Source organism: Agelaius tricolor, unplaced genomic scaffold, assembly GCF_023055355.1.
Source record: "Agelaius tricolor isolate 1412-34295 unplaced genomic scaffold, bAgeTri1.0.p SCAF_22, whole genome shotgun sequence".
Lineage (NCBI taxonomy): Eukaryota > Metazoa > Chordata > Aves > Passeriformes > Icteridae > Agelaius > Agelaius tricolor.
Genome location: NW_027269282.1, coordinates 7,355,859 through 7,622,814, shown reverse-complemented (window position 1 = coordinate 7,622,814; position 266,956 = coordinate 7,355,859). Strand labels below are relative to the sequence as shown.

Below are 266,956 nucleotides of genomic sequence, written 5' to 3'. Positions count from 1 at the left end.
CTGTCAAAACAATTGTGTAGGCAAGAACCTGCTTATTCCAAGATAATGGAACAGAAGACAAAGGAGAAACTCTTCTGTAGTGTTAGGAAGTTAATAACCCTGTTGAGGTTTCCTCAGCAGGAGGCACTGAGATCAGGACACCAAATCCCAGGAGACACAAACAGGGAATGCAGAAGGAAACAGGGGATGCCAAAGGGATGGGGGATATATAAAACCCCAGCATCAGACACCAGCTCCCCTGTCTGTGGCTATTCATGAGCCCAGAACTATTTATCTTCCTGGAGAGGGTTTGTGTGCTCCTCCAAGGACTGGATGAAGTGTGAAAATCTCTGTTCCTGCGGCTGGATCCTCTTCCTCCTGCCCAACTGCAGCCATGGAAAGCCAAGGAAGGCATTGCAGGAGCAACCCAGAGCTGGACTTTTCAGACCCTGATGCAGGACAAAGAACTCAAATCCTTCTATTTATTAGGCCTGACTCTATTATTCTACCACTATAAGACTGACCACATTTGGGGAAAAACTGGAGAGAAAATAAATGTCAGTTTTTAAGTGTCCTTCAGGACAGCATAGGCTGTGAGGAAAGCACACAAAGAGAACTCTGCTGTGTGCTTGCTGCTGCCTGAGGAGCTGAAAGGGGACAGAAGGAATGTGACAGGGGGAATACTCCAGGAATTCAGGAAATTCAACCAGCTTGGTGTTGAATATTTCCAGAGATGGGACACCTAACACCTCTCAGGGCAGCCTGGGTCAGTTTTAACACTCCTGTAATACAGAACTCCTTCCATACATCTAATCTAAGTCAAATAGTACCTTTTAATCTGGGCGAGAAGCAGAAGTGCAATTTAGGTTTTTAAGCATAAAAGCAAGCCTGCATGTCTCTGACTAAAACTGAAATTGCTGGAGGATATTCTTTCTCTTCAGTTGTGTTAAAGCAAGGAGCACTTTGGCTTTTACATAAAGAACTTACTTCAGCCCAGAGCATGCCCATAGGTTGATAATCTTCAGTGCTGATGTTTCTTTGTCTACTATTCACATCCCCTATCTCCTTCCCATCACCCTGTGAGGGCTGGCAGAATGCACTCAATTAAAAAAACAAACAACCAACCAAAAACCCTGAAACCTGCTTTTTTTTTTTTTTTTTTTTTTTTTTTCTAGACTAGAAAAGTAGTGCTGCAACACAAAATAAATTGGTTTCCACCTCCACCACGACACAGAATCTAAAGCCTTGCTGAGGGGTTGATGTCCTCCAGGACAGGGCGTTCTGGGTGAGGAAAGCTTGCCCAGAGAGACCCAGGAGAGGTCAGGAGAAACTGGGAGAAGGTCCCCAGGAGCAGCAGATGTGAGGAGCAGCAGATCCCCAGCAGTTCTGTGAGGTTTTATCAGTGAGGATGAGATTCCTCTGGCAGCAGAGGAGACACAGACCCCTTGTCCAGCAGAATGCTGAGGGGCACGAGGCAGGATTACATGGGGACAGAAATGAATTTGTTTCTGCTACCTGCCCCCTTTCCTCTTGCTTGAATTTTTTTTTTTTTTTGAAACAGGCTGAAAGCAGGGGAATTCTCCAACTGGTCTTGGCACATTCACTCCTAAAGCCACTCTAAAAATTCTGTCTGTAGAGAGGTACCCACAGACTTAACCTCTGCCTCCCAAAGCAGCAGAACCCCACCCCAAACAACACACGCCATCAGTATCACAGCTGCAGATCCCAGTGTTTTCTGCATGAGTAGCTTTTATTGGCAGCAGGATTTGGGGATCTGAAGATGCTGTCAGCAAGCAGTCAGAGTCTGCAGGACATCCTCCCTCACGGTCTCAGAGCCACAGAAACGGTACCTGAGGATAAAGGAAATGAGAGCACCTTGAGCTGTCAGCAGCTGCTGAAATTGTACAGGTGGATTTACACTGATGGTAACACAACCTGATCTGTCATTTCAGACAAATGGACAAACCTTGAGCTTCTAAATTTGAACTATAACTGCTTGGGAAAGCATTGATAGACTCTATTCATTCTGCTTCATTCCCCACCTTACTTTAATGTTACAGTTTTGGGGTCTTTCCCCAAATTTTGTGCTACCATCTCCATAGAGATGATCACAACTATTTGTGCAAAGGCCATAAGTCAGTAGAAGGGTGAGTTCCTATCTACAGGATTACACTTTGTCAGCAAGGTGCTTTGGTGACTGGAAATTACAACCAGACTCAATGCCTCTGCTTAAGGTGAGTTCAAGTGCTGCTTGGCTGTAATAATTTCACTTTGCTTGAAACTGTTTCCACCTCTCATGTTGTCTTTTAAGTGATGGGATTTTAATTGCTCATTTGAAAATAGAATAAATAAAATTTAAACTGTACCTCATGTTCTAGATGCCAACTCATGATGTGGATAAAGTAAAATAACTGATCAAGAAAATAAGGAAATTCATGTTTAAAGTCCAGGAAAATTAGTAAAACTGGATCAGAAAAGCATGCTTCTATAATCTGAACATCCAAGCTGTGCTTTACAAAGTGTAGAGAAATCAATTTTAGCCTTTTTCCCTCAGCTTTATAGGTAGCTTTTCAGTGCAGGCTCCAAGTGTTAGTGTTCCTCATTGGAAAGGTGGATTTATTATCACCATCCTCTCTAGTCAGTCATGACCTTAGGGGTCATCAATACCAACGGAATACTTGGCTGGTTCCAGCTGACAGTGAATCAGACCCATAAATAATCTGTTTTTGTGGACAGAAGGAGTTTAGCAAGAATGATGCTGACAATCCAAGTCAGCATTAATTTTTCTCACCCAAAGGGTTATACAAAAAATTTGCTCTTCTAAAGCTTGGAGAGATTTTCAGTTTTTCTTTGAGGTTATTTAAGGCAAAGGGTTGAAGTAGCAGTGAATAGAACTATGGATGAACAGTGTCTTGAAAGGAAGGAAAGAAAAGGTTTCCTTGAGAATCTTTTCCTTTTAATGCCTTAAATAACTTTTCTTGTGGAAAGGCTTCCACTCCACTTATAATTCTGTCACCTACCTTCTCCAGTAACTTTCAAGATTTTCACAATGGATGTACTTACTCTCTTCTATTTTGCCCAACTTCTACTGTGATAGTTGCAGCTCCCAGTTTAGGAAGAGTTGGGTTTATCCAGTTGTTGTTCCAAAGGAATTTGACCTTGGTAACTTCTCCTACATTAACTTCTGCATCAATGTAGGCTGTGTAAGTGTTGTCTGGTTTGAGGGTACCCCTGTGAAAAACAGCATTTTATGGATGTGAGGCATGGCAACATTCACACTTAATTACCAGTCTTGTCAAAGGCTCTGCTGTGGTGGCAAGAGGGTAGAAATTCAGCAGAGAGACAACACTTATCCCATTATATGGCAGCAATATTGTAGCCAGATTTCTGATGTAATTCACCCCAAATCACTTTTTCAGAGGCAGCAAAGGCAGGTGGGCCTGAAATGCTGCCTTTTTGTTTCTCTCTTCACAAGATCAATTAAAACAGAATTATTAATTACAAATACAAATTAAGGGTTCTAGAAGAAAAGTTTCTTTTCTATTGAATTTTTAACTTACTCGGTGATCTGGTGCTGCTTTGTGTTCCCATTAGTGCCATAGAGGGCAACATTTACATATCCTTTTATTTTGCTCTTTCCAGAGAGGGTCACGGAAATTTTGTACCTCCAAACTACACAGAAGAAATAGAATTACTTAGACTGTACCCAGGGAGAAGCAGTCCCCAAAATATCAAATTCTATTTTTTTTTTTTTTTTTTGCTTGTATGTCTGTACAGTATAGTTGAGAGCAGAAAATACAAAACACTGGTGAGTCAAATCTGTTATGTCCTAATGAGATCAACATGAGAAACAGAAGATATTTGTGTTACTTTCTGGGAGAGAAAAAAAGAGAAAACTAGTCCATATTGTAGTAAATACTATACAGATGTCAGCATTTTGATCATTAAGGTTTTCATACAGAGTGAAGCTGGAAATAAAGGGGTGTTAGGGATAAATACAGATACAGAATCTAAGCAGCATGAAAGAGTTCTGAAGCTCCAGGAAAATAATTTTTGTTGGTGGGAACTTCCTTTTAGAGTGCAATTACCAAAAGGAGCTCAAGGAGGTTCTGATTTGTGCTTCCAAGAGCAAACTAAGCAGTGTGTTGTGAGTGCTGGCATTTAGGATAACTGAGGCTGTACAGGAGCTCATCTTGTCCATCCAACAGCTGTGATCAGCTTGTTCTTGGCCTTTGTCAAATGGAGTTTTTGGTATCTCCAATGATGGAGATTTCCCAGCTTCCCTGGACCCCTCTTCCTGCATTTAACCACTTCCATTGTGATATAACTTTAATACTATTTAATAAGAAATTTCCTTTCTGCAACTTCTGTGCATTGTCTCTCCTCCCTTTTCCTTGAACCTTCTCCAAACATCTCAGTAACCTCCACTAGACTCCAGAGTTTGTCAGCAACTTTCTTGTCCTGTAGGGCCCCAAACTGGCATTAGTGATGGGGCAAAAGAAGAAAAAGCATGAAGAACAGAAGAGACTTTGCACTGTGATGAGATCTGTTCATCTGCTAAAGTTAACTGTCCAACAGGAAAATAAAATTTTTATGAGGAGTAGGTAGCAATGGAAGCATTCAAAACTCACGAGGAAAATCCTTGGCCTCTCTAGTATTCAGGTAAAGTTTAGTGAACTCAGTTTTAACCTTGTCCTTGAATCTGTCTGCATAGTGACCCATAGTTGGGCATCCCTCTTCTGGGCATGGGAAACAGGTTCCCTAGTGAAAATAAATATATCTATTACAAACATTATCCAGCCAGACAAGAAAAAGAAAAAAAAATTAGTCAAAGGATTTATTTTTAATAATGCTTTCAACAGGGTCCATCCTGAAGCTCTGAGAAATACTTACATCTTTAAAAAGATTATATGAAGGACAAGGATAGCCTAAAAATCCGTCGGGGTAGATGATACTGTCCGAGTAGTACTTGTAACTCCTCAGGTGATTGCAAGCTATGAAGTCCCGAGTTCCTGTGAAAAGATGCCCCCAGGTTGGTTCTTCTTTTCTCTTCCCACTCAAGGAAAGAAACCCATGTCACTGGGACACCTCGTTCCTCCTCAAAAGCCTCATCTCAGTTCTTGGAGAATCAAACGCGAGGGTGGAACCTTTCTTGCTTCTCATGCGCTCACCCCAAGGAATGATTCCCTAAGGAATGTCACTGGCTCAACAGGTATAAAATGCAAACTTGAAATGCTTTGTGGAACCGACTGTGCAGCTCAGCCCAGCCCCTGCCCCTCAAAAAACACTTATTCAAGCAATCTGACCGAGTTTAACAATAGAAACCAGAGCTGCCTGCAGCAGGTCTTTTGTAGGCAACAGTTTCATTACCATAACAAAAGAAAACCAAATGAAAAGTATTTAACAGTGAACTTCCTAGGGCAGTGCTGATTTGCTCCAGCTGAGGGCTTCAAAACAAAATTATTATTATTTGGGAGGTACTTAAGAAAGGGAGACTCTTAAAATTAAAATAATGAATATATTATTTTCCTTTGTGTTGCCTGTATTTTCCTGACTTCAGGTTAAAAAGAAGACCATATACTACGCAGTTATTTCTTTGTGCTTTAATTCCCCATTATGATAACAAGTTTACTCTATAAAAAAAAAAGAGGGGGGGGGCGAGAATGAAAAAGTAATGCCTCCAGCTGCATTGAATAAAACCTGGAGTAAAAGGCTAGCGATCACAAGTCAGATAATGGATTCCCAGAGTTTCAGTTGTTTGCAGTAGTGTAAGAAAGAGCTCAGATAATGTACTGAAAAATCTCCACAGCAGAAACCTTCGAGATTGTTAATTTATTTTTTTAATTTTATGTGCAATTTAATTTTAGAAATATACATAGGAACCCTCTGATACTTAGAGATTTCGTTAGAACCACGTTAAACAACAAAGAACAGAGTATTTGAGCAACTCCGTGCCCATCTTTTTTTAGCTGCCTAAAAATAGGCACAGTGAGATCACTTCATTGCAACTCTGATTGTAATCTGTAACTTAACAAGGAATCGAATTAATTGCTTTATCGCCGAAGAATTTCAGCTGGAGAGAGTCTCCCAGGAGTAGCTGTGAACATCTTTGCCCAATTCCACCAGTGCTGCTGCTGGGACAGCTGACACAAAATGCAATGTGTTCTTAAAAGACCCTGCAAAATGTCTGGCACAGCTCCAGCAACTTTTGTTTCTGATATTAGATCCTTTAGAGGAAACACATTTTCCAGAGGCAAACCCTTTGTCTTGTTTATTTTTTAATAAGCTCTGGAAAAGTGGTGTGTTTTGAGCATTTTAACAGCTTTGCTGCAGTCTGCAGCTGGTGGATACACCAAAAGCTAATGCAAAACACCTGAATTCAGGCAAGGTAAGTGGCTACACTTTGAGGGGCTCCCCTGAATTTGTCATGCAAACAACACCTTACCTTCCCAGATGCCGTCGAGATCTACAATCTGTGAAATAGGGTTCTTGTCACAGCCGGGCATCTCCTCTCCTCCGTTTGGATAAAAGTCAAGATGTCCTATAGCTGGCCGCATGCCAAAACCTGCAGCATTTGAAACAGGGGTAAGCACGTTTTAAATTAATCTTGTCTCATGCCTGTGGCTGCTGGCTTCATGTTTACCTGTGCACAGTGTTTTAGGCCAGGAGCTGTTAGTGACTGAAGTGGGGAATTTGTTCTGTTGTGCCCCAGCACAAAAGCCTCGGTGAACAATCAGGACACTGAAGTGCCACGGGGCATAAATAATTCAGAGCAGTAAATAATAAATTATCAGTAGAGTTGCATACTCACCTAAGTTGGGGATTGTGGGAGCTGAGTCTGTGTGGATAACATCAACAAATTCTGCATCAGATTTATCCAGTCTGACTTCAATTGGAGTGCCTTGAAAATAAGGTTGTGCAGGGTCCAGTCCTGAGACAAAGAGAGTAGTATTAAGTGTAAATAAAGAAATGTAGGTGTAGAATCATTTTATGTATTGATGGTATATAATGAATGTCACAAATATAGTTGCCTATGATTCTTATATCTAAGTAATATAGGCATTAATAAAATGAGGATGTTTGCTCTCAACTTCCAAGTGGCTTTTCTCCCAGGAAGTCACCTGTGGAAAGCCTATTAAATTTCACTGCTTTACATACTTACAACAATACTGAATGCCAACACTTGGAATTAACTTTTTTTTTTTCTTTTAATTGAACTTCTCTTTAATAACACTGCTCAAACTGAGGTTACTGTGTATGCATCCCAAGGAGCTGATCCACCTGGGTGGTTTCTGGAGTCCCTTGCTTGAGAGTACTCAGAGGAATTTGTGCTGATAGCACCCCCTGCTTGGAGGTGTTGAAATGTTGAAACCTGCTTGCCTACATTGGGCTCCAGTCAGATTTTGGGAAAAACATCTAGTTTTGAAGCAATGAGCTTTGCTTTTGAACCTAGCAGAAAATGGAATCAATTAGCTTCCCAAATCGCTGTAGCAATTTCAGGTGCTTGTAAAGTCTTGCAAATTGCACAGCTTTAGCTGCCTTATACTTGCATCTCTTCTTGTCCCTAGGCAGCTTATTTTGGGTTTGCTTTTAAACTGAACTTTGTAGACTATTAGTCCAAGTTTCACCAAGCCTGAAATCCCCGAGGAAAAACAATTGAAAAGGGTTTTGTTAATAATGTTCAAAATTGTCTTTTATCCATGAAAGGCCGCTCTGCTTAATGCACATTGCCCTTGGCATTGCCTACATGATGAATAAGGAGACCAAACCCACAGCTTTAACCTCTGGAAGTACTGAATTTAAAAAAAAATTCCTTTTCTGTAACATATGCAAGGAAAATAATTATCACACTCTTTTGCCCGCTTAGCACAGCCCTGCTCCTTGGGGTATGGTGTGGGAGGAGCACAATATTCCAATTGCCCCTGACTGTGCTGCAGCCCAGAGATGGGATGATTCAGATCCATAGTGGGATGATTCAGAGCGGGTAGCAGGGCTCTGTGAGGTGTCTCTGGTGGGAGGAAGGTGGCTGCAGGCACTGACCTGTAATTCTGCCGATGCCCGGCTGCCTCCGGCCGGCCTCGCCAGCAGCGTGCGCTCCCAGGCTGTGACCGATGATGTGAACGTCAGCTGGGGAGTACCCGTATTCCTCCTGACAAAACAGCAAAACACACACATTGCCATGCCCCTTTGCACCAGCAAACAGCAACAGGGGAGATTTGGAGAGGGCTGGGAAACTACTTTAATTTGCCTGCTGGCTCAGAATCTCCTCTAGGATTTCAGCGTCTCTTTGCCAGTTACTTCTATTCTGCACAGAGATTTTTCCAAACCACCTTATTCAGCTGCTGCCCTGGTTTGGAGACTGTTATAACTCCAGACAGCTCTGTCAAGAGTCCTGAGGGGCTCTGTATCCTTCCAGAGGGCCCATTAAGTTTCACAGAATGATTGTCTGAAGAAGAATAAGCCAGCCAGGAACTTTTAGTTACTCCTGGCTGGAGTTACACTTTGGTTATACACAAACCGGGAGGAGGCCATGAGATGAGAAATCCCTTTAGCCTTTTTGGACAGGAATTCAGTAGCTGCAATGCAGATGTGGAGAATGAGAGGTGGGTCAGAGCACTGCTAGACCCAGCACACTCTCTGGTTTTAGTTACAGCTCTTTTATGGGAAATATGTGTTGAAAGCAATTAGATTAAGGGAAGGTTTTAGACCAAGCTTCACTTGCCATGTGAAGCAGGCTGCAAAAGGAGCCATCCCCTGTGAGTTTGGGCACTGTCCACTGCAGCTTTTCCTGGGGCAGCTGGTGGGTCCTGCTCGTCCCCAGCCAGTGCTGCCAGCTGGTTTTCTGGTGTTCTTGAGAGCTCATTGGTTGTCTCCATGAAAAAGAAGTTTGCCAATCCATTATTTCTGCGTATTTAGTTTTACACTGTGTTAGTTAACATCTACAGAATAACTCTTTGGCTGTACTATGAGAATTTCCTTTAGAATTTCTTCTCCTTAAGTTGGCAGGCCTCGCTGCTATCACATAATACTCTTCTTTTTAAAAATATTGTGCTGTTTGTTTTTTGTGCTGTTTGTTTTCAGCATATCTGACTGTGGAGTAAAGGACAATATTTTCTGCTGGTTACATCCACATTTGTGGAAGTTCCAGAGCTGTATTTCTTTCAAATCAGTACTATAGTACAGCTTTAGGAACAGCAGACTCTTACCTTGAGGACGTCCACAAAATAAGAGATTTCAGCGCCCACAATGCGGACATTGTTGGCTGCCTGGGTGTACTGACACATTGCACCTCTCTGCCAGTTCACACAGATGCAGTTCACATCTTCCACAGTAAGCATCCTCTGTTTTGTAAAACAAAAGTAAAAACCATGGTAAATACAGTATGGGATCAGTTCATGTTGGTCATTGTGGCTCAGCTACTAAATCTTGTGTGAACTTGTGTGAGAATGATTTGAAAACCAAAGCTTTAGCATGCATGTGTGCTCAGAGGGGTTTGTGTGATCACACAGTGCTGGAAGAGGGTGATATGTAATGTAGTAATAATTTCAAATACCCAGAGCAGTATTTTTTACAGAAAGGAGAACAATATCAATAATGAAACGTTCAATTTTTATTTTCAAACAAACTTGATATGTAACACTAAATAAGAGCTCCACTTATGCAACCATTCACTTCAGTGATTTAAAAGTACTACTTTAACTCAAATTCAATTGGAATATTTTTGATAGTTAAAGTCAATAGTGGTTTTCTGATGCAGATTTGTAAGAAAGAGAATGTGTTTTTATAAGATGGTGCATAAACTGTTGGTGCTCATTTAGGATTTATGGCTTTATTTGGAAATATGTATATGCAGGCAGAGACTTTTCCACAGAATCAGAAGCTTTACTGTTCTCCATTGAGCTGGATTGTTTGGCTAAAAGTATTTTGTTTTAGCAGCTTCAGTACATGACAACAGCTGACAAAGGACAAAAAAGGCAATAAAAGTGTCTGTGACCATACTAGAAGTGGTAAAAATCAATTTGCAGATAGGATTGTTGCTTAATGGGAAGGAAAGCAAGTAATAGATACACATAGGAGGATTGATGTATTCACAATCCCCTTTGCTCTGCTCTTTATTGAAAAGATTCACTGAGACCAATTTGTTTCTAAATATAAACTAGAGTATTGTGATAAAACACAGGCTGCCATAATAGATGAAGAATTCAAGGACTTATCTCCTGCCTCTACATCCTGGAAAATTGATCAAATGGATTTAAGGGACAAGCTGAAAAAAATATTGTGAGATATCTCATTGATTGTGAAGTTCCAGGAAACAAACCTCTATTTTAAAATGCAAAATGTAAGACAGAAAATTATAAAAGCATCATTCTGCTTCTGATACTTGAAACAAATTACTAACTGACAAATCCAACAATCATCCATCATTTTTCTTTTCATCTAGCATCAAAAAGAAGCAGGCAATGGGGATGCAATAAATGTGAAATACCTTGATTTTAGTTTCACGTTGTTCCTCATAGTGTTCTCATAAGTAAAATAGGAATACATTATTTTTAAAAATTGTATTTCTGTTAATGGTTGAAAAGCCTTATCCTCAAAGTGCCATCAACTGGTATTTTGCTCTGTGCTGCATGACTAGGGGCTTTGATTACCTCCAGCAGCAATTAAATCATGTTTGGAGGACTTGAGAAAGCCACAAGCTGGAATTGCACTTTGCATAGGGACAGAGTTAGGAAATAATTTGTGGAATTAGCACAAAAATCAATAAAGCAGAGTGCTTTACTACATCCAGTGCTCATAGCAAGTCCTAGATTGAAAGCTTTGTTTGAAATGCTCCCCTTGAGGTCCCCTTTGGATGTACATTTTTATGTCTTTGTTGCTTTTGGCAATGGCCAGCTCAGGTGCTCAGCCTCCTGCACTCATGTGGCAGCCCAAACCTTCCTGATAGCCCTTCCACATCTAGAAACCTTCTCTTGGCTGGAGAAATAGGATGCAGGACCTGTGAGTCTGCAGTCATTTCTGGAATCACCCCGATCCCAGCCAGTATCTTACCCCAGGGCTTATGTTCTTTTTGCCAAGAAAAAGGGCACCTACTGAGTCAAATCTTTTGTCACTCACTTCACTAAAGAGAAAAGCTGAATTCATTTAACCTCATTATTTCCTCAAGGTGCAAAGCTACCTATTCAATTTGGTAACAATCTGAAAATGTGAACTAATTTTTGTTTTCTTATCACTACAAATAGCATGAGAAAAATTGGTTAGAAATAGAGAAAACAGACAACAAACATATGAATGTGTTTATAAATGCAAACTAAGGGTGTCCCTGTGGTACCTACCTTGCACATGTCTGACAACCAGTTTTCTTCTCCATTGTCTACAAATCCATGTACAATAAATCTGGTCTTCCTGCTTGCATTAAAATTTGAGGCCTTGATTGTTGACTTATCAACAGCAGACAGCTCCTACATTAATGTAAATAAAAAAATAAATTAGCATAGCTAAGAACTTAATAAATCTGCTTTCTGTAAATAAGTTTTCAAAACTGCAAAGACCTGAACTGTGCTTATCTGTGCAGGTGCTTAAAAGTTTCGCAATGTTGAACTCATCTGCAAGAATTCACATGAAGGTTCATGTGAATTCAAACCAAGATTTGACACCCATCTTAGAGCAAACAAGACTTCAGTGTGCTTTCATTTTATTTGTGGAAAAAAATATTGCCCCATAATGCTCAGTTTCCCAGTAGTTCTTAGTGGGCACCCTGCCAAGGAGCTGGAAGAGGTGGTCTTTTGCATAAAGTGGCAGTTTGGCCATTTTTAGGGAACACAGCTGGAGTCTGTGTTTAATTCTGAGTTTTGCATGGGATGTACCAATGTTCAAACTAAAACAGCTCTTACTTGAAAGTCACCCATGTTCTCTCTGGTGTACAGGAGGAAGCGAGTGTCTACACTCTCTGGTTTCCAGGGTAATTTGTAGACTGGCCTTTCCACAGTCCCAGACCATGGTGCATCATCTGTGAAGCACCCAAGCCTTTCATAGCAAACTTCTTTGCCTGTAGCATGAAGACAAAAAAATAAAAAGGAGTGTGAATGGGCAGAGGCAGAGAAATGGAGCAGTCAGAACTCATAGCATGGCTTGGGGGATCTTCTATTTTATTCTAGAAAATCCCACAGTTTATAGAAAGCCAAGACCAGCATTTGCCCTTTCCTAGATCTTGAGGAGTTGCAGTTTATCCCAAGGAGAGAAGCCACCTTATTGCTCATCAAAAAAGTCTTCAGAGGATTCCTTTGTGGCATCCTTGGGTACCCTCCCCCAGCTGTTGCTTTGCCCAAGGCAGAGACAGCTGATGAGTTTCTCCTAATGCCAAGCCAAAATATTGCAGATAATCAGCAATAAATTGAGACTGTGCTGAACAGCTGACTGCACATGGGAAATCTTATAGCACACAAGCCAGTGTCTTCTGCTGAATACAAAGCTATGTCCTCGTTAGATTGCCTCCCCCCTTGCCCTGGCTTTAGAAGAAAGAATTTCCTGTGTTTAGGGAATTCCCTATGTTTTCCCTATTCTAATTTCTTTAGAAGAAAGAATTCCCTATGTTTAGTAGAGCAGTAGCTTTGTTCTGAGACAGGAAACATCAGCTTTTCTTGCTCACTCTTAGGGCAGAATTCCCAGAATGGAGAAGAAAGACGATACTCACACCCTCATCCCATCATTCCTGTATGGAAAAGTGAACCACATTTACCTCAATAAATAAGTTTTAAGCCACCAGGGTGTAGAATAACACCTAGAAAATAGGTGGAAAATACAGCAGAATAGAAAGGCATTACAAACACTAACCCCATATGCTTACCTTCTGCTGCGCTGAGCAGAAACAGGGCAAGAATCCAAATTCCAAGCATCTGGAACAGTAGAAAAAGAAGCAGCTAGGATTTGCTAACCCACTCGTTTAGCAAGAACACTCAGCCCCCTGGTGCTGAATTTTCTCAAGGTGAGCAGAGTGCCTGCTGTATCCCTGACTGCTGTGTGCCAGACACACTCTGTGTGAGTCAGCTTTGTGTTTGCTTGCTCCATGAGATATTGGGGGCCATAAATATACAGAAGCATAACTTAAATCCAGGCTGATTTTTTTTCCTTCTAATCAGCTGTACAGGAGCTTCTTTAGAATTAGCATGAGGATTAGAGAACATGAGCTGCCATTCCTCTCCACACTCCTGTGCTGTGAGAAGCCACAAATCTGATGAGGTAGAAGGAAAAAACCCCAGACCTGAACTACTTACGATGGAATCTTGGAGCTCCTGGCACTAACCTGTGAACATTGCATGTGCTTTTATAGTCTGCTTTATCCTTGGAAAGGTTCCTAGAAAGATAGGAATATTTGTTTCAGATGATAGTTTATAGATAAACTGGCAAACAACTTTAACGATTGGTTTCTCTGATAGCTCCAATATTCATGGACATAGATTTCTGGAATCAGTGAGCTGGATCCCACAACATGTTTGGAGGTCCAGAGGCTGGTAATTCCCAGGCAGCAGCTCATCAGGAGAGGCCCATGAAAGAGAATTATATGAATTATATGGATCTGTGTGTCTTGTCTTGGCTGGGAAGGCTTTTATTTTTGGTATTGTGTAGTTGGGGTGAAGGAGATCTACTGGGGGAGTTAGTAGGGAACCACATCGTTTTTAGGCTCCAGTCCTCTCCCTGTATCAAGTGACTTCAGATGTCAAATGCTCCTGTGTTTTCTGGGTCTTTTGAGGAGGGCTTATCCCTTTTGGAAAACTCTTAGTGGGCTTGGTATATTCTTTTTATGGTGAAAGAATCTGACCTTCTCCAGGCATCGCTTTAATTTCCTTGCTGAATTAAGTAGATGTAGGACAGTTGTGTAACCACTGGGATCCTTTCTGTACTACCCATGAAACACAAGCTTTGAGAAAAGTTCTGAGAGATTAACTGAGATTAACAGTTGTGTAACCACTGGGATCCTTTCTATACTACCCTAGAAACCCAAGATTGGAGAAAAGTTCTGAAAGATTAACTGAGAATAACAGTTGTGTAACCACTGGGACCCCTTCTATACTACCCATGTAACACAAACTTTGAGAGAAGTTCAGAGTGGTGAACTGAGAGCAAACACACTGGAAATATATACAAATGACATGCAGAATTCCCCCAGACACTGGGATATGGCTGGAATGTTACAAAGCTCTGTACATTGTTCTAGTAGAAACATAACTAAAAGGTGAAAAAAAGCAGTCTGTGCAAAATGCACAAGGCAAGGTCTGGCAACCCCTTGGACCTGTTTGTCTCTTGGAGAAGGCCCTAAGTGAACTCAAGAAGAAATGACACCTGAGCTGACTCCACTTAGAGAGTTTCATCAGCTTGGCTCTGCTTTATGGCCTTTTATGTTTGCAGAGTTGATGTTCCCTGATCTCCACCTCTGGGAATGACCAAATGGATACCAGGTGTTCCACTGCTATCATCAGTGATAATGGAGTTTATTTCTTTAAACAGCTACATTTTATTTTTATTAAGATACCACCTTTGATACTGATTTAGAGCTCAGTGCTCCTGTCTTTAGTTGAAGTGGAATTTTGGTTTGTAAATAGGTTTGTGTCAGTGGAATCACACATGCCCCAGTGCACTGACAAGATTTAACACTTGTTCAAAATGTGGGGAGAATTTTTTCCCACTTAATTAAAAAGCTGGTGGAAAAGATTTGGGTTAGGATTTTATCCATTAGTCTGCTGCTCCTATTCAATACTGTAATAATACAGGTCAGACAGAATAAATGGACAATTCCTTAGGTCAGTTGGATTTCAGCTGCTTGCTTCTGCTTTGGGAAGGCTGGGCAGGGCTGGGATGCAGTCCCTCAGTACCATGCAGGCTGCTCTGTGCCTGGAGAAGATGCTCTGGTCCTTGTGGTCCCACTCTTGGGGGCTTTGGAAAAAGGATGGGTTTTGATTTTAAAAAAAAAGTAATAAATTAAGGCACAGCTATGCTTCTCCAGTCCTGAAGAAGGTGTAGCCTGGAATGGGAAGCAGGAGAGGAGAGGACTGTATTTCTGGTGCTCAGGATGCTGTGGCTCTCTCTTGGGACACTGTGGAGCTTCCCAGCATTGTTCACTTTTCCTTGCCATGTGTCAGATCCCCAGGAGACTTGCAGGACTCAGAACTGCAGGTCTCTCTGGCTGAACCTCAGTCTTGTGTTTAATTATGCTTTTAATTTTTTTACACTTGTGTTTAATCAAAGATACAGCAAGGCTGGGGTTTTTCTTTAAAAAAAAAATCATTCAGAAGTCTATACTCATAAATGTTTTCTCATAGTATTTCTGCCCCTATTTCTTAGAACTTTATCTGCCCAAGTGCTTGTATGCCATTTATCAGACATGGGGGAATGGGAGTAAATAAATTATTAACTCTTTCTTCATTAGCTCAGAGTTTGGGTTTTATACTTGGAAAAATATCCACTGCCTTGGTCTCTTACAGCTGCAGGAGGCTCACTCATGCCATGCTTTGCAGAGCAGGAATGGCCATTTTAAATGTGAAATGGTCAGTCCCAGGTTTTGCAAAGCTGGTTACTCAGAGTTTCTCTTCAGGATTCTCAGTGGGTACTGCAAATGCTTGTGTTTGAAATTAAACAGCACCCAGGAGCTGGGATTCAGTGTTTAGTTCCTTCCCAAGTGTGGAGCACCTGATGTTGCCTTGTCTGCCTCTTCAGGCAGGTGCAGCACAAAGGGCTGTGCTCACCTGCTGCAGGAACCTCCTTGTGCTGCTCCTTGTGCTGCTCCTGCCCCATCCCAGAATATGCTCTGGGGGCAGTGCTCCTGTGGGGGCTGCAAAACCCTCAACAGCAGCACAGGCTGCAGAAAGGAGGTGTTTCAGACCTGCAGGGGTGCTCTGAGGACGTGTGTTGCCTTGAGAGTGTTTGGTAATATCCCAGATTTATCTGCCAGCGTGGTGGAACTCAGCTCTTACCTTGAGGAACAGGCAGAGTGAAGCTGTGCACTGTTTGAAATGGATTTTTAGTATCTGTGATTTCTGGTTGCTCCACAGTTACAAGCAAAATAAACGTGGCTCAAACATGAGAAACATTGATATGTGTGTTTGCAAAGAACTAAAAAAAAACCCAAAGGGAACAACAATTATTTTTTTTTAAGTTGCTTTAATTGTGTTTTGTGCCAAGATCTCCATGCACAAGACCGGGTTTACTCAGCTGCCACGTACAGACCTTGGGGACCTCTAGCAAGGTGTAAGTAACTGAGGCTCTCCATATGCCACAGTTCCATGGCCACAAAGGGTTGACCTGGGAAGGAAAAAGAAAAAAAAAAGCTTGAATCAAGATTTATCTCTTTTTGCCCAATGAAAAATGAAAGGGTGCCAGCTGTCACCTTGAGGGTTGCTAGTCCAACCCATAATCCCACTGAAGGCTTCCTAATAGCCTGCTGCAAAGTTATTAACATCTGCTATGAAGAGTAACAAGGTGAATTTCCTTCTTTTGGGGGCCAGCTGTAAAATTTGAGGTTTAATATGCTTTATCTTGGTTTGTAATTGTTTTGCTGTGGAAAAGCTGAACATTTCAAATTATTCATTGCTGTATTCTTTCCCAGACAGTTATTCCCTGGTGCATAGTCAAACATCTCATTTTTTTTTATTTTTTTCTGTCCAAAGTACAATGCCTTGTATTTTTCCTTATTGAAATTCACATTGTTGATTACAAACCATGTGTCAAATTCAGGAGCATTTCTCCATCTTTTCTCACAGGGCTTTTTCTCTTGCCTTCTGACCTCTAAATGGGATACACTCACCTATGCCCATCTGCTCCATGTATTATATTGACTGTTTCTGCTCCCAGTCTTGCCCAGAGCAGAGAGAATATGGCTTTATTCCAGCGAAATTCAATTTTTGTAGTATTTTTGGGGTTGATTTCAACATCAAGATACTGTGTGTAAACATCATCTTGAGAGAGGTCTCCACTGCACATAGAAGGAAAAATGGTATCACTAAGTTTAAAAATGGTATCACTAAGTTCAGAGATCGCTGAAATAAATCACATGCTCCACATTATTTTCAGGTTTTCCCTTTTTTTACAATAGAAATTTGCATTTTTGGTGTTCTTTGCAAGAGCACAGGGCACTGGACCAGGGCTCTGAATGAGGAGAGGATGAAAAGCAGTACAGGACACTTTAAATGTGCCCGTGGCAGGAGGCCATGGGGAGGTGGCAAGAGTGAGACTGGGGCTGTCCCCAGAGCCCCTGTGTGCTGAGTTTGCAGGGATCACTCACCTGGAGTTCAGAAACACAGAACTCATGGAAATGGAGATGCCTTCCACTTCCTTTTACAACCATCCATCTGCCCTCATGGCTCTTACTTAAGTAACAACTTCTTTCCTATCTGATGTGAAGCAGAATATCTGCAATGCAGGATGAGTCTTAACACTGCTTAAATGTGTGGAAAGTATGTAGATTAATGCTAGCAGCATTGAATACTGCAGAAAAATATTAATCTAGCTTACCTGGCAACTTCATATTCTTTTGAGTTCCCCTGTGTGTCGTAGTAAACCAGGTTGATGTCTCCCCTCGTTTTCTTTACACCAGACAATTTGATAAATACTTTTTGTCTCCAAGCTGCATAAATAAAAACAAAAACAAATCCAGACTATCATTGGTGAGCTTGAATGCTGCATTGCACAAGCCATGTAGCATTTTCTGTCAGGCTATTAGCAGTTATTTATAGAAGCAGCACAGGTGCAGGGCTGTAAATCACATCAAGGCACTTTTCAAACTTGTGAACAACTGCAACAAACCTTCCCCACTTACTAGCAAAAGGCTCATCTGCTGCTGTATTCAAAAAATACTTTTGGTCTACTCTCTTCAATTTTTCTGGGAATCTGTCAGCATAGTGCCCCATCATTGGACATCCCTCCTGTGGACATGGGAAACAGTTTCCCTAGGGAAAATAAGAGCATCAGTTAATGAGGAATGTTATTTTTCATGCTAGCCCTTATGAAATTAAGGCTCCAGATGCTGTTCTGATCTCGCAAAGCTTTGGCAGTACTGTGTGTTTTCATAACTTAACACCAAAACCTGACAAACTTGTTTTAGATAATTGCTCCTGCACCCAAGAGGGTGCAGAATGGGCAGGTTTGGTAATAATGAGCCTGTGTATGGTAATAGCCTGAAACTTGTTAGCTCAAATGTTTTTCAGTTAGATTCTAGTGCAAAATACAGGCCAGTTTTACCCTCCTAGTCAAGGGGGACTTGCCTGCATTCACAAATGGGGGAAAATGGAAGGAGCAACGTTCATAAATGTGTTTAGGTGCTCTAATCAGTGCCCAATGCAAACTAGAGAGTCTGGAGGCTCTAAATGTAGGAATTAGTAGGATACACCTACCTAACTTACATTCCCTTTGCAGAAAGGTTTGGGGTGAGAATTCCACGAGCTTTCATATCTGTCCCCAGTATTTTGGTGACACCATTTATGCTTCAGGATTCCTTTTCCAGGGTGGAATAGTGGAACTGCTGTGTGCTGTGCTCCCTCCTTCCCAGCCACTCCATGGGACCCCAGCCACCAGCATCCAAGTGCTGGCTGCTCCAGAGACCTCAGCCCTTCCTGGGCTGAAATACTTACTTTCTTAAAGGCTTCATAGGAGTCACAGGGATATGCAAGGTACCCAGTGGGGTAGAGGATACTTGCAAAATAAAACTCGTGGCTGCGTGAGTGGTGGCACCCCCCAAAGAGTGTAGCATCTGTTGGAAAAAAAGTTTAAAGTTTACAAGCTTTGATAAAACAACCTCCCCTTATCTTCTGCAAGAGTTGTCCTTGTCTCACCATGGAAACAGCTCAGGCACACAACAGAACAGCAGCATGGGCCTGTAATAATTTCTTTTTTGGTCTGAATTTCTAGTTGTTGCAGGAGAAATTGCTGGTTTTTTGTGTTTTGTCTGGAGAATAGTGTACCATTGCCCTAAGATTTCCAGTGAGGTGCACTGGTTTGCTATGATGTAATAGTCTCCTTTAAGAAGACAGTCATATATACATACATACATATATATACATATATATATATATATATGCACACACATCCATATTTACATATACCTACACAAACATTATATATATGTGTATGTATGTATATATATATATACACATATATATATACATATATATATATATATATATGACATGTCATAGCAAGATACCATTTGTTACACTTTTAAGGGCTTAACAGAACATGGAGAATCCACTAAACTGTCCAAAATCTCTGAAAATAGAGAAGTCTCAGGTTCAGAGGTGAGGCATGTACAGCCCCTGGGAACAATCAGTGCTTTTACCTAATTCATGCCTTAGAGGTGTGAATGCCCTTCACAGCACCTGCAAGAAACCAGAGGTGGTGCTGTCATGCTGCTGATTTGGCCTTTCTCAGCTTGGAAAGCCTCCTGCTGGGGTTGTTGGACCTGCAGACCCCCTGCTTCCTGCCTTTTTGGGGTCTGCATCTGATTTCAAATTACAGAAGCAGAGCTTAGGCATGTATGACACCTCCTTTCCCTGCAGAGTTCTCTGCGGAGCACTGTTCTGTTCCAGCCTTTGTTGGTTCTTACTTCCTTTTAAGTTAGGAGTAAAAAGGCAAAAAGCAATTTTGTTCTCCTGTTTTCTCCCAAACAATGGGCAGTTTTCACCATTCACATTTCAGAACTGAACAAAAAGTAAAACATTAAGTGTGTTGGAATTGCATGTTTACCTGCAATGATGGCTTCAAAATCGCTTTGTTTCATCTCTGGAATCAAATCAGCGCATCCAGGCATCACAGTTCCTCCATTTGGGTAAAAGTCCAGGTGCCCAGTGGTGTTATACATTCCAAACCCTGAGAGATGCATGGGAAGGTGTCAGTGCCTTGGTGCCCATGCCTGCAGGTGCCCCCTGGCACAGGAGCACTCACCTGCTGCAGGGAAGTGAGCAGCATTGCTGTGGATAACATCAACAAAGTTTGCATCTGTAGGATCCAGTCTCACCTCGGGGGGAGTACCTTCAAAATAGGGCCCAGCAGGGTCTAAACCTAAAAAAAACCACCCAAATTTATAGGTTGAGGGAGAGAGAGAAGTGTTGCACACATTAATATATCTTTTGCCAACTTATGAAATCAGATGTTTAGTTTTGCAAAAGGCAAGCCCAATAATGATGTGAACTCCAAGCTATTTGATGTGAATTCCTAGCTATTTTTATAGTGCTGGAATTGCATGTTTACCTGCAATGATGGTTTCAAAATCACTTTGTTGATTAAAAAAAAAAGAAAAAAAGCAAATAGTATGGTTTTGTGAACCTTTCTGAAAACTTATTTCAAGAGAAATAAAATTTTTTCAATAGATTATATAATGGCATATTATATTACTAGGAAGGGGGTATTTATTACCCATGGACTTATCACTGGACTCTAAAGCTGTAAATAGGGAAAACTAAGGGTTTTTGTGGCTTTGTCTTTGTATGGGGCTTGATGCAACCCAGTGAATGATGGTAATTCTACAAACATGTTAGCTATGCTTATCCTTCCACTAAAGAGTACTTCACCTAAACACAGAAAGAAGATGTAATAATTACCCTGTTTCTGAGAAGCATAAATTTGGTCTGCTCTCACCACAGGTATCTCCAGCACTGCCAATAATTAAATTCCAGTCTACAGACCAGTGTGTTCCAAGTTTTTTTTTTTTTTTTCCTTTAAAGACACGCTGCCAGCTCTGCATCTTGGTGAGCAGAGTTATCCATTACCTGTTATCCGTCGGATGCCTCGGATCCTTCTTCCTGCCTCTCCTGCAGTGTGTGCTCCCAGGCTGTGGCCAATTAAATGGATTTCATAAGGGGAGTACCCGAACATTTTCTGACCATTAAAGTGGTGGTGGTGGTGGTAGGAGATAAGAACACAGGCTTTGAATAACAAGCAAAGAGAAGGTCTGACATTATGGGCCTCTGGGAACATCTAGGCCGACTTTCTGCATAGCAAACAGAGGGGGAGTTCCTTGAGTTAATTGCTGTTTGAATTACACTAAGAATTGACAGAAAAATGATCCCATCTGGAATTTTACATGCATAGTGATGAAGGGTTCACTGCTGTAGTGTTGGCATACGCTTGCTGTATTCCATTATCCTGTGTGACAAATTATGGACCATCTTTCCCATTTGGATCAGTGTCTAATGTCATCTTCCATAAAAATGATCTTTCTTTTTTCTTTATTTATTCTACTTTGCAGCCCTTTTTTTAATGACATATCTATTCTCCATGTCTATTTAGAATATGTGATTATATAATGAATAAGATTTTCACTGCCAAGCTCAGGTGGGGTGACATCCATTCTCCTCTTAGCCAGGTGTCAGCTGTACAAGGTCTCAAGATGTTGTACAAGCTGTAAAACATCTCACTGCTGAGATATTATACTTGCATTGAAGGTGGAAGGACATTCATTGAGTTTTGTAGCAACCAAAACCAAAAAAGTTGCTAAATGCTTGAGGTTTTTACATTAAGTTTTGTAATGTGTGTACCAAAATTAAAGCAGATCTGGAGAATGGTCCTGTCTGCCTTTATTGTTAGGTGTCAGATTCCTGTGAGAACATTTTACTGCAGTGCTTCCATTTACAAAGCAGTTGAACCTTTCTGACAATGAAACTCCAGACATTTTTAAATTAGGGAAAAGAAAAGGAAGTCTAAGCATCATTTATGCATTTTTGTAAGGGAAGAAAGGGTGCCCTAGACTGCACATGATGCAGAAACATGTAAACACAGTAAATAAGGAACTGAACACATCTTCAAATGACCTGATATTTAGACATAGATGAGAAAGATCCAGAAGCCAAATGTGTGAGGCTACACATGATTTTCCTGGGAAAGAACAGTAGATTTTGGTAAAGTGTTCTTTGAGCCTCAGGTTCTTGCAAGGTTGGCACTTTGCCTCACGGGCTCTGAACTTCCTCTTGCTGCACACTTTAAGATGAACAACTCCTGGCCAGGGTCAAGTCCAGTGCCAGGCAAGATTCTGATTTTCAGCTGCTCCAAGTACCCCACAGTCTTTCTGAAATCAGTGGGAAATGCTGCTGCACAAACCTTGCAAGTGAGCAGTTCTGCACTCTGTGTGCAAAAGTGAACACCTGCCTTTGGGAACTCACAGGGCTCACAGCCAGGAGGCAGCTGCACAGTTTATGGTGCCTGCAGACAGCAAACATGGAATTATTAAGTAAGGCAGCCTGTTTTGGTGGTGCTAAGCTGAGATATTAATGCACTTCTGGCACAGGTATATAATGCTGGGAAACAGGTTAGCACTGAACTCGCCTCATTTCCGCGGAATGCTGGCTTGCCCGTAACATCATATGGAGATGTTGCCACCTACTGTCTCTAATTAATAGGCACATCTCCTCGGTCTCAGCTTCATCTGAGTCCTTTGAGGCTGTGAGGAGTCCTCACAGGGCTGATAATTAGTATAATTATCTGGATCTCAGCTGTACAGCCCTGCCTGACCGTACTGGCCAAGGTGCAAACCCCGGGCAGCGGTGCCACAGCCCCAGCACTGCACTGAGAAATGGCAGGAGCTGAAGCAGGGAATGGCAGCAGGGTCCTTTACCTGCAGAGCTGTTATGAAATAATAAAGGTGAAGGGTCCTTTACCTGCAGAGCTGTTATGAAATAAGCAACCTCAGCCCCCAGCACACGGATGTTGTTCACTGCACTGACGTAGGTGCCTTTTGCTCCCTCTTTCCAATCCACAGCAATGCAGTTGATGTTTTCCACCTCCAGTAACAGCTGACGTGGGAACGCACAAAGCAAAGTATTCAAAGAAACAAAATAGCAATCAGAGATTCAACTTCAACTGGACTAAGGATTAAAATGTAACATAAGTTTCTCATTCTTTACTAAAAGGGACTCTTCACTGTAGCCTGTACCACACTGAAACAGATCTTACAAGACACAATGCAACAAGCCATTCCTCAAAAAATATCAATTATGAAAAGTGTAATAAAAATATTTTACTTTATAAACAATTTCTATATTTGAAATGCTTCTGAAATGCCATACAGCTGCACAGTAGATTCTATGTACAGTATTGTGGCTTTCTCTGAGGGACATTGGTAGTTTAACTAAATTGTATAAGAAGTATACTGTTTTATTTACCAACTGGGATTAAAACTGTCAAAGTCATGTCAGACTCAAAAGAATTTGGAGGAGAGAAGAAAGATTCTATTTCATCAAAGCAAGCATTGGTCAATTTGGTACTGGGCACAGTCCTGCAGAGATAGTGATTTTTCCAGTGGAAGAATCATGTTAGTCTGCAGTTACAGTTTTCTGTGAATAAGGTTCACTTAGGGTTTGAGATAGAACAAGGAGTGGTAACAAAAATCAATCCATGAAAACCAGCCAAAGGTGAATGGCAAGGAAAACAGAAGTGAAACTGTAATGGATCCTGGACTCATTCCTCTCCTGTGGGGACCATAAGTTTGTAGTGTAGAGAGCCAGAAAGAATTGCTGTTTCTTTTCAATTGGAAAAAAAAGAGAAAAAGGAAATTTAGTACTTCAGATTAAAAGTGTTCATAGATTTGTGAACAGAAGTAGTGCTGTCAATTTGTGACTTAAAATCCAGTGGTGTCTTTTCCCAGCTTGGCCTTTTCCCTGCCAGCACAGAAGCAGCAGCAGGTAGAGCAGATCTTGCTTGTCTGCCAGAGCCAAGGTACACTGCTGGTTTTGTGGGAGCTTCCACATTTCATATTTGAAATGTTTTTTCCATCGGACTCTGTAACCAAACAAAAAGCAAAAATTTTGGTGGTATTCTTACGTTTGTTTGTTTGGGTTTTGTTGTTGTTTGTGTTGGTTTTGTTTTTCTCTAAGAACAAATAGTGGTGAGCCAGGGTTGTATTTATAGACTGAAACTTGAGCTTTACAGTCAGGAGGGCCCTTGGACTGAGGGAAGTTTCTGCTCCTGGGAGCAGCTGTGGTTTGGTGTCTAACCCCATGTCTGCACATGGGTGAGAGGCTGGGGACAGCTCTGCTCAGATATTGCCTTGATCTGATCTGCAGGGTTTGCAAATGGGAACTCTAGAGAAAAACTGCGCCACAGAGGACCAAGGGACCTTGATATGCTGCACCTTCCTGAGTAGGAACACTGGTGTGTGTGAAATTTAATTCTTGGCTTGTATCTTCTACTGCCTAAAGAACTGTAAAATGCATGGTGGGCATTAATGCCTAAAGGATACCAAGAGAGATGATGGGAACCAGAGGATACTGTCTCATACCAAGCACATTTCTACCACCCAGCCTGTTTTTCCAGTGCTGCCAAATCCATGAATGATGAAGGAGGTTTTCCTATGTGAGGAAAAATGTGACTTCTGGATGGTCGAGGAGTTTATCGCTGAGATCACCTATAGGTTAAAAAAAAAAAAAAGGGTTTTATCTGTTCCTACTTTCAAACATTAAAAAAAGTCAGCTAGGTCATAGCCTCAGGACTAAGGGACTCTACTTTGACAGGACAAAGTCTGTGGTTTTTGGAACTCAGGGATCAAAAATCTCGTCTTTCTCACTTCCACTATGGTTTCCACAGAAACTGAGCTCTTGTGGTTTTTGCTGCTCCCATCACTCTGCATGAAGGACACTCTTTTGCAGGATGTGAAGCAACCTAAAAGTGCCACATGGCCACAGGGTGTCTCTTGGCCTGAGGTGGTGAGTTTCTGCAGGGAGCAGCCCACCAGCTCCACAATTCCTGCTCCAGCTTGTCCTTTGCTGCCCTGACCTTTGGCTTCAGTGCTGCTCTGTTTCCAAGCTGCAGCCTGTTTTCCTCATTAGCCACTCCAGAAAAGCTGGAAGAGATTCATGCAAGCAGCAGGGGTGGGGCTGATCTTCACACACTGCTGCAAGCTACTTAATTATCTATTTTTTCTTGAGAATGTTATCTGTCTGTATTGTTTTCAGACAAATACAGGGGCTGTGATGTGAGCTCGGGGAGTTTGGGTGTGGAAGGGCTGTGTCCTAGATCATAGATATGCTAAAGTTTAATGGGAAGTAGTGGAAGCTGTATTTTGATTTATTTTATCTGCACCAGAAGTGCTGAGCAACCTGCTGCTGAGTGTATCCCATGAGCTCCAACCTTCCTCAGAGACTTAAATACATGCAAAAGGTAGTCTCCCATAACCTATACCCTAAATTTCAGGAAAATATCAGGAAATTTCTTGTGCCCTACAGTTCATTCATAACATTTTTTTTTTTTGTGTTTTACCCCAAAGTATATTCATTAGTGTACCTTCAAACTAACTTCTGATTCGACTTGTTTGCCTATGGTGACTGACACAGACTTTGTAACAAGTTAAACAAACATTTTTAGGTTCAGTCAGCTTTTGATGTCAAAAATAAATGTCACCTGTGAGTTGTTTCCTGTTTCTCTGGTGTAGAGAGAGAAGCTGATGTTCATCTCTTCTGGGGGATCAGGCAAACCTGTCAGAAGCCTCCCTGGTACCCCAGACCAGGGTGGGTCATCTGTAAAACAGCCAAGCCTGGGGTAGCAAACTTCTTTACCTGGAGCAGAAGAAACAACTTGTTTATAGGAATGACTCTCTTCTTGATGATGTATTTGAGATTAAGCAGTTTGAAGAGCAAAAAACTAAGGATTTAAATTTATGATTGATTTTAAAATTAATTTTTTAAAAGTCATTTATATGTCCTTTGTGTGTATTGCCTCAAGTAGGAACACAAGCAGAGCTAAATAAACCAAGTAAAGGAGGATAAACCAAGTAAAGGCCCACACAGTGTTTTGACACCACTTTCTAGGCTTGTAAGGGATTTGTTCAGTTCCTTTTTCAAAACAGCCTAGTAAGAAATGCTTGCTAGAGTTTCTCCTGCATACCTTCTACTCCAAAGCATTGTGTCCCTGTCATGGGAATGAAGGTAACCTTGTACAAAGATTGATGTGAATATTTCCTTCAATATAGCAGTTTTTTTCTAGATCAAGTGGGTCTCGTGCTCACTTACACTCAACTTTTATGTTTTAGCATTGGTGTGCTGAGCACCCTGCTGCTGGTCAGTTCTTTGTATAGAGCAGCAATATAAAAACAGATCTTGCATTGCCTTGATAGAAATAGGACACACAGCTCTGAATTTCTCTGTGGATTTTCAGCACAGAGTTATGTCTCTTGCAGTCTTAAAAATAAATTTTAAACATAGCAGAGCCTTTTAGCATTAGTTCCATGCACTGTAACAGACATTGCCCTACCATGACCCACAAATCATACTACAATTTCAATGTAAAGGAAAATAACAGTTATCATCTGCTATGTACCACTTCATCTGAATTCACTTTATAGTGGCAGTATTTAAAGATACAATTTCTCACCTGCTACTGTGCCAAGGAGATAAAGTGCAACAATCCACATTCCAACAACCTAAAGCAAATTGAATACATGGGTTAAGCAGCTTGTTTTGAGTGTTTTGTCCTTTAAAAAAGAGTATAATACAAAGAGAAATGCAAAGACCTTCACCTGAAGAGGAATAACCTCACGCATTGGTCTGTGCACATCAGCCAGAAGGAGGCCTGGGCGTCCTGGCAGACACCAACTGACCGTGAAACAATGTGCCCCACACATCCTGGGCTGCCTGAGGGGCAGTGTTCCCAGCAGGATGAGGGAAGGGATGTGGATGCCATGGGACAGAGACAGTGAAACAGCAAGTGTTTCTCACAGCGGCTTGTGAAAATTTTTAGAGTTGTAAGGATGTGATAACTTGTTAAGTATAAACAATGTGCAAGTGGTTTTTCTACCTTGTCTGTCTATTCTTCTCAAGGACAGTGTGTGAAGAAGGTGTTTTTGTTAGTTAGCCAATCAAATTGAATCTATCATATCACTCTATAAAAACCACGCAGTTCTCTTTAATAAACCTTCTTTACTCTTTCTACAATAGTGCCTCCCACCTGTTCCTGTGTCATTCTCAGCACAGGAGTAACAGAGGGATCCTTCCCCACCACTCAGATTTGCTGCTCACTGCATTTCTTGCACAGACAATACTGCATGCTGGCTGCTGCTGGAGTCAATCAGATCACAGCTTCCTGATCTTTTTTCCAGCTGTGGTGGGAGAGGTGAGAGGTGGGGTACAACGAGCACAATGGTGCAAATAACTTGGTGAGGTCTGCACTCTTGGAAGCTTAGGCTCCACACTGCAAGAAAAACTCTGATCAGATTCCATTCCTCTACACTTTCCTTACTGGGCTTTTCCGTGGCAGAACTTCCATTAATTTCACCTCCTCCCCTCTTGTTTGCCTCAGTCACTGTTCTCAATTTCCTTTTAGGTTCCTATGGCACCCACATCCCATTTCCAACATACTGCTTTACTTTTAAACCAAAAAGTTGTCACCCCTAGCCACTGGGATAGCTCATTAGAAATATTAAGAAAAAGTGGTAAATTCAGTAGTTATAATCTCACTATGTGCATAGCACTCTCCCAGGGATGTTTTTACAGATGTGAGAAAGCCAGAAACACAACACCCCAGAGGTCCCTGACACTACAAAATGCTTTCAGAAACAAAGAAGAAACAATTGGTAATTTCACAGGATTTGTCCTTGAAGCCTGTGTGACACGTGTCAACAGGAGGAAGGTGTGATCCACCTCTGTGCTTGTTTTTGATGGAAGTGGGATTACCTGGCTGTAATAACATGGTTTGCTAACAAAGCCAAACAGGATAGGTCAGAGCACTCTCTAATAAACTCTGAAGTCCCTGTTTGGTAAGAGCTTGTTTTGTTTGTGTGTTAGGGCAGAGGAGTGAGGATGAATATCTCAGCAGTGAGCAGGAGCTGCAAAGTGCAGAGCTGAGAGGAATCATGAAATTTCCTCAGAAATACAGTTCTGATCCTAAACCTCATGTATTGATGTAGTTACCAGAGAGGAGAGTGGAAAGCAGAGAGGAAGTCTGGCAGTAAAATAGGAGGGAAAAGGATCAGGAGCTATTCTAAGCAGCTGGTGAAGGGCAGGAACAGAGAGGTCCCAGCTGTTAGCCAAAAGGAGCAGCTCCATGCAGCTGCAATGTCTGTCACAGTGCCCATCATCCTGATGAGAACCTGATGACAGGGCAGGAAAATCACAGCTGATGTGGCTCATCAAATGAACTGGAGAGTTCCACAGGATATCTTAATATTAATGGGCAGCCCTCCCACCCAGGAGATGGACAGTCCCTGTCAGGAACACTACAGCAGGAAGGAGAGTAGAATTTCTTTGCAGACCCAAAATCTGAAAGGCAAGTGATTTAATGAGATGTGGGAGGTCATTGCAAAATAAAAGTGGTCAGTAATTTCCTTCAAAGGATCTTCCTTTGAAGACAGAAAATAGAAATGAACATGTGGCCAGGGAAATAAAAGGAGTAGCAGAAATTTTATCAATTATGGGATGTTGATACATTCTGTAATTAAGAGAGTTGTAGTTTGGGTAGAATACAATTCTTTTAGTGGGAAGCCTTTCTGTATCAGTCCATGTTAATGACGAAAAGATTGCAAAGAGGTTAAAAAACTATGCAAAAAGAGTTCAGGCAGCATGCAATTTGAAAATTCTTCCACTGGGCACTTGGGAGGCGTAGTGCTGAACAAGAGGAACTGGAAGGACTTGTTTGTGAATGAGAGCTCAGCCTACCCAGGGCTGCTGGCAGGAGGCTGCTCTGTGCTGAGCTCAGGCAGCACCTCAATGCACAGAACACATGCAAAACCTGCACTAAAGATTCTTAAATTGATGTTCAGCCTAGAAAAAAAAAAAAGTGCAAATATTCCTAGCCTGCCATCCTATTGTATAAAAGCTGCACTGGAGCAGTGGTGGCTCCTCAGAACAGGACATCAAGTCACCTTCAGGACACTGTTGCTCAATCAGTGACTCATGGGCCACAGCAGGGGCTGGGGAGATATGAGAAAGTCTGCATAATGAGTGTCTGCAGTGCATTTCTAAGTCCCACACATGTACCCACACACCTTTCTGAGGACATGCACACAAGCAGGCACACACAGCCTTAATGAGAAGCAAGGCCAAATCTCAGGAGTTCTCTTTATCAGCATTTTAACCCAATGATTTCACTGCCATACACAGATTTTTTTTTAACATTTTAAACAACATTTGTTATGTATTGAATTGCTAAGAATTTTACTCACCATTCTCTTATAACACTCTTTTTCTGGTGGGCAGTACCAGGATACAAAAATGGCTGCTGTTTTCTTTAATGGAAATTGGAGAGATCTATGCTGAAAAAAGAAAGCAATAGAAAATAAATTAAAAACCTATGGGTAACTTGGTAAAGTGGAAGAAATTAGAAGAAAACAGGGGGGAAAAAATTAGTAATATTGGTAGCTGGGAATTAATGGCTAAAAGATACACAGATTTCATAGGGAAAATAACAACGTCAACATGTATAATTTATGGGCATTGGAATTAAGGAAAAATATTTGATGCATGAAAGAATTAAGAAGATACATTTTTTTTTTGTCTATCTTTACCAAAACCAGGTGAAATTCACAGCAGGGAAAAAAAGAATTCACAGTGATTCTCTGTTCAGACAATTGTTTTAGATCTGATGTAGAGCTGTTGGAGCTGGAAATTCAAAAATCACTGGACTTCAGTAACTCATAGCTGAGATTCTTTAAAAAAAAGAAACTATCAAAAAAACTATTGGTATTTTTTTAGAAAAGTTATTGATCTGTAGGAAAAGTCCAGATATATATTTTGAAGGAAATTAATATGATATTAGGTAAAAAATTAGGATGAATGACCTGAGGAATTTCAGACCTGTGGAACTTCAGTCCAACATCAACCTGAGGAAGAGTAAAGAAATTCTCCACAGGAGAGTTTCTCCAGTCATTCATGAAAGAAAAATTGTGAAGATTAAGCTGTATAATTGAATTCACTTCAATGACATGACAAACGAACTGACAGCCTTAGAAGATCAACATTTTAAGCCACATGATACTTGGATTTTAGGAAGATCTCTGCCACTTGATATTTTGATTAAGAAAGTAAAATTATAAACATGCAATACTACAACAGTTAAGTAGATTAAAATTAAACGCATGGATTAAGTAGATTAAAAATTGAGTAATTATCGCATTTCAGGCTTTAGTTGGAAGAACTAGAAGGCAGCTCCTGGGTTTACAAATACAGTTCTTGCTGCTGTGAACCATCATGTCATATACCATATAATGTCATATATGATATCATTATCAGATCATATCTCAGAGCTTACCACCATCAAGGTGTGATTCTGGTTTTTTAGCTTTTTAGCTTCAGGGGTTTCTTTACTCACTGCTCATGCTGGGCCATCACTGACAAAGCTTTTAGAGGAATCAGTTTCTGGCATTACACTGAATGCCAGCTTTCAGCACTGATATTCACTGGACACGAGCTCAGACTGGAAAAATGCTGACATCTAGGCTAAAGTGTAGTAAAAATGTACAGGTTTTGGATGGAGGATTGTTTTAGGTGTTTGGGGATTAAATTAAATGCTGTCACGCTGCATATCATGTTTGCAGATCTGAGGTGAACATTTGAGGAAGCTGTAACTGCAAAGACCTTTAAAGTCTTGCTAATGTATTAGTAGTGACTTTTGAAGTGCCAAGGAACTTGTTACTCTTTGTTTCCACACATAAAATTGGGAGAATACTGCTTTCCAGCTTTCAGGTCTGCTTTATCCCCTTCAATACTGAAGTTTAAGTTCTCTACCTCCTTTCAGGTCCTTTTGATATGTGATTTCTTTTTTCTCAATTTTTTTCTTGCCTTACCACTGCAACCATGCTTCCTATATTCCCTGCACTGGCATTGTCCTTAAACAGAGGATATTTTTGCAGTTCTGTCTTTCCATTGTTTTATTTAAGTATTTTTTATTTTTCAGCAGCTTGGCTCAGTGTTCAGTTAAAATTGTAAATCAATACAAAGGAGGAGAACCCACCCAGAGTTTAACATATATGCTTTGGATATAGGAGTTGTAGGTTAAATTCCTTGTTCTCCCAGCAAATACTGGCATGGCTTTGAATGTGAGGCATTTAGAGAACTACTTCCACACCCAAGTATTGAACATTACTTTAAATGGTAAAAGAAAGAAAATGAAAAAAAATTACAATAGTATCTTTAGGCATCATAATGGTTATCATGTACATATTTATCCTTTATTACATATGTGAATACCTGAAAGTACAATATGATTTTTAGTTGTTTATTTGAATGTAATTTTGTTGTTCAGCCCACTCTATACAAGCACAGAAGGAATACAATTTTTCCTAGGCACAGCCCACAGTCAGTGGCTCAGGCACACTGCTTGAGCAGACTATGAAATAACTATCAAATACTCAAAACTGGTGTGCAGAGTACTGAGGAAAATGCTGGTGGTATGGTGGGATAACTCAGGTAGCAGAGTCATTGGCATAATTGTTAAAGACTTAATTTCATCTCCAGCTACTCCCCATGGACTCAATGCAGGGTTCTGGATGAAGGTTCTGACAGTGCTTCAGTACAAATGAGCAAAAACAAGTAAAAATCATCTTGGCATTGGTCAGCCTCCTTTCCTGCTTGCTCACCAGTTTTAGGTACAGTGAAGTTCTGCAGGAGGGTACTGGCCTTAATTGAAGCCACAGATTTAATATTAGAGAAATCAATTTTGTAGCAGAGCAAAGATGTGCAGAACCTTTTGCAGATTTTTTTTTCCTCCAAAGCACCCAATACAAAGTAGTAACCATGGCAAGGCAGGGCTCACACACATTGTCTGCTCTGGGTAGGAGATTTTTCTGAGTGCCAATTGACCTCTTAAACTGAATCTGAAACAGTGGACTAGGACATTGACCTGAATGACTCAGAATAGTGATGCAAATTATTTTCTTGAGGCATTTAATGTGGGAAGAGCTCCAATAAAAGGTTAGGTAGGTATGTTGGAGGGTGCAGTAAGATTTAAGTTGTTTAGGTCAGTTGCTTAGAACGCGTGAACAACCTGAAGAAATTGTAGGATAACAGTGAAGAAAACATATTTAATAACAAGTCTGGCTTCCTACTGTGCAGAATTTGTTCAGATTTCCTAAATAATAGGGTTCTCACCTTGACCTTACATGGTATTCATACATTCAAGTTTACAGAGGCAATTATGATAATTTAATCTAACTACAAGCATCATAAAAACCCCAAAACAAACCAACAACAAAAGTGATTCAGTTTGGGGAAGTGGCTGTGCCAATTCTGTGTAGCCAGGGAGCCTTCAGCCACCACCTGGCCACCAGTCTGTCCTCCCTGGGTGATCTCCACTGTCCATCTCCATGATTAGGCTGCTTTTAAACTTAGTCAGCTCCAAGACCAACACTGCTGTCCTTTTGTTGTCCATTTTTGAAGCGCAGAATAACCCTTGTCAATGACTAGTTCAAGTTCCCCTGTGCACAGCAGTCTACCAAAAAAAGTCTAATTTTTCACATTCTTCCACAAAACAGCTCTAGAATTCTTCCCCATTTCCATTCTCCCTTTAAATTTTCAGTGCTCCTAATAATCCTTAAATAGGTAGTCTGTTTCATCCTCCTTTTTAATTTCTGTTGTTACTTGAATGCATTTTCCCTTAAAAATGAAAGAAATCCAGCCACCAGCTGCAAATACTGTCATTTTGTTCTTCCTTTAAAAACAGGGATATATTGAGTCTCAGATTACCTTAGCCCCACTGAACCCACCCTGTTTTCCTAGCTGCACTGCATTGTCACAGCCCAGAAATTCTCATCCCCTACTGGGATTTCCTGGAATTGAAAAGTTTTAAGCCTCCTAGCTGCTACCCAGGTCCCCGAGTGCTGCTGTTTGCTTTTTGCATGTTCACCCGGCCCACGCCATTCAGCCTGGCTATTTTTAAGCTCCGGAATCCTTGAAATCCTGACCTAGAGCTTGTACAGACACTCACCCCCAAAGCCCAGCGATTTTTCATCACTTACCACTGTGAATGCAGAAGGGGTTGGTGCTTGGCAGGCTCTGTTCAGCCCGCTCCCTGTCAAATCCTGGCGGCTGCTGGCCTTTTTCACTTGGAATCAGTGCCACGACAGGAGGTGCAGGCCTGCCCACACGGTGTCTAATTACAGGTTTGGGGTGGGTGAGTGAGAGCCTCTGGAAGAGTGATCCCCTCAGTGCTGGCTAGAACAGGTGTTGCCTTTCCTTTTCTCTCCTTGTGTGTAATTCAGCAAGGTTTTCCCCTCCTGAAGTTTTGTTAGTTTGAAGACAAGCAGAGTGAGGCTGTTTGAGCCCCTCAGAGGGGTTGCTGTGTGTGACATTGATCCAGCATGGAATTCTGTCCTGAGATACCTGCTTGTTGTGAGCTGGTGATGCAGGTAGTGACTGACCCTCCACTGCTGGGCAGCTCAGAGAAGGAGCTTTATTTCCTTCCTCTGTGTCCCCCCCAGCAGCCACCAGCTGCCTTTTGGGTAGCTGCCTGGTGAGCATGCCTTGTCAAAGCAAACCCTGGTACATTTTCATACAATCAAACCTCCTTGTATGTTTAATTTTTTTTTTTAATCAAGGGAAGACTAGCTTCTTTTAAAAGAAAGGAATAGGGAAAATAGTAACACAACTTAGGGGTAATACGAGTATCTGAGTTTTTACTAGTGCAGTTCCTCAAGCTCTGTGTACCCACTACCATTTTGTCCTCTTAGGCCATGTGGGATTTACACTTTAGGTGTCTCTGTACCATGCTCTCTTATCAGCTGGCATACTCTGGATATAACTGGTGTAAACTGACATTATTGTGATCCACCTAGATCAGAGAAACCACAAGCACTTTCATTCAGAGTTGTTCCAGGAGAAGGATAGGGTGATGATAATCATGTCATTCATCTTTTCATGCCTTGTCCATCATGTAAATCCCAGATTCTCTTCTGTGCTCTGCAGATTGTGAGTCACAGCCATGTCAGAACCCGGTTCTTTCAGTTCCTGAGCAGGCCTCAAGTCCCCATAGTGCTGTCTGCAGGATGAGTGCTGCCATAATCACCTGGGTAGGAAGGACTGTCACCCTTAACAGGGAGTGGTGCAAGTGCCTGAGGGCAGGAAGTCACTTGGGCTGGGTCTGTGGTTCACATAAGGAGCCAATTTGTGGTCCTGAGATATGTGCATTGCCTGAAAGAAGATATTTCAGAAATTACACCCCCAAAAACAATGTTTCTCCATATACTGAATTGTATGTAAGGCAACCAGCCTGCCAGGCATTGGAAAAACTGAGTCAGGAGTGTCTGTCAGTCCCTGTGGCTCAGGGCACCTACAGGAGTGTTTGGGTCTGGGTCTGGTTCTTGGTAGAGTGGTGCAAGGCAGTGCCATACATGAAAATAATCATTAGAAGGAACTCTGAGAGGAATGTGGAGGGAGCACTGGCCAGTAAGGGACTGCATCCCATATTTAATTTCTGCTTACACTGACAACGTGTGTGTAATTTCAGATAAGACAGAAGAGATCCAGATAATAAGAAATTCTTGACCCTCGAGTCTACCTTCATTGACTGGAAGAGGCAGGTTTGGCAGCAGGCATGGGACACATTAATTGTTGTGCTCAGAACAATGCAGCTCATTAGATAAGTCTGGGATAGGGAGCTGGGGAGCCAAGGAGAAGAGATAAGGAATGCCATGTGCCCTCATGTGCCTCTTGTCAAAATTCTGGCATGGAACTCAAATGCAAAGCAGCCACTGAAACTGGTGCCTCTGTTTATGATGAGACACCTTCAGAATCTGATGGACATCTTTGTGTGGCAATCAGACCCCTTTGAAACATTTTTAAGGGGACCAGGATTTCTGGATATGCTCAAATATTTTGCTGTTCTTTCCACAGAGTCAGTCTTGGTGTGTGAGTGCTGAAACAGTGCCACTGAGTTTCACTGTCTGTGTATTTCAGAGTATTTTTAATCACACTGGTGTGATTAAATTAATGTAGGCTACTACAACAAATCAGAATTAATAGAAAAAGTAATTTCTAACCCATATTGTAGGCTTTTGAGGTGTAGCTCCTTTTAGGAGTGGTAATTTTTTCTGGGCCTGTTTCTATGTCTTAAAACAGATTTTAGTAGACAGGAGGAAAAGTCTGGCTTTTGCAGCTGCCTCTGACAATGAGCAAGTGAACACATCCAGTGGTTTTATAAATGTCAGCTTGAGAATTATCAAGGGCATAAATCCTTTTTGGTAGCAGCGGCATTCACATAGGTAGGAAAAAGAGAATCAAAACACTCACTGAGAATCATGTTCTCCAAAGGAATCTCAGAAACTGTGTTTCAAGTGCAGCAATATATAAATTACCATGGCTTTCATAGAAGGATAAGTGTATAAAACTGTGAAAGCAACTTTTTTTTGTTCTCATTTCAATTTTAGATTGAAGATGGTTAATGAATGTCTTAGCTTGGGTGGAGGTCGTCTGGGAGCAGCTTTGTGTATTCCATTCTGTAGAGAATTGCTAGTATGTATAAAAAAGACCACTCAGCTGATTGGAGAATCTTACCTGCAGTATTTGAGTGGCAGAGCCAAGAATAAGAGATGTGCTTCATATTTCTATTGTTTAACTCCAGTGTTTTCTTTCTGGTCAAGTGAAAATCAAATTTTAAATTGAATTGAGACAAACTCAATTTACCTTAGTGTATCCTTTCCAGTATCACACAGCAGCAAATAAAAGAATGTTTTGGAACTTATAAATATTTATGACTTTCCATAATACATGCTGGCTGTTAATTAAATCACTCAAAGCAAGCAAAGCTAATATTAACTATTGGTTTTGTGAGCTGGAGATTTATGGAGTACAGTATTTGAAGCAAATAGCACTAGAAAAGGGAGTTTTAGAGGCAGATGATGAAAGTAACCCAAGGCAGAGGGGAGACCTTAGGGACAGCCAGATTTTCTTCACAAGTAATGGGCAGAATTAAAGGGAAGAGGTTCATTATTCTGAATGCTTTATCTCCTATTAATGCTGGAGTATTGAACTTATTTGAACAAATCAGGTGAGATAAAGGGAATAACTATAGATTTGCCTTGGAAATTGAAGGTAGATGCAAATCTTGAATATGCATTTTGATAGAAGCATAGCTCTGAGCAGCTCACCCACAGCCCAGTGGCTCAGAACAAAGCTAATCCTCTGGAGCTCTGAACATCAACACTTGGCCCCAAGCTTTCCTAGTGTCACAAAAAAAGGAAAAAAACACTGGGATGACAGCACTGCCAGCCTGTATTTTCACATATTGCTTATGCTTCCTGTGTTGCAAGACCCTTGTGGCAGCTGGGAGAGGTTTGTGCTCCTCGCACAGCAACGTGGGCGTGCTCTGTTTGTGCAAGGGCTGGTGATGAGGCATGTTCTTTCTGGAAAATTTTTATATCCTTGATATTTGAAGATAAAGGTTATTGGCTCTGTTTTGCCCTGGAAATATGCCACAGGAATAGATTTGGGCATGCTATCAACTTCTGCTCCCTGATTACTGGAAACAGAGCAGCTTAAAGCAGCTTGGAGCACACTTGAAATGACAAAGTCCCTGATACTGTGTAATGACAAAAGGACAATAGGAAAGCCCCAGGTTTTGTAGAGACTCCACCCAGATAGATTTACTGATAGGTCAGAGATAGGCCAGTTGTTTAGTGGCAATTCCAACTGCAGTCAGCTTTGGTTATGGAAGAATAACTCAAATAAATGTTGGGCATGTGCAAAGATTTTTGGTTTTGCTTCTGTCCCAGCAGCCTGTCAAACAACTGTGAGACCCAGGGCCTTCACAAAATACCCTGAATACTGCATTAAATTCTCAGAAAAATTACCTTCCAAATCTTGGTTTTTTAGATCTTCTGTATGACAGATATTTGAGGATTGGAACATACTGTAGGAAAAAAAAAAAACCAAAACAAAGATGAAAGACCAGAAGATCTTGGAAGGCTTATTCCTGCAAATTTTTGGTTATTTTGCAAGGATTTTATCAGTGTATTGTCGTGGATTACAGTAGCATGAAAAAAATCTAAAAAGTCACATATTAAGATAGGATCAAAAGTAGGAAGAGAAACTGCCCAATCTGAATGCTGAAGTCTCTGTCTATTATTCCAGTTAGTTAATTTCTGTTATTGTTGTTATATTAATTCTGGGCTCACAAACATTTAGGAGGGTCATTTTGATAGGCTGTGATTTTGGAAAGAAGAGAAACTACTGTGCTATGCAGTAGAGTATTTTATTTTTGTTATCAGAGAATTCTGACAAAAATGGCCCTTGTTGTCTCCTCAGCACACCCGCACATATGCCTTTATGACAAATGTGTTTTCTTCCAAAATTGTTTTTCTGTCACATATAAAGTACATAAAGATAATGTGAGTGGACCAGATAGTTCATATTTTGGATTGCTAATTGTTGCTGTCCCCTTTTCCAGAAAAGGCTTGAGAGGTTTGTGTAGTTGTTTTATGTTACCCCATTGTCAAAAGAGTGCCATGAGAGAGCAAAGTGGCTGAGGCTGAAAGCTTCATAATGGCTTTCTTATCAATTTACCTTTGGCATAATTTTTGTAGTGAACACATGTTTAAGGAGTATAAAATTAAATTTGTATTGTAATTCTGAAGCACTTATAATTTGGCACAATATTTAAATGATGTGAAAGACAGAATGCAAATCATAGTATGTCCTTTAAATCCCTGCAGAAATGAGGCATGTTTGATATTAAAAAGCACTACCTTTCCACATGACAGCCAAACATATGGAGTGGTGTGTCTCACTCGACATTTTAAAGATTCAATTTAAATTGTTCTGAAAAGATGGCTTACCTTATTTTAAAGATATGAAAGAATTGCCTGTCCAGAGATTTGTCAAAGGCAGGTTTTCTCATGAAATATCAAACCCTTGCATTATTTGGACTAGCACCATTAATATGAAGAGATAGTATCCAAAAATTTCATAGTAGGAAGAATTTAAAATTTTTATAGACAAGAAAAAAGAAGGGAGATTATTTGCCACCAGCAACACACAGGTGCTGTCAGTGTGGGTTTTTTCACCTTTATTTCATAAAAATAAATCTCTCCTGTTCTGTCTAAAAATATATTAGCAAAAGAAGGGCAGTGTTGATGTCTACTATACCGAAGAATAAAAACTAACTCAAGAAATAGCATATGACAAGACAAGGGGAAGAAATTAATGCAATGTTCTAGTTTTAGCTGAAAAAGTTGGGTGAGAAAATGCAGTTTTAAGTGGTCTAATCAGCTGTACAACATTGTCAGCAGCCTGAATGGACTGTCACAGTTTGTCCAACCCTGTAATGTCAGAACACAGAAATCTATAGCTTAAAATTAAGCAAAATGAAACTTGTATTCTTGAAAGAATATGATTTATTATTCATAAAAACCTCAAATGAGTTTTTAGAATTGCAAAAGGAGCACAGTCAAGTATGGAGGTAGGAGAGGATGGGCTTTAAAGAAGCCCTGAGTCCAACAGGACTTTGTTTCCTTCCTGTGAGGAGTGATGCCTAACATGGCACTGATCACACTCCTGTTTGTGCCATAAAACCCAGGTTTTTGTGATCCTGAGGAAAATATTTACATTTATTTTGCTTCAGTTCCTGACTGTAAGAAAGGCAATGGAATAGAGTCTCCTTAATTTGTGCAACTCTGGGGCAGAGAGCCATGCATGGTTTATGGAGGATGTTCAAGATGTTGTAATTACCAGTTACAGATATTTCCAAACTGTGTAGAAGTACCTGGGGCTTTTTTTATATCTCCAGGGGAGCACAGGAGAGGGAAGCCCCTTCTTGCTCAAGAAGGGAATCTTGCCAAGAAGTTTCCTTAAAGGGAAAAGAAGGATGAATTTCCTGCTGAAGGTGGTTTCTGGTCCCACCCTGCTCATGGGGAGATGATAAATAAAGGGTACTTTTGAGAAGGCAGACACCTGATTTATCAAATATCCTGAGCAAGCTCCTTCAGCAAACTGCACAGGAGGTGACAGGGTTCTGACATCTCAAAAGTATTGCTGCATCATTTGAAACACACCTGCTCATCAGCCCCATTCAGCCTTGTGTAACACCCCAACACCTTCTGGGGAACCTCACTGAGCATTCTGCAACAGCTGGCTGGCAGCACGGGACACCACAGAATTGCCCAATGTGATTGATACACTCCATTTCTGCACCCAAATGATAAACCTCACAGCAGAGGCAGAAATCTGTTGCGTGCCTCAGACAGCAGCTGGTAATTAAAAAATGAAATAATTTTTGTGGGTAGCCTGTGTTGAAACAAAGGAACTTAGGCTTATTTTGGCTGATGCTGATAGCTCTTAGTGGTCTGGTTTTGCTGACCAGTACAATCAAAGTGCTGACAAATTTGGAGTGGCAGTGCTAACCCAAATGATGTAGCTCAAGTCTGACTTCAGCATTTTCACAAAGGCAAAGTAGAGGTGGAAAATTCAGTTTCACTGGCAAAGAGAAAATAGTTTCTTGTTGAAGGCTTCCAGAAAATTCAAGTTCCTCAGTAGTACAATACAGTTTTGATAAGGAGATGCCTGTTTCAGGTATAGAAAAAAGTCCAGCTGGTTATTAGTAACATATGTGTTTTCTGTCATTGTAACCATAGTTCACAGGAGTGTAGCTGCCCTGCATGGAGACAAGGTGACAGCACTAACTTGGAAATTGAGCTTTCATAGAGGGCTGGACTCAAAGTCTGTTGAGGCAGCCTCGTTAACCCTTTGTTGTTGCCTGCAGGGTCCCCTTGCAGCTGGTGAGGGTTGGGCATTCCTGGCCCTCAGCAAAGAGCCAGGGCTTGCCACATGCTGGGCTGCACAGTTCCACACCCACAGAACACAGACCTGGCAAGGGGAGAGAGTTAAAGGAAACACTTGTCAGTAAAATGGGACATTTTCAAGGCAGCTAGCCAACATAATTAATATAAACCCTGGGTTTATTTCATGTTAGGCTAAAGCATACGTTCCAATAGACTGAGAACATAGAGTGTGTTATCAATTTTTTTTTAAGACTTACTAGTTCTCGACTAATTATTAACTTTTAGGATGTGTTTGCCTTTTTGATCAGGCTCCCTTAGCATTTTCATTTGGAATAGGAGTGTGCCTTTGAAGGGAATTGCTCCCTCCATTTCTCCCACTTACCACACTTTGGTTTACGTGACAGAGTGGGATGTGTTGGAGCCCTGGATGCTGAGAATTTTAGACTTTCTGTGCCTGAGAGGCACTGACTCCCAAAAGAACACTATATTTGACCTGAGGCCATGGAGAAGGCTTCCAAAATGGAATGATAGAACTGGGATTGTGGGTGTGTAGTTTGAATAGAAGTGTGTAATGTCACATGGTGGAAAACTTAGGAGCTTGAGGTTTTAGAACATAGTAATATATATAAAGCAAGATGGAGATTTTGGGGCAGAGGTTGGTCCTTCTCCTTCTTGTCCATGGATTTGGGTGGTTTTGTCTAATTGGATAGTAAAGTTCGTATTGTGGTCCGTGGGTGATTGGTTATTGTTAAAAATAATTTAGGTGTAATTTCTTAATTGGACAGTTTATCCCTTGTAGGGAGAGCTACTCTGCCATTTTTTACCTTGTTAAAGAACTGTAGAACTCATAGCTTGTGAGATTGTAACATAGATAAGAATGAATAAACATCTGAGTCCAAACAAGAAATACCATCTAGCGATTTAATCCTGACCTTGGCAGAAAAGAAGCAAATAATCCATCAAGGTGGATGCATAAACTGGATTAATTTTGGTTAAAACTAAACAAGAGGTATTTTCCAAAAGTGTAAAGTCCTGCAGATGGCAGCGGCTGCCAGGCCCATTGGCTTGGGCTGGAGTCAGCATGAAGGACCTGCCCAGGCAGGTACAGGGCTGAACCCTGCAGAGCTGTTTCTGTGTGCTGTGCTGTGTGCCATGGAGAGCTGGGCACATGAAAATGACATTTAGGAGAAAAACTTCTACCTTTACAACATTAGATTATGTACTTACATATTCCCGTTTTCCCCCGATATTATTCTGACTTCTTCAGCTCCCATGCAGCCTCTGTCTGCATGACCTATTTGCTTTTTCCAGAGAAACTCAACTTTTGAAATGTTCCCAGAAATTTCTGTATCGATGTAGTTCAAGTATGTGTTGCCTGGTTTGAAAGTTCCCCTGCCAAAAGAAAACCACAGAAGTGATGCTCAATGTTCTACACAAATGAGGGGGAAAAGAAAACTTGACTATAGGGAATAAGGGAGATGAGCTGAGGGGTGCCGTGGGAGTTGGGGCTTTGAATACTACTGCTAGAATTTTATGAGCTTTTTTTATAGTTTTGCTGAAATTCCTGTGCCTTTCAGGATGAAAACACTTATCATTTAGCACAGCCTTTGTCAGTATCACCATGATTTATTCTATACATTACTTTTGAAAAGTAAGATCTATCTTCAAATAAATCCAAGTCAAAAAGTTCTCTCAGTGTTTCTGGTTGCTCTCAACCACAAAGGAAATTGAAAATTATAGTTTACATTTGTGCCTTCTGTGCTATCACTGTTCACTCTAACAAAACACAAATTGCAATGTGACATTAACAGTGAAATTATCTGTGAGTTTATTGCTGCAGTGGTGTATTTATAACCAAAGGTACTCCTGGTACAGACCAGTACTGAGGCTGTGTGCAAACACAGAGGAGGCTGGTTTTGTAATATTGAAGCTGGGTTGCTGACCAGCATCTATTTATTGAGATTTAAATTCCCATTTACTGGAAAAGGCCAGGCTGAGTGGACAGGAATCCCACATTCCAGCACAATTCATGGGCAAGCTGCAACTTTCTTATTCACATATTCCCCAGAGGAGGGGATAATTGGATGGCTGTGCATCTCTGAGCTCTTTGTATTCTCAGAGATCACCAAATCGTGCTTGAGTCCAGCAGCAGCCACAGAGCTCTTGCCCACTTTGCTGGGCTAACATCAACCTCAGAAAACAAAAGAAAATACAGAGCAAGAGGGACCCGCAAACAGATTTTTACCACAGCCTGCAGCACAGGGAACTTCCATCACTTATCAGCTGCTTTTATTACCAGTATAAATCACAGACCACACAGAGCAAGGTGACACATGGGAGAGAAGCTGTGGGTACATTCCATGTGCTAACAGTGACAGAGCCACGTCTCCAACAGCCACATTAAACTTACTTGTCAATGGTGTATTTTTTTCTGAAGCCATTAGTTCCAGTCAAGGCTACATCTATATTTCCCTTCATGGTTTCTGTTGCACATACTTTAACATGTATCTCTTTTCGCCAGCCTTGGGAAGCAAAATCAAATGGATTACAGTTGTAAGGAGATTTCTTTCCTAAGGGTTAAATTTCTTATATGTTTCAGTGTCTCTAAGAGAGAGAAAAGGATTGCACAAACATGCTTGTAAGCAAAAAACACCTCTGACAAATTGCAGTTCATTTATTAATTTTCCTATTTCCCCAGTCCTGTGGCTGTTTCTACATTAATCACAACTAAAACTGTATTTCTTATTGCTTGATGAGCAATAAGAAATACAGTTTTGACTTGATGAGCTTGGCTTGATGAGCTTGGCAAAAATATCCTGAAATGCTCCGGTTCTATAAATTTTGCCAATAAAAACAATGCAACATTTTTAAATTTGAAATTATGCATTTCCAGCATAAAATTCCTCCCAATTTCAGCTTCATAGAATTTTTGAAGTCATCATGTAATAACCAAGTTTAACCCAAGGGTGAGCATCATTTGATCGGTTTTTACAATTATCTCAGCTTTCCCAAATAATGCTGGTACTGCATGTTCCTAACACCTAAAATTCTGGATGTTTTATTGAGTGCAACTCATTAACTGCAGCAGCTCTGCAGAAGTGTAAGGTCCTTTTTCACACATAATTCATTGCCATTTTAGAATACACCACAAAATGAGCACTTACGAGCATATGGAGGGGAGGGCCCTGTGTTTAAATAAACCTTTTGCTCTTCCTTTTCAGTTTTATGTAAAAACTTATCAGCATGATGACCCATCAGTGGGCATCCTTCTTCTGGACATGGAAAGCAGTCTCCCTGGGGGGAAAATAAAAATGTGTGTTATAAGACATCATCTATTTAAATCCTACTTCTTGAATTTTAGAAAAATAGGGTATTTCAGCTTTTTCCCAGTTGTTTGTTTGTTTGTTTGTTTGTTTGGGTTTTTTGTAGGTCTTTGCTTCTCAGTTCAGATCATATCTTCAGTATTTATCATTGTGGTTGAAAAAGGAGTTGAGGTGGTCAGTCATCTTATTTCATCTTGTTGAAAATCAGAGAGAAACAGGTTGGACATCTGGCCTAATTCCTTGTGGTCTTGCAGGGACCATAAGTAAATACCATAAAGAGTGTTGTGCCTTGCTACCTGATCTGTAATGTCCAGGTAATAAATTCATCTTTCACAGGGTCCACTGGAAGGTTTTCTGCTGGTTATAGGATGGATAACCACATTTCCAAGTGGGTCTGGCTGAATGTCTCACCCATATGGTAAAAATATTTATGTTTAGGAATACTGGAATTTAGGAAGGTTGGGCTTTCCATTTGGGATTTGTTCTGTCAGCTCTTTATTCCCATGCAGAGCCTTAATGGATTCAATCTACCTGCACAGATCAGACAATCAGATCAAGACCTTGACATCCATTAAAAGAAGGTAAAACAAGATAAGCATGAAAGCAGATTAATTGCAGTGGGAAAAAATAGCTCTGCTGTGTTGAGGTAGTTCAGTATTGATATGTGGGAGGTTCTGTTCAAATTGGTATTTGTAGTCCTTCGGCTATTGGTGCATTTGATGAAAAAAGGCAAAATTATCATTATCACTTCTCCATTGTGAAATTGCTTGGCTTTGGGTATGATCTGGTTCTGAATGTCCCCTGTGCTCATATCCCATGATCCCAAGTGTAGAAGTTGTCCCAGGAATTATTAAAAGAAGAAGGGCAGGGCTCAGATAAATCCAGACCTGGCACTTACCAACACAAACTCTCGATATGTGTCACACTGGTACCCAACAAACCCATTTGGAGTGATGATGCTCTCAGCATAATACCTGAGACTTCTTTTATGTCCACATCCAATAGATCTGTATGCTGGGGAAAAAAACAAACCAACAAAAAGCCAACCGGTAAAAACTGGTTAAAGCAATACACTAACATAAAGTCCATGCCAAAGAAACATTTTGGGGTATCTTTTCCTCAAAAGCACTTGCACATATAGTGATGTCTCAGGTAAAAGAAATGACAATGATTAGAAGACATTTAAATTGTGAATTATTTGGTTTTGTAGTAAGATAGTGTACTTATGCCTACATATATTATTTTCTGTTGGAAAGAGGTAGTTTTTAACAGAGGTGGAGATGCACAAGGTGAAAGAAGAAGCATTTGGGAGTGTTCCCCTTTGATATTTCAAAGACTGGAATATTTTATAGCTGCAGTTTTTGTAAAGCATACAGGAGTTACTATGAAGTAGTTTCCCTTTTCTTACAGTTATCACAACATGGTATTCTGCAAAATCACAGTTTCCACTAATTTCTAGAATTAAAGGTAATTTTAGCAATTATTATGAATTCAGTGGCTTTTGGTGTTTTTAAGCACTATAAAATCTGAAGTCATTTGATAGCAATTCTGTGAAATCCTCTGAAAAGCAGGATATTTGGCAGCATGTCTTTGGTTTTGTCAGAACTCTTTGAAACAAGTACTTTTCCCCATCACACTGAAATTTATAAGTAGCCAGTAAGGAAAAAAGGAAGTGCTATTTGGGTTATATTTACATGTCCCTTATAGCAAATGTTATCTTCCTTGATTCCGAGGTCTCTCCTATATCAATAATCCATATACTCAAGTTAGGTTGTTTGTATAAAAATGGATTTTATTCCACTTCAGCATGTGGTGGGGGCTCACCAAACCACAAGGGCAAGTCTGGGAGGCACTGAAGTAGTTGCAGACTAGCACAGGTTGTAGTGAAATCAAAATTTCCCCCAATGGCAATGTTTATGCATCTTAAAGATAGACCAGCTGGTGTTGACCAGTTGACACATTGTTCTTTCCTTAAGAAAAGAAAAGAAAACCCACACTAAAATCTCTTTGAAAAGTCCTTGTTGTCTGTTTTTCTTGGAAATAATCTGCATCATCAATGCTTCCTGAGTATGTTTTCTTAGTAGCTCCTTCTTTAATTCAGAATGGTTTGTGCTTTTAAACCCTCAGCTCTTACAGCTGGCTCAATTTATGTTAGTGGCAAATTCACTTAACACCTATAGTCTTTCTATTGCATCAAAAACTGTAGGGAAAAAGTCACTAAATATTATGTCTAAAGCACTTAATACATAAAAACACTACATAAATGTAAACATTAGCAAACAATAGAGAGGTTACCAAACAAAGTAAGGTTTAACCAAGAAGAGGGAGTTAAGGCTGTCTCTATTTTTCAAGAGCTCCTTGAACAACCAACTCCATCTGCTCGTGTTCAATAGAGTTGAGTTTCTCCTTCATGACAAAACATTGCAAAGAGCCTTTTGAAATGTCTCTGGAAAAATATTTAATTTTTTTTATTTAAATGCAGACATTTTTATGCATTCCAGTTGGAAAGTGTTTTTGTTCCAAGTGACTTTGAGCACAGCCAGATTTCAGTTTTCTTTGTTACTAAGTTCTTGACCAGTTCTAAGGGAGAGCATTTTTGAAAGCAAATTATTTAACTAGTGGTAGGGATTTCAAACCATTTAGCTGTGAAATATAGATGTTCTCATTTCTGTAGGTTAGGATCAGAAGACAGGATTTCGTGGATCTGTTGTACTGGATCCCAGGGTAATTCTGATTAATGGGCCAACTTTCTTTGAAGAACTACTAATGGAGCAGTCGTTTTATCATCTTTTATATTTCTGACCTTGGACTGTTCTCTTTGAAGAGACTAAAGCTTGATGGCATGCATGAATCCCACTAATATTGGGAGTAATATCTTCCTAGGGAGAAGGAGAGCTCAGATTTTAAAATACTCATTTTTGGATTATCCATGGATGAAATTTTACCAATCCTTCATATGAAGAATTCCCACTGAGTTCAGCCTGTCAGCACAGTGGCAGGCTTTTAGAAAGCTTGTGATGCACATTTTTGCATGCTTTAACTGAAGTTTTCATCTAGATTTTGTCTTGTTTAGTATAAAAGAAAATTGGAGAGTATTTCAGAGGCAACTTTAAATGTTCCATTTTTGAGTATTGTCTTCCTATCCCAAATCTAAACTATATAAAGGTCTTACCTTATCCTAGCCTCTGTTTCTACCTGTAACTTATAATGAGGTATTACTTCTTTAAAATGTATTTACCTCTCATCAGGTCGTTGATATCCCGAGTTGCAGGAGGCACACGAAGCTGCTTGCATCCTGGCATCTTCTTCCCACCATTTGGGTAAAAATCCAGGTGGCCACAAGTCTGAAGAATCCCTGGAGCTGAAATGCACAACGGATCCTGGCAGATCAATCCCAGGTGCTCTGTAGCCAACCTGTGTGCCGATGGCAGCCTTTCAATGAATACTTACCAAAGTCAAAGAAAAGGTGACCAGCATGAGTGTGAATTATATCAACAAATTTTGCATCTGAAGGATCCAGCCTAACCATTGTGGGAGTGTACTGGAAGAGGGGCCCAGCTGGATCCAAACCTAAATGAATGGAGATACATCTGATTGAGTAAATAATACTATCTGTATATCACCACACACAGGTTATGTATGCTATATATGTGATTACATTTCTGCCTTTACATTAAAAAAAAATCCATTTTGTGGTCCACAGCTAGAAAAACAGGCAGGGTATTAATAGAAATCTGACTGAAGGCATTGCAGCACAGTAAAATGGTGATGGCTGCTTGGCTTACTTTTGGGAACAATGATATAAGAGGTTTGGTTTATTGGGATTTTTTAATAATTTTATTGAAAAATATGAAATCTTCATATGTTACTCTGAGCACGTAGATTTATTTATGAATTTTTATTTGGCAAGAAGTCTATTTTTATTTCCAGAATATCTTGGTTGAAAATGGTATCCCTTCACTTCTGTGTCAGTGAGGTCTCTTTGGAGATAAAGAAACACAGCTCTGACTCCAGTTTCCCTGAATTGCTCATGTGACTGCTCAGTCATGGCTTAGACAAAGCAATGCCTATGCAGAGAAAAGAGCTGACTGGGAGAGAAGGAAAGCAGAAAATAACCAGTTTTTGGAAGAAAGCAATGTGTGACTGTGTCACGACTTGTGTGCCACCATGCTGGCTGGACACTGTTATTTATGACAGAGCAGCACATTGCATTCTGTATTGTATTTTTATAAAGCAGAAATGATTCTTCAGTTCTCTTTAAGTTGCATGAAAATATAAAGTTTTGTCAGCTGAAATAGCTGCAGTACCTGTTATTCTTCCAATGCCAGGCTTCCTCCTCCCTGCCTCCCCTGCCACGTGTGCTCCAAGGCTGTGGCCGATGAAATGGATGTTGGCAGGAGAGTAGCCATACTCCTGCTGTGAAGGTTTATGGAAAGGAGAAAAAAGCAGTGTGGGTATACAAGTGACACTGCAGCATGTCCCTATGCAGTGCCAGGACATGGCCAGGTCACTGGGCAGTGGAGATGAGTGTTCTGGTGGAAAGTCACAGTTCTGGGTGAGGGGATCTCTACCTAAAGAGAAGCAATTCCCCAATCATCCCACCCCTCTTCATTTTCAGGGTGTTCATGGCTATTTACCATCTTATCCCAATACACTAAATCTAGGGGATTTAATGTTTCATTTCAGATTTTCAAACCTTTTGAACTGCTGAAAATTCATGTTAGTTTTTCCAAATCAATTATGACGCTAAAGCAAGTATTTTCATTTGTGAGGGATTAAAGCCCTTCTATAACATTTGGACCTGCTTTACTGGTTCCTCCTGGCTGTATTGAATCAAACCTAAAGGTGCCACTCTGAGCACAACCTTTATGTGGACTGTGCACGTGCCAGGGATATTTTTTACCTCGAGGAAGTTCACCAGGTACTCCAGCTCGGCCCCCACAACGCGGACGTTGTTGACGGCGTCCGTGTACAGACCACTGGAGCCACCCCTCCAGTCTGTCAAAATGCAGTTCACATCTTCAGAGTGAAACATGAACTGGCGGAGAACAGGAAAAGAACCGAGGAGACGGGAACAGCCATTAATTACAACTGTAGCAGGGCACTTGTAAACTGTATTTTGTTTTGTTTGTGTGACCGGTGATGACACATCTCTAGTAATTCCTACTGATGCTGAAGATCAACACAAGGAGGCAGAGTGGAACCAGTGATTAGAGGACGCCCACAAGCTTCCTTCAGCTCTTCTTCCATTCCAGATGCCTTGGTTGGCTCTAAGGTACCAACTTCTCTTAATGACAGTACCCATGTTACCAAAATATGTACAAGCATTATCCTTCAAAATGTTTATGCTTGAATCATCTAAAAGAATTCTCAAATTTGTGCTTGAATTGTTCAGCCCTGAATTTCATAGATTATAACCAAAATATTCTATTTAGACATTTCTACCAATAGAACTTTCTGATTTTGTATTTTATTCTGAAATAATTTCATTTTTGGAATGTGCCAGAGTAGAATGAAACCAATCTGCTGAACAAAGCCTTTTGGTTTTATTAGATCAAAGGTGTCACTCAAACTGACACATTTATTGTGACCTTTTGCTGAGGTGAGAAAACTCGCTCTTTTTTCTCCCTTTATTATTGGCAAGGAATTGAAAAATCAATTTATTATAGCTTTCCCTGAGGAGGCGAATGCAGCAAAAGGGCATTAAGGAGAAGGCTGAAGTGCACTATACTCCTAGCCAGGAACAAGACAGTAGTCGTGTGGAACTGGGCTTCAATCTGACTTTTGTGCTCCGTGAATTAACAAGAGAACAGAGGTGCAAATTTTACATGGGAATTTAAAGCCAGATGTGGATATTTAGAATTTCAAATACAAGCAACATGACTATTAAAAATAGTTGTACCTACCCTGCAGATGCTTGTTATCCAGGGGAGATCTGCTCCAGCAAGGTGGCCGTGGATAATGAAACGAGTTTTCCTGTGCGCTCGGAAATTCGAAGCTTTTATAGTTGAAGGATTTGTAGCTGAAATTTTCTGTGCCAAGAGAACCAAACAACCAACAAACACAACAAGGATGTGACTATTTCATCTGTGCATATTGATGAAGGACTGAGTGCCCCAATGGTTAAGGCATAGTTCTAGACCTGGAAAAGATGGGTCTTATTCCTCATTCCTAAACTCCCTTTCAAGTTTCATTTAATCAATTAATCACTTCAACAAATGCTTCACTGCCTCTGGTTAATTGAATTAATGATACTGGCACCTTCTGCAGTGCTTTGTGATATACTGGTACAACATGCCATGTAAGTACAAGATTTTATCAAACTTGGCAATAGAAATGCAAAGATAGCATCTTCTGAAAGGTATTATGTGGTTGACTTTGAAACTATACCTATTTTTCTTTCTTTTTTCCTTTGAAGATAAGACCTTAATTGCTTCATTGATATTTGATGGGAAATCCCACCAGGCTTCAAATTCAGAGGCTGTAGGTATTTTGGTGTGTATTGAGAAAGAAGACATTATTTTCTTTAAAAGAAATTCTGACTACTAGCTCTTACATATTTTTTGTTATGGTTTTGTTGACCTAAAAGGAGGATGTCATGCACTAATTAGCAGACATCTCACCTTTGGTGAAAGACTGATTTGTTAAAACCTCATAGGCCCTCAGCTGGAGGAGTTGGGCTTGTTCTGAAGTGACTTAATAAACACCTCCACTGATTGTGACTGCCATTTATATAAAACCCCTTAATTCTGGAGCCTTTTACCTGTAATAACTTGTGTTAGAGGGCTGTGATTAATGTATGTTGTAAATATACCTGGCTCCTCGGGGAGCTGAAATGAGGAAAAAGGAAAAAAGATGGAAGAAAATTATCATGTGTCAAATATAGAATTGGAGGTTCTCCCAGCAGTCTTATGAGCAAAATATGTGAGAAAAGAAACCCTCCCTACAATTTATTGAATGTATTGTACACTGTCAGTATTTAAAAACAAAGCATTTTCTTACTTGGTATTTCACCATGTTATCTCTGGTGTAGAGAAGGAAATTTGTGTTCACAGCATCTGGAGAGCTGGGCAAGCCTGCCAGTTGTCTCCCCGGGATCCCAGCCCATGGGGGGCTGTCTGAAAAGCATCCAAGCCTTTGGTAGCAAACTTCCCTTCCTGGGGTGCACAAAGAAAGAGATATTTGTGTTCTGGGAATGTCACAGGTTCTGCACACGAAGCTGGCAGGAGAGGGTTTACACCAGGAAAGCCAAACAAGCCTGATTTGGATTGGGATGGCACTTCTGAGCATTTTTCATTTAGGGGCTCAGTTTTGCTCGGGTGTTTGAGGCAAGGACTTGAACTTCAGGAGTGGTTCCTGCTGCAAACAGAGCCTGGAGCTCAGCCTGGTGAGCTCAGGATAAGTTTGGTTCAACATATTGTTAACACAGCCCTTGGAACAAGACAATAAAATCTTGATCCAGGGAAGAAGAAATCAGCTTTTGCTGTCAGCACAGAATAGTCCTTTAAATCAGTCCTAAACTCTAGGGATTATCTAAATTGTTATTTCTTGTGCAACAGCTCATGAGGGAGCCAAAAGAAACCAAAACATTAAAATAGATACTTCTGCTTGCTCCACAATGGACATTAAACATCTCCCTTATTGTTTTCATCACCATAAGATTTTAGTGGAAGCAATAAAGTGGAATCTGAGTGGAAGCCTAGAGCAAAGCACAGCCTCAGGATGTGTGATCTGTGCCTGAATGACCAGTTTCACAATTTCTATTGTGCCTTTAATACAGTAATGGTGCAAATATGACATGCGGGTGTTGCCATTAATTGTCATCCTTCCACACTGTTGTAGCACATCAGTTGTGAAATCCCAACAAATTTTTATTGCTATTGAAAAGTCCATTCTTTCCTGTCATTGAAGAGGTATTTTGGACCAAGACTATTTTCTTGTTCTCTGCATAGCACTGTGAAGAGTGGGTGCCTAGGCTCTCATTACCAGGGTTGTAGCTACCATGAGTGATTTCAGGGTAGGAAATGTTCTGGAAGAATTTCAGTATCAATTTGCATATAAAAATACCTTTCTGATTTCCATTCTGTTTACTAGCTGCAAAAACCTTTACAGAATTAAAAAGTAATGAGTTAAATGTGGGAAAGACATGACATGACTCAGTGATCCTAATGAAGAATTATGTTAAATCCATTCCAATGAACAGTTTTTTTTCTAGAATATAGATATCCTGATGTAAGCTGCACATCATTTTTACTCTTTATAGACTTTATTCATGATATGTCTCACCTCTGGCTGCATTGAGAAGAAAAAGAGTAGTGATCCATACTGGAAGCATCTGAAGTGAATAAGAACACAATTCAAACATAATTGAAATTAGAATCTGGAATTCACCTAAGGGTTCCCTTAACCCATTAAAACCTCTTGAATCTCAGGACTTTAGTCATTTACTCAGTTAGATCCAAAAAAAGCAACTCCTCCTCACATAGTGAGGTTTCAAAAAAATAGCTTTGGGATTATTTCTGTTTGCCATGGAGATTTTGCATGATCAGGAGATCCTCTAGGAATCCTTAAAGATCATCTTTCTGTCCTTGACAAACAGAAACTTTTTTTCTCTGTAGAGGTGCACTTTATGGGCATGGGAATTAAATTCTAACAGGACTTGCAACAACATATTACAGACTGAAATTTGTCCTAGGATTTAATAGAAAAGTTACTCACAGAACTGCCATCAATGATTGCATTAAAAAAAAAAAAAACAACCCAAGAACAAACTTAGTTTGTGCTTATAAATCATACAGATGGTCTTGAAAACTCATTTTGATCACTGCTATCAGCCATGCATGCTTATCAGCCCTCATCTGCCTGATCACTTAATCACCAGCTGATAGGTAAGCACAGGGGTAAATGGAACCCATCATTTACTCCAAGGTGAAGCAGGGAAAGACTTTTAAGTCAGTCTCACTACTACCATGAGCGACTTATCTTCAAAGGAAAATAGATAATTCTTAAAAAAATCTAATGTCATGCCCAGATCATCCAGCCAGTGCTGCACAGGCAGAGCCCTGCATCCTCTGAAATCCATAACACACTGCTAGGAGCAAAGAGTCCATCCTGTGAAGCCAAGTGCAGGTTCAAGCAGGTCCTGCTTCCATCTCCTCTCCTCCAGCCACTCACCAAATACCCTACCCCTCATCACCATGATCCTTATTTCAGTTCCTTAGATGTCCTTGGCTCCAGTGCATCCCATTTTACCTTGGCAAGGCTCAGAGCAAGTTCTCAGGGTCAGCCTCTCCGTTGCTCGTGGCAAAGCTTGCAGAAGCTCCTTGAGGAGCCTGGAGAGAGGCAGGACAGCCCCGTGCCTGCCCTCCAAGGGCACGTGGCAGAGGGATGCTCACCCTCTGCTGCTCCACAGTGCTTGGATTCCCAGCTGCATCTGTGGCCGTGTTGGGTAGTGCCAAAAGAGATCTCCCTCTGTCAGCCTTTATCTGAGATAACGCCAACCAGGTCCAACCAGTTGCTGCGTGACCCCACCCACTTAATGCAAAGTTCCAAACAGGCTGTTATTGCCCTCCATTGCTTATTATTTTTCAAGCTAAAAATTGCTGGGAAGTGTGATGTAAATATTGAAAAAACACAGGGCATTTCAGGATCAGTGGGGCTGCTCATCTTGGTGCAGCGAGGCTGAGCTGAAATTGTGACTTAACATCACACTGATGGCAGTGACAGAGCCTCCAACCTTTGCATTCCATCCCACAGTTTTGATAGCAAAACTATCCTTCCTGCATAAAACTGATCCCTCTCTTAAATAACTTACAGTCTTAGGCAAAATTTTCAAATTTGTGTTTGATATCTAAGTCTACTGTTGCAACATGAAGACACAAACAAGGTGTTTTAGGATGAGCTAGCATATGTTTGCCAGGTTCAAACTGTCACTTGAGAAAATGCAGAAAGAAGTATGAAAAATGATAAATAAAATTAAATGGCTTAGTCTGTCACTTGTTATTTGTTCATCTTGTAGATCTCTTATCTCTAATTTTGCTACCAGATGAATTACCTGACTTTTCTTTGAAAAGGTGACAAAAATGCTTTTAAAGAGAAGAGAATAGTTCCTGGGGCAGATTGTCACCACATTCAATCACCATGAATCTTCATAATTAAATTGTATTAATTGCAGTAATTTTATTTTTTAGTGTTTTGATAATGATGTCATTTCACATAGTACTATATTGTTGTTATACTATTATGTTCAGGTTTCTGATCAGACTTTCCTAGAAATCTTTGTTCCTGCAGGTGTAAGTGGGGCTTCTCCAACCTAAATGATTCTATAATTCTGTGTAGACACAAATGAGAAACCTGCATCTCCACATTTTAATGTTAAACCCTTTAAGTAAAGGGGTGACTACTGACACCTCCTAAGACAAGGGTGTACAGGAAGGGGAGACTCCCTTTTGGTATAATCCTTTCCACTGACTGATGAGTTATTCCATATCTAGCACACACAAATATGAACTGGGTTAAAGTGAATCTTACAAATGCTAGGTACAAAAGCATTTTCAAGGTTTTCTTTTTTTATAAAGCTAGCCTTGAAAGGTTGATTTCTTCAGCTGTACATTTTAGAAGAAAACATAGGTTCCAACTCTGTCCCTAAGAGAAAATTAAGAATCAAGGCTAGTATGGCGTTCAGGAGTTCCTATTCATCTCTTCAAGACTAAGTTAGTCCAGTAAAGTATTGAATTAGTCACATTAAAATTGAGTTATCCTCTGCTCACATCGTTAAAGTCTGTTGTTGGGTTGCAAATTGATCAGTTAGCCAGTTACCCACAGAAGTTAAGTAAACAAAAAATAAGTGTTTAAAAGATGCACACACAAAAAAATCTGCTTCCAAGTTATCTTGGGTCATCCTGGACAAAACTGGCTTCAGTGATAGGTTATAGAACTCAGAACTGTCATGTGTGGTATACTCAGATAAAGCATCACATTTGGAAGTATTTAATCTTGTTTTTTTATATAATTAAGAATTCATAGACAAAGAAAGTTCGATTCATTAGAATTTAAGGGCCCCACAGAAAATTAGTGTTTAATCTTACCTTCTGATTTAATTCTATTATATACAACATTGGACCAAACCCTCATTTCATTCTATCCTCACCATTTCTTCACACTTCAGAAGGAAAGTTTACTGCACAAACATGTTGCTCAAACTTCTAAGTAAATCTAGTTGATGCAGTGAATTATTCTTGAATAATTTGAATTCAGAGATTTTACCTATGCAGCACATTTTGGTGCCTGTGTTCTCAGGGGAGCTCAAGGAATGTGAATAACTCATTACATTAAGAAGCCTTTTCAAACCTGGTATTATAATCCTAAACCATACCTGTAGCCTCTGCTGCAGCATGGACTCAACTGCAGTCTGGGGGTGCAGATTTCAGATCACTTAAAGATTCAGTGACTTTGTCAAGTTAAAATTCAAACAACAAAATCTTAAAGGGTTTTTGATTTTTCCCAAGATGAAGACATTACTGTCTCACATCCTTGGTGTAAATGTGTGCTATGCAGTTTTTACAGATCAATTGAGAACACTGGGAATCAAATGAAGTTTAACTTACCCAGGCTTTTCTCAGAACACATAAAGTGACTCTTTAGGAAGGTTCTTGCTGCCTTTCAGGAGACACCACAGTTCTCCTCCAGTGTTCAAGAGAAGGTTCCTGGGAGAGCAAGGTATCCTCATATATATGTAACAAATTACTCAGAGGATTTGCTCCAGCTGACAGGCATGAAACGGGTTTTCTATGCTAGTTTGCTAATACCAGGAAAGCTCATAGCTCAGCAGCATTGTCAGACGTCAGCACTTCTGTGCTGGCTTCTAGAAATCTTTGCACTTTAATGGGGTTAACTGCTTTGGTATTATCTGGGACCTGGGGAGGAAGCAGCAAGCAACAAAATGCTGACTCTCCATCCCTTAGAAGTGCCTGAGGGTTTCCCATCCCTGAGCTTGTCCAAGCTGTCCCTGAGCTCATGCACAGCTCTAGCACACCCAGCATCTCGTATCAGGCACTTTGGAATCCTGCATCTGTGAGGAGAATAATCTCCTTTCCTTTCAGGTGTGGAGTGCCAGCTTCATTTCATGTCCCTGTTACTAGGGTGGAAGGAAAGGAACAAGGCATTTTGTGTTTGCCTTCTGCATGACCCTCTTCTTACCATAGATAACATTCATACCTTCATCTCTGTTCTTGGCTGACTTCTGTTTTTCTCTTATATGCCAGCATGGGAAAAGGATTGCTTATTCCATCAGGCTGGATAAGATGGACTTTAGTCTTTTGCTCTCCATTACCAAAACCAGCAAGGAAAATTCCTTCTGTCCTGAAGTTTTATCAATGAATGTGTTTTTGTGAGGGATGAAGTGGCCAAATGTGGAAGAAGGTTCTTTCTGCAGCTAAAACACAGCTTTGTGCATTCTCTCCTAAAACCTCTCTTCTTTAGCAACATCTGTAATCATCTTTCATGACGAGGTACAGTGCATATAATATCCTACAATTCAAAAAAAGGCTTAATAGGGATAATTCAGGCAAGTTATTGTTCAGGGCTGGTTTTTTTATTTATTTTTTTCTTTTCTCTCAGTTTTAATTGCACCACTGTCAAGTCTTGATCTAGAGAAAAAATTTTCTGGGCTGGGACCTGCCTATCTACGCACATTGCAGGGTGTATAATTCAGTTTTGGGTGTATGAATAATGTGTGAGTATTATAGATAGCAACAGTAATGTAAAGGTCACCTTTTCCAATGTATCAGTTGTAACAAATTTGAATTTAAAAAATCTTAAATACCAGCAAGTATTTTTCTATTCATTCCGGTCTGCTTGGCTGCTGAAAAAGAGATGAAGGGATTGTTATTTATATCTGCTGTGCCTTTCTTATACTTCTAATACTTTTATTGATGCCAATCCCAATGGGATGACTCATAGAATAAAATAATTCTTAGATAAAGAAAGAATACCAAATGTTAAGTTCCATTTACTTTGTATTTTAATACCATCTTAACTAACAGTTGTTGCATGACTTATTTGTAACTTTTATGTAAGCCCAAGTTTTTTTCTCAATACATGTGATAAGGTCTGAAGTTTGTATCTAATAAAGAAAATATATTTATTCCTGCAGTTATGCCTTAGTTTTCATCAAAGAGAATTCCAGGTGAATTACCTGGTCATTGTTTTCTGTGATAAAACACTCTGGTGCTCAGTGCATGTTTTGAGGGCAATATTGAATTAAAAAGTACAAAATGGGGACCTAAGGAATATGATAGAAACAGAAAAGTTTAAATCTGCAGCAAGGTATTTTAAGTCCTATGGGCACTATGTGCATTGATCTAAATTTCTGGGATGCAAATTACTAAATTACAGTGCAAAAAAATGAAAATAAGAAATTACACTAATTTATACAACCTATTAGTCACTATTAAATGGAAACACATAAGAAAAACCCCAGATGGTTCCATATCAGACCTCGGATGTGATATGGGGCCTGGTGTTTTTGAGTTTGCCATTTTGTAGGTGCTGGTTCTGTTCCATCACAATCCCATTTCCAGCTTCAGTATAGCACACAGGAAGTTTCCATCAGGGCACTGTTATGTTTGTGCCAGTGTAAATTTATTCTTAAGTGCTTGTGGTGTGGCAACACCTGTGGTGCTTTCGTAAAACTTTGTGTTGTTTTGTGGTGTCCTCTCCCCTTGTGACCGCAGGTTTGTGTTTGTGCCCCGTTGGTGTCGTGCCTGGCAAGGAGGTTCCAGTTTGGAGCTGTGATTGAGAGATTTGTTCCTCAGAAAACCCCTGGAAATGCTGACATGAGGAGAAGCAGCACATGGATGATTCCCAAAGTCTGCTTGGTGCCTCTCACTGACTTTGCCACTCCCTGAACAGAAGGATGGCTTGCACAGGGAATACTCTTTTATCATATTTGCTGATAAGAGCAACAAGGCTGACTGTAAGCAGGAGGGCTTCTTTATTTTGCTTTTGAGTACTGTTTCTTCAGTACCTGAAGCAACTTGAGTTTTTAGTATACTTTGAGAATACTATCAGAATTTTATGGATTTCTTGGCCACTACTGGAATTAAATCCAGCAGGTTGGTTTCAATGAAGCACTGCCTTTGCCCTCTGCTATTTTTGGAAGGTCTTGCAAAACTCCTTTGAGAGAGGCCAGCTAATGCAGGGTAGACTGATGAAAAGTATCTAGTTTATAGCATCTTTCTGTAAATAAAGTAATGAAAAGTATCTAGTTTATAGCCTCTTTGTAAATAAATTAATGAAAAGCTACAAGATGACATCCATTTATTTTGCTGGCCAATTAAATCAGTATCACGTTCAAAATTACTTCAGAAAAATTGAGCATCATCATTTTGATTTTAAGCCTTTTGGCTTTGAAGTTAAGAAATATTGCTTTTTAAAAAGAATTGGAGAAAACAATAATGAGGAACAGTGAAAGGTTTTTAAAGGGCTTCCCTAAATAAGAGTTATGAGGCAGGGCTGCAAAGCATGAAGTCATTTGAGCCTAAGGAATGTGGGAGTGGGATGTTGCAACCAGCACAGCACTCAACATTACCACACCAATTAGACTTAATAAGTTTAACTGGAGTATTTCACAATGTGAGTCCAACCCAGCCTCTTTTTAAGTGAGCTGAAGTGAGTGCCATTGTTTTCAGCAAGCAAGGGTACAAGGCTGCACTGCAGTATTGCTTGCAGGGTTATGCAGCTGTTTCAAGGTGTACATAGCTGAACCTGAGTGCATGCAAATGCCTGAAAAAGCTGTCAGATCTCAGGGATATTTCAGTGATCTGTAACTGGACAGGCACTAAATGCTAAGGGTGAACAACTGGAGAGTAAAAAGCTTTAGGGCTGGTTTTTGTGTGGACTTCCTGCTTCTGAAAACCAGTTGGGTTGTTTGTGAACACATCACTTGTAGGTGATTGCAGCATGCAGGCCTTGATTTTTCAAGGAGCTGTGCCTGTTTTGGGATTATTCAACACTTACACCTTATGAAAAGAAATTACATCACCTCCTAAAGTGCATTATAACAACAATGTGACATGCTGTGGAGTTGCTAACCATGAAGTGATTTCAGCAATGCTGCAAAGGAGGAAGTACTGATATTGTGGGAATTTGCAACACTAGTTATGCACAATGTATGTCAGTGTTTTAAGCAACTATCATCTGCTTTTCTACCAGCTAGACTACAGTTTAATTTTGTTGAGGTTAATGAAAAACACCTAATGGTCAAAGCTAGAATTATTGACCAGAGGTGAGAGTGAAACGACACCTGGGCTGTCAAATGACAAGGGGCGCCTTGAACACTGATTTGGGATGAGAACATCCCAAATGTTAGCCAGGAGCTGGGAGCCAGGGGTTGCCAAAATCCTGGGGGCTACTGGTTATATGAAAAGCAGTCAGAGCCTGCATCAGAGGAAATAAAAAGGGGTCTGCAGGCAGTTTGCTCCACTGCCTCCAGGTCCGAGCCTGGACTAAAAGCCTGGCCCAAAAAGATGCAGCATTTGGACAAGAAATCAAAGGCCATCCTCATCTCAGTTGAGGCAGTTTCATGGGTTCTGAGAAAACCAGCTCTTTTTTTCTCTGAAAAACTTCCTGCCAGCCTTGAAAATGCACATCAAAGGGATTGTTCTTTATGTATTTGATGTTTCTTCTTTAAGTAATAATTCTCTATTTGCTTTAAAATAGAAAATTTACCAGGTGGAGTAAGCTAATACTTTATTTAATTTGCAATTTATAACACAGAATAAAGGCCGTATGGAAGATAAAGGCCTTTATAGTCTTTTTAGTATAACACTGCTTTTAAAATAACTGGAAGTGCATTCACTGGCATGAAATCTTAAATACAGTAAAAATGTCGCTTCAGGATTCTTTGGTTTGGCCTTTAGAAATTTTCTCTGCTTTTCTCGCTTTATACCAGGAAGATTTCATATTGAAGCTTTTCCTTTATCCTGCAGCAATACTCTATAGACAGCAGATATTTAATAAACTAAATTATTACTTCTTATGCACTGTGTACATGGGTGCTTTTTAACTTGCTTGCTGCACTCTTTGAGTCTGTAATGATAGTCAGATATTTACTGGGCATACTTTTTAATGCCATTGAAATTAAGTTGTTCAAGTGCTAAAAGAGAGAACAATCTTCAGACAAGCACAGAATCCATAGACAGAGAGTGAGTGAGGTATGTGTTTTCAAGATTTGCACAACCCTCCTCTCCATTGTGTAAGTGCTGATTACAGGGAGCTCTGGGTCTCAAATAGAAGCAATTACAGCCCTCTCCATCTGCAAGGAGCACTTGCAAGATTGTCATTCACAAAGGCCAAAAAGTCATGGCATGTTTGGTATCTCATTATAAGATAAAATTATTTCTTTCATTAATGATTCATTCCCCCAACCCTATTCATGAAGAAAAAGTACAGCAATGAACAACTTCAGGACAGGGAGCAGCAGGGGAGTGGCCATCTCAGTTACTGAACTGGGAGAGGGAACAAGCCCTGAGTTCTGCCTTTCTGGGCCATAAATGTTCATAAGTCTCAAACTGATGCAATACATATATCTAGAGAACTGATAAGGAATGATAACATATCTCAAAAAAATGATTACTTTGTAAGAAGAATCAGGGTCTCATTTCATTAGAGGGTTCCCTGAAAAGCTGAAGTGTCCTTCCACAATCAGCCAGGTGTGGATGTGTAAATACCAGAATCTCTGTTTACCTCTGTTTTCAGTTGATTTGCAGAGACACTCTGGTCCCTAATTATGTCTGGTGATTCATCTACTCCATCAGCCCCAGGAAGGAACATTTTCTGGTTCTCAGGCTGGGGTCTGTGCCCTGACAAAGCTCTCATTGTACAAGGGGTGAGACCCAACCTGCACCACCCCCTTCACACTGCAGTCAGCTGGGACAGGGAGCTGTGTGGGCCCCCACCCCTCCCCAGTCCTTCAACCTAAATGAAAAAAACCCAGCCTACATTGCATTGCTGAGCAGTTCATTACTGCCTTGAAATAGCATAGCCTCCAAACAACGCATTAATTATCAGCTTGTCTCATTAGTTAATCCCATTAGACTGATATATGCAGGCATTTTATCAGTAGAATTGAAAGTAAATTCCTAGGAACATCACTTTTCTGGTTACGTTTCCTGTTGTACAGTAGATCAAGAGATAAATTGAAAACACTCTTGCTTTGGTGTAGGGCAAACTTGGTCTCATTTCTTGTGTTCAGATCAAAGGGCATCTGGTGATGTTCAGGGCAGGATAAATGAAGTGTGTGAGATGGTAGCACAGAGTATGTTCTACTTTTACAACCAATTTGCGTTACCAGTGTTCCTGGGAAGCCTTGCATGAACCAGGAATGCACAATGCCAGGGACTGCACAAGACTCATGTCAAGATACTTGCAGCTAATCTTAAATTAGAGTAAAAACAACCAAGTGAGCAATTCTTCCCTCTGGAGATTGCATTAGCTCAGAGATCCCCACCTGAGACACGATTGCACTCCATGGGGCTCAGATGCTGTGACTGCCACAGAAATATCATTTTACTAACCCTGGCATTGTCACATCAATTCACCACCTGCCTAAAGGGAAAAAGGCTTTAAAATTTCTACTTAAAATAAATACCAAGTAGTTTTTATTATCAGTTATTAATCTCAAAACTTATCTAAGGGCGTGAAGTACTGCAACACTCCATGACAGTTTAGAAATGATAAAAGATTATAGCAGGCATGTATTAATCAGAGAAAGGAACTCTTGAATTTAACTTTATGATCTGGGTCTCAAATCTGCTTGGAATTTCCTATGAAGCTACTAAGTATGATTACAGTTGTAGAAACAACTGAAGAGTGCAAGCATTTTATTACTCAGGACAGGATCAACAGCCATCTGTAGATATTTTATGTAAGAGAAAAAAGCTCAGAAGTTAATAGAGAAGGTCCTGAAACTGAGGGCAGTTTTGCATGCACCTTTTAACTCCATGTCAGAGTCATTTCCATCACCCTTACTGCCAGTGGCATCACTGCAATACCCAGAGGGGCATGGAGACAAAAGGGGACGATCCTGATCCTGATCCTGATCCTGATCCTGATCCTGATCCTGATCCCGATCCTGATGAGGAACAGCTGAAAGGAGCAGGAGGGCTGGAGGCAGCAGAGCCTGACAGTGATGAACAAGCAAAGACTGAGACACATGGCAGCAGTCATTGCTGCCTCCCCACAGCTGCCAGGAGTTAATGGCATTCTCTAGGTAAAACCATGCTGCAGCATCCCTTAGAAGGATTTAAAGGAAGCAGACATGACTATTATTCTGATAGTTTTGTCCTTTTATATTTACTGCTTCATGACATTCCTTCTGTGAAGTTTATTCTAGTTTATACCTGTGTTTTATTTATTAAATGTTAGAGCTGGTTGAATTTTCTTTTATTAGATGAACTGCATCTTCCTGCTCTCCATGAGTGAATAAAAACATGATGACTTATTTCCTTGCAGGAATCACAGTGAGAAACCACTTTTCCAGTAGTGAATCAGATACTGCTTGAAAATATCTTGGTGCTGTTCAGTGGAGCTCACATTCTACTGAAGCACCATGAACAAAATAAAATAAAATCTGGGATTTTTGGTGAGTGGATGGCAGTATTTGCATGCAACCATACATCTACAATGTCAGCTGCATGTTGTTGTTAGAGTTTAGGATATAAAGGTGGAACAGTGCATTTGAGATCCTAAAATGTATCCACACAGCTGGCATATTCCAGTGTCTTCTGTCAGGTATTGAGTTGTAATTTATGTTATTTGAATCCTCTAAGGGTGTAAAATATCTATTTATGTACATTCAATTCCACAGGAACAAACCAGGCATGGACTAATAGGATATTTGAATATGTCTGATGTCCTAGATCATATTTGCTTGAATATCTTCTGAGAAGCACAAAACTGAACATTTAGTTCAAATAATTGCATTGAAGATACAGTTGGAGACAACTGTGTTAAAAGGATCTAACAGTAATTTAAATTTGTTACTTTTTTAAAGTAGTCTAGTAGTTGAGATAGTTTCTCTGGAGACTTGAGAATGATTATACACACTACACTTCATCATTATTTCTTTATTTGTGCTATTTTGTGTTATAAAATAGAAGGAATATACACTGATTGAATGAGTGCTTTCACTGGTCATGGCATAATTAGAGCCAGGAGCCAGAGTTAGAATTTCTGAGTGTTACAGAGAGGTGGATAACAGCTGATACTCCTAAATATCCTCCAGCGAAAGCCAAGTAGTTTGGATTTTTTATTGATGCTTTTTTTATTTTTTAATGCTAGGTTACCTCAGGGAAGTGAATTACCAGCACTCTTTAGTTTCACAACTTTGTTGTGCTCTTTGCACCGCCCCAATCCCTGCTGAGCCAATAATGCCAGCCTTGGTTTGTTTGTTCACCTCTGCTCTGGTGGATGCACATCCTCCTCCTAAGCCACTCCTAGTCCTAGAACTTGAGCCCAGCTTGCTCTCATCTCTTCTCTCCTTCCTACACATCACCTGTAAAACATCCCTGAGCTCGGGTGCCTGTGCTGAGCATCACAACAATGCCCTCAGCTCTTCCCAGGGCAGCTGCAGCCTCACTGCAGGTGATCCTTGCTCCTGCCTTCATCAGGCTCTTGCTCTTCCTGCTGGGGCTGAAATGGGATTTCTAGCTCTTCTCTGATGCTCTGTAATTTGTCTGTGCCATGAGGCACCTGTTCACTTCCAGGTGCCATAAATAAATACCAATGCTTGCAGTGAGCTCTAAGGGAGTGTTGTAGCTGTAAAGTCTCTGAGGCTCCAAGAGAAGTGCTGTGAGGGGGTGCTGAAACTGAGCCACCATGACAGAGGTAAATTTGAGCCATTTGGTGACCGTGAATTTTTGAAATTCGTTGGATTTTCAAAATCTAGTGTGTTCTTCTGAACTTGGTGATGGTATCTAGCTGACAAGTTGGAAAAATTTGCTAACGTGAGCACTTAAAGATGGTATTGAGGATACAGGAATGGGAGGCAAAGAAACAGGGAAAAAAATTCCCTAGAATAAGTGATCAACATGAGAAAACTCAGATTGAAAAAAGTCTTTCTGAAGGAGTGAAAAAATGATAAGGGTTTGAAAAAAAGAATAGAACCTGTTGTTTTGGTCTCCTTTTTGTGTATTTGTAAGGAACAAGATATATATGATATGTGTTTGGTTATAGAGGTACAGGCATGAATATGAGACAAGGTGAAGTTGTGGGGCTTTTCTGAAAGTTCATTCCGAAAAATCTCTCAATTTCTTGGCATTTGCTACCCCATTCAGCTTAGTAACATCTCCTAGGTGAAGTATGTCTGCTGGTAGAAAGCAGCAGATTTTTTCAATGAGCATCACAACCATCACTGTTAATCCTCGACCACTTTCTCATGAGGAGCAAGTTCACACTACCACCTAGTGCAATTCCTGTTCCAGTGCAGCAGCATTATTCTGTCTGCTGTCTTTCTTATTTATAAACTCTTGTGAACAATTAATCTATCTGAGGTATTTATTGACTGTAACATTGACTCTATTTTAATGGAAGAAACAGACACAGAAAACAATGGAGTTTTCTTCCTGTAAGCCCTCTGTAAATAGTACCCTGACTTCCATGCTTTATCTGCCTATTTTCTCTCATATATATAGCAATTTTAAGACAGCAATCATTCTGTAGCACAACAGTACATGCCTACAACCCTGCTGAATTATGCAGCTGTGGGTTTATATGAATGAACAGGGGTTGCTTTGTACAAACACCCTTTTAATATTTGAAGTGTGATTTGGAAAAGAAGGGTAGATTGCCTTGATCTCATGTGCTCTGGTATGTAAACCTCCAGTAAATCTCTAAGTTCACAAGAATTAGCATTCTGGTTTTAACAAAGAAGAATATGGATTACCCAGCTAATGTTGCTAATTCCTAGTGTGTAGCTATTACTTTGGTGCTATTCTACTTCTTTGATGAAATAATAAATAATTTTAAAAGCTATGTCCAATAGAAATTCTCAAATGATATAGGAATTATTTAAATTAAATTCTTAAGGGCAAAAAATAATGTTCTCCTTGCTATGGCTATGTAATAATACATAAAATAATAATAATGTAAAAAGAACAGACAAGCCCATTGTCCATTTACAAGGGACTTTGGTGTTTGAGTTTTCTTTATATTGGAATCCTCATTTGTCTCAATGAATTATTTTATATCACAATTGGATATGATCACTTTTTAAAAAGAAGCCACACAGATTAATATTTTATTTTTCTGTTTAATTCCCCAGCCTTACTTAATGCTTTATCAATAGGAAAAATATAGAGAATATAAGAGAAATAGAAAAAAAATATAGAGAATTAGTGGTCAGCAGAACTTTCTGAAAAATGCTTTCTTTAATACTAGCTGTATTTGTCCTTGCTCAGAAATATAGAATATATATTTATTTCATATGAAGGAATAAACCAAATCTGTTCACAGTAAGTTCTGGACTTACTAAACTCTGAGGGAACTACATACACTTTAATTCAATAAGCAAGTCCTTTTTTCAGACCCCCTTTTTTTGTATTCCTTTCATTTGAAAGTCAGATCTATAGAGAACAGAAGGATAAATCTCCCCATAAGCACATAAATAGCTGAGGAAATTCACTAATCTGGAATTCCAGTGTGATTTGGGCAAAGGGATCTTACCCCCATGCAAAGCTAAGTGTTCAAAGCTTAGGCTACAGGCTTAAAGGGACAAATTGCTACTTGATGGATAATTCTTTGGGTTTTAGCAAGCCTGGAAGGGGCTCAAATATGAACAGAATGTAATCAGTTTATTTAATAATTTCAAGCTGTAGTATTGCAAGTATATCACTAGAAGCTGTGTTGACCTTGTCTGATAGAGTGAATGTTTCTAGGAGAAACATCAGTTGTGGTTTGCCCACCATACCAGCAGTGGCTCTTTCTGTAATGTGGTATCTCTGATTTTGCTTTCTGTGTCATGCTTCCATGGCAGGCAGGTGTGCTAGGGATTAACCATGGGGGCTTTAGAGGAGTGAAAGTTTGTGATTGATGGCCACAGAGCTCAGGTGAATTTTCTTTGGGATGTTGGCCCATGCTCCCAAACAAGTTTCAAGTGGACTCCTCAGAGACATTTGTGTTACAGCTATTTAGAAGACTGCAAAAAGGGCAAAGAGCTTCAGTATATTTTTCCTCTCTTGTGTTTGGAACAAAATGTGCTAATGCATTAATTCCACTGAATTCATTAATATATAAGGAGGAAGTTTAGCATCTGCTTAGGATGATTTCTCTTAAATGATCAAATCTGGATTATTCACACCTGAAAGTCCATAAAGAAAACACATTTGGCTGAGGCACTTCATGTACACCAACAGCCTTTGAGATGAGTTTTGGAGTGCTGAGGAAATTGCAGAGGCATGAATAACTTATGAGCATTTAAAAAGGACTTGTAGATAACCTGATGTGATCCAGCTAAAATAGTGGAGAAGGGCAGAGGATTTTGGTGACAGATTTAAACTATAGGAATACATTTTATAGGCTTGATTTAGGCCTTTGAGTGATTACAGATGTAATCATACATGCTGATACCATATGCTTTAGCTGCTAGAGGACATTGAGCAAGCACAATGTGCTACTGTTCATTTAAAATAGCTGCCACTGTAGCACCTACAGTCTGAAACTGATGGATTAAAAAAATAATGCCAGTGAGAAATAATCCTTCAGTGATGCTGTTTAAAACTGTGTCTTCCAAAGATGAATGCTTAAAGGAAAGTGATGCTAGTTTTATGCATAACCTGATTTAGATATAAAATCATCACAGATAAAATATGCAGATGATGCAGAGGTTGACAGCATGCCAAATATTGATGCTGAAGTTGCACAGAGTAACATGGATAGTTTGGTAAAGAGAATGAACCCATGCAATTAACTCTGTTTTAATGTATTCATGTACTGAATTGTATGTCTGAAAAATAATCAAATTTATAACTGTGGAGGGGAGGATAGTATCCTTGAAAACAGCAACTTTGAAAAGTGCTTATAAATCATCTTGAACAACTGAGTCAACACACACTCCTAATGTGATGTGTGAGGCAAACAGGATTAACGTGAATTTGTAAATCTATTCAGGAAGGCAGTGTGTAGGAGTAGGGAGGTAATTTTTTGTTTATATAAACCCTGATGAAGCCAGTACTAGAATATTGCTTACAAGTCAGGTGTCAAGTGTTTCTGACAGTGGAAGAAATGGAGAAGGTGTAAAAAGAAAGCCACAAAGATTATCTGAATGCTGGGGGAAAAAAGCCTTACTGTGAAGGACAGAATGAATGCAATTTGTTAAGCACATCAAAAAGGACTCTGAAAAGGTAAGCCTTGATTGTAGCATGGAAGCAGTAACACGTGGAAAATATATTAAAAGGCTTTTTTACCTCAAAGAAGAAAATATTAGGAAAAGCAAGGATGAGAAGCTCCAGCAAACACATTGAAGCTATCAGTTAGATGAAGATCAAGATGCCAATTAGTCAGCAGAACAGGTCTGATACATCCCCACTCTTGCAATCTTCAGGCTGAAGCTGTTTCTTTCCAAAGGATGGAGGACTGCCTCACCAGGCTGATTATTGGTCTTGGACTCAATGGATGATGCCTCCTCCCTGTACACAATGTGGCTCATTGTATACTCCCAATACAGCTCAATAGTATGCTCCCACCCTGCATGGTATTTATTTTTGCACAGAAACAGAATAGCCTTAGGAGTAATAAACACAAATATTTTAATGGTAATGTGTCCAACATCATTATGTAAAAAACTGAAGAAAAATGAAGACGTAGAGCAGTACCAAAAATAGTTTTATGATTAATAAAATAAAAATTGCCATACAAGAGGGAACTTTTTTTATTAACATGATAAACCCACTAGATGGCACTGAAACATCCCTTTACAATTCTCACTTTGACCAACAACCTCATTATCCAAGTATTTTAATCAAGGCTAAAAGGAATTTATGAACCACAGTATGAAGAATCTAAGAGACATAAAATTCTGATATTACACAAGAGGAGTTTTCTTTCTATCTCTTTACTGTACATAATATACTGTTCACTGTTTATTTTATGATTATCTGCATTATCTTTATGCACTTAAATGTTTGGAGGCTTTGTTTAAGGGAACTTAATCTGTACCAAATTGTGTAAAATCCTCCTTAGAACATGGATTTCTGGCTAGGCATTGTTGTCTTTCTGCTAGAGTAAATTTAGTTGAATTAATAACAGCAATTATCTATTTGAAAGTGAAATAAAGGCCATGGGTTCTTTTCACTAGGACATGGCATCAAAACTGCCTCAAATTCTATTAATACACAATAACAGGAATTACTGTTCCAGTAAGACACAAGAATTATGCTGTGTACTTTTAAAAACTCTTTTCTGGGATTTCATCTATATAATAAATTATTTACAGGTAAAATTGATCACTTTGAAGTTGTTTCTTCCAAACAAATAGATGTTACCTTTAAGTACTCAAGGCATTAAGTGGGAAGAAAGAAATCAGCTCTCATTTCACATTTTCCCAGAAATTTTTAAGATCCTCAGCTATTCAGGATGACTGGCTTATGGGAATGATCACAGGAATGGTAAAACTGATAAAATAATGGAATTAATGTGTAGGTCTGGTTGAAGACATTTAGAGGGTATATAGCATAGTGTTTTAAAATTCAAAGTGATAAGAGTATTATGCTCTCTGATAAAATTTTAGTCAAAAATTAAAAGAAATATGAACCTTCTGCTGATGGCAGTCTCATGCTGAAAACACATTCAAACCCTGCAAATATCAGTAGGGTGACTCGAGGTGACTGTAAATGTCTGGATGTGCCTTGAGTTTGGCCCTTCAGAGAATGGGAGCTGGCATGTCCCCTCCTTGGAACTCAGAGTCTCTAAGTGGCTTTGACAGTTTGGGCTTTAGGAGCTTTACTTGTGAGCCAGGTGAAAACTGTCCTTCTGCAGAAGAAGGTATTAGTAAATATAATTGTTTTTCAGCCCAGAATACAGATGCTTTGCTAGACAAAGGACTACTGACAGCAGCCTGGTATAGAATATTAAAAAATATATGTAGAAACTTGAGGATAAACTCAGCTCCAAAAATTCACAAACTGAACCAGCAAATAATTGCAAAAGCCATTTGGATAAGGGGCTGACAAATCCTAGGCAGAAACAAAAGAATAATGGGAATTTGGAAGGTGGGGCTATCACTACAATATGTAAGCACTACACATCAGCTGCTGTCAATAAAAGAAGCAGAGCTACTACTTGCTTAAATACTCTATTGACAAGCAAGAGTTGGGTCATTGGACATTGAATCTGTTGATCTGTCTGATTGAATCATTGATCTGTGACCCAGTTACTCCACTGTAGTGCCACATTTAACTGCATAGAACTGGAACTATTTTGCTGGTCCTCTTTAGCCAGTATTCGTGTACTGCATGGTCATCCTTGAAAATGGGTGTGTAGCACAGCTGCTAAGCCTGTTATCTTTTTCATGGAAATCACCTGGAGACTTTTTATAAGGCCCCTGTCTCTTTCTCCAGCTCGGTCAGTGGTGAAATCCTCTTTTGGGTTACAAAGCACTATCAAACAGAAAATTACTTGTGCTAAGCCAGCTGCCTCGCTCTGCACCTGAGCTTAGCTGAGCTGGGATGAGGTTAAACATGGAGCAGCATGACAATATAGAGAGATACCCACAGTTTCATCCAAAATCACTCGGGTGGATGCTGTGATATCAGAGCAGAAAGCACCTGAACAGGTCGACACAGATCTTGGTGTTCAATTTTTTTAGATCAGTCAACTGCAAAACTGTCAAGCTCAAAGCAGGCAACCATCCCTGTAGCTGGAGACTGTCAGTTCCCTCTGTGACTGAGGACCCCATAAGCTGGGTCAGCTGAAGAAGGATATGGGACCTCAGTTGATGTATTTTTCCCTGTGTCATACAAAAAAAAAAAATTCTCATTAACTCATTCTGTCATTTAGTTACAGATACTGTTTTTTATGAGTTTTTTTCTTGCTGTTCTTCATTTTATGACATTAATTTGGCACTATCAGGAGCTCAATCATATTAATGTCAACCAATTAGAGATAATTTGTGTGGGCACTGTTGCATTAGCTAACTGTAATTTCATTCTGTGGTCAGGTATTGTAGTGGTTTTCTTGTTAGTCTTTGAAATGTTCATAATAATGACTAAAGTAACATGAAAATATAATAGCTTAAATAATTCTTCAATAAGATACAAAATAATTGCATTTTAATTCCTTTTATTTGCCTGGGTTCCCTCCCCCCACTTTGTTGTAGGTGCTCCTTGCTTCAAGAATAGCCTCACCTCTGGAGAAATAACATTAGGTCATGGGGGCAGCTTTTACACAGCTAAGCCATATGGTTTGTGTTCTGAGTCCTGGCTCTTTGGGAGTGCAGGTTCCTGGGTCTTCTGCTCCTCAGCATGGTCTCTGACCACGACTTTGTCATTGTGTAACTCAGTTTCTTTGGCTCCTGCATTGTCCTTGCTATACTTCCAAAGTCTTAAGGCAGTGATCTTGTAAATTCAGGGGTCAACAGATGCCTCTTCAGGGCCCTGTACTTGGTCCTTGCTCATCCTGGCTGGAAAGCTCTTTTGGGAAGTCCCATGATTTTTCCCAAGCTGTCTCATGTCCATGGCCTGGCCTGATGATTATCCTGCTCTGTTTTTTCAAATGGATCCTGGCTTTTCCTTTGCAGTAACCTGTTTGCATTAGGCTGGGATTCACAAAGCATGGCTGGGAGCTGTGATTTGGTGATAAAACCAGGCTGCCCAGCTGTGTCTTGGGTACATGATCACAGGAGCACAGCAGAGCTGAAACTGCACTTAACACCCTTTTTGTGGAGGAGGTAGGACTTGCTGCTTGTCAGAGCTTTTAATAAGTAAATAAAGTATTTCTCTGTCTCTCTTCACAAATAAGAGACTGTTTATCTGTTGATCCTAAGAAGCAACTGTTCCCAGGTCCAACATAGAAGCATAGCTAGTTTTCCCAAAGCCTTTTTTTCCACCTCTGGAATAATAATAAAAAATAAAAATAATAATAGTACATTTTGCTTGTACTCTCTGGAATAACAATAAAAAATAAAAATAATAATAGTACATTTTGCTTGTACTATCTTCCTCATTCTCATTAACTTTTTCAAGTATTTCTTTGTCTGTAATTCATCTTTTTGGTCATAAAAAGGGACAACTATATCCATATAATATGCAACCTGCACTTTAAAAGATATTTTTATTATGTCATCTCTGAAAGAATTCACTTATTCATAATAAGTCTGTGTGTTTTCATGGCAACCCAGCAATTCTTTTCTTTCTTTTTTTTTATATTTATTAAGCATAACAAAAGATTTGGTTATTTTGCATTCATTATTTAAAAGATTACTCACACTCAGTTTGACAATTAAAAAAAAAATCCACAGAACACAAATTTTTACTTAATTTTTATTTTGAGTCTTAAAAACCCAAGTACTGTGTTTGTCCAAAATTACATTACTTCTAAGACAATGGTGACAAATGTATTTTTATACTTGGAAAAATTAGTATGCCTTACATTCACCTTGCAATGACTGGGTTAGTCTGGCATACTTTTTTCCAGAGCTGTTGAGGGATCTGTTTAGCCCAATAGGATTTGTATTGATTTCTGTTTCACTTTTCTTTTTTTTTTGGTGATCTTTATTCTTGGGTTTTTTTCTTATATTGATTCTGAAAGCTTTAGCCATTTGGGTTATTACAAATGTTGCTATATTTATGCTGTAATCCTACTACAATAATCAAGGAGTCAGACTTTCACAGACTTTCATGCACACACAAAAAATGGAACTTTCAACTGGTTTGCTGGAATCTGAAGTCTCTCAAAAGAACTTACCATATTTTTTTCCAGATGATTTTTCAAGTGATACAGGGACATTAATCTATAGTATTAATTGGTAGTTATTGGATACTATTACTCATTCCACTTAGACCAAAATTTCAAATATACATTTGAGATAAGCCAGTAAGTTCTGTTTTATGTCCTATCTGAATATTTAATCTATATGGACCAAAGAGCTGTATATGAGACCATTTCAAAAGAAATTCAAGGATTTTCATAAATAAAAGCAACTATAAGTAGACAAGCACAAAGTTTAAAAAGAAGGTTTTCCTGGTTGACTGCCAAATACACTTAACATAAGCAAGTTTTCTTAAATGAAGAAAAAATGATCAAGATAAACTCAGCCATTCTAGCAAATCCCAGATTTATGTTCCATCAATTAAACTCAGAAATAGCACTGCTTTAGCTGTCTGTAGATGTTTTGATATTATTTTGGATTTGATGAAAACCCACAAGTAGCAGTTGCCTAACTTTAGAAGTCAGAAGTCTGCAGGACTAAGTTGTTTAAAATCAAGCAAACTTAAGAGGATCTCTCTTAGGGAAGAGACAAAAAAAGTCTTATAGGGATGTCAGCTTCAACAGTACTGGTTATTAAGAATGATAATTCCAACCACTTGGAATTATGCTAGCTAACCCAGTGGATCAGAAGACTCTTTGATACCAGTGCTGCAGATCAAACCTTGCCAAACTTCAAACTGCAGCTGTATCCCAAGAGGAAAAACTTTCACCATCTAAGGCAGAATTTGGTCAGCTTCCAAAAGTGATTTATTCCTCCCTTCTTAATAAAACATCTTTTGCAGTTTGATGTGTGACAGACACTCACTGTAGCTTGGAGGGGTCAGGGTGTAGAAAAACTAGCAAAGAGCAATTATCCATCCCAGCCCTGGGTGAGAAGCATTGAAAAATACTTGGACATGCAGTGGGATGTGATGAGGCTGTGGCCACAGAGAGGACTGAGGTTGAGCAGAGTGAATGCTCTTACATGGCTTTACTGTAAGCACCTGAATGAGAAAGTCAGTTCCCACTGTGGGGCTGGGAACTGCTGTTACATTGCACACCCTACATGCTGGAGTGAATATTCTGATTCAACCCAAATGCTGCACCAATCCTCTAGGAATGTGGGCTTTTCATTTAGAATAAGGTTTTATCTGCTCTCAGGTGCTGAAGTTAAGCACCCAGTATTTTGTGGGTTGTGGGAGAGGGAGAAAAGATTTTTTTGTGTTATCAGAAGGCAAGTGCTAAGTCATGGACTGGCTTCCCACCACTGGAGGCACCTAGAGCTCAGTAGATCTGCAAACCTTTCTGGACTGTCAAGCTGTGCTGCTGGAGCTGAGCTATTTCAGGGAGTTCATTACAGGATTACATTGTTGAGGAATAAATGAAATAGTCACAGCTCCTCTTAGGAGTTATTGATGGTAATAGCAGTCTTCCTCTCAAATAAGACCATGTCACTACCTTTAAAAAATAGGAGACCATTCATGTGAAAAATAGTACATAAAGAACAGAGCTAGTAATGTAGGAACTGAGCTTTAGGTGTAGTTTACCAGGTACTGTGATCCATGGGCCACAAAGAGGAACCTGTGGAGGGACAGCTATTGAATGTGAAGATAAAACACAAACCTCCCCTCACTTTTAAATTAATCAAATTTTATTTTAATGAAAATTAAAGGCAGTTTCAAAGTGTGAATTAAACAAACATAAAATAGAAGCAAATCTGAGAGAACCTGAGTAAAACAATTAAAAAGTTCTCAGACTTGCTTCTGTGACGCTCCATATTATATGCCAGATATCATTCATTTCTCTGAAGACTTCTTTTGTGATAAATTCTGAAAAAGAAAAAGAATGGAATTGTAGAAAATGAAATATTTTGAGTATAGTATTTTTTCACAGAGAAATTTTTGAACATTGAAATGTTTTATTTTCCTTTCTGAAAAAATAATAAAAAAATAACAAAGTACAAGTAAGTTACATTACTTCAACAGAAACTTGAAACGGATTATAAAAGTGAGTAATGCAAATTTCTCAGGACTGTTGTTCTGCTTGATGGTAGTGGCAGCTGTGTCTTTGTACAGCTCAATCAGGGGCTCTAAAATGAACCTTTAAAACTTCTTTGTTTCTCAAAAGGAACTTCAAAATATTTTTTCTCTTTGTATTGTGACACAGACTGACAATCAAGAAATTTGAAGTTAGGATTGGCATTCAGAGAAAAACATGTTTTAGTAAGTTTTTGTAAGGAATTTGTGGGTGGACAAAATAAAATACTAGTTGAAAGGATGTTTTTATCATCTTATTTCTCCATACTCCCATCTTCCATTTAACTGGCAGCTGCATGTAAAGGTTAATTTAGCTCCTAAATGCATAATCTTTTGCAGCTTTCAATAAACTAACAATTTATATAAGACCCCCCCAGTACATATTTCTTGTGCTGAAAGCATATCTTTAAATTCTTCTTTGTGCTTTCCTTTTCTATAGAAATTATATTTGTGGACATTTGGAAATAAGCTGAAACAAATGAATATTGGAGCATGTCTGCATCAAGAGAATACCTAGACATGTGCAAAGAATAAAAAAAAACTGCTTATCCAAAACCACTGCCTATCATCCTAAAGGATACCTTTAAAACTAAAATTATCAAACACTTAAAATATATAATGAAAATGGCATACCATTTGCAGAATTTCAATTTCTGTTTGAAGAGTCTCACAGACACTTTCCCAGCTATCATCTTTGCATTTTTCCAACTCTTTCTTAAGTCTGTGTCCAAAAGCAAATAAATTTTCAGGTCAGAGAACTGTTACTGGGTAACTTTTTTTTCAGCTTTGGTCCCAATTCTCAATTTGACTTGTGTGAGAAAAGCCTCATTGATCTATTTTCCTGGTCAGGATTTAAGTTTGCTACTTAGACAAATTTCTGGACTGTGTTGTTTCCATAAACTGTGAAAGATAAATGGCCTCACCAGTTGTCATTTTCCTTATTTAGACACAGGAATTGGAATGGTGATACTTAGAAAGTACCATATGTTACTGTTCTTATCTCTCCTGGGTATCTTCTCAGAGCCTCTGCTGTGGACAGAATGTTGGATTAGATGGGTGCTGTGCTGCCTGTGTGCCAGCATTGCTCCATACCCTCCACAAACTCCACAGCTTTTGTTCCTCTTCTCTCCCCCCTGCTCCCACTATTCCTCAGCACTTACTGGTTCCCAGTATTCTCAGCCAGGAGTTCTTCAACTTTTCTACAGTAAGGATTACTTTTAATATAGATATTTCTCCATTCAAAAGATAGTTTAGTCCTGCTAAAAGGAGATACCTCAGCTCTGCACATCAATGACTGTAGTGGTTTAAATTAATACTTGGTAGGCCCACAGAAATCTCTGACAGAGCTTTCAGTAGTCTGATAAATACAAGGTGATGAGATTATACTGGGTCTTTTCATGGCTGTCAGAAGAAAAGCATAATGACAAAGATAAAGTTGTGTACCCTTAATACAGTTTCAGGAAACAATCTGAATGTTCTGGAACATACAAACAGACTGAAAATATTCTGCTTGTCATGAAATAGCTAAACCAATGCATTAAAGCAGGACCTTGTTTCTTCTGAAGTTGAAACAGAAGGTAGCAACTATTTTTGCTTTTATATACTAAAGTAGACAATAAATTATTTGACCTTACTATAGAGATGTATGTCTTCAACTGTCCTAGTGCAAAGAGAGTTGGTTTTCTACACAAAAATGGCTTTATTAAAAGGTGTATCTTTAAATACAGGAATAGCTTAGTCACTGTGCAGCTTTAGAATAACAGACTAAGACTGGACTGGAAGTTAATTTTGCTGTTCCTGTGGAAAATGCAAATATCTTACCATCAATATGGAAAAAGCATGAGCTCTATGTCCTTGCATTATAAAGGAGTAAATGTCTCTTCTTTCAGAAATATTTCTCATAACACTTACAAGAATCAAAAAGGGAACTTTGAGCTATGCTTTAAGAAGTGAAATTTTCAGTGCACTGTAGTACATTGTTAGCTTTCAGTCCATTTTATTGAGAGAAGTTCACTTCAAGGTCTAGGATAAGCTTGTGATCTTGATTAAATCTGCTTAACTCCATTGCCTTGTCTCTGCATTTTTTCTCTCTGTGTTCTCCGCTAGTGTGATATTAGAACCCTAATTTGCTTGGAACAAACAAAAGCCCTACTTAGTTTAATTTACTATAGAAAAAGACAGAGTCTGCTGGTCTCAGAGAAAATGCTCTCCCACTGTGTGTCACACTGTAAAACTGATGCACAGCCTGTCTGTCACTTGTTAGCTAGGAATGATACCAGTCCATGCTAGGTCCACATTAGGGAAGATCAGCAGTAGGAGTGGCTTATTTGTGTCTTGAGATTGTGAATTAATTTCTGTTGATGATGGGCTTTGAAACTAACATTTTGTGTATGGATTTTAAAATTTTATTTCAAATATTTTATAAGATTTTTAATGGCAGTGACAGCACAATACCTTACATAGCATCAGGTAGTGGTGATACAAGACATTCATTCAAATGTGGTGTTTAATTCTTACATTAATCAATTGATTCTGCTTTCAGGTCTTCCTTCTTTCTTATTTAGAAGCTAGATAATTACAGTATGTGCCAGGAATAATATACTCACAAAATAAGAGCTGTCTGTTAGGTTACAGTCTACAAAATTAATGCATTGGAGACGCCTGAGTTACTGAATAAATGATGAAGTTTTACCAGAAGGAATGTGAGACAATGGAACTATTAAAAAAAAAAATGTTTAACCTGAAAGCAGATTCATTTTTTTCATTTTACATTTAAGATAAGCAGGATATTCATCTTCATCTTTCCATTATCAGATTGAATGTGCAAACCAATTATTCATTAAACTATACTGTCTTGATGGAAGGCAGGTTTTCTGTCACCTTTGAAAATGTAAAAAGATGTAACTTTTGCTAGAACAAGTATTAATTTGACGATTATACCCTTTTTATGACTATGAAAAAAGGCAGATCTCTTAGGAAAAACAATCTGAAAAATCACATTAGCATTTGGCTCCCCATGTCCTTTGGTTTTGTTTTATTTTTAGCATTTTGTTCTCCTTGCTGACAATAAAATATAGCTTTAAAATAAGTCATTGCACTGGACTAACAGTGTCTTGGCAAGTCACAGTATCACAGGCTGTAATGAACAGCTGGAGCTGAAATGCCACATTTGCAATAGCTAAACCTAGCCTTAAATCAAGTAGGTGGGAAAACAACATCAGCATTTTTTGGATGCTAGCTTGTCCTAGACCGAGCTCTGCTATCAATGGCCCATTTTCCATTAGTCTTGAATGCTAGAAGTGACAGAGATGAAGAAGGAGGAGATCACTGAAGATGATCGATTTTGCAGCTCTGAAATGAGCCCAGCTATTAAATGTCATTGGCATTTGTGGCTGATACACATTCTTCTTGAATTTCAGCTCTATATGCACGTGGCAAAGAGGAAAAATAATTTGAAATCAATACATGCTGGTATTATAAATTGAACTATGAAGAAAATAATGTTATTGTCAAACAGGTCTCTCTACAAATCATCCACAGATTCAAATTACTGGATCAAAACTTTAGTATCCAAAACTTGCATTCCAAGAATAATTTCCTGTAAAGAGGTCTTAAAGGAGAAATAATTTCTTTAGAAGGTAGGGTTAATATGTGATTTTAGTGGTTTTTTCCTAGTGGGGCTGAAAGACCCTACCTAATTGTTCTTGGAATTGCAGGAGGAGCAGACTATCTCTTAGTTATGTTTAGCTGACACAAGTACAAATGTTTTCCATATTCTCCTTTTTGTCTTTGCCTTGTTTACACCCGCCATTTTATCTTTTAATCATAAATTGGAGGGAAATTGTGGTGTGTTATAAAACAGAATTGTTTGACACTGATATACAGGCCATAGAATCCATGGTACAAACTGAACTTCCTTAAGAAGCTATATATAACTTGAGAGTACATATCTTGATTTTCTGGAATTTCATCATGAACATCAGGAGATACATTTATCAATGCTTTAAGACTTTATTGGGACTGAAGAAAAGTATTGAAGACTTAAGTTTATTGTCTCAAGCTCAAGTAGAGGTGAGACATTGAGGTAGTTCTGTCAGTTCATGACTGGGTTTAAATAATGTGTATGTTTCTACAGTGAGAGCAAGATTTTACTGGTATTTACAATTTGCTGACACTACTAAACAGAATATGCTATTTATACAGTTGGAGAAGTCAATAAATTTCAGACTATTATCAATTGATTGAGGAAGAAAAAAAGTAAGTCCTAAATGGAATACAGCATCCCAAAATATAAAGTCAAGTACTTGAGTTACACAATTAAATATAAAAGTCTGTGCTTGATGGAGCAAAAGGATAATAAAATTAAGCAAGTCACCTAATAGTAATAATAAAGTCTAGCAGGAAGATGAAACATGAACACAAAGAAGGTACTAGACAACATAACAATGGAAATCAGATGCAAATGAAAAGAAATTTATGTATTTTAAGTAAAATAAGAAATTTTCAGCTTTTGCTGTCCTGGATAAAATGTTAAGTGTAAAATACATAGTTACCAATGATTAAAGCTTGCATTTTGTGAATGCTGTCAGGCAACTGTTGATAAGAGTAGTTAGAGGTCTTGAAAAGTGTGGTGGTATTTTCCAAATACATAAACCATCACAAGACATATTTTAGGAATATATAATAATAGGTGAATAAACATGGAAAGGTTAAGGCACACTAAATTAAATTGCACATCTAGGATGAGATTTGCTTCTGTGCAGACAGCAAACCAAAGTTGTGTGGATTATTTTTCATTGGAACTGTAAGAATGAGCTACACAGGAAAGAAAAAATACACAAGCACGTATGTGAGATGTGAAATGAAATGTGTTACTAAGGGTCAATAAGATTCCTACTGAACAGCAGGGAAGGTAAATAGGGGTCAATGGTTTTTCTAGTTCAATTATCTTGATTTTTCTATTGGACAAAGAAAATTAGATTTTAATCTGAGTATATTAATACGCCTACTTTATTGCTGAAGTTAGTGTCTCTGTTGTGTACTGCTTTCTTCATGTGTATAACAGACTTGGAGCTAAAAAGGATTTAGAATTGTCCTTGTTTCATTCTGCTTTATGGGCTCTCCATGCTCTGCTCATCTTCCAGGTTGAATGAATCTTTCTTGACAAGTAGGTGAGAGATTTGTACAAAGTATTCTTACACCCTCCTGGTATTCTTTTGGAAATAACTCTTTCTTTTATCTCGTGCACAGCTATATTTTCTTTTGATGTTTATAGCTGTATTTTGCACACACAGTATGCTCAGACCTCTCTGCTTCAAGGTACCTGTTATTGAAGGCCTAATTGTGTACAAGTAGATAAACTTACACTCTAAACAGTCATATTCCTCCTCTTTTTAGTGACTCTTCTGCAAGGTGTAGAGTTTAATTGTTTAAGATAATGTTGTCTTGAAACACTTTCTATTCTAAAGTCTTTAATTAAAACATTAAGCAAGACCAACTGTGACTGTTGTTACCTTTGAGTCCCAGGATTTTAAATTGCAGACCTATGACTGTTGTTACTATAACTCATTTCTTTACTTAATTTTTTTAATATGTCTTCCCTGGGTTAACTAGTATTTTTCCATTTGGGATAGCATCAAATACTTTATAAATGTCTAGATGGATGGATTTCTTTGTCTAATCTATCTGTTGTCTTATCAAAGAAAAGCATCATTAGTCAGATTTGATCTGCTTTTTGTAAATCCATTCTACAATTCATAATGGAAAGCTATTTTAACATAATTCAAGCTATAATAGTTCCACTAGGCACTGCTATTAAAAAGAAAAGCTCAAAAAATCAATGAGGAGATTGCCATTGAAAAACTCATTTTGAACCACATATATTACTCCAGAGACTGATATTTTCTGATTATAAAATTTAACATCAAATTAAATTGCAAAAAAAAATTTAACCCACCAGAAGAATGCATGGGGCTTAGGCAGTCTGTTGATTGCATGAACAATTTGTTGAGCTCTGAAGAATATATTTCCTGTATGAAAGAAATTACTTTTTCCTTCCTAATTTTGGTAATATAGTTTCTTTTTCTGGATTATGAAGAAGGAATACTATATATTTAGGATTTAGACATGTATACAAAGCTGTGAACTATTTACAAAGTAAGCAGATTTCATGCATTTCCTTTCTGCTGCTTCTTTTCTGAATTGGAAGAGAAATTCAGGTTTCAAAGAAGAATTTTATCCTTATTCTACCTTTTAAATAGGTTGAAAGATATCTATTTTAGGTAGAAATGCTCTAGTTTTAGTCTAAATGAACTTCAACGAGAATTATTTCTAGGCTGTTTTACTTAAGGCAACACAAAAATTTAAAATTAAAATGTGAAAGAGGATAAATAATTAATACAGTAATTACAATGAATATAACAATGAAATGCCATAGTTAGGAATTTACTGATATCAGTTAGTCTCTGTTTGACTCCTGCATTGTTCCACTTAAGTGATGTTACTTGCTACCTGCCAGGGAAATGGGACTCCAGAGAGCTGATGCCAAAGTTCTTTCCTGCTGTTTTGTGTTTGAGGATGGCATTGGCAGAACAGATGATTAAAACCAGGCTTTTGATCTTAATTGCAGCTCTCTTTAGGGAAAAAAAAAAAACAACAAAACAAAACCCAAAACCCCCCACAAAACCACCAGAAAACAAAAAGTAAACCAACAAGGGAAAAGAAAAAGCCCTATTTTCTTAAAAATTTCTCTGAATTATGTACTTGTATCATGAGACTTGCATTTTCAAGGTGCCTGCTAATTACATCTGTGCTCAACATTCCAATTCTGGTTGGATTTTTTCTGCATCCAGTGTGGATCAGTACTAGCCTCTACAGCAGCTCCAACAGCTGCTGGAATTACTGGTGTGTGCTTCTTGTGACCCTTTGCAATTCTTTGATGGATTTCAGAGAAATTTTATGAAACTGCAGACGTGGTATGGGGCATTTTTCTCAGATCAAAGATGAATTGCTGTAATTTGAATTAGCTGGCTACGCTGTTCAGCTGAAATGCAATTTACTTTTAGATATATACTTAATTGCAATGAGGATTCTTGCCTTGCCAGCTACTTTTGATATTGATTTTTAAACTGGGACTAGGGATGTGATACAGTAACAGACTTGCAGGGTGATCTGGGAGCTACATATATCAGGTTATTGATGCTGACTGTCTCTCATGTTTGTTCTAAGGAAGCATCAAAAAAAGAGGTATTTTTACCACTTAGAGTGGTGTGGTTTCCAGCTCTGTAAAAAATAAAATCAGATTTTGTGCTATTTCATAGGGGGAAAAAAAGTATTTCTGACCCACATTACATGTGTCAAAATATTATCTTTATGTGTAATAAAAATGATTTTCAGTGAAAAACTAGAACTCTATTCTTGCAATAAACTCTGTATGAGGATAAAAACCCTGATCTTTTTAGGCTAAAAAGAGCTGTGTCTCAGACACAGAAGGTTCAATCACATTGATTTTAATATGACCAAAATTGACTCCTGTTAAGATACACAAGTATATGAGTGTGTCTCGGGAAGCAGAGCCTTCAAGGATGAAAACTATGCAACCTCTCTAAGCAAGCTGTGCCTCCTCATGATAAAAATGCTTTTTTCTCAAACTCACTCTAAATCCTCCTGTTTCAACTTCTGCTTTTTGCCTTTTGTTCTCTCAGTGTGCAGCACAGTGCAGATTCTGACTCCATCCTCTGGATGATACAGAGGTACCAGAGAGTGATCAGATACCCTCCAGGGGACTATTTATATGCTGCACAATTTACAGTGTCTAATACTTTAAATCCCCTTTCATTCTCTTAATTCAGTAGTCCAAACCAAGAAGTGATGAGTAGGCTTCGTTAAATAGAAAAAAACCCCAAAAAAACCGAAACAACTGCTAAGAGTTGTATGAGTCTGATAAAGTTTGGGGTGGCTCTAAAGAGCCCAGCAGTGACACAGAGAGGCAGACAAATGAGGATTGTCTGCTTGGCTCCACTGAAAAGCAGAATCTATTAGTGCTGACATGGAAATACAGCAGCACAGCTCTATTGCTTCTGGCATCTGAGTTAACTTTTGCAGGGCTATCTCTCTCTATGAAGCATTGAGCTTTTCTGATCAAAAGCAAGTGCAAGATAAAAATATGATTTAGGCAAATCTATCTTAAACTTTTTCCAGTATCTGAAATGAAAAAAATGTTCCAATTTTAAGAAAATGTGTTCAGTATATTACTACACTTCAAGAAGGGCTTGCATTTTGTGATAGTGGTAATAGCATAGGAGCACTTTATTTTTTGCACTACATGCAATTATCAAATAATGTTAGCTTATCTTGACCATAAAAGGAGGCATTTCAAGAAATAAGAAAATCTCATCATCCTTCTTGCCTTGGTTGTAAATGACACTTGCTGATTTTGCAGTTAATAGAATTTAATATGTTTTATCCAGTTTTTTAACCCAGAGAAAAGCAAAGTGTCATTCTGAAGAGCTATAAGTTAATTTCACAGCCTAGAAAGACACACATGGATTTGATTGATCCTTAGGATCTCAGCAGCAGAGCTGGGGATTAAAAGTATGATAATGTTGGCTACTTCTGTACCTTCCACACAGGAAACCTACTCTAGAAAACTAATTGCACAAATTTGGATATTCAGTGGCATCATGGCAGTAAACTATTCCAAGGGAAGTATGTTAGCTGGAAGGAAGCTGACAGCCTCGTGTATCACCAACCCCAATATATCATGATTGAATGAATAATGTAAAGGAGTGAAATATAATGTGCTGTCCTGGAGAATCGTTACTGTTATTATTATTTACACTGTGTCTTCTATGTATATGTTGAATGCAAATTTTTTGCTACTGTATGCAGGATTGTGAGCTAATTAATTTTTATGCTGAGGGGATTTTGGCCATGTCTCAACACCATGCAAGAGGTTGAAGAGAGTTAGTAATAGGGCTGATATATCATTTCTTTCAAAAACCAATATTCAGCAAAAACCGGGTCATTACCAAATCGTCTTTCAGAAAATTGCTCAGGGTTCTCTGCAAAGTTATAACTTTCCATTGAAAGTTTTCAGATAAAAAAAATCCCCACTATATTTACTTATTTCTGTCAAAAGCTTAGGGATACATAGGAAAAAACCCTGTGATGGTAATATAAGTTGTGTTTGCCTTAAATTTTGTTAGAGAATCTTTTGGTCTAGCTTTATAAGGAGGAGTTCCTTTGCATTGTCTATTAATTATTTTTGAATATTCCCAGGCACTTCCACATGGACTACCATAAAATAGGAAAAAGGTGGTAAATTCTGTGATATGGGGTTTTCTGCATTTGGAGATTAAAAAAAAAAAACCTACATTATTTTTTGTGAAGTGAAAATCTAATGTTTCATTTAAGCAAACTGACAAGAAATGAACCACTCAGTTCCTAAGAAGAAAACTTCACTGTTAAGGGAAACTGTGCAAGGTCTTCTCTTCTGTCTTGGTTAGGTCTTCAAAATTTTTTTAAACCAGCTTAATTAGTAGGCAAACTAGATAGCAGAGAACACAGAGCAAATAAATCTGCATTTAGTTGCTCCAATAGAGGCCCCAGTTACCCAAGGGCAGGGGTTACTGTGGCCAGCCCAGTCCATTGCAATGGACTCTGCACAGCCAGGCAGCAGAAATAGGTTTAGCCCTGGGTAGTGCCTTAGTGCTTTGTGCACCACCATCATTTCTGCAGGAGCTCAGGAACTGATCTTCCTCCCAAGCAGCAGCAGCAGTTTGCTCTTGCTCAGGGTTTGACTGACACCCCTGCAAACACCTGCAGTTTTGAGTTCATTGGGGTGTGGATGTGAGGGTGAAATGCTACAATCAACAGCAGGACTTGGGGCTGACTAAGAAAGAATGAAGGGTTCTGCTGGCTTCAGAAGGATTGTTGCACGTGGAAGGTAAAATAGTTACCAGGACTAGACTGCAGTTACACTCCTAAAATTAACTGAAGAACTAATTAATGTGAGGCTTTTACCTTAAACATTCAGGATCAGTCTGAGGTTTTTCAGTGACTTGGACTTTTTCTGCTTCTAAATCTTTTGTCATTCTTTCCGCTTCCCTGATTACTTTCTCAAGGTCTAAACATGAAATCAGAATTATAAATATAATTATATATATATATATATATATATATATATATATATATATATAATATTTATAAATATATATTAGTCATCCATATTCAAAGACTTTCTACATATTCTAAATTTATATTTTCTAATATTTCTTCATGAAACTTTTTGAAGGGTAAAGGCATCTAAATAAAGAAAATTAATTATTTTTTTATTATTGTAATCACATATTGCAATCTAGAAAATTTCCCTCCTTTTCCCAAACAATTTAGGACCATATTTACTGCTTTTCTTAGCTCTTACTGTGACACGTTACGTAGCTATTGGTAAAAAAAAAATAGATAAAGCACTCATTTACATTATTTTAATTCAGATTTCAAAATACTCCCTATTGCTGTGATCACCTTTGACACAGAAGATTTTAAACAATATTTATGTTGACTTCAGGTTCTTTGAAACATTAAATTCTACATTTAAGTATATGACTCACCAGCAAAAGCAAAACTTTATTTATAGCTCATGATTCAGCAGATCTCTGGACCTCAGTATCAGTGACATTTAATTTAAATTGCATTGAAATCCATAATATTTGTTATAATCATGTTTAAAAATGATGTATTACATATTGCAAAACTAAATTAAAATATTGTTACTATGATTCCTTTTGCTTGAGAAAATTGACAGAAAACATTTTTCAAAAGCATTTGTCAAGCCAGAAATAATTATCACAAGAAATAATTATCAGGCACACCTTTGAGCTCACTTTGGAGAGTAAATAAATCCTGCTTTAATTCATTCTTCTGCAGCTGGAGTGCATTTAACTGAACATTTTTATGTTCCATTGACTCCATTTCTAAGAAAAAATACGTTTTAAATTAAAATGCATTGCAGTTTTTGCATTCATGATACAATCTTAAATATTCTTAACTACTTCTACCAATCTTCAGCTAGTCAAAAGAACCTTAAATATAAAACCAAAATAAACTAAAATAATGCATATAAAACACAGTTCACAGGAAATTATGTCATATAATGCACTCATAGCTATGAAAGAAAATGATTTTTTTAATGTTATTGAGCTGTTCAACATATTTTGTTGTCTGGGCATAAAAAGAATGTTTTGCTTTACAGTTAATTCAGCTATAAAGAAAGGAAGATGACTGATTGAATAGGTGGAGAACAGACATCTCTCAGCAGGACTGAAAAAAAAAACCTTCTTAGTATTTTTGGTGTTATATATATTTGAACTTTACTATTAGACAGCATCTGGAATTAATTGGGATTGTTTTTCTACCAACTGGAGGTCCTCACGTAACTTCCTTGTTAGGAGTTGCTCAAACTTTTCACTTCAGAATTGTCAGTGTGCCCAGGAGTGTAGCAAGCAAAAAGACAAGTTGTGCCTCAAGAAAGGTGCAATTAAAGGATGGAACTGAGATGGCAACTGAACCTAGAGAAGAATTTTGGTCACCCTCCAGGTACTACTGATCATTTAACTGCCCAGCTCTGCCTGAATATGTAAAAAATTAAATGCTAAAAGTAGCACTTGACACCAAATGCAGACTTTTCAGTTGTAGATTAGTATCTTAGCCACAGGAAATAAGAAAGAAGGTGTTACCAAGTGCAAGCTCCAGTGGGCAGTCATTTTTCAGTATCTTTATAGCAGATATGGGGAATTGAAAGTGCTGTTGCTTGACAGATCATGAGGCTGGAATGGACTTTGAGGGGTCACCTACTGCATTCTTCTCCTGAAGGCAGGATCAGCTGTACCTCTTGTTTCTGAAAAATGCTGTTTGACCTTTTTTTGATAACCTTTGGTAATGGACACTCCTAATTCCTTTGGTAATGGAATCTTCTAAGGCAGAGAGCTTCAGTTGTCCACTGTTCTTAGAAAGATTCCTCAGCTGTCAGACAGACTCTCCCTCGTTGTGCTTTACACTTGTTACTTTTTATACAGTTCACTACAGCTATAAAGAATATATTTATTTCCTTTCTAGAATCCATCTTTCATCAGTCTTTTCCTTAATAGCTTAAATAGTCACAAGTCTTTCATTTTCTTCCTTCTCATGTGCTCCAGAATTCTGATCACTCTTACTGGTCCTATGTGGATTCTCTCCAGCTGGTCCATACTTTTTTTTTTAAGTTTAAGATCAAAATGAGATGCACAGCACTTCAGTTCAGAGCTTAACTGCCCCAAATAGAGTGAGGAATTATTTTCATGTGTTAGAGGTCAGAATTGTGTTTGTGTCTCAGTGTGGTGTTGGCATTCTGATGTCGTTGACTCATGTTCAGCCTGTGATCCATGACGACCCTGAATTCCTTGTGGAAGGAGTGCCCTGCAGTGTGACCCTGTGCTCTTAGAGATCCCATACTCTGTACCTTAACTGAAAATCAAGCTACACTGTGGCAGTGAAGAACCAGTCCTACAGGCAATTTGTGTATACAATTCTTTTGAAGCTAAGGAAATGCTCAACCTCAGGTGATTCTAATCCTGATTCAGTGGCTGTGTATGACCGTGAGCTCTGTGCTGGCTGAATTAGACACTGGGAGCTGCCCCTTTAGGTTGGCTCCTTCTCCTCACAGTGCTCACATCAGAAAGGGAAGAGGATAGGGAACAGAAGAGCCTTTAATTGTGCTTGGTATGTCAGACCACACTCTTTCAGTTTAGTGCTAAACAGCTGTATTTTATCGATTTTTGTTAATCCAAGATAAACTGGTTTAATATAAGACTTACCATTTTTTAACAGAGCGGCCTCATTCTCTAAATAATTTATTTCAGTCTTGACTTTCTTTTTAATAAGAAGATCCCTATTACTTGTTAGCCCATATTCATTGTTAAACTCTCTTATTTCTCTGGTAAAATTATCTTCCTCTTCAGTAATTTTTCTCTTTGCATCTGCCTGAAAAAAAGCAAGGGAAGGCTGAATATTGAAGTGAAAAAAATGAAAGTCTTTGTTAAGCTAGGCAGACTGAGACACACTTGCTTTATATCCTTAAATTTGTAGTAGGAAAGTAAATAAAATTTTAAAATGCAAAAGTAAAGAAAATATTTACTTTTTCTTATGAGCTACAGCTCTATCATTATGCCAGTTGTTTTAAACTTATGTTTTCCCTACAAAAATGAAGTCTATTCTTGATAACAGCATTTAAAAAAAATACTACATTATGTTATAGACTTGAATCAGCAGATTTTCAGTTCAACTCTCATACTGAAATTAGAAAATTCTGTTTGAATTCACTAGCATAGTATGGCAGCTCTTTTTTTCCAGCTTGTTATTAAACTAAATAAAAGTGTTGTTTAACCCTCTGCAGAATGCAGACGTACTTTAACTCCTTTTATAACTACCAAGAATGCTATTGTTGATAGAAAATCAGAGATCAATTTTCTGGGGAAAAATATTCAAAAGAGTAAGGTTATATTAAATTTCTTCTAAGAAGTCTTAATTGATGGCTAAATTAAATAAAATTAAATTACCCCTATGTACAGGAAAAAAGAAAAGCTAAATTATATATCAAACTTCACACATATACTGGGAATACTTTGGGTGATGCAGAACTATGACTAAAGTTAAAAAGATATCTGCCTAAAGATTTAGGTTTAATAATGGTGCTTTGTACTGAATGTTTAAAATTTAGCTCTGCTGATTTAAAGAGCAAATACATATGCAGAAAAGACTGTTCCTCTGTGGCATTTCTTCATATGTACAGATCCAAGAAGCCTCAACAAAGTAAGAGGAAGGCAATATTCAGGTTGGCATGTGAGAGAACTGGAAAACTTGTTGTAAGTAGCTACCTTTGAAGAGGTGCTGAGGTGTGTCTGGCATCAAAGAGATTGTGTGCTATGTCAGGATTGCTAAACTGTCCACATTTGCTAAAATGTGGTGTGGGCCTCCCTGGGGTTTTCCTTTGATCCTTTTCAATATTTTTTACTGTGGATGAGGCAATCCAATTTAGGCAAGGCTTCCGTAGCTTACTTTTACAAAGGAAATAATCTGTCAGAATTGGAGTTCACTCATAAAACAGCAAACATTAAAAAATTAAGTCAAGAATATAAAATCAGCTTTGGAGATAAAATGCAGCATACACTACCTTAGATCATGGTTTAAATGAAGTGTGAGAATTTATCCAAGTTTACGTTGTTATATATACTAATATAAAAAACCAATAAAAATTTCCTGATTAAGACGTTAGCTTTTCCAGATTTTCAAATTTTAAAGCTGATTGCTCTTGTACAATAGAAAAGAGCTGTGTGAATATCACAGCTGGAAACATACCATGATTTTAAGAAGACTGGTTCTTTGATTAATAAGTTCAGCTTTTTGTTTTTCTAAGCTGTCTTCATGTTTCTTCAGAATTTCTACATTGAGCTGCTTTACAGACAGATGCTGAACCTTCCAAAAGGAAAAAAAAATATTAAGTTATTGTTTAATTGTTTCATATGCTCTGAAATTGTACATAAGGATCTTGGTCCAATTTAAAAAGAGCTGGCACAGCTGCTGGACTAACAAAAGCATAACAGCTCTTTTTTTCCCTCAATAACCTTTCAGTGTTCTGCTTAGATTTTGAGAAGCCTCCTTTCTTTGAAAGACTCATTTAGTAGTGCTCTGTCTATCTAAAATGGCATTTTAAAATCTGCTAGGTTTAGAAGAAATTTTTTTCAGGAAAAATATTGACCACATGGGATCCTTTAGCCAACATACTCCACCATCCTCCATCTCACAAACCAAATGAGACAGTAATATCAGAATAATATCAGGGGGTTTTGGCTGAATGGCTGTACATGTCACCCACTCTGCAATGCTACCATGGAGTATGCAAAGGAGAGCAGGATATTTTTCTGAGCACAATTTTCAGAAGTTTTAGCTGAAGAAGGCTAATGGGAATTAGCTCACTGGTTATTGACAGTTTGATCATAAAACCCCCAAGCCCTAAACCTCAATTTTGCACCTAGGTTTATTTAGAGTTTTATTACTTTTAACCATTAGTTTATCTGCTAGGCAAGTATGCTGTTCAACCACTGCATTTTCAAAATTTGCTGAAGACTTCTCATTTTTCTAGCACATCTACTGTATCATCATCTAACCAAAGTGCAGCTATGTGGTGGGATAAACTGTAACAATAACAAATAGGAAGCAGCTAGGTGTTGTAGAGTCTTAAAGGAGGAGAATCATTTATTTGATGGAGTGTCAAGTTCTCTTGACTCAGAGCAATGAATAGGGAAAGCAAAGTTAAGATTTGCCCACAAAGAATAAAGGCACAGGGTAAGTATCAGGAATTAAATTGAACAGTCAGGCTGATTCAGGAGTGTTTGTGTGTGTAGAAGCAGAAAAAGCCAAATAAGAGTGGTATTACAGTGGTAATGTAAAATGTAAATATTGTAAAATGTAAAAAAATGTAAATATTTAAAAGTTAAATAATGCACATGATTGTGGAGGGGGCACAGATGAAGTGCATCTGATCAAAATAGGAAGATAGTGGAATGAAATGCCCAAAACTGCAATGTGAGAGGTGGAAAGGAAAGGACTAGATTTTTTCCTCGTCCTTGATATGCCCAGAATGCTAAGGTCAGGTCATGCTTGGCTCAGAATTTATTTTACATATGAATTCAAACAGAGTAGGTGGTCTTACATCACTGTATTTCTAATACTGTACATAACTAGCTTTAGAGTAGTTTCTTCAAGTTACCAAAATTCATCTATGCATTTGCAATCAATTTTTTAAAGAAGTCATTGAGCTACAGAGAGAAAAATGCTGTAATTTGGGTTCTAATTACATGCTACCTGGTTTTAGAGAAGAGAGGGAAAAATTGCATTTCCTAGGACTCTTTGATTGACCACAGGCAGTGTCTGTGAAATAGATGTCAAAAAAACTTCTGAACTCAGTCTCAGGATCTTGGTCAGGCATCAGCTGCTGAGCATGCACGTGGCTGGATATGTGTGCTTGTAAAGAACTGCAGTTATTTGGTGTGGGATAAATTGAACAGCATTATTTAATATTATTTGAATTACATGAACTATTGCAGACATATGTAAAGCTAATTCCTGTAGTGAAAAATAAATTACTTTAAATAATAAACTATAACTAGTCAATAACTATATAATCTTTAAACCTAAATACAGTCTGATTGAAATGCATTTTTCTATTCCACTACTTTTCTGTATCATTTCCTATCTATAAATGAATCAATGTCAGACTAGGCAAGCAAGTAAAATGTATTTTTGTGGACATCAGTGAGAATATAATTAATACTGGTCAGTAAAGCACATAAAATTTAATTAGGAATAGTTCTTCAGCTCTTTCCATTAGTCATTTACAATAATGGCTCTACTCTTGGGACCTTCTGTACCCACCACATAAACCTTGATTATAAATCACAATGCATCAATAACAAATTAGTAATATAAACATAAAATCGTGATGTTCTTAAATAAACTTATGAGGTGGACTACTGAGGACTTCACCTAACAAGCAACATCCAGATATAATCTGTGTTGGATAAATAAGTTACTATTTTAAAGCACCTTTGGGCTCTGAAATTGTGGCGTGCATAAATGTGTCTGAATAACTGCCTGCATGATTATAGTCTCAATTTGCAACCAGTAAATATTTGTAAATGAGTTCTATTCTATCCCTTCTCAGCAATGTTGATATATATACACACACACACACACATATATATATTATATTGTCTGTTACAGAAGGCAAAAGAGACTGTTCTAGGAAGGATGAAAGTCATCCCCCAAACATTTATTTTCACAACTAGATGAGGCAATCTCCCAAAGGTTCTTGAAGTTGTTTATTTAAATTATAGGATCCAACAGCTCTGACTTCAAAGGAGGCGCCACATCCTTTCCTGTTGTGAACACACATTCTGTCAGCACAGATACTTAAGAGCACAGGGGAGGGTATTTAGACTTAATTTTCAGACACAAGCAAATGGATTTTTAAATAATTTGCAACCACAGGTGTTCTTGGTGAAAAACTCTGCAAAACCGGTGGCTTAATCTGAAAATACATCTGCAGTTTGATTAAATGGAAAGAGTAATAAAATCACTAAATAGATTCAGAAACTTTGCTGTCTTTGGCCTCCCTAGAAAAACCCTTAGTGTTTGTAAGCCTTAACTGTAAGTTCACAGAAAGATCTTCAGTATATGATTCAAGTTCCTCTGAAATAAATACAGGGAATGTTTCCATATATTTTCTGTGAAAGGCCATTAATAAATGGCATTGGGCAACCAAGGGGTGTGTTCTGCACACTGTAGGAAAGTGCTGTAACAAGCTGCAGGATGTTGAAACAGAGTATGGCCCCAAAAGTCACATGTATGCCCTGACACAGCCCCAAGGGTGAGGTCTGTGGGAGGAAGGATGTTGATGGACACATTTTTAATTCAGAAAGGCCCAGTACAGGTTTCCTCCATTCTGTGCCACTCAGCAGATGAAGCACACTCCTCGAAAGTGCTTATTCCTGGAAGAACAGGTCGTGTATTTGTAAACATAATGCATTTCATTATTATGTACACTATAAATATGCCTGCTCACCTTGGTTTCTAAGTTAATTTTTGCAGCGCTCAGCTCTTCTTTTATTTGGTTAATTTTTTCATAACTTCTATTTATGTCCCATTTAGCTGCAAGACAACAAAAACCCGTAAGAGTATGTGCTCAGTTTGTAAATCCTCAGTTGTTACATCCTTACAGAAACGTGCTGGTGGCAAGAACCAGCCACGCTGGCTCTGCCAAGCTTTCCCTGGCACGAGTCCCCTCAGGACAGCCCTGTGGGAACGGGGATGGCGCCCATGGGGCTGACCTTGTTGGATGAAGCTCCTCTTCTCCCTCGCCTGCTTCTCAGTGAACTGTATTTGCTGGAACAAAGCGTTCAGGTTCATTCCTGGCTTCTCCTGGGGCTCTGTGGGCCGAGCTCTTTGTGAGGGCTCCGGGAGAGTCCCCACAGCGCTGCCCTCAGGCCTCGGCCTGCCTGGGCTTGGGACAGAGGTCTGGGAACACGGCTGAGGGGACAAGGCTGAGGGGACACAGGGACAGACAGGGAGGTGAGGGATTGCCACACTTTTTACAGAAAGGGTGGCAAGAGCAAACCTCATGCAGAGGGGAATGTGGGTGACTGGGTGGAGGAGCCCACATGGAAAACAGGGAATGGGAACACGCAGGCAGGGGGGCGGCATGGCAGGAGCTGGAGATGTTTGGTAAGGAATAAGACAGATGACACTGAATCATGTCAAACATGGGCACATCTGTCAAGCTGGTTCTGACTCAGGATCTGGGAGGTTTTAGTCAAACAATTCTGGCTTTTTTAATTCTCTAGGACCATGTGCTCCATACTGGTTTTCCATCATTCAGAAACTGGTTTTTTTCTCTGCCGCTTCCTTTTCCAATACAGCGACCACCATCCTTTCTAAATGTTACATCTGCCCAGATTTACTTATCTTTTTAGGACTAATGTCTAACCTGAGAAATTAAGGAGACAAAAACTGCTGTCACACAGGAGAACATGGTCAAGTTGACTCTATGGAATTTACAGTGATCAGACTCAGCTCAGCTGCATTTCACCATGAGCATAAAATGGGCAGTTCTTCTGTTCCAGTTAGTCCCAGTAAGCAAAGATCACAACACAGCCCATTTTATGCTTTTCTGGAGCATAATTGTGTAAAATTTACAATGCTCTGACTTCCTGCAAAGTTCTGGTTTTTATGTTACTGGATGGTACACCTGGAAATGTAAGCACCTGGTTGAAAATATAATTCACATTACAGGGTTTGCTTTTACATCTTGGGAAGGATTGACTACATTCCCTGTGGAGAATAACTATGTGAAGTTTGCCTATTTGCTTTGAGGCAGAAGAAGCCTGGAGGAATGAAACTTTATAGATTTACAGCCTTTTTAACACTGAAAAATATTAGGATTATTGACAGTCCTGTGTTATAGTTTTCCTCAGAGGAGATACTGTCTTAGACTGCAGCAGCAAAGTTCAGAAATTAGAAAATCTTTGGCCATCAAAAACCAAAACAATATACATGAGAGTACAAATGTATAATTAATGAAAAGCCTGTTCTAAGTTAGCAGAATGCAGCAGAATTCTGAAAAATCTTATAGTATTTACTGCTTAAAAGGCATCATGTTACAGCTGGTAGTGTGTTAGAAAATGATGTTTTTTAAAGGAAAGACATTCCTCTAAGAAAGAAAACGTGGGTTCTGATGAAATTTAAAACCCTGAAACTAGCACATTATGTTGCAGGAAATGCAATTATTTTTTTAAAATGGCACAAAGTGCAACTGAGGGGGAAGAGTTCACCAAAGTGAATTTAGAAAATGTTTCAGAAGTGAATCTTCCTACCCAAAGGCCAAAGGAAAAGCAGATGAGTCAAACGGGAACATTTGGTGAGTGAGACAGTGATTTGTTAAGCAGGTCTGATGAGTGAAAAGTCATTTTACAAAATTCAAGAAAATGAACTGCTCTATCAGTGGATCAAGGAGAAAATAAAATGAAAAGCTTTCTTTGAAGTTTTTGAGACTTGACTGCTTTTGTGTTTGAAGCTGAGAAGGCTGCTGTAGGCTGGGATAGAGTTCAGTGTCACTTATTAAAGGAACTACTGTGTTTTGTGGAGGGTGCTTCAGCAACTCTAATTATGGCAAAGGAGCTGCTCTCCCCAGAAAGAGGAGTCTGACTCCAACTGCACTTCTCACTGTCTGAGAATGACCATTCAGCACGATTAACAGTTCTCTAAGAGTTCTCTTCAGAAAAAAATTCAGTGGGATAAGTATTTGACATTAAGATTCACAGCTTTTGACTCCTGCAGCTATTTGCCATGTGCTTGATTTTCATATGGTAAACTATTCACAATAATAACTCAGGATTATGTAAATTTAAGCACACATGTCAAACATATACCAATAGTTTCAGAATCAGGATCAGGTCCAAGATCAAAGGTGTGCAGTTGCTGGCTCCCATGGAAAGGGCACGAACCTGAATGTTTCAGGATAAAAGTAAAACGTTCATTACCTTAACTCCAACTCCTGCAAAGCATAAGATCTTTGGTAGATCACTAGCTGCTAGAAAGGTGACTTTAATTTCATTCTGTCGGTCATATCAGTACATCCTAATCTTAATCTATATCTGTATCTTAATCACTGTGCTGTAATCAGGTCATGTCTTTTTAGTGTTCTTCAAAATTACTAATTGCCCTTCGTAATCAGGCTGCTGTACTAATAGTAAAGTTTCTTCTACAAGTTTCTTCTCTTGTTTGTGTAGGAAGAAGAAAAGAAAGATTTTGCTTGTAATTTCAAGTCACTATAAAATTATTACTGTAACTTATTTCTAAATCATATACACTCAGATTGTTTCATAAATTGTTTTTTTAAAAGCCAAAAAATAGAGGCAAAAGTAAAGAGGTGGCAGGGTAAAAGTCAGATGATGCAATATGGTCTTCATCATAATAAATGCATAATAAGAACTAGAAATTGTAGGATTATAGTTACAAATAAATTTTGTCTTTTGGTCCTAGGCACTGTTAGTATTATTTTTTTCCATATACAAACTACACTGCTTACTTTTGAATGGTTTTATTTATAGCAAACCTTCTTACCAACCTACATCTCTGGTCTTCCTTTGCTCTGGTGGTCTTTGTATTTGGCAACTACTTTTGTCTACCTCACATGAAGGAATAAAGTCAAATTGTTCTGTGGCACAAATTCACAGCTGTCATTTTGCATTTGCATAGTGCTGAAGTGCTATTTCCTTTACAGGAAATAGCCTATATATATGCATGTGTTTATATGGTAAAAACAAAAATGTATATGAGAGCTCTAGCCACTTGTATGCTGAAATGGAATGTAATGCTGAGCAGCAATTCTATTGGAGAGAAACCACAAACAGTGAGAAACCCAGTAATTATCATAAATCAGCATTAAAAAATCACAGACTTATTAAAAATTAATTTTACAATGCCACTTCTAAACTGCAAGGCTTTAGGTCTATTATTTAAAACTTTGTTGAAATTGTTAAAATACAGCAAGCAGTGTAACTTGGTGACATCAAATAAAGTGTTTTCAATGTAAATCAAGAACATTTTGTGGGCTGGTTCTGCTGCTCTTGCTGGCTACTTAAATACCTCAACTACTTCTGAAAACCTACAGCAGGACAACAGAAAAGGGAAACAGTAAAATGCAGTAATAACCTATAATTTATGGGCTATCTCCAATTTCCTGAGGAACTCAGGCTAAGAACAATCTAGTTTTTATCTCTGGATAAGAGTGAGAGCAAACTGCTGATCCACAGGCTGGAAGTTCTCCACTTCTAGTGAAGTGCTCAGCAAGGCAGTCATGAATGCACATGCTGTTTCCTCCTTTGAACAGGAGGGAAATAGACTACAAAATTCATGGAATAAAATATGAAATAATGGAAAATTGAAAAATAAATCCCTGAAAAATGATATGGAAATGAGTATCATGAGAAATGAAAATATTTCTCTTTGCCCCAAATCCCTATTTACTTTTTCAGGTGAAAAAACTGTTAGTGAAAAGCTCTGTGTGTTTATTAAAAAATATTAAGCAGTAACTTTTACTCCCTACATGCCTGGCTGCAATGGAGAATTAGTGATACCCTTTTCCACTTTGGTAGGAATGTAAACAACTTCACAGCAGATGTTCTTTATAAGGACAAAGCCTGCTATTTGCATTGTGATATCTCTGTTTGAGTCTTACATCCAAGATTTTGTTTAATTCCATCTGGAAAGGCTTCACTGGATCCCTTCAGCTTACTAAGGCAAAGATTATTCTTTTTATGGGTTTAAATCTAAGTTTTCTATTTTCTTTGGTCAGAGAACACACCACCTGCTTTCTTTGCTGATTGGTAACTGTGCTGTTATACAGGGATCCACATTGTTCCTCTGCTGTGGTTTAGAGTCTTAAATACATTTCAGTTGTTTCTTTTACTGGGTCAGGGAGTCTATCCTAAAACTTTTATACTCTGCTATTTGGATAAGCAACAAATGAGGCTCACATTCTGAAACATATATCAGAGCTTTTATTTATCTTTGAATAAGGGTAGTAACTTGCCTAATGAAGAAAAATTTTTCAGATCTGGAGTCCATATCACAGTACAAAACACAGCCTTGAATTTGCATTTTCATAGTAAATTTTCTTAATTCTTTATATGGGAGATTGTAGTTTGCTTTACATCAATACTGGTTACCCCTAAGTTGGCACTCAATGGAAGCTACAACAGAAACAGTGAATAAATACTTACATTGTAATTGTTTGTATCTTCCATTTATAAAAGAGGTTGTGGTTTGTTTTTTTTTTCATTTGATATTAACAGAAATGTAAATTATCCATTGTGTTGTAACATCCTATAAGAAGATGGGTGGTAGCATTAAATCCTCTAAAAAATGGCTGTTAAAGAAACACTTTGAGGACTGGGACCTTCATGTAAGAAAGTAATCTTGGATTGAAATGCATTAAACAGCCTGTTGAAGAGACTTCTTTATAATTGCTTAATTATGGGATGTTTCCTATAAGCATATAATGCCAGTATGCCAACTTAACTTTGTGTCATATAAATTTTACCTTAATAATAGAAAAATATTGATAAACACCAAAGGAGAAAGTAATAGTTTTATAGTTAGTTAATCAAAGAAACTTTTCTTTCCATTTCAGTCAGTTCTCAGAAGTTCACATATAATCCTGCTAAATTATCAGGTGAGTAGTTGTCATTATTTCTTTTAATATATTTCAGATTTAAAAAAAAAAAATTGTAAATTGTTCTTAAAGCTGTATTTCTAATTGATGCTGCACTTGTAGGAAAAAGAGTATGTGCAGATGACTGAAATGAAATGGCTTTATTGTCTTTATTCATAACAAGAGTGTTATTTAGTACAAAGTTAGATAACTTTTACCCTTCCACTGTATGCATTAAAGCCAAATCAATTTCTTGCACAATGAGAATAACTCTCATGTGAAACCAAGAGTTGTCCATTACACTTTTACGCTTCTCTGCTAATAGTTTTTTCATAAGATGAATTTTGTGGTTCCATCTGTGCTCTTTCTTAAACACAACAATGACAACTTCCTTAGACATTCAGAAGCATTGGATGCATGCCCACTGGCTGAACTAAGCAGCAGCAGAAATTATTCCATATTCCATGCAAATGCCCAGACCAAGAAAGTTTGAGGAAGGGCTGTCTCAGTTTGACTAAAAGACAGACCCTGGATCTGGAAACTTGCTGCATGGAAACTGCATGGTCTCATAAAACCTCTTATCAAAATAGGGCCAGATGGTATTTTTTAGTGACAAACTGTTTTATAAGAAAGTTTCAATTCTAATGATTTATTAAAAAAAAAAAAGTTATTGTTCCAACTGCCTCAAAATATCCTGAGCAGTTTTCAGAATACCTCTTTCCTTGAGGGTATTGTGGAAAATGTATATTCTACCTGCAGGTTTTACAAGCTGCTTTGTAAAATCCAGTCTAATAACTGTATCTCTATAAAACTGGGCCCTCTTCATTCTGCACAGCCCTTTGCAGGCAGAGCTACATATTTAATAAAGACTTAACAATGATAAATAACACTACATAAACTTTACTGCCTATTGATCCTGGTGTTATGCTGTAATTTCATCTTTTTTAAAGGTGGCATAAAAAAAGAGGACCCAGAGTTAGGTATCTATCCCTTCCATATTCCTTCCCATTGATGCTTCTGGAAGATTAGCCACCTTTAATCCTGAAATTTTCAAAGGCTCCATGGCACACATCTGCATACATCTGCCAGGACTCAGAGCATAGGCAGGATAATAAAAGCATTCCATTCAAGTGGAGTAGAAAGTCACAGCTGCAGTAAGCATGTATTATCAATTGTGCCACATTCATAAATTAATAATTTGCATTGTATTACAGTCACTTCTTTCCAGAAGCATTAAACATGTCTATTCACAGATTGTGTGAAAAGTATATAAATAATTCTGCTGGGTTGGTCTTTTTACAGCTTGTCTTTTGAGAAAGAAGATAACAGAAGGAAAGTGAATGGAATAAGTGGCAAAATTGTTACTCCTTTAAAAATAATTACTCTTTTCTCATTTTGAAAAATAAATCAGAATATTTAAGATATCTGCCCTAAGTCAGTTCTTTGAATACAAAATTAATATCCATAGTTGAGACAGCAGCATTTTCAAAATTAATAACATTTCATATGTGCTTTCATATGTGTTTTCATGCATGTTTTGGCCTATTCCTCTTTCTTTGAAAATATCTATCATATCGAGACTACTGTTGATGATGTTTTTAACCCTGCTCTTCCACTGCTAAAATAAATAAACGTGTCCTAAATGCCAGTTTCAAAGCAGCTGTTGTTGGTTGTGAATGCTGTTAGATCTCCCAGTGCTACAAAAAAAAAAAAAAAAAAAAGAAAAAAAAGAAAAAGAAAAGGTGGTTAAGATACACAGAACAATGGAATTTTTCCCAAATGAGCTATCAGCTGAACAAAGCCTATTTACTGCAAAAATGGAGAGGGTTAAACAATGCCCACTTCAGGGCACTGGAAGAATCCTGTAATGCTGATTTGCACTGAATGCATTTGTAGGGATTTTATGCGTATCTGTTCAATTCAGGGGTATCTCAATACAACTAAAGACTAATAATGTTATTCCCTGCATTTATGAAAAGGAAAAGAGATGGTCAAAGAAAATGCAGGTGTGATGGTTTGACCTCAACACCAAGCAAGGTCTTAGGGAGTAAATTTTGAATGAAAAAAAAAAAAATTATCAAGAACCTAGGAGTAAATGGAAAGTGGGAAAAACTACAACATGATTTTATCAAGGAAGGATTGTATCAGACTAACTTAATATCTTTATTTGATAAGATAATTGTCCCAGAGAAGAGTAATGCAGTAGACCTAATCTACCTTGATCGAAATAAGGCATTATATTGTTTGGTGTAGGAAGTTACTGAGGGTGGAAAAGATGCAGGCATTCTTTTATGCAGGCACTGAAGGTGGAAGAGGAACTGAGTGAAGGGTTATATTAAAATGTGGTTCTGTTAAAAATAAAAATATCAAAATGAAAGGAGTTTACTAGTAGAATTCCTCTGGAACTGATCTTGGCACTGATTTAAGTAGTATTTTTGAACTTGGTGAAGGAAGGAGAATGGGTATGGCATTAAGAGATGACACAAAATTGGAATGACTAGTGTATCAGAAAAAAATAAATGACCTTATGGACTGACAAAATGGAAATCTAATAGTTCAGCAACTAGAGGGAGGTGCTTGGGAATTAATGTCATGTTCTTCTAGTATAACCTGGTGTCTTGATAATTGGTGTCAATTGTGAGGGGAAGAGGTTTAATGCATTAATCAGCTGTGGTGTGACCATGAGCCACGGTTGTGTCATGGCCATGCAGAAGTTTCAGGGAATACTGGATGAAGAATCTTCAGTGAGGGCTGTTAGCAAAGTGTTAATTTTGCTTTACAAGGCACTGGTAAGACAACTCTCAGAATATTGTTTACAGTTCTCATGACCCACATTGATGCACAGCAGGTGCAGAGTGGGCTGGTTTGGGGAAAGCAGTACCTGTTTTTGCAGCTGAGATGGAAATAGCTTATCTGGCAAAACAAAGCTTGAAAGGGCATATGGTTTTCTTTATAAGTATGTGTGGGGGTAGATGTGAGGCAAGACGACTTTTGTGTTAAAGGATAACACTATTTCAAGATCAGATACTTACAAACAATTATGAATAAATGAGAAATTTAAAAGAAGGTTCTTGGCAATCTGTGCAAAGCTCTGGGACTGCTTACAGACAAGGTCATGGAGGCAGGGACTTGAACTACTTCCAGATGGAAATTTATAAATTAATAAAGGGTATGTGTGACATGGTGAAGAGATCATGTGTCAGAATATAAAGTTTGGGATATAAAACTTTGGATACCCACTGACATTGCCAGGGAAGCTTAATTGGAAAATTGTTTGTGTACTTTCTTTACACAGTCCCTAAAAAGAAATGGTTCTAACTGGTCCACATGCCAGCCCTTCTATTCTGCATTCCCCAGGACTCTTAAGTTCCTTCTTGGTGTAAAGTATAGGAGAAAGGGACTGCCCTTTCTTAAATGGTAAGATTAGAAGCGGGCAAAAATGGAGCAATTTTTTAGGATGTCAGGTGTTAACTGGATTTAACCTACCTATATGATCAGGATTAAACTGATCACCTGATTGAGATTAGGAAGTATTTATTCTCCAAATCATAGTAGTTGGGGTTATGGAGGGTATTGTATTCCTCTCTAACATAAACTGTCTAAAAAGGCATAAAAACTGCTGCCTGGAAAGAAATGCTTGGAAAATGGTAGTGCTTTATCTCATTAAATGTATAGGGGCCCTACAGCAATTAGGCTCCTAACTCACCTGTCATACTTAAGTGGATACAATCAGATGGGGTGTAAATGTGCTGTATTTATAATATGTAATTCTAAAGATTGTTTTTTATACAAATATGGGTCCTCAAACTGTAAGCCACATAGGACATAATTGTATAAAAAAAATCTACTGAGTAATTCAGTGTGGATTATTGACATCCATATCTATGCTTGTAGTGGTTGGGTTGACTTTTTTTTGCTAACTAATAAAAACAAGATACTTGCTTTATCTCCATACTGCTTCTTGGATTCTGAATAAGTGTACTTTGAAATAATGCAGTTCATTTTTCATAACCCCTACAGTGGTGTCAGTTCTGAGATGAGGTTTATCTCTTGCAATCTGGGAGGTTGAAGTTCAAGAGGGTTTTTTTTTTTTTGCCTTTTTTTTAAAGCACAGGTTACTAAATGACAGTGTAATCTACTGCTACTCAGTCTTTCCCTCTCATATTTCTTGTCAAAGAAAATAGTAGATTCATAAGTCAGGTGAAATCAAGTCTATATCTGTTTTTTGTGTCTTGTTTTGGTAAATGATCTTTTAAGACAAATTATAAAAATCTTATAAAGGCACTATAAATATTAATATTATATAAAAATATTTACTGGAAGGTAAGTTATCCTTAACATACCTCACCCTTAGGCCTGAGACATCTCTAGAAAATTCATGTCTCTAAACCTGCCAGTCCTCCGAAACCCCCTTGTGTAATTTTCTGTGAATTAAACAAAAGCTCAGTTGTCTGCTAGTGATGCAAACTGCAAAATCACCAAATTAGTTTTCCTTTGTTCTTCATACTGTTGTCTCTGAGGAGCCCAAAGTTACAAGCCATGGAACCTTGTAAGAAATAGTTGGCAATTGCCTGGAATACAGAACTTTCCAAATTCAACCCCTCATAGACAGAGAATTGTTTCTCCCACGCTTCTCAGTCCCTTTTGAGTACCATCTGGAGCAGCAGTAAAATAAAACTAAACTCCTTTCATTATCATCTTTGATACATAAATCCAGTTGAAATTAGCTTCCCCCCCCCACCCCCAATAAATTGTATGATTAAATTTAAGCTGAAAACTTTTGTCGAGTCATTGTTGTGGTTTAACCCCGGCCAGCAACTAAGCACCACACAGCTGCTTCCTCAGTGGGATGAGAGAATTGGAAAGGTGAAAGTCAGAAAAGTGTGGGTTGAGAAAAACACTTTAAAAACTAAAATCAGAATAATAAATTGGAATGAAAAGGGAAATAACAGAAAGAGATAAATAATCACCCCAAAAAATAAGGGATGCAAATGAAAAACAATTACTTGCCACAGACAGAATTCTGCTCAGCCTGTTCCTCAGCAGCAGTCCCCAGCCAGCTATCCCCCAAATTTATATGATGGGCCATGGTACAGAATATCCCTGTGGTCAGTTGGGGTCAGCTGTCCTGGCTCTGACCCCTCCCAGCTTCTGGTGCACCCCCAGCCTCCTCGCTGATGGGGTAGAGAAAAAAAGTCCTTGTATGGTGTAAGCACTGCTCAGCACCAACTAAACATCAGTGTGTTATAAATGTTACTCTCATCCTAAATCCAAACTCAGCACTGTAACAGCTACTAACTCCACATGGCCTAAACCAGGATGGTCATTTTAAGTTGGCTTGTTTTAAGTTTTGGTCAGAAACACAGGATATTTGAAGGCAATTTCATTTTAAGCATTTTAGATACCATAATACTCCTCTCCTACGTGCCCTAACCTCTTTGTTGTTGTTGTCTAAATTATTGTCATCAAACATTTATTCTCCTTTTATTCCTCAGGAAAACTGTGATACAAACATCAGTGCTTTCAAGCCTTAGTTTCCTGATATCCACAAAGTGATATCCTGATATCCTCAGCAGACCCCAGCCTCTGTGGGCAGGAAGCCACACTTACCTTCGTGTGATTTTACTTGTGTGCTGCACCAGTGTCCCAGATCACCTCAGATGGAGCAGCAAAGTGTTTGGGCACCTCCCTTCCAAGGAAACCTGAGTGGGGCTGAATTTACAAGTCCACCCACAAGATGCAAAGCAAACTCTACTATGTCTAACTCCAAGGAGTCAGCACAGTATTTCACTACTCGTTGTAATTACAGGATACTGGGTTCCTCTGCAAAAGTGTTGCATTGAGACCTTGAAATATGGTAAGAATATGGTGATTTGGGTTGAGGAAGAGGGTATCCCATGGGATAAAAGGAGCTTTAATTTTTTTTTTCACTTTTAGCAAAGATCTAAATCTCAATTTTAAATTAATATTGACTGAGCAGTCAGTAAATTTTCAGCTTTTCTTCAATACAGTGTCTCTGTGCTGAAGTGAGCTATTTTAAATGTCTGAAAAAGTATTGCTTAATGCCTGCAAGCACTGTCAGAAATCAATAATTCTGAAATTTGTGCTATTTGTACTTTCGGGTTGGCATATCACTTTAATTCAATCTGTTTACAGTAGATTAAAAGTGGGTATGGACAAGTGTCAAAAAAGCACATAAACATGTTGAATAATATTCTTTTTAATTATAGAAAGAATATAATTTTGATATCTGAAATATTAACTGGATCTTTATTGAAGCTCTTGCAAAAAAAGGCAAATTCAAAAATCACAGGAAATTGCATGGCTTTGATGATGACATGGAACTTGTAGCTAGTGACAAAGTGACAACTATTATCTTAATTTTTTTTTCCATATTAAAAATATTTGAAGAATTAGAAGAATTTAAGAAAAAAAACCCAAAGAACCTCTGACTAGCTCCAGTCATAAAGATTATAACATAATCAAATTCAGAAACCATGATATTAATATCAATTGCTTTGGATTTTTGCAATTCTGTGAACATCATGCTTACATTTCATAATGGCAAGGTGCCATCATTGTACATGTTTAAACAAGTTTGCATTATTTTGTTATAAATAGTGTTCTACTGGATAATTAAACAAGTCAGAAACTTGGAGGGGTCACACTGTGAGCATAAAGGTAATTTGTTATAGCTTTAAATTTACTGTAAAGTATTTACATTTTATCTTAACATTTTGTCTGCAAACACTTTTTTCTTCTTTCATAAATTAATAACTCAGAAATTCCTATGAAAATGAGTTCATCAGAAATGTATTTCTTTTCCTTACTTGGGGCTGAAGATTCCTGGTCTTTTTGCCATTTATAAAGTAAGTTACATGTCTCAACTGCTCTTGTCTGCAGCCATTGCTGAGTTCACAAATATGGCCTTTAGAAATGTTTCTCAGGGATGGATTGGGTGTGGAGAAAATGGTAATTCCATATCCATATCCCTCACAGAGGGACAGACAGAGTGGAGTCCTTCACATGGGGATTCTTTCACTGCTGAGTTAGGATACACTTTATTCTGGGATATTCAGAATACATGTAAATGACTTTCAGGACCAAATTTAAAAGTCTGCATTGTTTTTTTTTCACATGAATTATGCCTGCCATTGAAACTGCAGGAGAGATGCAGACATGCAAAAAAGCTTCCTTTACTGGTGTTCCCAGCAGGTAACTCCATCCATCCAAAACAAGTGCTGTAGATTTAACTGGGCATCCCATGATTAAACCAGGGGAACTCCCTGAACAGACAGAGCTGTATCCATGCAATGAGAGCTCACAGAAAAGGGAAGAAACTGCAAATACCATCAGCTGGGACTCTGGCTTTCAGAGTCTGTCATGTTCACTGCTTTGGTGTGTGCACTGCTCCCTCAGAATTCTGCAGCAGTAGCAGAGAAGCCAAGTAATGGGATTATGGGGTATTTTAATAGAACAAACAGGTCTTGATTTTCAACACTGTTCCCATCTGATAATCAATTGGATTAAAGGAGAATTATCTCATCATAAGGTTCTTCCTAAACTATATTAAAAACAAAAAAAGTGTTAATTAAGGAGATGTTCCTGATTCAAGAAATATTGCCTTTTCATGCCATGCTTATTCAATACCTTTTATGATTAAACCTCTGAGTTCAAATTCTGATCTGTTTTTTCATTTTTTTCTGAAGTTTTTGCAGCTATTCTTAAAACTGAGTAAACAAACCAAGAAATACCTCTTCCCATCCACCCCAAATAAAAAAAAAATCCACCACAAGCCAAACCCAAAAAGCAACTTATAAAAACACACAACCCCTCCTTAAATCCCAACAAGGCACAAACCCCCACACCTTCCCCACAAAAAAAAAAACCCACAAAGCAAACAATAAACCCGCCCAATATTGCTGCCCTTGTAAAGGTAGAGATACTGTGACATGCAGGTGATTGCAGGTACCTGAGATTAGTCAGTTTTGGTTTCTCAGTAAAATTCTCATGGCATTCACAGCACTAGTTTCTTCCAATTCCATTTTTCCTTGATATCCTTTCACCTCCAATATAAATATCTTGTGACTTTTTGTCCCCAAAATTCTTTACCTCAGAGGAAGACTCATGAAACAGAGATTACAGAAATTAACACTGACAGAGTCACTAACCTTTAGAGAAACTTCCAATAAAATTACAGTTTTGGTGATACCATCAGGAGAAAAATTTATTTCACTCGTCAGGGCTATTCTAGCAAATGTACAGAAAATATGGCTTTGACAATCCAAGATGATAATTTTGCCTTTGGTCACTAAATTCTAAAATGGCTTTAACCTCCACACATCTTTTTTTGACTTCCCTACACAGGGCAGGTGTCAGGGCAGATTTGGTTCCACAATTTAGAAGAAGATATGTACAGTAAGTGAAAGCAAAATGTTGCTCTCTGATTTAACTTGCTTTGCTCTGTTAGTGTGTGTGTATCCAGTGTAGCATGAACAGTGAAAGCTCAATACCCACCACTTGAGCTGTGCATGTTTGAACAGAAAATCTCACCACCTTTACACACCATTTTATACACAGAATTTTCATCACTTTCAATTAAAAATGGGAGGGAAATGAATCCACATGTAAGCGGAGCAGTATGCAAATACAAGATACCAACATTCTGATTTTAACATGGATTTCTCAGATCAAGAATCTGATTTCAATGGTCTGAAATGCTCATGTAGTTGTGTTTTTAAAGCAGTGTGGATGATATAGTATTACAGCAATAGACAATTAGAATAAGCAATTTCCTAGCTCTAGTTTTTCTGCAAATACCATGAGGTAGTTTCATTAATGTAAATATATTTTAAGTAGTATAAGGTAGGGTTACCTGTCCTGTGGCTCAGGATCAAATGGATTCCACTAGCCCAAGCTGTAGTAATCACTGGAATTTTTAAGACAAAAGGAAGGTTCCAAGTTACCAAACCATAATGTGGCCTTGGTTTAATCACATTGGTTGTCAATGTCCAGGGGATGCTGATGCTGACATTTCACAGAATCACATGGAATATTCTGAAGGGAATGAGCAGGATCATTGAGTCAGCTTTTAAATGAATGGTCCATATGAGATCAAACCCACAACCCTGGCCTTATAAGCACTGTGCTGTGCTGATCTAAAAGCTGAAGTTTCAAATGATGCTGTTGTAGCATCTGAATTGTATTTCTCTAGATTCCCACGGCACTTGAATTAATACTGCTTAACAGATGATATTTAATTTTTTTGTAATCTTTTATGCTTTTACCTAATGCATCACGTCGAGTCTCTGTGCTGCTGGACCCTCCTGTGCCATGGAATTCCTCGCCTTGTTTCCTGCGGAGGCAGAATCCCTGCCCACGACAGCCTGTACTGTCCCCACCAGCGGCTAGGGGGCGGTGTTACCCCATTTTTAAAGCAAAAATCCCAAATCCAGGGATCCAGGGATTGCCTTTTCCTAACAACACTTTTCTTACCAGTTGGGGCAAATATCAGAGCCTATGCCTTTAGATCACCGCTTAAAGTTAAACGGAATCATTTCTATAAGATACCTTCACAAATAGCTGCAGTTCCATCAGCATTTTCATGTTTTCAGGGGTAACCAGTGTGTTGTGTTTCTTAACTGCAAACTCTGACGTGCATTGTACTCTTTTGGTGTTTCTGTACCTATTCTACTGAATTTTGTAGGTTTATTTTTCTTCCTTTCTTTTCTTCTTCTTTTTTTTTTTTCCTCCTTCCAGGTGGCTTCATAGTATATCAGCACAACTTTTGGTGAGAACAGGGAAGCAAGAGTTAAGGAAAAACTTCCTGGCCAAGAAGTTTTGGATTTCAGTCCAGGGAATTCACTACCAGGTCTGATTAAAGCTCAGGGATGGGGGATGGCAGACATGAAACCTTGACTTTCTTTTCTTATACTTTTACATCAATTAAGTCACTTAGTAATCTGGATTGCACCTCCATGTGTTTTTTATTTGACTGCTGTGTGAGTGCTCATTGCTTACTTTGCTTTTGTTTTATGGTTTTTTTTCTGATACTTACTGAAAGCTCTAAACCCAAATAAATGACAGGTTCAGTAAAAACTCAATCTTGCTTTTGTGCTGCAAAAGCCCATTCAAGGTTTCATAAGCCCCTCAAAATTGATTTTTGGAGCGCTGTTATTTAATCTGCCCTTTACAAAACTTTAATGCCTTGAGCAAATCCTTCTTGCCTTATTCCCACCAAAAGGCACTTTGACTTCATGGTAAGCAGATAAATGTAAGACAAAAAATGCAGTTCAGACTGTTCCCCCAGTCCCTAGTAATTCTCTAACTTCTCTATTCTCCCTTTCTCATTATTGAAGAAAGCCTCCTGTGTAAACACTACTTTTTGTGCTCCCACAGCACAGAGGCTTTTTCCCATCACTAGCCTGCTCTCCCCCACCTGCTGGATCTGACTCATTAGTTCAACTTTAGCTTTGCTTCACCTCTCCACTCCCTTAAGAATCATATTTAAAGTTCATGGCACTGTTCTTATTCTCTGCATACTTTCTCTTCACATACCTAGCGGCACTGCAGATAATACTGTGTAATGTTCCCTGGGCTCAGTGGCTCCAACTCCAATATTTTCTTGCAGGGTTCACTCTTTAGAAGAAGGTCTGTGGCAGAGATGGCAAAGGGAATCTGCAGGCTAACCCTGGGCCAGGCAATGGATTAATTCAGCCTCCTTGTCAGCTCAGGGGTACATTGTCATCCCCAGACCAACCCAACACAATGCTCCAACACTGCAGCCTTTGCAGGTGGAACCGGCTGCAAAACCACATGCACTGCCTTTGAGGGAGGCACCTCTGCATGGGACACCTCTGAAGAGTTTGCTGTCATTGGTTTACATGCAGAGGAGGAGGCAGAAGGACAGAATGCAGCAAAGTTCTGGTTTTGCTGTGCATGCCTGGCCTCCTGGAGCAGATGGCCTGGATGGATACAGGCTGCCCTCTCTTGATGCTGTTGCTGCATTCAGAGCATTTGGGCCCAGGCTGAAAGGTGACAGGAAGCTGAAAACTGCCCAGTGTTAGGGCTTACACTTACCTCAATCTACTTGGAAAGAAAAGGGTTTGAAGCACTGATTTTACTTAAGTTTTAGTGTCAAATAACCCCACTATCCACATTACTTTGCCTTTTCTTTGTGAGAAGTTTCCAGTGAAGTATAACAGCTTCCAACTAGAAAGAAACCAGTAACTACAACTACATAAAGACTGAAGTACTGGCAGTTAATGCTGGCAGCAACTAGCTTGGAGTATTTAGCTCTACCTTCCATATTATTTATACTGTAATGGCCTTTAAACAATAATCCAGTGGTGATTGTGTCATCATCCTTCCTGTAATGAAGTGTTTGTCCTCACCAGCTCCACCTTATGTATGTTATATTAATTGTTCTGAAACTTTTTTATAAAACTTGACCAGCAGAATATTTTAAAAAGTACTTTAACAATACTTTAAAATATTTGCATTAAGTACTTCTGTATGGCTTACTCTTTTATTTTTCTTTTATCTGAAGAGATTCATTAGTTGAATGATTGACAAATACAAATTGTAAGGCAGACCTTGGTTTGACTGAAATCAACAGCAAAACATTCAATGACTTAATTTTACCCCAGGGCAAGTAAAAGGCAGTTGGAAAACACTCCAAAGACCCAAAGGATTATGCCTCCAGCCACAGAGTGGCTTATGAGGTTTTGTGTGCAACAGAAATTTATAAATAATTCCATATATGAAAGAGAAAAAGGAAAAAAAATAATTTCTGCTATGGAAAAATGTCCTTGTGGTTGGTAAGGAGCTGTCTCCCACCTACTGTCCTGGTAAGGAGTGTGTAGCAGTTGGATATTCTGAGCAACTGTATGCAGCTTGGACTTTCTTCTTGGATCTTGACCTTCAAACATGGTTGCATTTTAAACTTTTTTTCTCGATTAAAACCTTTTAACCTTTTTTCACTTTGGGTGGTAGTTTTCCAGAGATGAGTCAAAATACTGGCAAGAGGAGTGTTTAGATAGTATTAAGAATTTTTGGATGCATGTTTTCCAGCTGTTTTGTTATTTCTGAACTGTCAGCGACATTTTATTCAACTTTTAACACTTAAAATGCGAGTTCAGTTTTACTGTAACAGAAACACCCCACAAAAGCCGTGTTTTATAACAGCAAAAGTAGTTGTTAATGCAGAGATTTACAATGTGTTGCTTTTTTAAATGCCAAATAACTTGTGTGTATATATGTATTCGCGTATGTATGTATGTGTTCAGGACATTAAAGCATGAATGGTTTTGTAAAAAGTGGCCTGGATTTCAGCCTGATTTTCAGTTGCTACCCTCTGCTGTGAATCTTGTAGCTATTCTTGACTTAGTTTCTAAATGACAGGAGAATTATGCTACCTTTGTGTTAGATACACAGATAACTTCTATACAGAGCTTATCTGTATGCCATAATGATGTCAAAATTACCAGTGAAGAAGTAATCATCTCTCCTTATCACTCAGCTCAATTTCTATTGAAGTGTTTAGAAGACCAACTTGTTTCATTAAATACCAGCGATTTGAGAAGCTGAAGCTGTCTCCAATCGTCAATGCTATCACCAACTTAGCACCTTCTAATTACCCTGAAATACTCCAGAAATCTGGTCATTGTCTTTGTTCCTCCAATTACATCCTCATATGTGCAGCAGATAATAGACTTCGTGACCATTTAATAGTGTATGCCTCTTCACATTAAACAACTAAACCACAAAACTTGGGACTTAATCAGTTTCAAGTTGATATCACTATTACAATTTCATTGAGAGAACCAGTCCTTTACACAGGTTTTTTGGGTTCTGTTGGATTTTGTTTATTTTTATTGTGGGTCATGGGTTTCGGGGCTCTTTTTTTTTTTTTTTTTTTTTTTTTTTTTTTTTTTTTTGTATAATGCAAATCCATCTGTTTAGAAAAAGTGGCAAGAGAGGGAAAAAAAACCGAAAAAATAAAACCGAACAGCAAAGCAAACAAAAATAAGCCCTTTCCATTTGGGCTCTATGAATGTTGTACTCTCTGTATATCCTGGCATATGCTAGGCTTTTAAATAAGTGTTTTGAAGTACCTTTCAACAGTTTAGCTCCATCTGCCATCCAGTTTTTGCTATAAAAGTGGCCAGCCTGATCATCTCCCATCTCATGAGGCGACTCAAACTCCTTTAGGCAAAATTTATTGCAAGGAGAAGCAAATTCCTTGAGTCGAATGGACCAAATAGCTTGTTGACAAAACTGCCAAGGAACATATACGCTGACTTCTTTTAAAAATAGAAAAAAATAAACCCAAAACAACTTAACACATTTGATTGCAGCCAGAACATTAAAACACCTGAATCAAATTTTCCACACATGAAAATAAGGAAATCTGGAAGCTGAAGCTATTTTAGGCTAATTGCATTTTGCTGGGTTTCGGAGGAGTGGTACATAGTAGCAACTGTGGGAAAACCACTAAATAGTTCTCTGTTTGAACCATCTGTCACGAATATGGGACATATGTTCGCTTTGTTTATTCAGGAGCCAAGTGGAAGCCGATACACAGCGCTGGGCCCGGCCGAGGGCCGGAGCGCACCGCGCACTGCAGGGATACGGGGCCCGCCCGCCCCGCGGAGGCTGCGGGGAAGGACGGGCGGCGCTCCCGGGGCCGCTGCGGGACGCCCCGGACCTTCCCCCGCGGGCGGCGGGGCCGGCAGGGGGAGGCCGCGACCGCCGAGCCCCGCGGAGGGCGGGCGGGGAGCGGAGCATCGCCGCGGGGCCGCCGCCTCTCCCGGCTCGCCCGGTGCCGGCGGCGCCCGCTGGGATCCGCGCCCGCTGGGATCCGCGCCCGCCGGGGCCGCTCTCGAGGCCGAGGGGGCCCCGCTCTGCTCGGCGGAACCGGAGCGGCCGCGCCTCCCGCCCGTCCCAGTTTTCCCTGGCAAAGTTTGGCTGCCGGCAGCGCGGCCACCCCCGCTCCGCCCCGGCGGCGAGCGCTCCGCGCAGCCTGCGCGGCCCCGCGCACCGCCCCGGCCCCGGCGTCAATAAAGTTGCGGTCGGGGGGGTGGAAGAGGCGAATTGCCCCGGTGGGGGGCTCGGGAAGCCGCGGCGCGGGGCTGTCAGAGGTGCTGCCACCGGGGCTGACACCAGCGGGGCTGACACCAGCGGCTGGCCCCGGCTGCGCGGCCGGGGGCGGGCGGGCGCTGCGGTCTGGCGTGGGCACCCCCCTCCCGCCCCCCGTGCCTCTCGGTCCCTCCCTGGGAACAGGCGCTGCCCACCCAAGGAGGCGACCGGCGCTCCTGCCCCGCTGCCGCTCGCTCGCTCACTCACACACATCACACAGACACACACACATAAACCGTGCGTGCGCCTCTCGCTCCCGCACTGGAGTCAGCGCTTGTGCCTGCAGGTTGCTCAGACCTGAAATCTAAGGGAAAAGCTCAGCGTTTGCGTCGCTGCTCCTGCCGCCGGTGGTGGTAGCGGTGAAGAGGAGAAGGGGTTGTGGGGTTTTTTTTGCTTGGTGGCTTTTTTTTTTCTTCTTTCCCCTTGAATTCAATGGATCTGAACTTGGAGCCTTTAGACCTCGGCGGTATTGGAATATCTACATGCTGATCATCTTTGTTGTGACACATCAAGTCGTTTGGGGAAACCAAAGACAGCAAGATGTTTCTCGTTCTCTTGTACTTCGCTTTGCCCTTAGTGGGTAAGTTGCTGGTGCCTGATTTCGGTTTGCACATCGCTTCATAAAGCAAGGCATAGGGTTTATGGGACCGGGAGCCTGATGCTTGTCAGTCTATTGTTTAGGCAGAACAGTGAAGTTTCCAGTAGTTTTAATGGCTCTGCTTCATATCAGTTAGCCCGGTCTGCGTTTAAAGCTCTGTAGGTTACAGACTTCGGTACTTGCCCGTTTAGCCTCTTGTTAAATTGGGTTCTCGCAAGTTACAGGGAAACTTTTCATTTAAATAAAATAAGGCTGCCTGGGGAGGGTGGGGGATGACAAGACCAGCTGAAGGATTACATCTTCACCTGAACCTGGCAACCTGCCCGACTGGTAGTGGTTTGCAGCCCAAACTGGTTTCCTTTCCACAGGAGAGGTTTGCGTTTCCATCCGCATGTGTCTGAGGGAGCATGACGGGGGCACGATGGAGAGGAGAGAGTTAATGCAATTTGCTTTGTTCTCCTGCAAAAACATCATACGTGGAGAGAAGTGGGGAGAGGGGGAAGTAACAAATTCTACCTTTATGCATATAGAATAAGCAAAAATGTGCACAGCCTTTAAAAAGTGACTGACGCAAAGACAGGCTAATATCAATCAGTGAGGATACTTATCTCTCTGAGCGGGCTGTTCCTGGATGTAAGTGAAATTACAGCAAAGCTCTTGTGGAAAGTGAGGCTGAATGTTTAACCCCTTACTTAAACCCTGCAATGGAAAGCTGATTTGTTTCACCAAAGTGGATCTATGGAATAACAAATGCTTGTTTTATCAGGCACATTAATCCCTCCGGGTTTTCTTTCATTTTTCTGTTTCCTCATAAATCAGCCATTAGGGTTAAAAAATACTGTTTCATTGGACTCCCCCGAAAGTGGATCTAAGCCCACGGAAACCCTGTGTGCTTTTTCCTAAGGCGTAGCATGAAGCCAGGAGGTTTGCAAGGTGCTGCCCCTGGGCTTGGCCGCATGTGCAGCGTGAGGAGGTGCCCCGTGCCTCCCCGGTGCTGCTCAGGATCGGGGGTTCCAGGCACGCTGCTCCCCCAAAGAGCGCGGGTTGGTTTGTGTCTGCTCTCCACAGATGTACTTTTGTCTGCAGAAGTGAGCGGGCTGCCTGGAGGGGACCGCCTGGACTGCGTGAAAGCCAGCGATCAGTGTCTGAAGGAGCAGAGCTGTAGTACTAAATTCAGGACACTGAGGCAGTGTGTAGCCGGCAAAGAGAGCAACTTCAGCCGGGCCACGGGCCTGGAGGCGAAGGACGAATGCAGAAGCGCCATGGAAGCTCTCAAGCAGAAATCCCTGTACAACTGCCGCTGCAAGAGGGGCATGAAGAAGGAGAAGAACTGCCTGCGCATTTACTGGAGCATGTACCAGAGCTTGCAGGGTACGTGGCGAACGCAGAACCCTCAGCGCAGGGTGCGGGTGTGCGGCTGCGCCCCCCGAGGGGCTCCGGCTGCGCCCCCGAGGGCCCTGGCTGCCCCCCAGGCTCTGGCTGTGCGCCCCGAGGGGCTCTGGCTGTGCGCCCCGAGGGGCTCTGGCTGTGCGCCCCCGAGGGGCTCTGGCTGTGCCCCCCAGGCCCTGGCTGCGCCCCCGAGGGCCCTGGCTGTGCGCCCCGAGGGGCCCTGGCTGTGCGCCCCGAGGGCTCTGGCTGTGCCCCCGAAGGGCTCTGGCTGTGCGCCCCCGAAGGGCCCTGGCTGTGCGCCCCCGAAGGGCCCTGGCTGTGCGCCCCCGAAGGGCCCTGGCTGTGCGCCCCCGAAGGGCCCTGGCTGTGCGCCCCCGAAGGGCCCTGGCTGTGCGCCCCCGAAGGGCCCTGGCTGTGCCCGCCGAGGGGCTCTGGCTGTGCGCCGCCGAGGGGCTCTGGCTGCGCCCCCGAGGGCTCTGGCTGCGCCCCCCGAAGGGCTCTGGCTGTGCCCCCGAGGGGCTCCGGCTGCGCCCCCGAGGGCCCTGGCTGCGCCCCCCGAAGGGCTCTGGCTGTGCCCCCGAAGGGCCCTGGCTGTGCGCCCCGAGGGGCTCTGGCTGCGCCCCCGAGGGGCCCTGGCTGTGCCCCCCAGGCCCTGGCTGTGCCCCCCAGGCCCTGGCTGCCCCCCAGGCCCTGGCTGTGCCCGCAGCTGCCGCCTCAGGAGCCCCGTGCGCCCCGCGCAGCTGCGGCTCCGCTCCCGGGCTGCCAAAGCCGCAGCCAGAGCTTCCTCCAGGGACCCAGCTGACCTTCCTGCACCGCAGCCGAAGATAGGGGCACGAGCATCACTAAAACCGTCATTTGGAGACATTCTCCTAATCGTGTTAAAACTCCTTAATTAGGGCTCACCCAACAGGACGCTGGAACTAGTTTCGAAGAGAAGGTTGTTTTAAGTGAAAGTTTATGTTTTCCTTTCCTGTATTTACTCGCAGTATTTCCAGAGGCAGAAAAAACCCCAAAGTTTATGGTTCCTACAGCATGTAGATGGGCCAGTTAGAAGAGATACAACAGTGATTGACTCAGGACTGCTCTGTTATTCATAAGGCAAATTTCTGTTAGTCTCCTGAGAACAGTCAGGTCCTCATATGAGACACATCATTTTTAGTCCTGTCTTGCTGTGGTCCTGGAGTTGAAGGTACAATCTCTCACTTCAGTGTGCTCCCCATTTAACTTTTTTTAAAGTTGCTTCTGCAGAAAGGGAAACAATCCCTTTCTGTTCATTTGTCCATATATTTTAATGAGTCCATATGTACTTTTTTGCTAAAGGTAATAACAGACGTTTTCTACATCATAAAAAGTTTCTTTTCCAGCAGCATCCTGTCAGGAGTGTTTCATACCAGAGATGCTAGTTTTTGGCTGTTAGCTGAGCTTCTAAAAAAGAGCTCTGCTGTTGTGGTGAATGAAGAGGAGCATCCTTGCTACAGCTTCTCTCCTGCTGGCAGGAGATGGGACAGTCCCTGTGATGTCACAAGCTGTCTCTGCAAATTATGACCTTACCCAGGGAGGAGGGAGAGAAGATATCTAGTGACAGGGATAAACAATTAGCTTATTTCAGGTGTTTTTACAGGTAATTCTTTGAAAACAAGTAGTCATATAAACTTTTTAAAGGGAGTAAAGGGAAGTACATTTCACTGTTATGGAGTAAAAATAAACAAAAAATCTTATCCTGAATTCATGTGTAAGAAAAACATCCAAATATTTTTTTGTCTTTAGGAAATGACTTGCTTGAAGATTCCCCTTATGAGCCAGTTAACAGCAGACTATCAGACATATTCAGGCTAGCACCAATGGTATCAGGTAAGCAGACTTAAAATTCTTTAACTGACACATGATTTTGTTATTGAATTATGAAACTTTCAAGCAGTACTCATAAATAAAAAGAAATTATAATGGCTTCCTGGATTTAGGAAGCTCATGATATGGTTGCACAAAAGAAAAGACTAATTGGTTTTGAAATGAAAGAATGCTTGGCAGGATGGCAATTTGTATTCTTTTTGAGTCATTCTTGACAATAAATGCTGAATTTTCCTGTAGGTGGCAATCTGATTCCCTGCGTTCCCAATTTACAAATCCGTTCCTTTTTGGGAATTTGGTCAGTGCAAGTTACCTCCTATTGACATTACAGAAGATCAGAAGATACATCTTTCAAATGCTTGCATAAGGGAATGCTTTATAGCTTCATACAGTTTTTTAGAAAAAGAAAATTCCGAATTAAAGCTTGTCTTCTTTTCTGGAACTGCTGCCTTTTTAAAGAGCCTATTCACAACTTCCTCCTTTTTCTGGGTTTTTGGGGTTTTTTTTGGGTTTTTTTGGTTTTTTTTTTTTTTTTTTTTTTTTTTTTTTTTGTTGCTGTGTGGCTGCCTTTCAAAACTTTTTTGTGCTATTTTGAATATGTTGCATGGGTATTAAACAATGGTGTTGGTTCTTTACCAGCCTAAGTTGTTCTCATGTGAGGTCACATTTACTGAAAATGTGTTTTTTGGGGGGCATTCACTGGGTTACAGATTGGAATTTCATTTCTTTTTAGGAGCTTCAGAAAGTCTTTTTTGAGGATGCAGTCTGTCCTCTGGATTTTTATTTCCTTACCTCCATAAAACAAATCAAATGTGCACAGCTCAGTGTGTAAGTTGGACAGTGCTGAAGCTCTACTTAAATGACATGCTATGGATAAAGCATTAGGAGATGCCTCTTTAAAAGAAAGGGGAAAAAAAGACCAAAGAGAGTGGCTTGACCAATTTTCAGATGTACTTACACTTTTTAGGACTCAAAATCCCATTAAAAGCCAGGGGTACTTAGGTTGTTAAGTATTTAATGGTACAGATTTTCAAAGGCATATAGACACATAAAATGTAGATAACTGCCCATTGGGATTTTCAAAAAGGACTAAGTGATTTAAATAGGCGTTGGATGCCCAGGCAGTTTTGAAAATTTTAAGTGCTTAATGCATCTTTAGGTATCTTAATACCTTTGAAAATCGTCCCTTTAGTCACTTTTCAATATGTGACTTCAGATCCTTATCCCATACATCTTTTGAAAGCATTGTCCTATTTGGTGAGCATGCCTGTTGGAGAAATGGTAGAGAGCAATGATAAATCTCTGAAGAATCTTTATTTTTTTATTTTTTATTGCTTAAAACTCCTACTTAATATAAAACCAAGACAAAATCAGTGTAGAGGAGTTCCAGGCTGTTTTCTTGAAGTTTATGATCAGCCTGCCTGGGGCCAGATTCTAACATATCTCAGCAGTTTTGTGATCTCAAGAGGAATATCTTTATCTGCATTCTGCCTTTCTATTGTTTTTTGGGGTTTTTTTAGGTTCCCCATTTACTTGCAGAATAATTACCTTAAAAATGTGATTTTCATGCCACTATCCAGAGCAACAATGAAGTAAGATATAGTTGCCAACAGATGATGTCCATCCTACCACAGTTAGGTCTCATCCCATGTTTTCAGTGCCCCCCAGACTGCTGCTTCCTTGGTCAAAAGACTCAGGTTTACAAGGATGGGAGGCCTAGAATTCATAGTGAGCAACAAACAGAAGTTGTCATCTAGAAGAAAAACACCAGTATTTGAAAGTATTGTCAGGTGAAAGAAAAAGATTAGCAAAAGCATTTTTCTTATTGTCATGGTTACTATTGCATGTTACATTCTTTAAAGCTCCTCAGCCTTACAGGTTTTTTTGCAGAGCTCTGCAAATACAGCAGAACTTCATAAAATTTGATTAAAACAAACAAAACAATCCCTGTACAAGTAGTGTTGGCAGGGGTTTCATACCTGGTGTTCTGCTAATGTGGACGTTGTGTTTATAGATGTTGCTGAGTGTTCACTCCCATTAAAGTTAGTTTTGTGTAATTAAAAGCAGCAATTAACTCTTTCATACCACAAAACCCATTCTGTGTTCCTGTATTACTTGGACTTATATCAAGGGTCATGTCTTTGCCCCCTTTTGTATTTATTTTTGTGGTAGTGTAGAAAATCACAGTAGTTTTCTTTTGTGGTATGTAAAAGGGGAAATCATTGGCTGAGATGACTGTTTTGTGTCAGATAAGTCTTTTAAGTAGTGTACATAAGCCTACAAAATGAAGGACAGTTTTTAAAACCAGTTAAAGTTGATGTAATTCTGTTCTGACTGATGTCCAAAATTGCTTCGCCTATGGAGACAGGACGCCACATTCTCTTTATTTCAAGCATCAATATGTTGGTTTAGGAGAAAAATCAGGAATATATGGCTAAACCTGTTACTAAGATTGAGTCTTCCTAGTTGAAAGGCTGTCTTGTTTTTTGTTTTGGGCATATGTAGGGTTGACTTTTTTTTCTAACTACTACGTCAGATGTGGTGCTTCTGCCTCAAGGGTGTGAATTTCTTCCTGTTAAGCAGCTCTTGAAATTGCTGAAGACTTGTGTGTTAGTTTTGGAGGGTAACAGATTTGGGTTAGCTATTATGATGTAAAGATTTTGCTTAAACAGACATTTTTGCTTGAACCTTTGCAACTTTTGAGAGGTGAAAACATTTTAAGGCCATTGACTTCTGTCACAACTACAGTAAATGTAAAATCTGTTGATTGGATTTCAGAATTGAGTTTCACACTACATTAAGGAGTGATGCTTGAATTAGTAACTTCTTCAAGCTATCTGTGGCTTTTTACTACCTGGAGAGCAGTTTGCCTCTTAAATTTGTATTTGTAGTTGATACTGAGCTTTGCAACTGGAAGATATGTTATTATTTTGGTGTTAGCTGATACAGTATAGTGGTCAGCTCAGGCACCTAGTAAGAAAATATCTTTCATAAAAAAATGTAGCTGTACATATCTGCAGATATATTTAACAAAGTAATGTTTCTGAAATGCCTCATTCACTTCAACAGAAAAGAGAGAGCCACTCCATCTGAATAAAATGCCTAAAGCCGTGTCTGTGGAGTGGTGTAAATAGAATTCTCAGTGTTAAAAAGAGTTGGCTATTTAGATCAATGCATTTAGGGTGACAAAATCCTCTCCTCCCATGGATTCACTTCTAAGTTGCCTAGTTGTTCATAGGCTTATTATCCCATTGTTCAGCTTTGTGAATCTTCTTTCTTCTATATCCTTTATGTTCAGAAATAATCTTAAAAGAACAGGCTACATAAATCAGAGCATTTGTTAAAACACAGAGTGTTTGCTGTTATCTGTGAAGAATTGGTTGGTTACATGCTACTAGTTAAACCTTGTTTCTAGTTGCTAAAGCACAGGCCTGGTAGAAATTAATGATTTTGCCACTATTCTTAGTGTAGTAAACTGTTTTTGCAAAGTTCCTTTTGCATCATTAGCAAATCAGAGGAAGAAAATGGTTCATCTGATTGTATGTCAAAGGGAGTGTTGTGGTTCTGCTCCTCTCATGAGAGGCTGCCTGATCTAAAATCTCTGGGAATCTTTTGTTGTAGAAGGTATGTGGAAGCTTATATTTAGAAAAGGGTGTATTTTATATTCATTATAGTAAACTTCTAAATTAAAACCAAGAATTCAGTAGACAGCCCAGCATGTCGGGCTTCTTGCTGGAGTGTATCATTCCCAGCACATGCAGTTACCAGCTTTGGTTTGCCCACTGAATAAGCTGTAAGTGCAGACAGAAGCAGTTATGGTCAGTGAGGTGGCTTTTTATTGTGTGGAAAAAGTTCAGACTAAAAAGTGAGCAGTGCTGGGATCTCAGGAGGGAGTGTGTGTGTGCTGGTGGCTGTTGGCCTCTGTCTGTGGGATGCACAAGGATGGCTCTGGCTCTCCCTCTAGCATCCCTCCCTTGCTCAGAAGGAGAGTAGGTTGATCAATACTTTCCCTAACATCCTTTGAGTTTTTCAAAGTCTTTTAGGCATCTTGTATAATTTATTCACAAATCACTAAGTCGATTGTGGGGAAAGAATGAATCCAGTGTGCAAAACACTTTCTTGAGGATAGGACAGACTTTTATAAGGCAATAACTCCCTCTCCCAGCATAAAACCTGCTCTGGGTATTGATGGCATCTATTTGCCCCTTCCCCGTTATATTTTTCTTCTCAGGGCTGGGGCAGGGACATCACTGACAATGAGCTGCTGGTGTTTCCTTGGAAAGGTGTCCATCAGCAAAGGTGGGGGAGGAAGGTTGGGGCTTTTCAGTCTGAACCCCCACAATGCAGAGAAACAGAACTTCCTTGTCTGTGTGCTTTTCCTTGTACCTTCTCCTCCTGCTATTCTGATGAATTAGAGCAAGCTGTGTCATAGTGAATTAATACCCCCCAAAACTTTCATTACCCCCAAAATTCTTTTACTCAAGAATGGAGTGTTTCCCTATTAATTTTTGTAATTCTTGATCTGATGTGAGAGCTGTGTTCTGGGTAACAAGTCCCTGACACTTTAATTATTATTTACTTCTTTTTTTCCTACCTGGTAAATGACTTTTCATTTGTAGAATCCATGTATGGCCTTTTTTATATTGTTTATCAAAAAGATAAGTTAGAATCTCTCTGCTAGCCAAGAGATTCACTGTTTTTTCCTTTTGGGGTTTGTGCCATGTGAATTAGTGGCTTCTCCCATGAATTAATACTGTGTGACATCTCCAATTCCTGTTGCCTGAGGCCTCTAATCCTGTTTCTGTTCCTAAATCTGCATGTATTTCAAATGCCACGTATTTTTCTAATTTAACACTATTTCTTTTTGTGAAATTTCTGTAAGATTATATGAGCTGCCACTTTTCTACAAAGGCAGTTTTAAAATATTTTTAATTAAAAAATATTAAAAAAGTTGATTTCTGTTGACTCTCTGCAATGCTTTTATTAGCTCTTACCCCCCATATCATTACTGCTGAGTTTAAAAAGTTGAGTTACCTCATGTTAGTAACCTTGTGCATACACCCGAGTTCACAAACAATAAACCAGATCTTGTTAGGCTAATAGGAGTCTTGCAATCTGATTCTTTTCCCACCGAATTAAGCATAACATATAAAAATTTTATTTCATTATGATATATTCTGTTTCCTGTTGTATTTTTCTTTTTTTTGGCTTGGTTCTGGTTTTCTGATGTGAGGTCGAGCTCTCTGATATTAGAAAAGTAAAAACTGCTTATATTTAGCCTACATTGTTACACACATAACTGTGTTTTAAAATAATAGCCCTTGAACCAATATTTAATACTGGTTTTACACAAAACCAGTCTGTCTGGTTTTCCTCAGTGAGAATTTGTGTCCTGTTCCAAGAAGACAAACTAACAGACAAACCAGGCACCTGTTTTAGCTGTGTTTAAGAGAATGAAAATAGTTTGACAAAAATAAATCTAAGCATGTACAATGTTTGTGTTGTTTGACATTTCTGAGTGCAGATTTTCTTTGCAGAGGCAACTAGGCTGAGTTCCAGGCAGATAACAAGTTATCAAGGGTGCATAGATACCAGTTCCTATTTCCACTTCTGCATTTTTATAATCAGATTGGACTTCACACAAAAGAAAATCACTTTGGTGACTGCTGGCTTGCAGGAACTCTTTGAATATCCTGTTTTCTGCATGTCTTGAAGCTAGATTTGATTATGAGAGGGGAATTAAGTACCTTGCTGAAGTAACTGATTGGCTGGCCTATAAAGGCAGTGCCTTCACTCCTTACCTTCAGCAGGCCTTGAAAATAGGAATATGTAAAATACTCTCAGTTCCTTGGTCAGATTATTGGAACCTTTTTGCTAATTTCTTTGAAGAGCTGTAAAACAGAAGATAAGGTCTTGGTTCCTCAAGTACTTAAAATGCACAGCTTTGAGCAAGTGTAGTGTTTCTGCTTGTCCTGTTAGTCCAGACAGGCTTTGCCAAACTGTTTCAACATGGGACACAGGATGAAATTCATTCCGTGGAAGGAGGAACCACCTGATTGAACACAAAGCATTTATGCATGAATATTCTGCCTCTCCATTAATGCCAGGAGTAGTAAGAGGGAATAGTTAGAAGTCTTGAAGGAAACTTGGGCTTGGGCAGTATTTTCCTGCAGCCTCAAAGGGAAGTGTTTGGGTATAGCTGGTTGAACAAGCATGACCATTTGTTAATAAAGTACCTACTTTATTACCAAACATTTATAATGTATGCAGTAAACCACATCTTTTCTAGAGTAACATCCTTGGAGAATGGAACTGCCATCCCTTAATCTGTATCTTTGCAGGAAAGCCTCAGTTACGCTGGGGTGGGTCAGATATTAAATGAACATATGTGTATATACATTTTTGGGCAGCTAACTGTGTGTTCTTGCTTCCCACTGCAGGCCAGCTTTATGGTTCACTTGAGTGGCACCTGAGTTTCTCTGAAAGAGGAGCAAAGGGCAGAGGAGTTGCCAGTGGTGCTGGTGGGATTATGGAGAGATCAGGTGGCTGAGGAGGGAAGCAGAATCGGGTTATCTGTTGAGAGAGGCAGCACCACTCCAGGGCTGCAGTGAATAGGAGCAGGCATGGGCTGCTGAGCCCCTCAGACACACAGAGCTGGCTGGATTCCCTGTTCTATAGGTGTCTGCAGGCTGCTGTGTCTCAGGTGAGTGGTGGCACACACTGAGCCTGCTGATGGGGCAGCTGCAGGTGTGATGGGGTGAGAGTGAGCAGAAGCTGCTTGGTTCGTGTGGTGACCACACTGTTGTCACTTGTTCAGTGGTAAAGGTGGTGTGAGGGTGGAAGAGAGGACTGCACTGAGTGGGCAGATTTCTATGGCAGCCTTCCTTGCAGTGCTTCCAAAATGCCTTGTGTGAAAGCAGTTTTCCCTGGTGAAACCAAAAGAACAGCATCCTGCAGCTCTCTGTCTCTTGATGGCACAGCAAGGTGCAGTTTATGCCAGGTGTTCTGCATACGGGCTCTTTACATTTGAAGATATTTTTAAACTTTTTTTTTTAATAACCCTATTTGTATTGGACTCTCAAAGATCTATATCTTTGACAGTCTTGGAGAAGTCAGTGCTTTCTGTCAGGAGTTGACAGTATGTTAAAAATGCTAAGAGTAAAATGCTTGTGTGTGATGAAATAATGATTTCTGGATTGCAAGGCAGATACTTATTTATGATAAGTATCTAACATTTCTTATTTTAACTTGCACATTATATTGTTTTAACCTTAGAAAGGAATGTGTTTACAGCTTTGATTTTTAGAAATGTGACTGGTTTTGTTCATGAAATGTAATTCTGTAATTTGTTATTTTTGGTAGTATTTTTATATTCTTGCATTTTCCATGGATGAAACTAATGCAGCAATAATGCTGTCAGTATAGTTACAGCACTACCACAATTAAGTTATTTTTGGAACTGTTCTTTAGTTACTGTGATGCTTTGACAATTTTTCCAAGTGTCAGGCTATTGTCCTGTACAATCTGCACTCAGCTTGAAATTTAACATGAGAGAGGCATGACACAAAGTGTAATGGCATAGAGATAGCTCTTGCTGCATAGAAATTTGCAGAAATGATAGGCTGTAAAGAGACTTGAAGGTATCAAACAATTTGAATAGAAACCCATAAATAAAGATGAATTTCTGCATTCAGTGGTTATACGATTTTATCACTTTCTGATGTCCATAGAATACATCTTCCCATCAGCATTTTGTCGTGCAGCTGATGAGGTTCAGAAGTCTTAAAAACTTCCATGCTCTTCCTTTTAAATTCTGCACCCGAAATTCAGTACTAAAGCTCAATTCAGCAAACCCAGAAATGGCTGATTGCTTGTTCCTCCTCTGCTGGAGCCAGCACAAGGATTCTTCCTGCTCCCCAGTCCCACAGCCTCCATCCCAGTGCAGGTGTTTTTTTGGGTTTAGCCCTGGCAGCCAGGCTCATGTTGAGCACTGCTGCTGCCCTGAGCTGAGAACCCCAGCTCACTCCTGCCTCGATGTACCTTTTCCATGTGCTTCCTTCCCTTCTTGGATTGTCAACTTTCCTCTCTGTGTAACTTCCCCACCAAATCCCTTTCAGCTGCAGGGGCTCCACCAGTTTCTTTCTCTGTGACTGCAGCTCTGCTTTCCACTTGGCTGCTCCTCAGCAATCTGGCTGCACTTTTCCCCATCCCTTTAGTGACACAGTTGTCACCAGACAGGTGAGACAGGTGTGTTCCTCTGTCCCTTCCCTGGTCCTCAGCTCTGTCCCACGTCTCTGCTCTGCAGGGCAGCAGGTGATGCAGCTGCCTGAGTGTTTCACCTGTGCTGAAGGAATCTGGGTCCCAACTCCCTCTTGGAATGGCTCAGGGCCAGAGCCACGCCTGCCTTGTCAGGTCTACTCAGGTCTAAAAATTGGGGTTTTTTTTCATAACATTTGTAAGAACTTCATATTCATTGCTCTGTCAGATTTGTTAAGTATGTCCTATGGGTTAAGAAATCACTGGGAGCTGCAAGGTGTAGAGAAGATAGAGACTGATATTTAATTTACTTAGATTTCCTTGGAAACTTATGATTAAAAAAAGCAAATACAGCTCCTGTCATATCCCTAAGCATTAGACTGTGACATATCTCATCTTATTCTGGTCTCATAAAACATCTAGTGTGTCATGCAAGTGATATAAATAAACATGCAGTGGACTTGAAACATACAGGCAATTAAGTGCAGTTGATGGCTGGCAGTTGTGTGAGATAATTGAGCATCTCAGGATTCTCTGAATGGGAAATAACTCATCATTTAGGTTAGCTGGCATGCAGATTATTTATTCAGATTTAGAAATGATGCAGGAAAGAAAGGAGCCATCCAAAAGCTGTTATATATGAACACATGTATTGCATTTGACTATTTGGATGATACCACATTGTGTTTACAAATGACACTGCACTTTGTAGAGTCATCTTCTTTTCCAGATGGAATATTTTTAGGATTAATGATTAAGTTTTGCTGATGTTTGTTGTCATAAGGCCATAAACAAAGTTAAGTAAGACAACACTAGCATTTGGTAGTAGTTCCAAAGAATTCTTTCCTCTTGCAAATAGAGTGGAATGTATTCTCCACAGCAGTGGCTTTGCATTAATGAATGCTTAAGCAGCAGATTAAAATTTCTGTATAAAAAATAGGTTAGGATTATATAATAACACAAGTCTGGGATATGAATAACAGTAAAGATGATTTTATTGAGCAGATTAGGTGCAATTAAATCTCAACTACAGAATATTTAAATACAATACCAGATCAGAACTCAGTCCCTGCAGCTTTACTTGCTTTCCTTCACACCTACAGGATCAGCACCTGACAGCAAAGTAAATTATAATTTTTATTGTTGTTCATTTTCTATTGCCACGGGAATGTACATCATGTTATCCATTAGGCCCCAGACAGACATGTCTTTTCTCCACATACACAGTTATGAAACAAGACATGATTGAAGACAGCAAGGTGTCAGCTGTATTTGAAATTCTATTAGAAATTGATGAATTTGCTTGTCAGCTTCCTTTAAAGGATTGCATGGGTAAGAACTGCCTATAGTGTTCTCATAAAAAAAAAAGTCATGAAAATTACAGCTTTAAAATCAACCCATATAGACTGAGAAATGGTGTCAGTTCTTTTTCTTGTAATCTATTACTTAATCTCAGTCTCCTAAACAGTGAAATAGAGACACAAACTTGCAGTGGTTGATAACACTCATGACCTGATGAAGTAAACTGATTTGATCCTCTGAGAGGTCAAACTGTGTGTTTCTAAGCAAACATCCCCCAAGGCTGCTGATGTGTGAGATGTCTCTTCCCCTTGCCAAACATCCCACCTTTGCAACAGAAAATTAAAGAAGACTTGCAAAGAAATGTGGTGTGTTAGTGTATAAATCTTGTCTATAAATTGCTGTGAGAATTGTTAAACACAGTGTTTGGTGATGTGTTTGGGTGGTTTTTTTTTTAAATTTTTGCACATTTTAAAAGTACCTCGACAGCTCTTTTTGGGTTGGGTAGAAAGTACATTTATTAACTCTAGCTGTGTTAATGTTTAGAGAGAAAGGCATACAGTGTTTTTGAATTTGGTAAATAGAAATATTGGAATCTGACTTGAGGCTGCACTTAGTTTTTTAATACATTTCTGCTGTATAACTAAAAATATCTTATCTGCATGCCCTTGACCTTTCTCTGAGAGCTGTGGGAAGATTCAAAAGCATAAATGAGAATAAATTTAGTATTTTCCTATTTGAAGAAAAACAGTACCACATGCCTTAGCTCTCTTCAAACTGGGGTTGTCAGTCCTGCATGGCCAGTGTGGCAGAGCAGAGCAGGTAGCCCTGGAAAAGGAAAGTAGTTAATTTTTCATTCCTTGCTCAGTTCTCCTCCTTGCAGGAGATGCCAATTACAAAAAGGATTTCTGTAGGATTTCTGAACGCTGCCCTTTCTCCCCAGCTTGTTGCGTGTAGCTCCCCATGCAGCTGTGGAACTCCTCTCAGTCATTGCCCTCTGTGTTTGAGCTGCTGACTCAGAGGTGAGGTTCTCAATATATTAAAGACATCCTTAATGGCATTACTACAAACAGTGAATAACTGTGATGCTTGAGCGTTGTGTTTTTATTTATTTATTAAAAACGCGTTGGCATTTGGGCATCCCAGGTGTCACAGGGACATTTCTGACAGCAGGTGGCTTGTTGTGACACCACTGCAGGCAGCCACTCTGCACTGCTCTTACCTGCTTTAAATCGCTCAGCAGGGCAGAGAATGGGTGCACTTGTGGAGCTGTCATTCCTAGGCTTAGGTACTGCATTGCTGGGCAGTAATTACACACTCTGATAGCAGCTTTCATTTATGCTAATTGCAAGTAAGCTTATAAACCCCTCAGATTATTAAAAAGAGATTTATCTCCTTCCTGTGGCGTTAAGTCAAGGATTTAAATGTTGCAAACTTTTGGTCCTGCTTTAAGGAGGAAAATGTCACCATGAGAATCTTCTCAATATCAACACTTTGCCAGGCTAAGATAACAGGAAACCTTATTCTATTTTGCCTTTCAAAGTCGTGTTTGTAGCATTGCAACTGTATATACTGATTTTAATAATTATTTTTAGTTAACTCAGTGTTTTAAATATGTATTTAATCCTACATGGACATAATAAAATTAAAATAATGCTTGAAAGGTAATCAATAAGTGACTATAGCTAGGACACTAACAGGAGGCGGGAGTAATTGATCTCAAATGTTTTCTCTAGAGCTGTTTCTAGTAAGATCTTCAGAAAAGAAACCATCACTGATTTCTGTAATGCGGGCAGTATGCAATATCTGTTGTAGACTGTGAGGAGAAATGTAATTTACAAGTTACAGAATGAATTATTCTGTTGTAAAAAGAATAATGTAGAGCCAACAGTCAGCTCCCCTTGAGCAGTGATGCCTGCTAATTGAAGGACTGCATTGTAAGAGTCAATATTCAGGCTTGTAGTGTACTCAAAGTGTCGAGTTCCTGTCTTCAGCCAGCCTGAGAAATGCAATAAGTAATTCTGGACCTGCACTGTGGTGAGAAGAGCTGCTGCCCACTGCAGCTGTCAGAATGGGAGATGTGCAAAGTGCTTGTAACAGATAGATGGCTCCTCTGTCTCCTGGGCAGGTTGTTCCTCTTCTGTGGAAAAGTGTTGCCAATAGATTAGGGTGACAATTCATAATGTTCCTAAGCACAAATGCTCCATGTTGAACAAGATCACACTGTCAAGGAGCATGTCAGAGAGAATTAAGGTTTAGAACTTATCCCTCCTCGTGCCTTTCAGAATTTTGAAGGTCTTTCTAATATTTGAAAAATGTTCAAACTCAGAAAACGTTGGTACTTCAGAGTATTACTTTACAAATCAGCTTTTCCCCAGATTGTAGCTGAGTGCAGTGGTCTAATTCTTGGTAATGACTTTCTGTTGTGTGAAATGATCCAATTGCAGCAAAGTATTTTAATAAAATTCTAGAAATTACTGTGCATATTTGGAATGATTTATTATACTACAACAGGAAAGCTAGAAAGGTTTTTTTTTTAATGGTGTTAACTCCTCAGATGTGTACTATTAAGGTGCAATAAATGTATTATTTTGTTGATTTTTAAAGAGTGGTAAAAGTACTAAAATACATCTCTAAATCACTCTACAGCTGCTTTTAGAGACAAGGTTTTGGCTAGCTGCCCAAAGTGCTGTACAAAGTGGTATTTGGGAGGAAGAAAAGGTTTCTTTGAGGTATTTTTACCACTGGGGGACTCCTGCTGTTCACATTTCTTCTGTGTGGTTTGAAGCATCCCTGATTTGTCTGAAATTATTGAGTTCACCTGAAAGGTGTGGGGGGATGTGCTGGTATTTGCTGTGGAAGATCATGCTCATTTTAATTGTCAAAGGAAGTGTTTATCCATTTCACATTGTAACACCCAGGTTGTTTCTCTCCTCCAGCAGCAGTGTGAGAAGCTGTGAGGTTTGCAGAGAATGTGGCCGAGTTCATTCTCTTTGACTTTTTTATCCTTAGTTGTTTTAAGACTTGAGTGAATAGGTGCTGACAGGACTCCAGGTTTTTTCATATTAAATGTAAAAGCAGAGCTAATGTATATTTGGCAGACGCAAGAACCTGGAGGTCAGGAGAGTTAAAGCTGTAGCTTTTTCTCTCCTGTACAGTTCCTTTCTGGTGCTGGCTTGAAACTGAATTCAAACACTCCTTTTCCAGGATGTGGTATCACAGAATCTGCTGAGCTGGAAGGGACCCACAGGGATCATTGAGTCCAGCTCCTGACCCTGCCCAGGACGAGCCCAAGGATCTCACCATGTGCCCGGGAGTGCTGTACAAATATTCTTGCTCTGTCGGGCTTGGTGCTGTGACCCCTGCCCTGGGGAGCCTGTTCCAGTGCCCAACCACCCTCTGGGGCAAGAACCTGTTTCCAATATCCCACCTAAACCTCCCCTGACACAGCTTCAGGCCATTCCCATGAACCAATGACCCTGATTTTAGCTCAGTGGGTCAGAGCATGGTGTTAACAACACCAGAGCTTGTGGGTTTGATCTCTGTATGGGCCATTCACTTAAAAATCAGACTTGATGCTCTTGGGTCCCTTCCAACTCAGAATATTTTGTGAAATGCTGTACCAGTGACTAAGATCACCTTTACTGATGTAGTTAAAATCTGACTAACATGTGCATGACAGGGAAAGTTAAGGTAGAAACACGTCTTGAATTCTGGGCCTTGCTGACTGGAAAGTTTCTTTTCATAAATCATTCAACAGCAGGTTTACTGAGAGGAAGGTTAGGAGGCTCATTTGTGTAAACTTCCAGACATTTCCCCAGAAATAGCTCTTTTCCATTGGAAAAAATGCAGTTATCCTAATTTCCTGACTGTACTCTGCACTGGTTGTTCTGTGAGAGTGCATTTAATTCTGTTAGAAGTTTTCAAAACCTTCACTGGTGGCAGTTTGTACTGTGCAGGAGATGTGTGAACATTTCTGTTCACAGAGCTGGCCAGCAGTGTGCAATTTGGGAAGAGCCAAACCTTTCTGTTTGTAATTCAACATGGTGCCCTTAAACCATAGGATCTTAGCTCAGCACGTGTTTAAAGGCACTACCATCATAAGGCCAAATATTCTCAAAGCAGAGTGTTGCTCTCTTAACCCATATCATAGTTAATAAACTGCTCCCAAACTTGCTTAATCCTGCTCCCAATTCTTCTGTCAGTGTTTGTTGCCTCACAGTGGAATCAGCTCAAGGACATGAGCTGGAAAGAAACAAAAATGCACGAGTCCCGTCTCACATCTGGCATTCAGAGGCCATTTATTTTATTAGAGTTAATAAAGTGAATTGTACTTCAGATAGACAGCCATGCCACAGTTTTATTTAATAAAACAAACATGGAAGAAGCAAGTTGGATTTGCTTCATAAGGAAAAATCTGCCTTTTGTTGTTTAGAGGATGTATCCTGTGATGACTGTCATACAGCATTAATTTTTATGCTGTACTTAGAATTTAAATACCTGCATTTTTAGCAGTTTCTTTTCTGCACTGGTGACAAGTAAATGTTGAATAATCAATTGAAATATAATTTTGGAGAAGTAACATCTGGAATGAGGCAGACAAGTAGAAGGGAAGAAGACAACATCTTGCGTGTGAATAAAACTAAAATGTGTCAAACCCTGAACTGGAGAGCTTCAGGTAGTGTAAAATACATCTTCAAACAGAAACTCCTCTGTTTGTTTTCACTCTCCTTTCATTTCTATCAAAAAGCTACTCCACTGAGTACCAAAACTTGAAAGCTGGCAGCATATTCCTGGAGGAGGGTGTGTAGTGCTGTGTTTGGTGTTGGAGAGAAGGAAATGACCACTTTGCTTTCTCACCTGGCAGAATTCCACAAACTCTGTATTGTGTTACATCTTTATACAATCACTCCTGCTGTGTAATGGAATATAAATGTTTTTCTGTTTGTTGTTTTCACTCATTGTCAGTTGGCTGCTAATGGGAATCTTGGAGACACATTAATGAGAAACCAGGTTATACCGACACCAGTCAAATTGTAGCAGCTATTTTGCAAGCTAAATAATGGTTCTTAAGGACACTTGGCAGAGGGAGAAAAGTGATGTTTGCATGTTAAAACCTGCTTATTTCATCAGGTCACGTTATTTCAAGAATGTATTTTGCAGTAATTAAGTAGTGTGCCAATTACTTCTTTTAATTACAGATTATATTTTATTTGTGAGGATAGCATCAGCCACTGTGAAATTGGCTTCTCATTGTTTTTCTATTCATGTATGGTGGAACACTGGAGCAAAATACATTTGTTATTATTTTGCTGCTTCATCTGGAAAGAATTTGTTTTAAGCTGGAGAACCCATATCCATAGCATTAAATTATCACAAATATGTTTTATAGTTAGCTGCTGCAGTGTTTTCTCTTGCTTTTAGTCACAGGATACCATTTACATTCTATTATCAGGGTCTCATTATGAGCACTGTAGGCCCTCTGCTACCATTGAGTCTCCAGTTGTTTTCCATCAGAGTTGAATCAAAATCAGCTTCACTGGATCAGATTTTTAGTCCCTCCTTGGGCAATTTTTTTTTGCTAGGATCAGATGGAGCTTTCCCAAGCAAACTGCAGGATATAACCACTCTCAATAATGATGTAGCTTTGTGTATTCTAGGTTGAAAACAGCTTGTCTGTGTGACCTTGAGATGTTTTGATTAATTGCATCTTTTGGAATTCTGTGTGTGTGTTGTGCCTGCTTTATTCACACATAAAAAGGGACACAGCTATTACCTTCCCTCTTAAGTTATGTGAGGAAAGAGGATTGTGTTTGCCTTCTATAAGATATATCTAAGCAGTGTGTAACATTTAAAGAAACACTTTTTCAGCCTTTGGTCTAATTCCAGATATTATTTTTCATTACTCATGAAAAATACGGATTAAAAACTCTCAAGAGTTTTTATATAGGCTTTTATGCAGTAGTCTGATGCCTCTGACAGATAATCTTAGGAGATACTTTCCACAAAACAGGACTTGTTCTTGATAATTATTCTCACATTATGACTTCTTTGCTTTGAGCGACCTGATAAGGAGAGTACATCATGCAGAGGCAAGAAAATTCCTTCCAAGCACAGGAGATTTTCCATGTGGGCAGCTCTTGAACTTAAAGCTCTGTTGTTTTTTAAAATGTGTAGGATGCTCCGTGCTCTCCCTTACACTGATAAAGGTTCACCTGAGTGTAACATGTGTGTGCCCCTGCTCAGTCCTTCACTCCATGATGTGTCTCTTGTTGGTCAGATCTCTAAGATCCTTCTAGACCCAAGACAGGTTTTAATGGAGCACTTCAGTGTCCTGTTTGTGATGCTTGTCATGCATCTTGTGTGCGTTTTGAGCATTGCTGTGATCATCATCTGACTCTTAGAATTGGTATTCATTTCAGGAGAGCAAGCAAGCTTTAGGCAGTTATGGTATAAAAGCTATATGCCTTGTTCTGTCAGGAACAAATAGAACTGAGACCTTGCATGAAATTCATTTATAAAGGCAGTGCCTGAATTTTACAGAGCAGAATTGGTAGCCTTATGTTTTTCACCTACACTTCATGCTACAGATGGAGAGGATTATTTATGTGGAAAACTCAGTTTATAGCTCTGCAATCAGACAGCAGATGTATTTTCCTCCATTACCAGAACCTCAGAAACATCTTGTCCTGTTTGTAAACCCATCTACTTTATGAAAGTTAGAAGGCTCTGAAACAGAGCAAGCTGCTCCTATTTGTAAAGCAAGCAGCTGCTAGATCCAGAGCTGATGCTCTGGGAGAGCAGTATTCCCATCTTTGTTTAATTGATAGTGTTGGCACTTTTCATGCCACCACTCTGAAAACACTGCAGCTTAGAAGTCACTCTTGCCTGGCTTTGTGCTGGCACACACCCAAAGGAAAATTAAGACAGCTCTCCTATGGCTGTTTCAGTTCAAGATGCTTTAGTCAGCTGAAGTACAATATTATTTTTGACATGCTAAAGCAAATTTGAGTGTATTTATCCCAAATACGCTTTTTAGGTACCTCAAATTTCTGGTTTATAAATGGTATTTTTAATATATTTCTCTCTGATATCAGTCATTCTTATAATTATAAAACCTGCCTTCATAATTGAAAAATATGTAGCATAAACCTTTAATTCTTTTTAAATGTTCAATTTAAATTACAAAGTTTAAATCAAGCATTGAAAAATTATCAAAGTCAATAAGCTTTCTTTGCCAAGCTTTGGAAAATACATGCTTTATAAATACCCTGTGCACCAATATTTAAAAGGCTATGTATTATCTGAGAAAACTCATGCAGAGAATCAACAGCTCTACCACAGGAATTGACCAGCATAGTACTGCAAACAAGGGACCTTTTGTACCTCTACAAGTGCAGAACAGCATGAATTTTACCACTGCTGAGTGTACTCCTAAGTTAATTACCATTTAGAGTCTAAATAAAATAATTCTCTAAATAAAAAAATGTGTTGGAAAAAAAGTTTACTGGCCTTATAGCATCCTATCATTGTTTATTCAACTCTTAACTGAAATTGTAGTCAGAAGTCAGACTTTAATCACAAGCTGGGGAAAAATGCATCTTTTCAGTAGGGCTAATTAATTTGAGTAGGAAAAAATGCTAATGAGTTCCTCAATGTATATTTGAGCTGTATAGACACACCCTATGGTGCCGAGGTCTTGTGTTTGATAAAGGGGCTGTGAGCTATTAAATGTAGCCCCTTACAGGATCTAATTGAAAAGAAGCACCACGGTTGTTTAGGAATTGTTTCAAACAGTGCCATGAGCAGCGTGCACAGCCCTGTTTCAGGGGGTCTATTTGCTTTTTAGGTACCTCAAATTTCTGGTTTATAAACAGTATTTTTAATATATTTCTCTCTGATATCAGTCATTCTTATAGGAATTACCCTCAGGCAGTGGGCACTGATTCCAGTGATCAGCCCATTGGCTGAGGAAAGGTGCCACAGGTGGAATGAGGATTCTTCATGAAACGGTGACCTGAGTGGATTAATTGTGAGGAGGAGGAGCTGTCAGTGTTTCTCCTGTAGCTCACAGGCTGCAGTGAGCCTGCACCAGCTCTGGCTGTCACTGCTCAGTCCCCAGCACCTCTGGTTATGTCCAGGCTTGACACAGATCAAACTTCCCAAGCATAACTCAGAAAACACCGCTGTGTTTTTTCTCTGAGGTACCTGGCAATTGCATTTCCTTCCTCTGCTGACTTTTAATTATTATTATATTTTTGCCAATACTATTGAGCTTTCAAGTATTTTGCATTGTTTCAAAGGAGGTTTACTTCCATACTAAGCTAAATAAAACTCATCAATAGTGTGCTCAATGCTTATTACTTTGTGTAATCACTGCTATAGACTGTATCAGATTTATGATACTCAAAAACCCTTCTCCTTTTAAAGTACCAGATCTTCTCAGTCATTGTCTGGCGACTTCCAGAGCTGTCTTTGTTTATAACAAAAAAACTTCAGAAATAATTTTGTAGGCTTTTGGAGCAGTTCCATTTCTGTCAAGCATTTATTATTTTGCTTGCTGTGTAGTTGAGCACATTGTCTCACGCCTTGCCACATAAAGCCATGCAATGTAACTGATGTGGACAAATTGAGCATGTTATAGTTTCTAGGATTTGGAAAACATACTGCTTTCAGGAATAAAGAACAGCTTTGAAAGGTTTGTAAAATGGCCATGTTCAGTATTTACTTCTGACTGGATTAGGCAAAAATAGAAATGTTTCCAAGTTTAAAAAAATTAATGTCTGTGTTATTTTTGAAACACTTTAACACAAAAAATATTTCTTTTGCATAGACTGGAAAACAGATGAAACAAAGGAAGGGCACATGCATTATCTGCATTCCTGTTCTTTCCTTCTGTTTTGTTTCCAGGGCCAGCATATTTTGGTGTTTGTGTTTGGAGGCTTATGAGAACTGCATTAAAATCCCCGAGGGACTTGACTGGCCATATTATGAGTTTAATGCCATTATTACTGTTATGAACAAATCCTTAAGTTTCCAGTTTCAGAAGGAGAATCTGTTCTAGGATGTAAACATCTAAGAATGGGAAAGAAAGAGGCGAGGACAACTCACTGAGTCGTAACTATTGGTTGAGGTGCCAGTGGTTGGGACAGATGGGGGATGAAGGGATTTCTTAGCATTTAGCTTTTGCTGCTGCTGTCTTTGGTATTTCCTTGCTCAGGAAGAGCTGTGATATAGTGTATGTGTAGAAAACAAAGCTGGTCTCATTAAACATTGTGGGGACCATCTTCCCACAGACTTGCTGAAACCATCTGCATCTTGAGGTAGGATTGGACAGAGAATTTACTCAACAGAAAAAAAAAATATTAACTAGTCACTGGTTCTGCTAAACTTCTCTACTCTGTGAAATCTTTGATGTGGTGTCTCATCCAAATGAAGTTTTGTGGCTGTTATTCTGTCTTTTGGAATCTTCTACCTCCATGTCAGGCAGTTGTCTGAATTTTAGACCTGTGGCTGTGTAGCAGGACTATATCACTTGCATACACTTGAAAAATGCTTGGGTTTCTGATGTATAAACTGATTCTTCCATTAAATTTGTGTGGGTTTGGTGAAATACTGAGAATTTTTCTGTAGGAAATGTGAAAGATAAGTATAAAATCATTATCAACACTGTTACCATTTACACCACTAAAACTTTCTGGGTATTGATTTGGGCCGGAGCATGACAATAAGGACCCAATACTAGGAACTGAATCAGTGTCTATGCTTTTATTGTATCCAGGGATCTTGGTTATGCAATATTTTGGTGCCAATTTAGTATAGTGATGATTGCTGTCTTCTACATTTATTTTTAAAATAGTGTGTTGAAATAAATGCTGCGTAAGACAGGATGTGCAGTTTTGGTTGCCATCCTATTTGATTTGAGGGCTAACTTGCTGCAAACACTAACTAGGACCTCTGAAATAACTCATGTATTCTCCATAGGGAATATATAGATGTGATTTAATTACCAGCTGTCTTGTAAATACAGCTGAAAGAAAATTAGGGAAAAAAACCCATCTGTGAAGTTTAGCAACTTGAATCCATGGTTGGTTTGGGACATATCAGTTGTGCTGCAGAAGTATTTCCCCCTGGCCTGTGGTTTTGGAGAAAGAAATGGAATATCTGTTTTCAACAACAGGGTGCTTAAAGAAGATGATCTTATTAAAAATGCATATGTGTATTGGTTTGGCTTTTTTGCATGTGTTTTTGTCTTCATAGGGGATGTCACAACATTGTTTATTATTTAATGAAGCAGTTTCTTTTTCAGTGACATGACTTTGGGAAAGATCTCACTCACAATACATGCCTTTTTAGAGACAAATTTCATGACAGGCCATGCTGATGTGCTGCATCTGTTATACACGTGAACTTTGTCCTGGTTCTCAAGAGTGTTTGGCTCTTCTGGAGAGCTGCATTTACAGAAACTCTTTTCATGATGGAAACTGTAAACTATTGCCTTTCTGTCTGATCTGCAGCTGCTTCACATCTTCTTTGTTGGGTGTTCCTTTGATGCAGTTTCAACCATGATCAAATTTGTTGGTGACACAAAACCAGATGGGTCAAGAACGGACGTGTGGCCGGGCCAGAAATGCAGTGACCTTGGGAGATGAGAAGAACAGGGGCCATGGGGAGCAAAGGAAGATTAACTGTTCATAAATACTGAGTTCTGTAGGGCAAGGGTGAAGAAGGATTAATATTGGTAGTATTAAGGGAAACTCACTTTCCAGATTGTTGTCTCAGTGCTGTCCTAACATGTCTTTTTTTGAAAACAATCAGTTCAGACTTCATAGTCCTAAAATAGCACAGATGGAATGAGGGAGAGCTAATGCAGAAAATGAAAAACTTTTGAGGATACTGCTGTAATACAAGTAATTTACATTTCAACTCTCAAACAAGTGACCTTGCCAAGGTATTTGGGAAGAAAAGTAATATATATTGCTTTGCTAGACTCAGATAAGTCATCGGTAGCTGCTAGAGGGATGGAGTTTAATATATTTTTATAGCCCAGAGAGTTTAATAATACTTGAATTCCTTATGCCTGAATTGCATGTATTGTAATTAAAAAGTAATTCAATTTCAGAAATTCTAAATAGATATAAATTGGGGTATACTCATAATTCTAATAATAATATGCCTGGTTCTGAATTTGGCTTGTAGTTTATGAACAGAAAAGAACATTGCACTCCAATGTATTCATTTAAAAACACCACCACTAAATAGGGCTGTCTTGTAAATTTTGTATGATCCATAACAATGAAAGCCTTCCATAAAAGTTGTAAATGTATTACTAGTTCACTGCTATTTTTATTACTCTGTTTTTACATATATATAATCTGTTAAAAGATCATAGCTATAAAGCATTGCCACAAAACGCAATCATTCAACATAAGCAAGTGTATGTGGAATTTCTTTTTGGTCATATGTTTTCTCCACAATTCTTTCAAATCACAGCTAGCATTTATAGCTCTTGAAATAGAGAATCATACTATAAAGATTTCAAGAAGGAAAAGATGAAACTGTGTATGTATTGTATATTGCATCGCATTGAAAATGGGAAGTGATCTGGGTCTGATATTCTGAAGCTTGTGAATTGCAAGGGATGCTAGTAAAATGTCTGGAAAATGAGTCCTGACAGCACTGGGCTGAGATAATGGAAAACATCTTCAATTGTACAGGATACTTGGAGACAGAAGGGATGCCAAAGCAGAGCAAACGGCAGGTAGAGGCTTGTTCCTAATCATAAAAAACAAAAGGAGTTCAAAGGTAAAAAATCTGGCAAATCTGTTAACAACATGTATCAAAACACACGATAATTCAGCAGGGAAGAAATGAGCAGTACTGTCATAATTGGTTTCCATGAGGCAGAACAAAAGGAGACGTGAACACCCAGAGGAGGACTCACAGAATGGTTGGACCTTAAAGCTCACCTTGTTCCAGCCCCTTGCCATGGGCAGGGACACCTTCCACTATCCCAGGTTGCTCAGAGCCCCATCCAGCCTTGCCTTGAACAATTCCAGGGATGGAGCAGCCACAGCTTCTCTGAACAACCTGTGCCAGGGCCTTCCCATCCTCACAGTAAAGAATTTCTCCCTAATGCCCCATCTGAACCTGCCCTCTGTCAGTTTGAAGCCATTCCCTCTTGTGCTATCACTGCATGGACTTGTAAAAAGTCCTGACTTTGCTTTTCTGTGTCCTTGTGAAGAAATCACACTGCTCCTGTGGTTGAATGCCCTCAGTAAGGGCTTTAAGTGCTGGGCAGAGTGCTTTGCCAGTAGTTAGGCTGTAAGGTGATATTGAGCACTGATACTCTTCTTTTGCATTGATCCACATTGAGATATCCAACTTCATCCTTTCTTCATTTAAACAGATTTTGTGTCAAAAGAAAAGCACATTAAAATAGCTGTGATTTCTCCCAAATAAGATATGAAAAGGAATAAGGTTACTTAATGGTTTATTTTTGTACAGATGACACATCCTGAGCAATTTTTAAAGTGTGCTTAGGCCTTCTTTGAAGGCTGGCAGAGCTGTGTATCCTACAGTTGGGACCAGAATTTTTTCTCCTTGGCTTCCAGTTGCAGCAAAGCTGGGAAGTGTTTTGCAGCACCCTCTGTGTGTATGGAAGAGCTTGTCCTGACTTTGTATTCAGTAATTCAGCACACAGAGCTTCTCAGTCTCTCTCCCCCCCACTCCACTGTGTGTGTGTGTGTGTATTTATCCATAACCCTTATCTGTAGCCATGTACACATCTATAGCCAGCTGCCACAGGCACGTTGTGAGCAGAGGCGGGTGCAGGCAGTGGGGTGGGACAGGCACACATCTGTCTGGGCTGGCCACCTCTGCAGCCACACTGCCTGGCTTGCTGCTGCTGGGGCAGTAGGAGGGGACAGGGCAGGCAGGAATCGGGTGTCTGCATCAGAGATAAAACGTGCTAATCACTTTTTGTGAGACAGTGCTAAGTATTGCAGTCACCCATGTGAGATTATTTCTTCCCCTTGTTCACAGCCCCTTATCTCTCATCCCTAAATTACATCACTGATGAATTCCATTTAATACCACTGATTTCTGTCACGAACCCCATAAAATCATAGTGAAATCATTTGCAAAAGGGTGATCTTTCCTCTGTTGTGTCATCTTGTATTATTTCCCTCTGAATCTTGTTTTCTAAAATGAACTGAAAACATGGTTGTCTTTTGGGGTTCATATTTTTATTTTATTTTGTTTCTAAATGTGTCCTGTTCCATAATCTTTCTTCAGAATGATTGTGTGGGTGGAAAAATAGTTGAACAGACCTATTAAGAAAAGATGAAGAAGCTTGATCAGTTGCCTAAAATGTTTATAATGTCTCGATTTTATATCCTGTCTTCTTAATTAGTTTTGTGAACTACACCAATTCTCACACTGAGGTTGTCTGCATATTAGAAAGCATCCAAGTGTAAAATAAGCATTAGGCTGATGCTCTTATGCTATTATTTTAGAAATACCTTTTGGTTTATTCTAAGAAAAGTGGATTGCTTGGGTTTTTTTATCTGAAGTTACAGCTTTTATAGCTCTGCACTCTATGATACAGCATCCTAAGTAGACTAACCAAATTAACATTCTAATGAGTGTAGTTTATTTTGGAAGAGGGTTTATCATCTCTTTTTGTACCTTTTTAGTTAATTTCCCACACTGCAGTCAAATAATTAGCCAGTTTTGGGGAACTTCTGAAATAGATTTAATGTGTATTGTGTTTAACTTTGTACATTTGAGCAATGTGATCTCTTTTCTCCAGATCCTGTAGGGAAGCAGTGCAAGCATTCATTCTGATATAGCCTTTAAACAGAAGAAATGGTTCCATTCATGCTAAATCAGGTTTTGGCTTTTGTGTGGAGACAATCAATAAAGTGATGGGATTCTCCTTTTGTTGCATGCTGTTAGCATTAGAAACTCACCCAGGGATACAGCTTAATGCTTGCTTACTTTGCAAATGTGATTAAACTCTGACAGATAAAAGGAGAATGAGAATAATTTTGTGGTAGAGGCAACAAAGCATGGCATGAAGTACACAGATCCTGTAAAAGAGCGTGTGGAACTGTGTAATATGTGCAAACTCAAAATAGGGCAATTCTTGGAAATGATTAAGTGCAGGGGGTAAGCTTGGTTAGGGATTCACATCAGTTTGGAGGAAGAGGAAAGTTTTCTTCCTAGTCCGTTTTATAAACCCCTCTTTACAGGGTAGCAGTTTGAGCTTTGCTTGGCTGCAGTGTGGAAGGAGGAGATGCTCCTTCAGCAAGGAAGTCTCCTGGTTCATCTGATCAAACTCATCTGACACACAAATGAACGGGCTTCGTGTTCCTGTCCAGCAGAGCTCTTTCCCTTTCTACTCCAGCTTCTTGGATTGTGTGGCTTAAGGCAGAGAGTTTGGTACCAAAATGTGCAACTCAATTTACTGAAATCTTTTAAAAATTGGAGAGGAGCCTTTTCACTTCGACCAAATTGGTTGAAATCATGTGTCTTCTCTTCTGAGCTGCACTGTGAGGATTCGTGTATAGGACAGAGAAAACCAGATTTAGGATGGAGTTCATTGAGAAGGGCATCTCTGTTCCCAAACAGAAATTACTTCTGAGATTTTGTCATGGTAAATCTCAATTTTCTTAGATAAAGCAGTTTGCAGTGTTTGGATATTCTCTTGATCCTTACAGAAATTAGTAGATCTTGGGTGGGAGTGAAACTTAATTACCAGAGGCAGAATGTGAAGGTGCAAGAGTGAAAGTTCTTGCAGAAAATGGAAATATTAAAAACTTGTAAACTTATGCAGACAAAATATATCGGAAACAGACAAATTTAAAAAAAAAAGGATATTAAAAAAAACAAACCCAGAAAAACCCCACAAAACCTAAAGAAATCCTGTAACAGTTTTGTAGACAGCTGTCTGTGGTTTGCTGGACATGTATAAAGATAGAATTCTTGAAACAGCTTCTCTACAGCAACTTGGGAAAGAGTCCAGGAGTGGATATTTTGTCTTCAAAAGACCCATATCCCTAGGCCTGGAGTTCATGTTCCATGTAGAGTTACCTATGATTGCTTGCTGCTAAGGTCATCAAATTTCACATTGCTAGCATTTTGTTTCAGAGAAAACCATTTTCAGAAGCTTTATTCAACATGCAAAAAGCTTGTGCTCATGCTTTTGTACTGTCTTCTTTGTTTGAGACCAGTAGCTTTATTGATACAATAATGGATCTTTGGACAAATGAATCCTGATTTATTAGTTCCATTGATATTATTATTGCATGAGAACATAGGAGAAAATTTTATGGATTGGAGTTATTTCAGTGCCCAGTTAAAGAGAGATCCTGAGAGAAAAGCTGTGCTCTGGATTATTCTTGTCTAAGACTCCTTTTATTTGGTCACAATTAACATATTGGGGTGTTCTTGTGAATAGGGGGATATTTTTGTAAAAGTAGAAATGTGCTTTTGTAGAATGAATTGTTCCTCGGATGTTTTTAAAGGCAATTTTGGGTTTTGAGGAGTGGGCCATGTCAATCTACAGCCAGTGTCACCTTTGCACAGAAGATTGAGACAACCTTTAGTGCTCACAGAGCAGGTGAGGCAGCATCTCCCAGAGATGGAAGGTGCACTTGGCCATTAAGAATAGGGCCCTGTGGACAAAGGACTAAATTTGTCTCAGCTGTTTTGCCCAGCATATCTCCTGGCTGCCCTCTGGCAGAGTGTTTGCTAAGCCAGATGCATAGGTATAAACACATAGCAGCCAGATGCAGGGATTAATGTGCATTAATTTATATCCCTGTAAACTGATTATAAAATGTACACACTGAAGTCCACACTCCCTCCTTGGAAGTTTCAAAACGTTTGGATAAGCCCAGAGCCACTTGTTTTGATACTGCAGCTGATCCTGCTTTTAGCAGTGCTTTATATCCAAACTTCAAGAGTCCTTCCAAGCTGAGTTCCTCTATGATTTTTATGAACAAACAATCAACAGCATTTGAGAATATGTGTATACTGCATTTGTTAAATAAGGCAAAACTGCTTTTCCTAAATGATATCTGGGTGTAATATACAGATCTCATTATGCTGTAATATGGCTTCACTCTGTTTATGAATAACAGATTGTAATAGAAGGCCAGTTCTTCGTGGCTGAAAGTGACTGCAAGTCCTGCCATTCACAGAGGGGAGGTTCAGAATTCTCATGCACAATTCATGAGTCACAGTCTCTTCTGCCTTCTGCTTTATGGAGTCCCTGTCCACAATGGGCAGAAAACATTTCATCAAATTAGGTTGGGCCTGAGTGTTTCCCATTGTGCCTTCCAAGGACATTGTGGGCAAGAGGCACAGGGAAGGATGGGATGGCTCGTGGTTCTCCTCTTCCCACTGATCTGCTGTGTCTCAGAGACCCCTCAAGGAAGGGGGTGTGCTGTGGTGGCAAGGACTGATCCACCAAGCAAGTGGTGAAGATTGCAGATCCGTGACATCCCTTTCTGACATCCTTTTAAGATTAATAAATGAAATACCAGCTTTTGGGAATGGATAGCTGTAGGCATGTTGATGTTTTCCCAAAGATTTGGGAAGCTGGTACGTTAATTGGATTAATTAAGTAGTGAAAGTACTCTTCATTTATATGGCTATCAAAATGCAGTTCATAAGAGTCTATTTATTTACACAGTTGTCTGTCTGTCTCTTGAAAGTCAGGATCTGTCAATGATTACTGGGGGCATATGGCATGAGAAATAAGGTGCTTACTGTTTGTAGGCTGTACATTATTTATTTCCAGGGGCTATGTAGTAACTTTTTTTACCAACAGAGACTCTCTGTGTAATGTATATAACCCAATATCCTGTGAGGTGCATTAGAGGTTATAGTTAGTTGAGGTTGAACAAACAAAACTGAAAAGGGGATGAGGCTTGTTTTTTAATGAAATATCTGTTGTGGAGATGCATATCTACTGGGACTATTTCTAATTGGCTTGAGCCATCTAGTCAGCTTTGACTATTACATGTTTCATAAATTAGAAATAAACACAACCAGAAGGGTAGACTGTACTTTTTATGTTACCACAGTATCTGTACTGTGAAAGTCTTTCTGTGTGCAAAACGCAAGACAGATTTATCACTTACGATGATAAAATCTAAGTGCGTAATTTGTGAGCACCACTGAAGTGCAAAGAATAAATTTAGGTTTATTACTAAATAGCTTGCCATACTTTGTACAATTAGCCATTCTCTTGGTAGGATTTGCCAGTCAGTAACATGATGTGCTGTTAAGCATAATCTTCTGAAAATTTCTCATAATTGGAAAGTCAGAATCATTTTTTTAAACACTGGAACAGTTGTTGTTATACTGTTACATTCTCCCATGATTATCTGACAGCAGTTTTCTTATTGGAAGAAACACTACAAACACTACGAAAAACATTCTAAAAATTTTTACTCTGTGCAAGGCAGTGCTATATAAAAGCATAGAAATTCTGTCATGGTTTTCTTCTCTTTTGGGATGCAAGGCAGTTAGAGTTGTTTGGCTTGATACACAGTTTATTGCTCTCACTATTTTAATTCAATCTTTGCTTAGAGCATTGAAAAAACTACCCAAATAAGGCTGGTGTTAGGTTCAGCAAGTGTAATTGAAAATTTATAAATACAATTGCTTTCTGAATGACACATTGCACAGTTGTGTGCTGGATGTTTGGCAGTATCACATAAAATCAAAATTTTTTATGTAGTGACAGCCTAATTCTGAGAAGAAATATCAGGAAAGCAAGAAAGAGTGGTGGGGTTATGTTTTAATGAAAGGGCCATAGCCAGGCTCCTAATTACTGCTTTTTGAGAAACTTGAGAATTTTGAAAATTTCCTGTATTTGTCAACCTGTGCATAATTGCTGGTGTTATGTATTGCTGTACTTGGGCCTGTAGGGTGTTTGTTCTGGAGCTTTCCAGGGCTAGAAAGCCCAGAGCTTGAAGGTCACTTTGAAGAGTTTTCTTTGGCTCCAGATGGAAGTACCAAAAATTTAAAAACACAAAAGGTGACTTTAGCCTGCAGAACAGTGATATCAATGTTCATGTTCCCTAAAAGTGGTGAGCATATGCCACTTTCAGCTGCAGTAGCTGCTTCATCCTTACTTCAGAGGCAAGGCAGTGGCTGAGCCTTCAAAACTTCAAAATTCGGCTGAATTCAGAGCTCTCTAGGCTGGTGACTTGGTTTGGTTTCTGCTTTAATGTTAGTGTGAAGCAGGAATCCAGCTAAAGAAGGGGGTGTTCCTAATGCCAGTGAGGAATCTTCAATTAGGCACTGTTGCCAGAAGGCTGTGGGACACCCTATAAATACATGTGTAAACTGAACTTTTTGTTAATATATATTAACTTTTTGTTAATATCCTTTTATGCAACAGCGATCAAGTGTATGAAGGAGTCCAAGTGGACTTGTGCTTTCCCTGAGTCTGGAAGCTACATGAAGCTTCTCTTGTCCTTGACTCCCTGGAGGTGTCTTCCTCATACCCCTAGACTTAAACAGAAGAATCAACCCACTGGGGTGCCTGTTTTTACCTTAAAACACCTTTTCAGAATACCAGGAGGAAACCATTTGCTTTCTGTGCTTCAAGAGACTCTGAGGAAAGTTATGCTCTCAGATGCCAACAGGAAATGTTACTTTTGCTGCATTGTCTGCAGCTCTGTAGCCAAATCAGTTCCTGTTACCAAAAGATAGTAAAATGTGTTTTGATATGAATGAACACTTTTTTTATTAGCCTGTTCCAAACACGTAACAGATATGGAACCTGATACTCTGGGGTCTCCTAAAGTATCACTGCTTCAGTAACCTGCATTTATGGGTGAAGGAAGGATTGAGAAAGTTGTGAGTGACTTTCGCAGTCAACATATGTGCATCTGCAGCAAAGCAATATCTTGAGTTGTTTGCCTGCCTATGGTGAGCGAGAGTCATTCTGTAGTCTTATATTTAAGGAGTGGACAGATGCTGAGGCACTTTGTGGTTCAGCAGTATCAGAGTTTAGAATATAAAGGATTGGGAGCAGGTAACCTTTGATAAAACATTGTAAAAAGCTTCCCCTGAGTAATCAATAGGTATTTACGGCCTTAATTTTGTCTTGAGGTTTTTTTCGGCATATGTCCAAGAGTTCAGCTTCCCTCGTTTTTCAGATCTCCTTTATTTCCCAAATGCCTGTCTGATATATATTGAAAAGTTATGGGGCGGAGTGGGGGAGACAAAACCACCCCAAGTTCACATGCCACAAATGACAAAATTTATGACAAAAGATTTTAGTGAAGGAGGGTGGAAGAAAAGCAGAGTTTTAATAATGTGACAAGGGGAAAAAAAAGGGATTTATAAACCATTTCAGGCTTAGCGGTGTAGGAATGCATGTATTAATTTACTGTCAAATTGTTGCTGGAAGTGCTGTGTAGCACTGGGAGCAGGGAGGGGAAGGCAGGCTGGTGCCATCCCTGGTGCTGCAGGGAGCAGCTCGGGGTGGTGGGACAGAGCCCGAGGCAGGGAAGGAGCCTGCCCTGGATGGGAGCTCGTGCGTCTCGCTCCCCCACTGCAGCAAGAACTGGAGCTCAGCTCTCCTGAGGCGGCATGTCCTGCATCGCTGCCAAATCTACTGCTTTTGGCACCAGTCTCACACTTTTATGAGTCATCTATCATCCTACCATTTTTTTTTTTTCTTCCCGGTTGTTCTATCACCATTGTGGAACAACAGATTTTTTTCCCCTCCTTTTTCTAATCCTGCCCTTGCTGTCTGCCTCCAGGCTGCTGTAGGAGCAACATGCTCCCGCTCATCCATTGCTGCCCAGTGATGGGAACTTGGCCCTTTGTCACTCTCCCTAGGTGCTGGAAGGGATCCATGCAGCTCAGCTTCTTCCCCATCCTTTTTCTGAGGAAAATAGCTGGCAGGTTCAGGTGCCGGAGCATGTGTTAGCATCTAGGTTAACTCGTGCTGCTGTGAAATGTGTCCCATTCTGTATGTGTGTATCATCCATTTAGTAGGGAAGGGGGCCCTGCCAAGGGCAGACTAGGACCCAACCATCTCATCTGCTACTGTATGAATTTCAACTATTACAAGGTAGAGGCATGGCTGCTCAATGTCCTTGACATCTCAGTCTGAAGCTGTGGTCCAGCCCTTAAACATTAAGAGAAGCTGCCAGTGCTCCTGAAATTGTCTGTGAAACTCCTGTTTTGACACACATACCTTATTCTCGTAAAACATTAAGATACAAGTTCAATATTCATTTCAGCAAACAGGAGAATTGAATTCTCTCTTCATTAGCAGTGCATGAAAGTGTCTGCTGGTTGGTTCAGGGCTTTGATTTTTATTCTAAACCCAGATGGAAATATTTGCATAAGTCCTACAGTAGTCCTTTGTGAGGGCTTTTTCGTTCTTCTCGCCCCAGTTAATATTGCAAACTTAAGAAATCCTCTGAAATTAATCTTTTCCATTATGCCCATTTCTGAGTATTACCAATATGACAGAAAGATCCAGAAACCACAGCCCCGGCACCGCTTTCCAGCGGGCTGTGAAGCTGCAGCGATTATTTGTGTGTCGTGTGTGTGTGTGTGTGTGTTTATCTCTTTTGGCTGGCGAGGCCTTCCATGTTTCCCCATTTTTATTTCCCCTTTCCACACACTCCTTCCCAGCTGCTGTAACCAGCACTCGCCCTCTGGCCAGCATTCTGGCTGAGCAGGCTGTGAGGCTGCTGCTAATGCCTCTCCGTCGGCCGCTAGACAGGGCGCGCGCGGCGGCGCTTGGCATCTGCGCTCCCCTCGCTGTCGGGCAGCCTGGTGCCACCTGGAACCCTCTGCTCCTCGCTTTGCTGCTGTGCCTGGTGCTGAGCACTCTGCAAAGAAACCCTGCCTGGGCCAAAAGCACCCCCAGAGCAGCTTCTGCTGCGTCGCTGTGGAAAAGGAACGGATTTGGCGGGTTTGCGCTGTGCGCTGCTGGAGAAGCAAGATGTTGAATAATGTTTGTTGTTGTTTCATTGAAATTCTGCTTACAGCTGTAGCTGTATCTCTTAGCCTGCATGGAAAATATCAGTGATTACTTTGGTTTTTCTTTTTTCCATACAGCAGATCTCTGATTTTCTCCCCGAGAGCCCCTGTGCTTGGGGTTGTCTTGTCTCCTACTACTACTATCATTATGAGAGGGGAGTTTGTGTATACTTAGCTCCCTTTACAGGGGGTGGAAACACTTGCTGAGACAAGGCCTGAAGGATCTGCAAAAGGGAGTATTTTTTTTTACTCCACTCACTTTATTTCATTGGTATTTATTTTAGTAGTAAAATTTAAGTGAATTCCCTTTTTTTCCCTGCTGCCTATTTTTATCCTACCAGTGATTTACCTTCATTTTTATATTAAGTATGGTGTATTTACTAGTAATTGTGTGTTTGTGTGTGTTTCACTCTAGAATATAAATAACATCCCGGTGTCTCTTCAGTTTAGAAATTCTGCCAAGCTGTCACAGAGGTCCTTTCATGATCCATATCCTTCTCAAACTCCCTGCCATTGGTTTTTAAATGCTGGGGCCAGTGGACCGTAAGTTTTAGAGTTGCATTTATTAGAGATGCCATTTTGCATTCTCTGAGAAAGGGCTGTTGAGTTTTGACACCATTCCCTGTTGCCCTTCTCTGGTTTTAGACCATTGTGAAATATATTCAGAGTGTGTTTTCTGAAGTGTAATAATAGGTATGTAGTAGCCTAAATTGGGAGGCTGCTTGGCTCTGTACATGTGCGTACATGTGAGCAAAGCCTGTATCCATCTGGAGGTGTTGCTACAGCAGCACAACAATGACAGAAAATCAAGAAAGGACTAAATATGTGTGCAGCAGTTGGTGGCTTTGGGGTTTTCCATTTTCAGTTTTTCCATTTCCAGTTGCCCTACATGTAGCTGGCTTTAATATCTTCTGTATGACATTAGGGGTCAGAGTGAAATTGGTATCTACTTCATCCTTCTAAAAGCATATAGATGTAACATCCTTTGGACCAAATCCAGTCCCTCTTCCCCTTGGACTGCAAGTGTTGAAAGTATGGAAAACATCACAGCTGCAGCATTTGGATGCATGGGATAGGTGCAGGCAGTAGAGAGCTGGTAACTTCCACAGGAGCTCTTTTGCCAGTGGTGTGCTGAGGATGCTGAGAAGGTTGGCAGTAGCAGTGGGGGAGCCTACAAGCATTACAAATCCCTGGCCAGTGCCCCAGCACAGCCTCTACATAGCAGGCATAGCTATGTCATGGCTCCACAGCTGTTCCACCCCCTGTGTGACATTACATATGCTGAGTGAAGCCTACCTAATCCCTGCACTGAGCTTTCCTTCCTCAGGGGAGGAGCTCTGGGCTCTCTGACCTAACAGCCTCTCTGTATGAAATTTCTTCGTTAATATCAACAATATCCTGATGTCACATCTGATAATTCTGCAACTCTGTTCTACAGGCTGAGTGACAGCAGTTGTTTTCCTCCTTTATTTTGCACCTCCCTGGCACCACAGTCCTGCTTTTGCCCATTACTTACCATTCTCCTTCCATCACATTTTTCTTTCTCAGTACTCCTTCTAAAATAAAAGCTTCCATACCCAAAGTAACTGAAAAGCTGGACGTATGACAACTTTCTTTGGGTTTTTGTATTAGTGGTATTACCCAAATCAGGTTAGCCAACTGGAAAATAGATTATGGAAGAAGACATTTCTGAGTGGAAGGAGGTGATGATATCCATGCAAAGGCGTTAACAGCCATACAGAGCAGTAAGAATGATTCTCCCAAAGGGCCTTTGTTCTCACTTGTATTTGTATGATGCTCAACTGAAAAAAAAAAAAAAAAAAAAAAAAAAAAAAAAAGAAAAAGAAATGTTTTCACTTCTCTTTAAATAAACTTCTTAGCTGGAACTTTGTCATGGCTGCACGTCACCCACTATAGCTAGATTTGCCTGACTTCTTGTCAAGTCAGGGTTTATTTGTACAAAACTAATTTTAGAGTTTTCTCTTCTACATAAAATGTTAGGGCTGTTTTTTTCCCTTTGATTTAATTTGTCAGTATCATGTAGCATTTCTGCCTCTATCTCTGTATCCATTTCTAGTCAGCTTGTGGATGGTGGCACTGATTTGACATTTGGGTTTTTTTCATGGCTTTTAGAGAAGTAAAAAAGGCTGACAGTCACTGGCTGATTGGTATGATAGGAGAGGTTAAATTTAGGATCAACATCACTTTGTGTAAATGTAAATAAAACACCACCATATATTTATCTATGTGTAGTATGGCTGAATTTGGACTTTGATATACAAATTAATTAGGGATAGAAACACTTGAATATGAAATGAACTCAAATATAACCCATACCAATATTTTTTGAATTGCAGAAGCAGGGTTTTGAGTTTGTTTTTCATAATTATGAGTGCAGAAAGTATGGATTCATGACAATGAGAGATTTCATTAGAACCCAAAAGTCTTGTGAAAAAAAATAATTTTCAAACTGCAATAATTCTACCAAGTTGCTTTACCATTTGTTTTCCATAAGTATGTAATAAGAAAACTCATTGCTTTAACTTCCAAGTGTAGTTTGTACCAGTGGTATTAAAAAACCCCCAACATTATTAGAAATTCCTGTTTCTTACAGGGAAATTTATGGTGTATGCTACCACAGAGCCAGAATCTCTCTTGCACCATGTGAGCAGATATTAACTTGAGACCAGCATCAGACAACCATTTTTGTCTTTCCCTTTATTTGAAATACGACATGCACAAGTATAATTTGGCTTAAGAGACCAATTTATGCTAGAAGTGCTAAATAGTTTTTCTGTTGGCTTTAGATGAGTTACACTGAACACTTACCCAGTTGTCACAAGGATGAATCCATCTAATATAAAGTAATCCTTTATTCATACCAAATAACACTTTTTACTGCTTTACTTCACTGTAGTCAGGTCTCGGAGAGAATCTCTCTAAGTAATCCTTCGAGAGAGGGGAGCTGGTGACAGAGCTGTGAATTCTCTGTGGACTTGGGAATTCATCATTAGACTGTCTACACTCATTTTTCTAGGAAAAATAATAATTTCTTGAGAAATAGGTAGGAAGTAAATTAAAAGAAAAAAAGAAAACAAACACAAAAAAATCGACACACGCTTTGGGTCCCCAGTGATAACACTCAACTGCAGAGGCTTTCTTTCCATGTGTTATGGATACAAGTAAACAACTGGATTATTGAAATCATTGCAAAACCACGCATTTTTTGCCTTAGAATTGGTCCAGAAGAATATGAAAAACCGCAAAATGAACCATATTTTGATGAAGTATATGCATAAAGTTGCCCATTGATAACAGGTTAGAATCGCTTAAAATCCCGTTTCAGCTACAGATCTGCTAATTCTTAAAAAAGGGAGACTACAAATTATATATTCTTGAATCACTTAGCGATACCAAAACACAGATCAGAATTCTAATTTCTCTTTGTCAGTAACAGATAACATAAAGATAAAAGCTGTTGTAGAATATGAATATTAATTTTTTAACCATATTGGAAAAACCTTCTGACTACGTAGTGTGGTTTTGAAGCAATATTCTGGGAAGCAGCTGACTGAATCCTATTAATTTAGATGAGAGGCAAATGACAGTCTGTATGGACCTCTTTGAAAATTTGAGACTTAGTTCTTTAGTCTTATTTCTTTCAAACTGTTGTAGAAGACTTTCATGTATTCAGTGGACTTTCAAAGGCAGACATGTATAGTGCAGTTAAAATACTACAATTTAGTTGTATTGCACTGCCTAAGTTGTCATTTCCTGCAGAGTAAAAGAGTATGGTTAAAACATGTTGTTCTACGTGATGCTGCAAGATTTAAGACTTCTGCTTGTTCTCAGTGGAACCGGTGAAAACTTTATTGCCTGTTGTCAAAAAAAAAAAAAAAAAAAAAAAATCAATTTAATTTTTGAAACTTGAATCTAAATCTTAGGTCATGCTTCCTTTATAATTACACACACTTACTGGAATGGCATATGGTGAAAATATATAGAGCTTTGTGATACAAAAGAAACGAGGAGAAATGCTCGGCTTTTATGTTGATTACACCTGTATGGGGGCTTTATAAGCTTACAATTTGTATCATTTATAGATAAAGACTCAACATACCCCTAATGTAACTAGTACTGCAAAGCTTTTTTTTTCCCCCTTCTTTCTGCTGACTGAATGATAGGTAAAGCAATTTTCAACAAATGTCTCCCTGTAGGCTGTCATCATGGAAGCGTTGTAATCCTGCATTTTAACCTTAGCACTGGCGACTATCCAGAAATTATTTCATTTATGCCAAACTGTTCTGCACAGAGCACTTGCTCTCTTACTGTATAGGAGGGGAACAAGCTTTAAATCCTAACATTCCCATTGTTCTATCATATCTTTATCATCTGTGTTCATGAGGATGTAGCAAAAGTGAAATAGCCACATCTTCCTTTGTTTACTTGGGGTGATCTCGGTTTAATTAGGGGAGTGAAAATTAGAAAACTCACAGATGACTTAGGTGCCTACTTGACATTTGTCAAGTAGGGAATGTTTAGTGTTGGAATCAGATCATTACAAAAATAAATTGTACTTCATTCTATCCAAGCTGTTTCCTCTTTAGTAGTTTGGTTTGTTTTAAAATTCACATGCAGCCTTGTGCAGAGACTCAGGTGGTAATGTTACTGCCTTCTATAAAACTGTTTTTGTGGTTGTTTTATGCATATCTCTTAATTCTTTAGTGTGGGCTGAGAGCTTTTCTTTAAAAAGAAACGTAGAACATAAATGATACCTTAAATTAAGCCTGAATTTAGATTTTATTCAGGATCAAGTCATGAATAAGCTACTGTTCAGCTCTGGCAAGGTATAGAGCCTCACAGATTGTCTATGCCCCCTTTCCTAGACCTTGCACACCTAAAATTCCAGCAAACAAAGTAATTTAGAACTGCAGGTGCACATTTTATTTAATCTCTAGAAGTATACTTGCCATATATAACTAGTTGGAAGATGTATTTTGAATTAAATTGATAAAATCAATTTTGTCTTCCCATGTGATTTGCATCTATCAGTAAACACAGTAATAACTTAGAGGTGGTGCAACAGTGTTCACAGGGGTTTTCAGGATGAGGGAAGAGACGTAGATCTGACTCCATATTTCAGAAGGCTTGATTTATTATTTTATGATATATATATTACATTATAACTATACTAAAAAGAATAGAAGGAAAAGTTTCATCTCAGAAGGCTGGCTAAGCTAAGAATAGAATAGAAAAGAATGATAACAAAGGCAGCTGGCTTGGACAGAGAGAGCCAGCTCTGCCGTGACTGGTCACTAAACCCAAACATCCACAGGAGACCAATCACAGACCCACCTGTTGCATTCCAGAACAGCAGATAATCATTGTTTACATTTTGTTCCTGCAGCCTCTCAGCTTCTTAGGAAGAAAAAAATCCTAAGAAAGGATTTTCATAAAAAGATGTCTGCAACAAGGTGGAGATAAGCAGGTATTTGCACAACATTATGTTGTCCCATACATATGAAATCCATGGTGATATACTTTGTTTGAAGTCTTTTGCATTCATTTTCACATACTGAAAATGCAGTTTTGAGTTACTCCTCAGCTCTGAAAGCCATAATTCTCAAACTCCTGACAAATATCCTTTTCCTGTGCAAGGTATTCTGCACTACAGAATGGAACAAAGAGCAACTTCAGAGAGGGCTGTGCTGGTCCATCCTTTTACTGCACACTGGGACAAGGAGTTTTTCTTGCAGACCTTCTTGGAGACAGTATTCAGAGGAAACACCTTGTCTACAAATAATGGTTTATGTTAGAAAATGATCCACTCCTTGAAATTGTTGTCATATCACAGTGGCTCAGGCAGCTGATATTTTCAGCTCCTTTTCCTATTGGGTTTTCTCCCTTTTTTTTTTTCTTTCTAAACCTCTCTCTTTCTGTGAGAGGAACTGTCACTCATGCATTAAATGATTCCTGGTTAGGCAGTGCTTTTCCACACATAGGATGTTGGCCTCAGAGTCACCAATCCAGATTCAGTTCTGAATTCATCTATTAACTGAGCAACCAGAAACTTGATAAATTACCTTCATTTTTTAAGTATAGGTCAGAGTTGTTGTAGAAGAACCAACTATTTGCTTAAGTGTTTAAATATGGATTTCTCTAGAAGTCTTGACCTCTGTGGTTTCTTTGGCTTTATTTCCTCTTTAGTTTCCAGTTTTCAGAGATTCAACTACACATACATTACCCACTGTAAAGTCAAATATTTTCAGTCAGTTGGTTCACTTACTAAGGGTACAGATGCCGTTTTGTCCGGCATTTTTTGTGGTTGGAGTAGTGGAAATACAAAATTGTCTCAAGAAAAAGGGCATTTATAAGGGTCAAAGCACTGGCCTCTGCTGCTAGAGCCTTTCAAGCAATCAGGTAAAAAAAAAACCCAAAAAAACCCAAACAAAATCGCAAAACATGAACAAGGGAGGTATTCCAATGACTGAGACCTTATGTTATCTAATAGCTTCCAGAAAGATTCTGCCATGTATCTGAAGTGTGGGAGCAAAGAAATTAAGAACAGGGTTCACAGGCACACAAGTACTCAAGAGATGATATTCTGATTTGGTAAGCAGAGAAATAAAAGCATGTTTAGTAAAAACAGAAAGGAAAAGAGAAATGTAGATATTGACGTCCTTTATTTAAGAGACTTCAAATGTTCTGTAGCTGGAGAATTTTCCATCAGTCTGTTTCTTTCATGCCAGTGATTGGTTTTTGTACATGGTGAGTCTGATGAGGAGTGGCTGAGGGAGCTGGGGGTGTTTATCCAGGAGAAGAGGAGGCTCAGGGGGACCTTGTCCCTCTGTACAACCATCTGACAGGAGGTTATAGCTGGGTGGGGTTCAGCCTCTTCTCCCAAAAAGCACTGACAGGACAAGAGAAAACATCATCAAGTTGCCCTAGGGGAGGTTTAGACCAGATATTCAGGAAAATTTCTTCACCTGCTGGGTTGTAAGCACTGGAAGGATTTAAGAGCCATGTGGATGTGGCATCTGGGGATGTGGTTTAGTGGTGGACTTGGCAATGCTGGTTTAGTGGCTGGACTCAGTGATCTTAGAGGTTTTCTCCTGCCTAAATGATTCTATGATTTCTACTGTCTGAAGAGTACAATTCACTAAATATGGCTGGGAAAAAAAAGGCAAAGTTTCACTAATAAGAATCTCACATAGACTATTAAGTTAAAACTTCCAGGAGACCTTATTAGTTGCAGGGGTAAGGGTCAGGTCCCTTTGTGGAAATATCTTCTCTTGGCATTCAGCCTAACAGCTTTAGGGGACATTAGCTTGGAACTGAGCAATATAAGCAGAAACAATTCTGCTGCTCCTGCCTGGTGGGAGCTCACAGATGCTTGCAATAAAAATTGTTAAAAATTGTTTCATTAGTTCACAAAAAGCAGATTTCTTGGAATACTCTACCTTCTCTTGCCAAGAATTTTTAATTTCTTTTATGCTCTGTATTTGACAAGCACTAGCAGAAGCTACCTCTCAATTAATTATGATAATATACAGGACTTAAAATCACCACTCAGCATTTTTCCATTTGCATGTTGAAAATAAAACATAATTGGTTTGAAAACAATATGGTATTTAATGCCTTTAAGTGGCACATTTTTCCAAAAGATAAAGACATACCAACCTTCTAGAATTACATAATATCACAGGCATAAGTAAAATTAATCAGATATGCCACGTGCCCTCATTTTGTAAGTGCAATAGCTCATTTAGCTGTTAGCAAAACCTTGCTTAGTGATGCATCGGTAATTAGAAACTGTCACTGTCTGTATATGAATAACACTTTTTCTCCCTGTTGCTATTTTGATATTTTGGGGGGGGGGGGGGGAAATCATCACATACCACATTTCATCTGTCCTGGAGTGCAAACATAGTTGGACACTTCAAGATGTCTGTGTAGAATTTTTAAAATATTATGAAATGAAGTGTTTTTATACTTAAAATTACAAACATGTATTTTTATCTAGTAGGCAGATGGGAGGGGTTGCTCTTGAGGTAAATGCATCTGCAAAGCAGCCTCCTCCATGTAGTGTTTAATGTAATTAGTTTTCATACAGTTTGGTAGCATGCATTTTAGAAGCAAAAAGTTTTCTTTTTTTCTTGTCTTGTTTGTACTTAAACCTGCTTAAAGGTCAGTAGAAAGCCATTTGCTGGTGACTTTTTGACAGGCAGGCTTCTCTGAGCTCATAGCTGTTCATGCATTAGGCAGAATGAGCCAAGGGAGGTTTTGTCTGTCAGTCCCCAGGAATCCTTGAATTGCTGTGAGCCTGGGCCGCGAGCAGGGTGGACAGTCCTGAGAGATGACAGTGTTTTAGTGTCCTTTTCTTTGCAGATAAAAGAGTGTCTGTGCACACCTGTGCTGTTGCAGGCCACCTTTTCTGAGGGCACAGCTTCTCTGTTGTCCAGGGTGTGTTTTATGTGCAGCAGCACTTTGTTCATGGCCCTCCTCGCTGGCTCTGTAGCTGCATTTCCACTGAGCATCAAAGGAAGGACAGGACATCCATATGGGCAGGTTTAGGGTCAGGCACATTGCATGAGACTATTTTTATGTCATGCTTAGAAACTTATCCTGTTCCTTACAATAATTTTTATATAAAGAACAGAATCTCAACGAAACTGTTATAAAAATAGTCACATTTAAATCAAAGCTACTGTAAACATTCCAGCAGCTCTGTGTTAGTGATATTCACATTTTAGTGACCCACTTGTGGTCTTCAGTTGGAGTAGGTGGGAGAATTTCCCTTTTCCTTCGGAGAGATGTGTCAATGGACAGTGCTGAACATTTTGTGGGTGACTCAGCCTTAATTTTCCACTAAAAATGCTGGTGGTGAAGATCTCCGTGTCTGTAGTCTAGACAAGACAAAAACCCAAGTGACAATTAGATAACTCTGGTAAATGAAGATAAAACCATTTATCTGGTAAAGCCACATAAAGCCCTCCATGCTGAGGAGAGGACAATGCAGAGCTGATTTGGGATATTTACATGTATTCAGATTTATAAACAATAGCCTTTAAAAAAAAATTTGTTGACTCTGTTTTTTCAGTCTGCTCACTGTAGCCATTTGTCTGTGAAGCAGCTTGCTTATATGGAGCCCACATTAGGATCTTGCAGTGCACCAGCAGCTCCAGAGGCTGTTTGGAAGCTCACAGATAGTCCTTAATGCAAGTGTGCACATTGCTCAGTGGTAACTTCACATTAATTACTGGTAACACCTTCAGGGAGTAGGTTGCACTATTTCCAAAGGCAGCTCTGGCTCCTTTTTCACTGGTTTACTCCACAGTGGATGATGCACATTTAGAAAGCTCTGAGAGACAGCCTCAGTGCTACAGAAGTGCAGATCACCTGAGGTGTATTCCAGCCACTGTTTAGCTGGGAATATCTGGGGAGTTTATAACTTTTAGCTGGCACTAAACCAACAGTAAAATTTGGGTTTATTATGTAAACTAACTATTTCCAATTCTTTTTTAATGGAAATTTAAAATATTGAAATAATAGTGTAGGACTTCATAAATTCCCAGGACAGCATGCTCATCTGCTCTAGACTCCTACTGTCTCCAGGCTGGTGGGATTTCTTAACTTGATGTAAAGACCAGCTGCCTGAATTAATAGGAAATGTATTAAAGGTGCATGATGTCATGGACTCACATGCATACATATATAAATGAATAACTGGATGGCTGTAAGAATATGGACATAACCCTTGGTCTCAGGTGGTTCCTTGACACACAGTGCCAAGACATTCACTCCCACACATGGACTCTGGAGGGGAAGTTTCCTTTTCCGCCTGTTGTGTGTAAAAATACGACAGAGGATTTTTTTTTAAAGCCTGTGCACTTTGTTATTCACAAGCCATAAATATTTATGGACTGTGAGAAAATGCACCTGCTACTTATTGCTCCATGTGAAACAAAAGCCCAGGGAAGAAAATGCTGTAAACCAAAGGAGATGCTGAAACATATTTTATCAATTACTGATAATAACTGGAGACTAAAATGAACTTTTCTCAGAGACAAAATGAAAAAAAAGAAAAAGATAGAAGCAAAGTCAAGCCATCCAACTGAAGAACCTGGCTCCAAAGACTCTACTTAGTACAGTTTATGAACAATAACTAGAGTACTATCTGAAATAGATGATGGTTGAGTAGATTGGAAAAGTAAACTCTCCTCAGTATGTTTTCAGAGATGATTATGGGTAATCTGTGTAGAGAGACCTCCTTGAGGAGCCCCATTTATTACAAGGCTAAGGGATTTTATGATCTGTCTCACATGAATTGGCACATGACTGTGCACTGCTTCATCCATTTATCTGAGAGACCTCTTGGTTTAGATTGCCTGTGTCTACATTGCATTCAGTGTGCAAACATTTGAATTAAATTTGGAATTTGGAGCCATGGAGCCTCACTGGCATGTGAAATACTCCAGGCTGCAAAAGTACATCTGGGAACTTGGAGCAAAACCTTTCTTGAATGCTAAACTTGTGCTGTCTTTGCTACATGATTCTCAATACAAGAAGTAGCTTTTTGAAGCATGCTGTGGAAAATGTGCTTGTTTTTATTAATGAAATACCTACACTAAGAATTCTCAGTGTTTACTAGGATGAAAATCGTTGGATTTTAAATTAAACTATTAAGCTACAATGTTAGAGTGAGATAACTTCTCAGGAGTTTCATAAAAGAAACCTCTTTTTCTCCCAGATTTTAATATGACCCATAGGTCAGAGGGGGCTGTTTGCTGTCTCTAAGGTTCACACAGTCATTTCCTACACAGGATTTCTGTAGATGAAGCTGCTGCAGTGCTGCTTTTTTTTCTTTTTTTTTTTTTTTCTTTTTTGCAGCTCTTGCCATTTTTAGTAGATGTGAATAGTCCTTCTTATAGTGTGAAAACAGGAGGTAATACTGTGTCTTACAACAGGAGCATGAATGATTGCTGTGTTTCAAAATCTATTGTGCAGTCAGGGAGCAGCAGCAGCATGCTGTGATTACACCTTGCATTGCCAGGAGCACCCACAAACTGCTTAGAAAACTTGAGTTATTCTTGTTTCGGCTTCTGAACATTTGTAGTGGCCTCTAACAGCCTTACAGTAGTACAGGGCTTCTGACATGGCAAAATCCAGTCTGTGAATTGTCTCTTACAAGCAGGTGATGTCTGTATGCCCATGGGGAATCTTGGAATTCCTGCCTGTGACCTGGGGTGAGGCTTCCCCAGAGGGACAGAGCTCTGACATCAGCCTGAGGTTTTTAATAGCAGGTCTGGTACAGCTGGAGTTGGCTCATTGCTCCTGCTGAGCACACTGGGGTGAGGTCTGATCAGACCTTGGTAAAAATTAGTGATGCTGGCAAAATTAGCTTCTGGGCCTTGAAAAATACTAATTGGGTAGTCTTCTAGTAGTACAATGTAATTCAGCTTAAAGAGCTTAATCAGAATCTATTACATGCTGCTAAAGTGGCTCAATAATGGAAGGCTGATTCATAACCATCATAACCACTTCATTGCACTTTTAGTTTAGATCTGTTTTTCTTCTTGCTTTAGTGCCCAATAGAGTCCTCATAGCCAGAAAAACCTTTGAATTAAATGTTTGTAGTATTAAAATTTGGGGTTGTACCTATAAAATAATGAAATAGTAAAGGTGTAACTTGCAGGGCAGTACACTTTGGGTTTTATTGCCTCACTTGCATTTGTGGTGTCAAAAAGAGATTTTGACCAGTGTACTGAAAATTATTTTTACATATTTTCTATCATCTTGCAAAATCCTGGAGTTGAACTTTTTTGGGGAAGAAGCATCTCATTTTTGAGAATGTTTTGCATGGAACTCTGTTTCTGGAACTGTCGTATATCCATGCTCAAATAACTGATCTGAAATGTTGGCTACATGATAGTGAAGTTGGCCTGTTCTTGTACTCTTTATTCGGGTTTCACAGCTTTAATTTTTGGCTCAGTAGCAATGTTCAGAAGTGCAGACCAAAGACACAAACTTTGAGGGGGCTCAACTGGTGTCCATCAGCCTTGCTCTTCAGGGAGGGCAGAGCTGGCTGGTCAGCAGAGCTGAGTTCAAAGCTTTAGATGTGCCACTGATTCGTGGACTGCTCTCTCTGCCTCAGTTTATCAGCCTGTTTGACGGGAATAAAATAAATTCAGCTTTTCTCCAGGACAAACTGTGTGTGCAAGTTCATGAAAAGGACTTTGAATGTGTACAGTGCTACGTAGGTGAAGTAACCTGCTATGGTAATATATTGGGACAGAGTGGATTAATTTAATTAATCAATCTTGGTTTAAATCATTTTACTTTAAAGTAGCCTCTATTTGAATAATTGATTCAAATTTTGCTTTGCATGTTACCATCTCATGATTTATCTAAAGAAATATTGATTTCTAGTTGTTAGTAAGCATTGATTTTTCAATGAGATACACAGTGAATTAAACTGATTATTTCTGTTTAGGCGGGGAGAGCTTTGAGTGTTTTTTTTTTGTGTTTGGTTGTGGGTTTTTTTGAAAAACCTTTGAAGGCATCGCTCTCATGGAATGATTTGCTTATATTTTGTAAAGGAAAAAACTCCAGGCAAAACTGTTGAGGACAGAATAAGAATTGGCTGAATTAGGGTGCTTGCTTCCTTTTCCAGAATAAAGGCAAGGGTTATGTTCCAGTGGCTAACTTCAGGTTGAAGGAAGCATTTTTAGAAGAGATACCTGAGAAAGCATAACAGAGAGTTGTGTTTTGGAAGGAAAAAACCAAATATATTTTGTATATTCAGTGTTGTGATGGCATGCAAGAGGCCTTGGGAAAAACAAGAAGGAAGAGTTAAGTGGATTTGTAGGAAAAAAGAGAAGAAAAAGAAAGTGTAGAAAAATTAAATAAGAGGGAAGATGAACTAAATCTTGGAAGAGTCAGAACTTTGAGCTTAATGTAGAAAGTAATGGGTAACTTTATGTAACTCTTTTTTCAATGAATGACCATTGAAAGTCATGGTCAGTGGCCAGTTACAATGGCCAGTGCAGGCAAGGAGGGGTCATCATTTTAGCAGCTGTATTTTAGATTGTATTGGAGCGTTGGGAATAAGACCTTAAACTGGAATTGGCTGTAAGTGATGCAAGTGATGCAAAACCTTGGACAAGTATTTTAGAGGAAGGATTGGAGAGGACAGAGTGCACATTGGAGATATCATAGAGAAGCACAGTGACAGTTTGAGCTGTGATCAAGGGATGGAGGAAAGTGTTGAATGGGCCATGAAATTTGAAATCTCGAGAATCGAGGAAGGTAGTGATGTTGTCAGCAGCAGTGGCAAGGAGGGGAGAATTGGAAGGAAAGATAAGAAGTTCAATTTTCAAGAGGCTGACTTTGACATCAAAATTGTGTGTTTGAGAAGCAGGCAGAGAAGGGAGATAGCCTGCAACGTAGGGGAAATGAGAGATGTGAGTGAAGATTGGTGATTCATCAGTGTCAGAATGGTGCTGGAAGCTGAGGGCAGGTGAACCTGCTGAGACAGGAGGCTCAGGGAGGAGGAGGACTGGCTGAGATTTTCCACTGGAAATCAATGGAAGCAAAAGGAAGAACAAAACCCCAAACTTGGATGTGTCAACTTCTACAGCAGACATCTAAGGTAGGAAAGAGGAGGTGTTACATTGCTCGGCCTCAAATCAAATGCAGAAATGGAAACCTTACTGATTTCAATTTTAGAATGTTTTGTAAATACATTTTAACAGGACCAGCTATTTACATGCATGGAGATAATTTGATTAGAGGCCTTTGAGAGAAATATACATGTATTACCTTTAATTTGTGGAGCAAGTACATCTTAAAGAGCATTTACACGATCAGTTACCCTTAGTCTTAGATACCTTATGGGAGGACTGCTGAACACTTCCAGTAAATCCATAATTCCTTCTGAGATACTAAATATTATTTTTAGTTTAAACACTGGGAAAGAAATCATTTTTAAAGCTTATTAAAATGTTATTTGAATATTTTTCAAATATAATTCATATTATCACTGGTGCATAACTTTTCAAATGAATAATTCATGGCAGCCATAGTCACTTTTGATAATCTATAGTGGTGTGTTATGTTGGTTCTGCTGAGAGATTAACACTTATGGCCTAAGGAATAAAACCAGAGAATCTAATCCATTTGTTTGCCTATTCACAGTGTCAGATATTTTCTTAAATTAAAACCTATTAGTTTGAATTCTGAATCTTAAAATTGAATCTCTTTTAGCTCATTTTAGACTTCTATAAAACAGGATTTTGATATATAACATATTGCAGGCAAATAAGTATGGAGACTATTGATTTTCAGCACAGTTTTTCTATCAAAGACACTGAAGAATGTTTCTAAGAAAAATTTATAGGATATTAAGCAGAGAAATGGTTTCAAAAGGCTATTGGAAGACCCAGGAAATGGGATAGACCCTGTCTTTAATTGGTTGTTATAAATTTTCTGAAAAGCAGCTGAATTTGAAATGGTTTTTCACCACCCGTTATGATGGCATATCTAATATAAAAACAAGGAAAAATGTAAATGCTGTTTTAGTAATATTAGTTTGACCCCATCCACATCCTGTTGGTGAAAGTATGCATTTAATTATAAATAGTGGTGTAGGAGAAGTTCAGGTTTCCCAGAGAGAACTCTGAGATATATATAAATTACATACTTTATGTCTGTCTGACTTCTCCCATTTATGATCAATTAAGTTTTAACTTCTGTAACAGAAATGTTAGTGATGTACATTATTGCTTTTCTTGTGGGTTCCTGTCTGGAAGCAACGGGGTAGCCACTGGTAGTGTCTCCTGGCAATCTCTCAAAGTTGGTTTGTATAGTAATGTGTAATGCAGCTATTGCAGGACTTTGGGTAAAATGCCAGGATTGTACTTAGGGATTAGAGTCTGCTCATATTAATAAATCATTCAAAATGTAGGATGTCTTTGTTGGGGTTTTTGATTTTCAAGTAAATGCTGTGGTTTAATTACAGTCAAGTATTTCTTAAAGGAGCAAATTTTATTCCAAAAGTTATTACTTTAATAAGCAATGAATAGGCAATTAAATAACTTGAATCTGTTTTCTGAACCAGAGTTGGCATTCAATGTATACTTGAAAACCATCAGCAGAAACAATGAATCAGATACTGTTTGCAAGTTTTGCTTAAAGAACAAAAGCTAAAGTTTCTACAGCCTGAATCAGAGGGATCATTAGAATTCCCAGTGGGTCTTGACGTTGTCCTGCCTCTGCAACATTACCTCCCAACCTGGTATGATTTTGGGATATAGTCCCTGATTGCAGGCTGAAAGAGAAAACTTCCATAAACAAAAAAAGAAAAGAACAAAAACCAAAAGCCCCCAGTATTATTTGTGAGTCTGGTGTAATGTGGCTAAATCAGAAGTAAATGTATAATTAACCTTTTTTTCATGATAAATTAACATTAATTTTCTCAGGATTAGTGTGAAATAGCATAATATAGGACAGGTTTAGCATTCAGGGTAAGTGTCACATGGGACCTTTAACACTCTTACAGGATTAGTGCAGCCAGTGATTCATGCTGTTACCATGCACACAGAAATAGTGTGCAGCTTCTGGCCATCAAAGAGGCTTTCCTAATTATCAGCTTTTACAAGTGAGCATAGAAAGATTAGAATATAAATATGAGGAAGATGGCTTCAGAGTTCTTGAGGGAACAAGATAAAATACACTCTTTCCCCAGTGAGCAGCTCAATTTTCGAAGGAAATTTTGCAGTATTGTTCGAGAATGCATCATTAGGAAGATAATTAATGAAAAGGTCTGTTGTTAGGGTCTGAGTGAGTGTGGTGTCTTTATGTTCATCCCTCTTTTTTCTTTTACAAGGGCATTTCTTCCTTGTCTTATTAATCTGAGCATTCTTTATGCAAGGAAAATGATGAATAATTTTTGAAGACTGGGAAAGAAGAGTTGAACTTAAAAAGCACTGGTTGAAAGTGTACAGCTTTGATGATACTGAGAAACAGGCCAGCTCTGTTTAGGTACTCAAATAGACTCAGTGTATTAATGTGCTTAATGTTTGGAATCCAAGAACCCAGAAGCAGAATTCTTTTTCTTAAACACTTGAACCAAAATAGGAAATGAAAACACAGATGCTTTAGAAGCATCATTCTGGTAAGTCCTATTAGTGGCCAGAAACTCCTCCCCCAGCTGTGTTCTGTGTTTCTCTGCAGCCTGGCCCAGAAAGCTGTGGTTCAAAAGTTAAGGACAGATGCAATTTGCCCTGCCCTGATGCTGCTCCCCAGAGGGTGCCCCCAGACAGGGACTGGGGCTCACAGCAATGTGCTGAAACATTGTGCAGTGTGAACACAAGGGTGAGTCTGAGGCCATAGATGAGAGGCACATTTTCCAAGCAACTCACTCCACCTTCTTTCCTTGTTTTCATCTTTTACTGTAGATGCAACAACTTACTGCCTGTAATACACCAGCTCTGCTCAAAAGGGGCTCCTTTGCACCTCCTTTGCCTAAATATCAGCCCATGTAGGAAGTAATGTGGAAACACTTGAGCAATACCTGAGGAAGAAAACATGCTTATGGCCAATACACTGTTAATATATCAAATGCAACATTTTACAGCCTGCTGGGCTCTGCTTCATAACTCAGAAAGAAAAAATAGTGGGGTTCGTGACTTCTCAGTGGATATAAGATTGCAGATAGTTTGGGCCATTAATGCATGTCAGGCACCAGTCATCTGCATGCTCCTGGACATATTCTGTTTTGCACACAGAGGTATTGTTCATGTAGATTTCAGGGGTTTAAAAGATTACTCTGGGTTTTGTGGAAGTCCTAAAAGTTTAGATGCTACCGTGTGGACTGCCATATGTCCATAAATCTCAGACATCTGGCAGCCCAGCTGGAGCTGGTGTGCACATGAGGTCGGGTACAGCCTTGCACAGCAGCCACTGGGAAGTGCTGGATTCCCTCCCTCCACATGTGCTGCACAGCTGACTCGTGCATGGAAATACCCTGAGCTGCTGGGCTGGTTCATTGCACATGGACACCAGTACCTGCAATTTGTCTTTGTGGGTTTTTTCTTTCTCTAGACCCCGATACTTTGTGCTGGACAGCTTGGGTGAATTTAAATGAGTAATGTAAAAACGTTTATTCCTGTGTAGTAAGATTGGGAGCTCAGGCCTTTGGAGGCAATAGCATTTTATTCTGCTATTACAGATTGTAAATTCAGAGCACCTTTTGGGTCTCAGTGCAGTTTTTCTAGGTTTGCATCTTAGAAGCAGAGATCAGCATGGGAAGTGCTCAGTGGGACTTCTTTTCCTTTTTCTTGCTAGCCTGGATATTCATATTTACCAAGAAAACCAAGAAGGCTGAACTTGAATGATGTGTGTGTTAAAAATGAGCCTTTTAGTGCTTAATGTATATTGGAGAAATTGTTCAGGAATGATTTATCCATAGGTTGTCTGTGCAGTGCTTTCAGTGACAGCTTTGTCCTGGGTTATCAGCTGTTGCAAGTGCCAGTTGCACAAAGGCATATTTAACTTGTGCACTCAGTTTGCTTTGTAGTCAGATCTTGCATTCATGAGCAGATACAATTTGCTTATTGTTTGGAACAGTTCCTTTTCTTTTATGTAAATTCCTTGTCTTTTCCTAGACTCCCATACCTCTATTACATGTCAAGCAAGAGTCTGATCACTGGACAAGATGTCTGTATGTGAAATAGAAATTGAGTGTAGGAAGGGGCAGCTGAGCTTTGTTGTCTTTTAAATTAGAAAGTTAGATGGAAACCAAAAGTGTTTAGCATGGATGTTCTGCTGGAGAAGGGCTGGATAGAACTGCATCTTTGTAGGCAGTTTCTTTCTGAACCCTGCCCAGCACAAAAGCCACATATAAACAAGAATCCTGGTAATATGAGGATGTTTTAGATGAAACCTAGCAAGTTGAATGAAGTTCTGTGTGTAATTATCTGAAAACCCACAGGCACACCTACACATAAAGTTCAGCATTGTTTATATGGATGTATGGGGTAAAGGTCTTCATTTTCATCTTGGAGTGCCAGGGAGATGGTTTTGTGTTGTAATTAAGTCTTCATAATATCAGGAAGAAATTGCTGTGCTCCAATCTGAAAATTCATTGTGCAGCTAAATGCTCCTCTTTGCATAGAAACTGTTCTTAATTAATAATCTGTTTGATGGATTATTAGTGCCAGACTGGATTGGCATCTGCGCTTTGGACATGATGTACCTGATTGTACTAACAAGTTACAACAACATGTATCAACTACTGTAATTATCATGTTGCCACTGTTTTCTGCAGATGTAAAGATACATAATTCAAGCTGACAAGCCCAAAGATTTTATTGGAATGACCTATGATACCCTAAGTTCTCATTAATATACAGCCAAATGCACAATATCAATTAAGTATAAGATACAATCTCAGGCGTTCTTAGCATTAGCAGGAGTTAAAATTAGTAATGCAGCAGAAGTTCTTATAATTTTATTTTTCTGCCATGTTGAAATGAAGAATTTTGCAGATTTCTTAAAAACGTGTGGTTTGGAATAGTCGGTTCTTTTTTGTGTTTTCAATCCTGACATTAGTATGTAGTAGGAGTAAATAGCATTTAAAATGAAGCCATTGTTTATTCACAAATCAAATAAGCTACCGACAGCTGCCCTAGTGGCTTCCTCATTCACTTAAATTAATGCCTAAGGCCTTGGGGTGAATAGTCTTCTGGGGAGAATGTGGGCATTTATTTTCGATTTCCATTCAATGTTGGGTCTTTTAATGCCAAATCCTATTTAATGTGCACATGTTATGTTGAACTGTGTGCAAATTTATTCTATGGACAACTTGACAGAATTCATACTATTAAAGTCACATACAATTCGTACTCAAAAAATAAAGTCTGTTCTTTTGAACAAGCAGTGTACAATTCTGTCTTTATTTTAGTTTAAGATCTGCATAGCACTGAGAATAAGTCCTGCACAATAGTAGGTACTTTTTAACTAAGCTTGGGGTTTGATGTTTTGAATTTCTTCCAAGCCCTGTGCATTTAATCAGGATTTTCTTGTGCCCTCAAGTGTTGAGACAGTGCTGTGACTGATACAGTTCAAGAACTTGAGAGAACTTGAGGGGGAGGGTAGTTTTGCTAGGTTTAAGTATCTCTTTTTTTTTTTTTTTTGTTTTGTTTTGTTTTGTTTTTGTTTTTTTGTTTGGTTTGGTTTGGTTTTTTTAATTTTTCCCCTTGGAAACTGCATAAACATATTTGGAGACTGATATTACATCAGGGCAGCAAAATTAATTAGGCCCTACGTCCACATAAGGACTAGACAAAAAGAAGATGAGAGGATGTAAAAGTGATAATGATTCTCTAATGTAGTGGTCAGCCTTCTCCTGGGGAAGTGGAATACAGTTCCAGTTCTGCTCCAAGAACTGCTTTTGCATTTAGCAGAAATAATTGAATTGGATGACTGTCACTATCTCATTTCCCGTCCTGGTGCCGTGTTAAAATGACCACATTTTAACAGTGCACAGTTTATTAAGCAAGTTCAAATAAATTCCAGTAGACTTTAAGCTTCTTAGGTCTGAGAGAGAGAACATTTCCTTTGTGGATCTTGAGGGACATTGTTATCAACTAAATGGAAAGTTGCTTTGCCCATTAGCAGTGAGGTTATGGACGAGTGCAGAGATTGAACTTGGAATAGAGTTTAGCAACATGAGAGAGGCAGTCTGGCCATGACCAAAAGCCCAAGGTCTAACCTCAAACACTGGAAAACTTTGGAGCTGTAAATAAAGCGCTTATGGACTTTGTGGCTCTCTTTAGTAGCAGCTGAGCAGGGGTCTGGAACTTGGTAATTCTGGATTAAGTGCTTAGTTTCCAGCTAAAAGCCAGCACAGACGTGCCTCAGAGATTGCTGGAAAACTGGTTCTAGGTGTCTGTTGGGAGAGAACTGCATTTGAAGTTGAAAAAGAAACCAAGGGGCGAAAGTTTGACCTGACAGCACCTCAGAGGGGATGGAATTTTCCTTTTTTGCATCTGTAACTTATGCAGTTTTTGTTTATGAGCTCCCTCTAAGCCTAGATTTGACACAAACATCTAAGTGTTAATCTCTAAAAGATTACACCTCTTTTGGCAGCTCTTTTGCTTCTTTTCACTTTCTCTGTCTGTATTGTCAGGTTTGCATGCTCACTCCTGAAATGGAAGGTGAAGTGTCCTTTTCCAGTTGTTTCTCTGCCTTCACATTTCTGCCTTTTCCTCAGCCCTTCTGGACTGGGTAAAGATCACAACCCCTCTACTGTTTAATGTTCAATCTTGCTTTATTTTGTGAAGCTAGAAAGAAGGGGTCCCAGCTGCTGCAGACTCCTCTGGCTCCAATTCTGCTTTTTTCCTTTTAAAAGTGAAGCTGGTGCTAACCTGTGCTTCAGTTCTGAGATTCCCTGGTTTACAGAAGCATGAAAATGGCATGACTTCTGAAAGCTTTGCAGCAGCCCTGCATAGTTCTTAATAATCCATGTTGTGACAGGAGTGTTGTCAATTTTAGGGGCTTTTTCCAAGTTAAAAGCTGTAAGCAACAGCTGAGAGGTGGTTGTATGCGTTCCTCTATTATTTTTTGGGTTGGGGTTTTGATTTGGGTCAGACATCTCCACCCCAGCTGCTTCAGAAAGGCAATTCTGCATTTGCTTTACCTGCACTTTGCTTTTGGGAGGCTATTGTTGTAACTAAAGGGCTGGGAAGGAGTGGACAAATTAGTCAAGCCTGTGTTTGTGAAGACAGGCATTTCAGTTGCTCCTGAGGTACTCAGAACAAAGTGATTTTCAGAGTTGTCATATTTCCCCAGCTACCACTAACTCAAGATGAGCTTGCTTTGTTGAATATCTCTAGAAAAAACTGCTTTTTTGAGAAGTATGACATAAGGTAACCTGCTCTACCATTATTTTGCTCTTAATTTTCGTTAAAGTTAATGTTTGGAAAGAATTAATGGTTGCAATTCCCTTCTTGCAAAAGAGAGATTGCAGCTCAGCCTGTAGTAGCAGAATTGTCTGTGCTTGCTGAGATATTAATTGCTCTTGCTTGGTTTTTAAAATATTGTTATGGTGTCCAGAGAAATTGTAAAAAGTGGGTGCTATATAGTAAAATTTCGTACTTGTAAAAAAAGGAGAGGAAAAAAGGGCATGATTTGAAAACTTCTTACATCTTCCATAAACCATATTTTCATACTCAGCATGCTATGTGAACAAAATGGTCATGTAATATTTTTAAGAATCTTCTAGGCAGTGCTTCTGCATATTATTTGAATACTTTTCTAAATTACTCATATTGTGTGATCCATCATGACCTGTTCCTTTCCATTTGTTTCTGTGCTAGGTCAGCATATGTTCACCCGTTTACTGCTTTCATCACCTCTCCTCTGTTACTCCATCCCAAAAAACTTGGTTCTTCAAAGTTTATCTCCTTTGTAAATGCATTTGAGGCCATCCTTTTCCATTCTTGAAAGTTACTTTTTCAGGAATCCAGCATTCCAGAGCATGGATGCACAAAGTGTTGCTTTAGCAGGGTCAGTTAGATACTGACGTTGTGCCCCTTTCTTAGGGTGGTTCCCACTGGGGACACTTCTTCCATGTTCCATTTGTGAGCTGTCCCCTGCTGTCTGCATTTGCCTCTGCAGAGGCCCTTGTCAGGGGTGGAAGTTTCCCCCTCATGGATGGAAATATCTTGTGTCATCTCTCAGCCAAAAATTGTTTTGACCACCAGCCTTCTGGTGATTAGAGCTGAATTTTCTCTCCTTCTCTGGAGGACAGAGCTGTTTGTTTCAAGTTTTCCAGCTAGAAGTGTTTCCTGTCTTAGATTAAACCATTTGAGTATTAAATGGCCTTTTATGGCAGTGGGAAAATAGAAAATATAAGTCAGTGGCACATCAGTGTTTTTACTGATAAAATCTGTAATATTCTTGGCTTGGGTGAGAATTAGCTTAAACTCCAGAGCCTCAGTCAAACAAAGTACCTGCAAGTCGAGTTCCAGCCCCACTGTTTCATCCTCTTGGGAGCCTACATGCTTTGGATCTGGACATAAGAAAATGAAATTGCTTACGGCCACACATCTCAAATAAGAAGAATACTTACTTGCATTTAAAAGGTGTTCTCAGGGTGTGAAAATGCCAGGTTCCCTGGAGCTGGTCTCGGTGTCAGACCTGCAGCACCTCTGGAAGGTACAGTCCCTTTGTGACACTCACTGCAGTCCCCTGTATGCTTAAGTAAGGTTAGACCAGGTGGCCCTTCAAGGTCACTTCCAGACTGGGCTGTTCTGTTATCCCAGATGAATTCCAAAAGGAATTTGCCTGAATGTACCTGTTCCTTGGCAGTTCCTTATTTGTTCTCTGGACTCAACAGGGATTGAGTTCTAGCTCTGTTGGCCCTTGGCCTCCTGCCCCCCGGCGAGGTGGCCTGGGAGAGATACTCAACCTCTCACATGCTACTCTTGTCTTCTGGAGCCAAACCCAGCACATCATGATACAGATCTTTATCAGCTCATTAGAGCTGCTGAAATTTGAAATCTCAGAATGGACTGCACGACAAAAGGAATAAGAAATTTGCATTAGCTTTTATCCAACTACCCTCTCATTTGCATGCACAAGTGATAAATTCCATTTATTCTCTTGCCTGGGATATTGATTTTCTTTTAAAATTCCTGTTTCAGGATACATATCATATTCATTGCTCTTACATGCACCTGCTTAAACACAACACTTAGAACCCTTAGGCTTGATACAGAGAAAACAAATCCTTTGTGAATTTTTAATTAACCTGTCTATATGATTTGAACTGAATAAACAAAATTTACTGCATATATTTCGATTAACTGGCCTTTTGTATTCTCACAGATCTAAGCAAAACCTTTCTGGGAGAAGACTCAATTAGCATTTCGATCTCTGTTTCACTTGAACAATTCAAGCTTGTTTTTAAGAATGTAGTCCTTTGTCTGCAGATAAACACAGAATTAAAAATCTAACCTGGTATGTCAACTAAATTAAAATTGGACAGGTTACCCTCACCCATCAGACATCACCTGCAGAGCATGTTTTCTTCTTGCAGCCTGAGAAATTCAGCTCCAAAGTGGCTGTGTGTGGTACCTCATTCTTGAAGTACCGCAGGGAAAGGGGCTTGTGGGTCCTTGGATGCATGGGCACAATCCAGACTCCAAAGGAAGATGGGAGTGTATGTTGAACTACCCTTATACAGGAGTAATGCCTTCTAGTCCTTACACTTTTTTTTGTTTGTCCCCATTCTGAAGACAATGATGCAAAATAAGTTTCTAAACAGATGAAAGCCTGTAGGTGTTACTGGGAACACCTTTTTATCAGGTAAAAATTGGCTGGTACAGATCCTTGCACTACTAGATGGAAATGAAAGTATGAATTTCTGTAAACACTAACCATGTGTGCTGCTGTTTTAAACAGTGCTCTCCAAGATACAGTTACTCTTCCAACAGAGAGCAGCACCTCATTTACTCAGGCGTAAATGTTGTTTTGTAATGGCAATGTCATTCGTTCCGGTATTCCTGTGTACACATGTAAACAGATCAATTCATTTTGGGGTTTAATTCATCTTGTTTTCTCTGACATGTTACAATTTAAAAGCAGTAATTAAGCAAATACGTTGCATTGTATTATGTTAATAGTCTTAATCTCCAAGTTCCATTTTCAGACAAAATAGTGATAAATATGGTGGCAATACAATAAACACCAGTTGTTTCTCCTGCAAAAAAAAAAATGAATCCAGCAACAGTCATTGTCTTAGGTTAGCCTTTGGGTTTAGGAATAAACATCCCACATCTACTTCAAATGTAGGCAAAATTCAGTTGACTAATTCTGCAGGCAGTTTATAAACATACTTTGATAGGTGTGTCCTTCTAAATCCTATATCAAATCAAATGTGTGTCACACAGCATGACCTAACATAGCTCAGAGCAAAGTAGCACATGCAGAACTCACATATGCAAAAGAAATTCAGTGTCTTTGTTTGTACCTTGTCTGCCGCTCTCTATCTTTTCATCTTTACCACAATGCTAAACATGTTCACACTGGCAGTCCAGAGCACTTCACCAACGCTGTCTGTAATCAAAGAGCTTTTGACCTTTCCAAAAAGAAAAACTACTGAGGTTTGCTTGTTTGTTTGTTTTGGGGGCTTTTGAATTCAGTGTGAAGTGCACATAGGCACAGATGAAGGTTGAGTCTTGAGGCCTTCTACCAATTCAGAGTTCCCAGTAACCTCAAGTGCCTTTAGAAGATTTTTTTGGAGTAACAATTTTCTTAAATGAACAGAGACCTACATTTTGGTAGACCTCTGAAAACAGACTATTCTGTATGTGAAGTGTGTTTCAAGTGTCACATCACTAAAACTCCTCCTGTTGTCCTTTGTGCCTCTTTCAGGCACTCCCTTGCCTGAAGTGCAGTTACCATGATGACAAACTCTAAAGCAGTGCTTTGAGGTAGGGATTTTTGGCCCAGGAGAGGCTGTTGTACTAATAGCTCTAGAACTGTGTCTGAGACTTTCAAACTCCTTGGCTGGTGCTAAGCTGCTTTGCTTTTGTGAGCATCCCTTTTTCAGGGAGGGAGAACAGCAGTGTGAGCATCCCTGTGGGGTTTCTGGTTCCTGTGGCTGTCGGGATCCAGCTCACAGCTGTAAAACCTGCAGCCACTCTGCTGTGTAAACAGTGCTGCAGAGTGATTTCAGAACACTTCAGTTTATAACCTTCTTTGAAAACCAGCTCCCTTAATGACACTTAAACATGGGTTCCAGATGTGACAGTTAAATATACCCAACCCTTGGGAAATTAGCAGCGTTGTTTTTTTTTTTTTCTTTATTCATTACTAAGTGCCCTCTGCCATTTTTCACACTCTCCCTCCAATTGTCTCTCAGTCTCCCTCTGTACTCCACATTACAGCAGAGACTGCTGTGCTTTGGTGCTTACAGTCCCATGAGGGAGTGGAGGAACAGCATTATCAACTCACTTTCTGTAGCAGCTGAACAGTGTAAAGTCTCACTGCACTTAAGCCTGGATACAAAATGCTACTGGAGCAGTGTGTTGAGTTTCACATTCCACTGGATACCCAGTGTGTGTCTGTGTGGATGCCTCCATATGTTGATGCATTTATGCACAGCAAGGACATGATCTGTTAAATGTCATTTTGGTAAAAACATGCAATTTTGGCCAGTAGAGTTTTGGGGGTTGGTTGATTGTTTTTTCATTCCAAGTACAAGGATCGCTTACTGAATAATCTCAAAAAAAGGGGCAGCTCTGTAGCCATGAGTTTTGATCATGGATGGAAATATTTTGTGTCATATCTCAGCCACAAAGTGGCTTTCCTTAGTTCTCAGAGTAGGTTTGTTTGAAAGACTGTTCTTGAAAGTAACATGTCATTCCAAACTGGAATACTGAAGAGCATACAAAGAGAGTTTTTAAATAGTAGTGCCACAGAAGAATATTAATGGAAAATAGGAATCTGATTAGCTCCTTATGAATTGTTACAGGGTCCAAAGACAGTGAAATAATATTCCTGGATGCTAATGAATGCTACATATCTTTGTTCTATTGAGGCCATGTTTCACTTAGCATGCACTCTCTGTCTCTGGTTGATTGGGGCACTGGCTGTTCCCTAGGTGCTGCAGCTAATCATAACGACCCACAGAGCAGACCTGATGCACCCAGACCTCTTGGCAGGGCTCTGCCTGTCTCTGTCATTCACCTGCTGCTGCAGTTTGGCTTCACACCCCTTGCCTGTGGATGTCCTGCACCCCACTCCCTCCTGCCTGGAGTTCTCTCACTACAGTGCACACCTGGCAGGAGGAGTTCACCTTACTGGGGCCTGTTCTACTCAAATATTTCATCTCTTTTTTTCTGAAGCAGTCCTGGATTACATGCCATTGAGATTACTTCTATGCAGTGCAGCACAAAGCTGAATCTCGTCAATCTCTCTTCGCTTTATTCTTTCATCTTTTTAAATCTATACTTCAGGGAACCACATTTTAATAATGAAAACCATCACCATGTTTATCAAATTAAAGCAGACACTGACCTGGCCATCTATTAACATTCATAATATTCTTAGGACTCAACTTACACAAATTCATGTTACCTGTTTAGTAAATTAAGATCCTGTAACAGAATTAATCTTTCATGGTTGTTTTTGACATCTGCCTTTGTGCTTTCAAAGAGAACATGTTAAAATAGTAACTAATTAAAAACAGTAGGCATAAGAGTAGCATAAAACTGTGTATGGATAAATGTCTAGTGGTCCATACCACTCTGAAATTTCTAAATGTACAGTGGTTTAAAGACAGTATGTGTATTTTTAAAAAACTGTACAATGGGCATTGATCTATAACCCAGTTAAAATTACAGCTCTTACAGCAAAGCAGGCTTAAAAGTAGTCTTTGCCATGCTGTATGAAGTTGTGTATTAGTTGATGGTTTCACCCCTGGCAAGTGAAGTGTTCAGCCTCATGGCCATTTTAAGAAGAAAAGACTTCAGTGGGGTAAGAGTTAATTTGAACGGTCCACATTTGAAAAATATTAACCTTGGCTTCCTCTGTAAATGTTACTGGAAACTGTCAGACTGGAGACATGGCTTTGACTGATTAATTACCAACTGGATGAAAATATAAGTTTCAAAATTACTTCAGACATCATTCAAGACTGGTTGAAATTTCTCAGCTAAAAGGCATGAAAGAGTTTTCTTAACAATCCATAAAGTTACTTTAGAAGCTTTATTAGAATTTGGATTTGGGGATCCACAAAAAATAATTCTTCTAATATTTGGGACATTATTTTAAGGCTTGGGACAATGCCTAGGTCTGTTTATTTGCAGTGTTAACTAAGACCTTAGGATAAATCACATTTTTGTATGGTGTTCTGATTTTGTTCTTTTATATTGTACTATCCCTAAGCTCCCTCCTCTGCCTACAAAATCTTCTTTTTTTGTCCTCTAAACTCTTTTGCCTTGTCTTGCTTGTCATTTTTTGTTTGTATCTCCAAGGCACAAAATTTACCCAGCTGTATGTTTACTAAAAGTCCATGGTAAAAAAAGGGACTTATGTGTATAGTTATATTAACAAAAAGAAGGATTTTTTTCATAGTAGATTCATGAGGGTTTTTCATTCATTTCCTTACTGATGCAGTTGTTACATAATCAAACAAAGCCCTACAACTCATGCTTGTCACTTTCCAAGCTAAAACTGGTTGGAGTCGAGAAGAATGGCATGATATTTTAAAGGAAAACTTAACATACTAAAAGAAAATTTTGATAAATTCCTAGCAAAATGAAGAAAATCATTCAGATCCACTACATAATTTTAATTTACCCTAATGACCTGTAATTTCCTTTTTTAGGACATATGGCCCCATTACATGAATCACATTGACATTGTCATGATGAATTACATTCATTAAAAGGGTGCTTTTGTTATTCTAGTTAGTTTACAATTCACTATTCATGCTCTATACCTAGTGATAGTGCTTTACAAAAAAAATAGAATTTTATGGCATTTTTTTGTTTTCCCCTTTGGCTGAGCTAAACCTGCTTTTGCTAAGATCTGACATTAATTTACAATGTTGCTTCAACAGCTAAATGGAGCAATTCTTGAATTAGACATATAACAGTGCATACTACAAAATATTTAAAATATATCTAATACTACCAGGTCAAACCACTTTTTCAGTTGTATGTTGCTTGTTTTTAGCTATTGTACTAGAAACTGATTTGCATAAATGTATATTTCTTACTTTCTATGGGCCAAGTTAATAATCCCAAGTTGATTTTTATAGCTGTTTGTTTTTACCAAGTCCATAAAGCTTGACAGGTCTGTCCCAGTGAGTGATACAAGTTTGTATCCAGATGATTGCTGTGCCATGTGATACCAGTGCTGAGATACCCGTGACATCTCACAGTCAGGCAGCCAAGCTTTAAAACTTTCACACAGCACCAGCTGACCTGTTGTTGAAGTGAGAAATTTAACTTATTTATCTCTTTCAAAGTGGAAAATCTGTCTATTTGTTACTGTATTTTTACGACTGAAAGGATAACCTAATAAATAAGAAATAGCAATCATTAGGGCAGGTTTTTACAAGTGTTTCTGGTGATGGTTTTGTCCAAGTTTATTTTCCACTAAAAAGTGGAAAAAAATTGTTCAGATACAGAGTAATTGCTCCTTTCAGCCCCTTATGATTTATGCATGTGTTAGGAATTTACGAATAGAAAGATTTCTGCAGTGAATCAGAACAGCTGTCCATCTATCCCTGTCTGACAGCAACCAATAAAAGCTGCTTTTCAGGACACTTTTTACTTTCTTCCTCTCCATTGAACTCACTGGAGCAAGATGGGTGTGTATGTTGACATGGGATCAAATAAATTCGCTGTTAATACAGGTGTAGACAATGCTAATTAAGAGCTAAATCTGGAATTCTGCTTATAAATTCAGTATTTGTGTTCGAGTAGAGGCTTTTCCATGGGCACAGACTTCTTTTTCTGTTTAAAATACAGATTTCTGTTATGCATTGCTTATACTGACAAAGAATAAATACCATCCTCATTTTCTCAGTCTGATGCTTAAGGAGCTGTAAATTAGATTCCTTGTTCTGTGTTGGTCTTTTCTAAACATAGGAAAAGTCTATGAAATGAGACAGAACTTGACATCTCTTAGAAAAACAGAGTTGCTCTGAATTTTTGAGTCTAATTGCAAGCAGAGAATATAGTTCATTGTATACACCAAGTACATCAAGCATTTTCCCCTAAAATTCATGGGAAACTCCTAGGCTGGAAGTTTAAAATAAGCATAGAGCATTGCTGCATGCTGACACTGACGTGTTGAAAGCGATTCCTTCAGAAGGCATTATCTTCTGTCACTCTTTGGGAGAGTGATGGAGATGATCCACATATGAATCATATTTATTACATAATGCTCAAGAGCTGTTTGGGAACAAGGCTGCTGCAAGATAAACCCTGTCCTGATGAACTTCCAAAGTAAATCACCAGGATGGGCAGAGGGACAGAGCGTGCAACAGTGAGGATGTGATAACTGCAGTGAAGGGTGTGATAACTGCAGACACTGGTTTAGTTCTGTGATTGATTGATTTAATTTTACTGAATCTGCATGTTGGTGAACGCTTGTTTTCTTCTCTTTAATGTCCACTGTAGATATGTCTAATCAAGGAAAGGGAAGTAGAATGAAAAGAGAAGTGTGCCTGACATTGATAGAAACCCTGTTTGGAGAAATTGTTCAGGAACAGTTCATCCATGTGAAAATATGATCCTTGTAAGACTGCCAAGGTCATTGAGGCCTGTGGAGATCTGATGAGTAAATGCTGGTCACGCCTGGAGGCAGCTTCAGCTTATGAACTCAATTCTTCAAAAAATGTAAAACAGTTTTACAGAAAAGAATGTTTGTCATTAGCCTGTCAAGGCTGTTTCCCTCTTGTTTTCTTGGTGCCCTTTTCAACAACTCTTGTGTCCCTTTATGTACCTGTCAGCTGCCCTGGGTGGGTAGGAACAGCTGAAATGTTGGTGCTGGTTTGCATTCTGTTGGCTGGGAGGTGTCTCAGCCTCCTTGTGGGGCGTGAAGAAGTGCAGACAGAGCCCTTCTTAATGGCAAGGCCTCAGCAAAGGTTTGTAGCAGCCCATGGTGCTCAGGCTGCCCAACTGATGGTTACACCCAGTAAACCACAGGAGTGTGGGCACCTCAGTGAGAGGAGCCATCCTGCTGTCTGTGTGACAGTACATGTCTGTTAAAATGCTCAAATCTTCATGTAGAAACAGCCCAGAGTCTTTAATAAGAACAGTACTGGTTATTAAGATAGAAGCTTCCTTTCATTGCTGGCCTTCCATCATCCCAGCTAATTTGCCATCAATCATTACCATATTCAGAATCAAATACACAAAGTGTTGGGTGGACCTTCAATGTATCTGCTCCTCTCCTAGACTCACTGGGTGCCTGCAGACAATTCATAAAGAGTTCATTCTGTTCTCCACAACTTTTGGAAAGCCTTACTACATTCACTTTAGTGCCAGTGTGTCTTCAATCTGTAGCATACCTTGATGTTTGAATTTGCACATGATTTAACATCCCTTCAGCGTTCATATTTTCTTTGATCCCCTTGCTTATTAAAAAATGCAAATCTAAATTGTATCTTATTAATGTGCTTCTTTGTGCTAAAGCTGTGGGGGGTTAAAATCCCAGCTTTGGTAACGTATTTGGATTCTTAATGTGCGAAGTGCAAAGAGAGCTAGACTTCTGCAGGCCATATTTTCTAATCAACTGTTATGAAAGAGATTTTTTATTGTGTTTCTGTTTCTTGCTCTCATGGAATTTACAGGAATAAAAAGAGTAATGACTTCATTGTTATACAAAAAATATTTTCAACCACGGATAGAGATCCTTAGTAATTCGCTGTAATTTCTCAAAAATGACAGTGAGGAGTCTTGGATGAAATTTCAGAAAAATATGTATTTGAAATATAGGAAAGCCTTTTAGCTGCTTGACTTGAAGTAAATACCTTTTTTTTTCTTTTTGCTGTGGACCGAGTACATGGATTTTGTAGTAGTAAACAGTGGTCACTCCTTTTTCCAGTTAAATATAGTAGCTTTTAGGAATTGAGTGCATCCTTTCACTATTAAAAAAAAAAAACAAAGAAAAAGAAAGCAAATGCTGTAAAATTACTGGTGCATTTAAAGCCATTAAAGTGCTCCTTATATTTCCTTTTTGCACAACTTGACCTATTCCTGTGCCCTGGTAAAAGCTTTCTCTTGATGTTTAATGGCTTTTTTTCTTAGCGTTGCTGCTTGTTTCTGAATTGCTTTTTGTGCATCTGCTTAACTTGTTGGGAATTTGGGTGGGTCATTCTTACTTGAGATTCAGCACTGCATGAACACATCATAACAAAATGTAAAGCATCATGTGAGGTTGATTAAATGAAGGCAGGGAAACGTCAAACTTTGTTTTACTGCCGTGTTACTTCTTCACAACTTAATTTACAGCAAGTTTTTCATACAAATAGAACTTCTTCAGAAGCAGTCCAATCATTAATGAATTTTGGAGATCTGTTTGGATAAAGACAAACTGGAAAAGTTGATTATTTATTTTTTTTAAGAAAAGGAAAAAAAATTACCTTAGAATTATCATTAGGAAACAAATAACAGTGGGAATATTTATGCAACTTGTGTGTTTGTTGAAGCAGCTAATCCTTGTGCTGTTTCTGCAGTTGCTGCAACTTCAGGGCATTCAAATTTGCAGTAAATTGTTGCTTGTGATAAATTGTGCTTCCTTTACTGTCCCATTCCTATTCCTGTTGCTTCAGAAGTCTGAGGGATCCTGCTGTGGAATGGGAAGGGCACGTGTGGAGTTGATAGCCTGGTCTAGAGCTTATTCTCAGCTTCTCCAAACTCAGAGGAGGAAACTTTTCTAATCATACTAGTCTACATTAATTTGGCTTGAAAAGAATTACAGATTAGGGATGGAGAAAGTGCTTCATCCAGGAACTAGATCTCCTGTGTTTGTAGCCAGGCTTTGCAGAGTTTCACACTCAGGGGATCATTTAATGGCTGCGGCCCTCATCCGAGGGTCACAGATTACATTTCGTGCAGCATTCCCTGGTTCCATCTCTTTTCAGCTCCCTCCAACTCGGGGAATGAAGGCTGAGCAGACTGACATTTCTTCCAGGAGCCCTTCAGAAATGGAAACTGATGCTCCTGGCACTGTCCCTTCCCTGGCTTCCTGCGATTTTATAGATGAATGGGAAATGGTAGGAGAGTGGGCCTGGAGCTCCCCAGGCTCTGGCTGCCTGACAGCTCTGTGGGGGTAGGGCTCTGGGGAGCTGACCAGCACTTCTAGTCCAGTTTTCACTGCTTGCCTGAACAGATAAAACAGCCCCTATTTGTCAGGCTCAACAAACTGTCATTGCTGGGGACAGATGCTGTGAAAAAGCCCCTTGCTGATCTGACTGTCAGATGTGGATTTTAGAAGTCCTTCCCTTGCTGGACCCACAGCTGTGTAGCAGTGGGGATCCTTTTGCTGTAGGCAGTGAGGGGTTTGCTTTGTGCTGTTTTTCCTCCCATTGTTCTGTCTCCACCTGGATTTAGGGTTTCTTCAGCTGCATCATGTTCTCTACAGTGGGACCCTCAGCCACTGCTGCCCCACTCAGCTGTGGTGACCAGGAGAGAGATATAGAGAGATGCCAGCTTCCTGCTCAGGAAAATGGGAAAGCAAGCAGTTTCATGCATTTGAGATTCCAGAGGTGCTTATTTTATTGCTCCTGGTGGTCATGTCCATGTTTAAGAGGGCTGTCAGGACGCTGAGATTGTCCTAAAATAGATTGTCCTCTTCTCAATAAGAGAAGAGATCACTTTGCTCAGAGCTTGGGGCTTTCAGGCTCTGGAGGTGTGAGTGCATGTTTGAAGATCCTGGTTTTGCCTGGAAGGGTTTTGTTGACATGAAAGAAAAGCTCATGAAAGAGAAATGTCTCACAAACACTTGTGAATGTTCATAAAGAAAACAAAAGCAATGAAGTTTTGGCCAACTTTTTGATAATAAAGGCCTGGGTTATCAAAATGCTTCTACCTGTCTGGGCCACCATGGTAAGACAAAGCTACCAGAAATCTGGTTTAACTTCTCAGTTGGGGTGGAAGATTTTTTCCTTTTCCAGAGTAGCAAAACCACCGCAGACAGACAGAGTCTGCCAATCCCTCTAGGCCTCACTCCCATCTCTCTGTTTCCCCTGGTGACCTGTGTGTATTGGAGGTGAAAAGACAGGTTTTTGGCTATGAAAACAGCTTTCTGTATTGATAAAAGGCCATCTAAAACTATGCAACATAGCTCAGCAAACAGTTTAGGAAGGTAGCTTTAAGTTGTTTGACCTGTAACATGTGGTGTGTCGTGACATGATGTAGCGTTAAAAAAAATCCTTTTTAATTTTAAGTTAAAGTGTGTCCTCAATAGAAAGAAGAAAAACACTCAAGAGATGTGAGGGTTTTCTCCTTCTTATGGCCTGATTAAATTATTTTTAGTGTACTTAATAAACTAAAGCTGTCACTAAGCCACTAGCAATTTGAGAATTCATGGAAGGAGAAAGAACCCCAAGGGGGCTACTGAAAAACTAACATAGAACTTACTTAATTTAAAATAAATAAATAAATTTTACATATTATATATATATATATATATATATATATATATATATATATATACACACACAAACACACCCACCCCATCAATAAAATAGACCTAGAAGAAAGCCCAGTGAATTATGATCCAGTTCCCAAACACAGTGCTTGGAAGCATGATAGAATAGGGTATTAAAAAAAAAGATTTAAAAGTATCTAGGGGATGTAAGGTGATCAGGAGGGTCAGTGTGGATTCATTAAGAACAAATGTCAAAGGAGTGTAATATCCTTTGTGACAGGGTAATTGTCATTTGTTCTGAATTGTAGTATGTGGAGTTTAGGTTAGATATTAGAGAAAAGAAATCTTACTTTAAAGATAACTAGACACTGTATGGAATACTGTGGAGGCTGTAGCATCACAACCACTGGGAAACTGGGACAGATGGTTTGAAAAGGATGGGCTTTTTTTGGCTTGCTACAGTAGGATAAATTGAATAGCCATTACAGCTCTCAGACCTGAATTTGCCTGATCTGCCTAAAATTTCAGTGCACAAGTTTTGAACTGCTTGGTAAGATACTTGACAATGAGTCATTCCCTAATTTATTTATTCTTGTTCTGGTAGGAAGGCACAGCACTCTCTTTTTCTGCCATTTCCTATGCAAATCAACTGATGCAGGTTTTTATAATTCTGTGGTGGCTCTTCAGCACGGGCCAGGGCATTCTTTTCAAACATCTCTATAAATCAGCAAACCTCTGAGTCCTTATGGAACCTGCTGGGTGACAGTGAGATGAGTGGGGCTGTAAGAGACCTGGTTATAGGGGTCAATTACAAGATCATTTACTGGTTTAATCCATTTTTAACTGGATTTAAAAAAAAAAAATCCACCTCTGTCAGTACTGCACATTTCATTTTGTCCAGCGTTTGACCTGGAGGCCCAAAAGTACAAAACTACAGTGTCACAATTCCTGCAGTTGGAAGTTCTGCTTGTATGTCCTTTTTTCATTCATTCTGCAAGAGCAGGAAGAAATGAACTTTATCTATTGTATGCAGCTGAAATATAAACCCAAATTTTCCTTTAATCCTCACTCGTACTCATTACTCTTGTAAAATAATGAGTGAATACACCCCATTTTGCTTAAAGCAACAGATCTATACCCAGTTAATTTGTGGATAAATATGGGTTTCTGCTATTGATGTTTCTTGATCCACACAAAGTGGTTATATTAATACTGAAACATTATTAATCAATAGGTAACTCTTTAAAAATACATCACTAAGACTAGCCAATTACCTTTAAGTATATATCAAAGGCGACAGAGCAATCATGGTCCATTAAAGAGTTCCCAACATTTTAATTATTTTTATCTTCAGTGAAAATTAGAAAGGAGATTCAAATTTCTCATTCTGGCTTCAAGAAATTAGGAAAACCTTTTCTTTATTTTTTCAGGTTTCGTTTAGGAAAATGCAAAAATGTGCTTAATTTCATCTTAGTCTCCTGAAATAAAACTACATAATCTGTGTATTAATTCACATTATTTGTAAAATAGTCTGCTCTGTAAGATCACAGAAGTAAGTTACAAAGTCATGTCATTTAAGGGTATGGTTCTGTTTGGTTTATAATGCTAATTAACTGTATTGACTTTCAGTGAAATGGAAATTCTGACCAAAGCATACAGTCTATCTGTAGCCTCTCAGAAATGTGTTCTTTTTTCAAAGAATTTAGGCTGCAATTTTGGGGAGCAAAAATTGTATTTTTTTATAGCTTGTTGAAATTTTAAATATCTATTTTAAATATGAAACCTACTCTGCCCTGTTTATGCAGTCAGCACTGATGCTTCTGGTTTAGGAAAGCTAGAAATGCTATGGCTGGAGTACTGTGTTGTGCTTTAAAATCAGATGGGAAACTCTATTTTCCTTTGAGATTATCATACCATTCTTCACATAAATTTCCTTAGTTAAGAAGACTATTTCCTCTCTGGCTCCTCTCCCTCAGCAATTACCCAGCACAAGCAATCTATGGAGAATAGCACGAGGTGTAGCTGATTGTCATTCAACGCAAGTGAAATCTTTAGGTGAACATTAGTCACTCTTTTAGACATGTTAGCTTGAAGTGGAAGCAGTCAATTACAGAGTAGAGGCTTTATGGCTACATTATTACCATCATACTATTAGATTTTCGTCAGCAGCATTCTGTTTGATCGATCTGTGCCAGGACATTGATGGATAGTTTTGTTCTTCAGATGTCAAATATGTGGGACTTTTGTGCTTTATTTATTTACTGGTGCCCTGCTGTATTGTGGATATTTCGCTTTTCTACATCATTCTAGTTTCAACAGCTAATCATGATTCATTTTATTTGAAGTTTTGGTGTTGATTTCAATAGCATTCTTAATCATTCTTTCTTATGCTCTTGAATTACAGAGGGAGCTGGGCTATTGTATTGGACGTGCACTTAGTTGGACGTGTGAAAGTTTTCCCAGTGGTAGAGCAGGAGGTGCTGCTGATTGAGAAATGTGTGTGTACCCAGTGTGTAATGAATTTTGAGATTCTGTTCTCTCCCCAGTGCTTCCATAAATAGTGCTTTTTCTGGGATTGGGGCTCTGTTATTTTATGTCTCTCTAACACATGGCAACAGTCTTAGAGCGTCACTAGCTTCAAGATGCAGGTTTAGTTAAGCTCTCAGACTTTAACATGAGTACTGTTTTTAACTGAAATATGCATTTGCAAATGTATTCAGAAGTAAAATAATGCTGTTGACACTAATCAGGTATATAAACAAATCCATATGTGTTTTAGATGAGGATGAAGAAACAATTAAATAAAAACATAGAGCAAATATGTGTGGAATGGTGTTGATCTCCAGTCTCCAGCAGGGCTAAGAAAGTCCTTATCAGCCTGTTTGTGAGGGGCACTGACTCTTAAGTACTTAAGCCATCTCTCAGCATTCTCCTAGCAGAGTTACTGAATCAATCCTTCAAGAGAAGGAGTAGGACAAGACTGGGAAGCTGCAGGTTACTACCAAAGTTTTCTGCCCAGTTTGCAAAGCCTCAAGGTTTGCAGGCAGAAATTAGCAATGCAGAGGTTCGGCACCCACAGCCTCAGTGACTCAGGCAGAGCTGCAGCCATGAACCAGAGCTGTGTTTGTGCAAGGAGGGGCAGAGCTGCAGTCTCCATGTCCCCACGTCACAGAGTGACCAGTGGGCAGTGTCATGTGTGACGCTCCTGGGAGCTGCACTGCTGCTGCTGCCTCTGCAGCACTGCCCTGGCTGCACCCTCAGGAAGGGAATGTGTTAAAACATTAACAGTGTTAATACTAATGCTGTCTTGAAATGGGTTCTTCACTTACTGAGACATGTTCAACATAATTTGCCTATTTGGAAGCCATACATCACTAGTCAATTACTATTTCAAACCCATCCATTTTAGTCAATACTGTGCAAGCATCCTAGCAGGATGTGAGTTGGGATCTCAGTCTGGAGATATGAATTCCTGGCAGCAGTAACCCTTTTTACCTGATCAGGCAGGAGTATGAATGTTGAAAAAAGAATTTTTTAAAAAGTGTTGTAATTTTGAATACAGGAGCATTATACACTCTTGATTCATCTCTTATCCATGTCCCTCCAGTGTCCCTTGGACAGTGCTGCTGGTGCTGTATAATTATTATTCTCCACTGCAGAATTGGCTGCGTTTCAGTAGTGTGCATGTGTGTGAAGTGACTCTGAAGAAAATAGACTATTTAAATGTAAATAGTGTTGTCATTCTACTTAGTGAGGCTCACTCCTCGCTAATTAGGAAGACATTCATTTGACTTAAGTATTTGAACACCAAAATAATCAATTTTGTTATAACACTGCTTTTCTCTTCCAACTGTGTTTACTTCTGTCTTGTGTACCTGTGCATTAACATATTTGCAAATGTGTATGCCAAATAAAAACCAATACATTCTATATGTATTTTAGAGTTAAAAATGGAGGTAAGGAGAGTGTTAGCTGATGCCCAGGTCACTACAGCACTCAATCAAATTCTTAGTTGATTTAAATGGGTTTCAAAGACAAGATAAATTTCGGCATAAAATCTGGATTCAGAGTTTTTCGAAGTAAATGGAAGTCAAAATATTATGTTCAGTGTAGGGGCAGCACCTCAAAAAATAGACACAAATGCTGTTAAGCATAGTTACAAGTCAAAATAAATTTATTCCCTCTTTGCCTTTTTTTTTCAGAAAGAAACACATTTTTACATTTGGAAAAAAAGGGATATTGGCCATCCATAAGAGCTAAGGAAATGTACCCAGACTAGCTCAGGAGGGGGATCTGTGGGGAACAGGGGAAAGCCAAGAGCACTGAAGACAAAACAAAAAGGAGCTTTTTGTCTATTGTCACGTGTTGCACGTGGCATAAATGAAAGTGACAGGTGACTTAGATTAGACAGTAGGCAGTGGTCTAATTGTTAGTGTGGTGTAATCTATTAAATATCATCATGATCTTGAGTTAACAAACCCCCAGTTGCACTGTAGGTAAGTGACATACATCATACACAGCTGCCTCACCTTCATTTTGTCCTGCTTTATCTTCTGGGCACACAGTAGGATGGGGACCATCATAACCATTATTAACTCTCCAGGGCACTATCATTGAAGTGACTTATTTCCAAAGTATCTTGTTTCCCTTGATCCATTAGCTACACCTGCCCCAGTGCACACATCTCCTTGTCACTGGCTCTGGGCTCAGCAGTGGAGATGGAGTCAGCAGCAGCACAGTGACTGAAACTCACATAACCAAATCCATGAACCAAAAGTTACCACTGCTGTCCTCTTCACATTGTGGTGAATTTATTTGTATTCAACAGGATTTCGCTGGGACCAAGTGATAGGGAAAAGAGGAGCAGCTGGTGGTGGATTAATGGAATGAGGCTCATATTGTTTGGTCGATGGGCCAGATAATTGCCCAGAAATGTTTTCACTGGCAGCAGGGGAAGGGGGGCTGATCTGGTGCCTCCCCAGCTGCTGTGGGTTTTGCTGTTCTGTGTCTCTATAGCTCTCTCCATGCCATGATGGCATCCTCTGCCCCACCCCTGCTGCTGCTGCTGTCACCAACTGAGCATCTGCCCTGTGTCTGTCACTGCTGCTCTCACTGGGCTTTAGCCTCTTCACTCTCTTGTGCTGGTGGAATTTTGTCATGACCAGTGAGACATCTGTGATTCTCCCATCTAGGAACAGTGGAGCTTTCCTCTTGTTAGTCTGGACAGATCTTTCCCTTTCTCAGCCTTTAAGTGTTCTCTGAGTTATCCCATCAGCTGCTCCCGTCAGACTGGGTTCACAATCACCTCTCCAGCCCACTGTCCTTTCTCAGTTTCCTTCTGAAAGAGGAACACTGCAGAATAAGCAGGATACTTTTTCTACTAAGGTTTTATATACTTTGACTTTTTTTTTCAGGTTATAGCCATCAAGAGCAAGCTGCTGTCAAAGATAAGCTAATATATACTCCTGCAGCAGGCAGTCACTGTGTGCAAACCATCCCTACCTACACTGCTATTGCTTGAGGCTGGAGTAAGCTATGCTTCAGCAGCTCTTGAATTAACAGGTTTTGTCTGTCTGTAGCAATCTCCTGAGTACAACTTGTACAGAAATTCTTGGTCAATGATTGGGGGTTTTTTTTTGTAACTTCTTGTTTTTTTTGTTTTTTTTTCTTTCCCAAATCTGTGAATAAATAGAACGAGTTTGGATATCCAGAAAATGTATTTGGGTTGTGAAGAAAGAATATGAGGGGTACTAACTTAAAAGACAAGTAATGGGAGAATGAGAGTCTTCAAGAAATTAAAAAGCCATTGTTAAGAAGAAAGGAGTAAATTTAGGAAGAAAACAGGGGAACTATGTTGCAGAAAGTGCTAGATAACATACCATGAAAAAATTTTAATGGGATGCATTGGGAATACTGAATAGCTGTTCAGAGAGGCTGTGGAGTTACTGAAAAACCTTCTGATTGTGATATCAGATATGAATACTTGCTTTATCACATGTATGACCTTGTATTTCTAGAATTTTCTTCTGCCCTGACAAGGTTTCCTTCCTTGTCATCTCCTTTCTCTGCTTCAGCCTAAATGCTGCAAAATTTGGGGGGCTTTGGGCAGACTTAGCTGAGAGGTACATAAAAGTATACCTCTATTGACGAAGGAATTCTTGGCATGTAGTTGAAATATTAAAATATGTGTTGGAAATGAAAAAATGCTGAACCTCAAAACAGGCACTGTCTTTGCATTGGATAGCAAATATTATAGCTGAGACTGAATTAGGACAAGATGCAGAAAACTAACAACAATTAGGTAATATTTTGCAAGATCAAAAACACATAGTTTATTTAATAGTTCTAAAAATTCTTGTTACTATTTCAAAATCCAGTTAAAGTTCTGAAGTTTTTCTGAAAAGGGTTTGGATGTTTTGCTTGATCCTTCATGAAAGTTTGTTTCTTCCTAAGTTTTTTTTCCTCCTTCCATCAGACTTAATGTTTATATTACACTGAGTTCAGATATCTTAGGATCAGTCTTAAATGAGACACAAACATTTGGATTTTTTTTTCTCAAGCTCTTGTGAAAGGACACATGAAACCAAATAGTACTGAAACATTCTAGTACATACATATGTGTGTACAAATGTGTCTGTATGTGTCCATGTGAGGAAGACCTAGGCCATTTTAAAGTAAGAATATTTCATGCTGTCCCTGTATGTAATTGCAGAGATCCCCTGATTGTGGTCCACCAAGGTAAAGAAAGCAAAATCTCATGTTGAATTTAGTTTCACCAAGTGTAAGAGTGTGGTTAGAAAAAGCCAAGCCAAAAACCAAGCCAGAAACCATTGCTTGTCTGGAATCTGTGGTTATTTCAGGTTTGGATGTCACAGATAAGAGCATATCTGGCCCCTTCTTTGCTGTATCTGGCATGGCTTCAGGAGTAAAGCAGTTGTGAGCGAGCAGAGAAGGGACTTTGGAATTTCCTGCACTCCTGCTGTGTAGATTCAAACTCTAAGTTTAAATAATGGATGAAGCTAAGATTATTATAATTGATCATTGTATGATTTATATGGAGTAATTATAACTAGGTTGAGAAAGAATTTTCAAAAGCTAGTTTCCTGGTAGCCAGAGTCATTAAATAACAGTGTGCTGCCAAAACAAAAATTAGGTGGGAACGTAGCCACAGAGTTCAGAATGTCTGTCCTCCACCTGATTTACAACTGCTCTGATGATGACACTATCAGGGGTATTTTCCTGTTACGAGCAGTAAGAGCTGTTTCAATTGTTTTTCTTATCTTTCTAACTGAGCTCCACATTGTTTTAAGTGTAGTCAGGCATAATAACTGGAAAACTGTAAAAATCTAATGCATAACAAAACGAAAAGGTGTGAGAGGTTGAAAAGGTTAATTAAAAGTGTAATGATTGCATTTACTGAGACAGTCCAATTAATCACTTTATTCCAGTGGTCATGTGATACAGAAACCATTGCTCCAGAAAACTGATTCCTAGTGCTGGGATACATGATCCGTGTTCATTTAAATGTATTTTTCTATAAATGGAAATTTAACTTTTTTATTTTAAGCTGCTTTTATTTATTTGAAATTATTTAGGTAGTAGCTAATGTTTAACCCTGTGTCCCCACATCATACACTGTTCCAGCCACGCTTCCTCTGAACAGGATGGGAGCATTGCCCCCTTGATACTTGCAGTCTTACAGCCCCACGGGAGGTTTGCTTACAGCTTAATGGGCTTGTAGGTATAGAAGAAATGAAGCACAAGAAATACATCATTATGTAATGTGATCTCTCTGAAACAGTGTATATGACCAACAAAGTGAATTCTCAAGTGTCAACAAGCACAGCTAAATGTGGGTTTTACCACGTCAACTGGAAAAAAAAGGCAAAAAGAACCTTGAAGGATCAATTACAAGGGTCATAACCTTGTATTATCTGATTTGCTGTAATATTCACACAAGCTTTATTGGAATGGAGTATAAATTTGAAAAATAGTGAGATTAGAAAGGATTGCAGTGCTAGAGCAAAGAGCTCAAAGCTTTCTCCTGGCTTATTTTGCTGGGGCAGCACTTTAGAGGGAGCCCATTATAAGCAGGAGAATAGTAGTTATGTTAACATGGTAATTAATCAAGTCTGAGGAAAAGAGGAAACAAGTTGTGAATTCAATTCTGTAGTAATAAAAAGAAATGCTGAAAGTTGCCCTGTAAATTGGCATGACTTTGGCAAAACAGTCCCTCACTGTGTCTTGAGAACTTGCGTGCAGTAAATCACTTCTCATGGCAACTGTGTAGGTTTGAATGTTTTCACAGGTTTATTCTCTATTTCCGTGTCTTCTGGTTCTTTCCTAATTCTGTTGACTTAGTATTTAGCTAATAATAAAATACTGAACTGTATAAGACGAGAGCATATGCAGTAACACGTTTGCACTCTATTTTTAAGGGGAAATTAATTAGAAGAACTCAGCTGAAACTGTGGTGATAGCCTTCCACATCACAAACCCAGCCTCTCACTCAGCACAGAGCATGAATTGTGTGTGGAATGACTGAATCCCTCACAAAAAAATTGTATGCTGTACATGGCCCCAGTCATGCATAATCCATCCCCAGTGTTAGTGTAGTGTAGATAGGTTAAAATGATCTTTACACCCTAAAACTCTTTAGGGTAGAACTGAAATCATTGGTGCAGTAATGTGAGAAACAGCGGCCGGATCAGTTTGCAACAACTGTAGTTTCTTTGTTTAGCAAGTCTCTGGCTTTATTAATGTGTTTCTGCCTCCTAAGTGAGATACTTTGGACAGAAGTAACAGTAGCTTTAAAGAGCCAAATTCATAACTTGAATTATTGAAAATTCAGATTAGCTGCAGTGAACAAAGTAACTGTGCTGGCATAAATATAATGTAGAACTGCTGTCCTCAGTGCCATGTGGAAAATTAGGGACCCTGGCATAACCTTTCATTAGATTTGTAACAGAAATGAAAGGTGATAGATCAGGGTATTTGTGAGTGAAGACAGAATTTCAGCAGTGTGTGCCACAGTACTGTTAGCACTGGGGAGCAAGGTTTCCTCTCCATCTCTGCCCTTGTGGAACTAAAATTTAAACCAGATCACTGTAGATTTATAAGACTTCCCTCTTACGTAACTTGTAATTTGAGCAGATGTCCCTCAGCTCACCCACAGGGCTCAGCCACCTTGGGGTTTTCTGCTCAGTTTTTCCTCATTCCTCCCCAGTAAAGAATTTAAGTGTTAAAGGAAATAGTAAGATATAATTTCCCCCTTTTTAATCAATACATACGCAGCTTAGGAATCGCAATTTCATTGCAACCTTTATTTGCAGTGTCTCTGAAATGCACCAGGTAGTGGTTAACTAAAGCAGGATCTAAGTCAAAATATAGGCAAGAGCTCTGTTGAGTGTTCGAGCCCAGATCAAGTGATGAACTTGGGCAATAAAAAATACAGTATTTAGGGAGTGTGGCCCCATTAGTAGAATTAAACTTCCAGGAGCAGACCAAGAGAGAAGTGTATCCACCTGAAAGTCAGAAGCCTCTGCTTTGAGGTGATACCTAAAATCCTTAGAAGAAGCCCAGAGTCTTTATAAAGTACACAGAGAAAACAGTTTTAACAACAAGCAAACAAATTAAAAAAGGAACAAGAAACTCTTTACTGTGAGAGTGGCGAGGCACTGGAACAGATTGCAGATGGCCCATCCCTGGAAATATTCAAGTCCAGGTTGGATGAAGTTTGAGCAGCCTGGTCTAGTGAAAGGTGTCTGGAAATACAGAAATTGAGCTTTGTTGGAAGGCTTTGGGCTGGAGGAGCCAGACTCTGGGCCTCAGGCAGAGCATCTGCCCACACCACAGTCAGTGTGTGCTCCTGGGAGCAGCCAGCCAGAAATGTCATGGGCACCCAGCACAAGGGGTCCTGGTGCTTCAGCCACTGAGGAAGGGATCAGAACAGTCCTTGAGGAAGTGGGATGTCTTTGCTCTCTGCTCATCTCTGTGGGATTTCAGAAAGCCTGGGAGGGTACTCTTCCTGTGGGTTTGGCAGTACCTTGGTCTGGAAGGAAGGCAAGGAGGTGTGCTATAGAAAGGGTTATGGATTCTTTGAAGGGATTAGAAGTAGGGAGTACAAGTGGGATCATGCCTCTGCAGGCTTGCAGAGTCTTCTTCAGGGAAGGTCTGCAGTCATTGCTCTTGCAAGAGCAGTAACTCTCCTTCCTGGGTGCAGGCCAGCAGCCAGCAGTCTGCCTCCCAGTGATAGCTCTCATTCTTGGGCTGAAGCATCCTGCTCCCTCTTTGTTTTGCAATATGTACCATTTCCTTGTTGAGAACACTCTGCAGTGAGATGGTTTGAGAGCCCTTCTGGGAAATGAGAACAGTGTTTCTGAGTCTCTCATGCCACGGAAGGCATTGAACCAAAGTCTGCAAGATCCAGCTGATGATTCACCAGCGGAGTCTCACAGAAACAAAGGCCAGGGTGTGTTGGGAAAGACTTCAGACACAGCAGTTGTGCATAACACAGTAGCTGAACACTTCCAAACATAACATGATGATCACTTAGGTAGATGAACACTTCCAAATCATGCCTGTTGGTTCATGCTAAGCGACGTGATTGTTCCCGATCTCTGAATGGCTTGGACAGGAGACACTATTTACCTCCTCCAGTAAGTTTATGGGGGTATTCAGAAGAGAATTCTAGAGACCTAGGCAATTTGTGTGGTCAAAGACTTAATGACTAACCAGGAATGTAAAATATTTCAGCTTTGGTCTTAGTTAGCTGAAGTCTCATTTTAGGCAGGTTTGTTTAGATCTTTCTGCTGCTGTAGCTTTGGTTGTACCTTTCACAGGCATCAGTCTCATCTTTGTCACCTAGTGGTAGTATTCTGAAAGCTCTGTTCATAGCTGATGATATATTAGCTTTAATTTAAAAACTAAGTCACCTGCTTATTAAGATTATGGAAAAGGTTTGAAATAGGCTGGCTGTGTAGTAAATGCTGAGCAGAAGAGAAGTAGAACTTCAGAATAACACTGTCGTTCTCAGGATTTTTTTGGGGATGACTATTTTTTTTTCTTCCATTTGGCATTAGAATAATTTGTAGAGGAAAATGGTAGTTTATTTTAATCCAGATAACAATATTTCCTATGCTTTCCTTACTTTTTAATCTGCTCTTCTTACAAAGCAAAAGTACTTTGGTGGACCCCACGGCAGTATTTTTGTTTAAGTGGGATCATGACCCTCTTCTTAATTTTGGTCAGGTTTTGGTTCCTGTATGCCATATTCTGCACCTGTGTTGGAGTGGGCCCATACCCATGTGGTCACCTCTATCACTTTGTAATTTTGCCTTCCATCACATTAGCATTTATTGCTCTCTTTACAGCATTCCCTTCACTATATCCACTAGAAAACCTACTAATGCTAATTACTTGCAAATAGTAATGGTAATTTTAATGACAACCTCAGTAAATTGTTTTTTATATGCTGTAAGAAAATTGAAAACTAAATGTCCATTTTGCTGCTTAATAAGAGTCTTAACAGAACAACTAATATTCCTTGTACTCCTTCTGTCTGATGGGAGCACAAATAAGAATCTCCCAGTACCCTTTGAGAATCCTTTTTTGAGTACCATGGGGTGGGTTAACAGGAGTTGAGGTAGAAATGAAATAGTAGAAGTGGAGGTACAAAGAAAATGAAAGATGAAGGTGGAGAGGCTGTGAAAGAGGGTGAAACATGAGGAAGATCAAACAGGGTGTAGAGAAAGCCCTGATAAGACTTTAGGAGCACCTCTGGATAAAAGACAGGGCCTTTTGGCTCTCTTCTTTCTGTGGTCTGTGGGAGATGGAGTCAGGACTGCTGCAGCTGTAGCAGTGTTGGGCCAGGGTGGAGTGATGCAGGAGGTGACAAACATCAAAGTGGTTGCACTGTAGTCCAAGGCCTGCTTTTCACCAGTAGAATTGGTCAGAAAAGGTGCCACATGTGTTCCATGTGCGGTAGAAGTGCTGGGGGCGCAGGTGAAGGTGAGTCCTGCCCCAGTTTGTGTGAGCTGTGCAGCAGCCACCTACTGGGACACGGGGTTTGGGCATCCCAACGCTGCTGCTGCTGTCCCACCAAGGCTCAGCTCCTGCCTCTGCCTGGGCTCTGCCATCCCTCTGCCTGCCCCCATCAGGGCAGCATCCCCAGCTGCTGATGGAGGCTCCTGCTGGCTGGGGCAGCATCCTGGTGCTTCCAGCCCAGCTCAGCCCAGCTCTCCTGGGCCCCGTGCTGCAGACAGGACCCAGCGCCTCGCTCACAGCCAGCAGGCACCACTTATCCCCGTGTGAAGTGACTGCCCACGGGTTCTCTGCTGATTTGGCACGAGTGGAGGGTTCTGTGGTTTGGCAGAGATTTCCAGAATGGGCCCAGGCAAAGTGGGTTTGGAAGAGAGGAAGCTCTGGGTTGGGAAATGCCGGTGAAGAGAAATCTTGACTTGTCGCAGGCCCCTGCCCTGACTGCCCCCAATCCATATCCTAATGCCCCAAGAGAGGGGAGAACTGGAAAAGAATCTTCTTACACAAACCTTTCTCAAAGGATTCTGGCATGGAAAGTAGCTCTGGATAAGATCCATTTGCTTTTAAAGTAGTCAGTACCTGGTAAGAGCCAAACTCCTGCCTGTCTTAATAATTTAAGCTTTGCAGAACAGAAGCTGGGTGAAATTTTGACCTTATAAATTACTGCTGCATAAGTAATCCTCAGGAACACTCCCAGTATTGTTAACTGTTTGTAGTTACCCCAGGACTTGGGAACAATTCTACACTTTTGCAATAGAAATAAAGCATTAAATGTGTTGTAGACTGTCAGTTTTGCCTTCAAGTGTGATTTAAAAGCTTAAGAGAAGTTGGTATTAATGAGAAGAGTTGGTTTAGACAATCTGGTTTAATTCAGATGCAGTTGATGCACCTCTTCTACATTTAGTCTTGCTTTTTTAAAAGATAAAAATAATTTGTATAATGTTACAAGTATGCCAGAAACAATAGTTAGAGACATATGTATCAAAACAGAAAAGGCAAGGGGCACTTTACAGCCAGGGCTGGTTTTAAAAAACAAAAACCCCCAAACCAGTCTGTATTCAGAGCTGATGTGTAGGGGAATGTGAGTGTTGGGCAGATATAAATTGAATGACAGGTATGAATATGCATAACTATAGTTTGTGAAGACTTTGCACCTAATTCAACTTTCACCCAAGATAACTCTCACTGCTGTTTGCACTGTCAGTGACTTGGCTTATGTTCTGCCTTTTAAAAAAGATTGATTAACCTGTCCCTTCTGATTTTTGACATGCTTGTATTCACAGTGCTTTTGAATTCTGTAGCAGCATATATGAATACTGTGAGCTGAAGTCTGTTCATATTGCAGTACCCCATTCAGAGCTGTTCCACAGAATTTTGTTTTAAATAGTGGAATTCAGCAGTTGACTCCCAGGCACAAATAACCATGTAATTACTCTGCAATCACATAGTAATTAGCATATACTATTCATATATTGTATAATTATATGCCCTGCAGATTACAGAGTAATTATATTTGTACTAAACATATAATTCTATATACTGTATAAAAAAAACTTTGAGAGTTCATAGTTAATATTATAGTTGTATGCTAATGTAGTACAACATTTTATATAAAAACATTACAATTTTATGAGAGGGTTGTGTTTTGGGTGTCTCTTCTCTTCTGCATCTGGTGTTGCATAATCTCTTGTAGGCTGCTATTATAAGAAATGCTGGGCTCTTAATTTATAGTCAAATGTTGCATATTTACAGTTTTGTAATTTATGAAGATAAGATGCAAAAGTTGCCATTTTGTTGTGCAAGCAGCTGAGATTGAGAAGGACTTGGAGTGTGATTGTTAAATTACAAAAGTTAAATGTACAAACACGCTGAACACAGTTACAGCATGCTGCTAGAGTGAAACACAAATCTAATGCTCCTTAGCTTTGTGTTATTTTTGGGTAGGTAAGATGCATGGGACAGTTGCAGGTGATCTATTTGAATAATGGGAAGCGTGTGCAAGCAGCCAAGGCCCATCTTGGGCACAGTGTGTTCCAACAAATGCAGCACCTCAGTGCAGCATCTCAGCCAAACTGCTCCGTGTTTTCCTGCTGAGGAAAAAGAGAAAAAGATGAGTGGCAGTGAGTTGTAGAAGGACCTTGGACTGAGTTTCTGGGTAAAGGTGAAAGATCTAGGGGGAAAAAAGCTTTCTGTAAGACCAATTTAGAGCTTTGGATCATTTAAAATGTTTTATCTTCGGCCAGTCCCCCCAAGAGGTTACAGCAGATTTCAGATATTTGCAAAATGTTTTGTTCAGCTTGCAAATTCTGTAGCAGTGGGAAATTAATGTATTTTCTTGGATCTCTGATGTTGGCATTCCTAACATCCAAAGCAGCATTACAATTATTCTTAATTGAATTTTGCAATCTGATGCCAGTTGCCTTAGTTTTCAAGCAAACCATCTATTGGATTTTAATATCTGGGTAATGTATTGAGAAATTAAATGTGTAATTATAGCCTTAACTTATATCCGAGTTAATTTTTACTATAATTTCTTGTAATGTGTGTGTGTGTGTATGTGTGTGTGTGAGAGAAAGGGGGGACATCCTTGTTTTAAAATGTTTTCTTTCACAGTCACTTTTTAATTTTATGTCAGCTTCTTCAAACCTTCTAAAATTCATAAATTTTCCAGGGTTCAGGTGGCGTTTATAGATCTTATAACCGTGTTTTACCTAAGTATGGAACTTGTGGGTGGCCTTAGAGAGCTCCCAGACATGAGGCTGCACCTGATTTCCTTCCTATCTGGGTGGGCTGTCCTCAGAGCTCAAAATATGTAGTACTGGGCATGTCTACTTTACTTTCTGCACTATACACAGATTAATTTTAAATGTTGTCACCTGGGGTAGTCACAGCATGTCATTTAACTTGTTCAAGGGAAAGAACTGGGAAATGTCAGAGCTTTACAAAACCAGAGTTAGAAGCCCATGTTCTCGCTGTGTTCTTATGCCAGATGTATGCTTTTAGAGAAAGAGAGCTGTTTAGTGAGTACCCAATCCTCGCCCTGCATGTCTGCTGCGAGGAAGATGAAGTACACCCTGCCCAGAGTGTCATTTATTCACCAGCATATTCACTGCCCTCACAGCATGCCCATGCTCTTGTTCACTTGTTCAACCATTACCCCGAGAAACAGAAGGACTGGTCCCAGTTCCTGGCACTGAAAGCTTTGTATGGAACAAATAAATGTATTCAGGGTCTCGTTAACGGTGAAATAACCACAAAGTGTAAATGCGACGCCTTTCTCACCGCTGCTGTGTTGTTTTTTCTAGTGGAGCCAGTACTTTCAAAGGGGAACAATTGCTTGGATGCAGCCAAAGCTTGTAACCTAAATGACACCTGCAAGAGGTTCAGATCTGCTTACATAACCCCCTGCACCAGCAGCACGTCCAACGAGATCTGTAACAAGCGCAAGTGCCACAAGGCCCTGCGGCTGTTCTTTGACAAGGTGCCCCCAAAGCACAGCTACGGGATGCTCTTCTGCTCCTGCCGGGACGTGGCCTGCACTGAGAGGAGGCGCCAGACCATTGTTCCTGTGTGCTCCTATGAGGACAGGGAAAAGCCAAACTGCCTGAATTTGCAAGAGTCCTGCAAGAAGAATTACATCTGCAGGTAAGATAGCGCACGGCAGGGGAGTGATTAATGAGGTACCAGGGAGAACTTTGTGGTGCTGATGGATTTGCCAGGGCTAAGGGTCAGAGTGCCCGCTAAGGAAAAGGATGAGTCAGGGAAAAGAAGCAAATGCCTCTGACATCCTTCACAGAGTAACAAAAGCCCTCATTTGCTTACAGTGTGTGCCTTCTCCAAAAGTGGTCACAGCTACTCCCTCACATTATGGAGGAGTCTTTAAACCCCCAGATTAATTTTTACAGGTTTTTGTTGGAAACATTGTGTGTCTCTATGAAATAATGTCTCAGTATGATTTTTATGTCCCATTAGTGACCAGATAAAAATAGAATTTTTTATTACAATGGGATTTATTTTCATTGTCCATGTGAGTACTAATAATTGGGAATACAAGCTTCATGTTGGACTTCATTAATAGTCACAATGCAGAGACTACTCATGTGTTTTTAATTAATTGGAAAAAAAGGAGTCCACATTGTAGACAGAATCCCACTGTCTTCATAGAGCTGTTTAGCTTTGAACTTGTCTCATCTCCCCTCCCCTGAGCAGAGTGCTGGGCTGATGTAACTGGGGGTCATTGATTCACTGACTTCATTCCCAGCCTCTTTCCCTGCGAGTTCTGGCAGTGCAGAGCCCTGCTCCACAGGACAAGCTGGGTCCTTTCCCCTCCTGGGGTCCCTGCAGGTTCTCACCCAGAGCTCACTCAGTGGCAAACGGGGCCTCCTCTGCTCTCAGGAAATGCTTTGCTCCTACTTAGCATTGTGTATGTTTATATTAGAGTATTGTTGTGCTAATGTCATATTTATGAAGTCGTGCCCAAGAATCCTGCTCGTTTCTAATGTGTAAATTTCTTGTAGATTATCCAATTCTGTGAATTAGCAAACAAGGGAGATAAACACTATTGTAAAATGTCAAGGACACTGAAGATAAGATCTAAATCTTAATAAGTACTTACTTATGCTTGGTAAAATATTTACTTTGAAGTTTGTTTATGAGATTTCCACTGCTGGTTTGAAGCTTTTTGCGGTAGCACTTCAGTTGTGCCTGAGTGTTGTTCAGAGGTGAGGAGGTGAGCAGTGCCCTGTCCTCCATGGCTTTGGGGGAATCTGGAGACACATTTCCTGCTGGCCACAGCAACAGGAGCAGATTTAAATCAGAGCAGTCTGACTTGCATTCAGCACCTTGACCGCTGATGCTGCTGCAGTTTATGAAAGCCTCAGAACAATCCATTTTCTGTTTCCATGTTGCTCCATTAGTATTTTTGCTTCCATGTATTGCTTTCCCTATACACAGGTCCTGTTAATTAGTAGAGTTAACAGTATCTTTACTGTGTTTTCTGCCAAACTGTCAGTGTGTTACAGGGCCAGTGAAATTGGAGAGAGGATTTTATAGAGAGACTTCTCCCTGTTATTTGGGTTGTAGTATTCTGGAATTAACTTGTTAAATTAATGCCATCACTTCTCTTATGACTGTGTTTTTCTTTGGTCAGCTTTGATCTAATGTTGTCTCAGCAGTTAAGTTTTTTATGGCATTTTGTTTAATTTAACTTCATGAGTCTGGTATTGCTCTTTCTCCATTGCAATGTTGCAGGGGAAAACTTGGTAAAATCTCTGCCTGAAGTTGCAGTCAGCACTGATATAAAAATGGATTTATTTGTAAAAGAACAGTGGCTTCCTTTGCTTTAGAACATCAAAATTAAAAAGTTTTGGCTCTTCCAAGGCTCTGTGAGACCTGGCTGTGAGGGTGAGGGGCAGCAGTGGTACAAGGGAATGGGTGGGCAAATCCCTGCAGGGTCTGGGGCAGGCTCAGTTGGGCAGCACTTAGGGCCTGTGGGGGTACAGCCAGCTTGGTGCATGTCTGAGAGTCACCTCACGTTGTGTTACAGCCTCCTGGGCTCTCTAAACTGCTGGTGGTTTAATACCTTCCCTCTCTGCTGTCATGGAGAGGAGGAATTGGCACCAAAGCTGTCCCAGCCTATCAGGCAGTGAAAGACATTTTGTCTCTGTGACTTGTGCACTTACAGGAAATTGGTGAGATTTGTTCCCCTTGTCCTGCAGGAAGACAGGGACTTGGGCAGGGCAGGAAAGAAATGGGAGATGTCCTTGCTGTTGTAACTACTGGCACTGATAAATATCAGTCCTTAAAGTAATTCCAGGTATGTTTAGAATAACTAAAAGCAGTAGTCAGTAGGTGTGTAGTTCTGACTCTGATAACTTCTATTTCATTTTGAAATCTGAGAGAGTATCTAAATGGCAGAATAATTTGAATATATGGTCTGCCTACTGTGAAACCAGGTAATTTAGAAACTGTTATTTGCATGCCTATTACACCTATTAAAGCCTTTTCATAATACTAGGGGTATTATGAACAAGGGGTGCAAGTTCTAAAGGTTTTCTGAAAATACGTTCATAAAATGGTTTATGAATGCTGCTTACTAAGAAATGCAAGATTTGAATCTGCCTGTACTCTGTATAAAATATCAGCTGGGCCTGTGTAAAGTATCTAAACATTCAGTTTTGAACACTCTTTAAAAGCTTTATCCTGGTGTATATATCACCAAATCTGTTCTTGAAGCAGAGTTAGGAGCAGGGAAACAATCTGGCCAAACTAAAGGCACCACTAACGTGGAAGGATGCTTTGCTTTTTTATTATTTTTTTATTCAATTCATTAATCTCTTATATAAGAAATTCTCAATTGAGGGATAAAGAGACCTGAAATGTCAGGAAATGCAAATAGGTTCTGACTTATGTAAACAGTCCTAATTTTCAACTTCATCAGAATGCTGAATGGTTCACTTCCATTGTCATTTGTCTGCTGCCTCTGCTTGTATCCCAGTCCTTATCCAGCTTTGAAACAATTGTAGTCTCTCAGGCATGTCTGTAATGCTCAGTGAGAAGAAAAGCAAAAAAAAAAAACCAAAGAAGAAGCCATTAGAGTTCTTTTCTGTTGTGAGCATAAGCAAATCTTCTAAGAAAACTCAGTGTACCATCAAAAACTTTCACCAGTGATGTCCTGGAGTAGTACAAACCTCTAAAGAACTTCGTGATCTGATCACTTCAGCTAACAATTACTCTTCAGAGAGCTGACTGGCATGTTTTAGGACTATCATCCTGCTGTAAATGCAGGGCAGGAGGCTTCATATTTGCCACTATCACATTTGACAGTACTGCAAATACTATTTTGCTTGAGTAATGAAAGTGTGAGTCATTAGTTTGGTCTTTTTAATAACCTGTGTCTTGAATTTGCATACTTGGGATTTTTTCCTGGATATGTTCAGAAGACACTGACCAGAATGATAATGATCCAGACACATTATTTATTGAAATAATGCTATCAATCCATTCATGTGCTGCAAAGATCAGAAAAGAAGGGCAGCATCTTTTTGCTAATAAACTGGTAGGAGCGTGTTTCTTCTCCTTCACAATAATTACACTCAGAAAGACTGGTCAGATCATTGAGGTCCATTTTTGAAGCTCAAATAGCCATAAAGTAGTTCTTAACTAATTTCAGAAGACAGTTGTCTTCTTCATTTTTTTTGCCTTAATTCTGCAAAAGGTACATACTGTGGTCTGCAGATGTTTGACACTGAAAAAAAATAGAAAAATATGCTTAACATATTTAAATAACTTCTTCATGTGGGATAGGGGAAGGATAATAATGAAATATTCAATTAGGTTCCAGTACATGGGTCATCTCCTTGAAAATACAATGAAAAATGTTTCCAGCTCTGTGTGTTCAGAGAGTCAAATCTTTATAAATGTGCTTTCATTGGTGTGTTCTTATCTCTTGACCAGTTTTTGGTCACCTGTCCTATCCAATCTTAATTTTGTTGCAGCCACCCATTCAGCTGTGCATGAAGGATGTCTGCCTCTGCAGGTATCAGAGCATTCTGTGGGGATATGCAAACATTATTGTCAGTGCAGAGAAGAATTCATCCACTGGAAATGTTAGAACAGAAGCTCAGCTGCTTGCTGCACTTCCTGAAAACATCAGAAACTTGACAAGGAAATAATTTTCCTTCATGATACTCTGTTGAACACTTTTAATAATAATTTACTGTGGAAAGGGAGTCACTGTGTCTGTGCTCCTTTTCTGTGAGGCTTGTGAAAATCTGCAGGTGCTTCACACCTGGGACCTGTTGGTGAAAGTGGCTGCTCTGTGTGCGTCCTGTGCACTGCTCCTGCAGCAAAAGCCACTGCTGCCTGCAAACCCTGCACCCTCGTGCTTCAGCACTAGAGACAGGGGAGATGTTACAAATGTGCAAAAAGGCTATCCCTTTTTGTCCTGCTTCAGAATGGGGGAGCCCACAACTCCCTCTAGGAGGGAGCAGCCCTCGGTTCCAGGATTAACAGGGAGCAGTGCACTGGACGGATGTGCAGGAGGAGATGGAAGAGGTGAAAAAGAAATTTGCCCTTTTCTTCACATTTTCTATTCCTTATACTTCTTCATTTTTCTCATTTTTTTCCATTGCTTTTTCCCCCTCCTACCTCTTCCCCTTGCTTAGACTCCTTTCATCTCCTCTTCCCAGATCTTCCTGCAATTATCTGACTTTCACTGCCTCTCTGACACGTTTGAATTCCATTACAGCCACTTAGGGTGCCTCCTCACCTGCTTCTCTGCATGTTGTGCTTCTCCTCCCTCAGTATCCTGCCACGGTCCAGTGATCATCTGTAATTCAGCAAATGAGAGGGAAAACAGAGGTGCTGCCTCCCTTTCTGAGCCTTGGAGCTGATCTTGGTGACAATTCAGCTGGTCAGATAAAAGCTTGAGTGCTCACTCTCAGCCTGACTCTGGTTTTGCATGTTAAAAGGGCACTTGTTGGGTGTTTTTATGAAGGACACAGTAGCATTGCACAGTTTGGGGTAACAGAGCTGGGTCTGAGTCCCTCTGGGGCATTTATATCAATTTGGCACTTGGAGCACTCTGGCAGCTCCTTGAGATGATCAGTTTGTTGTGGTTATGCAAAACCAGGGCCACAGTGTAGTTTCTGTAATGCTGTTAAGGACATGAAGAAAAGGACATTCTTGATTTCTAGAGAAGTGCAGGGTGTGCCTGCAATGTGTGTTTGGAGACTGAGTCAGGGAGTGGGTGCAAAGCCTGATTCACCCTGCAGTAGGTGTAGGATGCTTGCAGTGTAGTAGGGTGAGCCTGAGCTCCCTGCACCTGCACTCAGAAGAGTTCCTGTGTCTCTAGAATACCAAGTGGGGCAGAAAAAAATTGTAAGTCTGCTTTTTGGCCCATGCCCACAAGCTCACCTCACATAGCCTGAATTTGAAGTGTGATTTTTATACATACATGTATATACAGGCATGTAAATGTATGCATATATGTCTATATTGCTAGAGGTTTATTTATTTAAGTGGAAAAAAAAGAGACAAAGCAGGTGTTCATTAATTTTAATGAACTAATAGTGAGGCATGGTGACAGTTCAGAAAATTCAAAAAATGGGGTCTGAGGGGAGGTGGGAAAGAAGCTGGAATATTCTGCAGGGGAAACTGGATGGTGTAGTGTGGAATAGGAATATGTGTGTGTGGAACTGCTAGCCTGGAAAAAATATTAATGCAGTCTCTGCAAAATAAGCAAAAACCTTTCAAGAAAGGCAAAGTAAAGATAGAAAATACTGCAATATTGTATTATTTTCTTCCCTTTCTTTACATGATTCATTACTTTGATGTCTTCTGTTAGCAGAGCAAATAGACATAATATTGCTCTCCCTTCCCCCTCAGAAACAAAGGTAACTTTAAATTTCTTCCATCTGAATAAAACTCAAAATGAATCAAGCAGTTCCTCCTTATAAGGTATCCATAAATCCCTTTGGAATCAGAAAAATCCAAACATCCTGCAAAACAAGACTGCTTTGTCCCTTTTGAAGTGTGCATGGATCTCATTCTGAAGGCCCAGATCTGCTTGGCTGGCCCTCATTTATTCTCTCTCTGGTCAGCTTAGGAGGGGCTTGAAGATTAAAAGCTTGCTGGGTGATTGACATTTCTCCAAAAGCAGGAGAGACACAAGGATACAGTAATTAGAAAAATGGCTCAACTTTAGTCGTGCACCCAACTTTCCCTTGCCTTTGTGCTGTAGCAGTGAGGAGAGTTCATGCTCCAAGAAGCAGTAACTAGGCAGGATTTCATGCTGAGGTCCCTTGTCAGGCAAGCTCAAACTCTCCAGGCAGCATCCCTGCAGTCAGGTAGATCCTCTGCTGATCAGGTTAAAAATAACCTGTGGCACTGAATATTCCATATTACCTCTCTGCAGGGCTGGAGAAGTGGAAGTGGGAATAAAGAGTGTGTGTCTGGGCATACAACAATCACAAAATAAACTTGGATGCCAAGGATTCAGGTTTTACAGGCTGTATTTAGATAACCTGCTTCCATGTCAGTCTCTTTCAAGGAAAATTACTCAGTGAGCTTGAGTGGTGCTGTGTACTGAGTACAAGTGCCCCAAGTTTTTGGAGCTGAAATGGTCACAAGTATTGAGGTACTTGTGACCATTTCAGCTCCAAAAACTTTGGATACTTGTATCTAAATGTGATCCTTCAGAGAGTTGCTTAGGTTGGAGGAAACCATTAAGAACATCAAGTCCGGCCATAAACCCAACACTGCCAAGCCCACCACTAAACCGTGTCCCCAAGTGCCACCTCTACAGGCCTGTTGACTTCTGCAAAGGGTGGTGACTCCACCACTTCCCTGGGCAGCTGTTCCAATGCATGAAAACTCATTCCATGAAAAAGATGTTCCTAATATCCGATCTAAACCTTCTCTGGCACAACTTGAGGTCATTTCCTCTCACCCTGTCATTTGTTACTTGGAAGAAGACCTTGCTACAGCCTCCTCAGGTGGTTCTAGAGAGTGATAAGGAACACTTCCCTGAGTGTTCATTTTGTGTGAAAACACTTATTTTATTAATTTAAGTGGAAAAGAAAAGCTTCCTGTATAATTTAAGAAACAGGAATACTACACATTAGGAACATGAGCCAGGGTGGGGGTTACAGCAGGGCTAAAGTGACCCATTTTGTTCTGTTGATTTATCAGGGCAGGGGGGAGAGATTAAACTACATATGCTAATTAAGCAGTTTCACACGTGTTTAGTCAAAAATATTGAAATCCAAGACAGTTAAATTTGGCATTAAACTTTAATAGAGATCTAAATTTGAAGCTACTCATGTCCTTACAGTTATGCAAGCACTTAATTGCTTTGCTGGATGGGGTTCCAACTAGGAGTACTGCTACTGCTGACTTTTTGAATTGTTAGTTGAGAGATTTCTGTAGAAAGGAGTTTAGCATCCACTGGTTTGATGAGTAGTTTCTACCCTCTGATCTATTAGATGTAGAAAAGTGTAGAGAAGATCTGTCATGTACGCCCAGTCACATTTGGCTAACTTGCTGTTTCTGGGGCAAAGAAAGGGTGTATATATCACAGAATAGCATTTTCTTTAATAAATCAAATCTTTTTTCATTTACCTCAAGCCATGTATATGCTACAGGCAAGAAGCTGCTCTGTGTTTAATGTAAATAACAGATCTATTCTATCAAGTCCATTCCCAGTGTACTTCCTCTGACATCAGTGACTTCAGTGGATTTATTCCAGGGGTGATTTTGGCTCTTCCCATTCTGTGTAGGTAAATCTTCAGGCAGTGCTAATTAGGAGAATGTCAACTGATTTTACCTTTCCGTTATGCTGGACTTTGTAAAGGTTATTTATATCATTCTACATCAGGGCCCAGTGAGAGAATATTTCTGGTGGCAGTTCATCTGTTAAAATAGCTGCAAGAAAATGTAAGCACTGGAGCTAAAAATAAAACTTTGTTTCTCAACAGAGCAAGTGACAGCCACATGCATATCTTCAAATTTTAGCATTCTCATGTTTACTGAATAGAAATTACATTGCTTTAATTATGTTAATAATCACTACAGTGTTACTGGAGTAAGTCCTCTAAGTGGAGGCGAGATGTAAATGTGGCAGTGTCTGCAAAGACTTCTCAGCAGAGGTGCTGGTTGTTTCCTGTGGTTGTTTCCTATGCTTTAATGATCTGCTGGCTTTAAAACAAGTGACACAGAAGGGGTTTTCTGATGTGTGTTTACTGTTGATGATAGGTTTTCTGTGTGAGCTGACTGCGACCCATGTCTAAGGTTATTGAGAGATGACCTTACATCAAAAGATAATGTTTGTGCTTACATTCATTTTTTCAAGCACAATCTATAAACCATTAAAGGAAGCTTTTTATTACAAAGCACATACTACTAAGAACTCTGTGAAATTCAAGCTGTATTATTTGAATATTCATTTTCTTTTGTACCAGTTCAAGCATAAGTCACAGTGGTTGTCCTCTCAGTTATGATGCTCCCTTTGCCAATTAGTCATCATGAAAGGCTGGAGGTACATCTCAGTAACTGGCCATCAGGCAGCATTGCAAAATATTTTTCAGAATGGATAGTTTGTTTCAGAACAACCTCTGTAAATGTCTGGGTGTATCACGGGCTGCCAACTCCTGGCCTCACTTTTCTTTAATCTGCCTTGTGCGTTCACATTTTTTGAGAGTGGAGTAAAAAAAAAGTGCTCTTAATACAGTACATCATCCTTAACTGGTAAAAATTATTTGTTTTGCAGTTTTACACTACAAATCAGTGCTTTCTGTACTATCATTGTATACCCATATTACTTCTAAAAGCAAGTAAAACATGTTGAATAAGACCAGCACTCTCTTGGCTTGCTGCTGCCGGAACTTCTTGACTTGCTGTTTGGTGGGGCTGTTTTGTGCATGAAAAAATGGATCCACATAAAAAAAGACTCTACTCTGCTTTTATCTTCTGTATTTCTGATTTTATATTTGTTGTCTTAGTCCAAGGTCAGAGCAGTATTTAGAGTAGCTCCAGGACGGGTTTCAGCTATGCTGGCTGCCCACAGACCCTGCTCAGCTGAGTGCAAGGACACACTGGACACTCTTTCTTTCCTTGAGCCACCCCTCTGACAAGGGGACACGGATTTGTTTCCTTCAGGAATGTCACCACACATACCCCTGAGAGATTTTCTGATGCAAAGAGCATCCCTGCATAACCCCAGGAAACCTGATGTTCCAGTACATCTACCAACAGAAACTTTTCTGGTGAAGAGAGAACTTGTATTGTACTTTTTAGATTATTTTCCATCTCCAAACTCCCATCAGTTTCATGCTTGAGCTAGTAATAGTCTATTATGGTTTATTCAAGTGGTTGCAGGGAACATTATTGCCATGGATGTCTTTCTCAGGTACTTGGAAGCACATCCTTTCAGTGTGCACTCACAATATAGTTATTCATAAACACTGAGGCATCCAGTGGCACGCTCAAGGACTTGCATTGGCACTACTTTTCCTTGGCTTGCTTTTTGAGAGTGACACTGATTTTCTTAGGTTACCAGCCTGTAATTCAGACTATTCTGCTTGCCCAGCTAATGAAGTGAGAACAGCTCTCCCCATAAAGCAGTTCTTTCCTGAGTAACAACATCCTGTCAGGAGACGCTGAGGCTTGGGCATCTTTAAAAACGCCAATCATTTTTATTTTGAAGCTTCAAATTAAACAGCATAAAGGAAATTAAACAAACAACATACAAAATCATGATAGCTGGAAAGCAGTTGGTGGATTTGTTCATATTATTGGAGAGCTTTGGTACAGAGACAGGTAGACTTAATAGAAATCTTACCAGCATCCCCTGATAAAATCACTGGCTGACAATTCAGCCTGTCATTTTGTAGAGGGCTCTGACAGAAGTGTTTTCTTTGCAGCTGGGAAGACAGAAACACATTATGAATGCTTAAGGTCGATGCAAGGAAACAGAGCCCTGCAAAGCATATTTAATATAGGTTTGATTTCCTGTGGAATGTTTTCCAGATGTTCTCTCCAACAGGCCTCTAAAAAATGATGTGAGGTAATTTTTTTTTTTTTTTTTGCAAACAGAAAGAGAAAATTCTGTTTTGTGTCACAGCATCTGAGAATCACTGTTCTAATTCTTTATTGCATTACCTTGTGCTCAGGATTTTCACCGTATTTTTCAAAATTGGTTTTATTGCACAAAAGGTCACTAGTAAATAAATATTTATATAACCCAATTTCAAATAAATCATACTTGCTTAGAATCACATTTGAGCTTAGTAGTTTCCCTTAAACCCAAAGGAGACCTAATATATTAAATTAAAATTACTCTCATGCATGATCTTGAGTCGCTTAGAGTATTTAATTAACATTGATAAACTATGGCATTAGTGTTTTGTTAAGTTCTTTTGATTTTCTGTAGCAGATACTGTGTAAAAAGATCTAACTGGTCGCCAGCAGATGGTATGAGCAAAGGGAAAGGACAATATTAACAGAAAATGGTATAGAACTTATTTTAGTTTGCTTCCCACAAAGTACAGCAAAAGAACATGGGTGTAGGGTATTAATTTCCTAATAGAAGAATAGAAAGAATACAATGTTTTTACTTTTAATTTTAAAATACAGATATGCATAGGTGGAAATGCTTTTCATTTTGCATGACTGAATTTCAAGGAGTTAGATCTCCATTTTCTGGGGTGTTAAATGTCCAGGAGGCCCCTGGTAAGCAGAAAGCCCTGAGCAGTGACATAAATGCTGGCAGATGTGGTGGGGACATGGTAGAGGCAGAGAGCTGGGTGGAGTTGGGTGCCCCTCTGGGGGGACCAGCCCTGGTGGCTTTGTGCCTGTGCCTGATGCTCTGAGCAAGCACTGCTGCTGCTGGAAGGCATCTCAGTGGATCTTGTGTGGTCCCTGGTGTTTGTTCCTGTGTCTAGCTATCCCACAGTCCAAACAGGCTGCCTCTGTGTAACTGGGCATTGTCCATATTTTGCTTCCAGATGAACATCATGGTTTTGAGAGGCAAGTTGAACCCAGAATCAAATATTTGCTCGGGTTTAGGCTTCCAGACATTTAAGATAACAAAACAGCACCAAAACCAGATAAAAGCCAGCTTCTCTCAGTTAGTAGCTGGTATTTGGGATCTAAAATCCTGTAATGGTTTCTGCCAGTGTTGGAAAAGATTTGGATCAGCTAACGTGAAACTGCCTTCAATATTCAGGTCTTGGGAGGCAAATGGTTTGCCAGGAGAAATTTACTTTTTTACCCTTCCCACTCCCCAGAAGGTACAAAGCTGAGCTGGATGTCAGGATGCAGCATGAGATGGGGACTTCCTGGGGACTCCAGGGACAGGCAGGACAGAACCTTTTAGGCTGGGCTCATCCCACCAGCTCAGCTAGGGAATGGGACATCTCTCTGGGGACAGGATGGGACATCAGCCCGTGGGCAGAGCTGGCTCCATGGGGCCCATCTCTGGGCAGGGCAAGAACATCAATGACTCAGGACCTGGACACTGTCATTGTTCGAGAAGGAGGGGAGCAGCCAAACACAAACCAGCCTTTTTGTTGGAAAAATTTAGTGGGGTTGCTGTTTAATAAATACATGGGAAAGTGACCTCTTAAATAAAAATGTCAAAATTTATAGTTGCTCACAGGTGCTCAACAGTGTGTTTAGATAGCTAAGGAGGTGTAAGATTTATTAATATTACACAGCTCTAGTGTTCTTTAATGAAAAAAAGATGGGTCAAAGCTACTTTACTGCGTGCAGAGAGAGTCATCTCTCGTTATGGAGTTCTTCTGAGGCTTTTTTCATCCCCCTGGTTGATAGAGTTGCTTATGTGGCCTTTGCCTCATTTTCTCACTGTTTATGAAAGAAAGAGGAAATGAAATGCTCCTCCAACAATGAAGCCATTGGTTTGGCCACATACCAGCCCTTGCAACCAACTCTTGCATCCCAGCAGAAGCAGCAGCACTCCAGCCACAGGGGAGCTGCTTGCAGCCAGAGTAGGACACTGCAGTTGACCCCCACGAAAGAAGAACAAGTATTTTGACTTGTTGTTTTTTTCTGTAATGGTGCCATTTATCACTATGGCACACATTCATTGACTTAGTCTGGCTTTTTTCAGTGTGGGATTTATACCTCTTTTCTGTTTTGAATATTGATGCAGCACTTCCCTTACGTGACTGCACTGCCAAATAGTGTCTAGACGCTCGAGCAGCTCTGACTAATTAGTGTAGTCACCTCGGTCTCTCAGCTCTGGCATTTACCTACTCTTTATGTTACTGCTATAAGTAGGTGCCTAAACACAAGCAGCAGTGCAAGGAGAGGTGGCAGTGAGCATGTCCAGGGCTCACCTGACATCCCCGAGGTGTGGCACGGGAATGATGTTGCTCTGTGCATTCCTAACAGGGCAAGTGGTTGTAAGCACTGACTTGGGCATCACAACCTGTGTGTGGGCAGCAGCAGGAGACCTGCGTTCAGTGTCTGGCTTGGTGTGAACATCACCAGGAGAGAGGTTTTTCTCCTCAGGGCTCAGCCCTTGTGTACCAACAATACAGTCAGAGAGAAAAAAAAGGACTGAAATCAACACCTGCCATTGCTTCTTGAGGAGGAATCTGTTTCAGAGTGTTGCTTTCTGGTAGCTCATTAATATGCAAACTAAAAATTGTAAACATTTTCTGCAACTTCACAATTCTTACCATACTTTTAAATATTGCACCAATGCTAAAGCTGAATTGACCCGCCTTAAAGAGGGAGAACTGATAAATATCAAAGACAACTTCAGGACATCAAAGAACTTTTACAGAACCTTGAGAACAAAAAGTAGTGAAAACCTAATCAATGTTGCCTATGCAACGGGTTGTGCTAATATAAAATTAAATTGCTTCAAAAATTATATGCAGATTCAATACAATAGTGCTATTAAAAAAGCTTATTTGTAAGCAAATGTAAAAGTTTTGAATTATCCAACTGAGTATTTGAAGAGCCACTATCATAAGGAGAGCAAATTAACTTTGCTTCCTTTGTATTTTTAACTGTTACAAATTATTTTACTGGTACTAATACAAAGCATTAGAGAATAGCAGGTTTGGGATTTTGTCTCTTCTTTTCAGAAAGGCTGTTTGTTATTTGAGCAGATTTTCTTTGAATTTGCTGATGGGATTATTCTTACTTTTCCAGCTAATGGTATACAAAATATTTAAAGTAAGCTTTCCAGAACATATGCAGGTTTTCCAGGGCTAAGATAAGACTAATTTAATTTATGGGGGTTTGCCCTAAGATTTTTTGTTTGTTTTTGTTTTTTCCTTTTCCTGGGAGGAAGATTTCTGAGCAGTACCCCTTATTTATGCAAGGAAAAGGGATCACATCATAGATGTGACTGTGCACAATGAGGATTTTGTGACAGAAAAATAAATTAATAGTTTCTTTTAGATGTGGTCCTGCTACATGGTATGAACAATATAAAATTGTCTCTCTCCAGCAGTGAGGTACATCTGTGTACACTGCACATGTAAAACTGTGCACACTTGAGGGTACCTGTGGCAAATTCTGTTTGTTCTCTGGACAACAAAACTGCTCAGTCATGGGTTAGAAACCCTCAAGTTGCCACCTACGGGTTGCCTCCTGCTGAAGGAGCACTAATTCAAAACAGCTTATTTTTTAATAGGACTGCTATTATCAGATTGCTCTGATTCTGCATCCCTGAAAGGATTGTCTCTTTTACCCAAACAGTTCTTAATATTCATGTGCAATACTTTAGGATTAATGGTTCTCATTAGGCTAATTTGTCTGTCTCTCTGGATAAATAGCAGTACCACTGTTGTGGTGTTCACTGATGAGCACACTTTCATCACTGCCAGTCTGCTGGAAGTGTTTGGGGGTAGATCTTCAGTGGGTGTTATCAGCAGATCTTCACTGAAAGTATTGCAGTATTTTATGGCAGATGGAGGTCTCTGCTTTTATTTCTGGCCTTAACTTCATCTCCAGTGCAAGTGACTCCACATAAGTATCAGGTGTGGTTAACAGCTCAGGAGAGGGTGAGCTTGGGTTGTGTGAAATTTGGATGACTGGCTGGGGAAGGGTTGTGTGATAATGTCCAGTAATGCTCAGACCAGAGCTATCCGAACTGTATTTGACTTATGAAAACCTAAATGTGCAATGTTGTCACATCATTACTTTTTATGAGCTCAAAAGTTCTTCAGAAATTCACATGGAAATCAAGGTGTATGCAAAAGAGATCAGCAGAGCTATCTTTAGCCTCCTTTAGGGTATACAACAAATAAGTTCTTTAGGTAGGCTGGGTAGTAAATGACTGGGCTTATTCCATGGTTATCAGTCCTTAAAAACATTTAGAAAAGAGGAATGTATTCAATGATCTCTGGACCAGTGCACCTAATAACCTAAGGGAGAACTGGACATTCAAGAAGGATGAAATGATTGCAAGAAGTGTTTTCAGGATTATCAAGATGCCAATTGTATAATCCATTGCCAAAAAGATTTATTTGTGGTCACATAAATAATGAAATTTAGATCTGAGGAGCTACTTTGTTTTAGAAATACAAGAATACTGTATATGCAGAAGGCTTGCCCCTTCTACCATGGCAGAGGTTTTTCATACTAGATAGATGTAATAGGCTCTATTGTGTTCTAAACCTGACTTCATCCAGGAATTAGTAGAATTTGAAAAATCCTTGGAAACTATCAACTCTCTTTGTTCCCAGTTGATCCAAAAGCTGGATTTGAGCCACTATCTTAATTACTGACTGGGAGAGGAATCACTGCAGTGACAGAGGGTTTCCTGTCCCAGATTTTCTTCCTGGTGCTGCCATTTATCTCTTTCCATATATTGAGACCCATTTCCTCTCAGCCTGTCTCCTGGCAGGTACAGTATCTATTCACCAGCTAAGCAGGGATTTTATGTAAATTTAGAAATATATGTATACATACATATATACACACACATATATATGTGGGTATGAAAGTTTGCTAGAGAGGTTGACTTTTTAAAGCTAATAAAGGCAACTGGGTACAGATTTCCATCTCAAGGTTAAGTGGTTAAATAAGGCAAGAGAGGGGGTGAAAAGCTTAGGGTTGACTGTGGCTTGAAGGCAACCATGGGTTTGCTGGTGTCAGTACAGTTAGAGAGAGATGAAACTAAAATAAGGCCATGAGAGCAGCTCTCATATATTCAGGTATAGGTTGCATGGAGTTTATTTATAGGATGCTTTCTCAAACTAAGCCTCTGAATCTTTTGATGTTTGCCCATCGTTACTTCAGGCCAATTAATGATGTGTATCCAGTCCCATTCTGGGGTAGGTAAAACAATAAAGCATACAAAGATAATTAGTCTCTGGAGCATGTAAACAAATAAAGTAAATCACTTGCAAATCACTTGTTTCTGCTAACTTTTGTGGGGTTGTTGCAAAACTGAAAAAGAGCATTTATATTGCAAATCTGCATAATACTGGAGCAGTAATGAAAATTCATAGATTGTACTATTCTGATTTTGAAAGGGCTTTGCAAAGATTAAGCATCTTATCCTGAGACATTACTGTGGGTTGTCAGATGCAAAAGAACATTTTTATACCTATTTCACAGAAGAGAAGATTGAAGTAGGGAGGTGATTTTTTTTTTCCATAGATGAAGGAGTAAATAACACTTTGTAAATAAAAAAAAATCACTACTCCAAGATTATAAGGGTAAGATGAGCAGAGGAGTGCCTGTAGGATGTTTGACCTTGACCCACCTCATCAATGCCTTGCAAATTTTACAGACGTGAATGGGAGCATTATGTGGCCTTTAAATCACAAATTTAGAAGAGATCCTGTTAGTCCTTTTAATTTCCAACAGGGTAGTGATCAGTTGATCACAGTACAGCTTCACTCCTGGTCTTGAAGCACCTCCTGCATGGAATCGGTGCTCTCCCCTCCTTGGCCAAGGGCTGGCTGAGGTGAGTGAGGATAAAGTGGCCACTCAGCAGCAGAACTCCATGCAGAGCACACTTTCCTTTCATCTCAGCCCTGGAGCCAGTACTCTGGAGTTTGGATAAATGCAGGTTTTACAAGAACAAACAGATCTCTGTGGATCTGGGGGTGCGGAGGCTGCCCCAGCTGCTGCTGCAGGCCAGGCCAGGACAGGGTGAGCCCACTCTGGAAACATGGGACACCACCAAAGCAGGTCCTGCTTCCAGTCCTGCAGGAAGAGTCTTGCTTGCTCTGTGAGCACAAACATACAGCTTTGTGTAATCAGTAAAACAGCAGAAGCTGTGCTCTGAATAAAGACTCCAGTTGGAGTTCAGATCCAGGCAAAATGACTCCTCATATGATAAAATCAGTCTTTGTCTTTTTTTCTTGGCATGAAAATGCAGAACATTTCTTTTAGTCAAGGGCAGGCATTTCCCTGTTCTGTTCCCTTTTTACTGTTTTGTTACGCTTTTTTGCTCTGACTTCAAAAATAGACTCTGGAAAGAGATGTGTCTTAGAAAGAGACTCTCAATAGCTGAAATGTGTCCAATATGCATTTAAGTTAAAGAATATTAAGCCTTGTCCAAAAACAGAGTGTAAAAGGTAAGAATGCCTTCAGGCTTGACTTTCAAAGATACACATTTTTCTTCCCGTTGCAGATCTCGCCTTGCAGATTTCTTCACAAACTGCCAGCCTGAGTCACGCTCTGTTAGTGGCTGTCTGAAGGAGAACTATGCTGACTGCCTGCTCGCTTACTCGGGGCTCATTGGTAAGAGGGCAGGGAAGGGTGGGGGCTTGCTCAAGAGAAAAAAACCCCAAACTGCATTTGGAAGGCCTGTGTGAAATTAAAGCTGGAATATAATGCTGTATGATATGACACCAGGCCAGTTTCTGCACCTACATGGAGTGGCCCTGCTTTACCTTACGGAGATTCTTGGGGTAAGCTTGTACATGGCAAGAAAATTAAGGATGGAAGATGAGGAGAGAAAGGTGCTTGAACTTGAAATAAATGCAAGCTTAAAAAGTAAAGCTTATTTAGAGGGTTGAATGTAGACAGGAGTAAGGAGTAGGAAGTTAACAAGTGGAAGTGCAGCTTGATTGATATTGCAGCTGTCATCACAAGTTTGGGTAAACACCTTCAGAGAAAGGTACCTGAATCTGAGATATGAAACAATAGATCAATCCAGCCTTTTATCAGTTCCAGCTGCTGTTCTTTCCATGATATCCTTCTGTCCACTCTTAGGTGTTTTCAGAGATGCCTGTCAGTTTTCAGAGATGCCTGTCAGTGAGATGAGCTGAGACCAAATCTGAAATCCTCTTCCCTTCCCAGTGTAGTTATTTTTGTTTGTTGTCACCTTCCTGTGTCAGCATGCACAAGGATGCCTTTATGGAAGCCAGATTCCACATGCCACCTTCAGTATTTGATTCCTGAAAGAAAGAGATCGTGTCAAGAAGTTGAATGTGTGGTAGAAATATCATAGTTGGGCAATAAATAATAAGTGAATGTCAAAACTCTGAAACAAATAAATTTGAAAGGCTACCAGATAAAGTGTTTTTAAGCTTGCAGCCTGCACCTGCTGCAGTGCAGTAATATCCCCTTCTGTTGGGCATGAAGGTGCCAGCTGAGGCCCTGAAGCTGATCCTGCTGTTAAATAAATGTCTCTGGAGATAAGATCGAAATGAAAATATTTCTAGAATAGGTTGGGTTTGCTGAAAAATGACTGAAAGCTATCCTCAGTGACTTCTTGTTACCATTCTTACTACTCTAGCAGTTAACAAGTGAGGTAAGCCCATGTGGCAATGGGTAAAATGAGATGTGATGGCTTCAAAGGATATTCTTCTACCACTGAAGAGATTAAGACAGTATGCAAAGGCTATAACATCTGAGCAGTTATGACAGACTGTCATTTGACTCTCAAACAGAGAATTGAATAGCCTTGAAATCTGATCTTGTCAATGAGATTAGGAAGTCTGGCTGCTGGCAAGGAGTAACTACTACTCACAGATACTTCTGGCTAAGAGCTGCCAAGTTCTTGCTGGACCCTGAGAGTTTTACTGGCAGTTTTGTTGGTTTTATTTTTCAGTTTAACCCCAAAAATCACCCAGTTCCTCTTTTTGGAATGGGGGCGACCATCTTGCAAAACACTGTCACACATCAGAAATGTGGAATGGGTCTAAGGAGTTCAAATCAAAAGATCTACTTTTCAAAGGGAAAAATGCACATTTTTCTTTCTTCCTGCTACCCCCTGGAGACTTGCAAAAGAGGAGCTGACTGGTGTTAGGAGAGTTTCTGCTTCTTAGTAGTAATTCTGTTAAATCAAGAAATTACCAAAAACGTTTCTTGTGCTGAAGCAGTAAATTCCTGCTTCTGATATCAATCTGCTGTGAAAGTGGAGTAAGGCAGAAATCAGCAGTATAATCTTTCAAATGTCTGCTTAATAGATATAAAATACAAGAAGAAGAGTTAGACTTCTGTGTGGTAAGAAGCTGCTACAAATCCATTCATCCATCAGAGCTTCAGGATCTCCATTTAATTAAGATGAACTATTGTTCATTAAAATAAAATATTATTTCATTTAGTCATTTCATTAAATGTAGCAAAAATTGCACCTCCACAGAGTTTGTTCAGGAAACTGAGGCTTCTCTATGGAAGTTACAGTGAATATGAGTCTTTCCTCAAATATAGGGATGTAAATGAGAGTTAACTTCACTGAAATTAGTGGAATCCCACCTAAAATGAATGACCTTAAATGGAAATAGAGCCAGTCACAGCTTTTGTGTGAGGTGCTTTATTAACCAAATGGAGAACAGTCTTTAGAAGCTGCTTGAGTATTTGCATCAGGATGTTATGTATATAATTTTAAAGATGTGGACAATTTACAGGAAGTTGAAAAACCTCAATTCATTGCTTTAGGCTCCTTGTTGTAGTATAGGGATAAGCTAATATTTTCTTTTTAACTATCAGAAAAGTATAAAAAATAATCAACATAAAAGGAAACTGTGATTAGCCACAGTTGAGTCAGTGCTTTGGTTACAGCCTGGCTAGGCCATCTGGACCCTCTGCACTCCCATATGAATTAAGATTTGCTCTTAAGTGCTGACTTCAAGATCTGCTTTAGCATTCACTTTCTGACACATTTTCCCATGTCTTGAGCAAAATCCATCCAAGTTCCCTCTTATTCCCAGGAATTCCATGAGAGTTTGTGTGAATAAGCTGGACTTGCTTTGGGCCAAAGAAACTTCAGCCCCTTGTCCCTTCTCCTGGACTCACCATCCTTCTCCTTGTTAATTCACCCAAATTTGAGCAACCTCTGGGCTGTGTTCAGGCCAGCTCTGCTTTTGTCTAAATTGTGGAGGTCTCACTGCTGACCTTTGAGACCATCCCATAGCTGTTTGATACGTAGAGCTCAGAAAACCAAGCATGTCCTATTTTACCCTGGTTTCTCTGATCCCTTAGTGTCCATCAGCAGAATTTCCAAGATGCCAGCTAGTGGAGAGGGGGGGGGAAGGGAAAGGCACACACGTCACAGGGAAAAATGAAAATCCACCCCAGGAAACCAAGCATATAATCTGCTTGGCTTCACATCTGCCCCCAGGTTTAAATGACAGACTGATTTTCTACTAGCTGCTCTTTCAGCCACTCTGTTTTTGCTGGATGCACAGTTTGTGTGCTGTGTACACACTTTCCTTGTCCTGTCTTTCCTGTATTCATCAACCCTAATTGTACCTTGGTATCTGTTACACTTTTAACCCCTGTCTTAACCCATTTTAATTACCTTATTACCTCTTTGTGATAAGAAAGTCTTACCTCAGTGACCTTTTTAATTTCCTCAGTACCTTTTTGTTTTTTCAACCCTTCACTAAGCATTTGCTAATTAGAATTTTTTTTTCAGCCTACTATTTTCTTTCCATTTGTAAAATCCTCTTGATTTTCTCTTTCTCACACTTCTTTTCAGATCATGTTGCAAGGCTGAAATAGTGTTCTGAACTCACCCTCCATGGATGAGGGAGAGACATTTTAATGTGTTTTATTTTAATTTAACATCATCCCTCTTCTTATTTATCTACTGTCCAGTTTTCATTAACAATGCAAATTAAATTTGCCTATTTTACTAAATTCTCTATCTCCTTTTAATGAATTTTGAACCATGCTGTTTACTCATGTACCAATCTCATGTAGAATTCAAGCAATTATTAGTGCAACTATCTGTTAAAAGCTGCAGGAAGCCAAAGGTATGGGATTATAGTGAAATTTAAGAACATCCCAAAAGGAGAGAAAAGATGCTTTTTGTGAATCTCACAAAGGGACCACATTCATTTTCACATCCATTACTGTCTTCCTCAGGCCAGCCCTAGTGCCTGTTGTCCTTTGTCTCCCACGTCACACATGAGGCAGTTTGCATGTTGATTTGTTCATTTCCCAGCACTGCCTGGTGACTGAAAGGCTATTAGACATCACTCTGTGATTTGTGCTATTCCTAATGTTCCTTTTTTTAGCTTGACGTTTGATAGCCCTTTCCCGTCTGTTACTGCAGACTGTTGGACCCTGGACCTGTGGACCAAATTTTCTCTCCTCGTGTACACTTTGGGTCTCTAACATTTGTCCTTCATCTATTCCATCTTCTTAATGACTACTTTGATGTCAGTTTTGAGGAGATGTGATCACATTTCCTCACAATATATGACCTGTCCTAGGATTGCAAATTATCCAGTGAGGAACATGTTCCCTGAAGCAGCTGGCAGCTGTTCAGGTCTGGAATACCTTCCCCTTTTTATTTAATTTTTCCGTTTTGGTCAGACAAATAAAATAAAGATTGGAACTTCTCAGTCCTTAGGACAGTTTGAAATATCTGACCTGCTGGGGTAATGCATTCAGTGACACTACTGGTTTCAGCAAGTGCTCATCATACAGCAGTTTCCTGATCCAGATGAGGGATGAACACTTGCTGTACATCTTTCAGGACACAAAATGCCTGCTTTGGTTTCATTTCACTCTCGGTTGCCTTTCACTGGCATATAAATGGGAGAATATTTACCCAAGAGTTCGTAACAGAGTTAGAATGATTCTGTGGTTGGAAAGTTGTTGACAATTTTTAGGAAATAATCACTTTACTGAAGAAGTAGTGAAGCAGCAGGATTAATAATAGTTTTTTACCTGCAAAGAATCTGCTGTACCTTTTCATGCATGCTGGTTGTTGCTCTGTTCATCACCCTAACCCACTCTACTGGCAGGTCCCTTATGAGCATCCTGGGTTAACACTGGTCCAAGATGTGCCAGGGCTCCCTTCAGCATCACCAGCATTCTCTTTGCTCATGCATTTCAGAAATGTTTTTCCAGTCTGGCTGCAGACTCAAGGAGGAAGCACAGGTCTGGTACCATTTTAGCCATTTATTTGCAGCTAGAATTAAAATGAGAAAAAACACAAGTGAGGAAGGAAAATCCTAAAAGATTTTTAAGTGCAGCTCTAAGGACAGTCCACGTGTGTTTGATTTGGCAGCAAAGCTTTTCAAAGAGGAGCTCACCTTCTCCCAGCCCATCCCTCCTTCTGCTATGGTTTTCTACGTGTCAGTTCTGCTGATGCAGCTCTCTATGGGAATCCTTTTTGGAGGGAAGAAATGTGTCTTCAGTGTGTGAATCGTGTTACAGTCCCTAAAGTGATTGCATTCAAACAGCAGAGGGTGTGAAATACAGCACCAGGGCTGGGTGTCAGAGGCTGAGAGGAGCCAGGAGCTGTCAAATCTGTGGGTCATAGCCCTGCTCTGGGTCTGTGTGGTGAATCCAGCCCCGAATGCATGACTTCCCAAGGGCTGTTTGCCATCTTAGGGTGCAAGGAATGTTCCAGTGCTGTGGAAACCCAGAGCACCGGGAATATTTCTCTGTCTGCTCTGGGGTGCCCTGACCCCCAGGGGAGCACTGACTTTGACCCTCATTCATGGAGAAAGTTTCCTACACTTCAGGATAAACTAGAATCCACAAAAGTGTGGAATAGATTGTAGAGAGTAGTGTTGGTGTATCACTTGGTGAGAAATTTAGGTATTGGGATTTTTATCATGTTGTGGATGGAAGGGAGATGGAGGGCACAGGGTGTCGTCCTGGGTTTCTTCTTCCTTCTTCTTCATGGGTTTGGGTGGCATTTTGTAATTGGGCAGAATAGTCTGCATTGTGGGCTCTTTGGGATCAGTTATTGGGTTAAAAGGGAAAATAATCTAGGTGTCAGTTCTTAATTGGACAGTTTAGTCTTAAAAGACCTTATAACAAAGAATCTTAGCCATTTTGTGCCTGCTAATGAAAAGCTGCTAACTCACAGTAGTGAGACTGTTTTACTGATAAGAAATAATAAACACCTGAGTCTGAACATGAGCTACTGTCTCAAGTGCCTTCAATCCAGACCCAGAGAAACCCACAACTGGTACCCTGACACAGTGCAGAGGTTGCTGACAGTGCTGTGCTCACTCTGTGACAGGCACCGTGATGACCCCCAACTACATCGACTCCAGCAGCCTCAGCGTGGCCCCATGGTGCGACTGCAGCAACAGCGGCAACGACGAGGAGGAGTGCAAGAAATTTCTGAATTTCTTCCAGGACAACACATGCCTTAGTGAGTACGAAATTAGGTGTCTTTTAACGAGTTGCAGAGTGTTTTCTGGAATTCCTCTACTGCTTAAGCGTGTTACGAGACATTGAGGCCATCACTGTGCACTTTGTCGAGCGGGGTTCTGTTGTAGGTGTAAAAATTAAAAGAATGAGCAAATCTGCCTGATACTGTGCTTTGTGGCCATGATTTCAAACATGAGAAACTCCTGGGGAAAAAAATAGAACCCAAAGTTGTATGATATTGAAATATGTTTACATTGCAGGGCATATTTGGAGCCTAACAGTCAGGCAGCAACTTTACCATGGAATTGCAGCACCTGAGGGGTTTCTGTATAATTTAAGAAGTTCATATAAAAAAGACATGTAGTTAGGATATGAAGGATTTGCCGTGAGTAAGTATAAATTGGATTGTGCTTGCAATTTACAGCCAACTTCATTTTTTTTAGGATATTGGATCTCGGATGCCTGGTTTTAACACAAGCCTGGATAGTAACTATTGTAAAGATTTTGTTAAATTATTGATTTTTTTTTTTCTGTCAGATTCACTTCCAAATTAGGGACTATTATAAATTTCAGAATGGCTCAGTGGAGTCAATTTTGGCAGGTTCTCTTTTCAAATTTCCTGTCTGCCTGGAGCAGCATAATTGGATGATGTGGAGTGTGCATCAGAGTTTTAATTTCAGATAAATGAGGAGACCAGAAGAGCTTGGCTTCCCTAGCCTAGCAGAACAGAAGTTGAAAGGATACGTGATTGTCCTCTGAAATTGCATTACCAGGGCAAACCCAAGGAGGGGAAGGGATTACTTCACCTGCAGGACAACGTTGGCATAAGATCAAAAATGGAGATATTGGCCATACATATTTAGGCTTAAAATGGAAAAATTTGAAACCATCAGACTAAAGTTAAGAAATAGGCTTCCAGAAGGAGTTTTGAGGGTAAAAGTGGTTTTAAAAGTCATATTTCATCAGCTTATGCAAAGAAGCAGGTATCATTGCTTCTCTCCAAAACAGTAAAATGAACTCGGTGATCCAGACTGGCCCATCCAGCCCTACAGCCTTGAGCTGATGCTGAGGCAGGGCTCAGTATTTTACTTGAGGGTCTGAAAATCCCCATTGGTAGCTTCTCAAGAGACAGCATTGCAGTGAAGGCACAGGGAGTTCTGTGCACAGAAACCTGAGTTGCTCTGTGATGCACTATTTATTAAGCTTTGGAAGAACGAATCAATTACTCAAGTTCATTTAACAAAAGAAAAAGAGAAAAGAGTTCAAACTTTATGAGGGGTAAAATTTAACAATATGCCATCAGACCTTCAGGCCTAATGGCAGTTGCCATTTATATCTATTGCAGTAGCTCAGATTTTATTCATTTGTGAATGCATTAATTTCTAGAGTATTGCAGGTTCCTTTTGGAACATAAAGACAGAGCGATTCCTTGTCCTTTCTTTTGCCATCAGTACAAAAGCATTAATGAAGACAAATCAAAGGCATTGGAGGTTACTGGGAGACAAATTATGTCATCCTAGCTGCAAGATAATGTCTTCTTCAGGAAGAAATTAAAGGTGTTTCTGGATTTTCTATAAAGTTTTGTCTTTCACATAGAATAGGAATTTTTAAAAATTTTTATTTTCATTAGTGGGACTTCCACTGCCTGGAGAAAATGTCATTAAAATTCTTCCCACTTCTTTTATACAACACAAAAACTTCTTTTTCCACAGAAGGAAGAAACTAGGAATTTCTTGCTAGTCTGTTTTTCAATATATTTCCCCTTCAAAATAGAAAACAAACCTGTTATTTGGGACATTTACAACAATGATCTAATTGAAGTTGCTCATTGCAGTGGGGCTGGACTGGAAGACCTTGAAAGATTCCTTAAACCCAAACAATTCTGTGATTCTGTCATAGAATCACAGAATATTTCACGGTGGAAGAGAGTCATAAGGATCATCAATTATGCTTATATGAAATAATTGAAGACTAATTGTAAAGGCCACTTGTTACTTTGAAAACTGGAAGGATTGCAGGTATTTCTGTGGCCATTCTTGCAACAGTGGAAACAAAGAGTTACTATTATTTTAGGAAATACTGCTTTTTATATTGCCTTATTCAGGGAAACACAAGAAAACTTATCATACCCCTCTTCCCACTTTGTCTCCATTAATGCAGCTCATTCTGGTGCTTTTTACAAGTTCTTCTCTTTGCATCTTGAAGTTCTGAGAACTAATATCAGAATAAAATACATCTTTTTCAGAAGAAAATTACATGTAAATTATTTTATAAGGCAAGGAATGGCACTGAGAAGAAGTGTTAATAACTTCTACATATTAGTCCCCAGTGAAATTGTTTGATTTCTTGTACAAAGAATTTGAAATAAGAAATCCCCAAATCCTTGTTGAATCCCCAAAGACCTGATTAAGAACTGTTTTTCTATTTGTTTATAAAAAAACTCCAACCAATTTACTCTTGCTATAAACACACTCTTTAATCCTGTGAAACTGTGATAAGCTTTTTAACTTTTATATTCTAAAGTTTTAGTTTAACCATGTTTCCCTCACCCAATTATGCAGATTTTGATTGAAAATGGTAAGGAAAAGATTGCCTTAGTTAAACTATTTTGTAGTTACAGGCATATTAGTTTTACTACAACAAGCTGTAGAAATAAATATTTATCCAGTTCTCTGTTTTTAGTTTGCTCTGTAACTTCACCTGCCTGAATTAGGACATGACATTCAAACTGTATTTTAAATGTTGAAAGTAAATTTTTGAGTCTTCGGGATGGTAACAAATATGATTATGGTAAGTCTTAAAGCTTCTGTCAAGAATTACTGGAAACATTACAAAGAAGAGGCTGCACCAAATAATTATGTGACCCCAGATTTTCCGTTCATGTTTCTGATAGGTTCAAAAATAAGACACATTTTTCAGCATAAAATTGAGTTTCTACAAATACACATTTAAAATGTAATAATAATAATAACAGCAATAAAAAACAACTCAGTTCTGCTTTTTGCCTTTCTTTTTTTTTTTTTTTTTTAGAAATAGAAAATTGCCTGTAATTTATTTTCACAGAAAATGCAATTCAGGCCTTTGGCAATGGCACTGATGTGAATGTCTGGCAGCCAATCTTACCAGTACAGACCACTACAGCCACAACCACGACAGCTTCCAGACTCAGAAACACAGGGTCAGAGACCACCAACAACGAAATTCCCTCCCACAACGATTCACCAGCATGTGCAAACCTGCAGGTAAGAGTTTTATACTTCTTGTTGTGCATAAATAAAAGTTTTTCATAGGTACCTGTCGAGGAGTCTCGCTCTGCCTAACTAGATGCCTGCCTAAACTGGAATATCTGTTTATTCCCGTGGTGTAGCTACAAGCTGCATATGTTGTGAGCTGTCAGGCACTCTTATTTTAATCAGGAACTTGCATATCTCAAAGTGGACTTTATTGCCTTGCTGTCTCAGAAACAGGGGATGGTATTTAATTTCTTATCACAGGTTTGAATATGAATGTGGCACTCTCCAAATCCTGCCAGGATATGTCAGATTAAATTAATCCCTTGAGTACTCCTAATTCAGAGGGAACTCTTAATGTGAGCTAGCATGTCCTGCTGCCTTCTTTCTTATGTTATTAAACTCAAGAAGGTTTTTTGGCTGAGTAGGTCTGGATATTATAGAACATATGGTGCTGCAAGCTACACATTGAAGAAGCTGGACAAAGATAAAACTTTTGAATCAGGCACTCTGCTGAACTGAGGTGGAGGTCATGATGTGATTTTGGCCAATGGCTGTAGTGACTTTCTTTGACACTTAAATTAGGCTATTGACAGTGGATCATTGATCCTGGATTTAGAGGCTCACCACTTGCTGAAGACAGTTTTGAAAGACAATCTTTGAAAGATTGAAGGACTTGGGCAGGAGAAGACAGCAGACTCAAGGCAGGAAGAAGTCAGTAGGAAATGTAAAATGAAAACATCCTTAGGCCAGATTGGAATCGGGCTGTAAAAATTTCTGGTGGTTTAAATACAAAATTAGGTCAAGCAGGGATAGATCAGCTTGTCCTGTTTATTTTTGTCTTTACAGAAGGAAAATTGCTATGTGACACAAATATAAGTGTCCAAGATTTAAGGTCTCAGCTGGTAAATAAAATAATACTTTCTGTATCTCTGGATTTCACTGTTAAAGCATTGATTTTTCACTTCCTATAAAAAAAATTCACTTTGTTTTCTTAATATTGAATGGTTCCATGTTCACTGTACCAGAAAGATTTTATTTCTGAGAAGTATGTTTTACTTCTTAATTTTTTCCTGCACCACTCTCTCTTCTTCATCCTTTTCCAGTTCCTGCATCTATTTTGCATTGGAAAATTGTATCTGTATCAACATGAGGGACATTTCAGAGTCACAAAGTACAGGGGGTTAATGATAGAGGGTGCTGAGTTTAGGTCCTTCTGTTTTAATTCTGTTTTTCTCATCTGTGCATTCATTATTATTTGAGCTTTGTAAGTTATTGATAAAAAGAGACAGGCATATATTGCTATTTGCAATAGTCATTTAAACAAGTAGGATATGCTGAATGAAACAAAGCCTTTTAAAGACTAAAACTTGGAATATCTTGCATTTAGAACAGGACCTTGATGGGATGTTATTGAGTCACTTCATGTTATATTAAAAAGTTGTGTTATGGGAGAGATCACTTTTTCCTTCAGTGTTTGTACAGCCCCCTGTAGAGTCAGGCCTCCAGATGCTACCAAAGTACACATAATAAATAAAGAACTGAAGAAATGGCAAATGATCACAAATCCCATTGGATTCACTTGAATTTGCAAATGTTCCTTAGGCCTGAATAGATGTTCTTGTGTTTTGAAAATTACTTAAATTCTTCCCTGTCCTTCCTCCTGTTACTGTGGAATTTTGAAGTCACATCCCACATGAGTTTATCAGCTCTGGTTTAAAGCTGTGCTTTGACTTCAAGGGTACCCCCCGAAGTACTTGGCACAAGAAATAAAGGTTGGTAGGGAAATTAGGTTCCTTTAAATAAAGGATCTCTGGTGTTTGGTAGAAACTGTAGATAAAGTCTGCACTAAAATGTCACTGAAGTTATGTGAACCAAGCAGTTTTATTCCTGTGAAGCACAATATTCTATGCCTACCACTTCCTTCTGTCAGAACTGAAACACAAAGAACAAAGCTCTAATATTTTAATGCGTTTTTCAAAAAGTAACTTACGAACAGAGCCAAAACAAGCCCACAATTTTTTAAAAAGAAATCTATGTTTTTTGGACAGTATGGTGCCACTTTGCATGTGAGACTTAAACCCTAATGCAAATTTTATAAAAGAACTGGTATTCATGTTGCACTTGGAAAAGGGTATTCATTCCAAGCCTCTCCTCCCATAAAAATATGCCTTTGTAGTGTTTTCAAAACATGAACTAGTGCGGCCAAAAGCTTTTCTATATGCTTAGCAGCTGAGCTGAAAGGTTTCTAAAAAGCAATATAGCCTGAACGCTGTGAAAAGTCAAATTACAAGCATCAGTCTCAGCACAAAACGACAACGGCAGAGGAGGGCTAGGGAAGTGGTCATTGAGATGCAACAGGGCTGCATATTCTAGTTAGTGGGTTAAAAAATACAGCAAAGGAAGAAAGAGCAGGAAGTGATTGATTAGTATAAATTGCCAGAGAAAGAAATACAGCAATGGAAGAAAGAGCAGGAAGTGATTGATTAGTATAATATGGCACAGAAATGAGCAATACCAACCTCCCGGGGCTGTAAAATACAGGGCACTAACCCAATCTGCCAGGAGCAGCACTGACTGAGCAATTTTTGATACATTTCTCTCTGACTTGTTCAGAATGGTCGTGTGAGGAGCAGGAGTGCACCCATGGTTTTGTTGCTGTGCCGTGTTCTCCTGCACAAGCAAACCTGGGAATCTGAAAGGTGGGGAATGCTTGAAGAAAATACGAGATAATTTTGTTTACCTGTACTCAATATTTACTTCAAAAACCTGTTGAAGATTTGGAATTTAAAATAATGTTTATTTTAGTGATGCTGCTTAGAAGTTGTTCTTCATTTGAACTTATCATTGCTATGAGAATTTGCAATTCATCCTATTGTGGGGTATTATCTTACTTCAAATCAATACAGCAAAATGTTTATTTCTGAAATCTGCTTGCTTTATGTTTACATATACATGGATTGTGTGAGATACTCTTTTTTTCTGTCCCTCAATTAAGTCAGCATTCTATCTTTGCCAGGAAGATGCTTGATTTATTCAAGAATCCTTTAAACTCTTTTTACAAACCTGACTTCTAACAGAATTTGCTAAACACAGTAAACAGTAGTTAGGTTTATACAAAATGCTAAATTTAAGTATATTTGAAGGGCTTGACATCTTGCAAAGAATCCTTAGCACCATATAAAAATAACATAAAGTATTGTGAACAAAAAGGAAGATGAATCCCAGCAGCATGTTCCTTATGCAGGCAGATTTTATTAAGTAATTGCCAACCCTATCTTTTTTTTTCTGGTGGCTTCACTCTGATGTTTTCTATTTAACTGACATATATGTTAATCCTTCATTTTCAGTCATAACTTGCATTCAGTATGCCAGTCAAAAAATGGTTCTGGTCTTCCAGTCTCATGTTCTACCCCCACTGCCTGAACCATCGTGTTGGATTATTTGAAAGGGACAAAAGAATGAGTTTGGATGTGTACTCACAGCATGTATTCTTCAAAAAAAGGCTGCCTTTGCATTTAGGAGAGATGGATAGAACTGAAGGATGATAATGAAATGAACCTCAAGTGATAGATTAGACCAGTTGTTCCTGGGTCATTGCAGAGATAAATAAAAAACTCAGATTCCCACACGGGGTTTCTATAATATTTTAAAGGATGTTTTGCAAAAGACAAAAATTGTAGAAGTCAAGATGGTTAAGGACATTTAAGTAAATATATGCATCCAAGTCTTGCTAGCTAGCTCTATACTTTGTTTTCTCATATTTATTATGTCTTGCTCTTGCTTTGGATAGCCAGCATTCAAAGAGAAATTAAGATTTTTGTGCTTTTGAAGAATGTAGCAATGGGGAGATATAATTGAGATCCATGACCCTTTGGACTGAAGACAAGTCCAGTATGTAAATATTGTTGTGCTCTCAGCAGCAAAATTTAAAAACTATGAGATAGAAATTGAAAATATCAAACATCTTGTGGGGAACATTGGGAAAGAGAAATCTGGATACTTAAATATATCAATTCTTTCTATTGGCATGTAAGATTAGTGGGTGTTTTTAGCAGATGTGGGCCATAATGCAAGCTGCTCTTCCACAAATTCGTGTACTACTTGTGATTTAAAAAAAATACTTATAATGGTGAATCCTAGGACAAAAACAGGAGAGAGGGCTCACATTACTCTTGAGGAGAGCAAGAATTGAGTGTGACTGAGACTGAGAATTACTCTGCTTTTGCCCTGGAGATCTGTCTGTGCAGACCTTCAGCACTGTGCAGGGAGCTGCTAATCTGGTGGGTTAAGTACCCTCTCTAACTGCTTAATGTTGCTTCCCAGGTGCTAAATACCATTTTTCAAAGCATTATGTAGATGTTTGGAGAGGGTTAAAAGCTCCTGTGCAGCATTCTGAGGATCAGGCCACAGCAGGTGTGGATCTCCACGGGCTGGTAATTGGGTGGTGGGTGAGCACAAGCAGGAAGCACAGGCAGTGTGTGGGTGAGGGAATGGCACAGCTGCTGAGATGGAGCACTGTGGTGGGGACAAGGCTTGTTTTATCCCCTGAGCACCGCTGTTAACTCACCCATACACCTGGCACCCTCCTTCCCCCTTCCCTCACACAACCTGGGAACTTTTTGTGATATACAAGCACTGATTTTTCAAATGCCTTGCCTGCTCTATCCCTTGGGAAGGTCCTGCTTGGACTTCTTCCTCTGGGCATTCCAACTACACAGAAAGATATAGTCTGGGGCAAAAGATGGACAACGATATAAAACTCCCAATGCTGTGCCAGAACCAAAAGAAAGGAGAAAAAAAAAAAAGACTTAATGTTTTCTATGAAAAGATTTAAATCTACCTCCTGTATTTCCAAGATTAGCTGACATAATGGGGTCAGCCTGCTGGTAAGAGTGATTTAGAGAACACTTATTGGCAGCTTTTCTGCTAAAAAGCAATGTCTTTAATTTGCTTTAGGGCAAGTCCCTTGTACCTAAAGAAGTCTTGAGTGCTTTGTGTATACAGATTAAGATCTGACAGGGCTAACTTTTAAAGTTTCATCTTTAGTCTTACACCTCTAATTCAGGGAGCACTAAATGAAGTTCTGTTTTGCCACAACAGATACTGCTTTGTCCATTGATTTTGTTGACACTGGTTTCAGGGAGGTTAATCCTTGTTGCCCTCAGCACCATGCTGGAGTGGGTGCTCAGAAAGCGTGGATGTGCAATTCCCTGAGACTGTGGTCATTTACTGCATTTACTGCCAGATCCAGAGGAGGTGAGGGTAACATCATGCAGACATGTTGGGGTTTTCAATCTGTGTGGAAATCCTGGTGTTTCCTGGCAGGAAAGCAGCCCCAGCCCAGCTGCCTTGCTGTGCAGACAGTGGCTCCCAGTGCCACAGGCTGGTTTGCAGGGAATGTGTGTTGTGTTTGTGGGGTGCCCCATGGCATGAGGGAATGATGCATCTGACTCCATGCTCTTAGAAGGCTAATTTATTACTTTATTATCGGTATTATATTAAAGAATACTGAACTGTACTAAAGAATACAGAAAGGATACAGACAGAAGGCTAGAAAGATACTAAAGAAAACTCATGACTCTTTCCAGAGCCTCGACACAGTTTGGCACTGATTGGTCATTAAGTCAAAACAATTCACAGCAGAAAGCAATGAAACAATCACCTGTTGGTAAACAATGTCCAAACACATTCCAAAGGAGCAAAACACAGAAGAAGCAAGTCAGATAATTCTTGTTTTCATTTTTGTCTCAGGCTTCTCAGCTTCCCAGGAGCAAAATCCTGGGCAAAGAAATTTTTCAGAAAACATGACGGTGACAAATGTGCACACACACGTGTGTGTGTTCATGGTATGGTCGCGTGGGTGCTCCCACTCAGAGCTAGACTGAGCTTTTCACCTTCTTTGCCAAAGAATTGCAGGACCACACAGGATAGCTTGTTTTCAAGTTTGTTGAAATCCTGCTGAAGTTAAAGATGTGGTTCATACAGCTGATGAATGTCTAAGTGTGCAGGGAGTCTTTGCCTCTCTTTTGAAGAGAGAGGAACAGTGAGAGGGTGTGGCCAAGGATCAAACCTGATAGCTCAGACACATCAGTGCTGCTACGAGACATCAGCCATCAGTAGTCAGGAAAAAGTTGTTCTCATCTACCAGGCTTGGTTGAACTTCTGAGTTGAACATCAGGCCCCCTTACAAGATCAGTTGTGATTTGTGGAGTGAAATAAATTTGTGGAGTTAAAACTTTACAACAGGAACAACATCTCTGTTGTTATCACCAGTGCTTAACACTCAGTTTCTTTGGCATGGAGATCTCTCTGTAAGACTGGACCTTATATTTAATGATCAATACTCTGATTTTTAATGCTTGAAATTGGGTGTAATAAACTCTTCCTGAAAGACAGTGACATGGTTTATGTTGCACATTAGAATTATAGTTTAAACTGTGGGTTTTTGATTAGCATACTTTTCATGAGACCAAAATATTGTGCATGTATACTGCTGAAGAGCATAATGCTTCAGAATTATTTCATCAATGATAAAATATTTTATGGTTCATTTAAAAAAAAAGTTTTAATAGTCTGAGCATCTTTAGTGTATTATAATAATACAGCACTTTATAGCAGACTGTAAAACTCCAGACTACAGTTTTAGGAATTGTGCAATTTTGTTTTATAGTTTAATAATTGTTCAATTGAAAATGAGTATGAGGTTACTAAAAACCAATTTAACGACTTAAAAAAATGCAGCTTTGTGAAAATGCACTACAGACTTTTACAGAAAATTGAAAATTTTTTGGGAGATATTATAGTCTTTATCCTCAGAAAGAATTGTGCAAATTATTGCTACTAATACCAGATTTGCATTTGCAGTGTTCCCGTAAGCTACAGTTGTTTCTGTGTTTCACATGAGTATCCTCTTAGAAGAATACAACAGAAATACAAAGTGCTAGAATAAACCAGAATCAGAAAATTGGATTTCATCAGATAAGCCAAATCAAACTCCTCATAGCCCTTGTTATTACTTTATGTGGTTCTTCATCATATTGAAGGTATTCCTAATGTCAGCCAACTCTAGTTCTCAGTCAAATACCTAGTCCATCATGTATTTCCCTTTTAAAACAGATAGCTCACTATAGTCTGCAAAAAACAGCCATAAAAAGGAGTACAGTATTATAAATTAATTTTAAGGCATAACTACCACCAATAAAAATTCTAGGTCATTGCATTGTGATGGTACATGTTTAATCATACTATCTTTGGAAGTAGAATTCAGGATATATTGTGCCTTTATGGGACCTGACAAAGTGCTTTGTTTAAGACATATTGTTTGCTATTAGCAAATATTAGGTTTTAGTCATGGCTCTGCTCCCATCTCTACTTGCTGGAGTGAAAGAAGCTCTGGTTATGCCAGCAGGCTCATCCTATTGTCAAGCAAGAGTAGGCAAAAGGGGTTTTTCCACCAGGTTTTTAATAGAACAGAAGTCAAGAGTAGAAGCCTTGAAATCTTGAATTCTTTTTTTTTTTAACAGAAATAGCTCTCAAGCAGTCCTTATTATACACCAAAATCTCATCATACTAGTTATTCCAGAAACTCCTCATGAAAAGGTAGTCTTGGCCTTAAAAGCCCAATTAATTGCTGTTAACTTCAGTGCAGCTATCATTTTATAGCCTCTACTTGTTCTGAAAACCACATAGTATATTTGAGTGCTTCAGAAACAGTAAATACTTTACTATTATAAATGATGTTAATGCATTAGGTTATCCTCAAAAAATGTATCCACAAAGATTCATGAGGAAAACCAAAGTAAAAGGCTTTATCAGATATAAATATATGAGATAATGAATACAGTTGTCAATAGAGAGATGTTTCTTGCTAAGGTATGAAAATAGCTCAGCAGTTGCCAGAATTGATCAGAATTTAACACATTAAATCTTTATCAGTTCTGCCATTTTTGCAAATAATTGTTCTTTCCTAGGTAAGCAGAAGGAATTCACAAGACTTCTATAATTGAAATGTACTTTTAAACACTTTTATTGAAGTGGTATTGACAATTTTGTTTTGTAGTATGATGGCTTAGGACAAATGACAGTGTGGAGGCTGAATAATTCTGGGTAATGGAGCATTTTAGTCACAGATGCAGAGAGTTGTATGAATTACCTGCTTTCTCTCTCTTGGAGGGGGTGGTGCAGAGGGGGTGAGAGTTTCGGGGAGCAGAGCAGCAATTTGTTGTACAACTCCTCATTCCCTGGAGGTGAAGGCTCACTAACAGAGAGGGACCTGATGAGTTGTGCACAATCCTGCTGCAGGGTCAAGGGGTTTGCCTTGTCTCTGGTTCCCTGAAATCCCCAGAGGTGGGAGAAATGTTCCTGGATCCTGGAGCAGGCGTGTGGGGTTGCCTGCCCCTCCCTGGGTACATGAGTGGGTAGAGAAGAGCTCACAGATGGGAACTACATTGACATTTCTGTAATTTTCTCATTTGCTGTCATCCTTGGTGGCTCTTGAAGCCTTGCAGATACTACTGGACACTATCTTATTTCCATAGATGAGCTATCTATTTCCTAGAGCACAGCAAACCTGTGCTCTTTTCTGGGACAAGTGGTTGATCACATTTTGTCCAGTCCTACAGAAAAGTGTTGATTGGAGTTCATGCTCTTATGCTCACTGGCATATCTACACCTGAAACATCTGAAACTTCACTTCCAGTTAGCCATTAGTCTTCATTAGATCCTTTTCCTGTCTGTTTTTGTTTGGTTGGTTGGTTTGTTTTGTTGTTTTTTTGGTTTTTTTTTTCTTTTTGTGTGGTTTTTGTTTGTTTGTTTGTTTTCTTTCCTTGTGGGTTTGGGTTATTTTGTCCTCTTTTCTTGAAGATCCATTCTGTAATGTTTGGACACTCAACTGCCTCATAGACTGAATCTGCTATGAAACTTATTTATGTTATTTTTCTGTATTTTCCTCTCATTATATAATGGCTAAATGCAGATTCAGGGAAAAAAAAAAACCCACCAAAATCTGCACCAGACTGAGCTGGAAGGGTGTTGACCTGTATAATCCTGGAGTTGTGGCCATACTGGGGTGCAGCTGAGATTGGAGTAAGTCTGCATTCTGGTTTGGGTGAAATGTCTGAATCAACCCTGCTTCCTTATCCTTGATTAAGGAGGATGCATTGCCTTCCTCTGCCAACAGCAAACCCAAGTACCTGAAGTATGTTTATGCATATAAAGTAATTTGATTTTAAAGAGGCAATCACACGACCTAATCAAATTCTGCTTTTGTTTATACACTTGTAAAAAGGGAATAACTCCACAGTTGTGTATATTGCAATTATCCTTAAGTGTACATTGTAATTATCCATTACCCCTTACATGTATGCACACCATTCTTTGATATTTCTGTGTAACCCAGAGACTTTACATTTTTAAAAAATAAACTACCCAGACTCTCAGTTGCCATGTGGTAGATATGATCAAAATCATTTCAGGAATAATAAAGAAGACTTTCTAGGAATAGTTTATTCTGTGTTACCACCAGCAAATGAAATATAGAAAAGCCCAGTGGAAATTATAGTGCAATAATAAGTAATCATTCTAACCCATATATTGCTTACGAGACAGCGTAGCTGCAAAAATAGTACAATGTTGAAGAGCTGAAATTTGGAACCTTTTCCATAGCATTCATTAATTTTTCAAGTAATCAAACCAAGTTTATAGGACAGAAAATTAAACACAATCTTTTAACAAATTTGACTAATCTATACTCTTAATAAAAATATTTATTTACAACAAAACAGCTGAAGAGAAATTTCTGTTCTCTTTTTACCCTTTCTGCTCATTTTACTTCCAGTCTTCACTGTACATTAGTAATCAAATACTGGGAATAAATCACACCCTTTATCTCCTACTTTTTATGCCCATGACTCCTAATTAGCTGTTTTACCTGAATAATAGATCTTTATGTTGCATCAAACCATCTACTCTACAGCATTTTTGAATTTGCTGTTGAGTTCCAGAACATGAGACACCCATTTGAGCCCCTTGCTGTCAAAATCAATAGGAGTGCAAAATGTTTATTTTAGTCAGTACTTTGGAGGAGAGCCTGACTATTTCACACCAAATCCTGTTCCAGTCAGTGAACTTGGCCCAATAATCCCACCTCAGGTTAAGCCCTCCTGCGTGTTTAGCTCTGTTTATGAGTCACGGGTAAACAGACTGATGTGCTTAACACAGAATATTTTTCATAGGTTCACTCAGCATGCTTCCTAAAGAATTATAGGATTATCCTCCCTCATGTCTTTCTTAAAGCAGAATTAGGAATTCAAGCAGTAATTTATTAAATACTGCATTACATGGTGCTATAGTTTTCCAGATTGACATTTTCAGAAGCCTCAAGAAACCTCTGATTCAAGGCAAGTTATACATTACCACATGACCCTAAACATTTGGATGTTCTGAATTCATCCTCAGATTTGAAATGTGTGCATTTGAATTTTTTATGTGTGTGGCAGGTAGGGCATGTACCAGGCAGGCTCTAAAAAGCTACCTGCAGCCCTAAGTACCTAATTTGTGCAGAGAGTTGGATAAATGGGCATATAAATCAGGTGTGCACAGACAAAAGCAAAGCAGTTACTAGAATCTGAAAACCCATTCCTAAATTTGTGCCTGCAAATGTAAAAAAGATGGTTTGATCAGAAGTGTTCTGATGGTATTCAGGATGGTTTTTACAAAGGCTTACCTTCATTAGGAAAAGTAGTGCATTAACAGTTGCATGGATCTTGCCTGGTCTGTGGTGATTCCTGTGCTGGAGTGCTGTTCTGCACACCTCAGTCACACATGCACTGCCATTGTCTGGTCCTCAGGGTGAATTCTGGGGTCTGTTCCTGCAGGGACCTGGCTGCATGTATACAGTTTCAGAATCCAAATGCAAATGCAGTGGAAAATAATTATCCCTTTTTTCATATTGGTTTTGAACTTTGAGAAATTCTTGCAACTGTTTGCAGAATCCTGCTCTCATCAAGAGTTTGTGTTAATTTTGATTAAGGTTTCCTGATTATTCCTAAGGACTCAGTCATGGGCAAATGCAAGAAGAAATTCAGATTGTTATATGCACAACTAAACAGGTTTAGATAAAAAACACAGTCTGTCTATACCCAGAGAACAGCTTAATGAGAATACCTAGGAATAATTAATTAGGCAGCGGCTTTTCACCTTCAGGCTGGTGGCTCATGTTATATTTAGTACCAGTGCAGCTCTTTGGTAAGTGCCCTCAGTGAGAGAGAGAGCTCTGCTCTCTGGGAGCTGAAGTGGGTCCATGTCACAGGGACAGCCCCTAAAATGCCAGTTGGCTTGGCTTGTGTAACAGGGGACTGGACCCTGGTGTTCCATGGACATTTAGAGAGAGCAAATGGCAAAGCTTCAGCTCCACATCATCTGCAGGCCAGCGAGACACATCTGCTCACATGTGCTCTGCAGCCCCTGTTCATCATCTGCTGCCCTTTGTTCTGTGCAGAGCTTGCTGGAGTGCAGCTCCATCCATCTGTGCCCAGCCCCTCAGCAGTGGCATGTCTCCTGCAGTCACTGGATGGGAGCAGCACAGTGATATCCCAAATCCTTCTGAGGGTGCTGCTCTCAGTCACTAGAGAGGCTTGGCCTGTCTTGGCCACTGAACATGGCATTTCAGCCCATTTGATTCACTTCTGACTGGGACAGCTCAGTAGTGCAGTATCAGCACTGGTGTCCAGACACAATAGCAAATGTTAATATACAGAAGGTACTGTCTGCATCACACCCATCTTTTGTTTCTAGCAATGCTGTCATCCTTGTGACTTTCCACCCTCTGATCTGTAGGCAGGAGTAACACAAGAAACCAGACTGCTGCCATGGTTGGCACACACACTTGTTGTAATTTGTTTTTAGTGCTTCCTCTAGATACTTGATGGCAATGTATTGACACTGAAACTTGCTAGGAAGACAAAGCTGATGCTACTGAGGGATTAGATGCATCTGAGTAGGTAGATCACAAAAAAACACCCGTCAATTGCCCTGTTTTCTACTTCAGCTCAGTCCAGAGCTATTAATAAAACCATTATACATTCAGAGAAATATTTGCTGCCAACCATCATCAATCAAGATTCTCTTCAGATAGCATTCCTAAGATGTTTTTCTAGGTGAAATTTTATAATCTCTCTTGAGTTCCACCAAAGGATATTAAAATTTGGTAGCACAAGGCACTTTCAAGATTTTTCTTGTAGCATTTGCAGTAGATTTAGAAAAATCTGAGGCTAGGGTGGGACTGTCCCTTTTTAACACAGCAGCTCATCTCACAGAAAAGGAAGTGGAGGGCATAGGAAAACATTCTGCATGCTTTGTGATATTATAAACCTATACCTCATTAATTCCCCAGTCTGATGAGGTGATCTGCCTGAGGTGCAAATTAGTGCCACTTTTGTGCATTGAACCTGTCCTGTTTAGAGAAGAAGTGCTTCAGAACCACCTCCTAATTTCAAAACTGCTGCAGAATAGTTGTCAGTATTGACCTGAGCTAGATTAAACAAGCTACCTTGGAATTTCAGGCTGTATGTCCCATTAATAATCCCCTGAACTATCCAGTCTACCACAATTTAATTCTTCAAAAAGTAGGCAGACTAGTCACAACTAAGCTTCTAAAGCTACTTCCAGCTTAGTATGGAAACATTCCAAAATATACCCAAAGCGATGTTGATCTGCATTACTGACATTATTAGCATTCATCTGTTTTTATTTTCCAGTTTATTAAATGTAAACAAAAATTTGAGCCTTCTGTCCTTCTGTGAAGAATTTGTGGGATGAAACAAAGAAGGATTATATCCTGTGAATACAGTTTTCATAATCTGGTAATCATTTGCATAATCTGGTCATTATAGGCACGGTTTTGTTTTACTGGGGTTATAATTGTTAAACATCTAACATTCACAGTACTTTTTTGTGTGTAAGAAATTTTTTTCAGTGATAGAAAAAAATCCTCCATGCTTCTTACTTCTCAAATTTCAGGCCATATATGCAGATGATATTAGGAAGTTGCTTTTGATTTCCAGTTGGTACTGCCTGGCAAGTGGAGAAATTCCTGTTGGTGTGGTGGGATCAGGGCAGTAAAAGTAAGGCACCTTTCAAACAATGCCATGATTCTGCAGAGATCTCTTACAGGAGTTTCTGTGCTTTTTTGAATAGCTCATTAATTACAGTGTGGCTGTTTGTGAGAGCATCATTCACGTGTAAATCAGGGATATGAGGAAGGCCACTCTAATACCATCCATTAAAGTATGGTCCACTGTAGGATAACCCATTAAAGAGAATTACTGTCAGGGTTTCACTGATAGTATTTCTGAGAAGGGGTGATTTTTCTTTCCCTCACTCACTTCAGCAAGGGGAGAATGAATGTTGGATGCTACATCAAAGTCTTTCACAAGTATTGAGTTTTAAGATCCATTTTGCAGGGGCCTTTTAATAACATTTAGGAAGCTGACAGGACAAACCAAGGTCTAGCTTAGCTAATGGAGATCTGTAAATGAGACCAATTGGATTTTTTTTTTTCGGTCATGACTTAAATCTGTTGAAAAATACGCTTGTCTTAGAAAATAAAATGCCAGTAATCCAAATTGTATGATACTTCACTTTTTTTTTTAGAAATTAAAATGCCTCCAGAATTATTAAACAGGGATGAGAGTAGTGAATTTGCACACCTTTCTACAGACTTCTAAAGGCTTTTATTCTAATGAAAATAAAAATAGGTTGTCATAGACATTGCTAGCAGCTATGCTTAAAGTTGAAGTTGTCTTACATTTCATATTAAAAAAGATCTAAAACATTAATTATTTGGGTGAAAATTTTCACATTATGTGTGTGGTTCTAGCTAAATTCTTGAGGAATAGCTGCCTATCAAAGCCACAATACACCATAACCTGGGGTTTTTTTAAAATACTCGCCTTGCTAGATTTGATTCCACAATTAAAAAAGAATTACATATTTTTATTCTAAATAGTATTGTCAGTGCTAGAAAGGAACTGAGACAAGTACTGCAGCAAGTTCACTACAATTGCAGCCCTGCCAGTTCTAAGGATGCATCTGTGCACCTGCAAAATTCAGCTACAGGATTAGAGAAGGGAGTGAATGCTTTAATTTTTTATTTCAGTGGCACTTCTGGAGAGCAGATTGTGCCAAAAATGCGAAATTCACTAATTAATCCAAATCACAGCTGTTCGAGAGTGGATTATTTTAAAAGAAAAGAACTACCCTCTGAATCATGCCATGATTTAGTGGGACTTGGGTGCACCACCACACAACTGTGGGAGTTGATATGTTGGGCTTGAAATGTGCAAAGGAAACAGGGGCAGGGAGGGATGGATGCAGGGTGGGTGCTCAGATAACCGCTTTCTTTTACCTTTTTGTGCAAGGCTGCTTCACTGTTACTTTATTGTAGCCTTTGCCTGTCTGTAATTGCAGGAAGAGTCACTTTTTACCTGAAGTGTTTTCACCCTTTTGAGGCTTTCAGCCTTTTGTCTCTGTGTAACCATGCCAGTACTCACAATGCACACGTGCACACACGTATTGTTAACAGAAAGTCCTGAACATTTTAAGGCACTTAACAAAAAGCAGATGCTCATGGTCGTTCCATTGCCTTCCCTTTTAAAATGGATGAGTGAGGGCAGTGCTCAGAAAAGCAGCAGTAATGCCGGCTGCTCAGGGCTGGCATGGCACAAAGGGAAGCTTCCTGTCGTGCTGAGGCTCAGCCTGGTGTTCAGGCAAGCTTGCCTGATCTTCCCTGCCAGCTGCAGAACCCCAGAGCAGCAGCCCTGCTCCTGCCAGGGCACAGAGGCAGTGCCTGACCTTGTTTGCTCCATCCCTTCACCTCCCACAGCTCCAACTGGGAGCCTCAAAGGCCAAGCCGTCGCTGAGCATCCCTCCTGCAGCTCTGCTCTTGGCTGTGGAGCTGCCTCAGCAGGGTCCTGGCTGCAGCCTGTCCTGGTGTGTGACTGCAGAGAGGGAAGCTCTCCAGCCAGCACAGACACAGGGAATTCTGCCTGCCCTGGAGCCCCTGCCCGGGCTCACCTGGAGGCCTTGCATGGGTTTGGTGCCTGTGTCCAAGGCTCGTTAGCACAGAGCTGCTGTGCTCCTGCAGTAGCCCTGGCTGGCAGCTGCTCAGGGCTGCTCCCACCACACTCCAGGGCACCATGGCTAATCCAGGAGGCAGCAACTTCACCTCCTGCCAAGCTGAGCAACTTGGTTCTGGTATTCGGACACGTGGGGCCACACGCCCCAGCCTGGAGAAGCGTTGTGGGATCTCTTGTGCTTCAATTACATTCCCTCAAAATTCCCCTCTTCTAACTGGGACTACAATGGCTTTGTGTTCCTGCTGTTTTTCTTCAGGTGCTGTTCAGTGTGCAGCAGCCAGATGCTACCTGTACCTACTGTCCATGGCTCTGGGTTCATCTCTGTGGTGAATCACTTGAGAAATGCATTTTAGTAATAAAATCCAAAACAACTCAACTTTGGATTACATGGATGTTTAGTTTTATAACTAGAGAAAAAAACCCAACAACCTAGGCAGCCCAAGATGTTGAGATATTAACCTAATAAAACTTATTCAGTCTCTGCCTTTTAGTATTCTCTTTCCGCCTTTCTTAATGCAAAAATATTTGCTTGCAGCAAATCCATAAAAAGACCATATTAGGAGAATTGCATAATATTCCCTAAAAATAGGAAGGAAGAATCTGGGACTATAGAAATTCATTTTACTCAGCTAAATGAATGACTGAACATGAAAACAAAATTGTTAGCAAGTTACTGTACTGCCATGAAAGGTAAGTCAGTTGTCTTGGCTGGATGTCATATTTTGTGCTGTGCTCACTGGGAAACTAATTGCTTGAAATAAATATTTGAAGATCTCCATGTCTGGTCCTTGTAAGCTGTTTGATCAGTTTGGTGTTTTTGATAGGATCTGTTTTTTATAAAACCTTTAAGATTGCTGTTAGGCAATTTCAGTGCCATGTTATCCCAGCCAAATAAGTGCAGTGAGAGATGGAGCTTAATGAGGTCTCATGTTTATTAACATAAGGATCTGGGAATGGTCTAGCAATAATTAATATAATATAGGTCATCTTTCCTTCCTTCCACACTCTTTTCAGCCCATTTTGGGAGGATTACTTCCAATTCTTACCCCTTCAATCAAATTTTCTAACAATTTGCAAATCGAAGAAGCTGAAGGGAGTTTTCCCTCTATCCAGATCAGACTTTATCAACTCTTCTGCCCATTTCTTAGATTTCTGAAGTGGTGTCTGCTGCTGTGTGTGTTTCCATCTGCATCTGTCAGTAGCCCCAAGTGTCTGGAGTGTCTGTGAGCCCAGAGCTGATTTGAGTTGTTGTTCCTCTGCAGTCTGGGGAGGAGATGCTGTTCCCAGCCCACCTGGCCCTGTCCAGAGGGACCGGGGGGTTCTCCCTCCCTGGTCACTGCAGAGCTGGCTTTAGCACAACAGGGACCTACCTTTGTTCCAGCCCCTCTTCCAGAGGATTTCTATAGTCCTTCTCTTTCCTGGCCAGAAAACAAACTTCCCTGCTTTAAGGTTGCTCTCTGTTTCTTGTTTCTCATGTTTAAGTCCTCCAATCCAGCAAGAATTTATTAATGTTGAGGGATAAGGGAAATGCTGTAAAAATCCCCTCAGTGTGTGTTTTCCCAGTGCATATTTGGGCACCAGGGGATGCTTGGTTTACTTTATTTAATGTGTCTCAGCTGAAAATCTTGTGATTTGCTTCTTTCTGTGCTGGGTGTTATCTGTGTAGCTCTGGAGCATAGTGCCAGTAATGTCTTCATGATGCTTGTTTCTAGAAGATACTTTCTTCTCTCCACAAAGTGTCATGACAGAACTGCAGTGCTTTTATGCAGAATGACAACTGATAATTTCATGCCCTGAGCTTGTATCTTGAGGGTTGATTCAGCAGAGAGGAAAAAAAAAAAAAAAAAAACCACAGCAGAAAAATATCTGGCTGCTTTGTTATAGGACAGCAAAGAGCTGCTTGTTTTTATAGCTTAAATAGCTCTGCACTCTGGCTGGATGGTATGGGTTTCAGAATTACCCTGTGCTGAATTGGATCTTTATTTCACTAGCCTGTGTCTCTGACCCACACTTTTCTTATCTTCCCTGTTGAAAGTAATTATACTCCAGCCTGGCAGAGTACTCCTGTGCTAATAAGAAAATACTGTTGTCACTTGTGATAGATGAACCATCCACTTAGTGAGCACAGAAGAATTAAACTGATTGCATTTTTACAGTCTGTATATTTCTCTGCTTATTGTGTCCTGCTGTTGGGGAAAGCAGGTTAGTTGCATAGTAAATCTCTCTAATCAACACAGGAGAAGAACAAAAAGAACAAACACTCATTTGTTATAGCTGCTTTAGAAGTGTGGTCATTTGAAGGATGCATTCTGGGAGATTTGTCCCTCTTCTTCAGAAAGGCTTGTTAATATTGGCATAACTAACCAGGATCTCAGGAGAGGACAAGGGCTCACTCATTAAAATTAGCTGTATAAACAGCTTGCCTAGCACATACCTGTCCTAATGATGCTTCTGTTGCCTCTCCCTGTCCAAGCAATACATTCCATAAAGCTCATAAAGCCCAAAGTGGGTAGCTAAAGAAAGGGGCTGGGTTCTGAATTTGGGTCCTCACCCTGTGCCTGTTTGCATTCAGAGCAATGCATTCAGCTCCCTTTACACCCCTCTCCTCTCCTTCCCTCCCTCCCATTGAAGCTCACCTCCATTTGGAGACATCCCCAGTCAGAACTTTTCCTTGCTTTGGGGAACAGAAGTTGATGCTGTAGTGAACATATAAAAATACTGCTGGGTGCCAAGCCCTGAGTGTGTGTGCTGACTCCTGGTGAGACACTGCTGCAGTGTTTAATGCTTTTATTAACCATGCAGTGCTGGGATTTGCAAAAGCTGGATGCATAATTGCAAGATTGCATTTCTGGACATAAATTCAGGGCTGTAGTGTCTGCAGAGCCTGGATCCAGAGGGATTTGGGAGATGGAAAGCAGGGAGTTGTTTTAGGAGGATCTTATGATAATTATTAGGTGCAGGGCAAGAGAAGACTAATTAGGAGCATGCAATTAAACTCATCTAGGATCAGAAGGAAACATGGAGGTCCACAGAGTCTTCTGAAGGAGAAATGTCTCTATAAGCAATATTCCTTTCTCTTTTTAGAAAACTACTAGGTCATTTGCTAATCCTGATTTAACTCTCTTTCTAGGAAAGAAGTGAAATTTTGCTTCTCATAATGAGATTTGGGTTTTTTTCCTGGACATACTGTTGGTTACTCTACCAGCCCCTGACCAAGTCCAATATTTTTGTTCTAATACTAAAAGCTAAGGGTTTTGAGATCAAAACAAGGCTTATATGTGACTAGCAGACCTGATACTGAAGCTCATCAGGAGGTGCTTAAATACAATTATCTCTAAATACCATCTATTGCTTGAGATGTGCTGCTACAGTGAGGAGATGCTCTGGGAAGAGGGGTATTCATTTTTAGAAAACATAAAAGCTTAAGTGAGGTCAAGCCTGTTGGCTGTATGGATGCAGCTTTGCCAGAGTAGCTCACATTAATGAATTACAATTCCCTGCAAAGCTGGAGTGTCAGCCCATTTATGTAACTTTGTTTTACAGACTGAGATATGTCACAGCTCAGCGTGTCATTAAGTAAGTCATTAGCAAATGCTATTTTTCCTCAGTAGAAAAGAACTCATACATCTTTGTTAGCCACTTATTTTAAGCTGATTTTCCTTCTCTGTTTTAAAATCATTATTTTTATCAGCCCAGCCCTGCTTGATTTTTTATTTAATGATAGAGTCCCCATAGATTTATTTTAATATAAAGCTGTTTTTCACCAGATAAACAGCTTTATATTAAAATTTTAAAAGAACACAAATTTGAATACAGACAACTTAGCCATTTGTGTGTGCTCTCTCACTCCTGTGGAGTTAGGTACTTCCAGAACATTTGAAAACACCTTCTTGCCTGCTTGGTAGGCAAGCTGGATACCTGAGATGGGATTGGCAGTGAATCTTTGGCATCTTGCATAATGAACAACTCTCAATTCCCAGATTAGCTGGTGGTGCAGTTATTCCAGAATTGTCTGCAGCTGTACGTGATGGACACTCATTTCTCTTGTTTAAATTTTTAGGATAATGTAAGATGTTAGAAAGTAAATATCTGACTGCAGAGGGTATCCTCTTTAATTCAAATGCACATCTCCCAGTCTGGGTCTATTTCCTCCAGGTCTACCAGCATAACCTCTAAGCTCTGATTTTATTTTTAATCTCTGATAAGGTGTTCACTCACTGTAGCACAAAGAAAGAATTCTGCTTGGTGTAGAGCTATTTCTGCCCAAGACAGGAAGAATTTTCCCCTTTGGTTTTAAGTAAAGGACATTCACTAAAGCACTCTCTTCAACATGTAGGTTTGGTTTTTTTATCCCATTATTTGTGATTTAGTGGTGCTCTGTTGTATTCCAGTAGTGCAGCCTATGCCAGTATTTCCATTACAACCCATTCTCACAGGTTTATAACTCAACACTAAAAATGTACTCTTCCAATTTGAAACTTGGCATATAATGTCTCATCTCATCCTCAGAATGACAGTTTTTTCTTTCTGTTTGCCTTCCTCCCAATAAAAGGTTGCATTTTTGTTGTATTTTTAAATAGAAGATACTGTCCTTTCTGTTTTGATAAGGGAAAAGCCTGTCTGATTATTAAAATTGCTTTTCAGTGCTAAGAGAGGAGGACATTTTAATAGAGGATGCATGTGAATAAGTGTTGATGTTACAATGTCTACAATAAGTGTATGGATGCAGAGAAGTATCACCTTCCAAATGAAAAACAGACAATGTTTATCAAAATGATTGAAAAGGGGCTTTTATGGTGATTTTTTTTTTTAGCTGTCGATTTTACCCTTAAAATAGTGTTCTCAAAGGTAGATATGTTTTAGCTGCTGCACTCTATTGTTTTCAGGCTGAATGAAGTAAAGGAAGACTTTACTGTATATAGGCAAAATAGTGATGTTTTTACTCATTTGATAAACACAGTACAAAAGGCATATAAATTCTGACTTGGGTGTTGAAACCAGCTACCAGGTGTAGACCTGTAGTTAGCACAGTGCTGTCAATCCACAGCAGGTGTAAGCAGTGTTTCAAATAAACAAACACACGTGGGAATAGGAAAGTTAGCAATAAGTGACAAACTGAGAAATAAGAGTCTTGTGTGATCCGTACAGCCTACACCTTCAGGATCTGAACTTCTGATCCAGAGGCTTTAGCTGAAGCCTCACATTCCAAGTCAAGGTAGTGTGGGTGTTATGGACATAAGAAAATCAGGATTTAAATCTAGTTTATCCTTCTTTACCTGCCTCCTTGAAGCCAGCCATTTAGGAGTTGAAAGATACCCAGTTGCCTTTAAGAGAAGTTTCCTATGCACTACAAACACGGCACAAAGGCTTCACTGTGCTGCTTCTTTTTGTTGTAAATTTACTTCCAGGCATTTCTTTTTCCATTTAGACAGGTAAATTTATGCTTACCATAACCACTTTAATGGTGCTAATTAGTAGAGAGGGTATGTAAGAAGGAAATTTTACGGAGGATGTTTATTCCTAAATTGAGCTATTATTTTGTCATATATACAAAAACTATCAACATATATTCAGTATGTATTATTACTATAGCTAAGCTGTCTTTTTCTTAAATCCCAGCTGTTTCACTTTTTCAGTTGTCTGTAATACGTTCATGTCTCACCAAAAGCTGAGGGTGTGCTTCCAAATAAGAAGTCCAGTTCCTTCATTTGAATTCTAAAATCAGTAATTAGGTCAAAGGCTGTTTTGTATCCATTGGCAGAACCAGTGGCTCTCAGATATGAAATAAATATCAGTATGTGGAACTGAATTTTTGAGGGCATAAAATCAGAGTGCTCAGCACTTTCTCACATCTGCTTTAGTCCAGGCCATCACTGCCTAAACCACTGGGATTCTGCAGTGCAAAATGAAAGCAGCACTCTGAGATTCAGATCTTTGTTTTTTGCAGGAAATAAGTGGCAGGTCCAACAAAACTTCCAGGTGGAGGCACCAGATGTGCCCAGTGCAGTCAGTAGTTTTGTAAACCCACATCTTCTCTTACAAGAACTGATTTACTTCAGCTCAGTTACCTGCTGTAAAAGTGTGCTTGGTTTGTTTCTGGAACTTACAAAAGAACTGATACTGAGAATCACTGAAGTGCTCAAGTCAGCCACTGCACTGTTTATTGAGAGCACCTTCCATACCATGAGGATTAGTACTGCCCTTGTAGAAAAGCAGGAAACACCCAGCCCAGACTGTTCACTTGAGAAGTGGAAATACTAAACACCTCCTGCTGCTGGACAGAGTGCAGGCTGCTGCTTCCAGTTTGGATGATGTCACCTGAAATGCTTCTTGCTTGAGTCAGTGTTCTTTTTGCAGCTTTGTAGAGGAGATTCTCTGGCAACCATGGCATATATTAAAATAATATTTGTATTTTTATCATAATATTTGGGAAAATTGCAAGAATCATTAAGGATAAAATACTCCTGTGTTGTATATTTTCCTAAAACTGAGGTATATCATAGATTATTTGTTAATATGCAGTGGTATTATGGTAATTATTGACTGTCACATTTCATTTCTTCTCATGAACGTCCAGCAGCATTTTTAAGGGGCCATAGAAGAGATAACATGTTCTCTGCAGCTGATGGCACTCATCATTGTAATTACTAAGTACCCTTCGTTGACTGTTGGAAATTTTGCTGTAAATTCAAATGAGAATGTGAGTGTTATTGGAAAACGTGCAGTTACATTTGGAGTTTATTTGCTAATAATGTGCAAATCGCTGTCAAAATTATAGGATTATGACAACTGATGCAAATTTATCTAAGTGCTTTGTGCTGCTGGAAGTATAAATTGTACTGGGAATAAAATTTGTGTTTTTTCATAGGCACAGAAGAAGCGAAAATCCAATGAATCTGTAGATACAGAGCTCTGTCTTAATGAGGTAAGTGTGGATCTTGGATATTTCACAGCACAGGTGCCTCCCCATAAGAAAAGACATTCCAAGTCTGTCAAGATTATCATGGCCTACCTCACACTTGTCTTGTCAGTTTTGTTGTATTTGGATATCATAATGCATTAAAGAATTATTTCACTTAGAAGTTCAGAGCTGGGCTCAAAGTGTTCTCTGCTGGTTTGATATTTCAGTACCTATATGGTACATGTTTAGGCAGATCCCATGGTAAACACCATTGCACCTAGTAAGGATACTTAATAATCTGCACCCATGGATTAAATTTTATTTATTGTTATCCAAAAATAACTTGTCAAATAAATTTGTTCTGTACAGAGGGTGCAGTTTCTCTAGGGGTCTTGCTTTTGCTGTTATAAAACAAACTGGCATGACAAACACAGATGCCTGAAAAAACCCCCAATACTTTACACATGGAAGCATTGCTAAAGTAAGAATTTTTAAATATTCTTCTCTTTTTTGAAGTATGCAGTACTGGTGTTAACTAATTCCAAAATACTGTCATTGCAACATCTGTTTTAGTGCCCTTTTTATCATTCAATTTATGAGGTTGATGTACAGGTATCAGTGGAGGGTGGGACATGGGCACACAAAAGATGAGTTTCATCATTTCAGTAGAACTGAAGTGCTTTGCAATGCAAATGTTGTGCTGGTGACCAAGGAAGGTGTTGTGTCTTGCAGAACGCTCTGGGGAAGGACAACACAGCGGGAGTCTCCACCAGTCACATATCCGCAGAGAATTCCCTGGCTCTTCCCACCAGCTCCTATCTAAGCACACAGCTCACCCTGATGGCACTTGCACTCTCACTCTCTTTGTCCCTAAGCTCATCAGTCGTCTTGTAGCTGCATTACAAAAGGACAAAAGTGTTTAAAAAAAAAAAAATCCAAAAAAAAAAAAAAATCTGTTTGCTGTCCTCTGTTGTTTATCTGGAATTCCAGGTCTGGGAGCTATGCTGAGGCACTCCTGCTAGAACAGTCTCAGTTAGCTGGAATTTTATTTTTTTTTTCTCTCTAAAAAAAGCTTCTTGTGATATTTAGAGGCTTTGTGAAATACTTGGTGCAGTGCTACATTCCAAACCCAAAAGGCTTTTGGGCATGCTGTGTTTTAAAGAGACAGTGTGTAAATTTGCCTGTAAAGTGACCTGGTTGGATTATTTTAATAATTATTATTTTAATTCTGGCTTTTACCTGAGAAAGAAGATGATGGTTTTCTTAAAATCTTGTTTATCTCGTTGAATGGTTTTGGTTTTCAAATTGATTGAACTTCAGACTATCAAGGATGCCAGGCTTTTGTCTAATGGTGAATGTTCTCCCAGAGAGTGGACTTTATGAAACTCCTTCATTTGATAAATCGCTACAGATGTTAAACTCTTTCAGTGTGTTAGCATTTTCCTCTTTAAATGTTTACGTACTGTAAGTGATTCTGCGTTCCCTGCTGAGAAGCCATTCTACTTCACATACAGGTATAATGTATGTCTTTCAGTTCAATTCTCATAGAGTGTGGCGTAGAACCTCCTAACAGTACATTTATCTTTTAATTATAATCATCTAGCCTTAACAAGAGTGAAAATTCTTTACATTAGCAAGATGCAGCCATTGTGAAAGCTTGATAAAGATACATTTCTTTAAATATGAGGAACAAATATTGCTACAGGGTTTCAGCTGTACAGTCTATGGTCTTCTATGCTTCCATTGTGATAATATAGTCCAGTTATTATACTCTTTGTTTAATAAAAAAATGACATACAATTTATTTGCTCTGCTAAAACATCATCATCTGTTTATACATACCTGATAATGTCAGATCAAACAGCTACAGGAACTTCATGCCTTACTTCTCTTACCAAAACATTGTAGAGGGACAAGAGGTAGTAGGATATCATTTAAACCTTGTTTTATTTCTTAGAACTGCTAAAACCAACACAGAAGGATGGTTGATCCAATTGCAAGGCAGCATCCTGCACATGTACCCATGTGATAGGCTTTTCTCACCCTGGTAGTTCCTACCACAGACCTGGGCATTGCTGACATGATGAACTGTTTGCAAGACCAGCTCCATAAATTAATTTAATGGTTTGGATGGCAGTGTTACCAGTACACATGATTTAATGGCTTGGTTCCACTCAATGGCATTGGCAGCCTGCGCTGGCTCATGATGATTTCCTGCAGTATCTAGAAGGAATTCTTTAAAGCTTTAAATGTCATCAGATAGGCAGCATTTCTCCTAAGGGCTGTCTTTATACCTTACTGTGATGGCTTGTTGACTGTTACAAGCAGTTATGTCTAAGTGATCAACAGTAATCAGTTTTGGTTCCTCTTGGAAGTAGAAGATAACTTCTGCAAGCAAGGAGTTCATCATGTTGAATGTACAGATTTACTCTGAGACTTACACAATTATGCCCTGTCCTGCACTGAAATGTCCAGACCAGTTATTTGCAATACAACTATAAAGTACAAATTACTATTTTATAAACTGCACTGAGGTTTGAGTGTGCAAAATACACATCTTGCTAAGAGACTATTAAACCTATTGACAAGTTCGTCTTTTGAGATTTTTCTTGGCTAATAATAAACACTTTCATAAATTTTGAAATTCATTTATGTACTCTTGATTATGGTCACATAATACAGGTTTCAAAGCGATTTGCATGTGATAGAATTCTGCAATACTCTGTGCCACTGAACATAACAAATTAGACAATATTACTTTTTAATTCTGTTGATAAGAAACTGCAAATTACTTTCAAAGGCAGCAGAGCTGTTCTCTGAGAAAAGATATATAGACCATCATTACCAGCAAAGCCCATGTGGTTCCTGTTGCTCTTCTTGTAGAAGATAATCAAATTACTGAAAACTAGTGGCAGCAGAAAAAAGATCATGAGATTCATGATTTTTAAAATGAATCAAATTCTTTTATGTCAAAAGGAGTTGATAGTAAAACCTATTGAAATGTTAATGAACACAGCATTGTAATTCAGAAGTCTGACATTATCCAATTAAAAATATTTTCAAAACAAATTCCTAAACATTATGATTATTAAATCCATCTTTGATCCACAAATCTTTCTCTGAAATATCATTTGTATTCAGCACATTAAACATTTTAGCCAGTATCGGGAATTTTAATAATTTCCCAGTATATTATATACTTTTTGAAGATTTTTTAATGTTTGCTTTGGTTGCAGTATCTCTCTTGCATTTAATACCAATTATTAGAGCTTTGACACTGTCTGATCCAGAGTAAAAACTATTGATCACTTATACTGTAAATAACAACCTAATAAGCTTCTAATTACAAAAGTAACTGCTGGTTATCTGAGTCAGTGAGAGTTACCTTTGGAAATAAAATTTATATGTAGTAGAGGAAAAAGTGGTGGTTTCTACAGGTAGCCAAAAAAGCTCAACAGGGCACTTAAGCTTTTTGTCCTGTAAATTAAAAATATACTGAAGTCCTAATTTAAAAAATTAAATTGCTTATTAAACGGGCAGAAAGGAAAAAAATACCCTTATGAGTCTGACACTTTACAGGCATCATCATGCAAAAATTGGAGGATTTTTCGAAGTTGCATGTGGTGTGGATGATGTTAGTTTAGCATGGTGACCTTGTCTGTGCAGTCACATGCTACAGTATTGAATTATGCAAATTGTTTAATTTTTTTTTCCCCTTTCAGTCACTAAAATATCATGTGTTGAGTGCCTAATGAAGAAGCTTAGCCTGGGCTTTATATAGCCCTTTAAAAGATTAATTTTATCCATATAACAGTAATATAGGGACTGTCCAAATAAAGATGTACCTAGAGATGATCTACCGTTCCAGTTGTAAATCTCACCAGTTCAGTTGTGTGTAAATTAAATCATGGACTTCCATAAACACATCCAAATCATCTTGTACTGGAACAGACACTGTCATTAGTATTATTAACAGCGTGTTTATGCTTCTTTTTAAAAGTAGTGCACACAAAGGTAAAATTGAGACTGGACTGAAATGTATGGCTGAGGTTTTGCAGTAGTCAGCGTTACTCTTCATTCCACAAGCTGTTCCAGTGAAAGAGGCACTGAAGGTGAACCTTTCAGGTATTTGCAAGAATAACAGCAAGAATAACAAACAGCAGCTGAGGGTTTCCCTTGTCCCCGTGTGGGTGGTGGCACCTCCAGCAGGCAGCAGCCCCAAGGAGTGACCATGCAGGGACTTGGTCCGTGGTGAGGGGTGCAGCCCTTGCTTCACTGACCAGGCTCCCTGAGATCAGCTCCCTCAGGAGGATGGGGCTGAGGTGCTGACCCCTAGCAGGAGGGGCCTGTCCATCTGTCCATCTGTCTCCACCAGGGCACTGGCCACTTCCCATTGAGCAGCTTCATTCCCACCGTGTCAGTAAGAAGAATTAGGAGGAACTGGAATTCTTAATCATTTCAAAGCATGCCTAGACAGACTCTTGTCTCGAGACCTGTTCCCAGGTTCTGTGGTTTGGTTTTGGTTTTTTTTTGTTTCTTTCCCCCCCCCCCCCCAGTGAAATTACATCCCTCTAGAGACCCAGCCTTTTGAACATGAGTGGTCACAATTTGTTGCAGTTCAAATCAGTAGACTGAAAACATGAAAGTATCTACTTTTGCAAAGCCTGTGCCACGAGGCTGGAGATCAAGAAAACAAAGCAGGAATCACCTTGAAATCTCAATTTAATTAAAATTTGCGATTGTTGGCTAATCACTGTGATATTTCCATGGAGTAAAGATGGTGAGAAACCAGTGAAGTAGAAGAGCAAAACTCAGAACAGCTCCCTGAAGGGACATAAATCTTGTGTATGTCAAGTGACAGGAGTATCTCATACTTAGGTTCTAATAAAAGAGCTGGATTCTGCTGCAGCAGCAGCTCCTTCAGAGCAAGCAGTAAAAGATGGAAGCACAAGCAGTTATTCATACAATTATAACTTTCTTTCATAAAATGCAGTTCTTTGTCTTCAATACCAAGGTGCATCTACCTCACTGAAAAATATGTTCAATTTATGACATTATTTCTTTCTGCATTAAACTGTTTTTTAATGCATGTTCTGCATTAAAACTATTCTGGGCTAAGGAGGCCTCCAGGGTAGTTTTATGCCCATAAGGTTAGTCAGATTGTACCTGATGTCCCTGACATCAAATAGAAATATATTTGGTTCTGATGAACTTGGCAGAGAAATTAATCCAGTGACTTGTTAAATATTTCTCCTCTTTAAATATTTGCTTTTTCTCAGCAGCCAGCTCCTCCTGTGACATTTCAATTATTGGCTGTTTCAGCTTCTCTTTAACTTTGGAAGGTCATTTTGTCCAACTCCACAGTATTCAAGTTTATAAATTTGCTTCAGTGCTGATTTTCTGGTTTTCTTTTTTAATTACAGCCTTCACTTTTGAGAAGAAAAAGATGTGATCAGGAATATGTCTCCAATGAACTAAGAACACCTTTAACGGGGAGAAAATTGAAAGTTCCCATTTTATCTCTTTAGCACTGGTTTGACTTGAATAATCTAAAACATTATGTTGTTATTCCCCAGATGGAATTTAAAATTTAGTTTGATACTGAATAGGATTGAAAACTTTCAAACTCTTTGCAAGCTATTAAAAATATTTAAATACTTCTAATGTATTTTCCAGTTGGAATTTCAGACAAATGGATAAAGTCTCACTAAGTAGTAAATTCTTACAAGAGTAAGAATTCTCTGTGGGAAATTCTGATAGCTCTGTTTTTAAGGTAAAATCAGGGGGGATGATGAATTCTCATTTTTGACTCAATATTATCTTGAATTTTATACACCCTTTCTTCATGTTCTCTTCTGATGTTTGCCTCTAGGCAATGTTTATACTTAATAGATGCATATTAGATGTGGGCACCTCAATAGTAATTCAAACAAATAGAAGCCAATTCCTGCAACTCTTACAAGATGTTCCATCTGGTTTTTATCATTCATAAAAACATAAGCAACAAATTCAAGATGTGGCCTAAAAATTACCTGAATTTTAAAGGAGAACAGAGTCAACAAATTTCTCTGTAGCATTTCTTACCAAGATAGACTGTGATATTCTAAATTGGTACTAAACTACTACTATCTAGACTATTCACAGGAGTTCTCTGAGCACATTTAACCAGAGTTTAAACCAGTTTCTGTTGTTTTACCTTATTCAGTGCCAATAGCTGTTGCCATGCACAGAATTAGAGGTAATTGTTGCCTTGATTAAAACAACCAAATCTTAGCCCTCTTTCACCTGCTGGTAGTGATTCCATTCTTTTGCAGTGGTTTTTAATCCGTCAAAAGGGTTCTAGAACTTCCTAGAACCCAGAAGAAAGTGAGTAATAAATTTAAGGTCGGTTTTCCTCAAATTCCTCCTTCCAAAATACCAAAATATTTGACTTCTTACAAACCTCTTTCCTCCAAAGCCTTTGTGTCTGCTCCATCACTCAGCTGGGGTGAAGCTTATCCCCCACTAACAAACCTGTCAGAGCTACATGCTGACAAATAAGTCATGGCAGGCTTGCTAGCTGCAGCTCTTCAGCTGAGTAAGGAGTTGACTTTTGGCCACTGCACTTGTCCTTAGGTCAGAGCTTAAATGCTACAAAAGCTAAAGCCCCACAGATGTAGTGAACCACAGGGAGATGTAAACTCCTTCAAGCGCAGAAGCCAGCACATCTACTGAAACTCTGGAGTAATTTTCAAAATAAGATTAAAACTATATGGTCCTCTCATGGAAATGTTTATGGAATAGGATATATATGACAGAAGGAAGCTGGAGAAAAAGGAGAAAGCCTGAAGATGCAAAAATTACTGTTTAGGGAACCACCATTTATTTTAGCAGGAGATACTGCAGAAAGCACACTGCTGAGAGAGAAATGTGTGTCCCACTGAGGATAAAACAGAGAAATCATGGATTTTTTCTTTTGACTTTGTGGATTAACCCATGGAAACTGTTCCCCCTTCTGAGAAATGAAGCAATTGTTTTGGGAGCATGCAGCCCAGCATGCTGGGAGCACAGGATCTCCCTCTCACATCCCCAGACCTAGTTATTAGCAAGGACATCCTCTGCCTGCTTGGGGGTGAGACCAAGGCTTCAACCTTTAAGTGAAAGTTAGGACAGAAGGAATGTTTGTAAGGGTTATTAGAGGTGGAACAAAGCCTCGCAGGGGATTGTGCCTGGCAGTCAGGAGCGCACAACCCAGACTGAGCTGAGTCATACATTTCTTAAAAAGAAAACTAAGAAGAGGTAAAAATTCAAAGAAAAATGTGGTCTTGATTTTTATATTGCTGCTTTTCTGAGAAGTGCTGCATAAAATCAACCTCTTACCTCTTCCCAGTAGCCTACATTGTTTCTGGATAAGAACAAAAAATAAATCCCAAGTACAGTCAGTGGGAGAAATTGCTTCAAAGCACTCCAACATGTGGGAAGCTTAACTGGTGGCAGTTACTGATCTCCATGTTCTCCCTCCCCCAGAATTATTGCTACTGAGTTTGCCCTGACAGGGTTTGTGTGAGGTTTTGTGCAGCATTACCTAGAACTGAAATGATTAGCTGTGATTAGCACTGCTCTGGCTGGGAAGGTGCATGTGTTTTTCACCTGAGGGTGGGTTGAATTTTGCACTTTTTGTGTAAACTACAAGTTGAAGAGAGCTGCAGCACAATGGAAATAGCAGGAGAAGGCTCATAATAAAAGTAATTTTTCTTACATCATGATGATAAAGCAATTAATTGAGGGTAAGCAGAAGTGAAGATAAAGGTAACAGGTAGCATTTGGACCAAGGAGGACTGGCATTCACTGTGATCTGAGGATATCCAATGTTAGTATTTTCCTGCACTTTTTTCCACCTATTTTTTCTCTTTGTCTTTTTCCAAAACTGTCTAGAACCTGCTTCCATTTTCTGGAGGAAATTCTTACACAAGCAGTTACATTCTTGTGCAAATTCTGTGTCGTCTTAGGGATTTCTGTACATCTCACTGCAGGTTATTCTGTGTCAGATCTTCAGTCATAATGGCTGGTAATTTGTTGTAAAAAAAAAAAAACCCAAAAACCACTGTTCACTTGTTCCTGTTGACTTACTTGCTCTGAGGACGTTGCTCTTTGGACTGTCCACACTTTGGAAGTCAATCCATGATGTTTGGCGTTTTCTGTTAGCATAATCCTCCTGCATTAGTATTGTACATATCCAGGAAAAAAATCCCTCTCAATAAACATTCTTCTCTTTTTTTATTAAAAAGCATGTTTTTGTGAGAACAATTTCCTGGTTGTTTTTCTTCTGTTTTGATTCATTATTAAAAAAAAAAAAAAAAAAAAAAGGAAGCTTAACCAACAAAAAAAAAAAAAAAAAAGGTCAAAGGACAACAAAGTTGATCTCATTTTTCCCAGTTGTTTTGCAGTCTACCATGATCTAAGAAAATAAGAAATAAAGCTTTTTCCCTTTAAATATCTGCTCATTTGCTTGCTCCCTAGTCTCTTTGTGTTAGTGAATGTGGCCTGCAAAATTACAATGAGGAGGCAGCATCAGATGGAAATGATGGAGGGACGGGCAGGAGAGGGGCCAGCTGGCCCTATTCATGCTTGTTCACTCTCTGGCACGCACAGACGCCTCCACACCCATCCCACCCCTTCTTCCTGCCAGGCCAGAGAGAAAGGGCTTGCTCCTATTTCCACACAATGGCAGCAGAAGAGCTGCAAAGGCTTTGAAGACAAAAGCTCTAGCGGGAGGATATTTTAGGAAATGCAGAGTGTGCTGGGAGAGGAAAGGGAAGGTGGATAAACAAGCTTTCAGGATGCCTTGCCTCATGTTGGTGACTGAAAACCAGGAAACTATTTCAGCATTTACTCATATCCAAACTGATATTTAACAAATGAATATATTATGAGCAAAGAGCAGTCACACTCACCCATGTAAAAGCTGCTGCTCAGCAGAGGGCCAGAGCCTCCCACCATTTTAAGGCCAGACAGTTTAAATTGCTGTTACTGAGAGAGAGGAGCAAGGTTTGGGGGCAGGGTGCAAGAAGGAGAGATGCACAAAATCCAAGGTTAAAGGTCTGCTCTACAAGGGCTGAAAACACTTTTCCAACTAAATCATCATCGTGCTTTGGCAGCTCCAGGAGGGTCTAGAGTTGCAGGGGTGATGCAAGTAGGAGATGTTTAGCTGTCCTGGCATCGTTTGCTACCCAGATGATCTGTGTTTCAGGAGGTGGGAGGGGAAGGCAGCACATTCTGTTTGGCAGTATCCAACGCTCAGTTTGGCTTCCTGGGCCAGCTATTGAGGTTTCTTGGATTTAGGAGTCATTCTGCTGCTATTAAGTCCTGTACATAAAGTGCTCCAGCTTCTTCAGCTCCTGCAGAGCCATCTTCCAAATGTTGAACCATTTCAAAACGTGTTAGGAGAGCGTGGTGCACAAAAGCAATCAAAATGTTTGCCAGTATGAGTTAGCATTGGACTTTCCTTCTACCTTTCCCTCCTTCTCTGTGCTGCCACAGCTCCAGTGCTGTGAAAGAGGAGGATGAGGATGGAGGAACAGCAGCGAAGCCTTCACTCATGAGGTACAGCTCCATGACAGACTTGCTGAGCAGCCTCTCCTGGGACAGATGAAACCAAGCTGCTTTTGACATCACTAAGCAGCCAACTGTGCATGACTAGATGGATTCTTCAGTGTGCCTCATCTGTGGGTATGATTTTTAGGTTGTGTTTTGTTGATCTAGGGCTGGCGGGGTTTTTGCTTTTAATTGTACACACGTAGGGTTTCTTTGGCAATTTCCCTGAGGGCTGACAGATCATGGCAGTTAGGGCTGCTTTTCCTGGACAAAGGCTGGGCAAGCTAGTGCCAGGGACTGCCTAGAAGGTGCACAAACATTGTATTACGCTGACTTTGTTCCACATGTAGAGGTTATGCTGTTAATAAAAAATGACCCCTCATAGCATCCATCTTCTGTCATGACAGAGGGCACCAGCATCTTCAAGAAGAAACTGAGTTCTCTCTCCACTGTCCTGGCTGCCATGTGTAAAACAGTGCTCATCACACTTTGGCTGACTTCCTTTAGGAGTGTTTGTAAGGTCCAGTGATGCCTGGATGAGTGGGGTTATCTACTTTGCATGGCTTTTACAGAATAATTTCAGTTAAACGGGCAGAGACATTTTAAATGGCACCCTGGTAAGCAGATGAATGGTTTGGCATCTTCAAAGCAGGCATGGACAAAAATGGACAGGCTAGAGGGAGCAAATGTGACACCTTCCCACTGGGAGTTTTCTTGGAGATTTCCAGTGTGCCATTAAGTTATCAGAGTTCTAAGCTGCACAGGGAAGGTATTTTGAAAGGTGATCCTGACCATTTCCCAGGCATGCTCCTCGAGCTCTCCAAAACACTCTGCCCAGGCAATCAGCCTGCCCTGACACTTGCACTGCTCCTGCATGTTGGCAAAAAACCCTGTCTCTGTTATTGTCTGCTTCATGCTGAGTTCTGGTTTGTGTTCAGAGACAGAAGTATGATTTCCTGAAACATTTTTTGGTAACAATAAACTCAGTTGTTTGGGTGAGATGCATGTCTTTTTTGGCTCTGAATACAAATTACGCCCCCTAATTCTGCGTCACCAAAATTTTTTATCTGTATTAATTACAGAAAACTGCAGAGCAACAGCGAGGAAAAAGCCAAAATAGAGACTGGGAAATGTTGCTCCATAGTAATTGTGCAGAAGGCTTTTTGGATTGGTTGTTGTTGGGTTTTTTTTTCTCCCAAAGAGGATGATAGAAAATCTTTTGCTCTGAGGTAGAAAGTGTAGTTTACAGAGTCTTTAATAAAAAATACATTTATCTTTTGTAGCCTTATAAAATAAAGTCTTGTAGTCAATTGCTTTGGAAGGACCTGCAATTCAAATCTCTGAATTGCTCTTGTATATATGTTTTAAAAAAAGAACAACATTCCACCAATATTCTCAGAGAAGTTAACTAAACAGATGGTATTTATCTCCAGGTTTGCAAGTGTGCCACATCCCTCTTGCTTTCAAAAGAGATGTTAACACAAAAATCTTCAAGAGAAGCAGTTGGAAGTCTCCCACAAAGTACACACACAGATATAAATTATAAAAACAAAAATGTAAAAATAAATCTGCATTTACCAATCCACTGCTGGCTTCATTCTGGTTTGGAGAGGCTCAAAGGTAGCATTAACCTGGCTGTGCAGTTCCATTTGCTTGTTTGTCAGAGGTCAGAATCTGGTGGATATAAATACAGTTTAGCTTTTATTTGTCTCCAAAACAGTATTTGTCAATATTTCAGTGCTGTTTTGAGCAAATCAATGGCTACACATAACTCACTGCCTGAGGGCTTTATTATTAATACAAATGTAGGTAGGCTAAATATTGAGTGACATTATTAGAAAGGGATTGTCCTTCCCTCTGTGACTTTGACTGGTGTCAAAGGAACATAAAGCTCACTAACAGTAGACAGGTTTCTGCTCATACTTGTCCCTCCCCCTCTGCCCATCATGGGAGCTGTTGAATAATCTAGAGAAGGTTATTCAAACTGAGTTTTAGAGTGCTCACAACCTGAGTTAGCATCTGGAAAGAATTTCTTCTCAGGTGAAAGGCTGAGGCCTTTCTCCATTCAGCCTTTCCAGTGGGACAGATTAGGCCAATGTGGGAGAGGCTCCACATTGAAATGTTTTCATCTTGAAATGTTACATGCAGGGCTGTGGCATAACCAAGAGCAAGTATGTCCTGGGCAATCCTGCTTTCAAATAATGTCTCATTTCAAAAAAAAAAAAAAAAAAAAAATTAAAAAAGAGCACGCATAAAAAATATTTACATCTGAAGTAGAAGTCATTTCCATTTGCAATCCAGTACCTGAGTTACCTCAGGGACAGGGACCCTTGCACAGATATTCCACTGCCACATTACCCTGGCCTGAGGTTGGCCACCAGACCTCCTGGTGCAGTCCAGTGCCCATCCCAAATGCCACCACTTGCAACAGCCCCAGCGGGCATCAGAAGCAGCCAGAGGCAGAGCTGAGGCTGATGCTTTCCAGGCACACAGCTGGCTGCAAGGACAGGCCTCCTGTCAGCTCCAGGGGTGCCCAGGCAGCTGATGTGTGATGAGGCAACTGACTGGTCAGCTGGGCTGTTACTCTCTTCAAAAATATTTAACCTGAGCTCATAAAAGGAATGCTGTTGGCCAAAAGGAAAAGATAAATAGCTACATTAACACTGCTTGGTTAAGTATGGCCAGTATATTAAGTATTTCTGTAAGATCTCATCCTGAAGTGGCTGTATATATATATATATGTGTGTGTGTGTGTAAGTTCCTTTTTTAAACTGACTTTAGTAATAAATGGGTCAATTGTGCTACTTGAAATGTGGCAGTGAGATTTTTAAAAATGCCACGGAGTATAGAAAAGCAATAGTTTTCTCATGAAGAACACGAGAATTTGTGAAGTTGTGGGATTTCTCTTTTGATTAGAGGCTATCTACACTTGACAATAACTTAACTTTCAACACCCAGTGACATTAATTTCACTTGACTTCCTGTCTTAAGGTCAAAAACATTAATCAGCACTTCTATCATTAGCTGAGTTTCCTTTTCTATTAAGCGATTATGATCACTTACTATTAATGAGTCGTGAAGTTTTAATAAATTTTTGCTAGTGTGAAATTGCTAAACAGTAATTATGGCATATACTGTATGGATGGTTTGCTCCACAATGTACATTTTACTTAATGTTGGTTAGAAACATCTACAAAAAACAACAGAAAGTAATTAACTAGTTACGGCTGAGGATGCAGAATGGCCTTTTTCACCACAGTTCTAGTCAATAAAAAGACAAAGCAGGTCTTTTTTTTTTTGTCATTCCTGGAATTATTGTATTTCTGGACCTTGTGACTTTGCAGTTCTTTATATGAAATGACACTGCCAAGGCTGCTTACTAAACAGGGGATGAAAGGAAATATCACATCTTTTAAGAGCTATTGTTTTAACTTGGGTTATATTTCTCTAGTTCTGGCATTGAAACAACAAGGTTAAAAAACAAAAGCCAGGCCCTCTCCATTAATACAGAAGATAAATAACACAGCAAATCCCATTTCCAAAAAACTGATGTCTGAATACCGGCTTGGCTTTCCTGTAGCTTGGCATTACTCACAGACACATCCAAACAAGCACAGCCAGATGCTCGTTGGGAGCTTGGCCCAGGATTTTATTGGTTAACTGAGTCTTTTAAACACCCAACAACCAGGAGCTGGGCTCGTGGTGGCTGACAAACTGGAAGGTGGCTCTGAGCACAGAGCAGATCAAGAGGGTATATTAAAGAAAACAAAGGAGGTTGCAGTGCTAACCGTTTCTCTAATAACTTCCCCCTGTTCCCAATTTTTTGGTTCACTGATATCTGAGAAAGCTGTACCTGGCACAGTCACTGCAAATGCACTCCCTCTTGTACTGAACCATGGTTTCTGGACCAACCAAATGGAGGAATAGGGTCAGCTCAGGCATACTGGCTTTTCTGAGCACTAATTCTGGGCACTGCACCCATCTCACAGCAGACAGGTACTTAAAAATATAAGATTAAATCATTTTAAGTGTTTGTTGCTCTATTTATAGTAACACACATGGAAGTGTTGCCACTTCTGAATGCACTGGGTGGGAAGCCATCTGGGTCTGTACTGTCCTTTTTCAGTAAATCTTATCAAACTGATGCTGAAAAATTGGAGATGATTCCAAGAAGAGCCAAAAGGGTGATGCTAAGTGTCTGTGAAAAGCATGGCTAATAGCACATCCCTAACTGTGCAATCTCATCACAAACCCACTGTGTACTGTCATGAACACTGACTGTGGGAACCTAACAAGGAACAGAAAATTAGAAAATAACTAGAAAGTTTTCCATCCATAGACAAAGCTTTAACAAGGCTGGCTGGCTGTTAAATCTAGACCAGTTCAGCATAGAGAAGTGTTGTATTTTTAACAGAGAATGCAAGTAAACATAGCAACAAGTAAGCAAGATTTGTACTGTGTTCTCCACCATTGAACAAAATCTTTAAAGCCAGACAAGGGTTTTTTTCTCAGAGAAAAGCTGTGTTCAAGGAATGATTCAGGCAAGTCCAACACCTTGCACAGTGCCAGAAGACAGCCTCTTAATCTATTAAAGCTATTTCTCTAGGATATAGCTCTGTAGTGTTTGGGGTTTCTGCTGTGAGATGTTAAAACAGAGTTTTTGCACTCTCTTTGGAAATTCTTTGTATTCTAAAATGCAAGAACAAGACACTGTTCTGGTTATTTTGACCATGGACAAATCCCAGCAGATCTGGCCTGGCAGCACACATGGATGTGTGGGAAGGCTGGCATTGTGCAGGTCTGCAAAATGTCTCATGCTGGTTGGCTCCTGTACTGGAGAAGGAACAGCAGCATGGTGCAGTGAGAGATGCTGCTTCCACAGGTTTCCTGTCCTAGCCCTGCAGAACCAGGGGGCATGATTCTCAGCTGTGTTTCAGTTCAAACCTTGTGCTGGTCTGAAATGGAGCAGGTCCTTGCTTTCCACTAGAAAAATGGTGGATGCCCTGGACCAGTACAAAAGGATGTCTTGCACAGCCTAGGATTAAATAGAACTAAAACCAAATTTATGAGTTTCCTATGCCTCCAGCAAAAGCTGTGCCACTGTAAGCAGCAGTTCTGTCCAGAGTGCACAGTTGCACCATCGTGCTGGGACAAGGTCAAAGCTCTATTGGTGCTTTGTCTCTGCAGACACTGAGCACCATCTCCTGGGAGAGTTACACAGCAATATCAGACCACACTGGAGCAGCTGCATTGCTCACCAGCAGTTACTGGGATCCTTGCCTGTGTGACTTGAACCGATCTGAGGAAGATTATTAAAACATTAATTCATACCTCTTGTCTTCATCTTCCTGGCCTGACTCTCACAATGTTCATTACTAGGTAATGTGCAGTTATAACATCTTAGTTTTACAAGTCTCTGAGGATACGTTGGGTCAAAAATGAGCTTGGATTCCAGAGCACAAGAGAAATATAATTTTTATCTGAAGAAGCAACATAGTGTAGAGAGAATTATGACCAGCAAAAGTCATCATAGCCAAGTACCTACTGAAAGCAATTTTACTTTAATTGCACCTGAAACTGACAATTCCTGAATATGTAGAAAGGACAGTAATTGCTTTGCAGGGATTTGCAAGAAGCCTCTGAATGGTGCCTTGGATACTGTGTAGGATTACTGGGAAAGCCCAGCCATGCATAAAAGTTAGCTTAAAACACATAGTAACTCCAATCATCAAATTTGTTGGATAATCATTATGCAATCTCAAGGATGAGCAGCTGATTGGATCATTAACATCTGGCCCTCATTGTGAAGGGTGCCAGGACCCCTTGGTAAGTGTGACTGGTGCTGTCACAATGCAGAGGGCTCCTTGCTCTGTAGTTGAGATTCACGACACAACACCCACGTTTGTGTGGCCATGCTTTGAAAATGCCCCTTGTAGAAGTGGGCAGCCAAAGCAGCTCTGAGGCTCAAATCAACTGCACAGTGGCATTTTCAGCACTGTCAAGAGCTGAGCCCTGAGCTTCCCCAAAGCCCACCCTGAGTACCCAGGGACTGCTGGAGATGTAGGCTCCGTTCAGAGCTGGCAGTGGCTGGACAAAGGTTCAAAACACTAAAACTGGGCTTGGAAACTTACAGCACCAAGATGGGGATGAGTCTTAGCACACACATCTTTCAAAGAAGGAGCACAATCCTCTTGGGTGCAATGGGCAGGTCACAGAGCTGCTTTTTGTCCTTATGTAAAAGGAGATGATAAACACCATAGGCCTTTAATTGAAAGTTGTCACTGGCCATATGGTGACATCTGGCTGGGGGGGGTGAGATTATTCGACCAAGCAAGTGGTGCTGAGGCCAAGTCAGAGCTTGTTTCAAAGCTCATTCCTCACATTTGACAAGGGTTTGTGTTGCCAGCTTCATTGTTTCCTCTCTGTACCTTCATTTCTTTCTACTATTTTCATGGCTTTGTACTCAATTACTGGATGGCACAGTATCTCTAGCTTTAAAATAACAGTATATAAATGCTGTAAAATCACATTTTAGAACAGATTTCAAGTTATAATATTCCCTACACTTACCCAGAGAAAAAGCTCTATATTTTAATCCCCTTCAGTTTTGAAACACTTTCAGTCCATTAGAGCCACATAAATACAAGGCACAAAACAATAACAGGCTACAAATCAATACATTTGCACAGCCAGCTCTAAATAAATATGATCCAATCGCTGACTTGGAAAACTGAAAAGAGTCCAAAGTTTCCAGAGTGAAATGCTGGTGGTGAAACAACATTCAACTGCATTCAGGAGACCCCGACCCTCTTTTCAGGTGTACATTCAGTCCAAGGTATCAGAAGGTATTTACCAAAAAGGGGGGCCAGTTTTCTGAGAAAGTAATGGAGCATTTAAAATTTACCCTGTTGGGAAGTGTGTTCAGCATTACTGTGGACAATGTGCTGATAAAGTGGGTTGTTAAGTGGTATGAGACAGGTTCAGCTCAAATATTCAACAGTGATCTCTCCTGAAGCAAGCATTAGGCCTAGCAGGAACTTTATAAATAATACACAATAAAATCATGGTCTTCAGCTTGGAAATTGGTGCTAAGCATCCAGACATAATCATACTCACTGTAATCACACACGGTTGGTGTGGCTGCAAGGGCACCTCAGAAATCCTGCAGGAAGAGACAAACCAGAAAGGATGACAATCTTTATCAATTTTGCCTTGTACATCTCATGTTTCAGCTCTGCAGCTGCTTTTGTGATAAATAACAGAGGATGCTCCAATGGATCTTGTTTCCAACACCTGAGGAAAAAACAAACAAAAACCAAAACAGCAACAACAAAACAAAAAGAAACCAAACCAAAAACCATCCCAAGAAAAGAAAGCACTATTTTCATTTTCTAATTTCAAGCAATGAAGCCCATTGGATTTAAGCCTAAGTAAAAATTTAAACTTCAAGTCATTTTACACCATGATATTCCTTTCTTTCTTGGAGTTAGGGCTTTCTAATCCTGCCACAAATGAGGAATTTATTCCTTTAACCAGGCACAAGCACAGTAAGTCCACACACAAGTAAAAGGCAAAAGACAAAGCAGGTGTGAGAAGAATGGCTTCTCTGTACCTCTGCTCTTGCATGAACAGCCAAAACTCATGTTTGCCCCTTCGTCAGTACAACAAATATGTTCTGCCCAAAAAGTAGATATTGCCATGTTTCACACTAGTCAGAGTCTACAAGCACATATCATGGTGTAATAATTGGTGGATTTGGATGAAATAATTTGTGTAAAAAACCATGATCGTTTTTTCTTCTCTCATTCAACCTTCTGTTTCTGTTGAACTATTCCATCACTTTTGGAATCCAAAGCCCAAAGACAGCAATCTGAGGCATCAGATCTCTCCTGAGTGCAGCTGATTCTACTAGACACTTCTTGCTGTGAAAAAAAATGAAAATAAAATAAACCAAAATAAAATATAATAAAGCATTTTATACAGTAGTTCCTTAGCATGAAAATCTTGGACTGCTGTATGCATATTTATGCATGCACCTTTATGTTTGATAGATTCTGGCCCCACTCTTTCCTACACAAAATTTAAAGATTTCTACTGGAAAAAACCCCTCATAAGTGACCTTAGAGATTCAGTTATTTTCAGCAAAATGAAGAAAAGCCCCTGTATCATTTTAATCTAGATGATTCTCATTTACAGTACTCATAAGAGCTCATTAGTGTTAAGGCACATATCTTTGCATGCTTACCCAGCTGCCTTGAAAGGCAGGAAAATGCTGTTAAATCCATTTTAGGGATGAGAACATAAAGATTCAAGCAGTCTAAATAGGGATTAAATTGAAGTTAGGAGCCAGCCTCTCAGATGGTGATGTACAGTATTTACTCTCTACACTGCATAGTCCCAAAGATGATTTAATTCAGTGAGCACCTTCATCCTGGGCTCCAGAGCTCATTAAGCACTTTTGCATGCTGGAAAATCTCCCTGGGTGGAGCAGAAGGGCGCCTGTCTCCAACACAAAGTGCATCACATTCCAGGGTTAGATGAGAAAACACCTCAAGAGCCTGCCCAGGTTCTTGGTGCTGGGCTGGAGTGCTGAGCTCGTGCTGCCTCCATTGCCTGATTTCCATTTCTTGAAGACATCTGCAAAATATGGGAAACCCAGAATCAGGCCCTGCTTGGCCCCTAAGGTGCCCTTCAGAGGAGTACAAAGCACAGGGCTGCAGCCAAAGCCAGGCTGGCTCCTGTTGTGCTCCTGTGCTGAAGCAATTCTGCCTGAGCTCGTTGTCTTTCCCTTGTAGCGGGTAACCCTCCATGAATTCCTCATCTGGCGCTTTCAGAATTCCCAGAAGCCCCATGGAATTTCCCCTGAAATCAGGCAGAACATGAACAAGTGTTAATCAGTGTTGTAAGTGTTGTACAAGCCACAGCAAGGTTAGAACCACTGCCTTTTGCCTTCTCCTGGGAGAAAGGATTCGGATACATTTAAAGTCGACTGACTGACGCCTTCAGTCTCACCTTGTTTTATTTCAGTTTGCATGACTACACATAAGAGATGGTTTGTCTGCTGTGAATTGTGTCTCTAAAAGATCCCCAGAGTGGCTATATCCTACAGAAGATGTAGTTAAAGTGTGTTCTAAAATGATAGTCCAGACAAAGAGCACAACTATCTCTGGTGTGCACTGCAACCACTTTAGGAAAATTATCTGGTAGCACATAACTCATGTTACATGACAGCATTTTGAAAAGGACAAGATAGAAGGTTAACTCATGAAAATCCATTATTAACAGACCTCTGAGAGTCTGACCCAGTGACAGACAGTTTCTCTCCTTTCTTCTAAGCTTTATACACCCCAAGCTCTCCCAGTTTACTCCTACCTTCTTGATACAGTAGAATTAACCTGACCCTTTCTAAATAATAATTTAAAAATCACAAGAATACATGTCTTTCATCAAGATAATGGCTGATGGCATCAAAGGCTGAGGAAGTCCCACTGTGTTTATTGATTAGTGCACAGCTACAATTCCCCAGTTGTCTTGGAAGAAACTGTACTGGATGATCAACAACTAAAATGCATGAAAATATTACATTTTCTTGTACAAATAATCTCTTAATGAATCTCCTAGGCTTGAGATACACTAAAATTTTGGCTCTATGTGGAGAAATTGCCCCATTTGTAGTGAACTGTTGTTACCACTGGAAAATCCCCTCTGTGAAAAGGGAAGGACACTGTGTTTAGTAGTAGAGCTCATCTTAATTTCAGAAAAGATGAGGTGTAGCAGCATGTCCATGCACTTAACTCTACAGAAAACAATGCATTGGAGTTCTGGGAAGTTCTCAGTGTTGTGTGAGGCTGTACTTTATTTCCCTAACCCTCCCCTTTTCAACAGAGAAAGTTTTCAGAAAATTTTCCCTTCTTTTCTTTTAATGAAACCACTCATCAGGAATAATTTGCTACAAATCCATACTTTGAACTCTCAAATTAGGAGCAAGAAAGGAATTCCAAGCAGTTAAGCGCTCTCAGGAAATGAGGCGAGATGAAAGGACCACAGGCACGATGGGGAAATGCATTGTGAGAGGACCTGTGGGACAAATGAAGTCACCAGCCCAAAGAGAAGAGAGCAGTCAATGAGCAAACTTCAGACTGAAGATAATTTTGGCTCAGGTTTGAGACATCTTAAATGCTTCTAAATCTTCAGAGGTTAGACAGACAAAGCTAGCTGAAAGCCAGATCTTCTTCTAGGCCCCTCTTATCATTAGTCTGTTCTGAGAATTCAGCCTTGTTCTGCTCTTTTTTTCCTGGCCTTTGATTCTGCCAGTTTTAGTCCCCATGTTCCACCTGTGAGACTGTTAGGCACACCATTTGTCAGAATGGTGAGCAATTTTTCTGCTCAAAAAAAGCATGGATACATAAATTTTCAAAGAGTCTGGAAGTTACTCTATTCACAATAGTCAAATCAAGTCTAGAAGCCCAGGATTAATGACATAACTGACAAAAAGTTCTTTCTACCCTTGCTGATGAAAGGAACTAGACAAATAGGCATACAATTCTATATAATTTGTAAGAGATTAAATGTTCTCCTAAATTTTCAACTAAGAAAGAGAAAATTAATACAAAGAGAAGCAGAAACAGAAAGTTGTTAATGGGCTTATCTCCACAGTTTTTGTTGGGAAGAATAAATTTATCAGTATTCTCCTTGTGAAGTTACTTCCTTCCTCCCTCTGATGGTAATTTTCATAGCATGTATCCCCAGGTATGCCTTTTTTTTCCTGATTAAAAAAGTGCTTGCTGGCATTGGCCAATCTGTTCATCAACAGGTGTATCCATAGTAGCTCACAGACTACTTTTCCTGCAAGGAAACTGAGGTTCCATTATTCATTATCCATTCATTCTGATTCCAGGCAGCCCCAAATCTCAACCAGTTTGTCTATGGATACAAAACAAATGGATCTAAAAAGATGTGACCTTCATATATCAAAACAGCTGCCATCTGGAGACCATAAATGCTCTGCTTCTACCTAACATAAGCTTCTGCACAAGCATGCAAATTTAAGTCAAGTTTTGGTTACTCAGGCAAAATGAGGTTCAACAATGTTTTAGTAAGGTCACTGTCAAAATTGTCTCTTACAAGCCATAAATTGAGCCACCATCCCCATCCATTCACCCTCTAAAGAAGAACAAAAGGAAAATAAAAACTCGTGAAATGTCACCTCACATAGTTTTTCTTGTTTGATTCCCCTCACTATGATTTCTCAATGGTCTGTGTTAAATGCCCCCATTATCACAGTGTGTCACAAGTTTTACATTTCCCAGCATTGACTCAAACTCCTCCATACTGTGAGACAGACATTTGAATTAGCACATTCTCCCAAGGAGCGCTGTGCCACGAGGAACCTCGGGAATTCACTCCGCTCCCAGCTCCTTAGGAAAGCGCACACACTCATTCCCACGCAGTGCACAGGACACCAGGCTGCTCCCAGTGGGGCCTGGGTCACTGCACAGCAGCCTGGCACAGCAGCAAGCCCAGCCTGACCAGTCCCTGCTCCCAGCTGCACATCCCATCCCAACCCGCATCCCACGCGCCTCGCTTGTGCCGCCAGGAGCGTGGGGCTGAGCCCCAGCCTGCACTCCTGAAGGGAATGTCTGAAAATGATGTTATTAATAAACTGTTGTATCAACACAGCCGAGGGGTGATGAACTGCAAGGAGGAGGTGGGATTTGGCCGGGGGAGAACGCGTCCTTGGCCAGCTCTGCTGTGGAAATCCACATCTCTCTGATTGCTCCTTTCGGATACAGCAGGGGTGTGAGGGAAGTGGCATTGACAGGATATTAAGAAGCTGGTTCGTGGGGGCTTTTAAACATTTTACTGCTGCTACTGCTGTGAATTTAAAGAGCATATCCTGTTCTGCTACATTTTCTTACAGTACCTTTGAGGACGACAGGGAATGCAATGGCAGATCACCCTGTGATCCCTGCAGTCCAGTGCCTTGTTGTAAACTCTGGCCAGCAAGACCTTCCTAAAGAAACTCCTTACCCAAAGCTGCAGTTGCAAGTGAACCTGCTGCTGGGAAGTTTCTTCCCATCTTCAGTGGTCTGAAAGTAGTTTATCACAAATTCCTGCTCTATACTAATGGGCTCATATTTTAAAATCCCAATTTTTAATGGATAAAGAAGGATACAAATAAGAAAAAGAATCAGTAACAGAGAGCAGATATACTGTGCTGATTTTGAAGCTCAGGAACAATCTTGCATATTTGCATTCCTGTCATCATGCTTTGAGAGCCATAGGTGTGGGTGTGTTTGCATCCACACCTAATGCCAAGGCTTAAAGAGCTGACAAATAGACTAGGAAAAGGAAAAGAAATACCCTTATTTTACAGATAGAGATCTAAGACAGAGAGAAATGAGGGACCTACCTCAGGTCATGCAGGGAGTCAATAGCAGAAATTGAAAAAAGTTGTCTGAATCCTGCCCAGTGCACTAATACCTTGACCTTTCTACCAAGGCATTTCCACTTCCAAAAGAAAGAGCTGTACAGATGGCTCAGGGAAAGCAGGGCACAGACAATTAATTGCGTTTTACCTGCCATTTTTTCCTTCCACCCAGTTACCTCCTGGCCCTACAGCCTGAATCATGAATTCTTGAAGAATTTTGTTCATTCAGGGAATCTATACATAGATGATAAATAGAAGCTGGAGGAAAAATACCGAGATGATAGAGTAGGTGGAGGAGGTTTTCTGTGCTACTGATGTATTTCAATATAGCTCTCCCTGAGCTCTCTGCAGCTACTCTGAAGAAAGAGAGAAAAAGCCTGAATACTTGGCTTTTTACTCTAGGTGACAACTGCAGACAGTAGGTGTGAGAGAGTATCTCAGCTCTTTAAAGCATGACTGATAAAGAGTTTTGTTGAAAATAACAGGAGAAGAAAGACCTTCTGCTTCTTTTCTTGCCCTGAGAACTTCTAGGCATTTCCTGTAGGTGCAAAAGATTCCAGGTGACATGGGCAGTGGTAATTGCAATGGTTGAGGGGGCCAGTGAGGATTTTTTTTAAAGCACTGATGGGATTTAAGAGCATAAGTCCCACTGACAGGTATTACATTCCTTAGCTTTGCCTGAAATGCCACACCACAAATAACACTTGGAACAGCAGATTTGCTGCATTATCCTTCATAACTGCAGGTGATGTTGGATTAGATTTAAGTTTTTTGTTACACTAAGAATCTTTTTCCTTCTGCTGGGAATGAAGATCTGCTTGGTCACCTCTTCCTGGCCTGGTGTTTCTGACAGTGCTTGGGCTCTGAAACAAGTTGTTCTGTCACAAGAAATTCACACTTCCAGCCTTCTTCCATATTTTCTCTCCCTGGTGATACCATCCCTCTAATGTCTCCCCCAAAGACATTGAACTGAATAACAACATATGCCACCCTCAGTACTCACTGTGCTGAATTTTGTTGGGTGCCGCTTTTTTGATTTACAACTTTGTGTAAATAAATTCAGCACAGGTTTTAGCCTGCACAACCTCTTTGTGTGCTCTCACTTGTGTGGATGGGAAGCAGGAGATCCACAAAGGCAGCCACCAGTGCCACTGACTAGAACAGCTTGTTAGAAAGTTCACATCTGGCACAAAGGCACACGTGCAAAATGCACTCTGTGCTCCTGGTAAAAAGCACGTTTGGGAACAGAGAATGACTGAAACAGAAGAATGAGTGCTTAGTCAGAGTCTTGCCCTTCCCATAGGGAGCCACATCTCCTTCCTGCCAGCAGTCATCTGTACACTGGAGAAAGCTTTGAACAGCTACAACTCAGACACTGATCCTGCTAATCCCATGCCCTGGTGTGCTCCATTAGCCTGTGAAAGACTCAAACTTCCCCAAGCAGTGGCACTCTGCTCTTCAGAAGGGTGGCTCACACATCTCCTCAGGCCCAGCCAACGGGGAGCAGTAAACACAGCAGCCAAAGGACCTGCACAGCCATTGTGCCAAGAAAAAACAAACTCCTTGGAGACCCAAAGATGGTCTGGTTTGAATCCACACACCAAAAGTCACTGTTGGTCTCCGTACATCAGGTCTGGCCTTCACTTAATCCCACTGGCCTCAGCAACAGCTTTAACACACAGCCAAGAGAGCCAGGTACAGCAGCTACAGTAATGGAGTGAGAAAAACATTTTCATTTCTCTTTTGTCCCTCAATCAGCACTGCCAAGAGCAAGTTTGTATTACCTTAGCACACAAATACTGCAAGCTTTCAATTAAAGATGACAACATCCATGTGGGAATAGTCACTGAAAGAATCCTCTAATCCTACAGAAACTTGTAGGTAGCTAAAAAAAAGTGGCAAGATGGTGTGTGTGGATGCACACGTGTATGTCTGAGGAAAGGCACCCTTTGTACCAATAAACTTTAAAATATGATTTACGCTGTGCAGGCAGCAGCCTCAGACATCAAAGCTTCAGACTTAGTGCAGTGTCAAAAAACCATGGAGCTTTAAGGCTCGACCAAGCATCAACCCCAAGCTGAGGCAGAAGCTTTTACTCTTGAGACCGCTGACTGAATGGATTAGATTAAAAAAAAAAAAAAATCACAAACTCCACAACTCTCTAAAACTGCTGGTAGAAAAATAAATTACTAAATTTATGTTTGCTCAAGTATGTCTTTATTCATCCTGCTGTATTCTACACGTAATGCTTAAACTCTCTGCATTTTAAATGGAGGCTAAAACCAGCTGTATATGCACTAGCCAATGAATAGTGACACCAAATGCATCCAGAGGGACAAAGGTGTGCTTTTAATCAGAGAAATGAAAAAAAAAAAGACTGAGGTAATACTGTGTTAGGCATTTTGTGCCATGCTGCTGAGTGAACTGGCTCTAGGCAGCAAGGTACAGCCCTTCCCTTCATGCACGTGTTTTTCCAGAGCCACAGGCAAGGCACCCAGGGGTGTTGTACCAGATGTGTGGTCAGGAGTGGATCCAACAGAGACAAAGTGCTCTGCTGCCTGTGCTGTGGTAGATCCTGGTGACTCAAGGACTACAGCCTTTCTGTCCAGAGAGCAGAGCTGTGCCTAAAACTACTGTGGTGCCAAAAGATGGGATCTCCTTGCACTGGAAAAAGCTCATTCAGCAAGGAACTTATGGGTCTAAACAGGGAAAAAAAAACCTGGAAGTTTTATAATTTCTCTTTTATATATCAAAAATATGTCATGACAGAGCTACTAAACAGTTATTTGAGGCCTCTCCCCCAGTTTCAGTGGGAGTTCCATACCTGAGCAGCTCACAGAAACTGTACCAGATACCACCCATGGTCTGTGAGAGAGGGGAAATTACTACAAAGCCCTCTAGTGGGATTAAGGTCATATATTCCCCATATAAAGCCTTGTGGCTCCATCCTTAGATTTTGCCATGCTTTGGTTGCCAACACAACTGAACATTTCAGCTTTTTGAACTTGTGGCAGCCTCTGCTCCTACTGTTTCTGTCGAAAAAGGCACATGGAATCAGTCATCTGCATTCCACACTCGTCTGAGAAGGTGACTGGACTGCTGATGGGGGGACACTGCCTCACTTTCCACAGCACCCTCAGCTTTACAGCCTGCACCAGCTGGAGGGCTGCAGCTGAAATCACAGCTGGCATTAACACTGCTTGCACAGCTTATCTACAGGTCAAGAAGATTTCATTATTCGGACCAGCATCAGGCTCCTCGTGTTCTGCTCAGAAAAGGATTCCCTTCTCTCCATCAGGATTTCACAGGCCCATTTCCTGTTGAGGGATGCTGGTTACTGCTTCCCTCAGCTCCATTCCCCTCTCCATGTGCTCACAGACACCCTTTCTGTGTGTCTTTGTGGCAAATTTGCACACTTCAGAGCTCCTCACCCCCAGCCTGCCTGGGGCAAGTTGGCAACAAGAATAAAATGCAAACAACAACAGCAGTTGTTTTGCTACAATGCAAAAGCAAACTGAATCTCCTCCTGTTGGTAGCTAAGCCCTGCTGCTGACAAGCAAGATGGAAGGAAAGACAATGAGAAAGATGCAGGATGGGATGAGGATCCCAGGTAGGAGGCTGAGGGGCTGCAAAACACCCTCTCTTCTGCCACTCATAAACACTATTAAAGGAGCACTGCATTGTAATTTCAGCACCAGGGCAGCAAACCAAGTTTAGTGACATGGAACAAGTTGTCAATAGGCCTACAGATCTGCAGGAGGACTTTAATTGGGTGAGAACATATCTCAGGAGCAGGGGGGGAAGCTGAATTCTTTGCATGAGCAAAAGATGTTACTAGGTATGGTAGCTTTTGAGAGGGAAAAAACTTTTCTTCCTTTTGTCTCTTTTATCATAAAAATCTACTAAACCACAAACTGTTCAGCTTTGCAATGAGAGTGCCTTTTGTGTCATTTATGTTACCCCACTGTGCTCTTATTATTAAAAGTCTTATGCTTAAGAACAGCACTTGGAAAAACATGTTCTTAAGAGCTTGAAAACACTCCCTGCAATGCTTTCTTCTTTTACTCCCACCCC

General features: G+C 39.6%; 4 protein-coding genes, 1 long non-coding RNA gene and 1 pseudogene across 5 annotated transcripts; 2 read left to right on the top strand and 4 right to left on the bottom strand.

The window, feature by feature from the left end:
* Positions 1 to 1,765: 1,765 nt before the first annotated feature.
* Positions 1,766 to 12,872, bottom strand: LOC139599041 (pancreatic triacylglycerol lipase-like). The gene is made up of 12 exons (XM_071445979.1): positions 12,824 to 12,872; positions 11,871 to 12,025; positions 11,313 to 11,438; positions 9,186 to 9,320; positions 8,020 to 8,128; positions 6,791 to 6,910; positions 6,425 to 6,544; positions 4,873 to 4,991; positions 4,611 to 4,740; positions 3,540 to 3,651; positions 3,043 to 3,210; positions 1,766 to 1,829 (listed from the first exon to the last, which is right to left on the bottom strand). The coding sequence occupies exons 1-12, from the start codon at positions 12,870 to 12,872 to the stop codon at positions 1,766 to 1,768; spliced, it is 1,407 nt and encodes a 468-aa protein (XP_071302080.1).
* A 3,163-nt stretch (positions 12,873 to 16,035) lies between these two features.
* On the bottom strand, positions 16,036 to 26,359 carry LOC139599061 (pancreatic lipase-related protein 2-like). The gene is made up of 12 exons (XM_071446024.1): positions 26,320 to 26,359; positions 25,351 to 25,505; positions 24,233 to 24,358; positions 22,614 to 22,748; positions 20,730 to 20,838; positions 19,906 to 20,022; positions 19,708 to 19,830; positions 18,597 to 18,715; positions 17,786 to 17,915; positions 17,482 to 17,593; positions 16,775 to 16,942; positions 16,036 to 16,272 (listed from the first exon to the last, which is right to left on the bottom strand). The coding sequence occupies exons 1-12, from the start codon at positions 26,357 to 26,359 to the stop codon at positions 16,209 to 16,211; spliced, it is 1,398 nt and encodes a 465-aa protein (XP_071302125.1). The 3' UTR covers positions 16,036 to 16,208.
* Positions 26,360 to 39,563: 13,204 nt separating this feature from the next.
* LOC139599060 (pancreatic lipase-related protein 2-like) lies at positions 39,564 to 51,304 on the bottom strand (annotated as a pseudogene).
* A 21,421-nt stretch (positions 51,305 to 72,725) lies between these two features.
* CCDC172 (coiled-coil domain containing 172) lies at positions 72,726 to 90,965 on the bottom strand. The gene is made up of 8 exons (XM_071446388.1): positions 90,887 to 90,965; positions 90,622 to 90,707; positions 87,357 to 87,473; positions 85,817 to 85,982; positions 83,837 to 83,938; positions 82,989 to 83,091; positions 73,599 to 73,686; positions 72,726 to 72,758 (listed from the first exon to the last, which is right to left on the bottom strand). Exons 1-8 carry the CDS (start codon positions 90,963 to 90,965, stop codon positions 72,726 to 72,728), a joined length of 774 nt encoding a protein of 257 aa, XP_071302489.1.
* LOC139599255 (uncharacterized) lies at positions 84,462 to 101,671 on the top strand. Its single transcript, XR_011682205.1, has 3 exons — positions 84,462 to 84,560; positions 95,749 to 95,790; positions 101,265 to 101,671. It is a non-coding gene; the product is annotated as an uncharacterized lncRNA (long non-coding RNA).
* Positions 101,672 to 110,038: 8,367 nt separating this feature from the next.
* Positions 110,039 to 249,165, top strand: GFRA1 (GDNF family receptor alpha 1). Its single transcript, XM_071446101.1, is given in 10 exon segments — positions 110,039 to 110,437; positions 110,439 to 110,488; positions 111,593 to 111,877; positions 113,663 to 113,746; positions 192,853 to 193,192; positions 209,673 to 209,782; positions 215,478 to 215,612; positions 218,675 to 218,853; positions 240,847 to 240,903; positions 241,612 to 249,165. Coding segments are annotated over 10 exon segments (1,449 nt in total). The 5' UTR covers positions 110,039 to 110,390; the 3' UTR covers positions 241,774 to 249,165.
* Positions 249,166 to 266,956: the final 17,791 nt, after the last annotated feature.

Excerpts from the sequence above, each read along its gene's own strand:
- CCDC172 (XM_071446388.1), bottom strand. The coding sequence starts at position 90,965 with ATGAACCTGAACGCTTTGTTCCAGCAAATACAGTTCACTGAGAAGCAG. Across the intron at positions 87,474-90,621 it reads AAATTAACTTAGAAACCAAG|GTTCAGCATCTGTCTGTAAA; the intron begins GTGAGCAGGCAT and ends TCCTTTTGGAAG. Across the intron at positions 85,983-87,356 it reads CCAGTCTTCTTAAAATCATG|GCAGATGCAAAGAGAAAAAT; the intron begins GTATGTTTCCAG and ends GCTTTTTTTCAG.
- LOC139599041 (XM_071445979.1), bottom strand. The coding sequence starts at position 12,872 with ATGCTTGGAATTTGGATTCTTGCCCTGTTTCTGCTCAGCGCAGCAGAA. Across the intron at positions 6,911-8,019 it reads GGGCATCGGCAGAATTACAG|GACTGGACCCTGCACAACCT; the intron begins GTCAGTGCCTGC and ends TCTTTGTCTCAG. Across the intron at positions 4,992-6,424 it reads TCTCGACGGCATCTGGGAAG|GAACTCGGGACTTCATAGCT; the intron begins GTAAGGTGTTGT and ends ATCTTTTCACAG.
- LOC139599061 (XM_071446024.1), bottom strand. The coding sequence starts at position 26,359 with ATGTGGATTGTTGCACTTTATCTCCTTGGCACAGTAGCAG. Across the intron at positions 20,839-22,613 it reads ATTTCATAACAGCTCTGCAG|AAAATGTTCGGGTACTCCCC; the intron begins GTAAAGGACCCT and ends TTTAATGGTCAG. Across the intron at positions 16,273-16,774 it reads CATGGAGCAGATGGGCATAG|GTCAACCCTTTGTGGCCATG; the intron begins GTGAGTGTATCC and ends TTTCCTTCCCAG.